We start from the raw sequence: 288358 nt of genomic DNA on the forward strand, positions 1-288358 counted from the left end.
AACTTTTTTTAACCCGAAAAAACTACTGATAGTGTCTTAAAGTACAGAAAGTCCCTCAATGATGCCACTAAATTATCCCAGTTCAGTTAAAAATTGATGCAAAGTTTTGTAAATTTAGGAAAGGTCATTTTCTGATGCTCGACTTCTACCTCCTCCTATTTATTCCTCTCATCAGCATAACTTTGAAAAAAACATCTTCGTATCACAAAAAAATCCCCACAAGACCGAAGTCTTAACAGGTGCGAGCTATGAATTTTTGAAAAATTGAGTTTCTTTCACCCCACGTCACCAGAATAAGGCGATAAATATATCCTCACCATTCTTGGGTTAAGGATTAGACATCCATTTCACGACCTTAGCCACATTATGGGCCCAATACGAGCCACATAACTGTAGTATCAAAATATGTAAGTCACTTGGCCTAAGAATCCAAGCACAATTTCTCAAAGGAGTACACACCAATAAAAATTTCTAGCCCAAAGAAAACAACAAATTAGGTCACTCCCAATGCACATACAATCAATATGAAAATGTAATGATTTTTCTATTAAGAAGCATACAAAAACGAACCAGTATAAAATGGATTGCAAGATAAAAATTCATCGTTAACAGACAGCATTGGACCTCAAATCTTAAGGAAGTAGAACACCATTCTCCGTTTGCAAAATCAGAACAACATGATCGCATACGTGACATGGGAAAAGTCAACCGAATACAATTATCAATACCTCTACCGCACAAGCACTCAACAATCGCCCACCAAATTGAATCTGCTCACCTAGTAGCTCAGCAATACAAATCTGCTACGCTACTAGCGTCCGGAGCATAAACGCTCATCTCCTATCCTCCAAGCATCGAGATGAGCTTTTTGCTCCGGACACTGCCAGCTGAGCAGATTCGTATTGCTCAGCAACTAGGTGAGCAGATTCGATTCGGTGGGCGATTGACGAGTGCTTGTGCGGTGGAGGCATCGTTATGTACCTGCGACTAAATAACTGAAGTAATGATTCGGCCATCATGGTAACTGCTGAAATGTCTCAAAGTCATGAAACAGAGATGGTATGATTCACCAAATCTGGGATTAAACTAGGAATTTGCTTTCGCCCAGAGTGATTAGGAGACAACAATGAGAGTGTAGACTCCTTGCCCACTCAAGGCACATCTCTTCAACATGCAAACAAGCATTGGCCGCCACCCTAGGCAACGTATTTGCTCAAATAGCTATATGTACAATAAACAAAATGCAATTTTTTAAGTTTGAAATCCACAGCCAATATACCATCATAATATAAAGCCACAATAATGAATATGTCATTTTAAAGAAAATTTTACTGTCATTTCTAATTTATTTTTTAGTTTTATGAAAATTTCATAAATTAGGACACGCCAGTGCAATAAATGACTCCGTGCACCATAAAATTTGCAGTTTTGTCAACTTCGTGAACTTGGAAACTCAACCTAGGGAAAACTACTACGTCTACAACATTCATCTTCCACAATAATTTGTAAACATTAATGCAGATTAATAAAATGGCTTCTTCGTACTTTCAGAATGCATCTTTTGTTGTAAAATGACGGAAATGTTAAGAAACTAACTAGTCCTACAGTTAACCCCAAAAGAAAAAAGAAAATTGATAGAAATATTCTTGATTTATTTGCAACTTTCTTGTGCGTGGAGTCATTTATTGCACTACTGTCTTGATTTTTCAACTTTTCATAACATAAAAAATGAAACAGAAATGAGAATAAAATTTCCTTCAAAATGAGGTAATATTCATTATTGCGGCATGCACTGAAGTCCAGATATAAATTTTCAAAGTACAGCTGCACGTCGTTCAGATGCCGACAGTAGTACTCATGTTATGATAGGCAACCTCAGAATGAAATCAATTGTGGAACTGCGTCATACATCCTAATGAACTCACGTCCAGAACCTTGCAAATCATGGTTGAGACATCTCTGGATGAAATGACATCAGTTGAGTTCACTGACCAACACGATGAAGCAGTCAAACGCTAAGAAAAAATGCACAGACGTTGAGACAAGGGCTCAAAAAAGAGTCACAAAGCCTCAAGTGGTCTGCAAGAACCAATTGGCTCCGAGCATTGGGCTGAAAAGATTCGTCAACCCTTCATTAACACACCACACACTCACTCAAAGCAAACTTATTACAGATCACACAAAAGCTAGAGACACTAGAAATGTTCTGCTTTACTTGCATATGAATCGTTATCTGTTTTCTCAAATCCATCATTAAGCACGAGTGAAAATTTGAGCAAAATTAATGCAGAGAATAATTATGGATACAGGCGGTCCTCATCTTTCCTACACTCGACTTTCGTACAATTCGCACTTTCATACGTTCAAAATTGACACCTTTTACTTGACTTTCGTAGGCTAAATTTGGACTTTTGACGTTCGTCTCTAATTTTTATAAATTCCCGCGATGTTTACAGTGCATCCCAACATTCAATTGTTTCAAATGGCAGTATATGCGAACAGTACGAACGTATATAATGAAGGGAATTGTTGGTAGTTGACTCTAATCTAGGTGATTTATTTGGGAGAGAGACTGCCTGTTATAGGCTCCTTTATCAAGAGAAGAAGGAAGCCTTCATTGGAGAGATTTTTCAAAAAAGTTGACTAGACATCATCAAATAGCTTTCAATAAAACTAGTAAGATCTTCTTTCTAATTGTGTTTTTTGGTTTGAGTGCTGTTTAATTCATGTACACCTTCGGCAACATTGTACGAAATATCACCTGATTTCTGTTCGTCTTGTCTTTTTTGAGTAACATGCAAAATACACACTATCACGAATGTCACCTGCCGAATGTCGAATTTTGGCCTAAAAATTAAAAGGTATCTAGAGTGCGGATTCAACAATTACATTTTGTTATGCTTCTTGATAGGTCTTTTTATTTATAGTGGACGTAATAAGTGGAATGACAAATTGAATGCCAAGAGGAAGTTCGCTTGATAGCCAACGGAGTTCTTGTTTTTTAAACTTTTATTTATATTTTCTGCGTATTTTCAAAAGAAATTAGATGATTTGAGGAAATTTATTAACATATTATTTAAATTTAGTGAATTGAAATAAAATCCGAGAAAAAAAAAAGGTTTTAGTACGTATATTTAGTACGGAACGCATTGTGTGCTGAAGTCGGGGACCGCCTGTCTAGCAAAATGACATGATTCTTATAACTACCCTTATGCCAACACATTCCCAGCAGCGGATTTTTAGACAAATTCACCCGTTGAACTCAAGTGTTTTTCTTTTAAGATCCTTCCTATTTGAAATCACAGAGAACAGCAAACTAAACAATTATTAGATTGTATGTTTTTGAATCATTTGTAAGGAAGCAAGCTTTACGAGCAAATTATTATGGCGTTCCACAACCAGATCATGATTTCAACATTTCAAGTACAGCAGAATTTCATTCCAATGGCTAGAGTGGCACAATATTGATATCTAAAACCTACAAAAGATTAGCATATTAATTGATATAGTTCAGAGAACGATTTTCAATGGCAACCCATTTGCTTTTGAAACCGAACTGGTTTTAACTCACTTACTATGAATAATTCTACAGCATAATATGCATATCACAAAAACATGATTGACCGAATATTCAATGAACTACATCAATACACTTTCACTAATAAAGTCAATTGCTGGGAAAAAAAACAACAATTTACTGACACTAGTACTAGGTACTTCATTGGTTAATGGAAACATTTGGAGAAAAAGTGAACACAAAGCATTGATTAATTGACAATAACAATCAGAGAAGGGTTTCGTTAGCTTAGAATTACCTTCAAAATTAAAGTGCAGTGCCCTAATCGTACGTTTCACCACTTCAGATTCATTCTTTATCATTTCAAACCTTTAACTGCAACAATTTAATCATGGGGCAACAAAGATATTACAAATTATCTCACAAAAATACAATGAACAACAACTTATTTAAGCTGGTTGAAAAACTAGAGGAGATTGAGGTTGCTAGGTTACCGGAACTATTAGAGGCAATATCTATAACTCCAACTTTAAAACAATTTTAAAGCTCTTAATTAAGTATACTGTGATTGCATGCAACCACTTTGTTAGTAACTACTATTGCAATACACAAACGTAAACTGTGTTAACACATTTCCCTGGTCAACACAAGGATGCATGATGAAAAGCAAAAAGTACATTTTCGGTGTCAAAATGATGTGAAGCTGTACTTAAGTTATAGCTGAAGTTATAGCTGTGCTTGTGTGCATGCTAAAATAATGAAAAATAAGTCATTTTAAAGAATATTTCATTTTATGCAATTTATTGCACTGCCACGTTAACATTTTTTAATTTTTCATATGATATAAACAATTAAGAATAAAATTCCCTTTAAAATGACACAATTCATTATTATAGCATTCACCGAAGCCCAAACATAAATTTGCTAAAAAAAAAAAAAAGAGGCATTATTTTGACGCCAACAGTAATCTAAGAGTGGCAAGTACGGAAAAATTATGACGTAATTGACGGAACTTCGCAGTGTAAGTTAAAGTGTCTCAAAGTCATGAAACAGAGATGGTATGATTCACCAAATCTGGGATTAAACTAGGAATTTGCTCTCGCCCCGAGTGATTAGGAGATAACAATGAGCGTGTAGACTCCTTGCCCACTCAAGGCACCAGTGAAAACAATTCAAGAATCACAACAGAACGCACAATCGAGGAAAAATCAGTACGCATATAATGTATCACTTTTCTTTACAGTCAGCAAGAAGCACAACAAAGCTGTGATATCCTTCCGATACTTAGACATTGTGTTCACGTTAGAAAAATGAAGGATATTCGAAGCCTTCTCGGGATTTACACAGAGTCCATTCGCTGAAAATCACCAATGTCGCATCGTCATCGAAGTAATTGAATCAAGTTTGACAAAGCAAAAAGTATGTGATGTAACGATTTACAGCCAACAAAAGGGTAACTCCAGATCGGCAAGAGAGATCAAGGTAATTCAGATAATTCGAGTTCTGAAAATTTACCTTTAAAAACTAATTCCACGTTCTCTGGTCAGTCGAACATGAGATGAATGAGTTCTCTTAAAACGTTGGTGATACACGAAATAAACAGGTGGAAACTGAGGATACACTTCACGCAATAATTCGCCTGAATAAAATTGCTTCGCATAACAAGAATACGTAACATGCCGTCCCTAGGTTACAATAGAACCGTAGTTTAAATTAATCCACAGCGGTTGCCAGGTTACATAAACAACGGTTACTAGGCCGTTTCATCACATTGACGCAACTTAAGCAACACCGCGATGACGAAGTAATGCGAATACTTTGGAAGGCACTAAAAATGAGAAGTACATATTCATTTCCTCACATACTCTAACACACCCAGGTTTCGGCACATAACACATTCTTTGAACAAGACCTTGATAATATCACTACACGCCGGCACTTGGGTCGGTTGGATATAATAACGAGGGATGTAAATATAGAAGTACTTTTCATTAAGTACATAAGCATTGAATATTTCGCCGAATCACAGAACTCGGAGAAATAAATTCGCAAAAAACTCTATACTTCACACACAAATCCCCAAAGTCACTTTAATATATAATGAGAGGGAATTTGAACCCAATGCTACACAACTTATTCATCAACTCATTGTGTTTCTTACCTGATATGCCTTTGGCGAATGAGAACTCGAGCATGATGAATTGACTTGGCGAGACCAAGCTTGAACACCTGAGTCTGCAGCCTACGCTCCAAGAAATCTTCAATTTTCAAACCAAGAACGTAATCGAGCTTCATGCGTCCTTCGTCCAATACTCCAACGCGTACAAGACGACGAAGAAGGGCATTACCTGAAATTCAATAATATGACTATAGTAACCGCAATAAAAATGCACATAGATTACCGCAATCGTATAGAAAACAAAAATTAGTGCAATCCCACACTTCAGGCAAAATTATTAGTTCACACGTCAGCTTAATGTCAGACAAGAGGTGTCAAAAAATGGATCATCACGAGCAGGATGCATCTAAACATTCCTCATGCAAATTCACTAAGAAACGAAACTCTTACACACCCTCGAACAACCGCCTTTGGTCCTTCTCTTCCAAAGTAAGAAGCTCTCGAGCAGCCTTACGGATCTTGGCCAGGGTATACTTCACCCTCCATACCTCACGCTTATTCCTCAATCCATACTCTCCTATGATTTTCAACTCCTGGTCCAAACGGGCCTTCTCGAACGGCCTCCTGGGGGTGACATAGGTCTTGCTGTGGACCGACGGGACTCGACTGTTAACCATTTTGCCCTGTGAAGTTAAAGTAGCCCACGTGGTTGTAAGTAACACTTCCCAAAGGGATTAACCACATTTACTCATTAAAATACATAAAATATAATTTATACAGCTCTAATAATGAAAATTGTTCACAGAGAGTACACGCATTTAGTACGAAATGAGAATTCAGACCTCTATCCCAACACGTGCAATGAAGATAATATGGTTTAAGTTCAAATACCTAGTTCTGCTGAATATAATGCAACAAAAACGATACTTCGATCACATTAGGACTTTAAGAAACAACAATGATCATCTCGCAACAATTAAAAGAATTTCTCTCACCTTAGGCTAGAGAGCACAGCGTGCCCTCACGAATTACCAAGTGGAATGGCCGACCGGAAGAAAGTGTTCGGCGAACGTGGAACACGTACAGGAAGTGATGCATTAGTGGCTCCATCTCTAAGTTCAATAAAAAGAATAAAAAACAAGACTAGAAATAAATTTTAAATTGCATGAGTTTTAATTAAATTATTTCGTTCCATAAATACAATTTTATTACTATAAACAGAAAGGCAGGAAGCGTTGAGGAAAAAAATTGACTGTGCACCTCGCACATGGAAACTATGAAAAATTCTAAGGTTCAAACTGACAGAATACACATGATTTACCAGTTTTCATTTTTAAATAATATGCTTAAAAATTTATTTCCAATATTTTAATATTTATTCCATTATTTTCTTAAATTTAGTACAGGATTACGAGCATTTTAATGCAATTTGCAGTCATTGGAATTCCAGTGTGCTCCGATTTATTTTTCTTGGGTGATAAAAGTTGGAATACGAAGTACTATGTACTCATTAAAACCTACTAGCCTAGGAATTTACTTGAAATCTTTTACCAGCCATTACTGCCGCAAAATGTGGATTATCAATTGATATTACTTTCGTTGAAAGTGTACGAAAAAAATCTGGAGAGCGCGGTAGGTTTAAAGCACACACTTTTTTACCATGGCCAATGATCTTCGCAATGAGCAACTCACAATTTCCCTACTCTCTCTTTATCTCAGTGATATACTTTACCAGATATTTTTAAGAGATAAAGTATTGAGGGAAGGTTCATTTACACTGAGGAAGACGCACAGGATAACATCCCATAGTTTTCTAGACCATGGTCGAAAAATATGATGTGGAGGAACGTACCTCGTGAATTTTCTTCAACTATCCTGATATTTCGTTCACTATTCAGTTTTTTCGTAGGCTTGGAATGTATTTTAAATTGGTAACCAATGAAAAATTTTTGTAGGCTATTATTTTGCTCATTATTGAATTCAAAATGGTTTACAGGCAACACTTTTCCTGTTTGCTCGCAATTAGGATGCAAATTAGTTCCAGTCCTTATATTGTAAAAGCGATTTTCCTTTAATTAAAGTGAGATATGATACATGAAAGGAGAATTTTTAATAAAATGTTTGCAATTTTAAGTCCATGTACTATTTTGCTGCAATGCAATCTTTTATAGTTAACCTATTCCTAAGTGGCTCCATCATAATCATGCCAGTAGATGACATGGCATGAGATTTAAAGTCAAAACTGACACTATTAATACACACTTTACTTCTTCATAATTAAAAATATGATATTAACCTCCCAAAATTTTTTTCTAATAAATCGCCTCTCCGGGTAAAAGAATCGTCAGAACTCCACCACTGTTCCGGACCCCTAGGACTAATCGGCATGGAATTTATGAGAACGATTTGTGACGACTGGTTTAACACAAGTATTCCGTTGGAACCCCTCGCAAAAAAAATGAAAAACTTGCCAATACGTCTTCTTTTATGGGTACTTGTCGCCACTATTACGCCGCATTGCACTACCCTTTACAATCATCGCTACATGGTCACTGTGGACGATTGGTGACCGCATGCATAACACATTAAAACCCCCGAATCCCCCTAGGCACCCCTCTCGGTGGAGAAGACCATTTATGAGGACTAAGCGGAGCAGCCGCAGGAGGGCTCCTCATTCCCAAGGCGCCTCACAACGAGGAACGGCGAAGCCACTCTGACGAGTGACTGGCATAGGCGAGGGGGAGCTTCAGTAACCCTCGGGCGGCAAAGCCGCTCCTTAAACGAATAACGGTGAAACAGTTCCGAAATGCCCTTGCCCTCTGGGCGGCTATACCGACCCCGACGAGGAACGGCGAAGCCGTTCCGAGTATTAAGCCGGGTAGCGCCAGGGGGGCACACTCAACCCCTGGGTGGCGAAGCTACCTCTCAACGAGGAACGGCAAAGCCGTTCCGAGGAATGAGTGGGGCGCTTCCCTACCCCCTGGCCCCCTAGCTGAGGTGAGATTACTCGAATTAAATTCTTGGAACAACCACAAATGTAGACGGCGAAGCCGGACCGGGGGTTTTTAAGGGGCTGAGCCCCTTAACGAGCGAGTTGATTGTACTCACTAGGACACACGCTTTGTGAAAATCAGAGGAATTTCCAAAAAATCAGTGAACGATCAGACGTGAAATTACTCATCTAATTAAGCAAGTCAGACTTTCGATTTTAACAAATAACTTTAAGACTTAAAATTTCATTGAATGCTTCTTACCTGAATATGGCACTGTGGTTCCTTCAACTGCTTTTAAGCAGTCAGAACAAATTTGCTAGCATATACTCCAGCAGCTAAGAATCTGAATATCCACTGAGATTTATTGGTCTATGTCATACATTTATGAGTTTAGAATACAATATGATTTGACTAGCTGGAGATGCACCTATCTTTCAAGTATTTGACCCACCAAAATAACCGACATAAAAATACTAATTGTAAGAGTTATAATACAAACTGCAGGAAGTATCCTCTTATCGTTTATTATCAAGACTTAAAATCTTACCTTTATGAGATTTGTATATATCAGGTGTTAACCTTCCACCGGTCTAAAAGAAGAGCTAACGTTGACAACAAGAGCACTTCCTTCTCCATGTCCACGAGTGCACGTGCTGTTGACTCAGTTCACAACGGGTGACCTCTCCTACACAAACTCGTAATAGGGTGGTTTCCTATTATTTTTTTGTTGCCTAAATCGAAAGATTATTACTCCTGTAGTACGCATTTCAAGCTCTTAGATTTTTAAATGACGATATCTATTTTTCGCGATTATATGAAAAGTGAAAATTTTCAAGCGCACGAAAAAGCGACGGCTAAGTATGAATGCTGGGAAAACTCTGTGTGACATCGTTCTGGTTCCCGCTGCCGCAAGTGAGGTAACCTTGGGGCGAGGCTTTGACTGCTGATACGACGCAGGATGCTAGCAGGTAGAAGAGTACACTGCTAGCTGGTAGCACTTGGCTTAAATAAGGATTATTAATACCTTATCAAATGAGGAAAACTTTCCGACCTTAGCCAGTTTTAATAGGTGATTATTAAGACATGTTTCCCTGAGCTCTGTGCCTCATGCATGCATTGGTAACCTCAGACGATGCATAACTCCTATCCTCTCGTGTAGAAACTAGGTCCCTGTGACGTCACGTGGAGTGACATCGCATGGGTGCCAATCTGGCCTTTTTCAAAGGAGGTGAAAATTGACCATTAACATTCGTCTAAACTGGGATTTCTAAAAACAAATAATTTGTATATTATGAATATGTACACTAATGGTGGGTAACAAATCACAATCAATACCTTTCGTAATCTTTCATGAAGGATGATACCCTATATTCTTTTACCATAGCAATAAATATATTCAGGGAAAAAATTATGAATACAAAGAGGAAATTGCTATTGGAAATAAATAGATTGAACACATTATTTTGTGATAATTTTATTAATTAATATAATATATAATTTACATTCATAAAGTCATCAAATTTCATTGGCTAGGAAACAATAAATTACCCATTAAACATTTTCTGCTCCCCATCACTGCACAAAATGCCAACGACTGCCTTCAATAGGAAGTCTTGAAGTGTTTTGATACGAGATAATATGAAAACGCAGCCTAAAATAACAATACGGTATTTATCTAAAGAAACAGGAGGAGAAAAAAAGGAGGCAATACTATTGAAACCTTCACAGTTTGCTAGCATGCACTAGGTTCATGCTAAGAAATATATGACAATGGCAGGGTTCCCACTCTAACTACATCATAAAATTCACGGTATTTTCCAGGTTTTCACGGTCTAAATGTCATAAAATTCACGGTTTGTAAATAAGGCATTTTAGGCAGAAATATTGATCACGTAGCAATCATAGGCCGCAGGTTAACTAAAAATGTAACAAACGCGACAAATGCCTTGAATACAAATGCAGCAATGAAAATGCTCTCTCTCATGACGTCAACTATCGTTAGCAAAATTCATGTCCGACTAATAAAGGGTGTGAGTGGGAAAATGGAGAGAGCAGGGTGGCAGGGAAGTGAAGAAGTGCCTGATTTTTTGCCTGCGTTAATGTCTTTCAATCGCAGGCTTAAGGACAATGTGCTGTCTAAGCACACACGGACCAATTAATAATTGCGCCTCGAATACTCGTCTGCAGATAAATGTGTGGGCAGTATCTGCACGTGACTCAGCCTTGAAACATGATCGCAATATCGATTTTTCTTTTAATCTGTCTATCGTAGTTCTACAATCAAGTTTGAGAGATTTCTAAGGTTTAATGTTGAAATTCACGGCTATTTCTAGGTTTTTTCACGGCAGACTAAATTCACGGCATATTCACGGTTTTAAGGTTTTCACGGTCGAGTGGGAACCCTCCAAGAAACATAGGACAATGAGTTGATTAATAATTCCAAATGCAATTCAAGTTTTATTCCTAGTTTTTTTGATTCTGGAATTACCTCTCCCAAATTATTATGCTCTGACAATGAAAATCTATTTGAAGACAACTTGTGAACTAGCAACTTCATCTCTTTTCGTCTGTCGGAACGTGGCCTGAAGATAGTATCACCCCTTCTTTATATGCTTGAACTCATGTGATTACTGGGTTTCTACTTAGCGAATACAGTCGTCTGAAAATCATGAGGGCTGCTTTAAAAATAACTCACCCTGGACCCAGCCAACAAATTTCACAGTCTACTGTCCCGAGACGTTGAATAAATCGAGAAAAAGATCCATAGTACCATACTACACCAGACATACCGTGTGTGTCCAATGCAAGTAAATTCATGGATATTCGACGGATTTCAAACGATACAGTAAAAACAGTTGAACAGATAGAACAATAGGTAACAAAGATGATTATTAGATTGTGAGGTATACAATCAAGAGAAAAATTAAAGGGTAACGAGAATTTTCAAAGGTTGGATATTCGACATACAATCAAACACCAAATTTCACACTGTTTCATGCATATATTTTAAATGAATACCGTATCTTATCTTTGTAATTTTTGACCGATTGCTGGTTCACCTTAATTTTTGCACCACAACAATTAACTCTTGACTTTACGTCAAAATCGACTGCTTTTCGATATTTTGGCAAGTTAAGTATTATTATCATAATTCCTGGCTCATGAGATGCTCTTTTTTTTACTCAAAAATGTGCCTTAAAAAACAGCCAGCGCCTTTTGGATTGGTGGTATAACCTAGTCCCTCCACCAAGGCAAGCCGTTTCACCAAGAATATGCCAGTCTTCATAGCAATTATCAAAAATAACTCTGTTTTGAGCCTGTATGAAGCAAAAGATTATTTCTTTGGCAGTGATTTCTCAAAAAAAAATTGCAGATTATTTGTACAAAGGCTCGTTTACATAGAAAATTCTCAGTCACCCAGGAACGCAGTTCTCGGAACCCCTTCTGCTTCAAGGCAGCTGAGAAACCTGATTAACTTCCCAGCATTTTATGAACAGTTAGCTCTTGATTATCCGCGCAGAGATTATCCCCGCATGAGTTTCACCCTACTACAATGTTTTCAGCAATCTTTATGAAATAATAAAATTGGAAGCAAAAAAACAAAAGGACTACCGAATTTAAATGCAAGGATACTAAAGGTTTATAATTTCTAATAGAATTCCTTTCATAAAACATAATTATTTTCTGCACTTGCTGAAAAAGAAATTAATTTTCTTGGACGCCTGCCTTAGTATCGCAGAATTCCTTGAGCGGCAGAAAAAAAACTATCGATTAACTTAAAACAAATTCTTCAATTGATAACCAATCTTTATGTAACGAGGTGCTATATATATATATATATATCGCTACCTTGGTTTGACAAGGTTCTAATCGACATTTTTGCAAAATTTGGTGTTTTCACTCAAGATAACTAAGTTTATGTTTCTCTATGTGTTCACCAGTTTTTATTCCTCTGTGTAAAATAATAACAGATTTAGAACAGTGACAAAGTTCCAACTGCAAGGAGAAAAAACTAATATTTGGTGTGACAAGGTTCTAACTGCATTTTACTTATTTTATTACTCATATAAACATGTAAAAAAATTAAATAAATAACACATTTTCTTAAAGTAATAATTACTAGTGTATCTAGTGGATCACTAGTGTATGTGCCAAAAATCAAAAATAAATTCCTATTAATAATAGAAATAGAGCAGTTTAAAACTTTGACAAGGTTTTTCTCAAAACCAGCTGATGGTCAGTTAGAACCTTGTCAAACCGAGGTAGCGATATATTATCTTCAAATGCATTTTTCATATTGCAAATGCACCATTATTGTCGCAGCCTAGCAAACAGTTGAATAAGGCCTAAGGGAACTGGATACCACACATTAGTGCAAAATACTATTATATACTTTTATTTCGGTAAATAAAGAATATTATAAAAAAACAGTTGAGGTCGTCAAATCCGTAATCCAGAAACGTGGAAAACCAGACATTCAGAACGTTAGAAAATTCCTCTTTGTAGTGTTTCGACTTGCCACCTCGTGGCGCCACTCTCCAAGCCTAGTTCTGGGACGAGTAGGAAGTTAGCACTTGCTATGAAAATATGCTAAGAACCTAGGCAGGGACACATAGGGTCACATCAAGCACAAGAACCTGAACGCATTTATAAATTAATAAATTAACAAAATAAAGAAGCATTAGCACACATTTACTGTCCGACTGAGGAAGGTATCGTTAGATATCACAACGTCTGCCAGCGAATGCTATCAATGAAAGCTATTGAGCGTGAAGAAATAGATGTATTAATTGCTCGTTCTCATCCAGTGTTAAGCACGTATAATTTATGCTGTAGAAACTACGGTCGTGATTTGATGACTCTTCAAGCTTTGTTCTGGGACGAGCAGAAAGTTAGCACAGTTTATGAACATATGCTAACAACCTAGGCAGGGAAACGTAAGGATCTCAAATATGAAGCACAAGAGCCTGAATGCATTTTTAAATTAATTAGCTAACAAAATATAGAAGCATTTGCACAGAGGACTAAGGAAGGTAATGATAGATATCGCAACGTCTGCTAGTGAATGCAATCAACAAAAGCTATTGAGCAAGAAGAAAAATATGTAATTATTGCTCATTCTCAACCAGTATTAAGCTCGTATATTTTATGCTTCGGAAGCTACGGTCGTGATTTGACGACTAATTAGGCAAGTATTTTGCCTCCTTCAATGTACATAATGTACTTTTTGCTATGGTATATGCTAATGAATGTTAAAATCCCTTTCATGTGCAATTTCTGAGTTATGGTTTTATTGCATTAAAATTCTCAAAAAAAAACGCTTTGCAACGCTTTTTCAACGTGCTGATGACCAGAAATCCAGAAAGACCAGAAATCTTTTAACGCCAAGCTTTCCGGATTTGAGGTCCTCAACCATAAAAGAGAATGTTTGTATTATCTGTTTTACCATTATTCAAGGCCACACCCTCCATCACGAGCCTGGAAAATTGGTAGTTCAATGCACGAGTTTACTTCGTTTACTTGGTAATAAAGAGATATTTTCAAACAAGTTTACCATCCTCTCCAGTCAGAATGGAGTGCTTTTCAGAAAATTTAGCGTGAAAAATCACGGTGCATCTCATTAGCCAGGAAATAAGATATCATTATCCCAAAACTTCCACAATTCTTCGAGGGCAAGACGTGGCAATTTGGTGCGACGGGGGGAGCATAACACGAAAGAAACAATCAGTTCTCTCCCAAAATCCCAACAACGCACACTCAAACACGCAAAAACAAAGAAGAAAAACATTTGACAGACAATGTATAAACTTCATCCATGAACAACCACATCAAATATAATTCGACAATGTTTCATTCATAACAAAATAAAATTCAGTATAGGGAAATATATATGTATATATTTACTAAGAATCTGAACTAACTTCACACACACACACTCTCTGGCAAAGCTCCGCAAGAGATTGGGCCTTAAACGAGGCATTATATTGCGCATTTGAATGCATGGACTTTTCCATTGCATTGTCTCAAACTCACCTTTTTCCCAAAAATATAATCCTTTAAGATGCATGAAAAAAAGGTTCAAACAAGAAATTATCACACAGGACTACCATCATTGTAGCAGGTATGCACACCCATTTACTGATTAACGCTGTTCCTATTAGCGCTGTTCCATATTAATGCTGAATATATTTTGAGGTCCTCCTCCAGTTAAGTTACTCTAGAGTCCGCAATAATGCTCTTAAAAAATCTAGGATGTGTCATGCCTCAATCGAAATTCTCTCTTAAGAAGTTTCATTTGTTCCTGACCCAATACATAAATTCAATGAAATGTCTTTAAAACGAACGCCAGTGCAACAAAGTATTCAGTATAACGAAATTATTTTCCGTCACTTATAACGAAATTTCTCGTATAACGTACCTATTTCCCGTACAACGAAGTTTCATTTTAACGAACGTATTTCGGCGATTCGTAGAATATCGCTACAAAGGCATTTCACTGTATCAGATTCATTGCAAGAGTAACCAAATTTAACTATTCAAGGGTAAATATTCACCAAAGTGAGCAAAGCAAGAGGAAACTGAAATAAATTCTAGAATATTAAATGCCAACTGATGTTACAGGGCTTTAAAAAAAACAAAATATTATTAAAAAAGACCAAAATATGGGTTTACGAAACATAATACAACCAGTTGTCTAGTACGGCTCAGAAGAGTGGGTATTTTCAAAGCAGCCTGAAAAAAACTGGCGGCTTTCGAAAACAAAATTTTATGACGTACTTATATGGTCCCATTTACAATGAGGGCCGACAGCGACATTTACATGTGAGGCCTCTAGAACGGTCATGTTTATGCCGCAAAGATCAGATTGAAAAAGACATAAGAAGAATGGAAATAGAATCTGGCTGGATGCAAGACTGAGAGAAATAGGGCATTTTTTTGTTAGGCCAAGGTCAAGTTTGAGTGACCTATAAGGCAGGTAGGTCATTGCTCAAGCAGGCCCGCAAGCACCCTGTCCAGCAATACAGTGAGTCCTCGTTCTACGTCACCCCGTTTAACGTCATTTCGCGATAACGTCACCAAAATTTTGAGACCGTCATTCGTTTATCGCACCTTTGCTTCGCGATAACGTCAGGGCTTTTAAATTTCGCGCAAGAAAATAATGCGAAGCGGCCGGCGTTGCAGGTTGTTCGTTTTGTGGGCGGTCTAAACGAAGTGTAAAACGGTGTGTTTATTGTTAATTTCGATTACGGTTTTAGCAAAATTTCTGAAAAATGAATTCTAAGGTAGGTGCGCAAGGCTTTACTTGACATAATGGTTTTCAGGAACCTAAAAAGTGATTTCAAGGAATTTTTCCGTGTAGAACTCGGAGTTTTTGTCGTCACTTTTTTTGCCGTGTTCACAATAACTTTGGTTCCTGAAACTGCGACGATGTTTCAGCGATGATGATGCCCAGGCGACGCTCGCCCGGGCGACCACCATAGCGAAGCCGAAAAGCAAATGCGGGAGGATACAAAAATGGAGACGGATTTACGTCAGTGCTGCTATTGTCGTCGATGAAGACAGGAACTCGTATTTATGCCATAGCTTGGCATTCCCATCGTAAATATGCCCCAGATATGATACGCTAAATTTTTCTCGCGTAGGAATTGTGAGGTCTAGGAGCCGATATTCACTTTTAACATTGTTTCTTATGGGATATTATGTTTCGATTAACGTCATTTCGTTTATCGTCACATTTTTCAGGAACCGTAAGTGACGTTAAACAAGGACTCACTGTATTAAAATCCTGCCATACCCTGAGTCTGTTATGTATGCCACTCTAATTTATCACGACCATAAAGGATTTTATTCTAAATAAATTATTTTATCCTTAATTTTCTTCATAAATGACATAAAAGATATTTATTTGCGATTTTAAGTACGGGAGAGATTGAAAAGACGAGGAATTTTTGCAAGTCATGTTTCTTTTTTGACGATTCCTGAAAGGGACGCTCTTAAAAAAGTACGTAGTTACTAACCTACAGGTTTTTGGTCCCGTGAACTTCGCAATAACGAGAGTTTACTGCACACATTTTTCCAAACACAATGTTGCGCAATACCATGCCTCTGACCCAAACATCTACTTGACGGAGATAGATAATATTTTGGACACAACTACAATAAAAACCCCATTGCACAAACGCTGCGTAGCAAAATTTTTTTTTCGTACCAATATATATAAAATTCTAATAACCAGTATACGACTTAGTCACAAACCAAAACAGTCAATAAATCTGGCATCCATCATACACATATGTATATAGATTCTCACAAAGATATTTTTACCCACTTAAAAAGGCATAAACAATTTTCATTCTCTATCAAATAAATGAAACTTAAGAAACAATAACAGCTTTAGCATCTTAGAATATTTCATCTTATAAAATAACCATTTTAAAATTCTGGATCTCTTCGTAAAGATGTAAACAACATATATAGTCTGTATTTCAGTAAGGGTGTATATATATAAATCTTTGTAAAGTACTCGAAAAAAGAGTCAAGATTTTACTTTTTACTGCTATAAAGTCTTTCGTATAGAGCTTTCTCACATTATAAACAACACTTCCAGTCTTGCTCAACACCCACTCCCACGATGGGTTTTGTTGAGTCAATTTTAAAGGAAAATATTTGCATGTATTTTTAAATATATATATATATGTATATGCATTAATGAAAACAAACCCCAAGTAATTGGTCCACAATTTTAGATAACCATTTCAATAGGAAAATGACGCCGAACGACGTTGATTAAAATGGTCAACGGACGAGACATTTCTGTTCATAACAACGTCGCCGCATTTACGGCAACTCACGGCCCTAAAGCCCGTATGATACTTCCCAATTTATAGGCCAATCCATTTGATATTCGATTGCGGTCCAACTGACACACAATAAATTTCTAGTCCAATATTCTTTTTATATTGGACACAATTTCTTGTCCAATTTGGAATTCAGGACAGGTTCTATTATCTCACGGCCAATCTCCAAACAGAAGTTAGTTTTGTTGACTCCTCTAGTGGGCAAAACAAGCAGCTCTTTGCAAAACATACAGTTTGGCTTCAACACAATGGTTTTTGTTCGGAGATTTCGCTTGAAATTTCACAAATGTGGACGAAAGAGTTTGCTTCCCTATTGATGGGAGCGTACCAATCACGCCAACTCTTATACAACGTAAAATTATCTTAATACAATGGCGTGTTCTCCAGCGGGACATTCGAACACTATTACGGCCGATAAATTGGAAAGTGTCACCTGGGCTTGAAAATCAACGTGCCTCCCTAGTCAATTACATAACAATAACATTCCTTAAAGTTTCACCCCCTGCTAATAACATGGAACACCTGGTCAATGCTGCCAAACGCAGAAGACATGGTCGTAGTGTCAATTTAAACACAAGATGATCAAAAAATTGGATTAATCACAGGTTGATCCGTTTGGTCAACGTGGTTTGGATATACAAATACCATTATAGTGATGACAAATTGGCAAATACACATGCAATGACAATGCATGTAATTAAATGTTTAAGTCATCACTAAACCTAAAGTTAAGGGTAGGCAAATGGATTATTGGCACAAGATAAGTCTTAATAGGCAGTCCCGAAGACTCAACAGTGCACCTACAAAGGAATAAGGCGAATGGTTGATAAACATGGACCAGTATTCTATGCACCAAGGAGGCTAAGATAACAAGACAACTCACGGCTACCAATATGGAAACGGGCGCCAATGCCAAACCCAAAATGCCGAAGGATCTACCTGCATAAGACCAAGTTTAAAGGCCAAATTGTTCACTACGACTGACATGCGTTAGGGCAAAGTAATTCGCCATTGGCTGATAAACCAGTATTCTAGGCAATGTCGAAGGATGAGCCGACTGTAGGCTGACTTTGACCTAGATACATTGAGACATATGTCAAAGCTAAACCCAAAATCTGCAGGAATTTACCAACAAGCTAACAGGTCTGAAGGCTTAAACATTGGCTTAACAACAACCAATGTAGCAGGCATTGACGCGGGTTAGTTTGACAATTAACTGCTGCCAAAATTGTAACGGCATCAATACCACACCAACAAGTGAACAGCTCTGAAGGCTTAACCATTGGCATAACAACAACCAATGTTGAAGGTATTGTAGCAGGTTGATTTGACAAATAACTGCTGCCAATATTGTAACGGCATCAACACAAAACCCCGACATCTAACAACATGTTTAATTCGGTTTAAGGCTAAATTGTTCGACCCGTGTTCAGGCAAGCTAATAGGCCATAAGCTGATGAACATCGACCAGTGGTATTCTACGCAATTTCGAAGGCTAAGATGACTCGTGCTCGGCTATGTTGAGACGGACGTCAGTGCCGCGGCCAACATTGGCAGGGCAGTGCTTCCCCCCACCATGCGTCGGCCAGCGTGGACCGACGCAACGTGCCTCTGCAGTCGACTCTTGCGGTTAAAGCTCTTATCACAGTCTTCACAGGCAAACCTATTACTCCCCGCGGCTCCCTGCCGTTTGGAGGAGTCGCTCGTTGCGTTGTGGTGCCTCGCCGAGTGTCTCGCGAGTTCCAGCTCGTCCGCAAAACAGGCGAGGCATTCTATGCAGCAGTAGGGTCGCTCGATCGAATGTTTGGCGGAGGTGTGTCGAGCGAGATCCCCCTTCGAGACGAACGCGAGGTTGCAGTCGGAGCAGGGGTGGCTGGCCTGGCGTTGCCCCCCCTGCGAAGCAGCGTCTTGACGCACGGGCTGGGGCTCGTGGCGCTTGAGGTGCTGAACCAAGTTGTGCTTGTAGGTGAACGTCTTGTCGCAGTGTGGACAAGGGAGCTCCTGCCCGTCACACTCCTGCTGATGCACCTACAGAAGAAGAAGACGTTCGTAATGAAATCCACTCTTTTCCACTTTCGCTAAAATTCACAAGCAGGGTTCCCACTCTAACTACAGTGAGTCCTCGTTTAACGTCACTTACCGTTCCTGAAAAATGTGACGGTAAACAAAATGACGTTAATCGAAACATAATACAGTGAGTCCTCGTTCTACGTCACCCCGTTTAACGTCATTTCGCGATAACGTCACGAAAATTTTACGACCGTGATTCGTTTATCGCCCCTTCGCTTCGCGATAACGTCACGTATTTTAAATTTCGCGCGAGAAAAAAGGCGAAGTGGCAGGCGTTACAGGTTGTTTGTTTCGTGGGCGGTAATACGGTCAGTCTATTCAAAGTGTAAAACGGTGTGTATATTGTTAATTGCGATTACGGTTTTGGCAAATTTTAGCATCAGAGACATTTCCACGACAATGTCCAAGAGAACAATGTTCACAATAATTTTGGTTCCTGTTACTGCGACGATGTTTCAGCGATGATGATGCCCAAGCGACGCCCGCCCGCCTCAATTCGCAATTAAAACCATCTCTTCGATTTCATAATCCCAGTTTGCCCGCCCTCGCTCATTTCCGCCATTTTGATTTCGCTCTTACCGGTCTGAAAAGAAATTCTCGTAGCGAGGGTAGGGCCTATGGACCGGAGCACCGGATCCCCGGTCTGTAGCGTCTGGTAGCATTCATTGGACCGCACTACAGCGAAGCCGAAAAGCAAATACGGGAAGATTCAAAAATGGAGAAGGATTTACGTCACTGCTGCTATTGTCGTCGATGAAGACAGGAACTCATATTTATGCCAAAGTTTGGCATTCCCATCGTAAAATATGCCCCAGATATGATACGCCAAAATTTTTTCGCATTGGAATTGTGAGGTCTAGTAACCGATATTCAATTTTTACATTGTTTTTATGGGATATTATGCTTCGATTAACGTCATTTCGTTTATCGTCACATTTTTCAGGAACGGTAGGTGACGTTAAACGAGGACTCACTGTATCCCATAAGAAACAATGTATAAAGTGAATATCGGCTCCTAGACCTCACAATTCCTACGTGAAAAAAATGTAAGCGTATCATGTGTGGGGCATTTTTTACGGTGGGAATGCCAAGCTATGGCATAAATACGAGTTCCTGTCTTCATCGACGACAATAGCAGCACTGACGTAAATCCTTCTCCATTTTTGTAGCTTCCCACATTTGCTTTTCGGCTTCGCTATGGTGGTCGCCCGGGCGAGCGTCGCCTGGGCATCATCATTGCTTATACATCGTCGCAGTTACAGGAACCAAAATTATTGTGAACACGGCGAAAAAAAGTGACAAAAGCTCCGAGTTCTACACGGAAAAATGCCTTGAAATCACTTTTTAGGTTCCTGAAAACCATTATGTCAAGTAAAACCTTGCTTACTTAAGAATTCATTTTGCAGAAAATTTGCTTAAACCATAATCGCAATTAACAATAAACACACCGTTTTACACTTCGTTTAGACTGACTGTATTTCCGCCCACAAAACGAATAACCTGCAACGTCCGCCGCTTCGCGTTTTCTTCTCGCGCGAAATTTAAAAGACTTGACGTTATCGCGAAGCGAAGGTGCGATAAACGAATGACGGTCTCAAAATTTTCGTGACGTTTATCGCGAAATGACGTTAAACGGGGTGACGTAGAACGAGGACTCACTGTATCGTCATTTAAAAATATAAAATTGTGAAATAGGTACTCGAGGAGTGATAATCTTTAGATTTAGGCAATAGAAAAATAATAGGAAACCACCCTAATGAAAAAGCACCTTGGTGAAGTAGATGTATACAGTGGAACCTCGTTAAAGCGAGTACGGGCTATAGCGAGACCCCCGCTATAACGAGAGATACCCTATGCACCGTCATTTGACCCTATAATAAGCATGTTAAAAAATTCATTTTTACGAGGCCCTTTTGGTGTTGGCTCTCGCCTTAGCGAGGGTTTCACCACCGGAAAAGCTTACATCAAGACTCCTTAATCTCTGTAATTGCTAGTGATCTGTTAGAAATGAAGTTAATGGAGTGCTCAGTCTCAAGTTTATGTGGTAAACTGTCGTTCGATAAATAAGTTGTTAGTTTTGGTGAAAATATTGTGGCATTAGCATTCGCGAATGCTTGATCTTCTTTTGTACCTCGGGCGGCAGAAAGCAGTCGTCAGCATACCCGCACGGCCATGAGTTGCGTGATTAGAAAGCATTTGATGGCAGACACCATGGCCAAGAAAACACCAAACAATTAGTCGTTGTTTGACTAAGGAAATTTAGTGATGCAAATAAACATCACCTTTCGTCTGGATTTATGCTTACGTTTATCAGATAGAAATTCATCTGTCGCCGCACCACTCCTGTTCCTGTATAACTGTTCGCAACAGGTATACATATTGGCTATTATTTGCACCACCTCCGGTAAAGCGACAATTCGCTATAACGAGTGTTTATTGGAGCACCGTGGGGTGTCGTTTTATCGAGGTTGCACTGTATAAAATTCACTTTACTGTACTTACATCTACAGGGACATTATGATGGACTGGAATGTAAAACTGGAATGTAAATGGCACTAGAACGATGATGTGGCAAGTCAATGACCTATTGATGAAAAGATGTTGCTCAACTATATAAGACGCACCCCTATTTAGAAGGCCCCACACAAAGAAAAAAGGTGTCAATAGTCTGTGCAACAGCGCGGTACTACAATAACTTAAAATGTGGTTTCTTTTGAGTCTCATGTTTCGTAATAGCCAAGCAAACAATCATTGAATGCAGTTACCAAACATATTTTTATTAAGGAAAATTAACAAACGGCAAGCCATTCTGAACATGATGTGTAAATTTAAAATTATGAATAAACAGGGTTCCCGCTCTAACTACATTATAAAATTCACTGTTTTTTCCAGGTTTTCACCGTCTAAATGTCATAAAATTCACGTATTGTAGATAAGGCATTTTGGGCAGAAATATTGATCACGTAGCAATCATCGCCCGCACGTTAACTAAAAATGTAACAAACGCAACAGACACTGTGATTGCATACACAGCAATGAAAGTGAATCTATCTCTCATAACGTCACCTGTAGTTGGCAAAATTCAGGTCCTGCTAAAGGGTGTGAGTGGGAAAATGGAGAGAGCAGGGTGGCAGGAAAGTGAAGAAGAGCCTGATTTTTTGCCAGGGTTAATGTCTTCCAATCGCAGGCTTAAGGTCAATGTGCTGTCATGACACACGGACCAATTAATAGTTGCGCTTTCGAATACACGTGTTCAGGTAAATGCATGGGCAGTATCTGCACGTGACTCAGCCTTGAAACATTATCGAAACATCGATTTTTCTTTTAATCTGTCTATCGTAGTTCTACAATCAAGTTTGAGAGATTTCTAAGGTTTTATGGTGAAATTCACGGCTATTTCTAGGTTTTTTCACGGTAGACGAAATTCACGGTTTTAAGGTTTTCACGGTTGAGTGGGAACCCTGTAAAAAGGGTCTGCTTTCAATGGCAGTCAAACGCAAACAGTACTAGCTTAACACTCTTGAGTGCCGCATCATTCACCGTATAACCTTGGTGTGTTGCAGAATACCTTGTTTTGGTAACCAGTGACCAGCAGCGACTTGCCCAAAAAGACTCTCGGACGTCATCCCACCCAAAGATTTGAAAAGGGAAATAAAATTAAATACCCAATCAATTATAATAATTCATCTAATTAACCAAAGTGTTTTTTTCAATAGCATACATCTAAAATGTAGCAAAATAACGGCTATTTCCAGGTTTTTTCACGGATGAAGAAATTCACGGCTTATTCACGGTTTTAAGGTCATCACGGTCGAGTGGGAACCCTGACGTTCACAGCAGTGAAAGGGTTAAGGGGCGGGGGGACTGTAATCAGATAAATACAGTACGTCCATTTGGGATGACATTCCAAAAAGACTTCACACAAACATCAGTCCATGCGTTACCTTCATGTGAGCGTTGAGGTTGTAGTTGAGTGAGAAGCTCTTGCCGCAGACGAGGCACGAGAAGGGCCTCTCGCCAGTGTGGGTCCTCCGATGTCGGTTCAAGTGACTGCTCTTCGAGAAGCACTTGTCACAATCCTCACACCTAAACAAACAGAAGAGCACGACATTAGCAAAAATTTCACTCTGCCATGATTTCTCGAAAAACAAAAAATCGATGACTAATGCTTCTTGAGCGTTACACCTTTTTGCCCATGCGGGAAAAAACCGCAAAGATTTAAATCGTGACCAGATACTTTTCATACAGCATGATTTTAACTGTACAAAAAGATTACATATTCATCATTACGGGTTCATTCCGAGCACGAACATGAATGGCTGTTGCTGGGATTAATGGTAAAGATGATGTAGCCCAATTTTTATGATTTTTTAAAACAACCAATTGATATACTCAGGGTTATCATCATTTTGAATGAATTAACTCTGAGAAAGAAGAAATGATCTGGCTGAACTTGTCCTATTAAAACATACAGGACAAATCACGGGAGACTGATGACGTTTTTATGTAATAGGGTGGTTTCCTAATATTTTTTATTGCCTATATCGAAAGATTATTACTCCTGGAGTACGTATTTCACGCTTTTAGATTTTTAAATGACAACATCTATTTTTAGCGATTAAATTAAAAGTGATAATTTTCAAGAGCGCAAAAACGCGACGGCTAAGTATGAATGCTGGGAAAACTCAGTGTTACGTCGTTCTCGTCCCCGCTGCCGCAAGTGTGGTGACCTTGGGGCGAGGCTTTGAGGGCTGATACGATGCAGGATGCTAGCAGGTAGCAGAGTACCATGCTAGCTGGAAGCGCTTGGCTTGGCACGGGGTTTCCCCAGCATTCATACTTAGCCGTCGCGTTTTTGCGTGCTTGAAAATTTTCACTTTTCATTTAATCACGAAAAATAGCTATCGTCATTTAAAAATCTAAAAGCGTGAAATGCGTACTCCAGGAGTACTAATCTTTCGATTCAGGCAATAAAAAAGAAATAGGGAACCACCCTATTGGTCAAGACAGGAAGCATCACCAATTACCTAAATGGTTTTTCTCCTGTGTGTATCATCTTGTGCTGGACCAGGTGATAGCGCCGCGCAAAGCTTATACCACAGATGTCACACAGGTATGGCCTCTCCCCGGTGTGGGTTCTTGCGTGGCGCACCAGCTCCCCACGCGATCCGTACACCTTGTTGCAGAACTCGCACACAAATGGCTTCGTCTCCGTCTCCCCCAGGATCTCGTTCACGAGCGATGCCGAGAGGACGTTGCCCGCATGACCTTGGGCTCCGTCGACGAGGCTGCCAATGTCCATCGTGCCGTGACGCTCGTTCTCGCCGCGAAGTCTGCCGTTCCAGTCCTCGAGTGAGATTGTGGGCTCGAGGGTAGAGTTGAGACTGTCAGGGGGCATTAGGTGATCAGGGCCATCCTCAACCTGAAAACATAAGTCACGTGAAGCAACTTTTAACTTTCCAAACAGCTTCATAATGTAACCAGATCGAATATATTGTAACCCTGATTAAAATGCTCTAAAACTACAGTGAAATGTCTTTATTACGAACGCCAGTGTAACGAAATATTCAGTATAGCGTCTATAAATTATTTTCCGTCCGGTATAACGAAATTTCCCGTATAACATACTTCCCGTATAACGAAATTTCAGTTTAACACGTTGCGGACCGGTCACGGAGATCTCGGTGTTTCATCGTGGCTTTCAGGAGTCCGGTCTTCGGATATTTTCGGATCCAAATGCATTTTTAATTGCCTGCCATAAAACGAAATAATTATTCTAGTTTCTTATAGATACATTCGTCAACAAAGGAATGATATTTATATTTTCATACACATTTTAATATTTTAACTAATTAAAAATCCTTTCATAAGCTTTCTTGTTATTTGACAGAATTCAAATTTTCCTCACGCACATTTCCCCCAAATTTTGTCACTTTCTCATCGCATGCTGACTTGTTTTTCACCCACAAATGCCTCAGTTGTGGTGAGGTGGATTTGCACTTCCACACGATGTTTTCGCGCCATAGTGCATGTGCATGGCATATATTGAGCTCATTAATTATTCATAGAGATACGTGAAAATCGCACTTTCATTTTTATTTCATCGCACTTTCAATAGCAGTTGATCGCATCTTGTAGCGTCTATTTATTTATTTTCATAATGATTTAGATGACGATAAAATGAAGTGAAACACAGTTATATGACAAAATACAGAATATTTTAAATAATTATGTTGTAGAACAATAATAAACTAAGGAATAAGACATATAGTGGCGGAGGTGTAGCTTGCCCGCGCCCACTTGTAGTTCGCGGCCACGTAGAGTCAGCCAGCCAACCTAGCAGCTGGCCAGTCGCTCACATGCTTCAATGCGGTTGAGTGTCGGCGGAGCATTTAAATTGCGCTCGCCACAAAATGTACGAATTTTGCCATCGAAAAGGCAAATTTGCGTTAAAATATCATATAAGACCAGTCATCGCATCTATGTCACATTTATTATCGCATTTACATCGGATTAATCGCATTTGCGATTTTCACGCATCTCTAACCATAATTAGTACTCGATGTGGGGGGTACCTTGTACTGTGTGTGGGTTGAAACTAAACCATCGAGTTTTACTTTTTGTTTCAACCCGAATGGTTTGACTCCCATTTCAGCTCCCCGAGTTTAAATCCATTTTGTTTCGTCTCTACATTTCGCTCCCGGGAACGAAACTAGTGAAATTTTACTGGTTTTGACTTTCCTTGAACAATTTCTTTTGCCGTCCCTACTAAAGACCTTCAGCAGAATATGGGACAACTTAGACGGCCAAATTTTGAGGCATGATGGGTTGATAAAGACAATCGCAGAAGGACAGGTGGGAGGGAAAAAAGACAAGGGAAGGCCGCGAATGAGTTACAAATAGGACAATGAGTAATAAAGGATGTGAAAGAGAAGAAATACGTCGCCATGAAAAGGCTAGCGGATAGGAGAGAGGAATGGAGATATGGGTAAAAAACCATTGGTAGGATTGTTTGTTGTAATATTGTAAATTTCCTATGTATGATTACTGGGTTGGTCACTAGGATCTCTATGCTTGTTGTTACCGTGACAACTAATAATAAATACTTAATAACGGACTCTGAACTTGAAAGCGTTTATCAATCGATATGTAAAGATTTTCACGCATCTTAAATTATGCATGATATCAATAAGAATTGAAATACATGAGCAATTTAGAGGACACTCACCTCCTGCTTGGTCTGTTTCTCTGGTTCCGCTTTCAACTGTCGCCTCAGCTCCCCGCGAACACGGCTAATGTCAATCTGCAAGGAGAAATACATAGATGGCTTTTAGCACACGCCAAAACAGCATTTAGGCCTGTATTCTCAGTCAAAAATATACCAAGAGTGTTTCCATAAAATTCAAATACAGTAAAACCTCCATGTAGTGAACCTCTTTACATCATAAACCTCCATACATCACACCAACCCTACGGTCCCGTCTGATTTACATGTAAATTTATAGGCCAACCTCTTTGTAGTGAACCTCTTTATATCGTAAAACCTCCACTCATCACACCAAGGAGATACCCCTGAGACAGTCTAACTACCTCCGCAAATTGTACCGAGACAACTAGAGACCATTAATGCAGCTGCGATTATGTACATGGAATGACATTTTCAGCAATAAATGTTTCACACTTATTTTTCTTATATACCCTATTATGCAGTAATTTTCACGTTAATTATAAGTTGTGGCCATTTTGTTCAATATGAGAGCTTACCTAACAGTAAATGAGAATAAAGATATCCAACTATCCTTAATCATTTTAAGTGACTGTTGAATTGAGATAGATCACATTGTTTCCTCTCGCATCATGGTAAAAATCAAGCAATAGCGCTCGCTTTCTGTAATTATTAAATAATAAATATATGTTCACTTATGCATGCATGTTTGTTTTAACACATAAATATAATAGTTTATAATGCCTTTCATTTCCAAAGGATATGAAAAAATGGTGCCCATCAATAAAACCTCTCTATAGTGAACCTCCATACATCAAATTGCCCAAATTTTGTTCCCCTCCATTACGATGTAACGAGGTTTTACTGTATTTCTGTAAACAGCTAAATGAATATTTTAAAGAACATTTCCGCATTAATCAGTTTTTTGTCCATCCCAATGAAAAATAATAGATTGAGGTTCCAGTGCATAGATTAAAGTTTTCAACCGATTGCGATCGGTTTGCTAGGAGTAATTACAAAGTGTCCTAGCACTCTCCTCAGGACGGACAGTATCAGTACCTAATAGTTTTGCTGCATCACATTTAGATATGTGGTATGCCTGTTATAATGTTCATGATAAGCCATTTTTATCAAATAAAGATAAATTTTCCCATGTAAAATCCAAATGTATCACGAATATGAATAAATGGCATAGTAAGCAAGTCTAATTATTTAAAAAGAGATCGGTAACTTTTGGTGCTAACTATCCTGCAAAGACGTTTTTTCTCCAAATCATTCATCAACATATTAGCTAAAAGATGGAAACTAGGAGGAAAACATGGATAGGCTGTTGGTTTACCACATTACAACTTCTTTGGATATGTTGGAATTCAGGAAGAAGGTTAAGCTATGGTCAGACTCGACTACTTTTTGACTGTATCTCTACAAGCCATGATGGAAGAGTTAGGACAGTATTCTTAGTCAACGCTGTAGGGCCAACCGACCCTGGATACGTCATCAGCCCCTACATAAACCGATCTCGCCCTACATACGCCACATCAAGCCCTACATATGTCCGTTTCTGGAACTAAATGTGCCCTACTTGACGTAGGGTACCCGAACCAGCCCTATACACCGTAAAAAAACATGGCGGCCACATTTCGCCCGCTGATTACTTTGATTAAATAATCTACGTTACAATCGATATAAAGGGCGGATCCATCCATCCAAGCCTGGATTCATCGAGAGCTTTCTTTGCCAGTTCGCGATCTTTTTAGCGGCAATAACATGGTTGTACTTGTATTATTAATGCTCCATGTAAGGCCTGGTTTCCAAAAACCACACATCCGTGGCTGTGTGATCACAAATACAGAAAAGTGGTTTGCACGAATGCTTCAAAACCACTGCTCGACGTCGGAAACTACACTTCCAGGCACCACGCCATCTAGTTGCGTCTCGCACAAGTTGCCTGGGTTGCAACTGCTGCGCGACATGTGTCCGTGATCAAGGAGCACGGTTGCGCACTGCGAAGCTTGGATAACAGGAACATGGTGCTCCCGTAAATGCAGCTACAGCGTGATCGCTTCCGTTTTACGGTGGGGATTTTAACGGATATAATACTCCCGGTGCATCCTTACAGTAATTCCAATGATTTTGCGTCTGTCTTTATTTTTTCTATAAATATCGCAGAAAATATTGAGCGTGAGTGAAAATCATGCGCGGATAATCCACAACACGGATAAACCGCAGCCGGATAATCAGGAGTCTGCTGTATTTACAACCTCCTCGTATGCATCCCTTTTTCCGTCACTCGGCATGTCCCTTTTCCATCGCTGTAATCATCTACGGTACTGTCTTTCTGCCACACAAAAAGCATGGACGCCAACAGCAATTGTAACGCCATGCTTTTAATTAGCAGGGTTCCCACTCTAACTACATTATAAAATTCACTGTTTTTTCCCGGTTTTCACGGTCTGAATGTCGTCAAATTCACGGTGTGTTGATACGCCATTTTGGGTGGAAATATTGCTCACGTAACAATCATCGGCCGCACATTGACTACAAATTTAATGAACGCGACAGATGCCGTGAGTGCAAGCGCAGTAATGAACGTGCTCTGACGTCACCTATCGTTAGGAAAATGCAGGGCCTGGTTGTGAGCAGAAAAATGGAAGTAGTAGGGTGGCAGGGAAGGTAAGAAGTGTCTGATTTTTCACCAGGGTTAATGATCACTTTACCGGTTACCAGTCTTCCAATCACAGGTTAATGTGTCGTCATGGCACACGGACCAATAACTGCTCTGCGAATACACGTGCGTAGATAAATGCGTGGACAGCGTCTGCACCTGACTCGGCCTTGAAACACGATCGAAACATCGATTTTTCTCGTAATTGATAGTTTGATTTGCCTAAATTATGAAAATTACAAGAAATTACACTGAAAGTTTGGATTATTTGTGTTTTCCGATTATTATTCGTGCTCATTGAGAGCTTTCTTTGCCAGTTCGCGATCTTTTTAGCGGCCATAACATGGTTGTACTCGTATTATTAATGTTCCATGTAAGGCCTGGTTTCGAAAACCACACATATGTGGCTGTGGTATCATGGATATGGAAAAGTGGTTTGCACAAATGCTTTAAAACCACTGCTCGACGTCGGAAACTACACTTCCAGGCACCACGCCATGTAGTCGTGTCTAGCACAAGTTGCCTGGGTTGCAACTGCTGCGCTACATGTGTCCGTGATCAAGGAGCACGGTTGCGCACTGCAAAGCCATGCTAGCCTGGATAGTCGGAAGAGTAATGTAATAATCAGGGTTGATTAATTTAAATCACTTTGATTTAAATCACGATTTAAATCACTTGATTTTTATTTTAAAAAATCAGGTGATTTAAATCATAATGTGATTTATATGTTTGATTTTTAAAGAGTCGAGAAAAGGAAGCTGTAAGTGTATAATTTTGATTTTTATTTCTTAATTAATACAATGAATCGACAGTTATCAGCACAATGGTGGCTCTTAAATAGAAATGATACTGTAGGAATGCATGTAACATGAAAATTTAAAAAAATGGCTTTGGTTAGAATACTAGTGTATCCGTTGAAAAAAAATTGTTTTCTGATTTAACTTCTAAGCGTAGGCACCATGAAAAGTTGCAATTACAGAATTTTTCTAAACTTCATATGCTTTAGAACCGCATAATATTGCACATTTGATACTTCCAATGGCAATTTTATATTATGCTGATGTAATTTTTAATTTGATACCATTGGCATTTCCATAGTTCTCTCCCCTGATTGACTAAATGTTGTATTGAGTTTAGAGTATGTTGCCTCTTATTGTTTCTGCAAACGATCATTCTCCAATATGCTGCCCAAATAGTTAGTTTTGCAAATAACTGAATTTTTGATGAATGGAGAACCATAAAAATCTCATTTAAATCAATAAAATCCGATTTAAATCATTAAAATCTGATTTAAATCAAAAAAATCAACAAAAATGATTTTTTTGAAAAAAATCGTGATTTTTATCAACCCTGGTAAAAATACTCAAAAAAATTCCACAACCTTTGCAAACTACAGAGAGAATTAAAGGGATTGATGAGAGAATACAGACCTCTGAGCTAAGGAAGCTGGGAGGTAACTTGTCCACTGGTTGGAGTGCATTCTTTCTCCGAGACCGTCTCACCCGTTTCCGGATTCCCATCATGCCAGAGTTGCTCACCTAGAAATAGAAGACAAACAAATATTTGGATTCGTGCAACAGCTAATCACAAATACAGTAAAACCTCTTTTCATTGTAAGGGAGGGGACCAAAATTTGGGCAATTTGATGTATGGAGGTTCACTATAGAGAGGTTTTAGTGATGGGCACCATTTTTCATATCCTTTGGAAATGAAAGGCACTACTCTCTTTTAAACGATTATATTTATGCATTTAAATAAACATTTATGCATTAGTGAACATATATTTATTATTTAATAACAACAGAAAGCGAGCTCTACTGTATGATATTTGCCATGATTTGAGAGGAAACAATGTGATCGCTCACAAATCAACAGTAACTTTAAATGATTAGGATAGTTGAATACCTTTTTTTTATTTACTGTTAGGTATACTCTCATACGGAACAAAATGGCCATAACTAATGGTTAACATGAAAATTAAAGCATAATAAACGTGTGTAAGAAAAAAAATAAGGGTGAAACATTTATCGCTGAAAATGTCAATCCATAAACATAATCGTGGCTGCATTAATGGTCTCTAGTTGTCTCGGTACAATTTTCGGAGGTAGTAAGGCTGTTTCAGGGGTATCTCCTTGGTATGATAAGTGGAGGTTTTACAAGATAGAGGTTCACTACAAAGAGGTTTGCCTTTAACCCTAATACGGGCAAAGTGAGTCTCTTGGACTCATCGCATCACATTTTTGATAATTTTATTATGTTATTGAAATGTCAGCATGTTGTAATTTTTTTACTTCTTCTAATTGTATATTTCCTATAAATTAGAGTAATTCAAACTTCTTTCGGAATTAAAGTAACTTAGAAATAATTTTTTTCCCTGAATTCCCACAAATCCGGGCAAGGTGAGTCTGTTTGCACGAAATGTAAAAAGTAATGTGCATTTTTACAAATATTTGGTTTGAATTGTCAAAATAATGTAAAATTATCACTATGTACATGTAACGATAAATATTTGGTGTTTTATGTAGTGAAAACAGAAAGAATTAGTCATAAGAGTCCACTGTACTCGCTGTTTGACTATGTATGAAATAATTAAGTACAGTGGAACCTGTTTAGTACGTTTCTGAAGGGACCACAAAAAATGAACGTACTAACCAGGAAAACGTGCTAACGAGGAAAGTAAAAAATAGCAGTCGGGGTAATTGCAATCTGTGGAAAAGTCGTCATAATTACAATTACTATCGGTAGTTCTCGTAGGATCACCTTCCTGAACTCTTTTCACCTTTAAAATAAAGAAAATGGGCGCTACATTGAAAAACAATACCATGTGAATGAAAAATCACAATGTTTCATAGATTTCCCGAAGACAATTACATGAAAACGGCGTCTTTCTCCCGTGATTTATCCTATATGTATTTATAGAAAGAGGACAAGTATAGCTAAGTCATTTCTTTTTTGTCACAGCATACTCGGAGAATATAACAACAACCCTGAGTATGTCAACGGGTTGTTTTTAAACATCATAAAAATTGGACAAAATTATATTAAACTTAAATTACGGCAACAGCCGTACACATTTGCGCTTCTGGAATAAAGCCATATCGATTGTTATAGCGATCGATATATCGAATAATAACACGCAAGATTATTAGATTACGAGGTATTTACAAGAAGATTTAACAGTATACAGTTGAAATTTACTTTTAAAATTTGTTTTATGTCGTCTGCTTTCGTGCCGAGATCAAGTATTTTTAAGCTAAGCTTCGCGTGGAGATCCAGAGCATCGTCTGCTCCCGCAGCAGTAGTCAAATACGCACGTACTCTGTAGCATTGACGTCGTGCAGTACTGCTATAGATAAAGTGGGAATTGGATAAGACTCATTTCTTCATCATGATAACTCGTGCAATAGCAACAATTGCCCTCTCGTGAAATTTGTGCGCAGGTGGCACTGCAGAGGCAACAGAAGGTGAGGAGCTCGGGGTGGGGAAAATTGGGGCTTCTCATTGGCTGCAGTTTTGCGTAGTCAGACATTCCTGATAAATGGCCATATTTTATTATTTATCACGTCATAAGAATTGAGAGATGCATTTGGATAAATCACGGTAGAAGAAAGATATGTGGAATGAATGCAAGAATTTTAATGGCTAGTAATAACAAATTAAATCATGAATTCGGAGCTTTACGACCCTTAAGAAGATACTGGAGAACGAATTGCGGGTTGCGTCACAGCTAGCAGTTGAGCGTACTAACCAGGAAAGCGCAATTTTTTCAAACGTACTAACCAAATACTTTTACCTGTGTTTTGTTCCGATGGTACCGGGACCGAGAGAAATCGTCGTACTAAGGAGGAAAACGTACTAAGGAGGAACATACTAACCAAGTTCCACTGTAATGTAAAACTTTTGTTAGACAAAAAATAATCAATTTTATGTTAAATGATTCTGTAGTGTACAATATCTACAAATTGATGTGAAAATTAATATTTTTCACTGTTTAATAGTTCAAATTAAAAGCATAAGTTAAAAGAGTCCATTGGACTCACCTTGCCCGATTACGTCAGAAAAAAATATTGCCCGTATTAGGGTTAAATTTACATGTAAATCTGACGGGACCGTAGTAGGGGTATGAAGTAGAGAGGTTTATGATGTAAAGAGATTCACTACATAGAGGTTTTACTGTATTTTTATTTATTTTCACCCCCCCAAAAACATCTCATTTAAGGCCTTTTGCAACGGGGAAAATAACATGAAACAACGACCATCACACACAACCATTCCCTGGGTAGGGGCGACCCACCCAGGTAGGACTTTAACCCACACCCTTTGGTTTGTCAGGCGAGGAATTAACCCCGCCGCCACCAAGGCCGGAAAAATATGTAGTGCAAATAGTTTCCTTCGTTTGATAGGGTATTAATAATCCTCATTTAAGACAAGTGCTACCAGCTAGCAGGGTACTCTACGCTACCCCCATGCTCGGCAGCCTGCATCGTAACGGTGCTCATAGCCTCGCATCAAGGTGGCCGCACACGGCAACAGCCGGAACCAGAATGACATCACACAGGATATTCTCAGCATTCATACTTAGCTGTCGAATTTTCTCGTGCTTGAAAATTTTCACTTTTCATTTAATTGCAAAAAATAGATATCGTCATTTAAAAATCTAAAAGTGCGAAATAGGTACTCCAGGAGATTTGATTACCTTTTGATTTAGCCAATAAAAGAGCAATAGGACACCACCCTATTGTCGTGTCATCAGATTATTACGGTGTGTTTACTCCGATGTGCTAACTGCTGTTAGGTTCAACTTACGTTGGAATCGAGTCCCTCACAATCTTTGGTGCTGTTATTGTACGATGCTGACGAACTATCCACAACTGGATACCCACAGGAAGTGCTTGGGTTCTCCTCCATCCCATCTGGCTCATCCATTGTCTTCAGGATTACCTGCAATTAAAGAAAGAAATCAATTATGGTAGAACTTGGTTAGTACATTCCTCTTTAGAACCTTTTCCTTCTTAACATGGTGATTTCTCTTGGTCCCACTACCATCCAATCAGAATACAGGCAAAACTATTTGGTTAATACAGAAGATTCCATTTACTCAGGCAGACCTGGAAAACAATTTTCCGAAAGAGAAAACGGCAAATATGTAACCAACAAGGTTATTTGCTAGACACGAAGAAGAGGCCGCTCGCCGCTCAAGGATAGGGCTGAGAGTTATGTTGACGTCAGCGTCGCCCTCCTCACACACTACTCCTGTGGATGGGGGAGGTTGGACGAGTATATTAATTGACAACCTTTTCCGAATTTTCATTCATTGCCTGATGATGTGCCCTGTAATGGATGCGAACGCTCGCAGGACAAAGTGCAACACGCAGCTGCTCCCGAAAGCCGTTAGCGGTGATAGTAATAGTAAAATCAGTGATCGCCTTCATCTTTAAGGGAAATCAGGGTTTGCCCCTCAAAAAAGTTCTTTCCACTTAATATTTGTCAATATAAAATGTCAACCCCACTGAACACTACAGATATGGCCCTAAAAATTGTCATGGTAAGTGAGCGATGCATTTCAGGCGTTGTAATTTAAATTGTGTTCACTATAGGATGACTTTCCTGGGACTATTTCACAGCCACGCACAACAATTAAGTTGAAATTGTACAGTAGTAGAAAATCCAAGTTACCACTCCGGTGGATGGGGGAGGTTGGACGAGCATATTAATTGACAACCAATTCCGTAATTTCATTCATCGCCTGATGATGCGCCCCGCAACGGTCGCGAAAGCTTGCACGACAAAGCGCAATACGCAGCTGCACCCAGAAGCCATTAGCAATGATTAAGTGTACATAGCTTCATATCAATTGCCTCTCCATGGTGATGTTTTGGATCAGAGTTCCAATCAGGTAATTGTTATCAAAAGTAAAAATTTCAATTAATTTTGTCTGTCTCATTTTTGAGAAATTTTTTTGTAGTAAAAGATGTTACTGTGATTTTCTTAAAGAGGGGGTAAGTAGTGGGATTTGATTTGTTGGAGGCAACTCTTTTTGTGCACATTACTCAGGGATAAAACCATTGGGCCATAATGATAAGGTGAATGTCAGTTTATCTGTGGTACTATGTATTGTTAATACCCAGCCCAATATAGAGAAATTTTATCATCGACGACTAATTCGGGAGGCTATTGAGATTGAGAAATGCCCCCAACAGAGTTCAGACAAGGTAAAAACAGAGTTGACAAGGTAAAACTCAGCCAGACATGGAAAACGATATTCCAAAAAGAGAAAACGGCGAATATGTTACCAACAAGGTTATTCGCTAGATAAGAAGAAGAGTCCGCTCGCCGCTCAAGGACAGGGCTGATAGTCCTGCTGGCGTCAGTGCCACCCTCCTCCCCCACTACTCCTGTGGATGGGGGAGGTTGGACGAGGATATTAATTGACGACCAATTCCGTAATTTCATTCATCGCCTGATGATGCACCCTGTAACGGATGCGAAAGCGTGCACGACAAAGCGCAATACGCAGCTGCACCCAGAAGCCATTAGCAACCATTTCTGTGATACTCCCAACCCCAACATCTGATTCCAAGCCCTGAATTTTTTTTCTTTAATCCAGGGTTCATGTCTGTAGTCAGAACTTCTTGGGGATCAAAAACTGAGATCTTTTCAAATACAGTAGATTCCGTTTAATGGGTCCACCGGTTACTTGGGGCAGCCGCTTAATTGGGGCAGATCTTGAAGAACAGAACCCAATAGATAGGAATATCCCAGAGTATTCTCCGCTTAATTGGGACAGCCTATGCCGCTTTATTGGGCCATGAGTCGGCGAGATAGACTCCATACTCGCGACGAAATTAAAATTTTTTGTTTTCAGAATACTATTTTTTTATATTTTCCTCCTCTGATTTACTCTTATTTTTCACAAGCGTTCCTATTCTTGCCCTATTTTGAAAGCTCTTTTTGTTTTACTATCCGCAAGAGGATAGAACTTTTCTTTAATAGGACTTACAAGGAGACTTTGCCAAACCGATGTCAAGAAAGAAGATGAAACCTTTTTTATTTGAAAGTAGACACTTAGATAGGAATACAGTTGAAGGGTTTTGTCCAAATACGCCCGGATTTGAGAGAAAAAAGCATTTAAAAATTGAAAAATATGGTCACGTTGAATTTAATATTAAAAATTTCATTCATTGTTTAAAAGCGATTTGGCCGAGTGGTAGCGTACCGCACTATTGAAGTGAATGTCCAGAGTTCGAGACTCGGTGAGAGTAAATTTTTTCCAGTCTGCCACCTCCTCCATTTTTTGTAATCCGTTCCATCCTCTTCTAATTTGTTCATTTAGGACGTTTTACATTTTTTTATTTGAATGTTGTTTGAGAATATGCCCTAAACTGACATTTTTGTCGCTAGCTAACCCTTACTTCGAAATATTCTTTCCGTGCCAAGATTCATGAAAGCAGGAGTGGTAAAACTGTGGTGCTGGCTTCGAAGTGAAGGGAACTCATTTCCAAAGCAAAAGATTTTAAACATATTGTCTCCGGAGAGTCTCCCAGGTTCCTGCTGTTGTAGTATTTAGAATATACAACAATTTTCACTCGTCTACCTGTATGATCAATTTGGAGTATTCCAAGTGCTAAACGTCGCTATTGCCCTTCTGACTGTCGTTGCTCTCCTGCAGTCTATTTTTTTACCTTGGTAATCGTCAGGAAATGCCCTTATAACTTAATTTATTTTGCTGAATAACTTTTGCAGCATGTATTTTGTTGCCGAGAACCTATTCAAGCGAATTCGATTTACCGGAGATATTGAGTTAAAAGTTAAAAGGCTAAAATTTTTGTGTATAATAGGATTTTGTAAAGGAAGAAAGAAATTTTGTCCTCAACACCTGAATAGTTGAAGGGCTAGTCGATTAGAACGAAGTTTTTTCAACACATAGTAACCTGGATAGGAGGTTGAAGTACCATCTATATTTTTCGTTGGAATAGTAAGTCTCCATAAAGCCATTTTTGGGCACCCTACCGACCATTATTCCCTACTCCTCTTGCCCTAACCGATCGATGTGCGAGATATGCTTTCCTCCCACAAACTTCCTCTCCTCTCAATGTCAGAGTCCTTATTTCCGCGTATTTAGGTGCCTAGAGATTTTAAAGAAGCTGTACAAGCTGGGGAAATTGTCGTAACATGTGAACTTGTAATTACCTGGAATATACATCGGCCAACTTAAAATTGGGTCATGGCCTGCACCTGTTGAGTTCGATGTCCATATGATAGTACTGTTTTTAGTTTGGCTTGTCGGCTCGTCCCTTCCCTTTTCTTTTTTTATGGCCTCGCCAGACTCCCATTTTCCTACACTTCTTTTGCTTTTTCCCGTAGCACGATATTATTCGGTTTTCTCTTGCTTTCATTAGATCTTATGCTCACGAGAAATCTCTGTCGCGCAAAGGACCATGAATTGGAGGAAATACCTCCATAATATAAAGCACTAATATATAAAATTGAATAATCTGCAATTGCCATTGCCTTCTCCAATTTTTCATTATTTATTTATTACTTCGCCTCTTTACAGAAATTTGGATGATAATTGTAATAAAACAAGAAAAGCAAGTAATTGAAAAGCACCATGCTCTTTCTATAAAACTGCTACCTGAGCATTCGCCATTGTGTTTCTTTATATCTTCAAGGAAACATAATCCCCTTAACTTTTTTAAACAATTTAATTCTCTACTAGCTTCGAGGCATATCATGCATACCTCAGCATATCATTGAACGCTGGTTAGGACAACTGATGATGCACGATTGAATGGATTTTTATTCCATCCTCATGTGAGAATATCTCTCTTTTCCCTTGAAGGAGGAAGGTGCAGTTCTGGTTTCGTGCAATAAACTGCTTTACTTACCTGTAAAAATAAACATCGCACGGTTGGCTTACGGATGTGCACTTCGGTGGTATAGTTTTTGCGCTGTATATCGGTTCTCCTTCCTCGTCGATAAATAGTTCATCATAAATGGCACTATTTTTTTGTCCCCCACAAATCAATAAGCAATAAAAATGTATTGTTTTTAAGACATGGCCGTAGAACATTTTTTTTTAATTTGAAATACAACCCAGTCGTAAGTTTTCCAGATTTAGAATACACAACAGAAACATTTAAAAATTCACTCTCCAGTTTCTTCGCTCACTTGCGGACCAAAATCACCTCCAGGTTCTGATAAGCACAATAAAAACTTTAGGAAGCAGCTTTCCTGCGCTGTATATGAGAGCATTACTTTGATCACGCTCCCAAGAGCAACCTGAACAATATTCTCCCTTTCTTGATCGCGTTCTCTTTATATCCTCTACGGACACCCGGTCTGATCTGTATTAATTACGAAATCCATTACATTTGGAGATTGGGCTTTTTGTTTGCTTCTGAAACGTCATTGCCGATTGCAATATTTCTTCAGCACACGCTTGCTCGCCCGCTGATACGTATTTTGTTAATTTACGTTGCACGATTGGGTTTCTCTTCTTAAAAGATGCAACCCATGAAGCACCAGCAGGGAATTCAAATCCTGGAGATATGTGCTGAAATCACGCATAAATAGCATATTCTTGTAAAGTCCGAGTTATCAGCGGCTCATTGCTGTTCCTGGGTTCGACAAAGTGATCGTATACCCATCTGTCGATCATTTCAAGCTTGTCGAGTTTCGTTCCCCCTGATTTTATATCTTTCTCCCGTATGTAACCTGGGAAACTCTCCGGAGACAATATGTTTAAAATCTTTTGCTTTGGAAATGAGTTCCCTTCACTTCGAAGCCAGCACCACAGTTTTACCACTCCTGCTTTCATGAATCTTGGCACGGAAAGAATATTTCGAAGTAAGGGTTAGCTAGCGACAAAAATGTCAGTTTAGGGCTTATTCTCAAACAACATTCAAATAAAAAAATGTAAAACGTCCTAAATGAACAAATTAGAAGAGGATGGAACGGATTACAAAAATGGAGGAGGTGGCAGACTGGAAAAAATTTACTCTCACCGAGTCTCGAACCCTGGACATTCACTTCAGTAGTGCGGTACGCTACCACTCGGCCAAATCGCTTTTAAACAATGAATGAAATTTTTAATATTAAATTCAACGTGACCATATTTTTCAATTTTTAAATGCTTTTTTCTCTCAAACCCGGGCGTATTTGGACAAAACCCTTCAACTGTATTCCTATCTAAGTGTCTACTTTCAAATAAAAAAGGTTTCATCTTCTTTCTTGACATCGGTTAGGCAAAGTCTCCTTGTTAGTAAAACACATTCATTCACCGTCGCCCGTGGCTGTGAAAAATATTTTTAACTAAATTGTTATAATTCTTAAAAATGAAAATAAATTAACTAAACCCACTGATTTATTAATCAAATTAATAGATTAATAACTTATGTTGCATTATAAACATTCTTTAGTCTTCTTTCCATCATTTCAGCATTTGTTTATGCCCATATACAGAATAGTTCGCCTAATTGGGGCAGCCCCTTAATTGGGGCAAAGTGCACCAGTCCCGACATGTCCCAATTAACCGGAATCTACTGTACTAAAGATGAGTCGGTTCCTAAATTTTTTCTATTCTTGGTACCAGTCTGGTTCTCCCCCATCGATTCTTGGTTCTCGATACTCACTCGGTTCCAAGGATGAACTCTTACTATCTGAATTAATAGCAATTTTGATAAATAACAACAACAAGAAGTGAATGAAAATAATTATGCTAAAGATGTAAATTAGCGGGAAAGCTCTCTAAAAAAACTTAAGATTGTTTCCATAATTTTATTTTTCAATATTTTATTTCTCGTTAGACAAAATTGGTAGACAGTTGAGTGGGGGCCCTGATTAAGCAGTTACGATGTCACAGAAGAATTATAAATTAAACTACTGAATAGTCCCTGCTTTTTTATCAAAAACTTTTGCGTTAGTCCTTGTACATATGTAATTACAACAGCCGTTCAATTAAAAGCATGACATTACAATCACTGTTAGTGTCCATGCTTTTTGCTTGGTAGAAAGACAGTACCGGAGATGATTACAGCAACAGAAAGGGACATGACAATGGAGTTGTCCCTCAGGCGGGATGGAAAAAATGATAATGTGATTCAGGCTTTAGCACAACACTTTTCAGGAAAACATCTCCAATGTTGAGAGAGTGACATCCGTAATTGACCTTTTGTCCGTCGTAAGTTACAAAGCTACAAGCACTACTGTTCCTTACCTCAGGATAGAGCTCTTGACGAATGTGGTTCTCAGGCATGTCCATCCTCACTCCAAAATTGTCCAGCTGGAATAAAAATAATAATAATAATTACTATTGATCACTAAAAAATAATTTTAAATAGCTACAACACCACAACATTAGCTTAACGTGGTCTCCACAGTCATAAGGACTAAATTGATTCAGCATGGAGGTTTTCGGGGTTACTACTGGGTAGATTCATCTCTGCAGATGACAGTGTGAACGAAACCCTAGGGCGGGCTCACGAGGATACACTCCCAGGGCAGGGTCAGGGAGCTTTTCACCTCTGCACCCAGAAGGGGGAGGACAGGAAGGAGAAGGGAAGGAGACGCCGCCGCGATAGGAGCCCGACGATGCCTCCTGGGACGGGAAAGGGAAGGAAGGGATGGGACGAGGAATCCTGCACCGTCTGAAAGGTGGGCGGGTCCTACCACCAGCGAAACCAGGCATCAGCCATTGCTATCCTAACGATTTTCGAGGATTATCCTATGAGGAAGAATAATCCAACGATCAAATCGTTAGACGTACATTGAGTCAGTGGCCTCATATTGTTTTCTTCCCATTTGGTTACACTTTGTGCCTCCCATTTTATTTAATCATTTATTTAATCATTCAAAAACAGCAAAAACAGCCTTTACATTGAATACAAAACTTAAAATCTGCAGATTCAACAAATATAAACTATAAAAAAACTACAAAAAGGATGTTTAAAAAAAAAGATGGCTTTGTGGCTGCCTCTTGAATAATTATTAAGATTATAATCTTATGGGCATTGAAAGATCCAGGGAAGAGTGAGTAGTCTAAATGGTATTGAAAAAGGTAGGGAGTCTGTAGAAAAAGTAATCTCTGAGAGTGAGAGAAAGACGGAATTTAGGTTGGTGTAGTAGGTGATCATTACGAAAAAGGTGCAGGTGGGAATGAGGAGTGAAAGGAAAGGGAGTATTTCTAAGGATCGGAACTTGCCATTTAAGACATTTTGTAATTTATTGACTTGCGTACCTCCCATTTGGTAACTTTGTATGACTTTGAAGGACCACCGCACCCTCTTTCCAAGTTTCCCCACCTTGGCCAGCCTTCCAACCCGACACTGACTCAATGTATATAAGGTCATACTCTCCCTGGATTCAGCGTGGAGGTTTTCGGGGTTACTACCGCGTGGATTCATCTCTGCAGACGACAGTTTCGCCGGCATTGTAGCAGGCTTCGTCAGATCAATGAAGTGGAGATTGCCCGTCTCTAATACACCCCGTCGGAGGCCGGTGTCTTCTCATTGGCTGGTTCAGGAGGCCCTGGTGGCTTCTCATTGGTCCGCACCTCCCTGCTCTCTGTCCTGTCTCTCCGGGTTTACTCTTGAGGACTCTTCTCCATGTGTTAGGGAGCTGGTATCCTTTCTCCCTATTGAGGTTGTCCGGTGTCTTCATTATCTCTTTAGCTTCCCTAATGATCCGAGGGAAGTATCTCTTTTCATTGGCAATGACTTTCGCATTACAGTGAGTCCTCGTTTAACGTCACTTACCGTTCCTGAAAAATGTGACGATAAACGAAATGACGTTAATCGAAACATAATATCCCATAAGAAACAATGTAAAAAGTGAATATTGGCTCCTAGACCTCACAATTCCTACGCGAAAAAATTTTAGCGTATCATATAGGGGGCATTTTTTACGATGGGAATGCCAAGCTATGGCATAAATACGAGTTCCTGTCTTCATCGACGACAATAGCAGCAGTGACATAAATCCTTCTCCATTTTTGTATCTTCCCGCGTTTGTTTTTCGGCTTCGCTATGGTGGCCGCCCAGGCAAGCGTTGCCTGGGCATCATCATAGCTGAAACATCGTCGCAGTTACAGGAACCAAAATTATTGTGAACACGGCGAAAAAAGTGACGACAAAAACTCCAAGTTCTACACGGAAAAATTCCTTGAAATCACTTTTTAGGTTCCTGAAAACCATTATGTCAAGTAAAACCTTGCGCACCTACCTAAGAATTCATTTTGCAGAAAATTTGTTAAAACCGTAATCGCAATTAACAATAAACACACCGTTTTACACTTCGTTTAGACTGACTGTATTACCGCCGACAAAGCGAACAACCTGCAACGCCCGCCGCTTCGCATTTTTTTCTCGCGCGAAATTTAAAAGCCTTGACGTTATCGCGAAGCAAAGGTGCGATAAACGAATGACGGTCTCAAAATTTTCATGACGTTATCGCGAAATGACGTTAAACGGGGTGACGTAAAACGAGGACTCACAGTATCATACTCGAGATTGTGATTCGGCCCACTCCATGTGTGCTCAGCTATGGCCGAGAGGCACAGTTGTTGATTCCTCGTGGCCTCTTGGTGTTCTTGGAGCCGCACCTTGAGGGGGTCTGCAAGTTTGTCCGTTATATGCTCTGCCACAGGTGCAATTGACTTGGTACACCCCACAATGGTTTTCTGCAGGGACTTCATCCTAGGCTTTGCTTAGGAATCTGGAGGTTTTTGCAGGACAGGTGAACCTTGTCGCTATGCCATGCTTCAAGAGCACACGGGCTATGTTTTCACTCGTCCCTCCAACGTACGGTAGGAAGGCGAAAGCCGTAGGTTTTTTCATATCTCCAAGAGCAGCTTCTGTGGTCCTTTTTAGGGCCTCATCAATCTTCTTTTCTTCTTTGAGGATGACGTCATTGTTGTATCCGTTGCCCTGTAGTGCCTTGCATACTTGTTTCTTCTCATTCTCCAGGGAGGAGGCATCCGATAATGTTATGGCACTTCTTAGAAGGGTTCTCATTACTGACATCTTCCATTGGCTTTGATGATTTTGTGAGCTTCCTAACACATGAAGAAGAGTCCTCAAGAGTAAACCTGGAGGGACAGGACAGAGCCAGAAGGTGGGGACCAATGAGAAGCCACCCGGGCCTCCTGAACCAGCCAATGAGAAGACACCGGCCTCCGACGGGGTGTATAATGATTCGTTCACATTACAATTGTCCGAGCGATCGTCCTAGCGATAGTTGGCCTAACTAGCCGTGTGAATGCATGTCCTGACAATAGTTCACATAGTTCCGAACGTTGCCACTTTATGATGGCTAGGCGCTGGGAGACCGGAAGAGGAAGCAACAAGAGAAAGACGAAAAGTTCATGAAGCTATCTTTGCTCTATCTTTTTTCCTGGATTTGTTCTGGGAAGGAAGAATAAGGGCGGAAGAAAACTTATTCGTTAAACATACGTCGAACACAGTAATATCTTGACCCTGCATATCTCAACAGCTTTGCTAACCGTCAATTTCCCGTTTACTTAAGATGTCAGCACAGTAAGAGGGTAGCACAGGTTTTAACAATCGTCATGTGATGCACGATAGTTCCGACAATCGCTGGAACAATCGTAATGTGAATGAGGCATAAGAGACTGGCGATCTTCACTTCATTGACCTGAAGAAGCCTGCTGCAATGCCGGCAAAACTGTTGTCTGCAGAGATGAATCTACGCGGTAGCTACCCCGAAAACCTCCACGCTCAATACTCACCACACTGCGAAAGCCTACACAAGAAGGCCTAAATTGAGTCATCAGATAAGTACAAAAAAATGTACACCGTAACAATTAATAGTGAGTTAAATGTTAATGTAACAATTAATAGTAGAAAAACAAAGAGTCAAGTAATAATGGATGGTAATTGTTGTTGATGGCAGCAAAGAGAGAATGGGGAGCATTGTAATTAAAGCTGTACAGATGTCAGTATATAATCGAAAGTTCGATTAAATCATTGTAAGTTACACCAATATTGACATAACATGATAAGTATTTGAGGTAGATGAACGAAATTTGGTAAATGGGTACATATTGGTATTCCTCATTATGCACAGGGGAAATATGTTTTGTATGTTGCGTCAAATTCGATATATATCGAATCTGCGTTTCCTTAAAATATAACGAATTGCCATACCTCATAGAATTTAGCATCCACGGGCATAGTTGAGAAATTAATTGATAGTCGATGAATAGAATGAATAGAAGTGTATAACCTAATAAAAATATAATAGATTTTCGTATTTTTCAAAACAGATGTTACTTTTTTTTAAGTTCTATTCGATTACTGTAGAAAATATTCAAAATGACATATCTTCATAACTATTTCAGTTAGAGCAATGAAATTTGAAGTGTGTGTGCATATTAGTATTCCTCTTACTTCCCAATAAAAATTAATGAAGAGAATGGACTACCTTTAGATTTATATCGAATATGCGTTTTCATAAAATATGTCGAATTGCTCTAACATTACGTGGTGAAATTTTCGAACTTTTTACCAACTTATGGACCCAGGACTAGGCTACAATTGACACCACCATATCTTCTACCCTTTACACACCCGCTTGAAGAATTCAAGCACCCATCCACTCGTTGTAATTAAAGCTGTGGCATGCAGGAGTACATGTCTCTTCGCTCCTGAGGTTTTTGCCGAAAGAACTGATAAAAAGTAGAACTTTGTGCTTTCACATTAATATTTATTCACGACCATGGTTTCAACGTTGGACGTCATCATCAGGTGAACCCTACAGAGGTCCATCACATCCTTTTAAACCAGGTTAGGAGGGGTAGGGAGGAAGGTAATTAGGTTGAACGGATTGGTCAACAGAGAAGAGGGAGGGGGAAAAAAACTTGGTCATATGGTATGAAAGAAGTTAGGGGGAGGAGGCTCCGTTAGGGAGGGCATGGCAGGTGGAGGGGGGATGGTTCAGGTGAGAGAGAGGCCAAAGAGTCCGTCATGTCATTAGCCCAGGAATTAAGGAGTGGGAGGCTTAAAAGAGGGGAGTGGGAGTCATACAAAAATTCGTTTACAATGTAATTTTACAATTTAATTGGAACGTACGTGCTGCAAAATTTCTATTTGTTCCAAAGCGTCTAATCTAGGTCCTTTAGGTTCATCATGAAGCACTTCAAAAACAAAATCACTTTGATGATTGTTATCTAACAAATGTATAGCAAATTGTGAAGTAGTCTTTTTATTTCTTATTAATGTGAAAGCACAAAGTTCTTTTTTAATTTAATTATGAATCGCTTTCACCAAGTTACGCCTCAAACAATCAATTTGATAAAAAGTGTTTATAAAGTGTATTAACCAAATTTGTGAAGTTTACGAGAAAGTTAAAATGTTACGACAGGATAAATAAATCAGTGACTGTTTATTACCACAGTTTCAAAGTTAAAGTGGGGATAGTTGCGGCATTTTTGTGGTGTAACGTGTCATGATCAGTTGAGTTTAAATGACAGCCAGCAAAATCAAATCAAACACGCAGTTACACTACCTAGTGTAACTGCGTATTTGATCCTAGGATAAAACTATGTACACTATTGCAAGATATTTAAGCGAAAGTTTGGCCTATCCTTGTTTTCCGATTATTCGTGCCATCCCTCCCCACCATCAGCCAAGATAATTGGGAGTGCATTTGCTGTACATGATTGTGGGATACATAAATTTCATAGCTTTTAAATGTTGTTTCTTGCCATTAGAAAGTTTTTACAGCAAAATATTGGGAAAAAGTGGATGCAATTGCACATATCCCCTAGTGCCGCAGGCATTTGCGAAAGTCAACTGAAATGCAACTCAAGTGGCAACCAAAATCAGTAGGGATGGACCGATCCAGGATATTTTTCAGATTCGGATTGGATCCTTGATTTTCGGAACCGGATCTTTCGGATCGGATATTTTCGGATCCAAATGCATTTTCAAATTCCTGACGCTGAGATTCCCGCATTGATTGTTCAATCTCCTGGGAAGAGTCGCACTATGTGCCAGTCATATTTTGCTATTTATATTTTCCCCGGCTGTAATTCTCCTGCATATCCTCTGCGAGAGCTTTCAAACAAAATGGTTCATGAGTAGGACAAGAATCGAATGCGACAGCGCATTCGAAGATAGAATGGTGAATACAATCCATTTCCACCCTAATTCACTGAAGTTGCATTCACTGAAGCTATTAGTTAAAATTTTGGATCCAGATCTGATGTCATCCGTGACTTTGGATCCGATGTATCCGATGAAGGGCAATATCCGCGGATATTTGGATCCGAGGTATCCGATCCGACCATTCCTAAAAATCAGCCTTCTATGGGATGGAATTAGGCCTCATCTGTGCACTCCCCTTGGAGAATACATTCTCAGGGTTCTCACTCTAACTAAATTATAAAATTTACGATTTTTTCCAGGTTTTTACGGTCTAAATGTCTTCAAATTCTCAGTCTGTTCATAAGCCATTTTAGGCAGAAATATTGATCATGTAACAATCACTGGCCGCACGTTAAATAAGAACTAGGGATGGAGAGATCCAGGATTTTTTTCGGATCCGGATTCGGATTGGATCCTTGATATTTTCGGAGCGGGATCTTTCGGATCCAAATGCATTTTCAAATTCCTGCTAATAAACGAAGTAATTATTCAAGCTTACTCTGCGTATGTACAATCGAAGGAATGTTTTTTAGATTTTCATACACATTTTAATGTTATTATGAATTAAAAATCATTTTTATAGGCTTCCAAGTTGTTTTTTTTTAAACATTTTTACATGCTCAGGACCTAAACTGTTACGCTTGGGTTTGGAAATGAAAATAGGAAAACTCTTCGGATAAACCACTCACCAGTGGCGTAGGACAAGAATCGCATGCGACGGCACATTTTAAGAGAGAATCTGAACTCTTTCTACCCTTATGCATTGCATTCACTGAAGCTATTATTTAAAATTTCGGATCCAGATCCGATGTCTTCCGCGACTTTGGATCCGATGTATCCGACGAAGGGCAATATCCGTCGATATTTGGATCCGAGGTATCCGATCCGACTATCCCTAATTATAATATTATTACGCTTATAACTACATGGCTATATCCCATCATTCTTAGAAAATTAAGCTTTCGAAGTAAACCTTCTCTTGTTTTTGCTGTCGAATTGACTCAAGTGTGCTGTTGAAGCTTGCAATAACTCAGTGTGCTCCGACTGTTTCTCCTCAAACGCGTTTAGTTTCTTCCGTGTAGAGAGATAAGGAAGAGAATAGTATTCGTTATCATGGTCGTATGTCTCGTAGACATTTTAAATCGTTGAAAACCAGTTCTTATTCTTTTTGATACTGGGTTCCACAATACGGTAGTGCACAGAGGTGCCACCTGCTGAATAGATAGGAAACTAAAACGGACGTAACGATACCTCCGCTGCAGTAACGCTCAACAATCGCCCACCGAATCGAATCCGCTCATCTAGTTAGACCAACGACACTAATTCTCTGAGCTGGCAAGAGGGTAGTTACTAGGGATGAACGGATCCAGGATTTTTTTTCGAATCCGGATTCGGATCGGATCCTTGATATTTTCGGAGCCGGATCTTTCGGATCAGATATTTTCGGATCCAAATGCATTTTCCTGCAATCCCTGCTATTAGAAACGAGGTTATTATTCAACTGTATTCTGGGTACGTACAATCGAAGGAATGCTTTTTAGATTTTGGTATAAATTTTAATATTTTCATAAATTCAAAATCATTTTTATAGGCTTTCAAGTAGTTTTTTTTAAACATCTTTGCGTGCTCACGACCTAAACTGTTACGCTTGGGTTTGGAAATGAAAATAGGAAAACTCTTTGGATAAACCACTGAAAAATGGTGTAGGACAAGAATCGCATGCGATGGCGCATTCGAAGATGGAATTGGAACTCTTTCCACACTTATTGCATTCATTGAAGCTATTATTCAAAATTTCGCATGTCTTCTGCGACTTTGGATCGTATGTATCCGATGAAGGGCAATATCCGCAGATATTTGGATCCGAGGTATCTGACGCGACCATCCCTAATACGAACTCAACAAACACAACAGACGCCTTGAATGCAAACGCAGCAATGAAAGTGCTATCTCTCATGACCTATTGTTGGTAGAATTTGGGCCAGCTTAAGGCTGTGAGCGGGAAAATGGAGGGAGTGAGGGAAGTGAAGAAATGTCTCATTTTCCGCCTAGGTTAATAAACACTTTGGTCACCGATCTTCCAATCACAGGCTTAAGGTCAATGTATCATCATGGCACAAGGGCCAATTTATTAACAATTAATTATTACGATTGCGCGTTGAATATACGTGAGCAGATAAATGTGCGGACAGTGTCCGCGTGTGACTGACCTTGAAACATGCATGATCGACACGATGATTTTTCTTTTGATACGCTAATCCTAGTTCTACAAACAAGTTTCAGAGATTTTTCAGTTCTATGACAGAATTCATGACTTTTTCCAGGTTTTCTCACGGTAGACGAAATTCATGGCTCATTCGCGGTTTTAAGCAGTGGCATAATTACGGGAGGGGGGGGAGATGAGGGGGATAGACCCCCCCACCCCCAAAGCCTCAGAGAAATAAAAATAATGTTGAAAACTATCGTCTAGTTTTGACGTATAGTAAATTTTAATGTAACCTTTTAATGAAACCCAAATTTTAAGTGACAAAATTACGTAAGATGAACAGAACCAATGGTGCCAGTTGCCCCCTCAGTGGGGATGGCTGCAATCAGAGGGTGGGGATCAACTCAACACTCAAAGATCTGGCGAGAAACACCGAGGTTACGTCAGGCTGAAACCCTTACGGGAGAGCTCTCGCCTAGACCGAGAGAATACTTCTCCTTATGAACAGAAGTCAATTGCGAACGCTAGTAGGCCTGCTTACAGGCCACCATCATGTAATGAGACATATGCACCTGCTGGGGGTAACGGACTCAGATGGGTGTAGATGGCGTGAGATGGGAGAGGAAACAACCACCCATCTAATATGTGAGTGCCCTGAAATCATGAGGACTCGATAAAGACACCTGGGCTCACCTTTCATAGAGCCCAAGGAAGTATGAGATCTTCCCATTGGGGACCTCTTGTCCTTCGCTAAGGACATTGGCCTCTATGGGTGATCAGTCATTGGTGGTTAGCACAATGGACCAACAGGCCTAAGTGCCCTGGGAGCTGATCCCCCAACGCATCATCAATCAATCAATCAACGTAAAATGTAATTTTCAGGCATGTCATTTTTCCAAGATTTTCCCAAAGGGAGGAGGTCACCCTTCCCCATCCCCCCTTATCCCCCAAAGCATATTCCAAGCTATGCCACTGGTTTTAAGGTATTCACGGTTGAGAGAGAACGCTGCACTCAACACAATAAACTTCCAGACGTATATTTTCGTCTTTAGTAGGGAAAAGGTTAACCCTTTCGAGACGGCAGAGTTTTTGTCTCACGGCTGCTGTACTGAGTTCCAAGATTCTCTTCTTTCTCATGGTACGGAGTATTTTTGGAGGACATTCGTTAAGAAGGATGTCGCAGATAATCTCACACTCTCAGCAGCAACCCTTTTTGACCCTTCCCAGCGGGGACTCTGCATTATCTCGGACTCCCAGAGATTTTGTGCTCCCTCCTTTCCGGGTTTACGACCATACCTGTGGCATTGGTTCGCAGTCAACTTATGGATTTCTTATATGTATTTAGCAAATGGATAATTGTTGCTTGCACGTAAATTACAGTCTTTGAATTGAATTCCTCATTTTTTCCTGAGCATCGTCAAATTTTAAACGAAGTTCTAAGGTCAGTATTAATGCATTTAATGCATCAACAATTTCTACGTTGATTTTCATACATAACTCGAGATATAAGTTAATATTTATCGTAGCATTTCATTTAAAAATTGTAAACGCTACACAAAAGACAATTCAATTCTTAATACATATTTCTTGAGAAATGAACAAATATTTATTTCGAAACCTGACTGGATAAACAATTGTATGACCGCAGTCCCTCACCTCTAAGAGGGGTAATAAAAGACGATGGGTCAGGGTACCTGCTCCCGGATTTCGAGGGTAAGGCCTAAGCCTCGCTGTGTTTGGTCCCGAGACAAAGACATCGCACACCCGCGACCGTCCTAAAAGGGGGAGAGCTAGAAAACGTATATATATTCAGCATTCGTTCACTTGTGTAAGAAAATCTCCGACGAAAATATGTGTCTTTCATCTCCTGGGTCAAGAAATGTCTCCACACATATATTTACGTCTTCAGTAAGAAAAAGGTTTAGACCACTCACCTCGTGCTGTCGTTCGTCATCCAGTCCACTGCTCGAGTACTTGGCATCAAAGGTCGTGTGGCAAGGGTCCTCGACGAGATCGCTATGGGAGAACTTTGTCTCAAAGGCCAACTTGGAGTCGATGCACTGTATCTTGAAGAGGCGGAAGTCGTTCAGCTTCACCAGACATCTAGAGCAAGCCATCCACGGAACACCCTTCTCCTGGTTGACCTGGGGCACAACACAAAATTGAGCATAATATACAGGACATTTATTATCATCCTAATCAGTCACAAACACTTTCTTCTGCATGAACTTCTGAAACATATTCAAAAATACAGTGTGTCCTCGTTTAACGTCGTCCCGTTTAACGTTGTTTCACGATAACGTTGTCCAAAAATTGAAACCCTTGATCATTTAACGTCGTTATAGCTTCGCGATAACGTTGTTCAAATTATGCGCGGCGAAAAAAAAATGAATGGCGAATAGGACGCAAGCGCATCTGATGTATAGTAAATATTACTATATTAATGTGATTGGTAATTTTCGCTCGACAGAAAAGGTTGGTGTGGGTAGCGTATGTTAAATATGCGTCTGAGCGAATAATTATCGCCTCATTTACCCATTATCCGTTTATTTTTCTGATGCCAACCGAAAAAAATGTCCACGAAGAAGAGTGGCTATCCTGGCGGTTCTTCAGACGTGAAGAAAAAACGGCGATATTAGAACAAAAACTTGGTATTATTAAGAGAATTGAAGAAGGTGCAACTGCTGGAGAGATCGGTCGAGTTTTAGGATTGCAGGTCGAGTTTTTACAATTAAAATTTCTTCTGTTACTGAAAATATCGATGTTTCGCCATTAAAATACTTTCTTTTTAGTTTTTATATTTCATTTAACAATGCCTTCTTCCCAACCTTTTCGTTATGAAAATTCGTTTCGTTTCGAATGAATCGTTATCATGCTGAAGTGAATAATCGGTAATGAATGTTTCTCGCGATTTCCGCCGGGTTAAAGAATTCTTATCATCACGAAAATTGACTCGTCCTTCATCCTCGTGCTTCCGAGTGTCAGATTCAGATTTTTTTCGTTTTGGCCTGATTCAGGTCTCCCGATTGGTCACAAAGTCTGCTTAAAGTTACGGCGTTACGGCTCCGATAATTGGCCTCCTTGGATTCTCGCCCGGGAAATTCTGGATTCTTCACGAAGAAATGGATTGTTAGGAACATGGCTAGGAACCAATTTAAATTTTTTACATTGTTTCTTATGGGAAACACTACATCGTTTAACGTTGTTTCGCTTAACGTCGACTTTTTCAGGAACGAATCAACAACGTTAAACGAGGACTCACTGTACAAGGGAAGTTCAATAAGGAAGGCAACACAATTTTTTTCATGGCCAATTTTGGTTGAAATAACTTGGCACTCCTTGTGAAACATTTTTAAACAGTCCCACTTCGTTTCGTATAGTTTTTGTACTTAAAAAGATTAAGAAGAAGAATATAGAAAGTAAACAAAACTGTAAGTAGTGATAAGATAATTAATTCTATTGCTGCATTACGATAAGGTTTTCAAAAGGATTTGTAAGGGTTTCACATTGATTTCAACGTAAGCATTGCAGCTCAGTTTTGAAATGTAGTAAAAAACCTTTACATATAGTCACCTTCGTTGAGTTTTCAGGAGGAAATTTATAAAAAATAATTATAATCTCCTTGAAAACCTAGCCAAAGTCTCTCATTGTCTTATTTCGTCAGGGAAACAAACAGTGTGGTAGCCAGTAATTTCGATCTCCTCCACGCCTCATGAACAACAATGGCGTGGTTACCTATTATATTATTTTATTGCCTAAATCGGAAGATTACTACTCCTGGAGTAGGTATTTCACGCTTTTAGATTTTTAAATGACGATATCTATTTTTCGTGGTTAAATGAAAAGTGAAAATTTCCAAGCGCGAGGAAACGCAACAGCTGAGTATGAATGCTGGGAAAAGCCCGTGTGACATCATACTGGTTCCGATAGCTGCTGTGTGAGGCCACCTTGGTGTGAGGCTATGAGCGCCGATACGATGCAGTCTGCTTGCAGGTAGCAGAGTACCCAGCTAGCAGGTAGCGCTTGGCTTAAATAAGGATTATAATTACCCTATCAATCAAAGGAAACTTCTGACCTTCGGTATTTTTCATAGGTGATTATTGAGAGATGTTTCCCTGAGCCCTGTGCCTCATGCATGCATTGGTAATATCTCAGACGATGTAAAACTCCTATCTACTCGTATAGAAACTAGGTCCCTGTGAAGTCACGTGGAGTGGAATCGCATGGGTGCCAATATGGCCTTTTTCAAATGAGGTAAAAATTGACCGTTAACATTCGTCTAAACTGGGATTTCTAAAACCAAATAATTCGTATACATATTATGAATACACTAATGGTGGGTAAGGAATCGCAATCAATGCATTTCGTTTCCTTTGATGAAGGAAACTACCCTATTCCCCAGCGATGGGCTAAGTAACTGAGCATTACAGTTGGATCTTATTTCTCCCAATGCTTTACCAACCAGTCCCCAATGTACTGTTGGCCCAGTGAGGTAGCCAAGAATTTCGTTCGGAGGGGAATCCAAAACCAGGGGGTAAAATTCTTGAAAAACAGGGTACTACAGTCCAACACAATAACGTACATCCCCACGCAAGTTTGAGGACTGCTGAACACGAGACAAAACAGGGTTGGACTGTGTTACGCCATCCATTCTACAGCCCTGACCTGTCAGAACAAGTAGTGGTACCAACAGGTAATACACCCCCATTTCGTGCTGGATGACGGCATTAGAAAGGGATGGGGATTATGTGGAAAAATAGGGTGTGTAATCTCTATAGTCACAGGCTCAACTTTGTGGAAGTTCATTTCAATAAATAAAAATGAAAAAACTTTGTATTAATCCACCAATTTATTTATGAGGTACGACTAGTTTCGATGCAGCGACATCATCCTCAAGTACCCCTTGCTACTTTGTACTTGAGGATGATGCCGCAACATCGAAACTAGTCATACCACGAAAATAAATTGGTGGATTAATACAAAGTTTTTTCGTTTTTATTTATTTTTTTATTTATAGGGTGTGGAGTTGTAACGTCTTTCCTTCATGTGCATGATTCTCATTGTGTGCGATAAATAAATGTTGAAGGAAAAAAAATGGTGTATTACAGTCCAGCAGGAAGAGAGTTGTACGATGACAGTTTGAAAATAGGGGCAGAGAACCCGGCGCCAGCACGGATTGCAGCCAATCACTGCCCCCAAACGCACCTCACACCCTCGACTAGTCATACAACGTTCTCACATGCATATGAAGCACTGAAGCAATGAAGCAAACCTGAAAACCACCAAAACAAGCCCTTTCTGCAAATCGCCAAAACATAGGATTCTTCCTTTGGATCCTTCACGCATCTCATGTTCCCTTCTGGCTGCTTTCTTCACAGAACCCTTTTGTTTACATGTGATGTGGGCGTTTCCCTTTCTTACCTGGCAACCTTTCCTCCTACCCCTACTAGCTGTCAACGGACAGCCCTCTTGGCGGCCGGACTGTAGGCAACCCACAGTGGTCTGAAATCGGAAAAAGCCGGACAAAAGTCCAAAATGGCTTTTTCTGAGATAGAGACTTAAAACTTAGCACAAATACTCATAAATGATGGCTTATTATGGATATGTATGCCATTGTACATACATTTGATCCGTTGCTGAGATACAGCATCTCAAACATGACCAATTTTTCAAAAACGCGCGCGATCTCGTTTTTCTCCGAAAATCTTTGAACTTAAGCAGGTGGTGTTGCAGTTGTATGATTTTTATTGAATAAAAAACACAATATTCCTTTGAATAAATACCACGCAGACGTGAACCAAAATCTTCAAAAATCATGAAAAATGTAGCCAAAGTATTTATTCAAAGAAATAAGCCTGAGCCACCAAAACAAGTCCTCTCTTCGAATCAACAAAACAAGGGATTATTCAATAGATCAAAAAGGAGAGCTCTACGGCATTAAGGCTCACTGGGAAATGAAACTCTCCAATTGCCGTAACAGGGGACCTCGTTGCAGGTATGAACAAAACACTGTGTTGGTATGCTGGAATGGGAAGATTCTCAGCAGTGACCAACCCCAGCCTCTCAACCGGAAACCCTTCACGAACACTCGTTCAACTATGAAGAAACCTTCGTGAGGGATTTGGGGGATCTTGCTAAGGCTGCAACTATTCAAAGGAGGCCCCCTGTCACAGCCATTCGAGTTTTTCATTTCCCAGTTTAAAGGATTTTTCCTTTTGGTCCTTCACGCTCCTCTTCCCTTCCAGCTGCTTTCTTCACGGAAACCTTTTGTTTCCATATAAGGTGTCTGTTTTCCTTTGTTACCTGGCAACCTTGCCCCCACCTCCAACTAAACCCGTCTTAATGTCATCGGACAACTCTCAGCGGCCGGACTGTAAAGTTGGAGGGTTTTAAACTAATTTTAACACTATTCACAAACAAAAAAAACTTCATTTTTCTAATAACTCTTTCAATAATTCATAATTTTTCAGTATTTTGTTTTATTTTATGGAGCAAATTAATTGTGTATTTACATTTGGGGGGGTGTCCGGAGCCCAGTGGCATAGCCAGGAGGAGTTCCGGGCGGTCCGGACCGCCCCCGAAATACAAAAGCACAATTTATTAATAAATTAGTTTAATACCCTCTACTTAGTACCCCGTTTTTCACAAATTTTCCCCCCTGATTTTGGACACCCCCGAACGAAATTCCTGGCTACGCCACTGCTCTCAGCGGCTGGACTGTAAGGTTGGAGGGTATTAATCTAATTTTAACACTGTTCACAAACAAAAAAAAACTTCATTTTTCTAATAACTCTTTCAATAATTCATGATTTTTCAGTATTTTGTTTTATTTTATGGAGCAAATTAATCGTGTATTTACATTTTGGGGGTGTCCAGAACCCCCGCACCTACCCCCTTGCTTTGCCAATGGTAACCAAGATACTGTTATGCGGGAGACAAAGGATGTATCCAGGTCAAATTATTTTGATTTTACTTCACCAGATTTGTAGCTTGATACTGGGAAACAAACGCAAGTATCCGAGGGTATGAGCAAGGGGACTTTGCTGATGCTAGAACGATTTGTTCGTTCAAATAGTACGAGTAGTGAGTATGAGTGCTAAGATGAAAGCTGGTGTCCCGATTGAAAGTTTTGGGATTGAGGCGGATCTCTATTGCTTCCTAGAATGCCACAACTTTAACAATCTGTATTTAATCAAAGAAACACTCTGGAAACTTGTGTCATTAATCATCATTAAGTGTAACTAATAACTTCAGGCTTTACTTTGTGAAACCTCTCCATATTGGAAGTAATGAAATAAAACCATCAACACACTGAAAAATTGGTGCAGGATTCCCTTCCTAGGAAATATCTCTCATTCCGTTACCTCCTACTTCCCGAAAGTAAGATACAGAATTGCCTATTACACCCCATCAACTCTCAAAACATTGTTGACCAACTGCAAAGATCGTTTCCCACCAGAAAGAAGAAGCGGAATTTACTGCCTTAAGTGCGACGATTGTGGTATGAAATACATCGGCAGAACGGAGAGAAGTGTTAACATCAGAGTGAGTGAGCATCGCAACTGCTTCAAAAAGAAGAAAGATCAATCCAACTTCGCCAATCATCTATTACATGGCAAACACTATAGTGATTTTAAGCCGGATATTCTACATTCAGAAAGAAACAGGAGGAGACTCGATGCCCTGTAAACGTTGGAGATAATACAACATTTAAAGAACAACACCCCCCTTGCCAACGAACAAGTGCTCCCCTCCCACTCCCATCTCTTTTCCATCCCCATCAATGATCTCCTACAGTGACAACCTTTAAATTTTCAAGTGCCTATCCACCTGTGTGCCGTTAAACTTTCCAAGAACGAATACTAAGCAGTGCCTTTACCAAAAATTCCCCCAGTGACCCATGTCCTTCGGGGAAATCATTAACCCATACCAGCATCTTCCACAGCCAGACTCAATGACCTTCCATAGACTATAGTGATTTAGAAAACTCAATGTACCCCGCTAATCCTCTCTTTCTTCCCCAACACCGCTACCTTCCTTAGCTCTAGTCTCCTCACCCACTTTAACCCCGCCCTTCCCTAGATGGTCAGATACCTATCCTCACAGGAAAAACCCTCGTCCCAAATCAAGGCTGCCCCTTTCCCCCTTACCCCCCCCTCTCCCTATTCCATTCCGTGTTTAACCCTCACCCCTGCCCCTTCAACCAGTCCTATTCCTTTCTGATAGATGTCCTCACTGTCACTTGTGTACTTTGTGTATAAATGTATGATGTATGCAAGATCAGTCACCTGACGATGTAACCAAGTTACGACACCCAGGTCGTGCCCATAATTAAATAACAGTGAACCTTACAAATTTTTATTTCATTACTTCCATTATTAAGTGTATTTAAAAAGGTATTTTTCACTTGAAGATAAGTTCACAAAATTTCAGTATTACCCCCTCCAGACACTCGTGCGATATGAAAGCGATAGGTACACTTCAACACACTCAATAGCATATCAGGCTTAACATTAGGATACCTGCTTTTATTTCTTGTTTCATTAATACTTAATGGTGGAGGTGGTTGAAACACCATATCCTTAAAATACCCCATAACATAAGAAAAAATCACATGGGTCGAGGTCAGTGCTCTTTGAAGGCCAGCGATGAAGTACATTGTCATAGACTGACGTCAACAGCGCCTCAAGCAAACAAATGAGCAAATAAATAAAATTTTAAAGAGTTTTAGAAATTAAAAGCTTCCTTAACTTGGCGACAGATAGTGTTTAGCTCTCCTTTTCTTCTCAGCAGAGTTAAAGATTTTTAAAGTTGTGATATTCTTATTGAATAACTGTGTATATTAGGTTCGCTAGTGATGAGCGATATATTGCTGAATGTGATTGAATCACCGTTACTGAAAAGTACTGCAGTCACTGTTGGTGACTTTATACTGGAAATCACTGTGATTGGATCAATGGATTCGGTGATGAATGCACAGGCTGCTACCAAGTTAAATGTGTTATATAGCTACCTGTGATTGAAGAGAAGCAGCCGATCACTGCCGGTGACTAAATCACTAAAAATACTCGAAATCACTGCGACTGTGAGTACGGTAAAGACACAAGGGCGTACCCAGGAGCAAAACTAGGGGGGGGAACCATGGTGGTTCAAGTTATAGGTAAGATTTAACCATGGAAAAGGTGAATGAAACCAACATTTTAAGTAAATTCTAACAGCTCTTTATCATTATTTTTTTATATTATTTGCTTGAAAAATGTTATTTTCCCTTAGTTCACTAGTTTAGTATTATGTATTTCTATTTAGTTTACTTTCGTTTAGTATATATTGCTATCCCTGCTGTTCAGGAGAACAGTCTGATGTTATAATGGAAAATTTCACCTTATTTTAAACTGAATCTTAAAAACGTTTGCTTGGAATTTTCAGATGACCATTACCTCATTACTTTACGCTACATATTTCACAATATTTAAAAGTGACATGGAGGCGTAAATAGTCGATGTTGGTCCTACTAACACCAAAACAACTATACGTTCTAAAGGTTCTCAAAGAAATGTAAGCGAGAGATATAGCAATGTTATATGGTAGTTTCCTTCATCAAGGAAAACAAAAGGCGTTGATTGCGATTTGTTACCCACCATTAGTGTATTCATAATAAACATATATTATTTGGCTAAACAAATCCCAGTTAGACGAATGTCAATGGTCAATTTCATCCTCATTTGAAAAAGGCCAGATTGGCGACCATGCGATGCCACTCTACGTGACGTCACAGGGACCTAGTTTCTATACGAGTAGATAAAAGTTTTACATCGTCTGAGATTACCAATGCATGCATGAGGCACAGAGCTCTTTATTATTATTTTTTTAAATTATTTGCTTGAAAAAATATTATTATCCTTGACCCTTTATATATAACCCAATGTTGCTTCTTAAGCTACACCAAAAATGTTTAAACTTTCAGCTCTATTTAGGAGATATCTAAACTAAATATTATTTTGTAGTGTGAATTTTATTGACCAAATATTTAGCTGCCAGGATAGTTATCAATGAGTGTAAAATTTTCAAGTTTTCATTATGAAAAATCTTAAAATTTGATTTCTCCCAGAAACAGCTCTGGGTTAGAAAGGTTTGAAGACATTTGCAATTGTGCTTCTCTGGGGGGGGGGGGGGGGGGGCAGCTGCCCCCTCCTGCTCCTCGCAGGGTACGCCAATGTAAAGATAGCTTCAGCTGCTACCTACTACCAACGGTGTAATAAAGGATGTCTTATTCATCTTTTACGAGATATGATGAATAGGACATACTTTACGAAATATACAGCTAACGGTTTGAATCATGATGGTTTGAATATAAAATATGTCCAAAAAATGTCGACGGGATTTTAAAGATTGCCACTTATCAATTCCTTTAACATGACAAATTTACTTAATTATCGTAATATAAACTACCCAGTCAACACAACAATTGTGGCAACAATGGGCGCTTTCCATTCATGCGACTCACGCGTCGACTAGTGTTGACTCGCGGTAACTCTTTATAACTCTCCAATTCCTGTGCGTTACCGTTTGTTGACTTGTGTCACAACAGTCCGCGACACACATAGAATGGAACACGAAAACCTCGACGCAAGTTGACTTGTGTCGATGAATGGAATGCACCCTATGTGGCCATAGTGGGTTGCCATCAGTTGCCATTATGGCCCCACAGCGGTTTTGACCCCCGGCCATAGTGTGGCCAGCCATAATATGGCTTATGTATGGATAATACACTTTCTTTATATCGATTGAATCAACCACCTTCCATTTTAATAACTCACCAACAAACCTGTATCGATAGCAACAGTAATATACTTATATTTACAAATGTTTGGTTTGCCAATCTGTGGCTTTCCTAAGACGATCCACGGCGTGGCCATAGTTTGGCATGTTTGGCAAGCCAAACTATGGCTTGCCGCATGGCAACCACAGTATGGCCATAATATGGCAAGTTGTGGCTAGCCATAGCCATAGTTGCCATAGGTAAACCACAATTCGGCCACAGTGTGGCCATAATTGTTGTGTCGACTGGGTAAGAATCACAACTATTCCCTCAAAAAAATATATTTTGCCTAATTTTTCCGATTTTCAATAAGTTTATTCCTTCCTTTTGCGGAGAGCTCGTTCTTATGAATTGGTCAAAGTAGCAGGAATAGCAGCACCACAAATAACACAGCTCACTTCTATGAGTGATTCTCCGCGGTGATCACGTTTAAAAATCACCGACTGATGATTAGCAGTCACAGGTAACGAAGCGATTGGAAAATCACAGTTCCGCTCGTCACTAAGTAAACAAGCAACTCCAATACAGAGCCACAAGAGATGTCTTAATGCGTTTACCCGATTCATGCCAACCACGACATCGTCAATTTGATTTACAATTTCAGTAAAATAGCTATTGAGCAATTTCTCATCCATAAAAACAATAAATTTTAATCTTAAATCTGAAAGGCCGAAGAGTTACGGTAGATAATAGCATACGCAGAATTCGGCCATAGAGTAATGGAAAAAAATTATATCGGCACCCACAGTTCTCCGCGTGAAAATAAGTTGGTTTAACACGAAAACCGTAGCCAATGCGAGCATTTCAAGTGTAAGACGTCGGTCAGATAATAATGTTTAAACAAGCTTATCTTATACATAGATAAACCATACAATTATATTTCTCTAGACAGCTCAAAAACCACGGCTAAAAAACTATACCAGGATAAAACTTGTGCCAATGCATTTTTGACAAATTTTGAATGCGTGTCAGTCAATATACATTTTGTGGGATGAGCACCAACAAAGTTTATACATTTTTCGATCACGGAGGGCGGGGCAGGGCTACCAGTAAATATACAACTTGTTGCGCTTCGTGAATAGCATTCTCTCTAAAGTTTGAGGGGCATCGTACGATGGACAACACGATAACTTCATTTGCTTGAAACTTAACCTGCGATAATTACTCCGAATAATTGCTGACACCTGTTACACTTCCAGGTGATAAATTTATTTTTTCAACAGAATCACACTTAAGTGGACAACACATCGCGAGTCACTGCACAAGCAGTCACTGTAGACCGATAGGTAGTTAATTATTCTTTCATTGATAGCAAGAAACAGTATTCATACAAGATGAATTATTTCGGACTTACTTGAAACTGCATCAAGTCCTCTATTGCATCCTTGATGATAAATCCATGCTCTACGTTCTCCTCGAATATATCCACTAACGACTGACTACTTTGTAGACATAATCTACACATATCATACTTGTTCATAAGATCCATCGCGTACAGTGACGAGAACACACGTATCAGCACTTGTGTCCACAACAATTTCCCACAGGTGATTGTTTCATTTGTCCCGTGAACTTGAACCAGCGTAAATGAGTTTGCAACAGATGAAAACGAATGGATACAACAACCGAAGTTTCCATTAAATATGAATCTAATTAACTCTGTAACAAAGCAACAAAAACAAAGAAATCCTTCCTAATGCACACTAATTACTACACTAACCTATTTTCTGAATCATACCCACAATTCACTGCATGAAATAGAAGAACGATAACTGCGATTAGATAACAACCCACCGTATATTTACTTTACTTCGTGAAAGCTTCACCTTAAAATTGTTATGCACATCGCCCGACTAACTAATCTAGACGACAAGTGTAGATAATTAAATATCCATCAAAATGGAACGAAATTTTGAGCACTCATCATGTCGCCTGCTCATCAAGGGTTCCATTAATTGCAACACCAAATGCTTAAGTGATTCATGATAAAAATTACAGGCTAATGGCCCTACAAATTACAGACATGATTCAGAGGCACTAATGAATGATGTCCTGTAAGATAAGAACAAGTTCAAGATAACATTTATTTACAATTTGACGATAAGGATTTACATGTAATCTACATATTCCCACATTTTCGATAGAGTGCGCCACAGGTTGTTTACGAAGTAGCCGTACCGCGCGTTTTCAAAATTCTTTAAACAAGAACACGATCTAAAACTTGATAGATAAACTTTTTCCAACCAGACTACCCTCATTTCATGGTGTTTAAAGGATGATATTCAATAAAGATGCCAAATTTAAGGTAGTTTATACTGTATTTTCAAAACAAATCATAATTTTTTCTGCGTAACATTGAGTCCAATGGGTTACGGTAGGGACATATGGCACTAAACAAAGAGTATAAGGTTATATAAAAATAAGTAAATTCAAAGTGATAGAACCACACTATACCTTATTAAACTTTATAAGTTGTGAAATTCTCACTTTTCATAGTATTTTTTCTTACAAAATTACTATTTTTAATTGAATTTAATTTATTTTTATGAGTTATCATGAGCATAGGCCCTTGATGGATGGCATTGGCTGGACCTTTTTTACAGTTGTGGAAGACCATGGCCAGAGGCCGTCACAACTATGCCAGGGGAGGACTACTGGTGGGTCAGGGGGTGTGGAATATAATAAATGTATTTTGAAATTTTTATCGGAACCCTCTACAGATTGAATTGAATCTTTTACTAGATTGAGCTATACTAATTTAAATTATTATTTTGTTTACACCAGACAGCATTAATTATGTCTTTGAAAGTTAAATTACAAGTCTTTAAAATCAAGTTGACAGCTCAATAGGGTAGTTTCCTTCATCAAAGAAAACGAAAGGCATTGATTGCGATTCGTTACCCACCATTATTGTATTCATATAATATACAAATTATTTGGTTTTAGAAATCCCAGTTTAGGAGAATGGCAATGGTCAATTTTAACCGCATTTGAAAAAGGCCAGATTGGCACCCATGCGATGCCACTCCACGTGACGTCACAGGGACCTAGTTTCTATACGAGTAGATAGGAGTTTTACATCGTCTGAGATTACCAATGCATGCATGAGGCACAGAGCTCAGGGAAACATCTCTTAATAATCACCTACTAAAATTGCCTAAGGTCGGAAATATTCCATCGTTTGATAAGGTATTAATAATCCGTAATTAAGCCAAGTGCTACCTGGTAGCAGGGTACTCAGCTACCTGCTAGCACCCAGCATCAGCAGCCTGCGCCTAGCGGCGCACATGCCCTCACCCCAAGGTCACCTCACTAATAGGCGGAGAATACGCTTTTTCGCCCTTAACCCTTTAAGTGCAGGGGAGTGCTGTCCTGCTCCTCCTATCTCTCGCAAAAAGTCACTCTTAGACCCACATAGCACAAAATATCCTCTAGATATCTAGAAAATATCTAGAACGTCTTCACTAATGTCTAGAAAATATCTTGTAATATCTTCTAGATATCTGAATTTTCGCTTTTCTGATATTTACAAGATATCTTTGAGAAGATATTTTCTAGACATTCATATTCAATCCATTGGAAAAATCAGGATGAGTAAAATATAATATTTTTCAGTGTAACAAGAGTTTATTTTCAACTGACAGCCTACTTGTGGAGCATGCTAGGTGATATAGTTGTGTGCCTTCTGGAGATTCTTCCTGAATATTGGAACCTCTCTGACAATCACTTCTTTCTAATGGGGTCTTCCTCCTCCGATTCCAAATTTGAGGTTACCAAAGCAGCTTAAAATTTCCTTTTAGATTTCTCAAAGGAGTCTGCAACATTATCAATGAATGTTGATTCAGTGTCTTGCAATAAGGGTCTTGAAGAATTTTTAATGCAAGTTTTTGCCAACATATTTAAACACCTTCATAAGCACTATGAATGAGTTCAAAGCTGTGATATGTAAAAGGTTATGGCAACGTTTGTCACGATAGTAAAAATAAAATTAGTCATACATTAATTGTAAGAAGTCGAGACTAGAATTTTGACTTACCTTTCATTCCATTGAATTGGACTTGTTTATTGATGGTCACTTAGCTGAGACAGTTCATAGTAACCTATCAATTTTAATTTCACTATGGACATATACAAAAAGAGTCCCCTCACAAAAAGACATGTGCTAGATATCTAGTAGGTATTTATAATATCCACGAAATTTAAGACATTTTCAAGACAGTAGATATTTAAGATATCCAAGACATTGAAGATATTTTCTAGACATCTAGAAGATATGTAAGATATCCAAGACATTGAAGATATTTTCTAGATATCTATAAGATATTTTACTCTATGTGGGGATGCTGATAGTTCATCTCTAATCATTCAACAGTCAATATTCATTTTATTTTAACATTAACTATTTTCTTTAAATTATAAAAATTAACTCACACTACCAAAAATTCGTCAAATAATACATTAAAAAAGGTGAAACCACATATAATAAAGATTTCCTATAGTATCCCCACCACCCACCTCCACAGAGGACATCCTCATTTTCTTCTCACCCGTTGAGAATGGTGGGTCATTCCACCGAAACGCCTGAAAAACATTTTGTAAGTGTCCCTTTTACTGTGTGCCTATGTTTAGTAGCCTAGTTATTTATTTATTTAACCCAAGTGTTACTGCAAGAAGCGTTTTCTCCAAGACCACAGGGTGTCCCATTTATCTTGACCACCCGAAATAACTTTTTGTCCAGATGCAAATTCAAAAATGTGTCCAGCAAAAGTTCATTAGCCATCAAGGGGACATTAATCAGCATGATTGCCTTCCTTGTAGCTTTTTTATTTACGAAGATATGAATAGTGGTACATCTTTTTTAAATGGCACCCTATATTTTTTATTCGGCAATTCATTTCCTATCCTATAACTCCTCCTCTTTTAAATAAAATTAGCCAAATTAAATTAAATGTAAATTAGACAGAAAGCTCTGTAAAAAAAACGTAAGATCGTCTGCATAATTTTATTTGCCAAGTAAAAAAGTTTAACCCTATTACCGCCAGCCCATTTCATGTGGGATGTGCCAAGACTGCCACCGCTATTTTCTGGAATTTGCAACATTTCAGATTTTTAAATTTTTCACCTATTTAATTTATTATACTACATCTAGATTTTTCCCCAATACTTAAGATATAGTGCGAAAAATCCACAGAGGAAAAACCATTCGCCTTGACCGGGATTCGAACCCGGATCCTTCGATTTCCGGCCGAGTGCTTTAGCCAGTTAAGCTACCGAGGCGTCATTCTCTGTCAAGGCGAATGATTTTTCCTCTGTGGATTTTTCGCACTATTTGTGCATTGCGGGTGACTCCGTAAAAAGTTATCACCGTGGCTAGTCCCGGTATACTTAAATAAGTCCAGAGCGAACACCTCTTCGTGTTCAAAGTTCGGGCTTTGCTCTCCGGCTGTGGCGCCATGCGCACGACCTGGACTGCTAGTCGCATCATATGCTCAGCAGTCCATACCACCTTGCCCGGTATAGTCCACAAATTTCCACAGAGGAGAATGACGCCTCGGTAGCTTAACTGGCTAAAGCACTCGGCCGGAAATCGAAGGATCCGGGTTCGAATCCCGGTCAAGGCGAATGATTTCTTCCTCTGTGGATTTTTCGTACTATTTGTGCATTGCCGGTGACTCCGTAAAAAGTAATCACTGTGGCTAGTCCCGGTATACTTAAATTAAGATATATTTATATCTTATTATCATAGATAGATTATCAGGGTTTACTTAAATAACAGCCATTGAAAAGGCCACAATCACAAATAAAATTCAAATAAGTCCCTAGGCCCCGGGCCGTTTTCACTCAACCAGCAAGGGCCGATATATCGGCCCACTGACAGTAAAAGGGTTAAACTAATTTTAACACTTTTCAAAATCGAAAAACTTCATTTTTTTAAGACATATTTGGTAAATAGGGTAGTTTCCTTCATCAAAGAAAACGAAAGGCATTAATTGCGATTCATTACCCACCATTAGTGTATTCATAATACACAAATTATTTGGTTTTTGAAATACCGGTTTAGACGAATGGCAACGGTCAAATTTTATCCTCATTTGAAAAAGGCCAGATTGGCGCCCATGCGATTCCACTCCGCATGACGTCACAGGGACCTAGTTTCTACACGAGAGGATAGGTGTTATACATCGTCTGAGGTTACCAATGCATGCATAAGGCACAGAGCTCAGGGAAACATGTCTTAATAATCACCTATTAAAACTGGCTAAGTTCGGAAAGTTTTCTTCGTTTGATAAGGTATTAATAAACCTTTTTTAAGCCAAGCGCTACCTTTCAGCAAGGTACTCAGCTATCCGCTAGCATCCTGCGACGTATCAGCGCTAAGCCTCGCCTCAAGGTCACCTCACCGGGCGGGAGGGGGAACCAGAAATACGACGTACGGAGATATTTCCCGGCATTCATACTTAAGCGTCGCGTTTTCGTGCGCTTGAAAATTTTCACTTATCATTTAATCGCGAAAAATAGATGTTGTCGTTTAAAAATCTAAAACCGTGAAATACGTACTCCAGGAGTAATAATCTTTCGATTAAAGCAATAAAAAAATAATAGGAAACCACCCTATTCATGATTTTTCAATATTTTGTTTTCTTTTGTGAAGGAAAATAACTGTGCTGTCATATTTCGGGGGTGGGGGATTTGGGGGGGCCCTTCCTGGCTACGCCCATGGTAGCCGTATACAGACTGCCACCCCTAGGTATAACTGTTGCATGATGTTCTGAGTTTCTTCACTAATATGAGCAAATTTTGTACTTCCACACAATTTTTGGGGATGGGATAAAAGGACAGGAGGAGAATATGCACTGGAAAGACCTAGAGGAGGTGGAAGGAGTGGGGGCTGGGGCATTATATTGTAGGTGCGCAGGAACGAATAGGGTAGTTTCCTTCATCAAAGAAAACGAAAGGCATTGATTGCGATTCGTTACCCATCATTAGTGTATTCATAATATACAAATTATTTGGTTTTAGAAATCACAGTTTAGGAGAATGGCAATGGTCAATTTGAACCGCATTTGAAAAAGGCCAGATTGGCGCCCATGCGATGCCACTCCACGTAACGTCACAGGGACCTAGTTTCTATAGGAGAAGATAGGAGTTATACATCGTCTGAGATTACCAATGCTTCCATGAGACACACTTCTCAGGGAAACATGTCTTAATAATCACCTATTAAAACTGGCTAAGGTTGGAAAGTTTTCTTCGTTTGATAGGGTATTAATAATCTTTAATCAGGCTAAGCGCTACCTGCTAGCAGCCTGCATCGTAGCACGGCACTCATATCCTCGCACCAGGTGGCCTCACACGGTGGCAGCCGGAACCAGAATGATGTCACATGGGCTTTTCCCAGCATTCATACTCAGCCGTCGCATTTTCGTGTGCTTGAATTGTGCGTGCAAATTTTCACTTTTCAATCAATCGGGAAAAATAGATATTGTCATTTAAAAATCTGAAAGCGTGAAATGCGTTCTCCCGGAGTAATAATCTTTAGATTTAGGCAATAAAAAAATAGGTAACCACCATATTGGATAAGCTTACTCACGAATATTACACAAGAGGATAATAAAGTCGGCCTCCAAATGTGCGTTTAAAGATTTAGTGTTTTACTGATTGTTCTCGGGATCGCCACTGTGTCAGGATCTGCAAAACTGCCGACGTTTCGATGTCTGATGTCGTGACGGGACGACAACTGCTACCTACTAGGAGGACTTCTACCTGGATAAGGTTCCGAAGGGAGAGCGAATCAAATGCTTTTCAGGAGTTACTAAACTCAGCTTTTATTGTTCTTGATATTCAGCCCATACACTTGCACGGGGGTGGGGGATTTGAGGCTGGCTCGCACGAAGGTGGAATTCTGGGGGTATAAAACTTACGTGGCGGTTAGTAGGGAGAGGCGATGCTGATGGTCGTCGAGTCGTCGTTCGAGAATTACCGCACCTCCCGCGTCAAGGTACCGAAGAGTCCCCGGAGGAGAATTGCATAAGTCCTCGAACGATGAACTCGTCCTACCCAGGCACTAACACACGCACTCCCTGTCCTGCCTAGAAACTGTCCACATGGGACAGAATTTCAGCCCTATATACAGTGAGTCCTCGTTTAACGTCACTTACCGTTCCTGAAAAATTTGTGACGATAAACGAAATGACGTTAATCGAAACATAACATCCCATAAGAAACAATGTAAAAAGTGAACATCGGCTCCTAGACCTCACAATTCCTACGCAAAAAAATTTTAGCGTATCCTATCTGGGGCATTTTATACGATGGGAATGCCAAACTATGGCATAAATACGAGCTCCTGTCTTCATCGACGACAATAGCAGCAGTGACGTAAATCCTTCTCCATTTTTGTATCTTCCCGCATTTGCTCTTCGGCTTCGCCATGTTGGTTGCCCGGGCATTGCCTGGGCATCATCATTGCTGAAACATCGTCGCAGTTACAGGAACCAAAATTATTGTGAACACGGTGAAAAAAGTGACGACAAAATCTCCGAATTCTACACGGAAAAATGCCTCGAAATCACTTTTAAGGTTCCTGAAAACCATTATGTCAAGTAAAACCTTGCGCACCTACCTAAGAATTCATTTTGCAGAAAATTTGCCAAAACTGTAATCGCAATTATCAATAAACAAGACCATTTTACACTTTGTATAGACTGACTATATTACCGCCCACAAAACGAACAACCTGCAACGCCTGCCGCTTCGCCTTTCTTTCTCGTGCAAAATTTAAAGGACTTAACGTTATCGCGAAGCGTAGGTGCGATAAACGAATGACGGTCTCAAGATTTTTGTGACGTTGATGCGAAATGACGTTAAACGGGGTGACGTAGGACGAGGACTCACTGTATCTAGTTCCTTGGGGTGCGGGTGGCAAGAAGGGGGTAGGCATGGGAAAGGGTAGAGTACCCTAGTGCACGGTCCAAATTCTCGGAAATGCTCCTGGACCCACGCACCCTAGGGTGGGAAAAGTAGCGTCACGCCTCCTTTCCCGTCACGCAGAGTATCTTCCCATCACCGCATCAACGCACCCATCGTATTCGGGGCTGTGAGTGTCGAGTGAGACTTTGACAACTCTCAATCTCAAATAAATAAATACTTCACTCCATAGATTTTCAGAACAAATATACTTCTGATTAAAATAAAATATTACACAGAAGAACCATAAACTTTAAAATATTCTCTCAGGTACAATTTTAATTCACAGACTTTAGCCATACAAGCTACAGAAAAACAAACATACCTTTATTTTTTAAGTTCCAGCAACAGAGATAATAACTGAACATGTACTTTAAAATCCGACCTATTCCATTGCATTGGATTACAACATAAAAATCCATCAGATCCTAAAGAAAACCATTTTAAAATTTACAACAACATCTATAAAATAAAACAAATCAATATTAGCAATTCCTTTTGCTTCTTCAAAGCCAATTACAAATGCTTACACGCCCTTGAGCAGAGATGAGTCTTCAACAGACCTTTGGATAGCTGGTTGAGACCAGAGATCAAATCATAAGCTAAGAAAAAAGTTCTCTCAAGTTATGTTATAAAACTAACACATTCACCATGTTGAGATAATACATGGTTCAGGGTTCCCACTCTAACTAAATTCAAAAAGTTCACTGTTTTTTTCTAGGTTTTCACAGTCTAAATGTCTTCAAATTCACAGTCTGTTGATGAGCCATTTTAGGCAGAATTATTGATGACCTAACAATCACCGCCAACACGTTAACTAAAAATTCATCAACCGCGACAGGCGCCGTGAATTCAAACGTAGCAATGAAAGTGCTATTTCTCATGACGTCACCTATCGATATCAAAATTTAGGCGAAGTTTAAGGTTGTGAGTGGCAAAATGGAGGGAGCAGTGAGGTAGGGAAGTAAAGAAGTGTCTGATTTTTCGCCAGGGTTAATGAACACTTTGTTTGCCGATCTTCCAATCACAGCCTCAAGATCAATGTGTCGTCATGGCACAAGGACCAACAATTGCACTTCGAATATACGAGTGGAGATTAATGTGTCTGTACGTGGCTCGGCCTTGAAATATGATTTAAATATCATTTTTTCTTTTGATCTGTCAATTGTATTTCTTTTTCTATAAGTTTGAGAAATTTTTTAGGTTTTATGACGAAATTCACGGCTATTTCCAGGTTTTAAGGTTTTCACGGTTGAGTGGGAACCCTGATGGTTTCAATAAATAAATTATTCCATTGCATAAAAACTTTGTACTTTAAAAAGAAAGACAGAACAAATACATTCCATTAACACTAGAAGCCATTTTGACCGTTTTTGAATTTCATATGGTCTCTTTCCCTTCACAATGTTTAAAAATTGTCAATATTTTGTGACTATTAGTGAATTTTTGTCCTCTTTCCACACACAAAAAATTCTTAATATCGGCTGCATGTATTGCGAAATACTTGCTGATATTCCTAATAGCACCAAAGCGGTCATTTCGACCAGCGTCATTAACCTTCTGCACATTATTCGTGTCCTTCAAAATCAGACTTTCTGGCATTATGCTTAGCAGTCACGTTGACAGATAGAATTCACAACTGATTTTCTGCATGCTTCTATTCAATTTCTCGTTTCAGTGCAATGCAGTTATAGGTACCACAAGATTATTGCATAGACTAAGGCAGAGTTAACCCGCAGGAGTTTGCGTTCAAGTTAAAAAAAACTAAACTGCATCAAAATTTTATAAATTACTTGAAAACATTGTTAATTTGAGTTAAAATAAAATAAACACACTTCAAAATAGATACGAAATAGGAAAGAAATTATTCACAGACAACACCTCAACGAGAGGAAACAGTAACCGGGTCAAAATGACTGCTGCCGGCACTTTTAAGCATGGGAAAAAGAATGCTCTTCTAGTGCTAAGCATTAAACCCATAAAATCATCTGCATTTATAAAAACTTTGAACAGCACAGTACAATATTAAATGAACTATTTCTTTTTTGGTATCAATAAGTCCCTAGACTGCACACCAAATTAGTATGTAGATACAATGGTATACAATCAAGCTACAAAAATATCCATATAAAAACTTTGAGTATCCAAGCTACTAACCCACAATTCCTCAAATAGGTGTGTAGTCAATAGTTTCACTTAATGACATTAGTTATAGTTGGGGAATTACAGACCCCTAATTCATTAATTCATTCATTCACTGTATCATAAAATATTATTCCGACTTCATACCAAGATAATACATAGTACCGTTTCACCGATTTCTGTTTTCCAGATAATTCAGGGCAGTGAAAAAACCATTGATGATTCGATAACGATTTTTTCTTACATTCTTTCATAGTATTGCTTGCGACCCTATTTGTTAGGTAATAGATATAATGATTTTCAAATACCAGATCGTAACAGGGTATCAGAACAAAATAGTTTGAAACAAATCGGTTCATCGGAAGAAAATATGTATCGAGTACCGGTTATCAGCACGACAAAAGTAACGTTTCATTCAAACTGTAAACTTACAACAGCTGTGCAAAAAGTTGATCCAGTTCCAAGAATTTTACAGAAATTTCGGGCCGCAAAATAATTTTTTTACACCGCTTCGATAACACCACTAGACATATGTACAGGTATTTCAGATTAAGATATCTCAACAAATCAGTCAATGGGAATAAAATTTTTGTGTATTGATTCAGCAAAAGTTAGAGATAGAGTTTTCGACAAGCTAGGCGATTTCACATGATCTAGCCAGCTGATGCATAAATTGTGTTTACTTACTTTTTCTTTATTGTACATACGATATAATCATGACTTCAAGACAGTGAAAGATGAAACTTTATCGTGTCATGTATATTAGCAGTCGGTCTGACACTTATGGTCACAGTCAATACGAATTGTTTGATTGGAAAAGTAGAAGTGAAACTTCGCACTGGCGAAAAGGAAAGTCTTCTCTCTTTGGTAAGTGCCTTTCAACTTAATAATACAGTCAGACCCCAATCTTGGGAAAAAAGGGGACTTATTCATTTTTCATGTTCGCTACCATGATGTAAACAGTTTGAGTGTACAGAGCGGTATCTATTGTTGTGTTATCATACTGTCTTCAAATAGTAGCATTGATTTATAGCATTATTTCCCAAGTTCATGTGTTTTGTGCAGGTCAGTTTTGTTACGGTTAAATATAAGTGAAAGAACCGACCACAGAGTCACAAGATAAGAGTATTTTAGTTTTAACATTGTTGAGGCATTACGAAGCAAACGGGATCCAAGTAAGGGGGAGGGGTCTCCTTAACTTGGGACAACACAAAAAAATAAGTATATTAAGAAAATTGGTGGGTTAATATTCCCCATTTCCAAAGTGGAAGGGCTATTAATAATTTAGCTTTTACATTTGAACTTTGTTTTGTCATTTCCCAGAGTACTTATATTCATGCTAAAAAATAAAATCCATCCCAAGTACGTACAGGCTACTGACAGTACCATTAGTTGGGGCGAGTATGGACAAGCAAGACAAAGTCGGGTCATTGCGCCTGCCAATGCCAACATTATATTTCCTTCAGACTTTTGCTTCGCTATACATGAATTTGAGACAAAGACAGATAAAATTTTATCTTTTCTCTTCAGTAAGTACGTACTTTTGAACTTAATAACACAAAATTCCCTTAAAAGCTGCCATATTTCTCGTGATGAGAGAAAATTTTCATGTAATTACTTTGAGCTATTTACACTATATTCGATTTCATGTGACTAGCTCCGAGGGTGAGAATTTACAACAGCACGTCGAGGATCATGTTGAAATGGGTACTAAGGCCGTAATACGTGAAGTGACGGCCATTTTATACCATTAGAACAAATTAGAAAAGATTCTATTTTTAATAAATAAAACGCGTTAGCATAAAAATCCTATTATTTCATTCACAAAGTAATTAAAGCTAACAAATCACACGCTCACGAACCTGCCACCGTCCGTGAGGTTCATTCAGGCGGTATCTTAATTACTATTTTCTGAATTAAAGGCAGAAAGAATTTTGCTGAACGGAACGGAGACCGAGATTCATTGATATATCGACGGCTCTCAGGAGCCGCTGCGTATCGCGCTTTGTCACGCAAGCTTTGGTGGCCATTGCAGGTCGCATAATCTGGCGACAAAGGAATGGCCGCGAAAGCTCGCGTGACAAAGCGCGATACACAGCCACTCCCGAAAGCCGTCGTCATTGATTTTTCTAAACATTTGGCTATAATAACACATTATGGTCCGCACACGTGTTTTTACGTGTTTCCGCCACCAGCGCTTATGTGCCGATCACGCGTTTTTACGTTTTCATGCAGTGCAGTCTCCTGCTGACCTCTACGGATTTATTTGGAACTATTTCGACCTAGTTCTGGTTTGTGCGTCTTCAGGTAGCTTTACTGTTTGTTTTTGTGAAAGTTTTTCTTATTGACGTCTTTTTTATCGACGTTATAATAGTTTGAACATATATTGAGGCCTATGGCATGTAATATGACCGGCCCCAATGGCTAGTCTAGTTTAAAGGGTGCAGGACCAAGAGGTGTTAAATATTATTTTTTGCTCATAATCATAAACACGTCCATGAGCACATTTCTTTCATGCTTCCAAGAGTGTTCAAACTTGCCAAAATGTACGGTATCAGAAAAATAAGGCTGTTAGCGAACCATTGTTTAGAGATACTTGTCGGAAGGGGAAAAACAGCCAATGTCTTGATTGACTCAGTTTTAGCGCATGCGCATGCTACAACTAACAGTCGCTTTTTTTTGGAGCATTAATCTCTCTGTATACCGTGTGGTCAGCTTCAGTCAGTAGTGCACTGTGCAATGTCTTTATAACGAACGCCAGTGTAACAAAGTATTCAGTATAACAAAATATTCATTATAGCGTTAATTATTTGCCGTCCCGTATAACGAAATTTCCAGTATAACATATTTTCCGTATAACGAAATTTCAGTTTAACGAACGTGTTTCGTCAGTCTGTAAAATTTAGTTACAAAAACATTTTACTGCACAGCCAAAGTTGGTCATATGTCAATAATGTATCACGATAACCACAAGAGGGGCAATAATGGACTCTGCAAAACTGAGACATCCAGAATTACTCCTAAAATACAAACCTATTAATCACTGACAAAAACCAAGGTTGAAGGTGTTCCTTGCGGTCAGAAGATATGACCCAAAACAACTTCGCTTCCTTCAGTTGAACCTAAATTTTGTCCACACACTCACTGAAATCCAACCATTCAGGCATTTTTAGCTCCACGACCAATAAAAGACCTACTTTTTCTTCCCTGTTTTAACAGAAATTCAGAAGCACCATTATTGCCGGTTGTTTTTCTTCGTCCTCTTCTCGAATTATTCTTCTCGTTGGAATCTAGAATAATAATAATAAGACCAAGGATTAAATTAGTGATGGGGAAATGATTGAAAAAAATATAATCAGGATCGATTAGAGCTACACCGTCAAAAGGGTCTAGCAGGTTAAGATGGTGAAAAGTGCCCCCAGATATTTTGTAAGACAAAAAATATACACTTAAAATAAGGAAATCGATTCAAGTGCTGGCGATAACATCATGGTTAATTAGTCAGGAGATACGAAAAAAATTCCAAATTAGATGATATTTATTAACATATTATTAGAATTTAGTGAATTGAAATAAAATTGTGAAAAAAAAAGGTTTTAGTACGTTTAATCCACTCTTTTGGAACGTAACCCCTAATTAGTATGGAAGTCAATGGTTCGACTTTCGTAGAAGTTTTCCGGGATGCATTGTGTGCGAACCGGGGGCCACCTGTATTATTTCTTTATGTTACGCTAATTTGCCGAAATACCGGATAATTAGGGTGAGACAAGCGTTAAATCTAATCTCATTAACATAGGTATTTAATCAATTATGGAAGTGCCGGTATACCGGTATTTTTTCGCCGGTATTACCGGGACAGCACTATTATTGCTTTTTTATACTCATCACAAAAATACCGGTACTTTTTCAAGTACCGCCCATGCTCAGTGGGGTCTCAATGTCAAAAAAATCAAGATGGAAAAAAGTCAAAATGTCATTCAGGGAAACTACTCGCCAGAACCAGAATGACGTCACACAGGCTTCTCCCAGCATTCATACTTTGCCGCCACGTATTTGCGCGCTTGTAAATTTTCACTTTTCATTTAATCGCGAAAAATTGGTAGATATGGCCATTTAAAAATCTAAAAGGTGAAATACATAATCGAGGAGTGATAAACTTTTGATTTAGGCATTAAAAAAATAATAGGAAACCACCATATTACTACAGTAAAACCTCTGTAGTGAACCTCTTTACATCATAAACCTCCATACTTCATACCACCCCTACGGTCCCGTCAGATTTACATGTAAATTTATAGGCAAACCTCTTTGTAGTGAACCTCTTTATCTCGTAAAACCTCTATTTATCATACCAAGGAGATACCCCCGAGACGACCGAACTACCTCTGCAAATCGTGTCGAGACAACTAGAGACAATTAATGTAGCTTTGATTACGTATATGGAATGACATTTTCAGCGATAAATGATTCACTCTTTTTTTTCTTTTACACCTTTAATATGCTGTAGTTTTCACGTTAATCATTAGTTGTGGCCATTTTGTTCCATATGAGAGTATACCTAACAGTAAATAAGAAAAAAGGTATCCAAATCTTTTTAAGTGACTGTTGAATTAAGAGAGATCACATCGCTTTCTCTGGGATCAATCTGGTAAAAATCATGTGTTAGCGCTCGCTTTCTGAAATTATTAAATAATGAATATATGTCCACTAATGCACGCATGTTTGATTAAAAACATAAATATAACGTTTTAAAGGACTGTAGGTTCCTTTCATTTCTGAGGGATATGAAAAATGGTGCACATCACTGAAACCTCTCTATAGTGAACCTCCATACATCGAATTGCCCAAATTTTGGTTCCCTCCATTACGATGTAGAGAGGTTTTAACGTAATAACATTCACGGTTTTTTCCAGGTTTTAACAGTCTAAATATCATCAAATTCACAATCTGCAGATAAGGCCTCACATTCAAAATACAGTAAAACCTCTTTGTAGTGAACCTCTTCACATCATAAACCTCCATACTTCATACTACCCCTATGGTCCTGTCAGATTTACGTGTAAATTTATAGATATACCTCTATGTAATGAACCTTTTTATATCGTAAAACCTCTATTTATGATACCAAGCAGATACCCCCGAGACAACCTAACTACCACTGTATATCACACCAAGACAACTAGAGACCATTAATGCAGCTGTGATTGTGTACATGGAATGACATTTTCAGCTATAAATGTTTCACCCTTATTTTTTTTCTTATATACCTTTAGTATGCTGTAGTTTTCACATTAATCATTAGTTGTGGCCATTTTGTTCCATATGAGAGCATACCTAACAGTAAATAAGAAAAAAGGTATCCAACCATCCTAATCATTTTAAGTGACTGTTGAATTACGAGAGATCACATCGTTTTCTCCCGAATCATGGTAAAAATCATGCCATAGCACTCGCTTACTGTTATTATTACCGTATATGTCTGAATTCGTCCCCCCTTTTTTTCCAAAAATACCTATGGTAAAAGTAAAGGGAGGGGACTATATTCAAACGCACATATTTAACATTTCCCGAAACTGAAACCTCAAAATTAGGGGGGGACTATATTCAGAGGGGGACTGTATTCGGAGAAATACGGTAAATAGTAAATATATGTTCACTAATGCATGCATGTTTGCTTAAACATGTAAATATAATGGTTTACAAGACAGTAGTGCCTTCATTTCCGAAGGATATGAAAAAATGGTGCCTACCACTGAAACCTCTCTATAGTGAACCTCCACAGTGGTGCAGCGAGAGGGGGTTTTGGGGGATAAAACCCCCCCCAGAGCACAGACATTTTTTTAAGTTTAATCTATTTTATTTATTTGGATTAATATTACTTATGGAATAGTGTAAGGATTAATAAATTATCCCTCAGAAGGCCGTAAAACTCACCAACTTTAACCATATACCTTAAATTTTTTCTGGCAGAGGGTCCTCGCACCTCCCGCTTACCCTGACAGGTATGCCATACACCCAGACACCCCAGTATTAGTAGTGCCTGAAATAGCAGGGTTCCCACTCTATCTTAATTATGAAATTCACGGTTTTTCCAGGATTTCATGGTCTAAATACCGTCAAATTCACGGTCTGTTGCTAAGCCATTTTAGGCAGAAATATTGATGACCGAACAATCTCCACCCGCACGTTAACTAAAAATTTATCAACGGCGACATGTGCCGTGAATTCAAACGTAGCAATGAAAGTGCTATTTCTCGTGACGTCACCTATCGATATCAAAATTTAGCTTAAGGTTGTGAGTGGCAAAATGGAGGGAGCAGTGAGGTAGGGAAGTAAAGAAGTGTCTGATTTTTCGCCAGGGTTAATGAACACTTTGTTTGCTGGTCTTCCAATCACAGGCTCAAGATCAACGTGTCGTCATGGCACAAGGCACCAATAATAATTGCACTTCGAATATACGTGTGGAGATAAATGTATCTGCTCGGCCTTGAAACATGATTTAAATATCATTTTTTCTTTTGATCTGTCAACTGTATTTCTTTTTCTATAAGTTTGAGAGATTTTTAAGGTTTTATGATGAAATTCACGGCTATTTCCAGGTTTTTTCACGGTTGAGTGGGAACCCTTCCTAGCCTTAATTCCTAGCTGTGCCCCTGAACCTCCATACATCAAATTGCCCAAATTTTGGTCCCCTCTATTACGATGTAAAGAGGTTACACTGTTTTATCATACTCACCAGGTAAGCTCAAATCCATAGATGCATCCTGCTCTTTTGTTAGACGACTTCGTCTCGTCTTAACCCTGTTCTCTCCATTAGACACAACCTTCACTGTGGGCACATACAAATCATCGCCATCTTTTCTGCGCCGTTCTTTGCGTACCTTGGGTGAGGGGGAAAAACTAAGGCTGCAATAGGGGGCTTTGCGGAGGTCAAACCAACGAGAATAATTGAGGGTCATGCTGATTCGCTGCCATTCACTTCGCCTGCGCAACCCTTCACGTCCCTGCGCGACGCACGGCACGTCCGAGGCCACGCTCTCACTTTTGCTGCGTTTCCGCAACTGCCCCGTCTTCTTCCTCTCTTCCTGAGGCGAGAATGGGACATCGTCCAATATGAGGTGATCCATATCACTATGCTCCACTCCAGGGCAGCTTTCGGCAGAATATTTTCTCTTTCTGCGCCTAGGAGTCCTTTTGGTTTCACTTGATGCCACTTCATCAGCCAGCTCCTGCAAAGAATCGACAAAATACAGTAAAACCTCCATGTAGTGAATCTCTTTACATCATAAACCTCCATACTTCATACCACCCCGTAAGGTCCCGTCAGATTTACATGTAAATTTATAGGCAAACCTCTTTGTAGCGAACCTCTTTATCTCATAACACCTCCACTTATCATACCAAGGAGTCACCCTCGAGATGGCCAAACTACCTCCACAAATCGTACCGAGACAACTAGAGACCATTAATGCAGCCGGGATTACGTTCATGGAATGACATTTTCAGCGATAGATGTTTCAAACTTATTTATTCTCTTATACACCTTTAATATGCTGTAATTTTCACGTTAACCATTAGTTACTACCATTTTGTTCCATATGAGAGCATGCCTAACAGTAAATAAGAAAAAAGATATCCAACTATTCTGATAATTTTAAGTGACTGTTGAATTAAGAGAGATCACATTGTTTCCTCTCGAATCATGGTAAAAATCATGCAATAGCACTCGCTTTCTGTTGTTATAAAATAATAAATACATGTTCACTAATGCATGCATGTTTGTTTAAACACATGCATAAATATAATTGTTTAAAAGACAGTAGTGCCTTTCATTTCCGAAGGATATGAAAAAATGGTGCCTATCACTGAAACATCTCTATAGTGAACCTCCATACATCGAATTGCCCCTCCATTACGATGTAAAGTGGTTTTACTGTAATCAAAACAATCATCGTGGGAATCTCAGCATCAGGAATTTGAAAATGCATTTGGATCCGAAAATATCCAATGCGAAAGATCTTGCAGTGAAGCTTTCTCGGGTTTCGCACCGGGTCAGGTCCTCCATTTCTCCTTCCAACGTTTCCACGGACAACTCGCCCATCGTCATAAGGGATTCAGGAATCCAATACCAATTCCTCAAAGTCTCGGGGTATATATGCATAATTCTGAGGTTGAGGGCGGTTCAGTGTCTCCTAATTGGCTGCCAGTCTCCTCGCATTTTTAAGAGGTGGTCCCATATATGGCTTAAATTATAGCCGCAGTCTCTGTTGATGACCGCCCTCACCCACAGAATTCTTTATACAGTGGAACTTGGTTATAACGGCATCGGCTGTAATGTCAACTCGGGTTTAACGTCACATTTTATACAGACCAGCCAAAATTGAACATTTTATGTTATACGAAAACCCGTTCATATCGTTGACAAATATTGCGATGCTCGGGTATAGCGTCGAAAATTTTGCGATTCTTAGGTTGCAAAAGTGCTTCACTGCTGCACTGCTTCAACATTCAGCGCGCTCAGGGAGGTCACAGGGAGTCCTCGTTTCTATACGAGTAGAAAGTAGTTTTACATCGTCTGAGATTACCAATGCATGCATGAGGCACAGAGCTCAGGGAAACATCTCTCAATAATCGCACATTAAAAATGCCTATGGTCAGAGGTTTTCCTTCGTTTGATAGGGTATTAATAATCCTTATTTAAGCCAAGCGCTACCTGCTAGCAGGGTACTCTGCTACCTGCTAGCATCCTGCGTCGTATCAGTGCTCAGAGCCTTGCCCCAAGGTCACCTCACTTGCGGCAGCGGGAACCAGAACGAGGTCACATGGGAGTATTCCCGGCATTCATACTTAGAAGTCGCGTTTTCGCGCGCTTGAAAATTTTCACTTTTCATTTAATTGCGAAAAATAGATATCGTCATTTAAAAATCTATAAGAGTGAAATACGTACTCCAGGAGTAATAATCTTTCGATTTAGGCAATAAAAAAACAAAAGGAAACCACCCTCTTTGCATCCTGCATAAGTGGTAATATCCCCTCCTGAAGTGAAAACGAGAAGTTGACGAATTTTAGGTGAAAGTGTCCGAGCTTTGTGATTTTGTTTGATAAAATTTTGCGAGAAAATGTCTCAAAAACTTTCAGGAGCTATGTGACGAGTTCAAGAATTGATCAAATCGTTCGCAAAAAGTAAGGCGAGAAAAATTCCATTGTAATATTTAATAAATATTCTTCTATAGTACCATGTATTTTTCATTTTTATTGTAGTTTCATCTTGAAATTTTTAAATATACTTGTATGTTTTACTTTCATATTCAATAAAATATCTGTACATATTATGAAAAAATTTTTTCAATCACATTTTCAAATCTCCCGATTGCAGATATATATATATCAATGTTAAGGGTCAGTGGGTTTTGGGGTGACGGTATGAACGTCGGCAGTTTTGCAGATCCACACAGTGGCGATCTCGAGAACATTTTACGAAGTCTATTCGCCGGTAAAAAACTAAATCTTTAAACGCACATTTGGAGACCGACTTGATTATCCTTTTGTGTAATATTTGTGAGTAAGCTTATCCAATAGGGTGGTTACCTATTTTTTTATTGCCTAAATCTAAAGATTATTACTCCTAGAGTATGTATTTCACGCTTCTAGACTTTTACATGATGAAATCTATTTTTCCCAATTGATTGAAAAGTGTAAATTCGCACGCACAATTCAAGCGCACGAAAATGCGACGGCTAAGTATGAATGCTGGGAAAAGCCCATGTGACATCCTTCTGGTTCCGGCTGCCACCGTGTGAGGCCACCTGGTGCGAGGCTATGAGTGCCGTGCTACGATGCAGGCTGCTAGCAGGTAGCGCTTAGCCTGATTAAAGATTATTAATACCCTATCAAGCAAAGGTTTTTCGAACTAGTGCGCAGATTCTATGAGGAGGGATGCTGGCCGGAAGATTTCGTGAAGACGGTTTTAATTCCGCTTCCGAAAAAGAAGAAATCTGTGGAATGCGGAGATTATAGGACTATCAGCCTAATATCGCATGCGGCGAAAGTGGTACTGAGGATATTGAACAGACGAATGGAGGCGAGGGCAAAAGAATATTTGGGCGAAGATCAGTTTGGTTTCAGAAAAGGGAAGTCAACTCGTGATGCGATAGCAATAATGAGGTCCCTCGTCGAGAGGAACCCAGAATATGAGCAGGACGTATATGCGTGTTTCGTGGATTTTGAAAAAGCGTTTGATAGGGTGAACTGGGTGAAGTTAATGGATATTCTCAAGAGAATGGGTGTAGATTGGAGGGATAGACGACTGATTCGTAATCTGTATATGGCCCTCTATCGCCACTGCTCTTTAACGTGTACGCTGAAGAGGTGGTAAGGGAAGCATGGGACGAGTTGGAAGCTGGAATGAAAGTGGGAGGAATGATGTTCAAATCAGTGAGATAATAATAATAATTAAATTTTCTACTACCCTCCCATATGCTTTATAAACAGTATTAATAAATGAACTGGCAAGGAATAGGGTAGTTTCCTTCATCAAAGGAAACGAAAGGCATTGATAGCGATTCGTTACCCACCATTAGTGTATTCATAATACACAAATTATTTGGTTTTTGAAATACCGGTTTAGACGAATGGCAAGGGTCAAATTTTATCCTCATTTGAAAAAGGCCAGATTGGCGCCCATGCGATTCCACTCCGCATGACGTCACAGGGACCTAGTTTCTACACGAGAGGATAGGAGTTTTACATCGTCTGAGGTTACCAATGCGTGCATGAGGCACAGAGCTCAGGGAAACATGTCTTAATAATCACCTATTAAAACTGGCTAAGGTCGAAAAGTTTTCTTCGTTTAATAAGGTATTAATAAACCTTTTTTAAGCCAAGCGCTACCAGCCAGCAAGGTACTCAGCTATCCGCTAGCATCCTGCGACGTATCAGCGCTAAGCCTCGCCTCAAGGTCACCTCACCGGGCGGGAGGGGGAACCAGAAATACGACGTACGGAGATATTTCCTGGCATTCATACTTAAGCGTCGCGTTTTCGCGCGCTTGAAAATTTTCACTTTTCATTTAATCGCGAAAAATAGATGTTGTCATTTAAAAATCTAAAAGCGTGAAATACGTACTCCAGGAGTAATAATCTTTCGATTTAGGCAATAAAAAAATAATAGGAAACCACCCTATTAAGTATTTTTAGTAAAATATGCTAACATGGTCATATATAGGGTCAAATAGGGTAGTATCCTTCATAAAAAGAAAGGCATTGATTGCGATTCGTTACCCACCAATAGTGTATTCATAATATGCAAATTATTTGGTTTTAGATATAGCGGTTTAGACGAATGGCAATGGTCAATTTTATCCTCATTTGAAAAAGGCCAGATTGGCTCCCATGCGATGCCACTCCACGTGACGTCACAGGGACCTAGTTTATATACGAGTAGATAGGAATTTCATATCGTCTGAGGTTACCAATGCATGCATGAGGCACAGAGCTCAGGGAAACATCTCTTAATAAACACCTATTAAAACTGGCTAAGGTCTGAAAGTTTCCTTCGTTTGACAAGGCATTAATAATCCTTATTTAAGCCAAGCGCTACCTGCTAGCAGCCTGTATCACAGCGGCGCACACATCCTCTCTCAAAGGTCACCTCACTAGGCGGAGGCGAGAACCAGAATGACGTCACACGGGCTTTTCCCAGCACTCATACTTAGCCGTCGCGAAATGTTAATGGATATTCTCAAGAGAATAGGTGTAGACTGGAGGGATAGACGACTGATTTGTAATCTGTATATGGCCCAGACTGCGCAAGTGAGGGTAGCGGACGGAGAATCTGGGTGGGCAAGCATTGGCCGAGGTGTGAGACAAGGCTGTCCTCTATCGCCGCTGCTCTTTAACGTGTACACTGAAGAGATGGTAAGGGAAGCATGGGATGAGTTAGAAGCTGGAATAAAAGTGGGAGGAATGATGTTCAAATCAGTGAGATTCGCGGATGATCAGGCGCTGATTAGCCAGTCAGCGAGGGGGCTTCAGGCTCTAGTGGATGCGTTGTACGAGCGTTGCGAGGAATATGGGATGAGGATTAATCACAAGAAAACTAAGGTAATGCGGTTTTGTAAAGCATCACGAGCGAGGAATGTGAGACTTAAGATAAAGGTGGGAGGTGAAAAACTTGAGCAGGTTGAGCAATTCAACTATTTAGGCAGTACATTAGAGGAAAATGGATACAGTAGTAAGGACATCAGGAAGAGAATTGCATTAGCGAAGGAGGCGTTCATGAACAGGAAGGAGCTTCTGAGAGGATCGTTGTGTAAGAGTTTAAAGAAAAGGTTAGTGAAGAGTTTGATTTGGAGTGTAGCTCTCTACGGTGCGGAAACGTGGACACTGAGGAAAGAAGACTAGAGAAGATTGGAGGCATTCGAGATGTGGGTATGGAGAAGAATGGAGAGGGTGAAATGGACGGAGAGGAAAAGGAACGACGAAGTGCTGGATATGGTTGGCGAGGAGAGGCAGCTTTTAGATGAGATACGGAGGAGACAGAAGGTATGGATGGAGTTAGTGCTTAGTGGTGAGGGGATGTTGAAAATGGTGCTAGAGGGTAGAATGTTAGGGAAACGAGGGAGGGGAAGGAGAAGAATAGGATTTTTAGATAGATTGAAAGAGAGTAGGCCTTACTGTGAGTTAAAGAAGTCAGTGCTGGAAGGAAAGGGAGGCTCCCAGATCACTTCTTGCGTACTCCATGGAAACCTACCTTAATCGGTAGAATACTATAATAATAATGTCAAGCAAAGGAAACTTTCCGACTGACTTTAGTCTGCTATAAAAACTGTGTCGATCAGCGAGTATCCCAAACTCACCAGCTTGATTCCGGGATCACTGCATTCGTCCGAATCGCTCTCCAGCATCAAACGGAAGCTCTCCTCCTCATCGTATTCCTGCTTTTCGGGAAGATTTCCTTCAGGTCCATCTGCCTGCGCACCACCTTTGAGGGCCTGTCAATGCACATGGTATTCAGTATTTATTTAAGTTCAACGAGGCCGTAAAACCACCAAGGCCGTAGCCATAAAATATTTTTGGGGAGGTTCATGGAATAGTAGACAAACATAAAATTACTTTTATACGATAAATAAAATAGCGTACACAGTTAAATATACATATTTATGATAAACCCTTAAAGGAAAATATAAAAATATAATTACAAAATTGAATTTAGCCTTCTAGTTTTTTTTTTTGCAGCGACCAAATGAATTAACTCCTCGGTGTCGATGTCAATTCTGCGGTCCCTCAGGAGGCTCATTAGTCACTCACCTCTCTACTAATTCACAGCACTATTATTTCACACACTGCACCTACAATTACACATACAGCACCTACAAATTCACTTATATAATTATTGACTTGAGTCACATTGGACTACTAGATGTCCCTGCGCCGCTATATAATATTGTCTTGTGAGCACCAAGCTAGCATAAAGTATCTATTTATTTATTTTTTCATCTCGGGGGGGATCAATCCCCCTCGATTCCCCCCCTGGCTACGGCCTTGAAAACCACGCCAAAGGTTTTTGGGATCGCCTCACAAAGGAAGCTATAGAAATAAAGCTGGAGGGAAAGAACTTCAAATTATTTTCTGAATAACCCATCAGCAATACCTAAAAATTATTATCTCACCTGCCTCACATTTAAATTACAGTAAAATCTCTACGTAGTGAACCTCTTTACATCGTAAACCTCCACACTTCATGCCACCCCCACAGTCCCATCAGATTTACATGTAAATTTATAGGCAAACCTCTTTGTAGTGAACCTCTTTATCTCGTAAAACCTCCACTTATCATACCAAGGAGAAACCGCCGAGATGGCCTAACTACCTCTGAAATCACACCGAGACAACTAGGGACCATTAATGCAGCCAAGATTACGTACGTGGAATGACATTTTCAGCGATAAATGATTCACACTTTTTTTTCTTATATACCTTATTATGCAGTAATTTTCACGTTAATCATTAGTTGTGGCCATTTTGTTCCATATGAGAGCATACCTAACAGTAAATAAGAAAAGAGGCATCCAACTATCCTAATCATTTTAAGTGACTGTTGAATTAAGAGAGCTCACATCGTTTTCTCTCGAACCATGGTAAAAATCACATGATAGCACTCGCTTACTGTAATTATTGAATAATAAATACATGTTCACCAATGCATGCATGTTTCTTTAAACACATAAATATAATAGTTAAAAAAGACAGTAGTGCCTTTCATTTCCAAAGGACATGAAAAAATTGTGCCCATCACTGAAACCTCTCTATAGTGAACCTCCATACATCAAATTGCCCAAATTTTGGTCCCCTCCATTACGATGTAAAGAGGTTTTACAGTATTAAAGTTCATCGAGTTCAAAAACCACGCCTAAGGTTTTTGGGATCGCGTCATGAAGGAAGCTACAGAAATAAAGCTGGAGGGAAATAACTTCAAATTACATTCTGAATACTCCAACAGCAATACCTCACATTCAAAATACTTTCTTCTGCTAACCTGCTATATCAGTACAAAAGATTTATTTGGAAAATATATATTCATTCAACCTTCAACTCTTTCGGAATGGTAGAGTTTTCGCCTCAGCATTACTGCAGAGCCCAAAGAGGCTAATTCAGTCCCCTCCACACAGAGCCATTTCGTGGGACATTCGTTGAGAAGGGTCGTTTGAGTGGCGTAGCAGAGCAGTAAACCCGATAAGTGGAACTTAAATCATCACTGGGTCATTCCATGTCAGTTCATCCAGGCATGACACCCATCGACTCGGATTTAGATGAAATCTGGCAATTTTCATCCTTCCATGTAAGAATGAAACAGTGTAAAATATTTCTTGGCTGTCTCTAATATTTTTTTTTAGGGCCATTTAAAGTTTGGGTCAAACTGCAGCTTTTCAATGAATGCGGTCTCCAGCAGGGCTATTCTACTAAATGGGGCCATGCGTATGGCTGGCCGTAAGTTTCTTATGGCCTGACCCGAAATTACGGCCTATACCGATTCCACTCTCGAGGGGCCATATCGTATGGCCCGGCCAAAAGTCATTAACGCCCTTTCTGCAGGCGAGTATGAGAATTATAATTGGTACTATAAGTTGGGTTAACTTTTTTTAACCCTTTCACTGATGTGGACGTACCTAGTACGTCCGCACGGCAGACTGCTGTGGACGTACTTTTTCTTCCTCCCTACCATGCGGTCAGCACTTTTGCCAAAGCACTTCGAAGGGTCGCTAATCCGCGACCCTATCCTCGACCAGCTCACCCATGCAGGACCGTCTCCTCGACCCTACGAGCAGGCAGCCTACCTCCCGAAAAGTGACCTCTCCGACTGCAAGTTGAAAATCAATCACTCAATCCGATCATCAAAGAATGATTGTTTTCATCGCACTCCCGCCAATCATACAATCAAGTACGTCTTTGAACCGTGTTCCTGCGATGAAAAATAACGATTTTGTTAACTTTGCTAAAATGGCCATTTTTCCGGTTGTCCGCAGCCACGTTTCCAGAAAAGTTAACAAAATCGTTATTTTTCATCGCAGAAACACGGTTCAAAGACGTGCTTGATTGCTTGATTGGCGGGAGTGCGATGAAAACAATTATTTTTTGATGATCAGATTGAGTGATTGAATTTGAAATCGCAGTCAGAGTGGCCACTTTTCGGGAGGTAGGCTGGTAGGGTCGAAGAGACGGTCCTTCGTGGGTGAGCTCGTCGAGGATAGGGCCGCAGATTAGCGACCCTTCAGAGTGTGTACCACACCCATCCTGGAAGTACCTGCTCCATGGGCCCACGAAACGCATTTTAACCTTTTCGCCGCATGTGAGGAGTAGGTTTTCGGAGATTGAACAGCAGCGAAAGGGTTAAACACTAGTCATTTTTTGAGAGGGAAGTTTGTTCCAACGTGGATACAAAATTAATTATATGTTCCTTAACTGAAATGGACTCTTAATAAAGGATAAATTTGGATTTTCAATAAACTCTGATCTGGCGGCAGATGCTGGAGATCTTTAAAAAAAGTGAAGAGCGCAAATCACGGACGTGAAGAAGCAGAAGATTACCTTACTGCCAAAAAAATGTGTTGCATTATGTTTCTTAGATATACTCCCTCATGAACCGTAATGCTACGAGAATCTTAAAATATAAAACATTTAATAGCAGATATTTCAAGCTACCTACAGCTTTTCGAAACAAGTAAGAAATCTGCTAGCAAATGTAGCACAGAAAGCAAATAAAAGCCCGTTCCTCCGTTCACTTTAACAGAGCATCCATTAAAAAAGTATTTCTAACTGTTTAACTACAAGCGAACTTTTAGTTCATGCACTATATATATTTACGAATTAAGTAACAACTTCTTTTGACGCGCGGAAAGATTTAATGAAAATATCCATCATCGTATGCGAACGGATTACACGTATCCCGTATACGATCCTTCTTTCCCGATGAAATCGGCGTCTTTATTTTAAATATCAAGCCAATGCCCGTTGAATCCGTATAAGTGCTCCCCCGCAATATTCATATATTTCTTGAAACAATCGCTATATAATCGACGACACTCCGTAAATTTCTTCTATAACTCCGTAGGCGAGCAATGTTATTTCGTATGGCCCGAGTTATGACCGCCTCCTAGGCAGGCCTTAGTATTACGGCCTTTGGGCCATCGCTACCGCCCGACTTATGGCCTTTCGCTCAGAGTAGAATCGCTCGAAGCCATACGCATGTCTCGAGGCCGTAGTTATGGTCGATTTCGACTTATGGCCCAGCCATACGATTAGTGGAATAACCCTGCAGAGGCACTTGTACCTCCAGAGGGAAATAATTTGTCTCAGCCATAGTTTTCATCCGATTCTTATGAAAATTTGCAGTTTTACTATAGAAGTCATGAGGATTCCAAAAACTAATTGAAAAATATCCCAAGGGATATTGGAAATTCTCTAAACTCGTATGTTTCACAAGATTTTAGAAAATTTTGCGTCAAAAACATGGTTCTATTAAACATCAAATTTTGACCTGAGGCAATATCTGAATCAAGCTACATTATTTTTTTAAATATTCCTTAACGTATGACCCACCACCATTAAAAATAAAATTCATGGCTTTATGCTAGCTTAGTTGTTAAAAAAAAATTATATTAAAAAATCCCTTTTCACAACTCTGGCAGTCAGTGTTGGGTCCTCCTTGAAGTATGATGAAATGCTTGTGTTAACTGTTTCCTATATCTAAGGAAATAATATTATAAATACACAAGGAGAAGGGGAAGAGTTAAAAGCCCATTGGAAAAGAAATAGGGTAGTTGTGCAATCTATTTGTAATAATGTCCGATTGTAAATTTGGCCCAATTAATCTTCTTTTATGATGTTTTGAATACAAACGTGTAAAAGTTATTTTGCACGAGTTATTTCATAATTAAGTGTGTTTCTATACCCTAAGGTAACACTAAACAAAAAAAATAGAAGGTGAGAAGTGTTACACTACCTTTTCTTTAACTTTGGGACTTATTGTATACAACAACTTGAATATTACTTCAACATGTTTATTCTGATCAGAATCTTATGTTCAGGTGAAAAAAAATTTTGCAAACCTGAATTTTGAAACTATATTTTTGCCTTTATACATCACTAAAACCACATAATAAAAATATTGGAATAGATAAAACATATTTCAGACAAAACTGAGAATTTAGGCAGACATTTATGGGTTACACAATTCCCGAGTTCTCTGAAGTACTCTTATTCTCAGAATTTCTTAAGAATTCACTAGAAATTCCAGGTGAAAGAAATATATTGTAAAGATTGCCTTTGCGTTAAAATATACACAACTAAATAATAAATTCCCAATTATTCAAAGAATGCCAAAATTGGAGCGTTAAGAATAATAAAATTATGATATTCTCAGGAGTTTAACTTAGTACCAAGATTCATGAAGAGAAAATAAATGTGAATAATGAAAATGAATCACAAGCAATGAATATAGGCTTCTCATTAAAAAAGTAAAATGACCAATTTAGAAAGAAATATTCACAGATATCTCTTTGGTATATTGAATGAACACATACAGAAGACGGAAATTACCTTTACATAAAATACGTGAAATTAATGCCAACCGAATTAATGACAGCAAATTTCACAAACGACAAGTGAGTAATCAATAGAAATATCAAAATATAGAATATAGGGTAATTTTTTAGTTGTCAATTACCAAAATAGCATCCACAAGGTTTTCCCCCGAAGACTTATCATTTCTATTCAACGACTCCAAGAGTTTAAAATTTTTGACGGCTTGCTTCTTATAATCATGAAAATCCTGAAGCTTAGCCATGCAGCCGGTGCAAACCATCCATGGAATCCGTTCATCTTTGCACACCTAAAAAATTTTAATAAAACAATCTCATCAACCAATATTTACGATTATTGAGGAAATTCGTCCGAAATTCATCCTCTGAAACACAATCTCAAATCAAACAAAACGTTCAGTAACAGGGTATCACCACACGATGTAGGACTCACCTTCAAATTTAAAAATTCCTCTATTATATCTCCAATGCCGGAATTCTTGGCGTTTTCAAAAACACTCAAGATACTTCCTTCCAACGTTAAGCAGAGTCTGCAAACGCGACGCCCTCCTGACAATTCCATAATGGCAGCAGTTTCAAGCCAACGCGTATTTTTCACACACCGACCTAATGCCAAACAAACTGAATTTTGCTAAACGCCACGATAACAATCTCATATGTTACCACCAAAATCTTTAAGTATCACGTATTCAACACCTACGTATTGTCTATCAACCAAACAATGAAGAGCCGAGTAGGAGCACAATCAAAACATTATAACTACTCGCAAATATCCACGCAAATATAAATTTTTTTAGTAACCGGTCGACACAACAAAAAAATAACGTTATTCTTTTTTATTCGGCGTAGCCAATGGGATGGGCCAATGGGTGGAAAGCGCCTATCTAAGCATTTTTTGAATTGTCGAAAGGCATTTCACCTTCAAAACAACATTTAACGCAAGATACGTGTTCAAGGCAATTCCTTGAGTTCAACAAGATGGCTATTTACCCGCTAATTAGAGCGTTTGGAGAGAAATAGAAGTGGAGATATTCTCATCTCAGTTGGTAGATAAGTGTAGGGCGGTAACTAGGAGTTTAGTTAGCTTGGTCAGGGGGGCCAAAGATCAGTTTGCCCCCCTCTTCCTCGCCCTACCACTAATAATACATCCGTAAGATATTTTTTGAGACATGGCATGGCCACCTTTAATACTTTATTTGAATACAATTTTAATGAGTATTAAATAAGGCCATGGGCGCACGGCCGTTGAAATTACACATTGCGTGTTTGTAATTTAGCAGTTTTATGAATATTATCGTTAAATAATGTAATAATAAAAATTAGCTTTTAAAATTTTGCCATCCGGGCGTGGCACGTGCCCTCTCAGCCCCGCCCTGTAGTTCTGGGCGTGGACATGTGTCTCATCTTAAGTTATAGTTATTCTACAATGCACACAGCCACTTTTTGACTTGTTACCATGGAAGAAGAGTTTAAGTTGTTACCCTTACTTTCCGAAATTCGCGTGGTGATTATGACGACATTAGGTCATTCCTCTCGTTGAATACGAGGGCTTCGATTTTTTTTTTTTTTTTGAGGAGCAACTTATTTTATGGAGAAGTGAATTTGATTTCTCTACTTAAACATGAAAATTGATCTTTAAAAAAATTAGAAATTAAACCTGTTCGTATGCAACATTGATAGATGTCAAGGGTATTACGATAAATTTTCCAAGACAAAGGAGCACTCTAAAATCTATCACGAGCGTTTCTACGCGTCACTGTTACACCCAGTTTACGCCTGACCGTTACACCCAGTTTTTGTTCATATATTTCCCTTTTGACTTAATACAAATCAATGTAGGAAATTTCTGGACCCCTATGAAAAAATTGTATAAACCTGTTTCAAAATTTTATACAATTTATACAATACCATGGTAATTGTATAAATTGTATAAAATTTTGAAACAGGTTTATACAATTTTTTCATAGGGGGAGGATTCCGCCCAAAATAAGTTAGTGAAAGTATACACTGGCTTTGGTACCGCCCTGTGACCCTAGTAGAACCGGAGATTTTAAACTTCAAAGTCGTCGTTACTGACTGACAAAAATGCAACTCCGTTTTTAGGCATTGTCACATTTCTTATGATTGCTCTGAAATCATGCGAGATAAAGAAAATCCACGGAATACGTAAAAAAAAAAGGTTCTAGGTGTTGCCCAAACGTATGCGAAATCTTGAATTTGCGTAAGTAATGGTAATTCCTCTCTTTGGTCATAAAAATGGAGTGTCACTGACTGACGGGAATAGGGTAGTTTCCTTCACCAAAGAAAATGAAATGCATTGATTGCTATTCGTTACCCAGCATTAGTGTATTCTTAATATACAAATTATTTGGTTTTAGAAATCCCGGTTTAGACGAATGGCTATGATCAATTTTAACCTCATTTGAAAAAGGCCAGATTGGCGCCCATGCGATGCCACTCCACGTGACGTCACAGGGACCTAGTTTCTATACAAGTAGATAGGAATTTTACATCTTCTGAGATTACCAATGCATGCATGAGGCACAGAGCTCAGGGAAAGATGTCTTAATAATCACCTATTAAAACTGGCTAAGGTCGGAAAGTTTTCTTCGTTTAATAGGGTATTAATAATCCATATTTAAGCCAAGTGCTACCCGCTAGTAGGGTACTCTGCTACCTGCTAGCAGCCTGCGTGGTATCAGCGCTCAAAGCCTCACCAGATGTAACTTATAAAAATTCACGAGCTAAGGTTTTGGTGGTACCATGTTCCGGTTAACGTCAACCAGACGTTATAAAACCAGCCCAAAGAATCCCTTGTGTCTGTGTCCTTCCCCAGAAAAAATGTAGGAAATTGATTTAGATGCTCCTCTGGCTCTTAAAAAACTAGATAAAAGTCAATAAAAAAAAGCAATTTTTTAAGAAAAAATACTATAAAAAGTGAAAAATTTCATTTCTTACAAAATTTAATAACACAAATCTTAAGAAAATCTAAAATAAGCTTTTCGAATAACGAAAGCTCAGCCACAAACATGATCAATGGCTATGATCCTGATGATGATAATGGCTATTAACCTCATTTGAAAAAGGCCAGATTGGCGCCCATGCGATGCCACTCCACGGGACGTCACAGGGACCTTTCGTTCTGTACGATAGGAGTTTTACATCGTTATCCACCATTAGTGTATTCATAATATACAAATTATTTCGTTTTAGAAATGCCGGTTTAGACGAATGGCAATGGTCCATTTTTATCCTCATTTGAAAAAGGCCAGATTGGTGCCCATGCGATACCACTCCACGTGACGTCACGAGGACCTAGTTTCTATACGAGTAGATAGGAGTTTTACATCGTCTGAGATTACCAATGCATGCATGAGGCACAGAGCTCAGGGAAACATGTCTTAATAAACACCTATTAAAACTGCCTATGGTCGGAAAGTTTTCCTTCGTTTGATAAGGTATTAATAATCCTTATTTAAGCCAAGTGCTACTTGCCAGCAGGGTACTCAGCTACCCGCTAGCAGCCTGCGTCGTATCGGCGCTAAGCCTCGCCTCAAGGTCACCTCACAGGGTGGCAGCGGGAACCAGAAATAAGTCTCACGGAGAGATTTCCTGGCATTCATACTTACGCGTCGTGTTTTCGCGCGCTTGAAATTTTTCACTTTTCATTTAATCCCGAAAAATAGATATAGTCATTTAAAAATCTAAAAGCGTGAAATACGTACTCCAGGAGTAATAATCTTTCGATTTAGGCAATAAAAAAATAATAGGAAACCGCCCTATTGTGTAGACGTTAACATTCAAGCTTAATATGTGGAGCACAAGCTTGGTTCATCAACAGTACTTAAAGAATAACAATTATTGCAAAGGATTAGTACAAATAGTTTAAACTTTCAGCTGCGCATTCATATCATCCATTTATTTCAACACTTTGTGTGCGAGGAAAACATCCTCAATGTGGGCTCCCCGATCAATTCTTGAATTTTTTTCAAACTTGTGTTAACCTTGAGTTGCCACAGATATATAAACGTCTGAGATTACCAATGCATGCATGAGGCGCAGAGCTCAGGGAAACATCTCTCAATAATCACTTATTAAAACTGGCTAAGGTCGGAAAGTTTTCTTCATTTGATAAGGTATTAATAATCCTTATTTAAGCCAAGTGCTACCAGCCAGCAGGGTACTCTGCAACCTACTAGCAGCCTGCATCATAGCGGCGCTCATAGCCTCACCCCAAGGCAAGGTCAGTAAAACTCTTTTACTGACCTTGCCCAAGGTCACCGCATAAGGCAACAGCCGGAACCAGAATGACGTCACACAGGCTTATCCCAGCATTCATACTTAGCCGTCTCGTTTTCACACTCTTGAACATTTTCACTCTTCATGCAATCGAGAATAATAGATATCGTCATTTAAAAACAAAGAAGTATGAAATATGTACTCCAGGAGTAATCTTCTTTCGGTTTACGCAATAAAAAATATGAAACCACCTATTGTCATCCATGCTAAAAAAACCACTGAGGAATGGGACTACCACGAATATTATAATCTTCATATATTTAAAAAATAAACGAAAATCATGTTAGTTACACTATATTATAACTCGAGAATGGCTCAACCGATTTGAATTATGTTTTGTTCCTTGGATTCGTCTCTGCCCCGAATAACAGAATAACCACTAAAAATGGTGGAAGTTTACGAAAAAATGCGTGTTGATCTTTAAGGGTATATTTTAGGAGTTGGTAACACTGCAACGGCTGTTAAGTCGATCAAAACTACTAATTAAATTATTTGTTTAGTTTTTACCACTTTAATGACTGAGATTCGTAACAATATAGCATTTCAAATGTTAAATACATATATTAAAAATATTGAAATTGTATTTGAAAAATTAAACTGAAGCTAATTATCCTAAGCCCGTCTTGAGTTGACACTTCACTACCAGTAAGGATTTTAAACAAATCTCCAAGCAATTGTTGACTATCAGTAATGTCCGTGTTCCTGTTGACGAATGACTCAGAATTTTTATAAATTCGTTTCATCCAAAGGTGAGCTGATCAACAAATTGTCCCCAAAGATGATTGATCACCATAAAAATCACAACTTGAGCGAGAAATTTTACAAACAAACAAAGAACAAAGGTCTCGAACAAAGATGTGGATGACTCAAACTAGGAAAATCAGAATCATTCAAATCTTGCATTCATTCAAATCTATTTTCTGTGTAACAAACAAAGACGAATTCACCAAATATATATGTGAATTTTGAAGTCCTTGGATGTGCCTGTCTTGCCATGACACAATTTACAGCTAAATGTAGGCTCGGTGTTCATGATGCTACGAAACCTAAACCAACCACAACTATGCAATGGAACGTGTTCAATGATAAAAAAAAAGTGATAATGAATGTGATTCACACGACTATACATACTCATGGGAAATTTCAAAGATTTTCTCATTCCGAGGATTCCATGATCAAAACTCATACACCCTTTTGAGCTTCAATGTACATATTCAATATCCAATTCGTGTTGCATTTGTGGTGACGATTAACAAATCACGAGGTCAACCTTTCAGTGCTTGTGATATTTGTGCTCATGAAAACCCATGATTTGTCAGTCAATCACATGTGGTACGTTCACGAGTTAATAAGCCATCCACTTTATTTCTTTCTTCGCTATATATATTTCACTTCATCTGCTTTATCTAGCACCTTATATCAAACAAAAACTGCTGTATATTAGAAGGCGCTTGACTCAAGAGATTAAACCTGAATATGTAGGGTACACCGTGGTATATTTATGGATGGGGCACGTTTAGACAGTGCACTTTTTCCAACTAAGTTTTTATTGCTGGCACTCCAGAAGTCATTACATATTAATGCTTCTCCCTAAGGGCTATTTGAGAAAAGATTTTGAGCATCAGTCAAGTGTCAGTATAGCATTACGTAAACTTTCCACACAAAGGGGACAAGTTTACGCAGCAGACTTGGACCTAAAAAACATTGCTTTATGGTTAAAAACATAAATAGCCAACCAATGGCGTGACAAGGGGGGGTTTCGGGGGATAAAGCCACCCCCCCCCCCCCCTCGGCTCAGAGAAAGTTTAATTCATTTCACTTAATGGGATTGATATCACTAATAGAATAGTGCAAGGATAAAATAAAATATGCCTCAGAAAGCCATAAAACTCACCGTTTTGAAGCATTTATCTTTAAAATTCTGCAATTTATTAATCTTGTACCTACCGCTTATCCTGGAGGGTATTCCATAACCCCAAACACCCAGGTAGCAGTTGCCACAGATATATAAACGTCTGAGGTTACCAATGCATGCATGAGGCACAGAGCTCAGGGAAACATCTCTCAATAATCACCTATTAAAACTGCCTATGGTCGGAAAGTTTCCTTCGTTTGATAGGGTGTTAATAGCCCTTATTTAAGCCAAGCGCTACCTGCTAAAAGGGTACTCTGCTACCTGCAAGCATCCTGCGTCGTATGGGCACTCATAGCCTCGCCCCAAGGTCACCTCACTTGCGTCAGCGGGAACCAGAACGACGTCACACGGAGTTTTCCCAGCATTCATACTTAGCCGTCACGTTTTTGCACTTGAAAATTTTCACTTTTCATTTAATCGCAAAAATAGATATCGTCATTTAAGAATCTAAAAGCATGAATACGTACTCCAGGAGTAATAATCTTTCAATTCAGGCAATAAAAAATAATATGAAACCACCCTAATGTAGTTCTACGATCGTAAAATGAAGATTTAGAGATTTTTAAGGCTGTAGGACGAAATTCACGGCTTTTTCCAGGTTTTTTCATGGCAGACGAAATTCACGGCTTAGTGGGAACACTGGGCCTCATGTACGCAGTACCCTTGGGGAACACATTCAACACAAGCGTGGAAATAATTAGGCCAACGTTTTATCAAATGAGATTTTACTTCAATCCCCTTTTGTAATCACCAACATCATTTAGGGACACTTGCAGAGGTGGAACAACAACTTATATATAGTATGGGAACCATGAAACAAGAAATTCACAGAGCAGCCTTTCAAAATCATTGAAATCCATCAATTACACTTTACTGATTTCCTCTGTAAAATATACATTTCGATGACACAAAAATAAACACGTACAATGCTAAAAAAAAAGGAATGCGTAAAAGAATTCTTCCCGACATGCACACTGGCATGTCAGGAAAAAACAAGTTCTTCAAACTTCAGAGAGCTAATAACTTTCACAATTCTTTTCTAACACTTTTCATCAGGCATTGTAACAAGAAGGGGAGATTACATACATGTTTAATGCATGTACTTCTCAACCATCAAGTTTAAAGAATTGTTTTCCGCTTATCTTCAGGGTTCGTCAATATGAGTATTCATTGCCAACATTTCGACAATTATTTTGTCACGCAACAGGGTTGGAACTCTATTCAGAAAATCTGTCACTTACAACAATCACTTAGTACTTGACAAATTTTATAACAATAATTCGATCGGACCACTGCAGTTTTGCATATATATGTTTATACAAATATAATAAAACCACTTTTGATAGGAATGCGCAGTTGGTGAAGTTCTACTTCTTCCGTTAGAAGTATTCCATGATCTACATTGTTATGCAACCAACAAATTATTTAATTACACTAATTATTACTCAACTTAATTCAACCAATTCTGTTTTATATACTTATTCAAATAATATGCTTTGTTTTCAATAGGAATTCATCGTTGGACAATACACTATTCAGTCGTTAAAAATATTGTATCATCTTCATAGTTTTGAAAATTATACAGTATATTATTACACTTACTGTCCTGTAATTTGTGAGAAACTAAATGTTTAATTATATCCTGAGATTCTTAGTCAAGTGCCAAGTGGTGAAGATTTCAATCTAATTGTCAAAATGTTGATAAATAACTGGTTTATTGACCGACCCTAAAGATAAAACTAAAATCAATCTAGTCACATATATATCAGCTGGTCTTATCACGTTCCGGCTTGGTGAGGTGACATTTGGTGATTGTATTCACCTTCCCAATTGGCGAACTGAGCAAACTAAATCTAGTGGCCATAGATGTAGTCAATATTTCACTGTGATACAGAGCAAATGAGATTCGCAGGTACAACATAATTCCTCCTCGACACGAGGAAAACTAATCTCACTGTGACACAGCAAAATTTCTCTGTTTTGGATTCTTTTCCAACTCCCATTTATTCACACGAGATGCCTTCTCTCGTAAAGGAAACACAGGCTGAACTTTTCCCACAGGATTCTGGAAAGGAAGATGCACTGGTATTAGACACCGATAGAGAAATTTATTTATTTATTTGCAATTAACCCAAAAAACAGTACATGAGACATTTTACGTTGGATTTTTAAACAAATGGTTGAATAATAAATTGTAACAAGAAACAACAACAACAACAACAAAGACATGATTAAATACACTCAGATATCACGTAGTACAGGCGGTCCCCGACTTTCGTACACAATGCGTTCCCGAAAACTTGTACGAAAGTCGAACCATTGACTTCCATACTACAGTGGAACCTCGTTAAAGCGAGTACGGGCTATAGCGAGACCCTCGCTATTACGAGAGATAGCCGATGCACCGTCAATTGACCCTATAATAAGCATGTTTAAAAAATTCGTTTTTACGAGGCCCTTTTGGTGTTGGCCCTCGCTATAGCGACGGTTTCACCGCCGGAAAAACTTACATCAAGACTCCTTAATCTCTGTAATTGCTAGCGATCTGTTAGAAATGAAGTTAATGGAGTGCTCAGTCTCAAATGTATGTGGTAAACTGTCGTTTAATAAATAAGTAGTTAATTTTGGTGAAAATATTGTGGTATTAGCATTCGCGAATCTTCTTTTGTTCCTCGGGCGGCAGAAAGTTGCCGTCAGCATACCTGCACATCCATGAGTTGCATGACTAGAAAGCATTTGATGGCAGACACCATGGCCAAAAAAACACCAAACACATCGACGCGAGAAAATAAAAATAAAGGAGTAATATGAGAGTGTTGAAAGTAATTTATCTTCCTATTCCCTCTTCACAATTAAAAAAAACAAAAGCGCCCAAGGAATGCAGACTATGTAGAGTTGTAAGGAGCTTTGTTCGCGGTGGTTTTGCCCACTCCAATCTGCGGGAACTTCTGAGAAAGGGGCTACGCCTAAGCCTAAAGCGGAGTATTTCAGGGATAGATTGCGAACCGAAAATTTCAAGATTGCGGAAGGTTGATTATACTAATGCAAAGCACCAAAGCGTTATCTCCCCTCATAATTGCTGGTGATTCCTGTGGTGTAAACCCGAAGTCGTGGAAGAAAGAACTCCGATCATAAGTATCTTAAGAAGTATTCCCCGCGTGATATAACATAGACGAAATGGAACTTTTTTACATCTTACTCCCCGACAAAATCCTTGCAGTACGAGGTATTTCGTGCAATAATGCCTCTAAAGGTATGTAGTGCGCCTTAGCGATGGTGTAGGATGTGCGATGCAATGATACTGAGTGTGAATTGTCTGGATGGACGTATTTATTCTCCGTTGCGGATTCACAAGGGTGAACTATTCGCATCAGTGGTCGGAGTCGTACTGGTGCTCTCTTCCGTCACATGGGTAGCCGAGCATCCCCTGGTGCCCGCTGGAAGAACTCACAGAACAACTGACTGTCATTTGCAGTGCCGTGGTAAACTCGATGTATTATTTCAAATACGTCGCGAGCGTAACACTCAAAAAGGAACTTTTTTTAACAACGGCAATTTCAATCACATCATTTTTCAAGCTTAGCAAACTTTTTACCGTAGATAATGAAGATATTACATTATCTGATTGAAAAAGTCATCCAAGGCAGGAACGTTATACAACCTTCCACTGTTTTCGACTGCAGAAACAATTGCAATACGTTATTTCACTTCAGTGCCGCTTAATGTATAGGAACAATAAACATATACCAATGGAAACATTTGAGGCATTAAATAACTGCGATACAGTTTTATTAGTTAATTTTTGAATTTTCAGTGGAAAATACAATAATAATGGAATGATTACGTAAATGCACCAATTAAGTGCATAGAAAAATGGCTTCGTCGGTTGTGCACTGGCATAATGATTGACAAAACAATGCTTTGCATGATTTTTATTCAGTGCGGCGCTTATAAATTGTTTGAATAGTAAGTCGTTGCTTGAGTAAGGAAATTTAGAGATGCAAAAAACATCACCTTTCGTCTGGATTTATGCTTACGTTTATCGGATAGATGTTTATCTGTCGCCGCACCACTCCTGTTCCCGTGTTACTGTTCGCAACAGGTATATTGGCTATTGTTTGCTCCACCTCCGGTAAAGCGACAATTCGCTATAGCGAGTGTTTATTGGTGCACCGTGGGGTGTCGTTATATCGAGGTTGCACTGTAATAAGGGGTTACATTCCAAAAGAGCGGAATATACGTACTAAAACCTTTTTTTTTCACGGAATTCATTTCAATTGACTTAATTTTAATAATATGTTAATAAAACTCCTCAAATCATCTAATCTCTTTCGAAAATACGCTGAAAATGCAAATAAAAGTTTAAAAAACAAGACCTCTGTTGGCTATCGAGTGAAACTTCCTCTTGGCGTTTAACCCTTTCGAGACCGCGGAGTTTTCGTCTTAGCTTGACTGCTGTACCGAGCCCCAAGAGACTTCTTTCTCGTGGTACCGAGCATTTTTGGAGGGCATTCGTTAAGAGGTGGGTCTCCGCATTATCTCGGACTCCGAGAGTAGTTGTGCTCCCTCCTTTCCGGGTTTACGACCATACCTGCGGCATTGGTTCGCGGTCAACTTATGTATTGCTTATATGTATTTAGCAAATGGATAATTGTTGCTTGCACGTAAATTACAGACATAGAATATAATTCCTCATTTTTATCTGAGCATTGTCAAATTTTAAACGAAGTTCTAAGGCCATTATCAAAGCATTTAACGCAGCAACAATTTCCATGTTGATGTTTATACATAAATCGAGATATAAGTTAATATTTGTCGTAGAATTTCGTTTAAAAATTCTAAACGCTGCTCAAAAGACAAACAATTCAATTCTTAGTTTATATTTCTTGAGAAATGAACAAATATTTATTTCGAAAATTGACTCTATAAACAATTGTATGACCGCTGTCCCTTACCGCTGAGAGGGGTTATAAAAGACGAAGGGTGCGGGTACCTGCTCCCGGATTCGGAGGGCTAATCCTAAACCCCGAAGCGTTGGGTCCCGAGACAAAGGCGACCTAAACCCACGACCGTCCTGAAAGGGGGAGAGCTAGAAAACGTATATATACGGGTTTCGTTTTCTTGACCGGGAAAATCTCACACGTACATATACGCCCGTGGTCTCCCGGGTCAGGAAACGTCCACACGTATATATACGTGTACGGTAGGGAAAAGGTTAAGTTGACATTCCACTTATTACGTCCACTATTAATAAAAAGACATATCGAGAAGCATAACAAAATGTAATTGTTGAATCCGCACTTTGGATACCATTAAATTTTTACGCCAAAATTTGACATTCGGCAGGTGACATTCGTGATCGCGTACATTTCACATGTTATTCAAAAAAGACAAACGGAATTCGGGTGATATTTCGTGCAATATCGTTGCTGAAGGTATACATGAATTAAACAGCACTCAAACGAAAAAACACAATTAGAAAGAAGATCTTACTAGTTTTATTGAAAGCTATTTGATGATGTCTAGTCAACTTCTTTTGAAAAATATCTTCAACGAAGGCTTTCTTCTTCTCTTGATAAAGGAGCCTATAGCAGGCAGTCTCTCTCCCAAATAAATCACCTAGATTAGAGTCAATTACCAACAATTCCCTTCATTATATACGTTCGTATTGTTCGCATATACTGCCGATACTGCCATTTGAAACAATTGAATGTTGGGATGCGCAATAAACACTGCGGGAATTTTAAAAAAAATACAGACGAAAGTCCGAAAGTCCGAATTTAGCGTACGAAAGTCAAGTATAAGGTGTCAATTTTGAACATACGAAAGTGCGAATTGTACGAAAGTTGAGTGTGCAAAAGTCGAGGACCGCCTGTACTTCACTTCTATGAACGCCTCATCCGCTCATTTGTTATTTTGGGAAGGGTGGAGAAAGAAAAGAGGGATTCACAGAGGAAGTTTCCTGATGGGGGTCGTAAATGATGATATTGATGATGTTATATCAACAGAAGGAGCTTTGATGGAATTGTAGGCGAGAGGTAGATGGGAAAGAGGCGAGTTACGTGTTTTACGGGAAGGGACACGGAGGGAGAACACAGAAAGAATGTCGTTAGACCTGAAGTGGCCATTCATGATTTCAATTTTTTCCAAAAATTGTCAAACTTAGATGGCAGAATGGCAAATACAGGCGGTCCTTGACTTTCGTACAATTTGCACTTTCGTATGTTCAAAATTGACACCTTTTACTTGACTTTCGTATGCTAAAATCGGACTTTCAGATGTTGGCCTTTAATTTTTTTTAAATTCCCGCGATGTTTATTGCGCATCCCATCATTCAATTGTTTCAAATGGCAGTATACGCGAACAATACGAACGTATATAATGAAGGGAATTGTTAGTAGTTGACTCTAATTTAGGTGATTTATTTGGGAGAGAAACTGCCTGCTACAGGCTCCTTTATCAAGAGAAGAAGAAAGCCTTCATTGAAGATATTTTTCAAAAGAAGTTGACTAGACATCATCAAATGGCTTTCAATAAAACTAGTAAGATCTTCATTCTAATTGTGTTTTTTCGTTTGAGTGCTGTTTAATTCATGTAAACCTTCAGCAACGATATTGCACGAAATATCACCCAAATTCCATTTGTCTTTTGTCTTTTTTGAATAACATGCGAAATATACGCGATCACGAATGTCACCTGCCAAATGTCGAATTTTGATGTAAAAATTAAAAGGTATCCAGAGTGCGGGTTCAACTACTACATTTTGTTATGCTTCTTGATATGTCCTTTTATTTACAGTGGACGTATTAAGTGGAATGTCAAATTAAACGCCAATAGGAAGTTTCACTCGATAGCCGACAGAGTTCTTGTTTTTTCAACTTTTATTTGCATTTTCTGCGTATTTTCGAAAGAAATTAGATGATTTGAGGAGTTTTATTAACATATTATTAAAATTAAGTCAATTGAAATGAATTTCGTGAAAAAAAAGGTTTTAGTACGTATATTCCGCTCTTTTGGAACGTAACCCCTAATTAGTATGGAAGTCAATGGTTCCACTTTCGTACAAGTTTTCGGGAACGCATTGTGTACGAAAGTCGGGGACCGCCTGTACACACTTTTAACCAACCTCTGTTAATTTATTACGTGACTAGAGCCGTTCCATTGGCTTACATCTCATAAATACCGTTCCCAGGGTTCCCACTAAAGCCAAATTATAAAATTCACGAGTTTTATCCAGGTTTTCACGGTCCAAATCGCTACCTTGGTTTGACAAGGTTCTAACTGACATTTTTGCAAAATTTGGTGTTTTCACTCAAGATAACTAAGTTTATGTTTCTCTATGTGTTCACCGGTTTTTATTCCCCTATGTAAAATAATAACAGATTTAGAACAGTGACAAAGTTCCAACTGCAAGGAGAAAAAAATAATATTTGGTGTGACAAGGTTCTAACTGCATTTTACTTATTTTATTACTCATATAAACATGTAAAAAAATAAACAAAATAACATATTTTCTTAAAGCATTAATTTCTAGTGTATCTAGTGGATCACTGGTGTATGTGCCAAAAATCAAAAATAAATTCCTATTAATAATAGAAATAGAGCAGTTTAAAACTTTGACAAGGTCATCCTCAAAACCAGCTGATGGTCAGTTAGAACCTTGTCAAACCAAGGTAGGGAAATGTCTTCAAATTCATGGTCTGTTGACAAGGCATTTCAGGAAGAAATACAGTAAACTCTTGATTTTACGAAGCAGGATTTTACGAAGTTTTTGATTATACGAAGTGATATTGCGGTCCCGGTGAAAAGCCTATGCTAAATACATGGCGCTATTCGATTATACGAAGTTTCGATAATACGAAATTTTTTGAATTTACGAACCTCGGCTCGGTCCCTAGGAGCAAATGGCATTCGTTTATACGAACTACGGCGAAAAATTTGTCAACAAAACTAGTTACGCCGGCGTAGGTAGCTAAAAAATCAGCGCTTCTAACTGTGGTCCATCAAAAGTGCAAAATCGTAAATGATAATGCAACTTTGGAGAGAAATGGGTCACCAAAAACCTCACTGTGGGAATTTAGGGGGAGTAGGAGTTCAGTTAAAATATCGCGGCTGACATTATGCCCCTATTTACGTGCCTGTTTGTAAACATAGCATCGACAATAATTTGTAGTTTAACATGTCAGGAAGGTCGCGCGGAGTATTTCGTACACCCCTAATTAACCCTTTGCACTGCTGTGAACGTACTTCGAAGACTACTTGACTACTTTTCGCCGAAGCACTTCGAAGGGTCCCTAATCCGGGACCCTTTCCTCGACGAGCTCACCCTCGCTGGCCCCTGAAACTGGGCTATTTTTTAATGCATTACCTGACGCAACCCTGGGTTTCAAAGGGCAAAGGTGCCATGGGGGGAAAAAGAGTAAAGTGCGTGTTACTGTGGGGCTGTGCGTCAACCAAACTGGCACGGACAAAATAAGCCCGTTGTCATTGGGAAATTTGAAAGGCCACGGTGCTTAAAAAAGGTAAAATTGGAAGCCCTCCCCGTTTTTTACCATGCAAATAAAAACAGCTGGATGACCCGAGAAATTTTCCAGCAAACGGTTATACGTCTACAGAGAAAAATTGCTGGAGAGAACAGCAAAATTGTTTTAATAATGGATAATGCCACCGTTCATAAATACGTGGAAGATCTAAAATTGGCTAATGTTCGAGTCCTCTTTTTACCCCCGAACTCGACTAGCAAGTCCCAGCCCTTGGACCAAGGCATTATCCAGGATTTAAAAGTCCTATACCGGAAGAAGCTTGAGCGGTATTACTTGCGATGGATCGGTATGTATACATTCATCTATTTTGCTCATGTGCGCTTGGATATCGATTTAGATATTTTTATTCATGATTATCATTCTTTCAAATCTATTTGCTACTTTTATAAATGGGAACAGAAATTAATAACATCCCGAAATGGACGTTGATACATGCAATCCGCGCCATAATATCTTTTCGTGTATATATTGGCCTTTGTGAATGAACAACTTAAATATCTTAAGTACTGGGCTCTATTTACCGCCAATTTATGTTTCAGGCTTCTCGTAATGAAGATGCACTTCCAAGTCTATATGAACCATGAACTTTCTTCTCACGCGCTTCCCCGTTCTCCCATGCTGGGGTTCTGTCTTTCCAAAGCCGTCCCTTCCCTCCTGCCGCCTTTGGCTGATCTTGCTGACACCCACCTTACGCATCCCAAACCCCTCCTTCCCCAGCATTTCCCATTCACTCCCTCCCTAAGGAGACTGTGCTTGTGTGCGTCGCAAAAAAATACGGCCACCAAAAGTAGACTGAGGCAGAACTGAAGGCCATTTCCCCACCCTTCTTTGTCCTGCCCCCTTCACCAGTCCTTGTGCTGACCACACTTCTTCCCTCAGGCAATCCCCATCCCACTCTTATTCACCCCACCCACTGGGAACGTTCCCCGATTGTGGAGAAGGGCATGGTTCATCTTTACCTGCAACGGGGGTAAGTTATTAACCGGAGAGAGGCGGAAGAAGTATCTTCCACTATCGGGAATTTTGGTGCCGCGCTTATAATTGTCTCTCTTCTTCTCAGCTGGCTTTTCAATTGAAATTAATTTCTTTGCTCTTTCCACACTATATTTATTTACGATTATGGCGCGACTATTTTTTAGTGCTAAAACTAAGAAAATCTTTTCTCTATGTCAATGATCCTTTGCCTAACTTTCAATACGGCGGAGAAAGGAACACGAAAACTAAATGAGGAGACGGTACAGGTTTTTGCGTGTCATTTTTTGGGAATTCACGCTAGCGAACCAATACTTAACCACGTTGAGAAATGATAAAACGTCTCTTGTAGGAAAACAATCAATGTGGATGATAACGTTTCTATCTATATTTCTCCGATACTGTAAGATGTTTCTCCTGTCGTTTTCCGGTTGGAACCTTGCTCCTGTCGGCATAAAAGGAGAGAAACATACTATATGAACAGGTCACCTCACACCCGGTATGAAGAATACAGTCCTGATGAAGAATTAAGTCTTTTATGGCAACGTCTGCGAAGATGATGGAACACAGTAGTCGGACGGAGAACTCAAACAGAATTTACTTCAAACATTCGCCAGAAGATAATCACACCCTACGTTATTTATGATCGTAATTGAATCTCAGTGAAAATAGAGCACATTCTGCTGAAAATACGAAGTAACTCGAAATATTAACTTACGAAGGTTATTTTGGAAACGGGCTTAGACCCTTGTTTTTCTTTTTTTCTCGTCACTGAGCGATAGAGGGCGACATAAATGGCGGTTAGGCCGGCTGCCGCTAAAATTCCGTGGGTGTCAGAAACAAATATCTATCTTTTGCATACTTAATAGTAGCTATTGGCTCCTAACCACAAATTTATTACTGTTAATTCTTATAATAAACATTGCAATTCATTATTGGATTACGTTTTCTAAACTGGTCGGGAATTTCTTTAGCGATCGTTGATGTTGAAGTATGAACAAGAAATGGGAATTTTATGGTGGTAAAATTATTTAATGATTTTTCACATCATAAAAATCGATAGCAAAAAGCCTTTTCTATGAGTTATACCGAGAATAACCACCGAAAACATTTAAATAAGACCACTAAAGACAAAAAACGGCGGAAGAAACAAAAGCGAACATTTTTTTCGTGACTTATGAAAAAGGTTTGAATTTACGAAACTCGATTTTACGAAGTGCCAATTTTCCGGTCCCACTGACTTCGTAAAATCAAGAGTTTACTGTATTGATCACATAACAATCACCGGCCACACGTTAGATGAAAATTTAACAAAACACATGCCGTGAATGCAAATGCACCAATGAAAGTATCTTACATGACGTCAAAAATATCTCTCGTGATGTTACCATGATAAGTCTAATTTTCAGGTCCGACTAATAAAGGGTGTGAGTGGGAAAATGGAGAGAGCAGGGTGGCAGGGAAGTGAAGAAGTGCCTGATTTTTCACCATGGTTAATGAACATATTTAACTCCGTACTCACATTTCATTTAATCGCGAAAAATAGACATCGTCATTTAAAAATCTAAAAGCGTGAAATACGTACCCCAGGAGTAATAATCTTTCGATTTAGGCAATAAAAAAATAATAGGAAACCACCCTATTACGACAACGGCTGAAGGGGATAAAAGCAAGGTGAAGGAGGAGCAGAGAGAGGGACTCGGGTGGGTGGTCGCTATGCGAAGTGAGATGTAACAAGTAATGAAGAACGAATAAACATTACTTTTCCGACATCTCTGGACTTTCCTTTCCCCAATCCCTGCCAAATTTGTCCGATCGCATCCGAGAGGACTAACACTGCACATGACTCACCTTGAAACACGATCGACACATCAAATTCCCACTCAACTCCGTACTCCGTGAACGCTCCCCACCCGCTCCAAGAATGACATACACACACTAGTCAGCATTCACATTCCCTGTTTGCAAAGGGAGCTCACTACTCAGCCTCAAAACTTTACAATAAACTACTTAAATAGCATTCTAGCTTTTAACTCTCCCGATGCGTTCAAAAGGAGGGTCAAAGAGTTACTAATTAATGAATGCTGTTATGATATGAAAGACTTTTTAAATGAATATACTTTTGTTAAATAATTACGGTGTATCTTTGTGTATTGCTTTTAAAATTGAAATTCAAACTTAATAATTAAGGAATTATGTGGTATATCGTTGTATACGTACCTGAAACATTGTAACTTATATCTTTGTCCCATCTGTATGCTTTTGACGAAACCATGCATGTATATGCCAACGATGAAATAAATATATTATTATTATTATTTATTACAAGTCTTCCAATCACAGGCTTAAGATCAATGGGTCGTTATGGTGCAGGGGGACCAATAATAGGGTAGTTTCCTTCATCAAAGAAAACGAAAAGCATTGAATAAAACTCATTACCCACCATTAGTGTATTCATAATATACAAATTATTTGGTTTTAGAAATCCCAGTTTAGATGAATGCTAAATGGTCAATTTTAACTGCATTTGAAAACAGCCAGATTGGCACCCATGCAATGCCACTCCACGTGACGCCACAGGGACCTAGATGCTTTACGAGTAGATAGGAGTTTTACATCATCTGAGATTACCAATGCATGCATGAGGCACAGAGCTCAGGGAAACATGTCTTAACAATCACCTACTTATTAAAATTGACTAAAGTCGGAATGTTTTCTTCGTTTCATAAGGTATTAATAATCCTTATTTAAGCCAAGATCTACCTCCCAGCAGCCTGCATCGTAGCAGTGCTCAAAGCCTCGCACCAAGGCGGCCTCACACGGCATCAGCCGAAACCAGAATGATGGCACATGGGCTTTTCCCAGCATTTATACTTAGCTGTCACATTTTTGCGCACTTGAAAGTTTTCACTTTTCATACGATCGCAAAAAATAGATATCGTCATTTAAAAATCTAAAGAGCGTGAAATATGTACTCCAGGAGCAATAATCTTTCGATTTACGCAATAAAGAAATAGAAAACCACCCCATTGTGCTTCAAATATACATATAAATGCGTGGACAGTGTTCGCATGTGACTGACCTTGAAATACCCTATAAGCGCGTGTAAGAGGCACACCTTTTTTCCCAGAAATTGCAGCCGAAAATGGGGGTGCGCCTCTTACACAAACTTCTTACCTTCCCCCCCTCCCCTTCACCGGTCGCAAGTTCAAGGGGAACTGAGTGGCCTTGGTTTTCAGTGTGAGTCAGTCATCTGAAATCCTGGGTCAAAAACAAGTGGTAGGCAGGGAGTTTCTCCCTTAGTGACGTATTTTTAAAATGCTCCTGTTTACTTTTCTTGTAAGCAACGCGCCGTCTCGTTGGTACCCCAGAGGTGAACGTGGAAAAGATAGCGAGGGGTTTTTCGCTCCTAAGGGCGCGCTAAATTTACTGCCCCAAGTGGGCATCCCGCGGCATTTATACTGCATATAGTAATCGCTTATCAAACGTAGAGAAACTCGTAGTTTTGAAGGACATACCTGGTTAATAGTCAACATCTGTCTTGCCAAGCAATTTCCATTACGCTGAGGACCTGATTTTTCGAAAATCATCTTCAGACGCTAATATGAGGATTTTTGCAACTGAAAATTATATTGGTGTCAAAACCTGCGGTTCGCAGCATTGAAAGAGGAAATTTCGATAACTATCGATACTCCAGGCATATGTCCGCAGCACCGCACGATAGGATTAAAAAATGCCGCAAAATTTTTTTTCTTTATAGCTTCGATGCTCAAAATAGGGGTGCGCCTCTTACACGTGTGAGCGCCTCTTACACACGCTTATACGGTATTTATCGACTTTTCTTTTTTTCTTTTGATACGTCTACCGTAGTTCTACAGTCAAGTTTGAGAGATTTTTTATGTTTTATGATGAAATTCACAGCTTATTCATGGTTTAAAGGTTTACACGGTTGAGTGGTTACCCTGGTATTGTTTCGTAAATCTGGTATTCTAGGTTTGCAGACACCCTGTTATACATATTCAATATTGAAAGTTAACCTGTGGCCTTCACGTACGAGATGCAGGTAATGTTTTTGAGACAAAATTTAGGAAAAAAATTGTGTCTTAATAGCCGTCAGTTACGGTACTTTAAAGAAGATCCATTATAAGATATGAAGTGATACTACATACCACTTTTCCACATAAAACTTCATTTCACCTGGAGTTTAGGTTTGTAGTGAGACTTTAGTGCCGAAGATGTCATTAAAATAGGCATTCCAGTGTGGAGTCTCTCCTTGATTTTATGTAACTCCCTTTGTTACAGGACTGGCTATGGGGAAAGCACCAGTCAGTGAGTTTTCAGGGAGTGGAATACAAGCTATATTCTACAAGGCATTTAAACAGGAAGCTTAGTTTAACTAGTGCTGTAGTCTGTTCACTTTATGTCTACCGGTGAGCTTTTGTGAGAGTCCAAACACTCTTGGATGGCTTTGTTAACGGGATAATGGTAGTACCAAGAGAAAGTGGAGCGAACACAACGTTGCCAAATGTACATAGCCGCCCTACTTTGTCACTGAAAACGTGTGAGTCATGGCTGGGCACAGGTATTTTGGCCCCAAAGCCGAGAGAATATATACCTATGTAAGAGACAGAAACAGCAGACTCACTTCCGTTCCCACCCTTTACACGCCCCCAACCCATCACCTACACTCTCTTTCATATTCCTTCCCAAGTTTCTGTCTTTGCGAAGGGTCGGATCGCTTTACCCCCGCGTATCCAGTAGCTGTTCCATCCTCCCGTGGGAAAGTGCAGAGCTTGGCGAAAGAAAGACGATGGCTGAGGAGGGAGAAGGAGGAGGAGGGGAGGTCAGCGAAGGCGGGCTGTGGAGAGGCGTTCGTCGGTAGTCGGACGCGTGGCGGCGGAGTATGTAACCGAGGACAATAATAAAATCATCTCTCCGTAGTCTATGAGTTTCCTTTCAAAAATCCCTGCCAATTGATCGGCGACACCCCTTAGAGCATCGGGGGTCTTACACCTACTCATTTGGAAGGCATTGGGGATAATCCTATAATAGAAGCCCACGGCGTTGCCAGCTACCATGCTGAATGAGGCACTGTTGGTGGAAGGCAGACTTAGTCACATGTAAGGAGAATGCGTGAAGTTTGGCAACATTGCTCCATGAGCAGATTCACGATGTTCACTCGGCGGAGGTCTGAGAGTGACTGACTGAGGCTACGCCTACTGTTAGCTGATTCACTAAGGGAAAGTCACATGTCGAGAAACTTTCCCTCCCCTCATCTCCACTTGCTTTAACCACACCAGCTCACCCGCAGAGATAAAATGAACAGAGTATAATAATCTCTGGAATATCACTCGTTTCACCCAGTGCTCGTTACATACCACTGTGAAAGATGACTTCGTAATAATGTTCTTTTTATAGCCGACGGGACCGGAACTGAGTTTCGTTATTTTGAAATAATGAAAATTTCGTACGAACGTTTCTTCTAGGAATATTTAATTCATAGAGCTATTCAAGGCATCGAGAAGTGAGGTTATCCTGAAGAATGCAACACTGCAACACGATTTTGTTAACTTTGCTACCTGGTGGTCCTTAGCCACGTTTTTAGCGAAGTTAACAAAATCGTTATTTTTCATCGCAGAAACTTGGTCCAATGACGTACTTGATTGGCCGGAGTGCGATGCAAACAATCATTTTTTGATGATCGGATTGATTTTCAAATTGCATTCAGAGTGGTCACTTTTGGGGAGGGGGGCCCCCTGCTGGTAGGGTCGATGAGACGGTCCTGCGTGGGTGAGCTCGTCGAGGATAGGGTCCCGGATTAGCCACCCTTCGGAAGGTGTACCACGCCCATTATTGCAGTACCTGCTCCATGGGCCCACGAAACGCATTTTAACCTTTTCGCCTCATGTGAGGAGAAGGTTTTCGGAGATTGAACAGCAGCGAAAGGGTTAAACTTTGTGGTCATTTACCCAAGTATTTTTATTTATGCTAAAAAATAAAATCCATCCCAAGTACATACAGGCTACTGACAGTACCATTAGTTGGGGCGAGTATGGACAAGCAAGACAAAGTCGGGTCATTGCGCCTGCCAATGCCAACATTATATTTCCTTCAGACTTTTGCTTCGCTATACATGAATTTGAGACAAAGACAGATAAAATTTTTTCTTTTCTCTTCAGTAAGTACGTACTTTTGAACTTGATAATACAAAATTCCCTGAAAAGCTGCCATATTTCTCGTGATGAGAGAAATTTTTCATGTACAGTGTGTCCTCGTTTAACGTCGTCCCGTTTAACGTTGTTTCACGATAACGTTGTCCAAAAATTGAAACCCTTTATCATTTAACGTCGTTATTGCTTCGCGATAACGTTGTTCAAATTATGCGCGGCGAAAAAAAAATGAATGGCGAATAGAACGCAAGCGCATCTGATGTATAGTAAATATTACTATATTAATGCGATTGGTAATTTTCGTTCGACAGAAAAGGTTGGCGTGGGTAGCGTATGTTAAATATGCATCTGAGCGAATAATTATCGCCTCATTTACCCATTATCCGTATATTTTTGTGATGCCAACAGAAAAAAATGTCCACGAAGAAGAGGCTATCCTGGTGGTTCTTCAGACGTGAAGAAAAAACGGCGATATTAGAACAAAAACTTGGTATTATTAAAAGAATTGATGAAGGTGCAACTGCTGGAGAGATCGGTCGAGTTTTAGGTTTGCAGGTCGAGTTTTTACAATTAAAATTTCTTCTGTTACTGAAAATATCGATGTTTCGCCATTAAAATACTTTCTTTTTAGTTTTTATATTTCATTTAAAAATGCCTTCTTCCCAACCTTTTCGTTATGAAAATTCGTTTCGAATGAATCGTTATCATGCTGAAGTGAATAATCGGTAATGAATGTTTCACGAGATTTCCGCCGGGTTAAAGAATTCATATCATCACGAAAATTGACTCGCCCTTCGTCCTCGTGCTTCCGAGTGTCAGATTCAGATTTTTTCATTTTGGCCTGATTCATGTGTCTCCCGATTGGTCACGAAGTCTGCTTAAAGTTACGGCTCCGGTAATTGGCCTCCTTGGATTCTCGCCCGGGAAATTCTGGATTCTTCACGAAGAAATGGATTGTTAGGATCATGGCTAGGAACCTATTTAATTTTTTTACATTGTTTCTTATGGGAAACACTGCATCGTTTAACGTTGTTTCGCTTAACGTCGACTTTTTCAGGAACGAATCAACAACGTTAAACGAGGACTCACTGTAATTACTTTGAGTACTCTCTAAGCGGTCACTTTTTGGGAGGGAGGCCCCTCACTCCAGGGTCGATGAGATGGTCCTGCATGGGTGAGCTCATCGAGGATAAGGTCCCGGATTAGCGACCCTTTGGAGGGTGTGACTACGCCCATTAATGAAGTACCTTCTCCAAGGGTCCAAAGAAACTCATTTAACACTTTTTCGCCGCATGTGAGGAGAAGGTTTTCGGAGATTGAACAGCAGCGAAAGGGTTAACCCAATACCACACCCGGAGGGAATCCCGAGAAATTTTTCATCAATCTATACGTCGGGAAAACCTAAAATTTGACATAATAAGGTTGTTCCTAATACGGAAAGTCTACTGTAACTCATGTAACTCACCATTTCAGGAATCCTGCTTGAGGTAAATTCCCAATGTCCGCTTCACCAACTCCCTCACGAGTTCTCGTGCAGGAACACCAGCTGCCTGACCTCGGCCTCCGGCAGGCACAGCTTCCTTGCGTTCATTTCTTGCGTAACGCAGTCCCCCATCACCACACTCCCGACTACCTGCGTCGCCGGAATGGACGCATACTTCCTCGCTACCGGCAGTATGAGGTCATACTTTTCCCTGTTCTCCGACCACCATGACAGAGGCTCACAATCCCTCGACAACACAGGCTCGTCCAAGTACTGCTTCACCTTTAAAAGGTAATTGAGGGAAAAATGAGGGTAAGTGTGCAACTTATTACCTGATTCATGTCTGAAAGCAAAAAATAATAACGTAATCATGAAAAATGTTCAGCCTTGGTTGTTTAGAATGCAAAGTGTGGAGGATTTTTTTCTATGATATAATACCATGTAATGCATGTACGTACTTACTTCAATTCGAATGTTGTGCTTAAAATGTCTATATGTCAGCATGACCCTATGTAAATGATGGTAGCCATAAAACAGGTTGTCCTTAATGGCTACATAAAGTTACTCTGTTTTATGCAATTAACTCTATTCTGTACTTTTTATTTTTTGGAGTAATAAACAATTTATTATTATTAAAGGTCCTCGGCAAGCCTAGGTCCCTTTTTCTCTAAATGCAGAATACCTCCTACATTTAGAACCCCCGCCTCTTTGGCCAAATTCAGTCCCAGGGAATTCCATCCCTTGAACCTCCCTTCAGACATTAGCATTTTTGAGATTAAAAAAAAAATAATTTTTAGCAAGGGTTAAGTAGCGAAGTTGGCCACATTTTTCAATTTCAATTTATTTATTAGTTTGGGCCATTAGGCCCATGAGATACAGTAAAACCTTTTTATATAGTAATGGAGGGGACCAAAATTTGGGCAATTTGATGTATGGAGGTTCACTATAGAGAGGTTTCAGTGATAAACACCATTTTTTCATATCTTTCGCAAATGAAAGATACGACTTTTTTTAAACCATTATATTTATGTGTTTAAACAAACATGCATGCATAAGTGAACATATATTAATTATTTAATATCAACAGAAAGCGAGTGCTATCGCATGATTTTTACCATGATTCGAGAGGAAACGATGTGATCTCTCTTAATTCAACAGTCATTTAATATGATTAGGATAGTTGGATATCTTTTTTCTTATTTACTGTTAGGTATGCTCTCATATGGAACGAAATGGCCACAACTAATGACGTGAAAATTACAGCATATTAAAGGTTTATAAGAAAAAAAAAACAAGGGTGAAACATTTATTTACCTAAAACATATAATATTTTATTATTTATGCAGTTATTCTGTTGTTTAAGAGTGCTTCCCGGACTCAATGAGACTTTCTTCACAGTTTCGCGATCTCTTTTAGCGGAGCGTGGAAGCTCACTGCGAGGAAAACAAGAACACGGTGCTCCCGGGAATGCAGTAGGCACGCGATCGCTTCCATTTTCAAGAAGGGGATTCTTACGGAAATAATAAGCCCGATTTATACTAGCATTGATGCAGCGATTCCGATGATTTTGCGTCCAACTTCGTTTTTTTTATAAAGATCACAGATAAAATTGAGCGAGAGTGAAAATCATGCACGGATAATCCGCAATCCAGATAAACCGCAGCCGGATAATCGAGAGTCTGCTGTATTCACAGTCTAAAGGGCGTCAAATTCACGATGTGTTCATAAGTCATTTTAGGTAGAAATACCGATGACATAACAATCACAGACTGCACATTAACAAAAAATTTAACGAACGTGATAGATGCCGTGAATACAAACGCAGCAATGAAAGTGCTATCTCTCTCTCTCTCTAACTTATCGTTAGTAAAATTCAGGGCCGGCTAAAAGGGTGTGAGTGGGAAAATGGAGGGATCAGGGTGGCAGGGAAGTGAAGAAATAGTGACTAATTTCTCGACTAGTTTCCTTCATCAAATAAAACGAAAGGCATTGATTGCTATTCGTTGCCCAACATTAGTGTATTCATAATATGCAAATTATTTGGTTTTAGAAATACCGGTTTAGACAAATGGCAATGGTCCATTTTATCCTAATTTGAAATAGCACAGATTGGCGCCCATGCGATTCCACTCCGCATGACGTCACAGGGACCTAGTTTCTATACGAGTAGATAGGAGTTATGCATCGTCTGAGATTACCAATGCATGCATGAGGCACAGAGCTCAGGGAAACATGTCTTAACAATCACCTATTAATACTGGCTAAGGTCGGAAAGTTTTCTTCATTTAAAAAGGTATCAATAATCCTTATTTAAGCCAAGCGATACCTGCTAACAGGGTACTCTGCTACCTGCTAGCAGCCTGCGTCGCATCAGCGCTCAACTCGCCTCAAGGTCACCTCACAGGGCGGGAGGGGGAACCAGAAATACGTCACACGGAGAGATTTCCCAGCATTCATACTTACACGTCGCGTTTTCGCGCGCTTGAAAATTTTCACTTTTCATTTAATCGCGAAAAATAGATATCGTCATTTAAAAATCTAAAAGCGTGAAATACGTACTTCAGGAGTAATAATCTTTCGATTTAGGCAATAAAAAAATAATAGGAAACCACCCTATTACAGGCTTAGGGTCAATGTGTTGTCATAGCATACGGACCAATAATTGCACTTCGAATACACGTGTGCGGACAAATGGGTGGACAGCGCATGAGGCATGAGGTAAGGTTCGGAAAAAAAGGAATAAACAGATGCAATATGGTCGGCAGAATAAGTTGAATTTTTACGTGGGGAAAAAATAAGACAATTCAATTGAAAAAAAAGCAGCTAGGAGTAAAACTACATCAAACACTTTAACTTTTATGCAACTAAAACACTTTGTTTGAACAATATTTAAAGAGAGGCAAAGAGGGTATCCGCAGGCAGACAGAACCCACATAATAAGCCTGCTGACGGTGATGCCCTTCCTGGCGCCTCTAGTACGGATCATTGCCAAACAGATGGCGCCCCTTGGACTGCGACGCCCATGGCCACGTGCCTATTGTGCCTGCGGTAAATCCGGCACATAAGACACGTAATCGTATAAACCATCGACTCGATATTGATAATCGTACAACAAATTCCTTGAAATATAAGGTGTAGGATTTTTTGGTTGATTTTTTTGCTATCTTGGAATTTTCATATGTCGAAACAATTCCAAGGAATAAACGATTTCGATTTTACATTGCCGTGATGGGCGAATTTTCAAACTCGGATTTCGGCCTTGAGACATGTGCCATATGAAAATTTGGAACCTCCTGGAAAAAACGTTTAGGGTGCTTCACACCCTATCATTTTACCCTACTTTCCCTGTAACCCACTTGGTTAATTCATAATAAAATTCCAAAAAATATCCTGCATGCGAAAAATCATTGTCGCCATTTTTTTGTAGAGCATAAAATCTTGAATATCTTAGCAACCATTCAAGCTATATGAATGAAATTTTCAGGGTAATACTTTTATCAAAAACGTCAACTTTTGAAATGATGGCCATTCCACTCGATCGATTCATGTGCGAGTTATATCGATACTAATCTCCTTAGTTACGCTTTAATCACTAATTACTTTTTTGTTGATCAAGTTTTGAATTTGAAAGTCATACTTAATACAACTTTTAATGTGTTTTATTCGATAAAAGTTAAATCAAGCGGATCGATTGATTAGAGTCGAAGTTATGATCGATACAAGGTTGTATTCGATGCATCCCTTTTTCAGACCTGTTTACATAGTTACGGAAATAAAAATTTTAACAATGTGTTATGAAAGGAAACAATTATGCATACACAAACCTTATTTAGATGAGTAATGTTTCGTAATGAAGATATATCGATATGAATTTATATCTTTTTGTTCAAGTCCGTATAAGAAATACGCGCATCGCCCTGTCTACGTCACTAATGTATTAGAAGGTGTCTTTTGCCGCATTGGAAAAACGGGAATGAGCATAACTTGGTAGGTATTTGCGATAGACCAATAAAATTTGATACACATACAGACACATAACCGGGTTCCCACTCTTAACCTAATTAAAAAATTCATGGTTTTTCCACGTTTTCACGATTTTAAATGTCGTCAAATTCACGGTTTGTTGAAAAGCCATTTTTGGCAGAAATATTGATCACGCATCAATCACAGGTTAACTAAAAGTAAAAAAAATAAAAAACACGACACCCCGTGAATGTAAACGCAGAACTAAAAGTGTTACCTCTAATGACGTCACTTATAGTTGGCAAAATGCAGGGCCTGGTTATGAGCAGGAAAATGGAGAGGGAGCAGGGTGGCAGGGTAGTGAAGAAGTGCCTGAAATTTTTGTCAGGGTTAATGAACACTTTACTGGTTACCAGTCTTACAATCACAGGCTTAAGGTCATTGTGTTGACATGACACACGGACTAGAAATTGCGCTTCGAATATACATGTGTAGATATATGCATGGACAGTGACTGCGCGTGACTTACCTTGAAACATGATCGAGATATCAATTTTTCCTTTTATCTGTCGCAGGTCTGCAATCGAGTTTTGAGAGATTTTTAAGGTTTTACGACAAAATTCACGCCTTTTTCCAGGTTTTTTCACGGTGGACAAAACAGACTCAGAAGTAGGGAAATCAGGAAGAGAATTGCATTAGCGAAGGAGGCGTTCATGAACAGGACGGAGCTTCTGAGAGGATCGTTATGTAAGAGTTTACAGAAAAGGTTAGTGAAGAGTTTGTTTTGGAGTGTAGCTCTCAATGGTGCGGAAACGTGGACACTGAGGAAAGAAGATGAGAGAAGATTGGAGGCATTCGAGATGTGGAGAGGGTGAAATGGACGGAGAGGAAAAGGAATGACAAAGTGCTGGATATGGTTGGCGAGGAGAGTAACTTTTAGATGAGATACGGAGGAGACAGAAGGTATGGATGGAGCGAGTACTTAGCGGGGAGGCGATGTTAAAAACAGAGTTATAGAGGGTAGAATGTTAGGAGGAACGAGGAAGTGCTGGATATGGTTGGCGAGGAGAGGTAGCTTTTAGATGAGATATGGAGGAGACAGAAGGTATGGATGGAGCAAGTACTTAGCAGGGAGGGGATGTTGAAAACAGTGTTTTAGAGGGTAGAATGTTAGGTAAAGGAGGGATAGGAAGGAAGAGAATAGGATTTTTAGAAAGAATGAAAGGGAGTTGGCCTTATTGTGAATTGGAGAGGGGAGTGGTTGATGGGGAGGGAGGATCCCAGAATTCTTCTCAAGTACTCCATGGAAACCTACCTTAATCGGTAGAATACTATAATAATAATAATATTCACGGTTTTAAGGTTTTTACAGTTGAGTAAGAGTACCGTTATGACATTGATTTCCACACAGAAAACTTTGACCAACGTAATGCGATATCCGCAATGCATGCTCACCTGATATAGAGCCACCTTTTTTCCCGATCCTGTCGGTTGATCTTTGCTGACTTCCTCGAATGCACTCCACAGGAGGGAAGAGGTCGATGCTCTCTTGTTCTCCTGGCTGCTGCTGCCGCTGCCTTCACCCTCCTTCCCGCTCGACTCCTTGGGCTTCGCAGCGGGGGCTGCAGATGGCGTCTCTGTTATCTCGTCCACAAGCATCTTCGTCACAAGATCCACTTCCTGCTCCGTCAAAATCACAGCCTGTCGAACAGAAAATTATCAGAATAGGATCCCAAAACTTTCAAGATTCCCTCACTGGAGTTGCTTAGTGCTTGAATATCTGAATGAAACTCTACCGAACAGTTTACCAAACATGTGAACCCTTCCCCCATCAAAAAGATTTAGGTTTAAAAATAGTTAGGTAGGGAATCCTTAAGAGTTTTCCATTTGAACGAGTCAAGAGACTTGCCTACCCAGCAGGATGTCCAACCACAGAAGTTATTAGACACGACGTAACAAGCCGTGATGATAACACGACGCAAAGGATGCATCGGACACAACCAGAAGTAGCAGTACGTATTTTGGGATCATGAGATTCATCCATGTAATAACTTTGGTCGAAATTCATACAACCGTATGGAAATGTATAGCAGACAAACAAAGAGACATCCTCTTTTCAATATGAGTGGGTGAGAAGCTGGGTGGGGTACAAGCGAGGAGGTAGCTTCCAAAGGAGAAAACCCAAGGAGGTCGTAAATATTGTACCAGAGGGGGCACCACTGTTTTCACTTTGGCTTCCAAAACATTATTCAAAATTTACTAACTCTTGGTTAACTATGTGGTATTCCATTATTTCCTGGATATAGACAGTTACTTATACCACTTATTTTATAAGAGCGCGACCCGGGTTTCAATGAGTAATCATCATCATCAGGCGCTAATTTTAATTTGTTTATCTTGTTGTTAATCTTGTTGTTACCTAGTTACTTGATGAATTTTAAAACGGACGCCAGAATAGGTGAAAAGGATGGGTAGAGATATTCATTTATAAGGGTACTATCTTGATTTTCAATAATTTTTAAAATTTCTAACTGTTCCCTAGAATCCAGTTCTCGGCGGTCATTGCAAAAATTTGAAATATTCATTTTAAAGTCGCTTCTGTGGCAGTTACATATTAAGTGCTTAGCAAAATTACTCTTTTCATCTTTATTATGTTTGTAAGCACTTAAATGTTCTTTTTTCCTAATTTCAAAACTTCTTCCTGTCTGTCCCACGTATACACCATTGCAATCGCTGCATTTCAAAGAATATACTCCACATCTATCCAATCGGTCTATATGGTCCTTGCATTTAACGATCAGTCTCCTTAAGGTGGAATAAGGTTTAACCCCTCAACGCCGTCATGCGTACCCAGTACGCTTCCTGACCTACTGTATATAATTTTTATCTCCGCCAGATATTGTATTTTAGATTAAAACAAATTGCTCTATCTTTTGAAGAAATGCTTTCCCTCTCCAATAAAATATTCATATCTTTATCTTTATCTTTATTCATCCACGGCGAGGATTGGCCCTCGCGGATGCTGTATACAACACATTTATGAAAACATTCAATACAACGAAACATACAAAACATGTACATTGGATTAAAACATTAAAAACACATACATTACAAAGATTACATTTAAATTTACATTTAAAATAAAAGAGAAGAAAAGTCCAGCTCAAAATACTCATGAATTGAGTACAGTGGATAATTGCACAGCCACTTTTCCAGCACATTTTTCAGTCTAGTGATGCTCACTGATCTGGCTTTGCTGGGTAATTTATTAAATAATTTTACTCCCAAATTGTCAGACTGGTTGTTGGTCTTAAACAGCCTACAGTAATTAGTATTTAGGCTATTTTTAGCCCTAGTGTCATGAGAGTGGATGGTGGATCGAATGGGGTAGGTATCTAAGTTATCTTTAATGTGCATAATGCTGCGAAACACAAAGAGGCTGTAGATGGTGAGGATATGAAAGTTTTTAAAAATTGGCCTGCAGTGGTCACGGGGCCCAGCACCACTCAGAATCCTCACTGCTTTTTTTTGCAGTTTTAGAATTTCTTTGGTTTCTTTTGCTTGTCCCCAGAGTCGAACACCATAGGCAAGAATACTATGAAAAAAAGCAAAATAGGCTAATCTCATGTGCTTTACATTGATACAGGTTTTAAGTTTCCTCAATAAGTACAAAACCCTAGAGAGTTTTTTGCTGACTAGGAAAACATGTGAATTCCATGTCAATTTAGCGTCAATATTGAAGCCTAGAAGCCTGACAGGATCATTGTTTAGCTCAGTACTTTTAAGACAGCATGTAAGATGTTGTGTCTTACCATTGTTCAGAAAGAGATTATTGGCTGTAAACCAGAGTTGAGATTCTTCTATTGCCTTTTTTGTAAGAAGTCTGACTTGGCTAGGAGTATTGCATTTCTGCACCAGAGTGGTGTCATCTGCATATATCATGCAGTCCATAGAAAGATTGTAAGGTAGGTCATTGATTAGAATAAGGAACAAGAGAGGACCAAGGACGGACCCCTGAGGAACTCCATGTTTCACTGGAAGAAAATCAGATTGGTTACAATTTACTTGTACCATCTGCTTTCGATCAGTGAGGTAAGAGGTCATGAATTTCAGCTCACTGTTATGAAAGCCGTAGTATTGGAGTTTTTGCAGGAGGGTAGCATGATTGACGCAGTCAAAGGCAGAGGTTAAATCACAAAGTGTGAGTGAGACACATTGCTTGTCTTCAAATGCCCTTGATAAATTTTTTACCACTGACTCAACTGCCAATTCAGTGGATTTTCCCGGGCGAAATCCAAACTGGGAAGGGGTGAAGAGATTGTGTTTCTCAAAGTGTACTAGAATTTGTGTATAGGCAATAGTTTCTATTATTTTAGCGATCACTGATATAATGGTGATGGGCCTATAGCTGTTGGGAAGAGTAGTGTCTCCTTTTTTGAAGACAGGTATGACCTTAGAATATTTTAAGGAGTCTGGGAAGTATCCAGTGGAAAAACAGGCATTAATAATAATAGATAGAGGATGAGCTATAATATGTATTATGGACTTAATCAGATCATTGGAAAGCCCATTGATGTCACGACTGGTGGAGTTTTTAAATTTTTTTACTACATTGAAAATATCCCTCGTACTAATCCATTGCCACTGAAATTTAGGAGGGGATATCAGGTGTTTATTGAGTAGTGCTAAGGCATCACACCTGTTATTTGTGATTTTTGATAATGTGGTGTCCACGGAATTGACAAAGTGATTGTTGAAGGTATCGGGATCAATTGTAATAGGAGATCTGTTTATAGAAGTGCCTTTTTCCCTATTGATCACATTCCAGGCAGCTTTGAATTTATTAGAGGCACTATTAATGAAATCCATGTTCGCATTTTGTTTCGCTTTTATTGCTGCGAAATGATACTCCTTATTCAATCTTTTATACACTTGTTTCAAATCCTCAGTGGGTAGTCGCTTGTACTCATGATAGGCATGTAGTACACTTTCCCTGCGTATTTGGACCTCGGGATTGTTTGAGTGGCCACGTGATTTAAAGAATTTTCGGACTGGGACAGCTTTTCTGGGAAAGGATTCATTAAAAAGGGAGATTAAGGTTTCAAAGAACAAAGAGAAATTTGAATGACTGTCGTTGAGTGAGAGTAAGCTAGTCCAATCCACACCACCAAGCAGGCCTTTAAAGACTTCAAGGCCGTGAATGGTGATTGGACTTATGTACCTAGTGCTGGATTCCCTAGGTGGACTATTGTTAATTGCAATCAACTGAAAGAGTATGGCCATATGGTCTGCAACAAGAGGATCGATGACAGTAAGGTTATATGCATGAACATTAAGAGTGGTTATCACATTATCAATACATGAATTGTTCCTCGTGGGTTCACTGTTTACACAATAGAGGTTGAAAGATCTCAGGAGATTAGACAGTTGCCTGCTACTCTTAGAGGAATATCTCATATCAATGTTTAAATCAGCACCAATTACAATGTTAGCATTAAACTGCATTAAATGACATAGTACCTTTTCAAGCTGTTCAAGAAACTTTTCAGGGTCGCCATTAGGTGACCGATATAGGGAGAGAACAATGAGATTGTATACACACAGAATAACAGCTGTGATTTCGAAGTGCAGTTCAATGCAGTACCTAGTAGTATCGATTACTTTAAATTGAAGGTTCTTTGATAAAAATATGCACACACCACCATGTATATGATGAGAGCGACAGAAAATTGAGGCAAGATTGAAACCGTCCACCTGATAAAGGCTACTTTCATCAACATGAAGCCAATGCTCACTGATACACAGAATATCACAATTTACTGAGTTGAGAAATAGTTCTAATTTAGTTATTTTATTTCGGAGACATTGTACATTCAGGACAGCAAGATTAATGAGTTCCTTACCAGCTGTTGGTTCAAGAGGAGCACTTCTAGTGATCACAAAGTTGGGATTCCCTAGTCACAAAACACACTTAATTATTTCTGAGCACAGATGATTTTTCCCTATACTGTTCAAATGAAGACCATGACGAGTGTAGAATGAACGGTCAAGGCTATTTGTATCAATCATTGTTACATGATCGAAGTTGGTACTAAGTTTTAGCAGATCCTCATTTACCTTTTTAGTCTCAACATTGATACATGAGGTAGCAGGAAGGTCATGGCGATGAGGAATGTTGGCAATTATTACGTTGGTATTTGAAAGCTTTGACATCAGATTACTCATGGTGTGAACAACAACTTTACCCTTATTGAGGTACACATCGTTCGTGCCGGCCATGATGATTATGTGGTCATTTTTGGTGAGGTTATGTGAGATCTTTTCACAGGAGTTCGTGATCTCTTTGATCCCGGCGTTCGGCATCACTACACCACAAGTATTGTACACTTTACTAACCTCGGTTGCTGCAATTTTAGCCGAAATACCACGGCCATGGCTGTCCGAATACAGCAGAATAGATTTCAGCTTCCGTTTTACGCGATGAAGACACTTGTTTACATTTTTGGGGGGTACAGGAACAAGATGGTCTTCACAATGTTGCACATCACTGTTTTCAGGGAGTTGATTTAACAATTCAAATTTGTTACGCAGCGGCAACAAGGGTGGAGAAGGAGCTGTTTTCCTCGTTGAGTTCACACGCCAGTTGCCCTGTTGAATCCACTCGTCGTCCATCTCCACGGGACTTTTGGCTGCGACGACGGGCCTGCTCGCATGTTGATTCTTATTCAAGATATGTAGCTGAATCTCTAATTTTTGTTTTTTTCCCGTAGAACACTCATATCATGCAGGAGTTGCGAGATCAGGGCTTCCTTAGAGGCGAGGTTACGTAGAAGGGAGACATTTTCGTCTTGAACGGTGTGCAATGAGCAAGCTAAACACGACCACGTATTTTCAAAACTTGAGACGTTAATATTCGGAACATTGGCACAATTATTGTGGAACGATGACTTGCAGGACTTGCAATTAACGCCGTTAACTACTTTTTTGTGGCAGATAGCGCATTTTATACTATTAACCAATATTTTACCGGTGCCGAGTACATTTGCGTACGTTCCACTAGGCGCCATCTTGAATCCATAACGACTTTATGCCTTCAGGATTTTTTAAAATGATTCGATGAAATTCCGTTTTAAACCAGCACATTGACGACTTCGGAGGAAAAACTCAACGCCTATATTTATTCAAATCGCTCGAAAAATTATTATATAGTAGCGCACTACATTATTTACAAAGTGCAAGTTTACAAAAATTTTTAACGATACTGATCGTATATTATGAAAAATATAAATTATTGAATGATAGTATGCCAATAAGGTGAAGTCATCTTAATCTCATCCGCCGCGCTTGAGGGGTTAAAAGCCAAGCGGAATTTGTCCTTGGGTAAATGATGAGCCATTTTCAGAGAAAGTGCATCGAGGTACGTCACTGTGCACCACTGCTTCTTTTTATCCTCGTCCGCCGGAAACATTTGGTCGATAAATTATATCCAAAACATTGACAATCCCATAAGGGTCAATTATTATTATTATATTTGCCCAGCCATCTTGTGCATTAAATAATGTCCCAGATATAAGGCACGTACATATAGATACCAACATAACAAACAGTATATTACCCCATACACATATTTACATTACGGTGTTAAAGAGCATCATCCAGATATTCCTCAACTGTATGATACATTTTTCTTAGTAAGAATTTTTTCAACTTATTTTTAACCTCTTCCCTATGCAGGGCGTGATTTCACGGCCTGAATTTTCAGATGCTAAAGATGGAAGGCCGGCTTTTCACGGCTTGAATTTTTCGAAGCAAAAGGCCAAAGGCCGTGTTTTCACGGTTTCGCGGTCAAGCATGCCAAGTGGGTCCCAACCGCCATTAGGGTCCCTCGGCGCGAGAGGTCCGACCCTTTCCTATTGTCCGTGTGGGGATTACCTCGGCCCATTCCGACTCTCAGTGTCCCACTCAAGGAAGGTGGTCATGGTCACTTATTTGTTTGTAAGGTGGAATAACTAAAAACGTAAATGGTGCATTTTTTGAAAATCAATGCGAGGAATTAGATTCTGTATGTTCTGCTGATTGGTTCCAAATTTTAAACGGAATTCTAGCGTTCATATTAACGGAGTTGATCATCACCTAGAACAATTTTTGGAGACGCTAAGGTTAGATGTTTAATTGTTATTTTTATAACTTACTATCAAGTTTTTAGGAGCGATATTGTAATGATTTACATCTAAAAATATACCTTAATCTGTTAGCTACATTCTGAGTGTACATTTGCGGTGAAATTCGATAGAATATCCGATTTAACTTCTATGAAAAAAAGCCCTCGTAATGCAATAAAATTTGATTCTCTCAGTTCTTTGTCGTGAGCCAAAATTACAGCGGCTATTTTTAACAATCTCTTACCAACCTTTGAATACAAAGGTATTATAAACGAATTTCGCTATAAATACTGATTAATGCATATCCTAAAAATTCGTAAATTTAAAGTACCAACAGGGAATGTTTTACGTAGACACATGTTGTGAGAAGCATTCCATACCATTGCAGGAATAAGAACTGCTCTACCCAGGTAATTACTCTCATATTGTAAGTACTCTCATTGGTGTAAGTATTCTCCTACTGAAATATGTACGTGGAGGATGATAACCTCACTCTTCTCGGAAAAGCTCATTTGGCTATGATATAGTGCCGTTTTGCTGAAAACCCTAAAAATAACCGTAGAACTTGGTTTAAAAGTTCTACAGGTATTGCAAAATGAAAGGAATACATTGATGAACTGGCATTTAATGCAACAGTAACAATTAAAAAAACTAAAATTACACTGGCAACAATAAACTGACCGCAAAAGTACGCCGGGATGGGCTGCCTTCGGGGAAAAGGGTCCAGGATTATATTTGCTCAGTTGCCGCGGAAAGGGTCCGGGACCCCGCTAGGAAAGGTCATTAAGGGGAGGAAGCGACTACCTGGTCAGTCCCAAGCCGAAAAAATCTCCGTACGGGGCGAAAAAGAAAATCTCAAACCCTTCGTAGAGCCAAAAGCAACTTCCCGCGAAGGAGCTCGGCGCGAAAAGGTTAAACAAAATATCATCATTAACATTTTTAACATCAGCAGGCAATTTATTAAAAAGTTTTATGCCCATTTCTCTGGGACCCATTTTAGCAACATTTGTAGAATAATTTTTTAGGTTGTTCTTAACATACATAATAGTTAACAACATATGTACACACGGAATCTTGAGGATAAGGATGTCATTAAATATTTGTCTGCTGGGAGATTTGTAACCTTTGTGTGCAATGATTCTCATGGCACGTTTCTGTAAACGAAAAATTTTGATAGAATGATGAGTTGATCCCCAAAAAATTACACTGTAAGTGACATGAGAATAGAAGTCACTATAATATAGTTTTAGCAAAGTTTTTCTACCCACAGTGGAACTGAGCTGCCTTAGTAAGTAACATGTAGAACTGAGTTTGCTGCTGATGTATGTGCAATTACAAGCAACTAACAAAAGTTCAGCGATTAGCAGCTAGATTTGTTTTGGGAAATTTGAGAAAGAAGGCAAGCGTCACGGAAATGTTAAAAATGCTGGGATGGAATTCTTTAGAGTCAAGGAGGAAGAAAGCACACTTGAAGTGTGTATTTACAGTGGTGATCCTGCGTGGAGGGAGCTAACGAAGCGGTTAAAAGGACCAAGTTATCTAGGGAGGAGGGATCATAATTATAAGATTAAGGCCCCAAGGCAGCTGACAGACAAAAATTTTCCTTCCTACATCGGGGGGATAGAGGATTGGAATGGCTTACCAGAGGAAATTTTTTTTGAGCCATTTCCAACTCACGCCTCTATATTTATCAAAAATTGAATTTTGAGGGCTTTGTAATCGTAGATTTTTTAAATTTGGTGTTTCTTGTCTTCTTTTCTTTGGTCTTAGCGTATTATTGTGTAAAAATGGATTTTGACGGCAATGTAAATGTAGACATTTATTGTTTTTTGCTGATTTGGTGCTATGCATACGGGGACATGTATTGTGTAAAAAAATGGTTTTTTGAGGGTTTTTAAAACATTTTGTGGTACTAAGTATTTTGTTTTATGTATATCATTGTGTAATAACTTTATGTTACCACCCGACTTCATGGTCGACTTGTAACCAATTATTTAATAATAATAATAATAATAATAATAAATATGCTCATTCCAGGACATTTCGTAATCCAGAGATATTCCTAAGAATTTACAGTTATCCACCTGATCAATAGGTTTCCTATTCAGACATACACTGATGTCCTCAGATGGTGGGCCACTAGTTTTAAAGAGCATTAATTTGCTTTTGTTAGGGTTAATAATTAAAAAGTTATCCTGTGACCATTTAATGATCTCATTGGACACTAACTGAGCTTGGTCAATCAATGATTGTTCAGTATTGGTTGACACTATTACTGCCGTGTCGTCAGCATATAAAACTGGTGTATTATTGTGATTACAAGATAAGGATGATGACAAGTCATTTACATATGATAAAAATAACAGTGGATAAAGATTCGATTCTTGAGGACCACCCACTGTTATAGAAGTAGTGGAATTATATTCGGCACCATCAGATTTTATAGTTACTACCTGAGATCTATTGTGTAAATATGATTTAATCCACTGATGCGGAATTCCACTAATGCCCAATCTGTAGAGTTTAAGCAATAGATGTTCATGATTTACCAGCTCGAATGCCTTGGTAAAATCATAGAATAAAGCTATAGTTTCATTTCTCTTATCAATGGATACCAGTATTTTATCAATTGCATGAGTAATAGCAGTAACGGTGGATTTTCCTCTTGTAAACCCATGTTGATTGCTAGATTTTTCCAGAAATGATACAAATCTAAATAAGACTATTTTTTCAAAAATTTTGAAAATGAGTTTTGCAGTGCAATTGGCCTATAGCTATTCAAATCATCTACATTACCTTTTTTCTTAGAAGAATGCACAATCTTAGACACTTTGCTTCCTATTTGGTGAAATTTTTGGTCATAACTCGATAATACATTAAAAGGAACTATGGAATGCGCAATGTAAATCTTTTTTTCTTACTTCATTGGTGGGCTTTGCGAAGCTATGACTCAAACATCTTATCCCAGGGAAACATGTTTATCAATCACCACGGTTACGTTCTACAACCAGCTGGGCTGAAAATAAAATTATACGAGAATAAACTAGTCATTTACCTGCACTTATACTGGTATTTAATTTTATTGTAGCCAGCGGAAATATAGCAGTTAGAGTAACGAAGTATATTTTCAAGGATATCTCCACCAGTAAAGTGGCTAACCAGACACAGAGTCTATACTTTAATAGAAGTATTGCGAATGATGGGAAAAATCCGATGACAATCACCGGCGAAATACTAGTAATTATGGTGGCATTTTTCACTTACAAGGGGAGACCACGAAACTTGCTCCGCCTTTTTCAATGCCGTATTTTTAATGGCCTTCGGAATGGTGAACACATCCCTGAACTAGTAGTGGTTCCGTTGAATGGGCCTTAGTTTGGCTGTAATTAATTAATGTTCATGCTGTACTTTTCACAAATCTACCGATTTGATCGATAGATTTTTCTTCCTCGTAGGAAAATCTACTAAAATTGGTAGTATATTAATTGCGTAAGCTTGGTTTCGCTGATGGTAGGACCTGCCCGCCTTGTGACGGTGCAGGATTCCTCGTCCCCTCCCTTCCTTCCCCCGTCCTTCCCCAGGAGGCGTCGTCGGGCTCCTATCGCGGCGGCGCCTCCTTCCTTGTTCCTTCCAGTCCTCCCCCTTCTATGGTGCAGAGGTGATAAGCTAACGCTTCAGACCTCGGCCCAGGAGAGTAACCCCGCGAGCCCGCCCAAGGGTTTCGTATCCATTGTACTTTTCACATATCTACTCGATGTCTACCGATTCGATCGATGGATTTTTCTTCCTCATAGGAAAATCCACTAGGATCGCTAGAACATTAATTGCTTATGCTTGGTTTCGCTAATAGTAGGGCCCCCTTCGCTTCTATAGCGTGTTTTTTTCTATGGGGTGTTTTTCCCTCGTCCCCTCCCTTCCGCACCTATCCCTTCCCAGAGGCGTCGGCGGGCTCCCATTGCAGCGGCGCCTCTTTTCCTTTTTCCTTCCTCTCCAGCCCCTCCCCAGGTGATCGGGCGTATAAGCCATGGGCTTGGTTCCCGGCCCCGGTGCGTTGTATCCTTCGAAGGGTTCACCTAGAACCCTCATACTCTTTGTACTTTTCACAAGCCGTGTATAGTTTCATGATATCGCATTTCTTAGCAGGCGGGTCAGGTGGGGTAGTGGTTAGTGTTTACAGCTACCACGCAGAGGACAAGGGTTCGGGGCTTCGTGATGGCTGTATATTTTGTTGTCTTCATTGCGATTACACGGCGTCAACTTTTTCATTAATTTTATTTGCCACAAGCATAGACATTAGACTATTTTTTTATCATCATAATGGCGTTTAGGTATTTAAGTAGTGTCATTTCAAACACGGAGAAGTGAAGGCTCCCCTTGTTAATGTAGTTCATTTCATTCAGAACAAAACTTAAGCCACCTCAATATATCAGATGGAGACTTAAGTCCAAAAAATTGTCAAACCAAGATGGTGGACCTTCGACCACACTAAAAACTCGGAAAAAGCGCCTCCAGATATTTACATCATCCTTGGGTGATTTCCTTTTTTTTATACAGAGTTATGTACGTTTAGAAATTACGTAAAGAAAACAAACGAGTCGGATTAGATACTTAGAAGTGCATTTGACTTTCTACTCGATGTCAGCACAGCCTAGAGACTCACTCATATCCCTTGGCAACCAAGTTTTTGTGCATTTCTTCGAACAAATTAACTTTAACAAACTCTCATAGAAGATAGATTAACCCTTAACCGGTGATGTGCGGTCTGAGGGACCGCTGCGTTTTTAAAATTATGAATATTTTCAAAATTAATATCACAAAAATATCTATAATCCTCGTGAGCATCATAATTTTGTACAACAAGGGCATATCACTCTTAAAATTCAACGTTCTTATTATTTATTTCTGAAAATTTGCAACTGAATTTGAGTAGCGGTATATGAGAAGTCACGTCGCTAAATTGGAAATCCAATAAACGTAATGCTGGTGGAAATCATTCAAAAAGTTGTTAAAACAATTCCTAATGATTTTTAACGTATCACAGCGATTTAACACAAGGAAAATATCACCTGACACACTGTATTTTAATCTTTTCTTAATATACATTCACTTCAAGATGGCTTTCTCTCTAACAATCACTTGTTTATATCTTATCACCATAGCGTCCAATCAGCAAAAAGAAATCAAAATAAAAACAAACATGCTTACAGACAAATAAAACACAACAAATTAACTCAAAAACAGAAAACCAACCAAGAACATACAAAAGTGATTTCAGTCATAAATACACATACATCATTTTTCAAGAATAATAATACTAATTAACAACTTATAAGGAAGCATTTCTAGTTGCATAACGTGGATAATTAAGTACCTAATTAAAAAAGTACCATAGTAAAAATAATAACTCAAGTATTTTTATATCAGTTTTTTGATCTTGTTTCAAAAAACCATTTTTACTGAAGAAGTTGGTTCGTATTGGGAATGCATAATATTGAATATAAGTTTTATAATAGTTGAGAAGTCAAATAAACAGTAAACTAAGCAATAAAAATGACTTTGCAACGTTTTACGAATTTTTGTTTTATTGCGGTCTCCCAGACCTTACGTCACTGGTAGTGTATCAAATATTTCACATCAATGGCTAAGGGTAAACTCACCTTGTACCTTGGGTCCAACACCATCGCCACAAGACTGGTGCGGTTTGTCTTGTACGAGGGAAACCTTGACCTCACCCCCTTCAGGAGGTTCCTGGCAAACAAGGCAGGAGGCAAGATCGGAGGGGGCGGCGTGGACGCCTTTGAGCGCCTCGAGGGAGTCGCCTTGGGGTCGGGAGACGCGGCTCCTGCTTCCTGCAGCACCTTGCCAAACATGTGCTCCATGCCGTACACGATCGGGATGGTCATCGAGAGGGGAGGGTACTCGGAGGAGCAGAAGTCCCTCAGCGCCTCCACCAGCGGCGACAGCACCTCCACGACAGCCTCGGCCAGCCGCCACTCGTCGTCCGTCAACTCCAGGTCTGCCTTCAACGGCATCTCCATCGCTCCCAGTTCAGTCTTGATCGCCCCCTTCAACCTCACCAACCTAGAAACGTTACATTTTGATAAAATAGGTAAGAGTGAAATGATTCTCAACACAATTGGGTAGTTTCCTGGAAACAAAAGGCATTGATTGCCATTACAGTAAGACTTCGATTTTACGCACTTTGATTTTACATTAAGTCTCGTTTTTACGCAGCGACGGTCAAGTCCGGCCGGAAAGCATACGGAATTGCAATGGTGAAACTTTGATTTAACATCTTTTCTTGATTTTACGCAGTTTTTCAATTTTGTGCAGCATAACCCAAGCCCCAAAGAGGCTGCTAATCTTGATTTTACGCAGTTGTCTTTCGGCTTGTTTTGAAAATCCCGATTGGAGCAATATGAATTTAGATTATTTATTCGTCTAAATGAGTTGCAAAATGAATACAAGAACAGTTGAAATAACGTCGCGCTGTTGAGCATGAAACTAAAAACACCGCGAATCTAATTATTGCTTCCCCCTGCGCCCTTTCAATAATATTTCAGGCTCCTTCACGAACGCGACTATCCCCCTTAGTTCAAATTCGCCGTAGAAGGATATCAAAACCTAAAACATACGGCAATCGCCGTGTATGCGTAATTACTTTTGATTAAGACAGATGATTGCCGGAGTGATAAACATTATCACCTTTTGTTTATCATTCGACTTATTGATCGACGCTGTTTATCACATATTTATTGTAATTACAGTAGATGGTCGTTAATCCAGAATTATGAACTACGGAATATCTATCCCTATCGGAAGGTTTTCTACAATTTTGCCAACGCTATGTTTTCCGTCGCCCCAGCGAAATAAAGAGGCGAAATGAGCCGTTAAAAATCCTCCCGTGCCAAAATTTTGGCTTCCAAGGTGATCCAAAAAAGATAGTCGTACTTCTAGTATGGATGTAAGTCGATGGTGATTCAACACGATGGTATGGCAGCATGCATTGTCACAGACCCTTCAACCTCACCAACCTAGTTACATTTTGATAAAATAGGTAAGTTTTATAATAATAACACCTTGGGTAGACTGTAAAATAATGCTAAAGATGTTATTGAACCAAAATTAAAATCTGGCATTTATAAATTAAAATGTAATGATAGTAATTCATGCTACATCGGCCAAACGGGACGAGACTTCAACACCAGGGTAAAGGAGCACAGGGCATGTTGGAAAAACAAGGACGATACGTCAGCTTTCGCCCGGCACCTCCTGGAAATGGGGCACGGAAGTAAGTTCGACCCCGAAATACTCCATTTTACTAGTAAAGGAAGAATGATGGACGCCTTGGAAATTCGAGAAATAGTCGTAAATGGAAACCTTGTTAACGACATAACCTTTCCCAACGCATCCCCCTTATTACTCATCACCCTCCCAAATCCCCCACCCCAACACCCACCTGACAAACTGTGTCCCCCCCCCTATTCTTATAAATTTGAGACTGAGCACTCCATTAACTTCATTTCTAACAGATCGCTAGCAATTACAGAGGTTAAGGAGTCTTGATGAAAGTCTTCCGGCGGTGAAACCCTCGCTATGGCGAGAGCCAACACCGAAAGGGTCTCGTAAAAACGAATTTTTTAACATGCTTATTATAGGGTCAATTGACGGTGCATCGGCTATCTCTCGTAATAGCGGGGGTGTCGCTATAGCCCGTACTCGCTTTAACGAGGTTCCACTGTATATACCTGCCTCCACCATATATTGTATGTATTTGAAAATGGTGTAATAGCCGAAACGGGTAATAAAATAGAAACTCTGTGAATTTTGTGGACGTAACAAAGTGTTTTTCATTTATAATATGGAGCCCTTCCACTACGTAAAAACTTCAAGTTTCGATTTAAAATAGGTAAGAGTGAAACAATTCTCAACAAAATAGTAGAATATCTGACATGAAATTTACTAGATTCTTCCGAGGGAGTTTCTCCGTGTATCCCGTGTAAAGGGGGACCCGTCATGAGCCTCAGCCAAGGGCCCCCAATCGCCCCAGAGAGCCCCCGTGTCTAAACGACATTGCGAAATCACTCCAACATTCACAGAATAAAACGCATAACACTACCGTAACCGCTCTAGAGTTACAAGGAAAACCCACAATTTAAATACAACAGATCGAAAAATGCAATAACACGACAAACACAGTAAAAAACTAAAAATAGCCACATGAAACTATAACGCCGCACTTGAAATAGGGTAGTTTCCTTCATTATAGAAAACGAAAGGCATTGATTGCGATTCGTTACCCACCATTAGTGTATTCATAATATGCAAATTATTTGGTTTTAGAAAACTCAGTTTAGATGAATGGCCGAAGTCAATTTTAACCTCATTTTAAAAATGCCAGGTTGGCTCCCATGTGATGCCACTCCACGTGACGTCACAGGGACCTAGTTTATATACGAGTAGATAGGAGTTTTACATCGTCTGAGGTTACCAATGCATGCATGAGGCACAGAGCTCAGGGAAACATGTCTTAACAATCACCTACTTATTAAAATTGACTAAAGTCGGAATGTTTTCTTCGTTTCATAAGGTATTAATAATCCTTATTTAAGCCAAGCGCTACCTGCTAGCAGGGTACTCTTCTTCCTGCTAGCAGCCTGCATCGTATCAGCGCTCAAAGCCTCGCCCCAAGGTCACCTCACACGGCGACAGCGGGAACTAGAATGACGTCACACGGGGTCTTCCCAGCATTCATACTTAGCCGTCGCGTTTTCGCGCGCTTGAAATTTTCACTTTTCATTTAATAGCGAAAAATAGATATTGTCATTTAAAAATGGAAAAGCGTGAAATACGTACTCCAAGAATAATAATCTTTCAATTTAGGCAATAAAAAAATAACAGGAAACCACCCTATTGACGTGCTTCGCACTGAATGTGTTGAAAGGTTTCAGGGATCTCACCACCCTTTCTTAGATTTAAATTATGTTATGCAGCAACTCGGGTACAAGGTTACACTATGGTTAGACTTCACTTCTGTTTGACTGTACCTCTCAAACATCTTGTACTCCGACACCCAGTGCCCGTGGCTGGTGGCTCCCTCGCTCAACTCCCACCCCTCAGGGTCTGCGTCATCCTCTTTCTCCTCTGTTGGCTTGGCTTCAGACTCAGCACCCTTGTCCTTATCTCCTGATGGCTCTGTCGACTTGGCCTCGGGATCTGTGTAACCAATTAACAAATATTATTATTATTTAATTTCCTATACAATAAGAGTTACAGTAAAACCTCTATGTGGTGAAACTCTTTACACCATAAACCTCCGTACATCATACCACCCCAACGGTCCCGTCTGATTTACAGGTAAATTTATAGGCAAACCTCTTTGTAGTGAACCTCTTTACATCATAAACCTCCATACTTCATACCAAGGAGATACACCCGAGACGGCCTAACTACCTCTGCAAATTGTACCGAGACAACAAGAGACCATTAATGTAGCCGTGATTACGTACAGGGAATGACATTTTCAGCAATAAATGTTTCACTCTTTTTTTTCCTATACATATACCTTATTATGCTGTAATTTTCACGTTAATCATTAGTTGTGGCCATTTTGTTCTATATATGAGAGCATACCAAACAGTGAATAAGAAAAAAGGTATCTAACTATCCTAATCATTTTAAGTGACTGTTGAATTGAGAGAGATCAAATCATTTTCTCTTGAATCATGGTAAAAAATCATTCGATAGTGCTCACTTTCTGTAATTATTTAATATTAAATATATTTTCACTGATGCATGCATGTTTATTTAAACACATAAATAAAATGATTTAAAAGACAGTAGTGCCTTTCTTTTCCAAAGGATATTAAAAAATGGTGCCTATCACTAAAACCTCTCTATAGTGAACCTCCATACTTCAAATTGCCCAAATTTTGGTCCCCTCCATTACGATGTAAAAAGGTTTTACTGTATTATTATTACATATTGCTGAAAGTAGGCATTTGCCTGGTGGCAGCATTAGATTTACATACATGAATAACATATGAACCGATCTATACCATTTTTCTGAACTGACGGCGGCTGACCTTGAGCGTGCTCGCAACCCTCCCACTCTTCTAGCCAATCACAGAAGAGCGACAGGAGAAAGTGTGGAAGAGCCCGCAGTCTCTCTCCGAATTCCGTTGAGTGCACATCGCTCTCCAGCTGGCAGTGTTGCCAAGCTGAATCTTTGGAGATCGCTTTGGTGCTCGTTCTGCCGCCCCCGAAAGTACCGTTAATCCCAAGGCTGGCAACGCCGGTCGGCCGGATGGAGGGGAGCGTAGGGGAAAAGGGAAGGGGATGGAGGGGAACAGAGAGGTGGAAGGGGCAGCGCTTCTGATTGGCTACTTGCTATTTTCCACCCAGCCGCCTTCAGTTCAGAAAAATGGTATAATGACTAAGTAAGAAACAGAAGAGACACCTACAGTAAAAATACACTACACCCCTGATTATCCGGGCTAATGATTGGGGGACAGACGGCACGAATAATCGGAAAACATGGATAACCCAAACTTTCACTTAAATGTCTTGCAATGTTCGTAATTTATGTAAAACAAACCATATATTATTATTTATGCAGTTATTCTGTTATTTAAGAGTGCTTCCCGGACTCATTGAGAGCTTTCTTCGCCAGTTCGCGGTCTTATTAGCGGCTATAACATGGTTGCACTCGTATTATTAATGCTCCATGTAAGGCATGGTTTAAAAAATCCGTGGTTGTGTGATCACGGATACAGAAAAGTGGTTTGCACGAATGCTTCAAAACTACTACTTGATGTTGGAAACTACACAGTCAAGCACCACACCATGTAGTCGCGTCTCGCACAAGTTGCCCGGGTTGCAACTGCTGCGGGATGTGTATCCGTGATCACGTAGCACGGTCGTGCACTGCGAGGCTTGGAAAACAGAAACACGGTACTCCCATGAATGCAGCCAGTGTGCAATCGCTTCCGTTTTACGAACGGGATACTAACGGAAATTAGCCTGCTGTATCACAGCATTAACCCCCTTCCAATTCGATTAATTTTCCAAATATCGTGCTCCTATTCTCCATTTATTTTTTCTGTGGTTCTCATTTAAATGATAGGTAATGAAATGATGTTTGGTAATCAATGTAGCACCTTGAATAAAATGTGATCATTAAACATGGAGAACACAGCTATCGCTACTCGAATAAAATCATTTCAATCCTTCCAATGCATCATGTTTCATGAAATATGAATTATTCATGAATACTATGAACGTTTTAACATTGTTAAGCTTTCAAAATAACTATACTGTTCCTCTAAATGATTAATTAATGATAATTATATAGTTCCTCTAAATAGTGCTAAAATTATGGAAATCCAATGATGAGATACCCTCTCCTTTGCGCGGTTTGGCGTCGAAAGTTCATGACGAGATAGACTCGCCATTAGAGCGCAAAGGGGTTAAAGAAGTATTTGCGATGATTTTCCATCAGATTTTATTTTTTTGTAAAGATTGCAGAAAAAATTCAGCGAGAGAGAAAATCAAGGGCGGATAATAGGGAGTCTGCTGTTCATTAATTCAACGAGGGACTTTTCTTTTCATCCTCAGATGGGCAATGAACAGTCTGAACGTCGGGCCATCGCGTCAACCGACATGTCTAACAATTGGCTTCAAGGGGTCCAAGGTCGGTTTTGCAGTTCAAATATCCGTGTTGTTGCTATTGTGACCTCCAAAGGTCATAATGGGGGTCAAAGGTCATAGAGTTAAACGCAGGGCCCTCATGACAACCAATGGTAGGTTTTAAATGGTTTCCAAGTCAGTTTTGCAGTTCATAGATCCATATTGTTGATTTTTGGACTCTTGAATTCGGCTTGTGGGGTTTCAGTGTTAAAAAAAATCGAGATAGCTAGAAGTCTGAATTTCATTGACCACGATTTCAATTCACAAGTATACGGACAAGAGGAAACTGAAAATAACACTTTCATTCATGAAAATTCAACCATCGACCAAGTAAGGTCACAGTCAAGGTCATAAGGGTAGCATACCAACAAAGGTGTCAATCCATGGGTCACCACATACATCAGCGTCTGCAATAGGGTGGTTCCTTATTATTTTTTTATTGCCTAAATCGAAAGGTTATTACTCCTGGAGTTCACATTTCACGCTCTTAGATTTTCGAATGACTATATCTACTTTTCGCGAATAAATGAAAAGTGAAAATTTTCAAGCACGCGAAAACGCAACGGCTAAGTATGAATGCTGGGAAAACTCCATGTGACGTCGTTCTGGTTCCTGCTTCTGCCGTATGAGGTGACCTTGGGGCGAGTATATTGTGCGTTGCTGCGATGCTGGCTGCTAGCAGGTAGCAGAGTACCCTGCTAGCAGGTAGCAGAGTACCCTGCTAGCAGGTAGCAGAGTACCCTGCTAGCAGGTAGCAGAGTACCCTGCTAGCAGGTAGCAGAGTACCCTGCTAGCAGGTAGCGCTTGGCCTAAATAAGGATTATTTATACCTTATCAAACGAAGGAAACTTTCTGACCTTAGGTAGTTTTAATGGGTGATTATTAAGAGATGTTTCCCTGAGCTCTGTGCCTCATGCATGCATTGGTAATCTCAGACAATGTAAAACTCCTATCTACTCGTATATAGAAACTAGGTCCCTGTGACGTCACGTGGAGTGGCATCGCATGGGCGCCAATCTGGCCTTTTTCAAATGAGGATAAAATTGATTACACCCATGTCTCGTATAGCGCAATTTTGATATAGCGCAAATTCGCGGGGAAACATTGCAACGCAGTGTAGCCTATTCCAAAAACTTAAACGCTCTCATGATAAAACGTGAACTTGCGCTAAGTACAGACGAAATTTCTATCATTTTACGCATATTAATATTATTGCTTGCCTCAATTCTTCTTTTTTGTTTATATATTAATCGAAATCCATTGCTGTGCAATGGCCAAAAGTATTACTCGTCATTGGGTCCAGATAGCCGGCCTACCGAAGTAATTTATCCCGTCTCCTTAACAGAATGATGATAAATAATTTAGATCATTAATTATGCGAGGGGCTAGTGGAAATGATTTTTTTCAGCAATACGGTTTGAGACATATTTTTCCGTCACAGGTTATCGGGCGGTTGACTTCCAGGGTCTACGCTAAAGCCTTCAAGGTCATCGGTATTCACGGGGGAGAAATGGAGCGGTGGCGGAGTTGCGCATGAATAGCATCAACACATAAAAGGGTCCGCTATAGTGTCTCAAACACAATGGCTTCGTTCCCTCCCCGCAGTCGTAGGCCTTTTGCGTCTCAGGAATACAGTTCAAAGGTAGAGGGTGATTTAGATAGAGCCATACAGAGTAAAAACCAAGAGAATATGGCAAAAAATAGGAATGCGTGTAGAAAAATCAAGAATTTATCAAGAAAAACTATAAACCTAGAAGAGGAATTGAAAGAGGTCAATTGCTTTGAAAATGGAGAACGTCAAAGCGATATTGCGCGGAAGTTTAAACGCACCATGCCTTATTCTGAATAAAGACGCAGTTAAAACATCAGTGACCTCAGCCGCACCAACTTCAACCAAGCGGTTTACACATACGGAAAGTTCATAGTGAATCAGTACAAAAAGACAAGAGTGGAAATCGCTCCGGTTGGTTCCAGAATTTAAACGGCAAGCAGGTATTTTCAGTGCGGCGATATCTCGTGAATCTGCAAGTGTTGATAGCGCAGTCACCGCAACATTTTCTGATGAACTCCAAGCTGTAATTGAAAGTGGCTCCTTTCCCCCTTAACCAGTTTTTAGTGTTGACGAGACGATATTGTTTTGGAAAAGAATGCAATCTCGCTCATTCATTTTCAGGGAAGGAAAACCTGGGTCAGGTTTCAAGGCATTTAAAGACTGTTTCACGTAGCTGCTAATGACTCGGAGGACTTCAAATTAAAATGATTTATCATTCATAAACTCCGCTAGCTATGAAATGGCATTCAAAGTAACATTTTCCTGTCATTTCGATGAGCGACAAAAGGGCCTGGGTGACGCAATAGTTGTTTTTAGACTAGTTTGAAAAATCGTCAACTGCCGGCAACGCATTACGATCCCCTGAGATAGCAGATGTTAGCCCACCCGCACGACAGGAGGGCATTTCAAAAGCACGTAAGAATTTTTTTTAACGTGAATAAAAGTCTTCGAATGCGTGCATACTATCTTTAAAGATGTTTTAAACTATAAAAATTTATTTAAATAATGTTTTATAAGACTTTTTATGGGAATTAGATGTTTTAGAGGAAATTCAATACCCAAGACCTATGCTACCAGGAACGCATCCCTATCTTCCCAATGTTAAAATGCTCTCGTATAACGCAAATTCGTATAGCGCAAAGACCCCAAGGAACGCATCCCTTGCGCTATACGAGACATGGGTGTACTAACATTCGACAAAACTGGGAATTATAAAACTAAATAATTTGTATATTATGAATACACTAATGGTGGGAAACGAATCGCAATCAATGCCTTTCGTTTTCTTTGATGAAGGAAACTACCCTAATGTAGTTCTACGATTGTAAAATGAAGATTGAGAGATTTTTAAGGTTTTATGACGAAATTCACGGCTTTTTTTTTTTTCACGGTAGGCAAAATTCACAGCCTATTCACGGGTTTAAGGTATTCAATTATTGTAATTTAATTCAGGTATTATGCCAATTTCCATGAATATTGCACGAGGCGAAGTTACTAAAAATTAAGAAGACAAAAATGACACATGACCCGTCGGAAAGTCTGTAGATCATTGGTTGGAGAACAACTTACCACTGTCTGGCCCTTTATCCTCATCTTCCCTTGCCTTGGCTGCCAACTGCTTCTTCAGATGCTGCTTCAGTTCCTTCCTGGCCCCCTCCACTGTGTTGTAGCGATGGCTCACGTCCCTCGCCTTCTGCGCCAAATCCGCAAACCCCGGCATTTCATCCATGGCACCCCGAACGACCAAGTGCATGCCGTGGCTGAAGCACTGAATCACGGTCCAAGGAATCTTGGCAGACGAAGCGGCCGCCTGCAGCTCCCTTGAACTGTCCGTCACCACATACATCTGCGTCTGCAATAGGGTGGTCCCTTATTATTTTTTTATTGCCTAAATCGAAAGATTATTACTCCTGGAGTACGTATTTTACACTTTTAGATTTTTAAATGACAATATCTATTTTCATGATTAATTGCAAAATGAACATTTTCAAGCGTGCGAAAATGCAACGTCTAAGTATGAATGCTGGGAAAACCCCGTGTGACGTCGTTCTGGTTCCCGCTGTCGCCATGTGAGGTGACCTTGGGACGAGGATGTGTGCGCCGCTGTGATACGGGCTGCTAGCAGGTAGCGCTTGGCTTAAATAAGGATTATTAATACCCTATCAAACGGAGAAAACTTTCCGACCTTAGCCAGTTTTAATAGGTGATTATTAAGAGATGTTTCCCTGAGCTCTGTGCCCCTTGCATGCATTGGTAATGTCAGATGATGTAAAACTCCTATCTACTCGTATAGAAAATAGGTCCCTGTGACGTCACGTGGAGTGGAATCGCATGGGCGCCAATCTGGCCTTTTTCAAATGAGGTTAAAATTGAACATTAACATTCGTCTAAACTGGTATTTCTAAAACAAAATGATTTGTATATTATGAATAAACTAATGGTGGGTAACGAATCACAATTAATACCTTTCATTTTCTTTGATGAAGGAAACTACTCTATTGGACAGGTAGGCAGGAAGAATTTTAAGAGACTGTAATAAATAAAATGCGGAGAAAGTAAGGACTAGGCCTTTGAGATGTGGTACTACAAAAGAATGATGAGGATAAAACGGATCGACAGAGTCAGCAATGAGGAAGTACTGTATAAATATATAAACAGTAGATTCCGGTTAATAGGGACGTATCGGGACTTGTGCACTTTGCCCCAATTAAGCGGCTGCCCCAATTAGGCAAACTCTCTTGTATGTGGGCATAAAAAACTTTGAAATGGTAGAAAGAAGACTGAAGAATGTTTATAATGCAACATAAGCTTATTAAACTATTAATTTAATTAATTAATTAATCAGTGAGTCCAGTTAATTTATTTTCATTTTTAAGAATTATAACAATTTAGCTGAAAATATTTTTCACAGCCTCGGGCGACGCTGAATGAAAGTGTCTTTTGATAAGTCCTATTAAAGAAAAGTCCCATCCTCTTGCGGATAGTATAACAACAAGAGCTTTCAAAACAGGGCAAGAATAGGAACATTTGTGAAAAATAAGAGTAAATCAAAGGAGGAAAATATAAAAAAATAGTATTCTCAAAACAAAAAATTTAAATGTCGTCGCGAGTATAGAGTCTATGTCGCCGACTCATGGCCCAATAAAGCGGCATGCTGTCCCAATTAAGCGGAGAATACTCTGGGATATTCCTCTATTGGGTTCTGTTCTTCAAGATCTGCCCCAATTAAACCGCTGTCCCAAGTAACAGGTGGACCCATTAAACGGAATCTACTGTATATAAATTTTGCTTTTTGGAAACCGAGGCCAGGTTATGCAAAAGCAGTGTTAAGCAAGGGATATCTGTACCATATTGTTATCATCACAGCCAGCGATTTAGTTTTACCTTTGAGGTGTCGAATCCCCACTCTTCGAGGGCAGACACGATGGTGCGGTGGATGTCTTGGCCAGACTGTTTGCCTGGGAGGTGGCGAACGCCCAGGAACTGATGAGAGACCCCCGAGGACTCTGCAAAGTGGTGGCACGTGATGGAGAGGTGGGCCGAGCTCTCTCCTCTCGACGTCCAACGATCCACAGACAGCGAGCACCACTTGCACTCCTTGATCAGCATCTCGTACTCCTTCCTCCGCTAAAACAAGCACCACAGAGACAAAATGAATACCAGAATAACGAATAACTTACTTCTTCACGCAAAAATATTTTGGTCCAAATTGGTCGTTTAGGCTTTTTGTTATGTAGTAATGCGTGATATAAATAGGCACTTATTCTGGTCGGAACAGCAATAGTGCACATTGAATTGAAATCAGTGTGTTCTTTAACTACTTTATTTGAATTAAGTTATTAAAACTCCCCTCGAAAAGTTATATCGTTGCTTCAAAGTCACTTTCTCTTCCACTCCATGGTGAAAATCTAATGCTTTTCCGAGTGCAGAGGTAGCGTCAACAGAGAGCTTCACACGCTTCGTGCAGCTTCATTGACAATCAGTTCACTCTCCGAGATTCCTGTACCCCAAATACGCTTCCCCAACTCCTACGCGTGAGTGCACGGAGGGTATCTCTCAGCACTGTTGACGCATTCCAGGTTGGTCGTTTTGCATTGTTGCTATGAAGTAATATAAATACAGTGAGTCCTCGTTCTACGTCACCCCGTTTAACGTCATTTCGCGATAACGTCACGAAAATTTTGAGACCGTCATTCGTTTATCTTTTTATCTTCGTTTATCTTTTTATCTTCGTTTATCTAAAATTTGCTTCGCAATAACGTCAGGTCTGGTCAGGTCTTTTAAATTTCGCGCGAGAAAAAATGCAAAGCGGCGGGCTTTTCAGGTTGTTCGTTTTGTGGGCGGTAATACAGTGAGTCTAAACGAAGTGTAAAACGGTGTGTTTATTGTCAATTTCGATTACGTTTATAGCAAATTTTCTGCTAAATGAATTCTTAGGTAGGTGCGCAAATGTTAAGTGCGTAAATGTCAAGTAAAGTCAATGGTTTTCTGGAACCTGAAAAGTGATTTCTTGGAATTTTTCCGTGTAGAACTCAGAGTATTTGTCGTCACTTTTTTGCCGTGTTCTCAAAAATCTTCATTCCTGTAACTGCGACAATGTTTCAGCGATGATGATGCCCAGGCGACGCTCGACCAGGTGACCACCATAGCGAAGCCGATAAGCAAATGCAGGAAGATACAAAAATAGAGAAGGATGTACGTCGCTGCTGGTATTGCCGTCGATGAAGACAGGGACTCGTATTTATGCCATTGTTTGGCATTACCATCATAAAAAATGGCCCAAATATGATACGCTAAAATTTTTTCGCGTAGGAATTGTGAGGTCTAGGAGCCGATATTCACTTTTTCATTGTTTCTTATGGGATATTGTGCTTCGATTAACGTCATTTCGTCTATCGTCACATTTTTCAGGAACGGTAAGTGACGTTAAACGAGGACTCACTGTAAACAGTTATTCGGGACGGAATACAGAATAGTGATACAGCAAAACCTCGTAGTAGAGAACCTCTTTACATCATAAACCTCCATACTTCATACCGCCCCGACGGTCCCGTCAGATTAACATGTAAATTTATAGGCAAACCTCTTATGTAGTGAACCTCTTTATCTCAGAAAACCTCCACTCATCACACCAAGGAGATACCCCTGAGACAGTCTAACTACCTCCGCAAATTGTACCGAGACAACTAGAGACCATTAATGCAGCCACGATTGAGTACATGGAAGGACATTTATTATTTTGGGCCCTGTTCCCACGAAAATAATACAGCAAAACTGTTACAGCAAAAGTAAAAATAAAAAAAATAGCGATCTTGCAAGTAAAGAAATTTCGCGTGTGAAGAGTTGAGTTCCCAGTCCCTTGGACTAACCTATGATCGTCAATGTTAATCTATCGTAATGATTGGGTACTGATGTGAGGAGGAGAGAATATATATTGTGTATTCATGATATAATTTTCTATTGGAGCTACGTTTTTTCTGTCACACTTGAATATTTTCCTTTGAATGAATTGTGATACTGTTTACAGCAGGGTTATTCCACTAATCGTATGGCCGGGCCATAAGTCGAAATCGACCATAACTACGGCCTCGAGACACGTATGGCTTCGAGCGATTCTACTCTGAGCGAAAGGCCATAAGTCGGGCGGCAGCTATGGCCTTAAGGCCGTAATACTATGGCCTGCCTAGGAGGCGGTCATAACTCGGGCCATAATAAATAACATTGCTCGTCTACGGAGTTATAGAAGAAATTTACGGAGTGTCGTCGATTATATAGCGATTGTTTCAAGAAATAATATATGAATATTGCGGGGGAGCACATATACGGATTCAACGGGCATTGGCTAGATATATAAAATAAAGACGCCGACTTCATCTGGAAAGAAGGAGTATATGGGATACGTGTAATCCGTTCGCATACGATGATGACATTTTCATTACCTCATTATTTCCGCGCGTCAAAAGAAGTTGTTACTTAATTCGTAAGTAGATATAGTGGATGAACTAAAAGTTCACTTGTAGTTACAAAGTTAGAAATACTTTATTAATGGATGCTCTGTTAAAGTGAACGGAGGAACGGAATTTTATTTGCTTTCTGTGCTACATTTGCTAGCAGATTTCTTACTTGTTTCGAAAAGCTGTAGGTAACTTTAAATATCCGCTATTAAATGTTTTATATTTTAAGATTCTAGCATTACGGTTACAGTTCGTAGCATTACGGTTCATGAGGGAGGATATCTAAGAAACATAGGGCAACAAATTTTTTGGCAGTAAAGCAATCTTCAGCACGTCGGTGCGTAAAGGACAAACGTCGTCCACAAATCAAGGAAAGAATGATAGTCTCATATTGATGTTTTAATTTTATACAGCTACCTAAACATAAGCCTCTGATAATAAAATTAATGAAACTTAAAGTTTCAATTTCATCTTTAGATTTCGTGCATTGGCTGGATTTCTACGACTTTTGAGGGCAAATTCTAGCAGCCATGAGACAATAGTTACACCATTGGAAGGAGAGAAAGGGGGTTAGAACTACAATAGGATGTCATGTTCTAACTCTATCCATTACATGTACAATTCACGAATATTATAATACTGTAGGGTACAAATTGTGTACAAATTTCTTCTGCTTCTTCTCGTCCGTGATTTGCGTTCTTCACTTTTTTTAAAACCTCCAGCGTCTGCCGCCGGATCAGAGTTAAAAGAAAATCCAAATTTATCCTTTAATAAGAGTCCATTTCAGTTAAGGAACATAGAATTAATTTTGTATCCACGTTGGAACAAACTTCCTTCTCAAAAAATGATTAGTGTTCAAAAAAAGTGAACCCAACTTATAGTACCAATTATAATTCTCATACTCGCCTATGGAAAGGGCGTTAAGTCTTTTGGCCGGGCCATACGATATGGTCCCTCGAGAGTGGAATCGGTATAGGCCGTAATTTCAGGACGGGCCATAAGAAACTTACGGCCGGCCATGCGTACGGCCCCGTTAAGTAGAATAGCCTTGCAGGAGTATTTAAAATGTCTGGAAATGTTGTGTGACTATTCACATTCGGCATGCAATTGTATGTACGTATATGCTTGTATAGGTTTATATTTAGTTTTTTTCTCTATTTTTTTTGCATATACTGGTTCTTTCGTCAATAGAATTTCCACACAAAGTAGGCTACGATACGGGTGCCGGTAGCTAGAGAGGACTTTTCGTCCTCAAGACGTTAATTGAACTCTTTTTTCCATCGAGCAGTTGATTTTTGTAATAACAGAGCCACTAAGCAGTAAACTGGTAAAGGACCATATGTGAAATGTTATGACTTCACACATACAAAGCCAATAAAATAGAAATACGTACAGTAAAACCTCTATGTAGTGAACCTCTTTACATCGTAAACCTCCATACTTCGTACCGCCCCTATGGTCCCATCAGATTTACATGTGAATTTATAGGCAAACCTCTTTGTAGTGAACCTCTTTATCTTGTTAAACCTCCACTTATCATACCAAGGAGACACCCCCGAGACAGCCAAACTACCTCCACAAATCATACCGAGACAACTAGAGACCATTAATGCAGCAGCGATTACGTACAGGGAATGACATGTTCAGTGATAAATATTTAACACTCTTTTCCTTATACACCTTTAAATGTTGTAATTTTCACGTTAACAATTAGTTATGGCCATTTTGCTCCAGACAAGAGCATCGCTAGCAGTAAATAAGAAAAAAGGTATCCTAATCATCAACTATCCTAATCACTTTAAGTGAATGCTGAATTAAGAGAGATCACACCGTTTTCTCTCCAGTCATGGTAAAAATCACACTATAGTGCTCGCTTTTTTATCATTAAATAATAAATACATGTACACTAATGCATGTGTGTTTGTTTAAAGACATACATATAATGGTTTAAAATACAGTAGTGCCTTTCATTTCCGAAGGATATGAAAAAATGGTGCCTATCACTGAAACCTCTCTATAGTGAACCTCCATACATCAAATTGCCCAAATTTTGGTCCCCTCCGTTACAATGTAAAGAGGTTTCACTGTACGTTCCTCCTTAGCATGGCAATTTCTCTTGGACCTGGTACCTTCCAAACACAACACAGGTAAACAATTTTTTGGTTAGTATGCTTTAAAGAGTGGCACTTTCCTTGGTTAGTACGCTCAATTATTAGCCATGAAGCAACCCTCAAGTCATTTCCTGGTATCTCCTGGGTGTGTAAACCTCCAAATTCATAATTTATTTTATTATTATCCGCCATTGGCCTCCTTACATTCATCCCATATCTCTCTTTCTACGATGGTGAATCATCCAAATCTATTTCTCAAAGCAAGGAGTATGCACGTCATTACTTGATAAGTGCTGCAGGAGCAGACAATGCTTTGGATCACCACGCAAAAATACTTGATCTACGTACAAGAAATAGAAAGCAGACAACTTTAGACAAATGTTTTAAGAGAATTTAAACCGAAGAATATAAAAATCTGCTAATAATAATTTTTAAATGTCATATTAATCGTTATATCAATACCTATAATTCAATGAATATATACATCGATATATGTTCATTCAGATAAAGTGCACAGCTATTGCCGGGATTTATGTTAAGGGAAATGATACCCAATTTTTATGATTTTTTTAGAACAACCAATTGACATCGGTCAGGGTTTTCGTCATTCTCTACAAGTAATCTGTGGGAAAGAAGAAATGACGTAACTTACCTTGTCCTCTTAATATATATACGACAAATCACGGGAGAATGACAACGTTTTTATGTAATATTCTCTGGGAAATCTCTGAAAACCTTGTGATTTTAATTCTCATGGCAGTTTTTTGGCAGTTTGGTGCTAATTTTTTTGATTTTTAAAGTGAAAAGAGTTCGGGAAGGTGACTCTGCAATATCTTCGGAAAGTAATGGTAATTATGATGACTTTTCCACCGATTGCAATTGCCCCAATCGCTACTATCTACTAGCCTAGTTAGCATGTTTTCCTGGATAGAACGTTCATTTTTTGTGGTCCCTTCAAAAACGTACTGAAGAAGTTCCACTGTACATCAATGCCTTCAAAAGGAAGGCATTCGAAGGAAAAAAGGAGGAATAATGGAAATATAGCATAGAAGAATAGGAATATTCAAGCAATAATATGGATAATAAATAGTGCTGTGCGAGTCTTGCCTCAACAGTCAAGACGAAACTTTCATTTCCCCGCATTGTCGGGCGAGACTCTCAGCACTTGGAGAGTCTCATCTGGGTAGTGAGTCTTGATGGGAGTCGAGAAGTCTCGCCCCTACGAGATTTCTCGACACTGGTCAAGACTCTCGGGCAAGGCGATAATTTCTGATGAATATCAGTTGATGATCGAGTTCACTAAAGCATCCCTATTGACTTTTATGGATTTATTCACATTACAGGCGGTCCCCGACTTTCGCACACACTGCATTCCCGAAAACTTGTACGAAAGTCGTACCATTGACTTCCATACTAATTAGGGGTTACGTTCCAAAAGAGCGGAATATACGTACTAAAACCTTTATTTTCACGGATTTTATTTCAATTCACTTAATTTTAATAATACGTAAATAAAATTCCTCAAATCATCTAATTTCTTTCGGAAATATGCAGAAAATTAAATAAAATTTAAAAAACCAAGAACTCCGATGGCTATTGAGTGAAACTTCCTCTTGGCGTTTAAGTTGACATTCCACTTATTACTTCCACTATTAATAAAAAGACATATCAAGAAGCATAACAAAATGTAATTGTTGAATCCGCACTCTGGATACCATTTAATTTTTACGCCAAAATTTGATATTCGGCAGGTGACTTTCGTGATCGTGTACATTTCACATGTTATTCAAAAAAGACAAAAGACAAACGGAATTTGGGTGATATTTTTTATTTTTATTTTATTTTAATAAAGAGATACACATACAGCAATACTGCCAATTTAAAGTGCACTTATAACAACACATATTAAATAATTAAATAATAATGATTTGATTACAAATTTAAATAGAATAAAAAGAAAAACAAACATTTATCCGTCTATCTAGTCATTTATGTGATAAATATGTTAATGCCCGATGAGTAAAATTTTTAAGTGTCAGACCAAACGGATCAATATCACTGGGCAGAGTATTTATTAAAAGGGAAAGCCTATGGAAAGGATATTTGGATGATATATGGATATTTCGTGAAATATTGTGGATGAAGGTGTACATGAACTAAACAGCACTAAAACGAAAAAACACAATTAGAAAGAAGATCTTACTAGTTTTATTGACAGCTAATTGATAATGTCTAGTCTGAAATCTAGAATGAAAAATCTCTCCAATGAAGGCTTTCTTCTTCTCTTGATAAAGGAGCCTATAGCAGGCAGTCCCTATCCCAAATAAAACACCTAGATTAGAGTCAACTACCAACAATTCCCTTCATTGTTACCTTCATATTGTTCGCATATACTGCCATTTGAAACAATTGAATGTAGGGATGCGCAGTAAACATCGCGGGAATTAAAAAAAAATTACAGACCAACGTCCAAAAGTCCGAATTTAGCGTACGGAAGTCAAGTAAAAGGTATCAATTTTGAAGGTACGAAAGTGCGAATTGTACGAAAGTCAAGGGTACGAAAGTCAAGGGTACGAAAGTCAAGTGTACGAAAGTCGAGGACCGCCTGCATAAAAATATTTTATTTAATGATTCACCCTCAGTATACAATTTTTAAAAGAGTGTGCATGATGCTAATGGAGTTCCCAACGAGATATTTGGAAAAAAAAATTATTTCCTTTTCCTGACCTCAATATTTAATATAAAATTTGAATCTTGGAGTGTAGGTGTTTAAATTGAAATACAAATTTTGCAATAAATTTTTGAAATATCAATTTATTTACAAACCATTACCAGGGCTTAAAATGAAATTGGGCATATAATTTTGATATTTAAACATTTTAAAGGATTAAATCAATTTTTCTCATTATAGTAATATAATAAAAAAGAAACATTCACTTGCAAATTAACAAAAAAGAAGAGATTATAGTCTACATCTATAGAATTTGATATACCTCTTTTCAATGTTAATTTATGGTAACTAATGTTCATGGTTACCTGTCATTTTTGGTTAATTAAATACTAAAATATGCTTAATTTGTCAATGTCGATCAATATATTACAACTATTTTTGGTTTTGGAAAAATATATAAAGAGTCTTAAAATAATTTTTTGTTAAATTATTTTAAGACGTGTAAGTTTTATTTTTTGCGAGGAGCCGGGAGTCTCAACGGGTGTCAAGAAATCTGGTAGGGGCGAGACTTCTCAAGACCCTCGACCCAGGCGGGACTCTTGCCGTGCCAAGTCTCATCCTGACCATGCCGAGAAATGAAATTCTCGTCTCAACCATCGAGCCTCACGGGAGGTCGAGAGTCCTATGTCGAACAGCCCTAATAATAATACTCATTATGGAATAGAGGAACTCGTTTTTTGGGCACAGTATCAATGATCTTCTATATTATTTCTACTGTGTAGGTACCTATTTCTCAACTTAAACGCAACCAAACTCTACCATTGAGGTACCAAAATGCACAGAATTTATCAGAGAACATGCGGCGGCATATCTTACTTCGTAAATACTGCTATTGTTTCCTAAAATTGGTTTTTAACCTTTTCCCTACTATACACGTACATATACGTGTGGACGTTTCCTGACCCGGTAGACGACGGGCGTATATTTACGTGTGAGATTTTCCTAGCCAGGAGAACGAAAGCTGTATATATAAGTTTTCTAGCTCTCCCCCTTTTAGGACGGTCGCAGGTTTACGACGTCTTTGTCTCGGGTCCCTACCCTGAGGGGTTTAGGATTTACCCTTAGAATCCGGGAGCAGGTACCTGGACCCCTCGTCCTTTATAACCCCTCTTAGCAGTAAGGGACAGCGGTCATACAATGGTTTATCCAGTCAGGTTTCGAAACAAATATTTGTTCATTTCTCAAGAAAAATAAACTAAGAATTGAATTATTTGTCTTTTGAGCAGTGTTTACAATTTTTAAACGAAATTCTACGATAAATATTAACTTATGTATAAACATTAACAAGGAAATTGTTGCTGCATTAAATGCGTTAATATTGGCCTTAGAACTTCGTTTAAAATTTGACAATGCTCAGATAAAAATGAGGAATTGAATTCAAAGTCTGTAATTTACGTGCAAGCAACAATTATCCATTTGCTAAATACATATAAGCAATACATAAGTTGACCGCAAACCAATGCCGCAGGTATGGTCGTAAATCCGGAAAGGAGGGAGCACAACTACTCTTGGAGTCCGAGATAATGCAAAGTCCCTGTGTGGAGGGGTCGAAAAAGGTTCAGCGAGACCCTTCTTAACGAATGCCCTTCAAAAATGCTCCGTACCACGAGAAAGAAGAGTATTTTGGGGCTCAGTACAGCAGTTATGTTAAGACGAAAACTCCACCGTCTCGAAAGAGTTAAATAATTTAAAAAATAACAAAAACCCGTGTATGTTCCTGATGTTAACGGCGCACAAACTGATACATTTGTTCATTTGCAACAATATCTCGCATTCTTTAAATAACTGTAATTAACTGGAATTGGTTTTTAAATAATTAAAAAAAAACTGTAAATATTCCTGACTTTAACGGCGCACAAACAGATACATTTGTTCATTTGCAACAATATCTCGCATTCTTTAAATAACTGTAATTAACTGGAATTGGTTTTTAAATAATTAAAAAAAAACTGTAAATATTCCTGACTTTAACGGCGCACAAACAGATACATTTGTTCATTTGCAACAATATCTTGCATTCTTTAAATAACTTTTATCAAAATGCGGCTGATTCCACATTCAAGTCTCCTGTTGATACGTAAGCATGAGTCATCATGTGCGTTTAACAGAGGATAGTGTAATTACTTCCAATATTGTGTTTAAAGAGGTCCTCTGACCTCAATTTGTGCATCAACATTCCAAATGAATTTGTACATAAGACCCTGCTTTCTTTTTCTACTTTTTAAAATTAGAAACGCGCCTATCCCTCTGTGGACCTGCATTGAAAAGAGTGAGGGAAGCCTGCTGGGAGCGGGCAAAGCACGCTCGTTCTCCTTTAACCCTTAACCAGTGACGTGCAATTCTTGTTGCACTACCATTCCGGGAAACCGCAATAAAACAAAAATTCACAAAACGTTACAAAGTCATTTTTATTTCTTAGTTTAATGTTTCTTTGACTGCTTGACTATTCTAAAACTTATATATTTAATACTATGCATTCCCAATATGAACCAAATTTTCATTAAAAATTTCTATTTGAAACAGGATCAAAAAACTGATATCAAAAGCAATGAGTTATTATTATCGTACTTTTTTAAATTAAGTACTTAATTATCCACGTCAAGCAAATAAAAATGCTTTCTTACAAATTAATAATTATTATAATTATTCTTGATAAATCACTGAGAATTGTTTTCAACAACATTTTGAACCATTTCCACCAGCATTACGTCTATCAGTTTTTTTTTCCAATTTATTGCCATGAGGTGTCACAGACCGCTAATCAAATTCAGTTGCAAATTTTCAGCGATGAATATTAAGAATGTTGAATTTTAAGAATGCTTTGTACTTATTATACAAAATTATGACGCTCACGGGGGTTATAGATATTTTGAAATCTTAATTTTTAAAATATTCATAATTTTAAAAACGCAGCGGTCTCACAGACCTCACGCCATCGGTTAAGGGTTGATACCTCCGCTGCAACAAACACTACAGAAACAAGATGAATACACAGGTAGTCCAGTCAATGAAAGCAAAAAAACTCATTTACAAAATCCCGGTTTTCAAGGTCTACTGTATGAGCATAACATCATAAATATTGAATATAGTACAAGAAATAAAAGCGAAAGATAAGGTTACAGAGTTTTCTTATTACTTGTATTGCCTTCCCCCATCATTAGCCCGTACGATCAGGAGTTACCAGTACATAATTACCTTTTCTATCATCTTCTCATACATTTCTGGGATGACCTGGCCAGAGAAGAAGGAAGCTGACGGAAGACTGTACTTTGGTTCAAGTTCCGCCATAAGGTTCCGGAAACCAAGGTTTTGCACGATGCTTGACGGCTGGTAATCCATCACCAACATCTCCGCTACCTGTAAGCCAAACGGACAATCAAGGTAAGTATCAAGTAAGATTTTTTCCGTGTTTTCACGGTCTATTGATGAGCCATTTTAGGAAGAAATATTGACCACGTGACAATCACCAGCCGCATGTTAAATGAAAATTTAACAAACGTGATAGACACCGCGAGAGCAGATGCAGCAATGAAAGTGCTATCCCTTGTGATGTCACGTATCGTTAGCAAAATTCAGGGCCAGCTAAAAGGGTTGTGAGCGGGAAAATGGAAGGAGTAGGGCGGTGGCGAAGAAGTGTCTGATTTTTCGCCAGGGTTAATGAAAACTTTACCAGTTACCGGTCTTCCAATCACAGGCTCAAGATCAACGTGTCGTCATGGCACACAGACCAATATTAGAAAGAATTACAGTGCAACCTCGATATAACGACACCCCACGGTGCACTAATAAACACTTGCTATAGCAAATTCTCACTTTACCGGAGGTGGAGCAAATAATAGCCAATATACCTGTTGCGAACAGATATACAGGAACAGGAGTGGTGTGGCGACAGATAAACATCTATCCGATAAACGTAAGCATAAATCCAGACGAAAGGCGATGTTTTTTTGCATCACTAAATTTCCTTACTCAAATAACGACTAACTATTCAAACAATTTATAAGCGCCGCACTGAATAAAAATCATGTAAAGCATTGTTTCGTCAATCATTATATTTATCGAACGACAGTTTACCACATAAATTTGAGACTGAGCACTCCATTAACTTCATTTCTAACAGATCGCTAGCAATTACAGAGGTTAAGGAGTCTTGATGAAAGTCTTCCGGCGGTGAAACCCTCGCTATGGCGAGAGCCAACACCGAAAGGGTCTCGTAAAAACGAATTTTTTAACACGCTTATTATAGGGTCAATTGACGGTGCATCGGCTATCTCTCGTAATATCGGGGGTGTCGCTATAGCTCGTACTCGCTTTAACGAGGTTCCACTGTAAACTAGTTCTACTGTACAGGCATCCCCAAGTTACGTAAGAGATGCAATTGACTCTGAGTAAGTCGAAATTTACGTAAGTCAAACTTTTACTTCAGACATTTCGATCGGCACGGTGGAATTCTCAGCGGAGAAATGCGCGGTAAATTCTCGGTGAAGTTTCATTCAATTCACTGCGATATTCATGAACTCTACCGCGTATTCTTACGTTATTAGATACAAAATCAATAAACATTAGTATAGTCTGAGAGTTGTATCTCGAGCATTGCCAATCAAAATGCGTAATATTATTCCCAGAGTTGACCGATCGCGTGGATTCGGGAAAGAACGGTATCTCAACGCTGCATTACTAAACTGAATACTTAAATTGATTCGTTATGTTATACTGCGATCTAAGGTCCCAAAGAATGCATCGTCTACCTACCTATAATCATTATATCTTCTGCCTTTTATATATTACGTTGATCGATGAATCTGGTGGTTTCACTGTCACAGTTAATACACGTAGGAGGAGTGTCTAGGATTACGAGCAAATAACACACAAAAAAATACCGGTAAATTACTATATTCTTAGATACATTCACACGCACATACACTCAATCTTTCACGCACGCAAACATACTTTCATTCTCTCATATCTCAATAAAATAACATGAAAATATCATCATTTGAATATTTACTTGGCTGGAAACATCGAAGAGTATTTCCAAAGCACGAAGCTAATTATCAGTGAATTTTTATTCAGCCAACTCAGTCATTAACGTGCAACAAAGTTAGCGGGGAAAAGCTTTCAATTACGCAATATTCATTTACATTTGCACACAATATGAGAGAACGAGAAAATGCAGCTTAATAAAATCTTGGCAAAATACAACACGGTAACCGCCAGACACATGTAAACAATTACGCAATTAATATCGTGCATCAATTTTTACTTAACTTATTCGCAGCGTTCATTGCCAACACTCAAAATTTCAATGCCGTTACGTGTGTACTTAACAATTCTTTTCCGCAATAAAGATTTCTGCTCGAACTTCATTTTCTTTTAATTCCACAGATGGAAATGTCCAAACTTAAGGATACAATTTTTAAATAGTTGAAAGTCAGAGTTCGGGTGTGCATGCTGTATAACAAGTTGTATCGTACAGGAATGAGCGCAACCACTTCCATCGCTAGAACTGCAAATTTTCACGTTGATTGCTGACTTGGGATTTATAAGCGATTTTTACACAGAAATTGATGAAAATTCCTTCGAGGAATGACAAAAATGGGTCAATTTGTTATTTTTAGCACGTGAAAAACTCGATAACTATTCGATATTTTTTCTACCCTAGGTTGTACGAGCGAATATCTACTTCTTCGCGCTCGCATTCGAAAATTGACGTAATCATTTGAAATACGGTTATCACTTATGTAAGTACGGATTTACGTAAGTCGAGACATACGTAACTCGGGGGATGCCTGTATATTATAAGTATTTCATTGAGTTGACAAAGAAATCATGAGCAACGACATGCATTCGCAGAGGCTGAGGAGACGTACCTTTTGCGTGATGGCTTTGGAGCGATCCTTGTTCATTGGAGGGCGCTCTTTGTGGATGGCAAACGACTCTTGACAAATGCTCAACTCCTTGTGAAGCACGGGCGGGGGAGGGGACGATCTGAGCGACTGAACCGACGACACCTGGATGGGATATGGCTCCGAGTCCATCTGCTCAGACCCCAGGTCCCCTGCCATCATCTCGTCTGGAAACAATAGAATAATTTCATTCATCAAAGAAAACGAAAGGCTTAGCGATTCGATACCCACCATTAGTGTATGCATAATATACAAATGGTTTTAGAAATCCCAATTTCGTTGCATGTTAATGGTCAATTTTAACCTCATTTGAAAAAGTCCAGATTGGTGCCCATGCGATGCCACTGCACGTGACGTCACAGGGACCTAGTTTCTATACGAGTAGATAGGAGTTTTACTTCGTCTGGGATTACCAATGCATGCATGAGGCACAGAGCTCAGGGGAACATGTCTTAATAATCACATTTTAAAACTGGCTAAGGTTGGAAAGTTCCTTCGTTTGATAAGGTATTAATAACCCTTATTTAAGCCAAGCGCTACCTGCTAGCAGCCTGCATCGTAGCAAAGCACATATCCTCGCCTCAAGGTAACCTCACACGGCGACAGTGCTTGAAAATTTTCACTTTCCATTTAATCGCAAAAAAATAGATATAGTCATTTAAAAATCTGGAGGCTTGAACTACATTCTCCAGGAGTATATAATTTTTTGATTTAGGCAATAAGAAAATAATAGGAAACCACCCCATTGGGGCAGCCACAGTGGTGACTTACCGCTCGACTGAAGGTTCACTTCCCCCTGGTCCTCCTCGCCCCCTTCCTCGCTGGCTGCCTTTTGCTGTCCCAATTGGTGGCGCAGGGCGTGTCTGTGGAGGCCTGAGGTGCTGCCCTTTGCCGTTCGGAGGGGCACCCGGCAGTAGTTGCAGATTGCGATGTTTGGGTGCAGGGGGTGTCGCTTGAAGTGCCTCCACACGCTGCTGCTGTTCGTCTTCCTCTTCTCCAACGGAAGGCGCCTCCTCTCATTCAGCGCCTCCTGAATCTCCTTCAAACTGACTGCAATCATAACATAATACAGTAAAACCACTTTACATCGTAATGGAGGGGACCAAAATTTGGGCAATTTGATGTATGGAGGTTCACTACAGAGATGTTTCAGTGATAGGCACCATTTTTTCATATCCTTCCGAAATGAAAGGCACTGCTGTCTTTTTTAACTACAGCAGACTCCCGATTATCCGGCTGCGGTTTATCCGGGTTGCGGATTATCCGTGCATGATTTTTACTCTCGCTCAAATTTTTTCGCGATCTTTATAGAAAAATAAAATCGGACGCAAAATAATCATAATTACTGCATTAATGCTAGGATAAACCGGGCTTATTATTTCCGTTAGGATCCACTTCGTAAAATGGAAGCGATCGCGCGCTAGCTGCATTCACGGGTGCAACGTGTTCCTGTTTTCTAAGCCTCGCAGTGCGCGACCGCGCTCCGCTAAAAAGATCGCGAACTGGCGAAAAAAGGTCTCACTGAGTCCAGGAAGGACTCTAAAATAACAGAATAACTGCATAAATAATAATATATTGTTTGTTTTAGGTAAATTATGAACATTGCAAGACATTTAAGTGAAAGTTTGGGTTATCCATGTTTCCCGATTATTCGTGCCGTCTGTCCCCATCATCAGCCCGGATAATCAGGGGTGTAGTGTATTTTTACTGCAGGTGTCTCTTCTGTTTCTTACTTAGTTATTATACCATTTTTCTGAACTGAAGGCGGCTGGGTGGAAAATAGCAAGTAGCCAATCAGAAGCGCTGCCCCTTCCACCTCTCCGTTCCCCTCCATCCCCTTCCCTTTTCCCCTACGCTCCCCTCCATCCGGTTGACCGGCGTTGCCAGCCTTGGGAGTAACGGTACTTTCGGGGGCGGCAGAACGAGCGCCAAAGCGATCTCCAAAGATTCGGCTTGGCAACACTGCCAGCTGGAGAGCGATGTGCACTGCTCGGAGTTCGGAGAGAGACTGCGGGCTCTTCCACACTTTCTCCTGTCGCTCTTCTGTGATTGGCTAGAAGAGTGGGTGGGTTGCGAGCACGCTCAAGGTCAGCCGCCTTCAGTTCAGAAAAATGGTATAGATCGGTTCATATGTTATTCATGTATGCAAATCTAATGCTGCCACCAGGCAAATGCCTACTTTCAGCAATATGTAATAATAATACAGTAAAACCTCTTTACATCGTAATGGAGGGGACCAAAATTTGGGCAATTTGATGTATGGAGGTTCAGTATAGAGAGGTTTTAGTGATAGGCACCATTTTTTAATATCCTTTGGAAAAGAAAGGCACTACTGTCTTTTAAATCATTTTATTTATGTGTTTAAACAAACATGCATGCATTGGTTAACATGTATGTATTATTTAATGGTAACAGAAATCGAGCGCTATCACAAATTTTTACCATGATTCAGGAGAAAACTATGTGATCTCTCTTAATTCAACAGTCACTTAAAATGACTAAGACAGTTGATATCTTTTTTCTTATTTACTGTCAGGTATGCTCTCATATGGAACAAAATGGCCACAACCAATGATTAACATGAAAATTACAACATAGTAAAGGTGTAAAATAAAACAAAGAGGGTGAAAAATTTATCGCTGAAAATGTCATTCCATGTACGTAATCGCGGCTGCATTAATTGTCTCTAGTTGTCTCAGTATGATTTGCGGAGGTAGTTAGGCCGTCACGGGGATATCTCCTTGGTATGATAAGTGGAGGTTTTACGATATAAAGAGGTTCACTACAAAGAGGTTTGCTTGTAAATTTACATGTAAATCTGACGTGACCATATGGGTGGTATGAAGTACGGAGGTTTATGATGTTAAGAGGTTCACCACATAGAGGTTTTACTGTAATAATTTTTTTTATTTAATAAGATAGGAACATTTACAATAATAATAACGATAATAATTATGTACAGTGAGTCCTCGTTCAACCTCGTCCCGTTTAACGTTGTTTCGCGATAACCATTCTGATTCGGTTCCATTTAAATGCAACATGGATGTAGAAAGACATGTGTGGGAAAAAAATTAAGGAGGTCAATGGCGGATAATAATAAAATACAGTACACTCCCTATTATCCCAATGGCTAATGATGGGGAGAGACGGCACGAATAATCGGAAAACACGGATAATCCAAACTTTCACTTAAATGTCTTTTAATGTTCATAATTTACTTAAAACAAACAATATATTATTATTTATGCAGTTATTGTGTTGCTTTAGAGTGCTTCCAGGACTCCTTGAGAGCTTTCTTCGCCAGTTCGCGATCTTTTTTTAGCGACGATAGCGTGGATGTACTCGTATTATTAATGCTTTGTGCATGGCCTGGTTTCGAAAACCACGCATCCGTGGCTGTGTGATAACGGATACAGGAAAAAGGTTTGCACGAATGCTTCAAAACCACTGCTTCACGTCGCAAACTACACTGTCAGGCACCACACCACGTAGTCACGTCTCGCACTAGTTGCACGGGCTGTAACTGCTGCAGGACGTGTATCCATGATCAAGGAGCGCGGTCGCGCACTGCGAGGCTTGGAAAACAGAAACACGGTGCTCCCGTGAATGCAACTAGAGCGCGATCGCTTCCGTTTCACGAAGGGGATTCTAACGGAAGTGATAAGCCCCGTATGTCCTAGCATTGATGCAGTAATTCTGGTGATTTTGCGTAGGATTTTTAAAAAACAAAGATCGCGGAAAAAATTGAGCGAGAGTGAAAATCATGCACGGATAATCCGCAACCCGGATAAACCGCAGCCGGATAATCGGGAGTCTACTGTAACTTATTAATTCCAAGGTTTAAACATCTTCAGAAGAAACTAGGGAACGACTTGTGGGTTACGTCATGGCAAGTAATTGTGTGTACTACCCAGGAAAGCGCACTATTTAAAAAGTTCTATCCAAATAGTTTTGCTTGTATTTTGTGTTGGTATATGTATATATGAGAATGCAAATCTGGCCTGAAAATCAACCCAGTACAACACTTTGCTTGGATGGTACAGGGACTGAGAAAAACCGCCGTGGTAAGTAGGCAAACAAGCTGAAGAGGAACTAACCAAGTTCCACTGTACAGGCGGTCCCCGACTTTCGTACACAATGCGTTCCCGAAAACTTGTATGAAAGTCGAACCATTGACTTCCATACTAATTAGGGGTTACGTTCCAAAAGAGCGGAATATACGTACTAAAATCTTTTTTTTCACGGAATTCATTTCAATTGACTTAATTTTAATAATATGTTAATAAAACTCCTCGAATCATCTAATTTCTTTCGAAAATACGCAGAAAATGCAAATAAAAGTTTAAAAAATAACAAGAACTCCGTTGGCTATCGAGTGAAACTTCCTCTTGGCGTTTAAGTTGACATTCCACTTATTACATCCACTATAAATAAGAAGACATATCAAGAAGCATAACAAAATGTAGTTGTTGAACCCGCACTCTGAATACCTTTTAATTTTTACATCAAAATTCGACATTTGGCAGGTGACATTCGTGATCGCGTATATTTCGCATGTTATTCAAAAAAGACATACAGAATTCGGGTGATATTTCGTGCAATATCGTTGCTGAAGGTTTACATGAATTAAACAGCATCTCATATTCTAAGACCGTGAACAGCATTCAAACGAAAAAAGACAATTAGAAAGAAGATCTTACTAGTTTTATTGAAAGCTATTCGATGATGTCTAGTCAACTTCTTTTGAAAAATATCTTCAATGAAGGCTTTCTTCTTCTCTTGATGAAGGAGCCTATAGCAGGCAGTCTCTCTCCCAAATTAATCACCTAGATTAGAGTCAATTACCAACAATTCCCTTCATTATATACGTTCGTATTGTTCGCATATACTGCCATTTGAAACAAATGAATGTTGGGATGCGCAATAAACATCGGGGGAATTTTAAAAAAATTACAGACCAACGTCCGAAAGTCAAGTAAAAGGTGTCAATTTTGAACATACGAAAGTGCGAATTGTACGAAAGTCGAGTGTACGAAAGTCGAGGACCACCTGTAATTGGTTATGAATAGATAAAAATTAGTTACGCTTGATCAATATTGATTCAAGGTCCAGGAACGAAAGTAATTTTGTTTTAAAAAGTCGTAAAATAAGGGGAAAGGAACATCTGGAATGAAATATATTGAGCAGGTATAGAAGGATATGAAAAAGAAGAAATACGTAGGTGTTATAAGATTAGCTGATCGGAGAACTGAGTGGAGAGCTGCGTCAAACCAATCTTAAGATTGCCGGTCAGTGATAATAATAATTGATTAAAATATGTTCTTGTACTCAATTCTATCAACGATGGGACAGAACTCTGAGATAATTTGCCCTCTATATTAAGAGATGGATTCAGAAAGCCTTGATAAGTGGGCGAAATAACGTAATAGGCCATATCATCAGTCATGACGGACTGATGAAGACAATCGTCGAAGGTTAAATTGGATGTCAGAAATAGAAAGGAGGACCTGAAACAAAATATATGGAAAAGATAAGGCTGCGAAAGAGAATAAATACGTAGGTGTGAAAAGATTAGCTGATGGAAGAATTGAGTGGAACGCTGCGTCAAACCAATCTTAGGATTGTTGACCAGTGATGAGAGATGATGAAGCTATTTCGTCATAAATGAATCTGAATAACATATGAAGGATTTCAGAGTTCCCACTCTAACAAAATTATAAAATTCACGGTTTTTTCCAGGTTTTCGCGGATTAAATGTCATCAAAGTCACGGATGAGCAGATTTGATTCAGTGAGGGATTGTTAAGCGTTTGTGCAGTGGAGGCCTAGGGTTTATAATACTATTACAGGCGGTCCCCGACTTTCGTACACAATGCGTTCCCGAAAACTTGTACGAAAGTCGAATTGTACGAAAGTCGAACCATTGACTTCCATACTAATTAGGGGTTACGTTCCAAAAGAGCGGAATTTACGTACTAAAACCTTTTTTTTTCACGGAATTCATTTCAATTGACTTAATTTTAATAATATATTAATAAAACTCCTCAAATCATATAATTTATTTCGAAAATACGCAGAAAATGCAAATATAAGTTTAAAAAACAAGAACTCCGTTGGCTATCGAGTGAAACTTCCTCTTGGCGTTTAAGTTGACATTCCACTTATTACGTCCACTATAAATAAAAGGACATAACAAGAAGCATAACAAAATGTAGTTGTTGAACTCGCACTCTGGATACCATTTAATTTTCACACCAAAATTCGACATTTGGCAGGTGACATTCGTGATCGCGTACATTTCGCATGTTATTCATTATAGAAAAAAGACAAACGGAATTTGGGTGATATTTCGTACAATATCGTTGCTGAAGGTTTACATGAATTAAACAGCACTCAAACGAAAAAACATAATTAGAAAGAAGGTCTTACTAGTTTTATTGAAAGCTATTTGCGATGATGTCTAGTCAACTTCTTTTGAAAAATATCTTCAATGAAGGCTTTCTTCTTCTCTTGATAAAGGAGCCTATTGCAGGCAGTCTCTCTCCCAAATTAATCACCTAGATTAGAGTCAATTACCAACAATTCCCTTCATTATATACGTTCGTATTGTTCGCATATACTACCAATACTGCCATTTGAAACAATTGAATGTTGGGATGCGCAATAAACATTGGGGGAATTTTAAAAAAATTACAGACCAACGTCCGAAAGTCAAGTAAAAGGTGTCAATTTTGAACATACGAAATTGCTAATTGTACGAAAGTCGAGGACCGCCTGTAATTGGTTATGAATTGATAAAAATTAGTTATGCTTGATCAATATTGATTCAAGGTCCAGGAACGGAAGTAATTTTGTTTTAAAAAGTCGTAAAAAAAGGGGAAAGGAATATCTGGAATGAAATATATTGAGCAGGTAAAGAAGGATATGAAAAAGAAGAAATACGTAGGTTTTATAAGATAAGCTGATTGGAGAACTGAGTGGAGAGCTGCGTCAAACCAATCTTAAGATTGCTGGTCAGTGATAATAATAATTGATTAAAATATGTTCTTGTACTCAATTCTATCAACGATGGGACAGAACTGTGAGATAATTTGCCCTCTATATTAAGAGATGGATTCAGAAAGCCTTGATAAGTGGGCGAAATAACGTAATAGGCCATATCATCAGTCATGACGGACTGATGAAGACAATCGTCGAAGGTTAAATTGGATGTCAGAAATAGAAAGGAGGACCTGAAACAAAATATATGGAAAAGATAAGGCTGCGAAAGAGAATAAATACGTAGGTGTGAAAAGATTAGCTGATGGAAGAATTGAGTGGAACGCTGCGTCAAACCAATCTTAGGATTGTTGACCAGTGATGAGAGATGATGAAGCTATTTCGTCATAAATGAATCTGAATAACATATGAAGGATTTCAGAGTTCCCACTCTAACAAAATTATAAAATTCACGGTTTTTTCCAGGTTTTCGCGTTTTAAATGTCATCAAATTCACGGATGAGCAGATTTGATTCAGTGAGGGACTGTTAAGCGTTTGTGCAGTGGAGGCCTAGGGTTTATATTACTATTATACTGTATAGCAAGGGTGCAGCTAGGAATTAAGGCTAGGGGGGGTTTCAGGCGCAAAACACTGGGGTGTCTGATGGTGTGGAATACCCGACACCCCCGACAGGGTAAGCAGGAGGTGCGGGAGCCCTCCCCTAGAAAATTTTTTGGATAAATGGTTGAAAATGGCAAGTTTTAGGGTTTTCTGTGGCATATTTTATTAATATTTACACTATTCTATTAGTAATATTAATCCAATTAAGTGAAATGGATTAAACTTAAAAATTTCTCTGAACTCTGGGGGGGGGGGTTTATCCCCCCAAAACCCCCCCTCACTGCGCCACTGGTGTAGTGTATTTGTGAATGGAGGTATCACCCTGTTCAGCAGGTTTGTTATTGTTTACTTCCCACCGTCGGGCGTGTTTATGTTTACCAATGCCGTTCCCACGATTGTCAAACGCTGCACTGGAATCGCTCCATACGGGCATGTGTTCTGATTGGCTGATATGGAGGAAAATGAGAAAGAGGGCAGAGGGCGCAGAAATGCCGTGATTACTCGCCCCGATTTGAATAAAAAAATAATAATAATAATAATATAAAGAGAGGCCTGAATTTGAAGAAAAATCGGAAAAATGACGAGGCTACACTTTTTTTTGTCTACCCATCACGGGTCTGCGAGAGACTCACCTTGAAATATGATCGAAATATCAATTTTTCTTTTCATCTGTCAATAGTGGTTCTACGATCGTAAAATCATGATCGAGAGATTTTAAAACTTTCAGCATGAAATTCACGGCTTTTTCTGTTGTTTTTTTTTAACAGAATGCAAAATTCACGGTTTTCAAGGTTGAGAGGGGATAATGAATGCATCATCATAGCACACACAACTATAATTGCGCTTCGAACATAGATTGTGTGAATTGTAAAGATAAATGGATGGACAGTGTCTGCACATGATGCCTTGAATGAAAACGCAGCAATGAAAGTGCTATGTCTTATGACGTCATCTATTGTTAGCAAAATTCAGGTCTGGCTAAAAGGGTATGAGTGGGAAAGTGGAGAGAGCAGGGTGGCGGGTAGAAGTGAAGAAGAGCCTGATTTTTTGCCAGCGTTAACGTCTTCCAATCGCAGGCTAAGGTCAATGTGCTGTCATGGCACCCACGGACCAATTAATAATTGCGCTTCGAATACACGTTCGAGATCTCGAATAGTTATGCCAAAGATACCGTCTCGAATACCTCGAATACTTTGAATTTTGCGTCATACACTGTCGCTCGCACGTCGTTGGTAGTTGACTCGGAAAAATGAGAACTCTAGTCGTCTAGTGCATGCAGCGCCGTTTTAGGCAAGCTGACGAAATACATCAAATTCGCGGGTTCCAGCGGTGAAAAGAGTTCGACGTGGGGAACCGAAATTGATCGGGTGAAAAAAAATCCGAAAATCCCAGGTGTCCCCCATCAGGAGAGCCCCAATGCCGTGGGATAGCAACATTGGTGCATTTCCCACGATCCGCTATCCCCCTCCATTCAGCATTCACCCCACCCAATCTGACGATTTCCTCTTCTCCGAAATCAAACAAAAGGTCCCAGCTCGCGCAGGGATCGTATTACGAAGACCTTAGCTTCGAAAAAATATCAAGTTACCGGAAAATAATAGAATCGCGTTTTACCCTTCACTCTTTCTCCCCCACTGACCATTTTCCCGCATCTACTCAGGGCCGTGGGATAGTGACATTGGCGCATTTCCCACGATCTGCAATCCCCCTCCATTCAGCGTTCGCCCCACCCCCTCCGACGATTTCCTCTCCTCCAACATCAAACAAAAGGTCCCAGCTCGCGCAGAGATAGTATTACGAAGACCTTAGCTTCGAAAAAAATATCAAATTACACGAGAACAATAAAAACGTGTCTCACGCCCTCCCCCCTCAACTCACCCACTGACCTTTTTCTGGCGACCTGCTTCGAAGTTCCCCATTTCTGGAGGTCAACTGCTGCATGAGTCATCTACTAGCCCAAAAGTTGTCTAACAATGACTTTCGGCAATTGATATTACACTTTTATTGGATTGAAATATTAGTAATGTACGCGTAATTTAAAAAAGAATAAACGACCAAACACGACATATTTCTGAGTTTATTTAAGCATTTTACGCTGGAAAATAAATGCCGGAAAGACAAAGAAATACGACGGAGGCTTAGCATTTTGGCGTAATGCTCAAATAGGGGGTTTCCTATTATTTTTTTATTGCCTAAATCGAAAGATTATTACTCCTGGAGTACGTATTTAACGCTTTTAGATTTTTAAATGACGATATCTATTTTTCGCGATTAAATGAAAAGTGAAAATTTTCAAGCGCGCGAAAACTCGACGGGTAAGTATGAATGCCGGGAAAAACTCCACGTGACGTTGTTCTGCTTCCCGTTGCCGCGAGTGAGGTGATCTTGGGGCGAGGTTCTGAGCGCTGGTACGACGCAGGATGCTAGCAGGTAGCTGAGAACCATGCTAGCATGTAGCGCTTGGCTTAAATAAGGATTATTAATACCCTATCAGATGAAGCAAACTTTCTGACCATAGGTAGTGTTAATAGCTGGTTATTAAAAGATGTTTCCCTTAGCTCTGTGCCTCATGCATGCATTGGTAACCTCAGACGATGTTAAACTCCTATCTACTCGTATAGAAACTAGGCCCCTGTGACGTCACGTGGAGTGGCATCGCATGGGCGCCAATCTGGCCTTTTTCAAATGAGGATAAAATTGACCATTGCCATTCGTATAAACCGGTATTTCTAAAACCAAATAATTTGTATATTATTAATACACTAATGGTGGGTACCGAATCGCAATCAATGCCTTTCGTTTCCTTTAATGAAGGAAACTACCCTATTGTTTACATAGAATTAAAATATTCCATCAATCTGCTAAATTCCTGTTTGAATCCTTTAAAGGAAATCACAATTACTCGCCAAAATCTTGGGTTTCCTGCTGCATAGGCGACCTAGTCAAACATTCCTGCATTCATCGTTTAGTATTCGAGGTACTCGAAATTCGAGATATTCGAATATTCGAGCAATGATTTCATATTCGAATTCGATATTCGAATTCGAGAAATCTGCTATTCGACCCATCCCTAGCTATTTCCCATTTTTTTTTCACGGTAGACTAAATTCAGGGCTTATGCACGGTTTTAAGGTTTTCACGGTTGAGTGGGAAGCCTGGATATTTTCATCTACTCACCACCGAGAATTTGAGCATCAGTGTTTTCCTGTTGACGAGCGGCTTCCTCTGAGTAACTGACCAACTGCATGCTGTTTTCATCGCTGCCAACCTTCGAAGTGGACTCCACGCATGGACCTAGCAGGAAAAAAAACATGAAACTTCATGACGATGACTTTCCAGAGTGTCAAAAATATAATTAGTTGTTTCAGGCATAACTTTATGAAATATACTTGACATGATGAAAAATGAATAAAACTTTGTTATTCCACGTAAATATTTACTGCACGACCTTGGCAAAAAAAATGTTGAAATTTCAACAGTTGATTGGGACCACTGAAGAATAACTGTTAAAACTAACAATAGCTGTTAACTCTAACAGTAACAGATACATCCAATAGTTATTGCTGAGTTCATCAATAACTGTTGGATATATCTGTTACTGTTAGAGCTAACAGTTATTGTTAGTTTTTAACAGTTATTGTTAGTTTTAACAGTAATTGTTAGTTTTAACAGTAATTGTTAATTTTAACAGTAATTGTTAGTTTTAACAGTAATTCTTAGTTTTAACATTAATTGTTAATTTTAACAGTAATTGTTAGTTTTGACAGTTATTGTTAGTTTTAACAGTAATTGTTAGTTTTTTTTTTCAAATAAGTCATTGCATAGCATATTACAAAATTTTTTAAAATGTTACAAAATATAAAATATTATCTGAAAAATATGATATCTATATATATAAAAGAAAGTCGAAAATCGTGTTAGTTAGAACACTTATAACTCGAGAACGGCTGCACCGATTTCCATGAGATTTGGTTCTTTGGATTCGTCTCAGCCGGGGTTAACATATAGGCCATTAAAAAAAGGATAATTTCACACAAAAAATTCATCCCTTTCCTATTGACATGCTTTTAGGAGTTATAGTAACACAACAATTGATAAGTCTGTCAAAACTACAAATTAATTAATTTTTTTTGTTTTTACCACTTTAATAACTGAATTTAGTAACAATATAACATTTTAATTACTAAATATATTCAAAATATTAATTAAATTGAAATTACATTTTTTAAATTTAATTCGAGCTGATTGTAAGCCCAGCCGTGGCCCAGCTCGAGTTGACACTTCACTACCGTGTTTGTAAACAAATCTCCAAGCAATTGTTGACAAACGGTAATGTCCGTGTTCCGAATCAAAGATGGTTGATTTAGCGAGCAAGAATGAAGATGTGGATGACTAAAACGAGGTAAATTCAAATAGTTCGTACTCTGCATGGATTCGAATCTTTTAAATGTGTAACAAACGAAGACGAAATCACCAACTATCTATCTGAATATTTTAAGTCCTTGGACGTACCTGGCTTACCAAGGCACGATTTACAGAAAAATGTAGTTTCTGTGCTCATGATCCTTCGAAGCCTAAACCAACCATAACTATCCAACGGAACGTGTGTGATCATTAAAAAATTGGTGATGAATGTGATTCACGCAACTTTACTCAAAGGAAAATTCAAAGGTTAGGAAGTCCTCATTCCGTAGATTCCATGATCTCAACTCATATGCCCTTTTGAGCTTAAACGTATCCAATTTCAAATTCGTTATGCATTCGTGATAACGATTAAAAAATCGCATGGTCATTCTTTCAGTTTTTGTGTTGTTTGTGCTCATGTGCTAATGAAAACCCATGATTTTCTCATGGTCAATTTAGCGTGCTATGTTCACGAGTCGATAAACCATCCTCTGTATTTCTTCCTTCGCTTCAAGTGCGTAGCTAGGATAGGGGGTTTTGGGCGCAGCTAATACCACGGGTCTGTAGGGTATAGAAAACTCGCTAAGGTAAGCGGGAAGTGTGGGGGCACTTCCCCCAGACATTTTTTAAGATAAATGGTTCAAAATAGTGGGTTTTGTGGCTGTGTGAATAGTTAAATATGTTTTGTTTGTTAGTCATCCGTCCCCCTAATATTAATAACAAATTCTTTCATAAAAAAATTCTCTAAGCTCTTGGGGGGGGGGGGTTATCCCCCAAAGCCTCCCCTCGCTGCGTCACTGCTTTGCTTCGCTATATTTATTTAGCTTCATCCGCTTCATCTTGCGCCTGATTCAAAACAAAAACTGTTGTTTATCAGAAGGTGGTTGACGCAAGACATTAAACCCGAATGTGTAGGGCTCACCGTGGTGCGTTTACGCATGCAGTACGTTTACGCAGTGTATTTTTTCCAAATAGAGATACTAAAACTGGCGCGCCTTAAGTCATTTAATGCGAATGCTGCTTCATAGGGGCTTTTCTTGCACGATTTTGAGCATCAGTCAAGCGTCGGTCTGGGGTCGTGTCAACCTGCCCCCTGAATGGGCCAAGTGTATGCAACAGACTTGGACCTAAAAACATTTTTTTTACAGCTAATAACGCAAATAGCCAACAACTGAATGCGTATAATTTTTATTTCATGAACTGCTTTATTAAAGCACAATGCCCAAAATTTCTTAAGCTAAAACGTAAGAAAATTTGTTGAAAAAAATCCGCGTAAACGTGCTCCGATTCACCCTATGTATATTCAATAAAGAAAATGTCTTTCTGACAAGCAATTTTGGTACTCATTTACGTAGTTTTATTGAATTTGTATCCTTATTTTATTATAATAAATTAAACATGATTAAAAACGATACAGCCGCTCTTGATTTATAAATGGTGTAAGTAAACTGTAAGTTCATTGATTGTTAGGCGGTACGAAGTTCGCCGGGTCAGCTAGTTGTCATTATATAATTCAATTCAGTTAAGTATATCTTCCAATAAAACATTTAAGTTCTCTAAATATTTACATTTGAATGAATACTACATTATTTTTGCATTTTAATGGTCCTGCTAAGCATTAAGCTTATCAGCAGGTTCCATTATTATCTTTACTCTTACAAAACATTTATTAAGTTTTTACACACAGACAATATACATATACCCCATCATACATATGAGCACTTAAGTATTCCTAAATTCCCTAGCCACATAGTAGTATTACATTATGACACTCAAAAACATATCTAAGAAAATTATAAGACATCAGTTTTACGATCTCTCCTGTAGGTGCTTTTTTAGTTTACTTTTTAATTCCCTAATATATTTTATTCTCTTCAAGTTATCTGGTAACTCGTTTATTGCCATTGGGATTTTAGTATTCATTACACCTTTACCATAGTTGTTATTATATTTCGGTACATAGTAATGAGTAAGATTTCTCATTTGCATGGAGTGGTTGTAATCTTTATGAATCTTTAATGTATTGTTGAAATAATTATTAATTACTAACACATAAATGTACAGGTCAGTAACCTTTAGTACACCGAGTTCTTCATACAAAGATTTATTATGATCAGGAGAACCCTTGAGGGAAATACCTGCATTTTTATGGTTTGTTGTTGATTCAATCCCTGCGTGAATTAATTTGAGAATTTTTTTTTGAGTTTTTAACAGAGTGTCCTGATAGTATTGAGCAGTACTTCCCCAAATGGTAATTCCGTAGCGTAATATTGATTCAACCAGCGCGTGATATATCATAACCTTTGTTTTTGTTGAGACTAGGGTATTAATTTGATACATCTGATAATTAATTTTCCTTAGTTTACTGTTCATTTTAACTATGTGTCTATCAAACTTCAAATACTGATCAATGGTTATACCTAAGTATTTGTAATGTGAAACTTGTTCCAGAGGAGTGCAGTTACATGTGCTAGAAGGCCCTTTTTATGTAAACATTTATAGTCATGCAAATAGAGTTTAATGGGAGTTTTCTTAAATCCTTTATTAATAATTTGCATTACTTTTGTTTTATTAGGGTTTATTGTTAGGTCATGATAGTGAGACCATACAGCTATGCTTTTCAGATCTTCTTGCATGTACTTTACTGCCTGATAGTAATCTTTATGGTTTGTTATTAGAACCACATCATCTGCATAAAGTAAAATTTTACCGTAATAAATGGCTTTAATTGTTTTAGTTTAATAAGTTTAGTTTAATAGTTGTAACAGTAATTGTTAGTTTTGACAGTTATTGTTAATTTTAACAGTAATTCTTAGTTTTAACAGTAATTCTTAATTTTAACAGTAATTGTTAATTTTAACAGTAATTGTTAGTTTTAACAGTAATTGTTAGTTTTAACAGTAATTGCTAGTTTTGACAGTTATTGTTAGTTTTAACAGTAATTGTTAGTTTTAACAGTAATTGCTAGTTTTGACAGTTATTGTTAGTTTTAAAAGCAATTGTTAGTTTTAACACTTACTGTTAGTTTTATCAGTGGTCCCAATTTATTGTTGAATTCAATAGTTACTGTAGGATTAAACAGTGGTCCCAATTAATAGGGTGGTTTCCTTCATCAAAGAAAACGAAAGGCATTGATTGCGATTTGTTACCCACCATTAGTGTATTCATAATATACAAATTATTTTGTTTTAGAAATCCCAGTTTAGACGAATGTTAATGGTCATTTTTTATCCTCATTTGAAAAAGGCCAGATTGGAGCCCATGCGATGCCACTCCACGTTACGTCACAGAGACCTAGTTTCTATACGAGTAGTAAGCAGTTTTACATCGTCTGAGATTACCAATGCATGCATGAGGCACAGAGCTCAGGGAAACATGTCTTCATAATCACCTATTAAAACTGCATAAGGTCGGAAAGCTTCCTTCGTTTGATGAGGCATTATTAATCCTTATTTAAGCCAAGCGCTACCAGCTAGCAGGGTACTCTGCTACCTGCTAGCATCCTGCGTCGTATCAGCGCTCAAAGCCTTGCCCCAATGTCACCTCACTTGCGGCAGAGGGAACCAGAAATACATCACACGGACTTTTCCCAGCATTCCTACTTAGCCGTCGCATTTTCGCGAGCTGAAAATTTTCATTTTTCGTTTAATCGCAAAAAATAGATATTTTCATTCAAAAATCTAAGAGTGTGAAATGCGACCTCCAGGAGTAATAATTTTTCGATTTAGGTGATAAAAAAATAATAGGAAACCACCCTATTCCTTCGTCAATTTATCCCTCCATTCCTTTGATGCATCTTCGACGAACCTCCCGAAAAAATTGGCTATCTCATTATCTCCGCAAACTGAATAAAATACAAAGGAAGGCTGCGTGGTTTGTCAAAAACTGTTACGGGCGTACAGACAGCGTTTCCCAGATGTTGAGCGAATTAGGCTGGGAGCCCCTGGAAATTCGGAGGCTGCGCGCTAGGCTTATATTACTTGAACAATTGAGGATGGATATCTTTAAGAGCGACACGGAGAACATAATATTAGAGCCATACTATATTTCCAGGTCCGACAGAAGCGATAAATTAAGACAGATATTTTGCTGAATAGATAGATATTGGAATTCCTTTTTCCCCCAAACTATAAGGGACCTAAATAAATGCTACATAGTCCCATCTTCGTTAGAGCACTTCAATTTTTATGTGCATACGGCTGGTGTCCTAACACCCCCTGCCACGCAGCTTTGCGGGGTAGTACGTAGATGCAGAATAGATACAGAAGGTAGGAATTTAATTGATATAAATTCACTTGTTGTAGATGACCTTTACAGACCACAGGAAAGGAATGATCAACCTCCTCTCAGTCAAGACCTGCAATCTAGCTTCCAAGGGTATTGGGCAGAGATATTTTGTATCGGTATGTCCACAAATGAAACAACACTTGTGCGTAGATAAAACACAAGGAAAACTCTAATTGAGCTACATGCCTTTTTGGCGGCAAGCGGGGTAGTATGTTGATGTAGATGCTATGATCCTTATCAAATATCTTTGTGACTGGCCAATCGTGCAAGCTCGGACGGTTTCGAGCAACATTAATGTGTTGTTGTTTCACCTGAAATACTTATTAATCAGGGTATGCACCAACTCAGAAAACATGCATTATCTGGATTTATCCATGAATTTTTATTCCCTGATTTTACGCATGAATTATTCACGACTGTTTTTCCTCCAACCTGGAATTTCACAATCTCATATTTCACATTAATTTTACAAAATTTTTACCAGTTAAACTCCCATTTTCTGGCTAAAAAGGCATTCGTCATAATTTTAAGTGCAGTAGCCGAGTAGAATTTTTACAGCCGATTTGTCGATTGATTTACACACACAAGAATTGATCATTCCGTCCCCGTAGCAACTCACTCTGGTCACCAGACTCGGCCTTGATGTTCTCCTCACCATTATCCATGTACACGTCCAAATTTGGATTAACTTCTTGGATCGCCACCTCATCCGGTACTCGCATCTGAGTCCACGAGACTGAAAGAGAGAAGATGGCATTCAATTTTACAATGCCAATAAATAATAATAATGTTTAACGTACTAAAAGACTTGGAATAGAAAACAAATTCATAGTTCAAGGCAAAGCCTATGGAACCTGCATCCAATACATAAAGAAAAAGAACAAGCTCACATGAGATATATGAAAGTCACCTTGCTATAACATCAGGATCATTGAAACGCAAACATTATATAAAATCAAATACAATGACAGAATTTACCAAGAGAATATCAAGCCAATTCAATAGAATAAACAAAAAAACGTACAAAAAACCCTTAATGAAATTAACGTAGATTCTTTGAAAGGAAGAAAAAAAATCAATAAATGATTGAACGGTAGAGGATTTATAGTTTTAGCTTTCGATATGCAGTCAGGAATATAATTCCACACCCTTATACATGAGTTAATGGTGGACAATATACAGTTGTTCTACATTGAAGAACTTTGAATTGTTTTCTCACTCTCATCATCATCACTGGTCAACAATCCTAGGATTGGTTTGACGCAGCTCTCCACTCAGTTCTCCTATCAGCTAATCTTTTCACACCTACGTATTTCTTCTCTTTCACATTTCTCTTTACTCGTTCCATATATTTTGTTCGGTTTCTTCCTCACCACACAGGTGCGGCATTCGGAGCGAAAGGGTTAACCTTCTTAGTGCAGAATTCTCAATTTGGTGGTTCTAGCGAAAATTGCCAACCTAATTCTCACTCTAATAGATCTATTTAATGCATTGCTTAGGTTTGCAACTACCTTTTCATTGAGGTAATCCGGGGCTTTAATAGATAAAATTTTACACATGAAAACAGATAGTTGGTATATCCTTCTGTGCTTTAATTTTAACCAGTTTCACCTAACATAGTACTGGGTCACATTGTAGGTACATCACACTTAAGTGAGAGCAAGAAATGAAAATTTTCAAGCATGCGAAAATGCGACGGCTAAGTATGAATGCTGGGAAAAGTCCGTGCGATGTATTTCTGGTTCCCTCTGCCGCAAGTGAGGTGACATTGGGGCAAGGCTTTGAGCGCTGATACGACGCAGGATGCTAGCAGGTAGCAGAGTACCCTGCTAGCTGGTAGCGCTTGGCTTAAATAAGGATTAATAATACCTCATCAAACGAAGGAAACTTTCCGACCTTAGCCAGTTTTAATAAGTGATTATTAGGACATGTTTCCCTGGGCTCTGTGCCTCATGCATGCATTGGTATAGAATAGTCGATATAAAACTCCTATCTACTCGTATAGAAACTAGGTCCCTGTGACGTCACGTGGAGTGGCATCGCATGGGCGCCAATCTGGCCTTTTTCAAATGCGGTTGAAATTGACCCTTGCCATTCATCTTAACAGGTATTTCTAAAACTAAATAATTTGTATATTATGAATACACTAATGGTGGGTAACTAATGGCAATCAATGCCTTTTGTTTCCCTTGTTGAAGGAAACTACCCTATTGTGTTGAGAATCATTTCACTCTTACCTATTTTATCAAAATGTAACGTTTCTAGGTTGGTGAGGTTGAAGGAACTGGGAGCAATGGAGATGCCGTTGAAGACAGACGACAAGTGGCAGCTGGCAGAGGCTGTCTGTCTGTCGCAGATTATAATTATACCTTAATTTGACACACCAAAAATTCGAATTATCCACGACGTTTTAGCTAAGAGAAATGTTCGAATTAAAGAATATTTCGAGTGAAATAAGTTCGAATTATCCAGGTTCCACTGTAGCACATGTAATGTACGCTTACGCCAAAATTGTATTTACATAAAAATGGCCTAACAAAGTCTAAAAACAGCCTTTTTCATAAGGAAGGAGCTGTCTCCACGAGGGTGCACCACTCTCTTCTTCAGTCCGGGTCATCCAGCGCAAGAAAAATAATTATGGCAATTCACGGGAAACAGATTCACATCTCTGCACACTATATTACACGTTCATTTTCTCTTCCACACATTTTGAACACAACGATTTCTCTACTGTTTATTTACATTCGAGTTCTGAGAGAGCTTATAAGTCTTGATATCCCAGAGTCGATTCAAGCGATGTGTAGACTGCCAATTAATATGGAGATTTCATCCGGTCGGTAATTTTAAGCAATGACACATTATGGGTACTATAATCTGTTCACTTTAAGTTTGCGGGTGAGCTCTCGAGAGAGCCCGGACACTCTCGTAGGCTTATATTTCTCTTAATATCTATTCTACGTTAATGATATCTATTGTTGTACATTGTATAATTACACATTTCATTAGTAATATGATGAAGGGGCTCAAGTCTATGAAATAAATTTATTACTATAATCAGGAATTTCTCCATTGATCACTGTGCCATTGTACTTGAAATACGATATAAAACCTACAAAAAACAGTATCACCCATCTACACCTGCATTTCTGTTGTTACACTGCCATGCGGCTTTCACGAACAATACACTACTCAACGAAAATGGTTCCAATGCATGCAATAATTACATTTGACACATTTAAGACTAGAGGAAAAATGCCGGGTTTGTTTTTAAACCCTTATGTCGCCCCTCAAAACGAATCATTAGGCTCACCTGATTTACTGCGTTGACTCCGCTTCGTTAAGCCATAACGGTTTTTAAACCGCATCAACCATCCTTCAGAGAATTTTATACTATTTTCATCCAATTTCAATAAAGTTCTCAACTCCTTGGCTTTATTAATTATGTCCGGTCCCTCGATCACATTGCTTGACGAACTGTTCTTATGATACCATTCTAATAACTGCCTCTCCAACTCTTCCCACTTAGGCTTGCGTATGTTCTTACGACTGGCCAAATCTACTGCACCATTAGTCGAATCGTAAAACTTAACAAGATCTTTATGCCTGGATTTAATTTCACTCACGGTGGAAGAGCTGATATTGTATTCTTTCATTATCAAAGATGTCTTGACACCATGAGCTAAACGACTACATATCTCCACTTTCTGAGCCAAAGTCAGCCAAGACCGCCTCTTTTTCCTTCTTTCCACAAAATCTGGACTATCCATGATATTTTCTGCCATGATTAATACATTACTATCATTAATTCTCCTTGTTTTCGGCGTTCACACTCAGCTACAATCCGAAACACAATTCGCAATGCAAATCACTATTACCAACCTCACGCATTTAGAACCCCCAAACAAAAACGTGCTCCACGATGCCAACATTAACAATACATACTCGTAGTGCACTACTTATGGCGCAAGAACTTACGTACGCAATTCAAAATAAATTGAGAATAATACATAACAAAACCTAATTAATGAATGCTAGCAATAAGCAATCACGTATACTGCGGACCTCAGAAATATTTTTAAATTTGACACTCAAAAAAACGTAGAGGATTCAAAAATCAGATAACAACTACCACGAAAGCGAAATGCTCTTAATATTGTAGGCCAAATACATACTAAATCCTCCTATGTTCTATAATTATCATGTCAATCAAATTTAAAATGTTCAAAAGACATTTCTGCATTTACTTTTATACTTGCATACTTGTTATATAACAAATATCATCCACTTTTGCATATACGTAGATTCCGGTTAATTGGGACACATCGGGACAGTCGCACTTTGCCCCAATTAGGCGAACTATCCCGTTTATGGGCATAAACAGACGTTGAAATGGTAGAAAGATGACTAAATAATGATTATAGAGCAAACAATGTTTATAAAACTATCGATATATGTAATAAATCAGATAAAATAGTTAAATAATTAAAACTATTAAGAATTCTGTAAATCTTAGCTGAAAATATTTGTCCCAGCCTCAGACGACGCTGGATGAATGCCTTTTACTAAATTATTAAAGAAAAACTCACGGGTAATTAGTTAAAAATATGTGATTCCTAAATTTTCATTTACTTATAAACATACGAGTACATACTGTTCAAATGGTATCTCCTCGTCCGAGGAATTTGTCTAATAAATTCGTACAAAATCGAATAAATTCGAACAAAGTCGGCACAGACATCCAATGACAACATTGGGCTACCTTCGTCGCCGTTTTGCATAAAGAAGAGCTGTAACCCCTCAATGAACCTCCTTGCATTCTGATTGTGAGATGTTGCTCGGCTTCGCTCAGGTGTGATTTCCACTCCATCACTATCCTCACCTTTAGCTTGCATGTAATTTTGCAGTCGATATTATCGAACTCTTCATTACTTGTCATTTGGTACAGTTTCGAGTTGAATTCACTTTCAGATAATGCTAGAATGTTGAAAACAGCTTTGGAATATTTGAAACCGCAATGAAAAATTTTTTTTGTTAGAGCGTAGGTTTCCGCGGCGATGGTTTGATCTCTGCATTTCTCCAGGGTCCAGGGTTTTCTTCTTCTGCCTCGCTTATATACTGTAGGCTGGATGGGAGCTGCACTGTGATTGGCTGTCTGACTGGGTGCTTCTCTCTGGTTGGCTCTCTCTTTGATCACTCTTTTCCAGGCGCCAAGGAAGCTATACGTCACCATCCCTTTCATTGCTGGAACGTCAGAGAGGATCGCCAGAATATTAAAAAAGCACGACGTGGTCACCAGATATAACTGTGTGACCAAGATAAGAGACTTCCTCCCCGGGCCCAAGGATATCATTCCTCAAGAACTGCATGAGGGGGTATACAAGGTGCCCTGCTCCTGTGGAAAATCCTACATAGGGGAAACTTGCCGCTCCATGCATGTGAGGATTAAAGAACATCAGAGGGCGACCAAGAACAAGCAGTTTCAACTCCCTGCCATCGCCGAACATGCATGGTCGGAACCCGGCCATGACATTAAATTTGAGGAGAAGAAACTTTTAGTTAAGGAGTGCCGATACTTCCCTAGACAAATCAGGGAAGCAATAGAAATTCAAAAAACACCTTTGAATTTCAATAGAGAAGATGGATACTTCCTTCACAGCGCCTGGAAAAGAGTGATCAAAGAGAGAGCCAACCAGAGAGAAGCACCCAGTCAGACAGCCAATCACAGTGCAGCTCCCATCCAGCCTACAGTATATAAGCGAGGCAGAAACCAACAGCCGACACCTTCGACCTGAAGACGCTGGCAGGATAGCCAGCGAAACTGTTGTCAACCAACAATCTGACGCGGAAGAAAACCCTGGAGAAATGCAGAGATCAAAAAATTTTTTTGAATGTTTGACAGGTGACATCTTGCCAGCTTTCAGCCCGAAACATTATAGCCTACCGAATGTTCACCTTTGAACTTACCTCGTAGGCGGTGGATGACGATGTCAGATTATCTTCTCTAGATTCTAGAATACAATCTATTAATTTCCCACGGAAAAGTGTTTTCAAATTATCAATGATCCATTATCCATTGGTTGCACCAAGGATGTTGTTTTTAGGGGCAGAATTCCAACTGAATTTTTTTTTATCACTTGAGCTATTAGGATGCGTCACACAGTTATCAAGTACAAGTGGAAACTTTCTTTGTTTTCGTGCTAATTCTTTATTCTAGCTGGTGAACCATTGCATAAAGAAGCTCGCAGTCATCCATGCATTGCTATTTGCATGGTACTCCACTGGTTAACTGCTAATTATTAACCCTTTAAAGTATCGAGGCTAAGCACTTATCCCAGTAACCAGAAGAGTTTTTTTTTATCAGTTCCCGAAACATTTGAACAACATGAAACATGTGATCCTTCGCTTTTCTGAAGCCTTTTTGTCCTAAATCACTGCAAAAAAGAGAGCCATTTGGTGTTGCTCGGTAATTCAGCCCCATTTCATCGGTGTTATAAGTGTCATCAGCACAAAAATTCTCGTGTAACCTGGGCATTTAGTTCAATTTCCACTCCTCTGCACTCACAACTTCTAATGGCAATAGCTCAGTTGTATAGGGGAAAGGGGTGAGAGGGGATAGACCACATGTGTCAGTTAAATTTTGTGCAAGATGTTGGAAACAGATAGCTCTTGGTAAGCAACATTGTTCATCTCGACCAGTCTCCTCTGCTCAATAACAGCCTGTAATCTCTAGAAATTGGCCTGTACCCGCTCGTATACCCTCATCACGGATGTCGCCACTTCTTTCTCACTATCCCAGGCTCATTTTATCATCCGAATGGTTGGGAAACAGAATCCGAATCCTCTGACGGATATTATAACTTCAAGAGCGTTAATAATAAGGCAAGAATAGGTACCCTTAGTGAGAAATAAGACTAAATTAAAGGAAGAGAATTTAAAAAACCGTATTCTGATACGAAAAAAATTAACTTCGTCCCGAATATATAGTCAAAGTCGCCAACTCATGGCCCAATAAAGCGGCATGCTGCCCCGTTTAAGCAGAGAAAACTCTAGGATATTCTGCCATTGGGTTCTGTTCTTCAAGATTTGCCCCAATTAAGCGGCTGCCCCAAGTAACCAGTGGACCCATTAACCGGAATCTACTGTATTTGTTTACCACAAACTTCCGGCATGAAAAACTACCGTTGGCATTTTGTTTCTCCATAATCTAACTCTTGATGATGCTTTTTCTTCTCATCTTAAAGAAAAATACTTTCCATATCCCTTTCTGAACAACCAGACTAATCCTGCGTTTTTACCCACCCTATTTACTTGATGAACTACAAATACTTCTCACTCATGAGGACCTACTGGTGAGGAATTTTAATAACCTTTTTATCTGAGACAAGCAAGACACACCTTTGTGCCCTTAAACGTTAATTGCTAATTATACTATAATGACTATAAAGGTAAAATAAACTACTGGCTATATTCTCATTAGCTGTATTTCTAAGCAAAGTACCTCATGAAACAAGTAGCTTCATTCACTGTTGTACGCATGGATGTTAAGTAATACCTGGCAAGGATAAAATTTGCAGTACAAAAATCATTTGACTTCGCTACGATATCCTGTAACCAGGCTAAGCCAAACGACTTTTCCATAGCGAATTTTATCCACGGGATGTACATAATCTTGTGTTTGAAGATTGCTTTACCCTAAAAGTGCTGATAATGCTATCAATTCTTTTCATTGAACCATGTAATTTATGTAAAAGGGATTTATATCCCAGCAAATAGAATCTAACAGTAGATACTGTTAAATAAACAAGGTCTTAACTCAACTGTTGAGAAATTTATATTAATTAAGCATTTCCCTAAACACTGTCCTGTCATTCTTTACATTAAGGCATGCAGTTGTCACTGGAATAGGTTCTAATGCAGCATAGAAATAATGAGACTTCTAGTCTAGAGGGATAATTAATAATAAAATAATGAAGAACATTTTATCCTTTATTTGCATAGATACCACAATAGGGTATAGTTTCCTTCATCAAAGAAAACGAAAGGCATTGATTGCGATTCGTTATCCACCATTAGTGTATTCATAATATCCAAATAATTTGGTTTTAGAAATCCCGGTTTAGACGAATGCCAATGGTCAATTTTAACCGCATTTGAAAAAGGCCAGATTGGCGCCCATGCGATGCCACTCCACGTGACGTCACTGGGACATAGTTTCTATACGAGTAGATAGGAGTTTAACATCGTCTGAGGTTACCAATGCATGCATGAGGCACAGAGCTAAGGGAAACATCTTTTAATAACCAGCTATTAAAACTACCTATGGTCAGAAAGTTTGCTTCATCTGATAGGGTATTAATAATCCTTATTTAAGCCAAGCGCTACATGCTAGCAGCCTGCATTGCAGCGGTGTACACATCCTCGCCCCAAGGTCACCTCACACGGCAAAGGTGGGAAACAGAATGAAGTCACACGGGGTTTTCCCAGCATTCATACTTAGCCGTCGCGTTTTCACGCGCTTGAAAATTTTCACTTTTCATTTAATCGCGAAAAATAGATATCGTCGTTTAAAAATCTAGAAGTGTGAAATGCGTACTCCAGGAGTAATAATCTTTCGATTTAGGCAATGCAAAAATAATAGGAAACCACCCTATTATCCCTCTACGGTCTATTCTACAACCCTTAAAAATTTCCTCCCCGAAGAGGTGCATAAAATTGGTACATAATAGCGAATCACAAAAAGAACTTCAATAGGAGGACAACTAAGAAAAAGTAAAGGCAATCAATGCCTTGAAACCTCCCACTGATAAAAAGTCATTGCAAAGAATTCTAGGTATGTTCAATTATGTGTCCAAATTTATACTAAATTTTTCAGTGAGGGGTGCTCCGCTGAGGGAATTGTTAAGAAATGATATTCATTTTGTTTGGAGTGAGCACCAGGATAAAGCATTTGGTGATTTGAAGGCTGCATTAACGAGGGCACCAGTATTGGGTTTTTATGATCCTAACTTAGACCTAACATTGAGTGTTGACGCAAGTTCAATAGGGATTGGGCAACATTGCTTCAGGAGGGTCGGCCTATAGCTTATGCTTCTCGTGCTTTGACTGACACTCAAAGTAGATATTCCCACATTGAGAAGGAATTATTAGCCATATGCTTTGGTGCAGAAAAAATCAATCAGTATATTTTAGGAAAGGATTATGTCAGGGTAGAAACTGATCATAAACCATTAATTGGATTATTCAACAAGCCACTTCACAGAATTCCATCAAGGCTACAAAGAATGAGGCTAGAGCTGCAGCCATACCGTCTCAATTTAGTGCATACTCCAGGCAAATACTTGTTCATTGCTGATACTTTGTCAAGGGATTTTTGTGCTGAAAGTTGTGATGTTAATACACAATGATGATGATGATGTGGAAATGCAGGTAGCACTGCTGTTGGAAAACCTGCCTGTGACAAGGGAGAGTTGGGAGCTGATTTCAAAACATGCTTCCAATGATACCGTTTATTGCAAACTCAAGTATTACATTTCTGATGGATGGCCTCAGTACTTTAAAGATGTTGATTCTGATTGTAGGGCCTATTTTGAATTTAAGGATGAACTGATATAGGTAAAAGGAATGGTTTTAAGGGTTGACAGAATTGTAATTCCTTGTTCTTTGAAATATGAGATGCTGAAAAAATTACATACGGGTCACCTTGGTATTAACAGAATGATGAGTCGTGCTGAAACGTCCATGTTCTGGTTAAGATGTGGGCAAGACATTAGGAAATTTGTCAAGTCTTGTCCAACATACCTTAAATTTCAGGATAACAAAACAAAAAATGTTTTGAAGTATAAAAAACTACACCAATTGCCTTCGTCAGGAGTAGGATGTGATATATTTGAACTCTATCAAAAATATTATTTGGTAGTGGTTGATGCTCTGTCTAACTTTGTTGAAGTAACTACCTTGGATAATTTAAGGACTGTTACGGTGGTGGAGAAAATGAAATCGATCTTTGCTAGGCATGGAATTCGAATGGTTGTGTATACATACTGATGGAGCATTATGTTTTGACTCTGAAATGTTCAAAAAATTTGCTAAAGAGTGGGAATTTCTCCATGTTCTCTCCAGCCCCCACTATCCAAAGTCAAACCGTTTAGCTGAGAGTGGAGTGAAGTCAATTAAAATGCTATTTAAGAAGGCATAGGATTCAAATGATAACCCCTACTTAGCACTTTTAAATTTCAGAAACACTCCTAGAGGCAAAGTTCACTCCCCTGCATCAAATCTAACGAACAGAAATTTGCGCACGAATATACTGTGTAGTTTCCAAGCTTGGATTCCAAAGATTACATATGATAAAGATCGTCCCATTCTCCAGGAGAATAAGAATAAATCAAAGGAGTATTATGACCGCTCTGCAAAATCCCATGCCAAGTACAGGGTGGGTCAAAAGGTCATGTTTCAAAAGAAACCAAACTCCATTTGGGTACCGGGAACTATTTTGGAAAAGGGTCAAACTCCCAGATCGTATGTGGTTGAGGGTGAGGAAGGAAGGGGAGTGAACAAAGGAAATGAGGTGAATGTGTCAGCAAGGGGAGAGCCAGTCACTCCTCAGAAGAGTAGTATTCCTGTAGCTAGTACTAGGTCTGGCAGACAAGTCAAAAGGCCAAGTAAGTTTAAAGACTTTGTCTGCTGATCATTGTGTGTGGTAATATAATAGTTTTTTGAAGTGAAACCTTCTTTAGCGGCGTTAAGCACTTTTGCGGGATGGGGAAAAAGCATAGAATTCGCGTGAGCGTCACCGACCCGACACTGTGATCGCTACAGCGAGATATAAATTTCCGTCTTAAAATTCGTCTCTTAGTATCACATCCTCGGTAGTATAGTGGTCAGTATCCCAGCTTGTCACGCGGGAGACCGGGGTTCGATTCCCCGCCGGAGAGGATTTTTTTCTATATCTCATACAATTTAAAAAAATTTTACAATGGATATTTCTACTACGCAGGCTGACTAGGTATAGTAAATAAACTTTGTTATTATATTGTTAATATATAGACTGTTAAAGTATTTTTGTTTTAAAAATATTAAAATTGAAACTAAAAATCTATAGTGTATATTGCATAAGGTCATTAAATATAAAGAGCTCGTGCATGAACGTGCAGAAGAGTATACACGCTGTAAAAATACAGGTCAGTACAATTTTAGGCAATTTCTTTTATGTGCATAGTGAACAATCAAAGGTTTAAAGCATATTAAATAAAAGAAATAAAAGCATATTATATTTTAATATATAAATGATGTTACTTTCTATTCATACACATCGTATTTTTAATATATATTTAATAATAAACAGTTTGCTGAAAAAATAATTTCCATTTTTGTTGAAAAATGAGTATTACTGGAAAAATTAGTTCTTTAATAATATTAAATCTATATAAAAAATAAATGGATAAAGTTATTTCAGTTTTTACTTTTGTCGGCCAGTCCCACGACTGCCCCGTTTTTTTTTTAAGGGGAAGATGTTGTATAGTCTGTTATGTTATTTTATATTATTATGTTCTTTTGTTTTGTAATGTACTAAGTACCCAAGAGAGGGAGTCTTGCATATCTGTTCACGTGATCTCTGAGCTTGAGAGTGATGTATCACCATGTATCACAAAGTATGTGATGTATCTGTGGAACAATTATATAAGTAATAAAACAATGTGTAAATTGGGTATGTGAAAAAAAGAACGTTATAAAAGAAAAGTTACAAAATGAAATGTTGAGTCAAATGAGATAATAAATTTTGAAAGTCATACAGTAAAATGAGTAGCTAACCTCTTCGCTACTTAAGACGAAAATATTTTTTTAAAGAGATTTTCCTTTACAGGCAAATGAATGCCAAAAATATACGTTTCCTTGCTCTCCTGCTTTCATGACGCTCGCGGGTTCGCTATGTCTTAGTTACGGGACCCAACACAGCGGGGCTTAGGCTTTACCCTCGAAATCTGGAAGCAGGTACCCGCACCCTTCATCTAATATTACCTCTCTTAGCGGTACGGGACTACATCCATAAAATTGTTCACTCAGTCAGTTTGCGAATTAAATATTTGCTCCTTTCTCAAAAAATATGAACTACGAATTCAATTCTTTGTTTTTTGACCAGAGTTTACAATTTTAAACAAGATTCTACCATATAAATTAACATACATCTCGATTTCAGTATTACATCAACATGGAAATGGTTGATGCATTAAATCCATTGATATTGACGGAAGAGCTTTTTGTTCAAATTTTGACAATTCTTGGATTAACATGAGGAATTCAATTTGAAGTCTGCAATTTATGTTCAAGCAACAATTATCCATGTAGCTAATTCATATAAACAAAGTATGAGTTGAACGCGAACCAATGCCGCTGGTAGGGTTATAAACCCGGAAAGGAGGGAGCCCATTAGGGTATAGTTTCCTTCATCAAAGAAAACGAAATGCATGGATTGCGATTCCTTACCCACCATTAGTGTATTCATAATATGTATACAAATTATTTGGTTTCAGAAATCCCAATTTAGACGAATTTCAATGGTCAATTCTACCTCATTTGAAAAAGGCCAGATTGGCGCCCATGCGATGCCACTCCACGTGACGTCACAGGGACCTAGTTTCTACACGAGAGGATAGGAGTTATACATCGTCTGAGATTACCAATGCATGCATGAGGCACAGAGCTCAGGGAAACATCTCTTAATAATCACCTATTAAAACTACCAATGGTCAGAAAGTTTGCTTCATCTGATACGGTATTAATAATCCTTATTTAAGCCAAGCGCTACATGCTAGCAGCCTGCATTGCAGCGGCGTACACATCCTCCACCTAAGGTCACCTCACGCGGCTACAGCTGGAACCAGAAATATATCACACGGACTTTTCCCAGCATTATTACTTAGCCGTTGCATTTTTGTGTGCTTGAAAATTTTCTCTTTTCATTTGATCGCGAAAAATAGATATTGTCATTCAAAAATCTAAGATTGTGAAATGCCTACTCCAGGAGTAATAATCTTTCGATTAAGGCAATAAAAAAATAATAGGAAACCAACCTATTACCCCCGGAGTCTGAGATAATGCGGAGTCCCCGCAAGGAGGGCCGAAAAAAGGTTGGTGTTGTTGAGAGTGAGTGATTATGCGTGACACCCTTCTTAACGAATGTCCTGCAAAAATGCTCCATACAGAGGGGACGGAAGAATATCTCGGGGCTCTGTACAGCAGTCATGCTATGGCGAAAACTCCACCATTTCGAATTGGGTCACATGAATCCAGTGGCGGATACAGATGGGGGGCGCAGGGGGCGCGCGCCCCCCCCTTGCGGGTCCGCTCGTATTGCCGAACATTGCAAATCCACTATTGTGACTTTTTTATATCATAAGATGGCATTGTCTTTTACATGTTTATAATCACTTTAAATAAAATTTTCTTATACTTTGGCTGTGACTTGACTGTGATCTTTTATTACGATAAAAGTAAAGACAACTCAAGATATGTTGCGCCCCCCCCTTGAGTTTTTTCTGTATCCGCCACTGCATGAATCAACGACAAATTGAATATTACAGTGAGAAATGAGGACATGCACTGAATGATATGAGAAGAAAGGCAACTATGGAGAACTATACAACACAAAAGGACCTTTCAAACTACTATCACTATAATGTATTTTCATTTCCTTCCACTTTCATTGGGGGTACATCGTCACTTTCTTCTCCTTCAAGGTATTTTAAGTTAATCAGGAATGTCATCAAATAAAATAAAGTGGTAACAAATTTAATAAATGCAAACTGAAATACATTTACTTATGAGAAAAAGAAATACAGGTTACCAAAAGATTATAAATAAACAATTTGGACAACATACTTCAAAAAGGTGACATATACGGTTAGAATGAAGCAATAACTGACCAGTACATATACAATACCTCTATATAAAAATAGTAGGCATATATAACACCCATTAAATGTGTGTATACTCTCTGTTAAGGCCTGTTTACACGATACATTAACACGTACGAGTTAATGTACGTTTGCGTGAATGATTTTTGTGGACCGGAACATGTACGAATGCATGAACCAAATTAGAACAGGTTCTATTTTCTGTGCATGCATTTGCACAAGTTGGGTGGTTACACGGTGCATTTTGGCGTTCATTCTCGCGTTCATACATTTTGACATTAACCCGTACGTGTTAATGTACCGTGTAAACAGGCCTTTACACTGACGGTAAAATATCACATTTGCAAGCGTATCATTCACCGTGTACGGCAATCTTGCAAATCTATTTTAATACATTCTATGTCGAAGAGCTTCTTCTTAAGTTTGCAACAAACATTTATGAAAAAGAATTTGGCTGTACTCGCGCCATAAGAGGTCCTACACTATAATCGCCATTCGCTTGATTTGTTATGAGTTGTGCGCCCGTTAGGCGAGTATGTAATTGTTTGAAGTCATTGTTTTCGTGGTCGTTTGCCGTGAACGTGCGAGTTGTGAATGTGTCGTCGTGTAGGAAGGGTCTCGAGTCGAAGCAGCCTGTGGAAGCCATCGTATTAATAGTAGACTGTATTTTGCATAAGCGCCGGGAGTCCCATAGGCTTTTTTCAGCATGCATTAATAGTGCTTTGAGAGCTAAACCATTTACCAAGAGCCTTACAACCTTAGAGGGATCTTGCCATTTACATACATGTTTCGATGTAAATATATTTCGATAGTCGTTTTTTTCATTTGTGACTGCGAAAATTTAAATAATTGGTTTGTTGTGCCGAAAGCTGTTGTGTATTCGTACTTTTCTGCTGTATAGCACCCACTACATTAGTTAGAGCAGAGCTTAGGAAAAACAGAACAAGCCTGAGTTTACGGATCACATTCACAGGAAGAAACTTCCATTGTTCGATAACTCTTAGATAATGACACCATTCGCCAAAAGACGACTTACCTTTACGACCGCGGTTACTCCGCATTGGTAACCCAAAACGCGTTTGGAAGCCATCCAACCATCCTCGGGAAAACTTAATACATTCGTCACCCAGACCCATTGTGATTTTTAACTCATTGGCCTTTTCAACTATGTCAGGTCCCGTAATCACCCTTTCCGGCGAATTATTCTTTTCGTACCACTCAAACAACTTATTCTCCCAACTCATCCCACTTTTTCGGCTTCCTTATATTTTTACGATCATTAAAATCTACTGCTCCCTTTGCAGCTTTATAGTACATAATCAGATCTTTATGTCTGGCTCTAATGTCACTCACGGTCGATGCACTAATACGAAACTCTTCCATTATTTGGATTCCCTTAACTCCACGGGCCAAACGATTACAAATGTCAATTTTCTGTGCTAATGACAGATCACGCCTTCGACTCTTTTTCAGTATATTTACCGGCACGTTCATTATGATTCCGGCTTCTTTGTGTCGCCGACAATCGATCAAAAGCACCACTATAAACAAAATTTATAAGGGAAACGTATTCATTTGAGATACACTGAAATCACATATGGAAATACCAACAATGAAAATTTTGCCGATCCAACGAAGAAAAACAAACATACTCGAAGCAAGCAATGCTACCAACCACTAAAAAAAATTCCGTGATACTCTCCATCTAGTGGCGAGACACCTAACTACATACATTTTCGCACGAAATTTGAATACACATAGATGGCTCTATTGCCTGACAGTTATCTTCTACAGCTATCGTTTGCCATAAACATCCAAGGAATTGCATTTTAACTTTAATAAAAACTGCATTAAAGTGTCAATAAACGGTGTGAATCTCTCTTGTTCAAAATTTAATAGCATGAGACTTGAGTTGAAACTGTTATTATCCTCAATTTGCACAGAAGGCAATCACCTGAAAATATCTGCAGTGCTTCAGTGCGTTAGAAACAGTTTCATCTGCATTTAAACACACCCGTTGAGCACTTTCGATTGTAAATTGAGATGGTGAGCACTATATCCTCTAAATATGTATAATGCAAGACAAGGGCGTATCCAGGATCATAACTGGGGGGAGGGAGGTGGGGTGGAGAGACCATGGTCTAGGCGGGGGCAAGCCATGGGATTCATGAGACTATTTCCTTGAAAAAATATTTTATTTTATTTACACATCTTATACTAATATAAACATATTTTTTTGAGGGTTTAAAGAAAATTTGTTGAATACTTTCGTTTCAATTCAGTAGCTATTTTGCTTAAAGACCTTTGTGATTTTTGCTTCTAGGGGGGGCAGCTGCTTCCCCCCCTGCCCCTTTCTGGGTATGCCCACGTTGCAAGAGAAATAATTTTAGAACAGAACTATCGTTTTGAAAAGTTTTGACTATGTGGTCACCAAACTTACAATTAATCACTTACCTAACATTCTAAAGACAACCACATTGGACAGAAGCACTGCGATGACAAAATATAATAAATACGGCACTTATATTGACTAGTAATAGGTGCTGGGCACAGTGGCGCAGCGATGGGGAGGTTTACGAGGATAAACCCCTCTCCCCCCAGACCTCAGAGAGGGTTTAAGTTTAATCCATTTCACTTTATTAGATTGATATTACTAATATAGAATGGCGTAAGGATTAATAAAATATCCCTCAGAAAGCCGTAAAACTCACTATTTTGAACCATTTATTTCAAAATTCCGCAATTTATTAATCTCGCACCTACCGCTTATCCTGGTCGGTATTCCATACCCCCACACACCCCGGTATTCGTTGCACCTAAACCCCCCATAGCCTTAATTCCTAGCTGCGCCCCTGCCTCAGCATATTTATAGATATAGGCTTCACGAACATATAAAACCGGAGTTCCCCAATTAACAGCCTAAAAGGCCTGGTTACATCGTACATTAACATGTACGAGTTAACGTCCGTTTGCGTGAATCATTTTTGTGGACCAGAATGGAACATTTAAGAATGCATGAACCAAATTAGAACAGGTTCTATTTTCTGTGCATGCATTCGCACAAGTTGGGTGGTTAACACAATCCGTGCTGACCGTTTTTTGGAGAAAATGCCGCGTGGCTGAATTTTAGGCAAAAATTTATTTTTTTAATTATTATTTTAAGGACATTATCTTATGATTTGTGATGCCTGGTACATGTTTTTACACTTTTTTTCCAAAAGTAACCCTTCATTTCTTAAAAATTTGAAATTAAAATTTTCAAAGTATCCTGCCAAACTTGTGATACCTTTTGGCAACACACCTACATGTTTCCGATGTTTCTTTGCTCATTGTCAGTACTGTAGCAAAAACCCGTTCCGACTATCACTTTCTGGAAAAAGTTTATGAAAATAGTAATGTAGCTAATATCAATTTTTTAAACTGGAAATGATACATTTAAATGCTATTTTAAATGTTTTATTGCACTAAAGAAAATATTACGAGTATTACCAATATTTCCAGCAAAATTGCTGCTCCCTATGATGAAAAATGCGACTGAACGATATGATATCCTCTGGAAAAGATTTTATAATGATATACATTAGTTTATAAATGAAAAGAAAAATTTCTATGAACTAAGAATTATTGCAATGAAACATACTGTTTTACAAATCAGAAATTGACTAGCATAATAAGAATAATTTTTCATTCACTAATTGCTATGCATAAAATAATATCATTTTTTAAAAGAAATATTTAAATAGAAAATATAAAAGGTATTCATTAAAAAAATAATTTTTCCTGCTGGGTAAATAATTTTCTGCATAACAAATTCTTGTGATGCTTCTGGAAACAGTCAAGACACAATCGTGGTTCAGCCAGGCAGGTGGGGCTAAAATATGATGTGTCCTGGTGGACATTCTTCTTGAAGCACTGCCTACATCTCTTCCGTTTTCGTCTTTTCTGTCTTTCGTGTTTTTTATATAATCGGGGAAATTTCCTGATAAGCCCTTTGTTTTGGATGAGGCGTGCTAGGATGACTATCTCCTCAAAGGGATCTAAGATATAGGTATCACATATTGTCATAAGAGATTCTATAATTGGAATTTGAAAGTCGATGAGAGGAAATTTCCAAAAATTTTCTTTGAATAAAAAATATCGGTTCAGCAACAGTAATTTCAGTAGGTGGATTCCAAATTTTTAGTACCATTTGATGGATTTCCTTTCAATGCGAAAGTAAGACATCATTCGATCCCAATGATCGATGCCACAATAGGGAAATTGCATACTTTATATAAACAGTATGCTGATATACTACAGTAATCACTTAGTACCGCAATATACTTTTTTCCGCTTAAAATTCAGTTTATGCACTAGAAAATGACTCCCAAAAGTCTCCCGAGTTTCGCGGGCTAAAAAATACCGCCCCCACTAATCTTAGGCCGTGACGTCATAATTCAGTAGGAGTCCAAGATCCAAGCCCAGTACCTGCAGGTTTGGAAGAGCCACGTTGCGTTTAAAGGAGAACATGGGTGAAAAAAGGAAAAATTACAAGTGGTGCATTGTTCCTCTGTGCAATAACACCCCAGAAAAAAATTTCGTCTGCATTCCCACAGAGAAAATTAGAGGAAAAGCCTCAATGCATGTCGTCTGTCGGGATGAGCGTTATGGACAAACAAGAGTATAATAAACGGAATGATAAACCCGTGTGCTATGTGAGCGAAGATAACTATAATATAAATAATATTTCCATATTTCATCGACTGAATAACTTGAAACTGAGAAACTGAACTAACTGAAAAAACGAGATACAATTGTTTCTCGATGGATACGATGGACTCGAATTATTTATGGCACTTGTTCAATTTCATTTACGGAAGGACATAGAAAATTCCATGATGTTTAAAATGAAGGGAGGAAATATGAAAATATAGAGCAACGTTGATCCTCATGCATTCAAGTGCCAGCCAAGAAGACAGCGTTTTCTTCTACTCTCGGCGTCAAAATGATGTGCCGCTGTACTTTGCAAATTTATATCCTGGCTTCACTGCATGCTATAATAATAAAATATACGTCATTTTATAGGAAATTTTATCCTAAATTCTGATTTGTTTTATTAAAAAAATTCAAAAATGTAGACACGGCCAGTGCAATAAATGACTCAGCGCACCGAAAAATTAGCCGTTTTGTCAACTTCATGAACTTTGTAACTCAGCCTAGGGAAAACTGCTATGTCTACAGCATTCATCTTCCACAATAATATACACTCATCGGTGCGGATTAATAAAATGGCTTTAGGGTATTTTTAGAACTTATATTTTGTTATAAATTAATAAAAATATTTAAACATTATCTTGTCCCATAGTTAAGTGAGAATGTATAGGAGACGCATTATAAGGGAAGTTGAAGATGGAATCCAAAAAATGAATCGCAGCATTCTTTGATTTTATTATACGGCGCGCCGTTGCTTGCTTTTCAGAAATAGTAGAGTCACAAGAGGACTGTTCCGCGGCCCTTGATTTGGAAACTGTGAAGATAAGAAGAAGACATGTGTGGATCAGCAATTTCCATTCAGTTGGTTGTCAGGATAAACCAAGGATCCATTTAAAGGTTATCAGGCCATCGTATAAAGATAGGACTGATGTGCACCACAGGGGAAATGGGGTGTTTGAGGGAAAGTCAAACCCAAAGTTGCCCAAAGAATGTGCAGTTCTATGTTGGTCTTTCCCCAGTTAAAACCAAATAGAAATTGGATTGGGATGATATTTTCACCACGGGTTCCAGTGATAGTGAGAGAGCAGGTGATCACGGTCATTGTCGAAGGTCATCCCTCTAGGATTTCCGATACGGAATTTTTAAGTGACAACCGATCGCAATGACGATGAGCTCGCCTTTATAGTAGGTTTCAGATATATCGTGAGAAAAGCTCCCAAAATGTATTAAAGACTCTGTTTGGAAAATATTCACATTTTAATGCCACTTTAGGAAGGCTTTCATTACAAAAGTAATTTCTTTACACCAGAAGACGTTGTGTTTATTATATTGATCGAAGTGCCATTGACCGATTCTTTCTGCAGAATAGGAAGTGGCTTCAGGGTTTTTGCACAAGTCACAAGATGGTAGATTGTGTTGGAAGTTCGTCTATATTATCGCTACTAAATTGAAACAATTAATAGTCTGGCTTCCTCAGATTCCAGTCTTAAAGAGCTTCCTGTCGCCTTCCAGGTAAGGTATTTTTAAGTTGAAAGTATCATCGACAGCTTTGAGGTGGAAAATAAGTTCACCATAAGACTCTCTTCCGGACTGCCAAAAGAATACACATTTCACAGGAGTATACGCTTTCGTCAATATTACACGCAAGTCTTTGCAAGTCAACATTTCAGATGCACATCAGCTACCTTTTCATTTCTCGGCATCGACTTTCGGCGCCGACGAAGTCTACAGTTTCACTAAAATACCCTGGTATCATGATGGAATCAGTAACAGGAAGCTTGCTAGGATCAGCCTAAGAATAACCATATTCCTTCATTTTTACGCAATCTATCGCTTTCAATGGAGGAGAAATAGATCATATAATAGCCTGAAGTCACAATGAACAACTCCGATACGCCTGCGCTTGAATAAATGAATCATAACCACGCCGTCGCTTGTATTCAAGTATGCAACCTCTACTATGGCCGTGCCTCCTTGTACTGAACTAAGACGTCACTTTTCTACCAGCCAATCATCGGGTGTTTTCGATTCTCACTTGCATTTGAAAATTCTCATGAACTTCGATGCATTAAATATCGCAAACCACGTCATAAAATAATAAAAAACTTTCACCGTGGTATGCAAACATTGATTTTTATATAACTTTGGGGCTCTTGATTATATCTGAAATATATGCAAGTTCCCTATTGTAATTGCTGTATTCAACCACTGCCTTGGTGTGCACCCTCGTCTTTTCGTGGATTCAATCAATTTTTTGCACTGAATTCAGCGCTGATCATCCGCACTTCCCTCTTATCCTTCCACCTTAGGATACAGATTTCATCCTCAGAAAAGGCCTCCACCACCTCACCTTTCTTTAACTCGTAGCAGAGCACCACAAGAGGAATAACTTTCTTGCCTCTCCTCAGTGTCCCCGTCAAGTTAGGTTTCCCATTTGGATGGAATCTAGAACTGGCTACACTGTTATAAAAGTTATCCATATAAAAGGATTGGCCGCAGTCAAAATGATCCTCCGTCATTTGTTTACCATCTTATTCGAATGCCCTTTTCCAGACACTTCTGAGTTGGAGGACCTGCAGCGCCAAACCCTTTGCTTCCATCAACATATACAACTTTATTGCGTACCTGTACTTCTTTCCCCTCAAATATTCACTATATCCCAGCCTAACTCTCCATGGAACCATAGACTCTTCCAAACTCAGGTCACGTGAGGGGGTCACTACTTTGTCCATTGTTTCCTTGAATGCATCTATAATGGGGCTAATTTCGAATAATCAGTCGGTCAGAGGAGTGTTAGAGTCAGAGAACATAGATAGGTTCTCGTTGATTTGAAGAATTAACATGAATTGATCATGCGACTTCTCTCTCCTGAAGAAATGCATGTCATATAAAGGATGAGCTTTTCAATAATTAGAGATATGGGAAATTTTGATAATCCTTAATAAAATTTCGGATCCAGATCCGATGTCTGCCGCGACTTTGGATACGATTAACCCGTCAGCGCCCAAAGTTTTTTTAAATTCACACATATTTCACTTTTAAAAAATGTGATACATATGAGTTTAACACAATGAAGCCAATTCAAACTGACTGAATAATAGAGGAAACCTTCTGCTCAGTATGTGCACCGAAACGTATGCTAAAATTCCCATATTAAATGCATTGCAGGAGTATTGGCTCAGTACTGCACTGGGTGCCACATGGCACCCGTGTGCATTGACGGGTTAAGGGCAACGTCTGCGGATATTTGGATCTGAATCGTTATCCGAATCGACCATCCCTATTAATAAGAAAACTACTTAAGAAAATTGATTTGGCATACATACACACGAGTACCCATGGGGGGAGCAGGAGGTTACCCCCTGGAGACCAATCAGTAAGTACTGTGCGAAAGATCCACAGAGAAAAAATCATTCGCCTTGACCGGGATTCGAACCCGGATCCCCCGGTTTCCGGTCGAGTGCTTTAGCCAGCTAAGCTACCGAGGCGTCATCCTTCCCTGTGGATATTTTCGGACACTACCGGACAAGATGTTGCTGGACTGCTGAGCATATGAACGCACCGTTGACACGTCACCGGGTGACTCCCGTAAAAAGTTATCACCGCGGCTAGTCCCGGTATACTTTAAACTAGTCTAGAGCGAACACCTCTTTGTGTTCTATGTCTGGGCCTGCTCTCCGGCTGTGGTGCTGTGCGCACGATTTGGACTGCTTGTGGCATCATATGCCCCGCAGTCAAGCAACACCTTGTCCGGTAGTGACCGCAAATATCAACAGGGAAAAATGACGCCTCGGTAGCTTAACTGGCTAAAGCACTCGTTTGGAAATCGGGGGATCCGGGTTCGAATCCTGGTCAAGGTGAATGATTTTTTCTCTGTGGATCTTTCGCACGATTGTGCATTGCGGGTGACTCCCGTAAAAAGTAATCACCGCGGCTAGTCCCGGTATACTTAAATTCGTACAGTAAAACCTCTTTGTATCATAATGGAGGGGTCCAAAATCTGGGCAATTTGATGAATGGAGGTTCACTATAGAGAGGTTTTAGTGATACAGTTAACTCTTGATTTTACGAAGTCAGTGGGACCGGAAAATTGGCACTTCGTAAAATCGAGTTTCGTAATTTCAAACCTTTTTCATAAGTCACGAAAAAAATGTTCGCTTTTGTTTCTTCCGCCGTTTTTTGTCTTTAGTGGTCTTATTTAAATGTTTTCGGTGGTTATTCTCGGTATTATTCATAGAAAAGGCTTTTTGTTATCCATTTATGCTGTGAAAGATCGTTAAATAATTATACCACCATAAAATTCCCATTTCTCGTTCATACTTCAACATCAACGATCGCTTAAGAAATTCCCGACCAGTTTAGAAAACGTAATCAAATAATGAATTGCAAAGTTTATTATAAGAATTTAATGTTATAAATTTGTGGTTAGGAGCGAATAACAACTATTAAGTTCGCGTAAGATATATATTTGTTTCCAGCACCCACGGAATTTTAGCGGCAGCCGGCCTGACCGCCATTTATGTCGCCCTCTATCGCTCGCGTGACGAGAAAAAAAACTACTAAGTAAGTACTGATTTAACCGTAGAGAGGGCGCCCTGGTGTACAAAGTACGCCAATCTTTGAAAGCCAAGGCTTTCAACTAGGGATGGTCGGATCGAATACAAATATCCGCGGATATAGCCCTTCATCGGATACATCGGATCCAAAGTCGCGGAAGACATCGGATCTGGATCCGCAATTTTAAATAATAGCTTCAGTGAATGCAACATAATGCAATGCCCCATAAGGGTGGAAAGAGTTCCGATTCTATCTTCAAATGCGCCGTCGCATGCTATTCTTGTCCTACTCATGAACCGTTTCGTTTGAAAGCTCTCGCAGAGGTTACGTAGGAGAATTTCAGCCGTGGAAAATAAAAAAGGCAAAATACAACTGGCACATAGTGTGACTCTTCCCAAGAGATTGAACAATCATTGGGGGAATCTCAGCGTCAGGAATTTCAATATGCATTTGGATCCGAAAATATCCGATCCGAAAGATCCGGCTCTGAAAATCAAGGATACGATCTGAATACGGATCCGAAAAAAAATCCTGGATACGTCCATCCCTAGTTTCAACATTGTACGTACATTCTGGTCTAGAATGGCCTCGTGTATTGTTACAATGTACTTTGGTTGTCTATATTGCGAGTTTTTAAAGCAGAAAGTATTGTAGCTAATTTATTCTTAGATCGGCAAGAGGATATTGAACATTTACAATGGGTTTTCATAAACTTTTGTCTTTTGTGAGTAATTTAGTATACACTATGTTGATGTTAAGCCCTTCTTCCTAATAAATAATCTTATTTAAATCGGGTCATTCTTTTTGGGACACACTGTAATATTTAAAAATAAAATTAGATGCAATGCTATGGAATACCTTGATTGTCAAACGATGAGAAGCACACGGTTCGTTCATTCATGCTGTCCGCATCATCACGCTCCTCATTGTCATCCTTGTAGCTGCTGTCGTCGTCAGACATCTCAAAATCAGTCATCTCTCGGCCAACTGCAAGGGAGAACGAGAAAAGCAACATTTTTGAAATGGCATCTATTCAAAGTACAATAAACTCCAAATTATCTTATCCAAATTATCTTATTAATTATTATTATTATTAAAATATCTCTTCTTGTCCTGTTGTCATCAATAGGGTAGTTTCCTTCATCAAAGAAAACGAAATGCAATGATTGCGATTCGTTACCCACCATTAGTGTTTTCATAACATACAAATTATTTAGTTTTAGAAATCCCAGTTTAGACGAATGGCAATGGTCAATTTTAACCGCATTAGAAAAAAGGCCAGATTGGCACCCATGCGATTCCACTCCACGTGACATCACAGGGACCTAGTTTCTATACGAGTAGATAGGAGTTTTACATCGTCTGAGATTACCAATGCATGCATGAGGCATGGAGCTCAGGGAAACATGTCTTAATAATCACCCACTAAAATTACCGAAGTTCGGAAAGTTTCCTTCGTTTGATAGTGGAATAATAATCCTTATTTAAGCCAAGCACTACTTGCTAGCAGGGTACTCTGCTACCTGCTAGCAGCCTGCGTCGTATCAGTGCTCAAGCCTTGCCCCACAGTCACCTCACACGCCAACAGCTGGAACCAGAAATATGCCACACAAACTTATCCTAGCATTCCTACTAGGCCGTTGCATTTTTGCACGCTTGAAAATTTTCACTTTTCATTTACTCGCAAAAAATAGATATCGTCATTTAAAAATCTAAAATTGTGAAATGCGTGCTCCAGGAGTAATAACCTTTCAATTTAGGCAATATAAGAATAAGAGGAAACCACTCCATTACACTGGATCAGGTTGGTGTGATGGCAGACAATTTTCGGAGAGTGCCCGATCCCTGCTTGAATTTTGGGTGGAGAACATTTCAAGTGCAACACTTTGTCCGTCGGATGGGACGTTAAGCCGTAATCCCCTTGGTAGCTTTCGTTAAGAGCAGGCAAATGCCAATGCCAGGGTTCTCCCCACCCATCCTTCAATTCTCTTCGCTCAACGCAAAAAATATAATTCTCTTGATTGCTTCCTTCAAATGAAATGACATGTCTTACCACCAATTTTACAATATCAAACGTTTACATTCATAAGCTGTTGCTTTGAAACACCTCCAAGTTGCAACATACAGTGGAACCTCGTTAAAGCGAGTACGGGCTATAGCGACACCCCCGCTATTACGAGAGATAGCCGATGCACCGTCAATTGACCCTATAATAAGCGTGTTAAAAAATTCGTTTTTACGAGACCCTTTCGGTGTTGGTTCTCACCATAGCGAGGGTTTTACCGCCGGAAGACTTTCATGAAGACTCTTTAACCTCTGTAATTGCTAGCGATCTGTTAGAAATGAAGTTAATGGAGTGCTCAGTCTCAAATTTATGTGGTAAACTGTCGTTCGATAAATATAATGATGACGAAACAATGCTTTGCATGATTTTTATTCAGTGCGGCGCTTATAAATTGTTTGAATAGTTAGTCGTTATTTGGGTAAGGAAATTAAGTGATGCAAAAAAACATCGCCTTTCGTCTGGATTTATGCTAACGTTTATCGGATAGATGTTTATCTGTCGCCGCACCACTCCTGTTCCTGTATATCTGTTCGCAACAGGTACATTGGCTATTATTTGCTCCACCTCCGGTAAAGCGACAATTCGCTATAGCGAGTGTTTATTATTGCACTGTGGGGTGTCGTTATATCGAGGTTTCACTGTATAGCTTTAACTTAACTAAGTTAATTTTTTTTGCAAAATTGAACGTATTCAATTCATATTCTGTTGCTTAGAAACAATTTCAGGTTTCCGCAATAGCCTGAACTCAACATTGCTATGATTTTGTGTGAGTTTTATCAAATTTAACGTATTTTATTCACATGCTGTTGCTAATAAACAATCTTAAGTTAAAACAATGGCGCGAACTCGACATTATTAAAAGTTTTCTTGAGTTTTACAATGAGGGGATTGGGTTGGTGTGGTGGCTATAGTGCTGGCTTCCCACCCGGCAGGCCCTGGTTCAAATCCTGGCCGAGAATTTTCATAGACTGCCCTGCGATCCCTGCTTGAATGCATATTGACTTCTTAAATAAATTGTCTTAAATCCTCTTAAATAAATTGTGAGAAAAAGTACCACACCTTTTTATTGTTTAAGGTGTATTGAGGTCAAAAAGTAGGAATACTATTTTCATAATGCATCAAAAATGGTTTTCTGACATTTTCGCATCCCGGCGGTGGCAGAGAATTTTCAGAGACTGCCCGATCCCTGCTTGAATGTAGTGTGGAGGACATTTCAAGCGCAACACTCCGTCCGTCGGATGGGACGTTAAGCTGTGGTCCCCTTGGTGCCTTTCGTTAAGAGCAGGCTAATGCCGACGCCCGATTTCTCTCCACCCTTCCCTCATGGTGCAAATGACCTCAGCTGTCGGTCGCCCCCTCCAAATACCATACCATAATAATAATGAGAGATGTGCGAGAACTCAAAAATTCGAGTCGAGACTAGTAGTTTCGGTAACAGAACTGTTAAGGCCAGTAAGTTCAGAAATCTGCTGACAGAAGGCACTATCATGAAACTCATGTAATAATATATTGTTTCTAAAGTTGATAAGGCATTAAAATGCCTCGGCCTGGGAGCTTCAGCTTGCTGTATATGTAGCAGTCAACCAATAAAGTAGTGCAATATATTAGTGTAATATAGACATGAGCGTCGAATACCTTTTCGTCAGCCGTGGCAGCTGACTGTCTTCCGACCGCCCAAACGGCGTATTCGGAGTTATCGGAGTGGAATGATGCATTGCTCATAGTTTCTTAAGCGATACTTTAAATAGTTTCTAAAGCGATACTTTAACGCCCTATCCTACTTTCTTTACTCAAAAGCTGAGAGAGTACGTAAAAATTGTTAAGATTTCTATGAAAAACATGTGATCATTAGGTTTTAGCGGAAAATGCCAGAGTCTTTGACAGTGTTGCCATATTTTAGCTTTTCTAATACAGTAGATTCCGTTTAATGGGTCCACCGGTTACTTGGGGCAGCCGCTTAATCGGGGCAGATCTTGAAGAACAGAACCCAATAGAGGATTTTCCCAGAGTATTCTCCGTTTAATTGGGACAGCCTATGCCGCTTTATTGGGCCATGAGTCGACAACATAGACTCTATACTGGCAACGAAATTAAAATTTTTTGTTTTCAGAATACTATTTTTTTATATTTTCCTCCTTTAATTTTCTCTTATTTTTCACAACTGTTCCTATTGTTGCCCTGTTTTGAAATCTCTTGTTGTTTTACTATTCGCAAGAGGATGGCACTTTTCTTTAATAGGACTTAGTAAAAGACATTCATTCAGCGTCGCCTGAGGCTGTGAAAAATATTTTTAGCTAAATTGTTATAATTCTTTAAAATGATAATAATTTAACTACACTCGCTTATTTATTAATCAAATTAATAGTTTGATAAACTTGTGTTGCATTATAAACATTCTTTAGTCTTCTTTCTACCATTTCAAAGATTTTTATGCCCATATACAGGATAGTTCGCCTAATTGTGGCAGCCGCTTAGTTGGGGCAAAGTGCACAAGTCCCTATATGTCCCAATTAACCGGAACATACTGTACTATGAACGTCCAATGCTGATTTTTGTTTATTCCTTTGTTGTTTAGTTACCTTCTTGAACTAACAAACAAGAGTTGTTAAGGTAAAAATAATAGGAAACCACCCTATTAATGGACACCACCTAATATGCCACCAGAAAATCCGGAGTCTGCTGTAATAAATGCACCACCTTTGCAGCACAAGCTAACTCACCCTCATCCTCCAGCTCACTGCAGTCCGAGAAGGTGACAAACTGGTCCATCATTTTCGGCTTCTTGATCCTCCTCTTTGTCAGACGCGACAGCCCTTCCTCAGCATCAACCTCTCTGTACAAGGGAGAGAAAAAAAACCAATCCAGTATACAGTGGAACCGCGTTAAAGCGAGTATGGGCTATAGCAATACCCCCGCTATTACGAGAGATAGCCGATGCACCGTCGATTGATCCTATAATAAGCATGTTAAAAAATTCGTTTTCCCGAGGCCCTTTTGGTGTTGGCTCTCGCCATAGCGAGGGTTTCACCACCTGAAAAACTTACACCAAGATTCCTTAATCTCTGTAATTGCTAGCGATCTGTTAGAAATGAAGTTAATGGAGTGCTCAAATTTATGTGGGAAATTGCAGAAACAAATGCAATACGTTATTTCACTTCACTGCCGCTTAACCTACAGGAACAATAAACATACACCAATGGAAACACTTGAGGCATTAAATAACCACGATACAGTTTTATCAGTTAATTTTTGAATTTTCAATGGAAAATACCAAAATTATAGAATGATTATGTTAATGCGCTAATTAAGTGCATAGAAAAATGGCTTCGTCGGTTGTGCATTGGCATAATGATTGACAGAACAATGCTTTGCATGATTTTTATTCCGTGTGGCACTTATAAATTGTTTGAACTTATAAATTTAGTGATGCAAAAAAACATTGCCTTTCGTCTGGATTTATGCTTACGTTTATCGGATAGAAATTTATCTGTCGCCGCACCACTCCTGTTCCTGTATAACTGTTCGCAACAGGTATTTTGGCTATTATTTGCTCCCCCACCGGTAAAGCGACAATTCGCTAAAGTGCGTGTTTATTGGTGCACCGTGTGGTCTCGTTTTATCGAGGTTGCACTGTAGCAGTTTACAACAGAGATGACGCATCCGATGCGGTTTGTCCGCCCCCCCCCCAACCTCCTGGAGTCCGACACCATGAGGTATCCAGGGGTAGGTGACCTGACCAAGCGACTGGAAGAGTTGGAACCCAGCGGAGGGCCTTCCCACCATCCCCTTTGAGGAAGACATTAAGGACAACTAGTGTATTCGTCATACTCCTCTCTAACTCCATCTTCGGCTTTCCCAAGCTCCGTGACTGTACACCCTCCCTCCTTCCCCTTCCCCCGCCTTCCCGTCTAACCACCCCCATCCTGCCTTTCCTATTCAAGCGTAGCGCACTTGATATTTTTGTACCTGACGATGCTGAAAAGCAAAACCGGTAGTATTAATAAATGTAAAATTGTGGAAATTGCTCCTGCTTTTTTATTTTTCATTATGTCATTTACAAAAGATGTTGGTATTCCCCCCCTTCCCCATCGGGGAGTGTTGCCTGCTCAGGATTTTCCATGGTTCGGCCTTTTCGGTCCCCTTTCTCACTCATTCCATTTTAAAAACTAAACAAATCATCTACACTGGAACTTGGTTATTACGTCATCAAAGGGACCAGAAGATTTTTAAACGTTATATGCGAGTGACGTTATAAAAAAAGCAGCCTTAAATCTGAATGAAAGGACAAAGTAAAAATGCAAATGTTCTGCTATATACAACACTGTTTACTGTGATGTGACTGATGATCTACCGTAACTAACGAAACAAACAATACAGTGTGCCTGTGTCAGTGACCTTGTAGAATGTAGGGGTGGGAAGAGATAAGACCCAGGTATGCGGGACAGCCCCCGCTCCCTCCAGACACCAATTAAACAAAAGAGTTGCATCCCGTCACCAGCTCAACGTCCAGCTTGTCACCTGTTTTTGTTTTTGATGTTTCTACACATGGTTTCTATGAACTTTGGGACGTAATACAATCACACTACCACTTTTGCAACCTAATAATAGCACAATTTTTGACGCTATACCCGAGCGTCGCAATATTTGTTGACGATATAAACGGGTTTTAGTTCTACATAAAATGTTCAATTTGGGCTTGTCTGTGACGTTAAACCCGAGTTGACGTTACAGCCGATGTCGTTATAACTAAGTAAGTTCCTCTGTGTATCATCCGGCGTTCCTCAAGGAGCTATCCTTTCACCTACCCTTTTTAACCCTTAGGCTGCGGGAACGTTTATAAAGGGTCAGCATGGTGAGTGCAGGGAAAAAGTTTTCCAACGTTTGACCAGATCTTCTTACCACTGGAAGCCTTAAGATTTTGTTGCCATCCTTTCCGAAGTTGTTTGAACTCGGCCAAACCTAATGGCAGAGAGCACAAAGGCGTCTTTCGAGGACTGGGCACCCTCACCACGGGGAGCACTTTACTTTTGGCTTTGTCCGACGTGTTCTTACACTTCTGTAACAGAATGAACTGCGGTAGAACGTAATATAGTATAAATTAACTAAATTTAAAACGCATGAAGAGCAGAGTAAGCTGTTTTTTCTTCTTTATCTGTTTACTCATTTGGAACTTTTTTCTCAATTCTGATTAATTTTTTGTTTTATGAAAATTTACGGTTCATAAGTTATAGAAAATAAATTAGGAATAGTTTTAAATATCAATTTCATTTTTTCTCTCGGGGTAAACTGTGGGACGAGGTAATGGTTAACCGTTTTCGTTATTTTACGTCAAAATATGCGTTCTAAAAATACGCCAAAGCCATTTTGCTATTTTTCTGTGTATTTCGGCAGTGATCCGTACTGTAGGCACTCAGAAGGGCACCGCCAACAGGAGGCTTATTATGTGGGTTCCCAGGTAGGTCTTTTTCTCCTTCTTCCTCTTTCCTTTTTTTATTCCGGCATTATTTATGACCGTTAGGCGCACTCGGATTTGTCCTCTCAATGATGCCTCCGCGGCTACCATGATGACAAGAGGATTCGGTCCGGAGGAAGGTGAAATGTTAATAAAAAGATGATATTCACAATTAAATATTTTATAGCCTAATAAAAATCTTACTTTACTGTCGTAAAAAATCTGCGATCCTCTTTAAACAAAAGAGTTGCATCCCGTCACCAGCTCAACGTCCAGCTTGTGGCCTGTTTTTGCTTTCGATGTTTCTACACATGGTTTCTATGCACTTTGGGACATAATACAATCACGCTACCACTTCTGCAACCTAAGAATCGCAAAAGTTTTGACGCTATACCCGAGCGTCGCAATATTTGTCGACGATATAAACAGGTTTTCGTACAACATAAAATGTTCAATTTTGGCTGGTCTGTATAAAATGTGACGTTAAACCCGAGTTGACATTACAGCCGATGCCGTTACAACCAAGTTCCACTGAGTTTGGACCAGCCTGATAGCTCTCAGCCATGCGGGAGCAATCTCCAGTTAATCTTGGCTTGGTTCTTTGTTTAGTTTCAGTTTGTATGAATAGAAAAGAATACTTTATTTGCCAAAGTATCAGAAAACAATGAGTTGGTACATCGATTCAGATATATGGCACGTCAATATGAAACGGCTGAACCATCACCAGTAATATGGTAATGTCTGCAGTGGGTTACAAATAACACAAATTTAAAATATACATGAAATAATAGTAAAATCAAATACAATGGGAATGATCTTTAATAAAAAAGACTAAACATTTACAAACAAAGTTCTCATCACATAGAAATTTGTTAAATGAGTAGTATAATTTAGAGGGGAGAAATACCTTCAATTTATCCTTGAAAACCTTGTCTGTAGTTAAATGCTTCATTTGTGAGGGAAGTTTGTTGTAGAGCTGAAGCCCCATATGTTTAGGCCCAATAGCAGATTTCCAAATGTGCGTACAAACGGTTGGTACAGATCATTGTTTTTTCTGGTGATGAGTACTGGTGAACATCTGAGTTGAGGCAATAATTATTTATGTTGTTTTTGGCATGAAGTATGTTTCGTTGGACTTCTGAGGCTGTACTGATTTTTATAATTTTTGACTTTTATAATAAATTAATTTAAAAATTCAATGAGACCTTCAAAATTAAGCATTACAATATCTTGAATGATTTTAATATTTTAAATATGTTTTAACTATTGGAAATTTTTAAATATTGTTAAAAAATTCAGTTATTCAATTGGTTAAAATTAAACAAATCATGTAGTTTGGACCAGCTTGATAGCTTTCAGTCATGTGGGAGCTGTCTCCAGTTCCCTTGGCTTTGTTCTTTGTTTAGTTTCAGTTTGTGTGTTTCGTTGGACATTTGAGGCTGTACTGATTTTTATAAATTTGACTTTTATAATAAATTAATTTAAAAATTCAATGAGACCTTCAAAATTAAGCATTACGATATCTTGAATGATTTAAATATTTTAAATATGTTTTAACTATTGGAATGTTGTAAATATTGTTAAAAAGTTCAGTCATTCAATTACTGGTGAAGAAAACTCTCAATAAGTCCGGGAAGCACTCTTTAATACCAGAATACCTGCTTAAACAATAATATATTGTTTGTTTTACGTAAATTATGAACATTGCAAGACACTTAAGTGAAAGTTTGGGTTATCCGTGTTTTCCGATCATTCGTGCCGTTTCTCTCCCCATCATTAGCCATTAGGATAATTGGGAGTGAAACTGTACTTACACTTTGATTTTCCCCTCCAAAATGTCTTCTTCCTCTTCCTTCTGTGGGCTTGCTTCCCTCCGCCCACGGCCGAACCGTCCGCTGTTGGGACTGGGGTCGAGCTGCAATCCTTTCCGACGCAGGAACTTCCTCGCCCATCCATCCTTGGCCGAGAAGCGATAGCTCTTGCCCGGGTTCTCCCCCGCCCACTGCAACGCGTGGTCCTGCAGGTCCTTCATGTAGACGGCCTCGCCACTCCCCTGCCGTTTCGACATCCACGCGGCCAAATGGTCCTCCAATTCTGGCCAATGGCCCATCTGACCCACTGGCAGGGAGAGAAAGATAAGAGGACTCATTAGTCTATGATAGGACCATTTTCATGTCTGAATAGGGTGGTTTCCTTCATCAAAGAAAACGAAAGGCATTGATTGCAATTCGTTACCCACCATTATGTGTATTCATAATATACAAATTATTTGATTTTAGAAGTCCCAGTTAAGACGAACGTTCATGGTCAATTTTAACCTCATTTGAGAAAGACCAGATTGGCACCCATGTGATGCCACTCCACGTGACATCACAGGGACCTAGTATCTTTACGAGTAGATAGGAGTTTCACATCTTCTGAGATTACCAATGCATGCATGAATCACAGAGCTCAGGGAAACATCTCTTAATAATCACCTATTAAAATTGCCTATGGTCGGAAAGTTGTCTTCGTTTGATAAGGTATTAATAATCCTTATTTAAGTTAAGCACTTACAAGGGATTATAATACAGCGATAGTTACTTAATATAACTGTCAATACTTGCAATCTGCAGACATTTCTTGGCTAGAGACGTCATGGCAAAATTATCAGTGCCTGAACACTCTTTCCTTATCTTTTTTTAAGAAATGAAATATTGTGTTTTTTAACTACAAGTTATTATTTACATTTTATTACAATTTTTTTCTATTGTTAACAAATTTATACATGCATTAGAAATTTTGCTGCAACAAATTTGATAAAAATGTTGATTATGTTATGGTTGTAATATTATTGTGATTTAGGGTGCATCGATGGCTAGGTCATTGCGCACTGCTACTACATCCTTTAATTCTGATATTTTAATGGAAATATAACAAAAAAATGAAGCCACTGCACATTTTGACTTCGTAAAATGGGTGAGTTAACTTTAATTTCATTAAAAATACTCATTAAAGGATTTTAAACTAATTCAAACACAATAATAGCCAAAGAAAATAATTACTTCCCTCGCCTGATCAGAGAAGCTATTGAGATAGCGAAAACGCCCGTAAATTTCAACAGAGATCAAGGCTACAGCCTGCATATTGCATGGAAGAGGATTCTCCGACCACCAACAATGAGAGATGGACAACCGACCAATGAGAGAGCAGCTGTGGGATGAGGACCTGCCGCCGCCTATATAAAGCAGAAAATTTTATGCCTATAAAAGGCGGAAAACTTTCCGAGTTTCCTCACCTTCGACCTGAAGATGCCGACTGCAATATCAGCGAAACTATTGCCATTAAAACACAACGGACGCGGTGAAAACCTGAATAGAATGCAGAGATCATCTAATCAACGCCGCAAAAATCTTCGAACCTACATTAACTTAAACACATTTCAGAATTGAAAAAAAAAACTTCATTTTTCAAAGAAATATTTCTTAAATTCATCATTTTTCAATATTTTGTTTTCTTTTGAAAAGTAAATAAATTGTATTTTTATAATATATTTGGGGTGGGTCAGAACTAGGGCTGTGCGAGACTCTCGACCACCCAAGAGTCTCGACGGTCGAGTCGAGAATTCCATTTCTCGGCATTGTCGCGAGGAGTCTCTCGTCCCGAGAAATGAAATTCTCGTCTTGACCGCCAAGACAAGACTCTCGCACTAGGACCCCCACAAACATTCCCTCTTATGATACGATTACCAAAGGTGTTTCGTGCAGTGGAAAAAACGTTTCGATCAATGCATCTGTGTAAAACGTTTTTGACACAAAAAAAAACTGAATTTTGAATTTAAAAAAAAATTCTTTCCACCTATTTTCCGGCACCCCTTCGCACAGTGTTTCCTTGAAAAATATTAAAAAATGAAGTCGGGGAGGGCTTACGACTTTGAAAGTGCCTAGGGCCTATGATGACCTTAAAACAGCCCAGTGTGTCTTTTCTTGTGGAGTGTGTTGATCTCACATACCAAATCTTCGCTTTTTCTGTCGTCCCACGTTCCCCTTCTTCGCAGTCGCTTTTGTTGGAGGCTTTTCACCACAGTCCATGAGATCTGCAGAGCCCGCAAGACTGCGACAACTGATGATCTTGGCGAAATCTGCCAGCTGAACCTTAAGCTCCCTCCCGCCGACACCATTCGCCGTCTGACCTGACATTCTGCTGGCGCTTTATCACAGAGTCAGGAGCCAAAATTCTGAAGAGAAAGTTAACAGGTAATTTTAATATACGTACATACATCAATGCAGGTAAATCTCACACAAAACTGTGCATAGCTCCCAAAAAGTAATAATAATAATTATAATGTTATTACTCCACACACAAATTACATGACAATTGTAAAATTGAGTAATTTTAGGTAGCCGCGAAGGATAACCCGTTTGAGGCTACCATCCAAAATAATAATACATTATGCTTTACATATAGTGTAGCTCATTTTGTGTTACCTTGATAATCTATGCTAACCAAACTTGCAAAAGTGCGTACATGAAAAAAAACAACTAAAGTAGTATTTATAATTCATTTACATCAATATTTGTTCAACACTTTCTGTAGTGAGAAGTATCATGTTAAGAAAATTTCTTATTATGTGAAAGGTTTATTTCAGGCAGTATACTTTAACTATAATGTATTATGTGATATCATATTATGATATGATGTTATGTTACGTAACATCCATTTATACTTCTATGTATTATCTGGTAACTTGAACTCTACTACTGCCAGCTGATCTCTTTCTTTTTATTTAAATTTTGGAAAAATTGATAGTTCAACATGCATTACCATAAATGGATTTGGTGGGGGGGGGGAGGGGATAGGGGCTTACAAAGGCTGCTTATAAAAACAGACAATATTTTTTTTACAGTTATGATTACATTTGTTTTGCTTTTTCCATCATACTAAACATACTTATCTGAAGATAATATTTTGCAGTACTTTTCATATGTTGTTTTTAATCTCAAATATAAGAAGACCATTAGCTCGTCAGGCCCCAGAGGATTGTATTATTATAACTAGGTGTGTTATACACTGCCTTTTCTGGAATCTATTTTCTATCCGTGGGCATCAATTTAGATACGCAACAGATATTGAAAATCTAAGAAATTATTATCTTTGGTAAAGCCAATTACTTCATGAATATCTTGAAGTGTGTTCTTCTTTGCTTTATGTTTATGAAATGGTGCCTCGAGTATTAGCAAGTTTCTTGGCTGAGGTAAGTTTGAAGAGGCTGAAGTTTCCTTGAACAAAGAGAACAATCTTAAGACCCACTCATGTTATAGCAAAAACCATTCCTAGTGAAAATCTCTATAGGATTTTGTTTCCCTATAATAATTTGACAACGAGAAACATTTGTTCCATTCCAGGTAACTTTTATGTTTGCACAGGAAAATTTAATTTAGGAAATTATTATGTTCCTAAAGGAAATTTTCCTATGTTCCTAAATAAAATTTTCCTATACGAATTGGATTAAATTGAATAGGGTAGTTTCCTTCATCAAAGAAAACGAAAGGCATTGATTGCAATTCATTACCCACCATTAGTGTATTCATTATATACATATTATTTGGTTTTAGAAATCCCAGTTTAGACAATGGTCAATTTTGATCTCTTTGTTCAAAGAGGTTTCTGCAATAGGATAGTTTCCTTCATCAAAGAAAAACGAAAGGCATTGATTGCAATTCGTTACCCACCATTAGTGTATTCATTATATACAAATTATTTGGTTTTAGAAATACTGGTTTATACAATGGTCAATATTTACCTCATTTGAAAAAGGCCAGATGCCCATGCGATGCCACTCCACGTAACCCCACAGGGACCTAGTTTCTATACGAGTAGATATGAGTTTTACATCGTCTGAGATTACCAATGCATGCATGAGGCACAGAGCTCAGGGAAACATGTCTTAATAATCACCTATTGAAACTGCCTAAGGTCAGAAAGTTTCCTTCGTTTGATAAGGTATTAATAATCCTTATTTAAGCCAATTGCTACCAGCCAGCATGGTACTCTGCCACCTGCTAGCATCCTGAGTCGTATCAGTGCTCAAAGCCTCGCCCCTAGGTCACCTAACTTGCTGCAGTGGGAACCAGAATGACGTCACACGGAGTTTTCCCAGAGTTCATACTTATGCGTCGCGTTTTCGTGCGCTTGAAAATGTTCACTTTTCATTTAACCGCGAAAAATAGATATCGTCATTTAAAAATCTAAAAGCGTGAAATATGTACTCCAGGTGTAATAATCTTTCGATTTAGGCAATAAATAAATAATAGGAAACCACCCTATTGGAGCATAAAATTGTCAATTAAAAACAAAGGTTTCCCATTGTCAAATTACTACAGCAAAACACAATCCTACAGAGATTTTCACTAGTGCTGCAAAGAAATTCATATTAAGTGAGAGATACATGAACAGATAAGCCAAGTCATTAAAATATTTACAAAAAAAACCAGATTAAACTCATTATTGGATAATCATAAAAGTAGCTGATATGTTAAGAGATGAGTAAAAGAGCTGATGATGTATGATAATGATAATGATGTGTGAAGTGAATTGATGATAATGAGCTGAAAGATGTCACTGAGTACAGGCGAGGTGACTACATTCATTTACAAGTGTCATGCAATCTGTGACACTAATTTTTTGAACAAGATGGTCTTCCCCCTATGATATCACTACAATGTAAGCATCCATTTAACCAACTTCTCACTGTTAATTACCACACCATTTGAAATAAAATAATGGTCATATTGTTTACACTGAAATGTTTCCTATTTACTGTGATACTACACTGGGCTGTGCTGATTACTGTGACACTAACGTGCTGCACACTGTGACATAACATGATGTCTCGTTATGTGTCCAATAAATGTGTGTTTACAGTGTACATAACATATTAAATAAAACAAGTTTATAGCACAAGGTTACATGTAATATGTTACACGGATTTGTAGCTTTTTCGTACAACATGTTATATGTAACTTGCTTAAATATAACAAGTTACTAAGTGTAAACGCACCTTAAGGTGACCAACGGACATCAACATAGTACAAATAAATTATGAAACTATAGTCGTCAAACTAACACCTAAGTTAAATCATGTTAAGAGGTTACCGTATTCACAGCGTTTATGGTGTTTTCACGGTGTGTTCGGCGTGTATACATACGTCTTACACATCAACTGTTCATTAATCACGCTAATAAACACTCTGTAAATCTCGAATAAGGATTACTGTGAAAATCTTTTGCACGCTAACTTGGCAAACGTTCGTCACCGTACAGCGCGAGCTGTTATCACCACCTTCGACATGATAAAGTGTGTTCAACAACGTTCCGGCAAGTTTGAACAGATTGTAACTCATAACTGTTTCCAGAGAAATCCTTTTGCACTACTTCACAAGTAAGCAAAACCGTTGCACGTCCCATGGTTATCGCATTCACTTACTTGTCATATGATTTGACAATTTCATGATTCGACAAAAACATCGTGCACGACCTTCTAAATGTATTTCACAGTCACCCAAATACAAAAATCGGCCTAAAAATAAATTCTGATCGCAAAATGAACGATAGCGCGATTACTTCGAGATAAAAATAACACTAAAGATCGGTTTTCCATTGAACTAAATGATTTGAAACGTTTTGTATAAATGCAAACTGTATAGGTAAATGTAAAGTCCATCCAAACACTTTCACGATAGCAATACATGTGCAGCACGATACTTGGGACGGGACGGGTTGCATGCTCTCACATCGTTTACACGGCATTCACCGTTACATTTACGTCTCACCTGTAATCACTGACCTCATTCACCTTAATATTCTTGCGTGTGTGAAGACAATTACTTTCACCTAAGCCACTAGCCACAACAATTCCTCGGTATGTCCACTATTTTCACACTACAAATTAAATACAACACACAGCTTCCGTGTACACAAGCATCCCTGTCGCATTGATGCGCAAATCATGCAACTCGCACATCGGTGCGCGCTGCTGACGTCATTTCGGACGCTTTTTTTCTGTTGGAGATCGTAAAATTTGCTGTTCTGCTCTTTTTCTCACTTTTGTCGGCGAAATATTTAGCTGTTCATGAGTAACTTCCTCGAATTAGGATCACATCAGCATATATTTTCTCTGCATAAATTTATTTTGTCGGGAAGTATAAAAATACGACCTGTTGTACCACGAATCCGATGCCTTTGTCGTTCGCATTGTTTCGAACACCGTAATTTACGTCTAGTGTGCGACGTGGCGATGTAAGTGTCCAGGATCAATTTTAATTTAATGAATCATTCTGAGTCTCTGACTCACTAATGCCATTAAATACGTCACTCGGTCAAGGACCGAAGTAAGCGAACGGGTTTACATGTTTTGCCACGCCCGATTTACACGATTTATCCTAATGTACGATCTCTTCTATGATTAGTTGCACGAGGATTTCTAAGATCGGGTGTTGCGGGAGATGACTAAACTAAAAATACAATAATCACGTAAGATTGAAATACCATGAATTTGAATCTGCTTTAATTCCATTGGGCAAACATCGACGAACCAAACAAAAAAACTCTCTTGTTTTACCGTTGAAAATTATCTTGGTGGCCTTGCCTTTCATGATGATTCGACAGTTGGTCTCGTGTTCCGATTTATGGACATTGCTTGTGTAGAGCATTTTTTATTGTTCATTATAACAAGAATCGACGGCTTTTTAAGCGTCCCCAAAGATACCGTTATGTATTATTCTATCGCATGCTGTCCTGATTTTGAAAACCAAGACCTCAGACACACATACATTTAAAATTACTCGAAGTGAGAGAATACAGTTCATGACGGACAGGACGACAACTGTCGTTGACGCTGTTTCAAGGCCGTAGCGAGCCAGGGGTGGGGGGCGTTGAGCTCAGTAAACACGTTATACTAAAACAACACTGCAGGGTGATTTTGCGAGGTTGTCCATTCTTTGTTTTTAAATCCATAGTGTCTAATTCAGAACCTCTTAGAGATTTGTTTGAAATAGTGAGGAAAAAATACTTGCAATACGGATAACCGAAATATCGATATATACAGGGCTATTCTGTGACAGATAGCGGCTCCGCTATCACGACGAAGATGCTATTTCTGGCGCAATATTACGCCCCCCCGATTCACTATCTCAAAATAGCGGCCCCTAAGCGGAATTAGGGGTCGCTTTATAGCATCGACAATAACGCCAGCATTTGGCTCGCGTTATTCCGATGGCGGCCCCTACCAGGGGCGGAGTTTTGTACACGTCCAATCATATTTCTCGATTCTTTGCAATAAACAAATGAGACACTCCGAAAACGCAGCAGGATACTCGGCAGCCCGGGAAGAAGTTAAAAATACTTGAGATGTGGCTTGTGTTTGGAGATTTTGCTCTTTTTCTATGGGATATTTTCTAGCCTAAGTAAATAAGCGTCTATATTCAAGGGTTAAACAGTCGTCGAGGGAAGAATATCGCAAATTTTTGAGCTTAATATATCGGAATTTACAAGTATAATTGTCTTGAAGAGGACTTCGTCCGCTACGCACTATTCGTTCACCTACGCCTGTAATGATTACACTCTTATGATTAGTGGTGACGAAATTATTTTTACTAGTACGTTCATCTTCAGCCACGGCTTGTTTACATCGTTTGCCTCATTGCTCACCGTAATTCTACGATGTCCACAGTTAATCCACCGTTATCCAAAAGGGTGATTATTTAATTATAAAACATTTTTGTCACTTGAAATCACATTTTAGGCCATTTTAAATACATTCGTTGAGGAAAACAGCTGTTTTCTAGATTACGCGGATGTCATGGAAGGAATCATCGCGAGTGTTGTGATTGTGAACTCGTGTGATATACTTTACGGTTTCTAATACCGATTTCTCGAGCAATGATTATGGAAGTGTTATCATGTTTGCATTTTGATACCATTTCCATGTTACTTCAAACAACTTGAAATGTATGCAGTTTTATGATGAATAATTCATTAAATGTTTCCTTGTTTCGAGCGATCATTCTGTTTATTTGCCCCTTTCTTCCGTTGGAAATCACGGTAAGTACTTATTAGTATATATTAGTATGCATTGTCAATTGCAGCGGTGCTGTCTGTGCTGTGTGATAGAATGCTCGCAAGGGCATTTATGAAGGTAGGAGAGATATTTCCATGTGAAATCCCATTCTCTGCTGATGAGCTTGATCATAAGTACTGTAAGAAATTTTCGTCGTCTGCAATGCGCGGAACTGTTTTCGACCGTCATTTGTATCTTGCTCTCGGAGCTCGGAGATCTTGGATTTGTAAGTAATATCATACCCAGTCAACACAACAATTATGGCCACAATGTGGCCACACTGTGGCCGTACTGTGGCAAGGCATTATGGCCATAGTGGGTTGCCATTATGGCGCCATAATGGTTTTGACCCCCGGCCACACTGTGGCCAAAGTGTGGCTAGCCATAATGTGGCTTAAGTGTGGATAGCCACGCTATGGCCACATTTTGGCTAGCCACAATGCTCCACTACTAATATATTAATATTTATACATATAATAATTCCTTTTTACTAGTATTATTATGCCTCCTTCAATCCTAGCTATGCCCATCAATGCAAAAATAATGATTTTTTGGAAAATTAGATGCGAACCAAAAATTTTAATTTACCATCAATTTAAATAATAAATATGTTAAAATGCCCTCTGGTTGGCACCCCATACCCCAAGTAGCACTTTGCGATATAGAGTATCAGAAAGGTAAATGCAAATAAAAGTTCCTACTTAGTAAATGATGTTTGTAAGTACTTTATTATTGCAGTAAATTCACCATAAATAACATAATATAACCATTAATGATCGCCTAGGTTAGCCACTAAAAAAACATAACAACATTGCAGATAAGCTAGTATTACAATATTGCCTTGGATTTGAGACAGTAACATGTTACACATCCACCTCAAGTTATTTTAGCTAGGCTTATGGACCAATCTGTAACAGGAAAAACCACATATTTAGTCATTACAACATTTACGGTAGTCTATCTAATCTTCCCCACATTTGAACATCACAGTACTCACGGAAAGACGCCGAAATAGATTAAATCAATAAATAATGTGGAAGCCTTTTCTCTTGAAATAAATACATATTATTCTTTCTTTAACACACTTTCTTTATATCAATGAAATCAACCAACTCTCATTTTGATAACTCATCAACAAGTCTGCATCTATAGCAACCGTAAACAAACTTTATCATCTGTGGCAGCTGTGGCTTTCCAAAGTGTGGCCATAGTTGCATATGTGTTTGGCAAGCCACACTATGGCTTGCCACATGGCAACCACAGTCTGGCCATAGTATGGCAAGCTGTGGCTAGCCATAGCCATAGTTGCCACAGGTAAACCACAGTTCGGCCACACTGTGGCCATAATTGTTGTGTTGACTGGGTAAAACCTAAAATTGGCTTTCGCTGACCGCTAGATATCGATGCAATAATTTAAAAAAAGATATTTTAATCATTATTGTGTCTAATAATAAGATATTTATAAATAACTTAATGAGTAACTCTATTTTAATTATTTGCTCTACACTAATTTTCATACCGACTACAGATTTCACGGGGGCGATATATTACGCCCCCAAAATCGGCGTAATATAACGCGATGCAATTTGCTGAATCAAAATCGATGCCATTTGAAAGAGGGAAATAGCGGCGGCGCAATAAAGCGCCCCCAAGATACAGAATAGCCCTGATACTCACCCTGTGGGACATCCGAGAAATTTCTAGGTAACAAATTCGTCGGGAAAACAATATATATACCGAGTGAACAATAGTATGTATGGATATTTAAGGCCGGTTTCATGAGGGGGTTACAGGGGTCATGACCACCCAAATGCTGTCGACAGTGGCCTAGCTAGGAATAGGGAAATTGCATGCTTTTTATAAACAGTATGCCGATATACTACAGTAAACACTTAGTACCGCAATGTACTTTTTTCCGCTTAAAATTCAGTTTATACACTAGAAAATGACTCCCAAAAGTCTCCCGAGTTTCGCGGGCTAAAAAATACCGCCCCCACTAATCTTAGGCCGTGACGTCATAGTTCAGTAGGAGTCCAAGATCCAAGCCCAGTAACTGCAGGTGTGGAAGAGCCACGTTGCGTTTAAAGGAGAACATGGGTGAAAAAAGGAAAAATTACAAGTGGTGCATTGTTCCTCTGTGCAATAACATCCCAGAAAAAAATTTCGTCTGCATTCCCACGGAGGAAATTAGAAGAAAAGCCTCGATGCATGCCGTCTGTCGGGATGAGCGTTGCGGACAAATAAGAGTATAACAAACGGAATGATAAACCCGTGTGCTATGTGAGCGAAGATAACTTTGATATAAATAATATTTCCATATTTCATCGACTGAATAACTTGAAACTGAGATTTTTCGATAATTCGGCCGCCGTAGAATAAAAACTCAACTTCACAACAAAAATCGATGTAGGTGTTTCTCCAATGGGTATGATGGACTCGAATTATTTATGGCACTTGTTCAATTTCAGTTACGGAAGGACATAGAAAATTCCATGATGTTTGAAATCAAGGAAGGAAATATGAAAATATAGAGCAACGTTGATCCTCATGCATTCGAGTGCCAGCCATGAAGACAGCGTTTTCTTCTACTGTCGGCGTCAAAATGATGTGCCGCTGTACTTTGCAAATTTATATCCTGGCTTCACTGCATGCTATAAAAATGAACTATACGTCATTTTAAAGGAAATTTTATCCGAAATTCTGATTTATTTTATTACAAAAAAATCAAAAATGTAGACACGGCCAGTGCAATAAATTACTCCGAGCACCGAAAAATTAGCCGTTTTGTCAACTTCATGAACTTAGCAACTCAACCTAGGGAAAACTACTACGTCTACAGCATTCATCTTCCACATTTATTTACACTCATCAGTGCGGATTATTAAAATGGCTTTTGGGCAGGGGCGGATCCAGGATTTCTTTCTGGGAGGGGCACAAGCAAGGCCGTATCCAGGATTTTGTTCGGGGGGGGGGGGGGCGGGGGGGGGGGGGGCCCCACAAGGATACCTCGTCATACAAAACGAACGAAATGATAAGGGGACAGTATTAAAAATCTAGCATATTTTAAAGGGTCTGGGGGGGGGGGGGGCACGTGCCCCCGTGCCCCCCCTCTGGATCCGCCTATGCTTTTGGGTATTTTTAGAACTTATATTTTGTTATAAATTAATGAAAATATTTAAACATTATCTTGTCCCATAGTTTACCCCGAAAGATAAAGGAAGCTGTAGATGGAAAAAGAATGGAATCCAGAGGTGGTCACAAAAAATGAATCGCAGCATTCTTTGATTTTATTCTACGCCGTTGCTTGCTTTTCAGAAAAAGTTGAGTCACAAGAGGAATGTTCCGCGGCCCTTGATTTGGAAACTGTGGAGATAGAGGAAGACGTGTGGATCAGCAATTTCCAGTTAGTTGGTTGTCATGATAAGCCAAGGATCCATTTGAAGGTTGTCAGGCCATCGTATAAAGATAGGACTGATGTGCACCACAGGGGAAATGGGGTGCTTGAGGGAAATTCAAACCCAAAGTTGCCCAAAGAATGTGCAGTTCTATGTTGCTCTTTCCCCAGTTAAAACCAAATAGAAATTGGATTGGGATGATATTTTCACCACGGGTTCCAGTGATAGTGAGAGAGCAGGTGATCACGGTCATCGTCGAAGGTCATCCCTCTAGGATTTCCGATACGGAATTTTTAAGTGACAACCGATCGCAATGACGATGAGCTCGCCTTTATAGTAGGTTTCAGATATATCGTGAGAAAAGCTCCCAAAATGTATTAAAGACTCTGTTTGGAAAATATTCACATTTTAATGCTACTTTAGGAAGGCTTTCATTACAAAAGTAACTTCTTAACACCTGAAGACATTGTGTTCATTATATTGATCGAAGTATGATTGACCAATTCTTTCTGCAGAATAGGAAGTGGCTTCAAGGTTTTTGAGTCATCGTCAGATGGTAGATCGTGTTGGAAGTTCGCCTATATTATCGCTACTAAACTGAAACATTGATAGTCTGGCTTCCTCAGAGCTTCCTGTCGCCCTCCAGGCAAGGTATTTTTAAGTTGAAAGTATCATCGACAGCTTCGAGGTGGAAATAAGTTCACCATAAGACTCTCTACCGGACTGCCAAAAGAATCCGCATTTCACATGATTATACGCTTTCGCCAATATTATACGCAAGTCTCACTTTGTTATGAACTATAAAACATTTCAGATGCACATCAGCTACCTTTCCATTTCTCGGCATCGCCTTTCGGCGCCGACGAAGTCTACAGTTTCACTAAAATACCCTGTTATCATGATGGAATCAGTAACAGGAAGATTGCTAGGATCAGCCTGAGAATAACCATATCCCTTCATCTATACGCAATGTATCGCTTTCAATTGAGTCATTATATTTCAGGGGGCGGGGTTCCGGATCTCCCGGATACGCCACCGGTTGTCGAATTTATTTTTATTATTGTAATAGCTTTTTAGGCTATTTATTTCGTCTTCATGGTTGACCATCTTAAGTATCTTAAATTGCCGTTGCTAAGGATAAAAATGAAATTTTAGGCTCCATGAAATGCGTAAAAAAAGATCATCACATTTTTTTCGGAAGAATGCCCCTCTCTCCTGGGGGGTATAACGATACTCCCCAGACCCAGGACATGACATCCCCCCTAATTTTATGCTGAATCCGCCCCTGTGTAAATCACCATTCACGGATGCCGACTTACAAAAAATATTGGGGGGGCCAAACCGGGGATCTTGCCCCGGGAAATTTTAAAAGTAGTGAATTTTAAGTTTTTTAAGCATTTTAAAAGAGTCATATGATAAACATTAGAAGCCTGATAACTCGAATCTCGATATCTGGATACTCCTGGGAAAATCGACAAGCCCGACACATTTTTTCCTCACACCCATTACGAATTTTTGAGGGGGCTCGGGCCCCCTCAGGCCCCATGGAGTCGCCGCCACTGTCACCACCTATCATTATTACAACTATCAAGGGCGTAAAGATAATCATAACTGTGGGGGATTTGTGAGATTATTTCCTTGAAAAAATAGTTTTATTTTAATTACATATCCTCTACATTATTTCTACTGTATAGATACCTTTTTCTCAACTTATACGCAACCAACCTCTACAAATGAGGTACCAAAATGCACAGAATTTAATAAGAGAACATGCGACGGCATACCTTACTTCCTAAACATTGTTATTGTTTCCTAAAATTGGTTTTTAAAAATAAAAATAAAATAATCGATTAAAAAAAATCGATTCCGGCAAGATTGTCCTCATCCCAAGAATGCAGTTAACGCCGTCGGATCCCACCATGCCTTTTAATTTGACTCGCAGACAATTTCCCATTAAGGCTTCCTATGCGATGACTATTAACAAGGCTCAGGTTCAGACTTTGCAAAGAGCTGGCTTATTCCTGCCTGACCCTGTATTCTCTCATGGCCAACTTTATGTAGCATTCTCTAGGGTAAGATCTTTTAAAAATATTTTTGTAGATATTAAGGAAAACGCTAAACAAGTATTAACGGAGGATAGTGTAATTACTTCCAATTAAGTTGTGTTTAAAGAGGTCCTCTGACCTCAATTTGTACATGAACATTCCAATTTAATTTGTACATAAGACCCTGCCTTTTTTTCTACATTTTAAAATTAGAAACGCGCCTATCCCTCTGTGGACCTGCATTGAAAAGAGCGGGGGAAGCCCGCTGGGAGCGGGCGCATCACGCTCGTCTTATATGATGTAATAGTTATACACCCACGAAAAATGATATAATAGTTAATATAAAAGAAAATTTGTTGAACACTTTCGTTTCATTTCAGTACTGATTTTGCTTAAAGACGTTTGCGATTTTTGCCCCCATGCCCCTCGCTGTGTACGCCAATGACAACTATTAGGACGCCGCTACAACGTTGTGTCAACTGGCACAATATTGTCCACAACGTTGTGTTCAGTCAAAATTGTTCACAACGCGTTGTGAACAATATTGGGTGTGCTTTCCATTCATGCGACTCACGAGTCGACTAGAGTCGACTCGCGGTAACCGTTTGTAAATCTCCAATTCCTGCGCGTTATCGTTTGTTGACTTGTGTCACTACAGTCGGCGACACACAGTGGCGGATACAGATGGGGGGCGGAGAGGGTGCGCCCCCCCCCCTTGCGGGTCCGCCCCCCCCCTTGCGGGTCCGCCCGTATTACCGAACATTACAAAACCACAATTGTTACTTTTTTATATCATAAGATGGAATTGTCTTTCACATGTTTATAATCACTTCAAATACATTTTAATATACTTTGCCTGTGACTTGATCATCTTTTATTACGATTAAAGTAAAGACAATTTAAGATATGTTGCGCCCCCCCCTTGAGTTTTTTCTGTATCCGCCCCTGGCGACACACATAGAAAGGAACACGAAAACCGCGACGCAAAGTCGACTTGTGTTGACGTGTGTTGATGAATGGAAAGCATCCGCTTTCAACGTCAATCGTCAACAAACGATTACGCGCAGGGAGAGGGACGCGCGCAGGTTATAAACAGTTACCGTGAGTCGACACAAGTCGACGCGTGAGTCGCATGAATGGAAAGCACCCATTGGGGTAGGAGTTGAGTTTGGGTACTCATCTGCGGGATGTGTATTCAGGGTCATCGGAAAACGGGAGGAGGGACTCTCACATTAAGGAAAGGTGAGGTCATCGTTGATACCACCACATTGACAAGATGGACGGCAAAAAATAATTTTTTCTCGAGCCCTGGTACCATTCCTGCTGATTATTATGTAAAATGACCTCCTGAATCCGAATATGGCATCCGTTTTCCTCCATCACCAACCATTTTCGGGGGGAAGCCCCCCTCTGATTTTCATCACTTATGCAATAATTTGTAGGAATTGAAAAGGATTGTATTAACTTTTATATTTCTCACTAGGTTTTTAAGAGGTGAAAAGTTCTAAAACATGATAATTAATGGTAAGGATATAGATTTGGGGGGATTAGCATCCATTAATGATTGAAAAAACGCATTAAAAATTATCATCAACCTTTCCTTTTTTCGCAATTTTTTCACTTATTTTCTTCATTTTTGAGCTCCCATTTCATCTGCCTCTACCCAAAATATCCCAGAATGATGGAAAAATATATCAACGGCTCATATTAGCAATAATAAAAATATTTTAGAACACCGCGCATACAAAAAATAATGAAAATTTGTGCCAACAGTTCAGAAGGTACGCTACCACGCTGGCGCCCTCAATACCACACGCGCATCAACAAAGAGAAAAATAACAAATGTGAAGAACGATGAATAACAAAAGTTATTTGATATTTGATTTCCCTTTATACACTGAGGTAGAAGTTTCTCATACAAAACCAGCAGTAGGTCTAATATACATACCAACATGCCCGCATTCAACTTCTCTGAAAATCTCCTCTCCTTTGGTGATATCTTCAAGGAACCGTTCCCAATGTTAATTTGAAACTGCTCCAAAATATTCTATGAAAAGGCTCTGATGTGAATGAAGGAAATGCATTTTTAGTGATATGTTACACCCCAGGGCCTATAATACGCTGACAGCAATTCCTCGACATGGGCGACATGAACATTGTCACCCAAAAACTTCTAACACACGTTTCAGAACCCAAGGCAAGCTCAATTTTCTTTATGATTCAGGTGTTTCATAAACGTCGCATCTTGGAAAAGTTTCCTATTCTGGGGGCCCACGAATTTCTTCCTTGGTTTTAGCCTCACTAAAACGAAGACTGTAAGTTAAAAATTGAAATTCAGCTCCTGTCTTGTCGATTGCTTTCACAAAATATTTCATCTGTCCTAATTTGATGTGCAATGGTGGCGTCGTCCGTCGGAACCAGGGAAGCATCAGCGACATTTTTATAACCATGTGTGAAGCTTTCTCGCAGAGGCCAGTTCCGTAAGATGTACTGTTTTTCTTAGGCGCGGCTGCTGTATTCAGCAGCAGAAGCAGCAATAGTAGTTTGACCAAGTATTTCGTCAAATTACTGTAACAAGTGGTACAGCAAACATTTGGAGCTTAATCCTAGCCCTGAACGCCAATTTGGCAGGCAGAATAAAATCGTAAAATCGTAGTAAAGTGAATCTTCCGAGCCTTTGCTATATTTTTAATTGTTGTTGCTATGTTATGCAATAAAATGTTTTTATTATTACTCATGTTTCTAGTTGTTATATATTCTTATCATTCGGGGGAGGAGGATGTGAAATGGAAGCTGGAAATCTTTGAACATACGTGATCATTTGCGAAAAAAATGCAAAATTGATCATTTTTAATGCGTTTTTACACAATTTACGGAGACTAATTCCCCCAATTCTACCTCTTTAGCATAAATATTAAATTTTTTAGGATTTTTCTCCCCTCTAAAACCCCTAAAAAAATTTAAATGCTAAAGTAATCCTTTTAATTCCTCCAAATGACCGAAAAGTGATAAAAATTGGAGGGGGGGAGCTCCCATGAAAATGGTGGGTGATGGGAAAAAACGGAGTTCATATTCGGATATTGGAGGTCATTTTACATATGAATCAGCAGGAATGGTGTCAGGGCCGATTTTCATGCCGCCCAGTGATTCACCAAACAACTTCGAATATACATACCTATTTCAAAATTTCCCACAAAATCCAGTTTTTTACCTTTGTCAAAGACATGTAAAATTTTAAAGTTAAAATCGGATGAATTGTCACAGGTGTACAAATGCTTTGCAAACATAGATTTGTCGTCACAATTAAAAAAGAGACTTTTTATGCCCATATATTCTGACGTAAAATTTTCTCCATCCGTGCCCAACATAACAACAATTATAATCATTTGTTTTACATTTCAGAAAGAACACAACACTCTTTCCTTTACCATTAATAGGGTCTTTAGAATTAAAAATAGTTTACTGGAGGTGATAGGGTTATAAAAACATAACTTAAAATTATCCTTAGGAAAGAATGTTCCAATTTTATGTGATAGATGACCTAAAAATGGTAATTTTGTCCATTGTTCCTTTGACCGTGGTATAGGGGAGAGATATTGTCAGTTGACAACTTTGACAGTTGACAGTTGTATTGACAACAGAATCCTCGTATTGAGTTTACGCTCCAACAGTGCGGGACGCTATGAGTTTAATCGTTTTTTTGATGGAGCCAAAATTGTGTCAAAGTCCATTTCAGGGCATACAATTTCGTTAAGTTTTCCGGGGGAGGACTTTCGAATTTAAAGGGCCCCATCGTGAGCCCCAGTCGAGGGGCCCCAATAGGGTAGTTTCCTTCATCAAAGAAAACGAAAGGAATTGATTGGGATTCGAACCCACCATTAATGATTTCATAATGTACAAATTATTTGGTTTTAGAAATACCAGTTAATACGAACGCTAATGGTCAATTTTAACCTCAATGGGGAACTTGCACAATTTTTTTTAAAGTACTGGAATAAAAAGGTCCGTACCTCAAATGTACTTGTCGAAAATTTCGCGTATGAATAATGCTTTTTAGCTGAGTTATGAGTCTTTAAAAATTGATCTTCATCGGCTGATTGAAAACACGACGTCATCGGAGCGTGACGTCACGGAACGGCATCCACTGATGACAGACTGAGGAAGTGGACAGAAAATCGATCCACGAGGGCTCAAATGCAAATTTGGCGATAATAATTGCAATTTTTACTTTAAATATCTTGCATTCAAGCCTCTAACACTCTACTCTATTACCGAAGTGAATGGTGTACCATGCAATGACGTCAGAAGGCGTTTCAGGTCACGTGACTTCAAGCGATATTCGAGCATTTTTAATTAGCATTTATTGACGTTTGTGGAGTACTAGGAGAGTTTTGGCTTATATATTTGGACTCGTGAGAAAATTTTCTATTCAATGAGACTAACTAGGATGATGAACAAATTCCATCCATGTTCCCCATTGTAAAAGGCCAGATTGGCGCCCATGCGATGCGATTTAAGATAAGATTTAATCATAGATAACGTTAATGAAACCAACATTTTAAGGAAATTAACAGCTCTTTATTAGTTTTTAAAATTATTTGCTTTTATTAATTATTAATTTCTTTAAAGACATTTGCGATTTTTGCTTCTAGGGGGGGGGGGGGACAGCTTCCCCCTCCTGCCCTTCGCAGGGCACACCCTATGCATAAGGTATAAACTTGGATTTTCATTAATACCATTAAGGTATTCTACCGATTAAGGTAGGTTTCCATGGAGTACCTACTCGGGAAGAATTCTGGGAGCCTATCTTTCCATCTAGCACTTCCCTCTTCAATTCACAATAAGACCCTTTCATTCTATCTAAAAATCCTATTATTTTCCTTCCCCTCCCTCGTTTCCCTAACATTCTACCCTATAAAACTGTTTTCAACATCCCCTCCCCGCTAAGCACTAATTCCATCCATATCTTCTGTCTCCTCCTTATCTCATCTGAAAGCTTCCTCTCCTCACCCACCATGTCCAGCACTTCGTCGTTCCTTTTCCTCTCCGTCCATTTTACCCTCTCCATTCTTCTCCATACCCACATCTCGAATGCCTCCAATCTTCTCTCGTCTTCTTTCCTCAGTGTCCACGTTTCCGCACCGTAGAGAGCTACACTCCAGATAAAACTCTTCACTAACCTTTTCTTTAAACTCTTACACAACGATCCTCTCAGAAGCTCCTTCCTGTTCATGAACGCCTCCTTCGCTAATGCTATTCTCTTCCTGATGTCCTTACTACTGTATCCGTTTTCCTCTAACGTACTGCCTAAATAGTTGAATTGCTCAACCTGCTCAAGTTTATCGCCACCCACTTTTACCTTAATTTTCACATTCCTCGCTCGTAATGCTTTACAAAACCGCTTAACCTTGGTCTTCTTGTGATTAATCCTCATCCCATATTCTCTCCAACGCTCGTGTAACGCATCCACTAGAGCCTGAAGCCCCCTCTTTGACTGGCTAATCAACGCCTCATCATCCGCGAATCTCACTGATTTGAACATCATTCCTCCCACTTTTATCCAAGCCTCTAACTCATCCCACGCTTCCCTTACCATCTCTTCAGCGTACACGTTAAAGAGCAGCGGCGAAAGAGGACAGCCTTGCCTCACACCTCGGCCAATGCTTGCCCACCCAGATTCTCCGTCCGCTACCCTCACTTGTGCAGTCTGTGCCATATACAGATTACGAATCAGTCACTTATCCCTCCAATCTTAACCTATTCTCATGAGTATATCCATTAACTTTACCCAAATCACCATATCAAATGCTTTTTCAAAATCCACGAAACACGCATATACGTCCTGGTCATATTCTACGTTCCTCTCGACGAGGGACCTCATTATTGCTATAGCATCACGAGTTGATTTCCCCTTTCTGAAACCAAATTGATCTTCGCCCAAATACTCGTTTGCCCTCGCCTCCATTCGTCTGTTCAATATCCTCAGCACCACTTTCGCCGCGTGCGATATTAAGCTGATGGTCCTATAATCTCCGCATTCCACATCTATCTTCACTGTCGGTGGCGGAATTAAAACCGTCTTCACGAAATCCTCCGGCCAACACCCCTCCTCATAGATCCTGCGCACTAGCTCGAAAAATCTTTTCTCACTATCCCTTTATCTATCTAACGATTTGATCGTTGGATTATTCTTCTTCATAGAATAATCCTCTAAGGTCGTTAGAATATTAATTGCGTACGCATGGTTTCGCTGATGGTAGGACCTGCCCGCCTTGTGACGGTGCAGGATTCCTCGTCCTCTCCCTTCCTTCCCCGTCCTTTCCTTGGAGGCGTCGCACAGTGGGCTAGAATAGAAAAAAGCTGGCCAAAAGTCGCTAGAGTCAAAGTTATTATAAATTAACGAAACATTTTACAAATTGTGTATTGTAAATGTGCAATTTAACTTATCTAGGATTATGTAGGCCAAAATGTTATTTAGAAGGGCGATAACAATTAAAATAGGCGAATGTGATGCGGGAAGCAAACTCTACAGGGGCACGCCTATCTTCTGCTCAGGAAATATCAAGGGAAAAATAGAATTTTTTCTACTGCTAACAACGTTAAAGCTATCAAATAGTTTTGCATAAGGTAAATTTTGAGTCAAAAAGTCAACTTTTCTGGTATGTTTTACCCGATTTTTTCTAATCTTCTAATGTTCTAATCCTTGTGTCGGGCTTCCAATGCCTCTTCGGAAAGCTGCCCAATAGGAAGAATGTCATATTTCACGATTCCCGCTCCATGTATAAAAACTTTGTGAATAGTTCCCTCTCTATTTGCCAAGACGACACTATGTAAATCTTGACTAGTCACTGTCGTTGTATCCATAACTGAGCAACTACTCTGTGGACGTCCTTCGGTAATTCGACAAGGAATACTGAAAGGAAACTGACTCGGCTAGAAATGAGCGAGCCAATCGCGTAGACGGCTTATTTTGGGAAAATTAAATTTCTAGATTGGAAAAATTTGCACGTGTTCAAAGTAAAAGAACAAATCTGGGGACACAAGTGGGCAGCCGCCGAGTGAAAAGGGCTAGGAAAGTTAGGTTTATTACCGTCCGCACGCGGCCTCCGCGCGAAGACCCAAGGGTAAAACCGTCAGATAAGGGTACATACCATAAAGTCACCGCAAATAATAAGTAGTTGAGTGCATTGCAACATAAATGTAAACCAGTGGCAGAGACCATAATAATTTATAATTTTAATATTGAAGAAGTACTAGCTAATAATTTCACTGTCAAAAACTTGAATCAAAAAGACATTAAAAAATATCAGGTAATCAGTTCCATCGAAAACCGAACTATCATCATTCTTACATGGGTAGCAAAAAAAATTGCGGACTACAACTAGGAATCATTTTAAAAATTTTGCTTAACTTCGAACTGCTTCTCGCTACAATGGAAAGTAAAATCTTTTTCGATGGATGCGATGAACACTTATTGAAGTCACAACGAAACGGAGGCAGGTGCAAGGAGGCTTTGGTTCCCAGGAACAAGTAGGTAACTATATCCTCTTTTAAAGCGCTTCTGACGTTGAACAGATCAATCCAGTGTTATAGTGGATGTTCTCTCGACACTCTCTCTAGGACAACTGATGGATGTGGTACGCAAAAACAACCGAAAAACCCTAGCTAAGAATTCCATTTGTCGGAACAAGTGGCGGTAAGGGTCGGCAAAAAGAGACAAAAAAGTGTAAAAAGCATAACATGGGATAGCTACCGATGAATTAGGGGAAGTAGAAAAGAGTCATTACTAGTAAGGTTGTAAAACCAGCATTGTCGGGCCAGTAAGTACGGAGGGACGCAAATCCGCAACCATTCGGCGTGGGCGCCTGTCGCTGCACGTGCATGACCTTCCTAAACCCCTCGACCGCAGCCTGCCCATGATGCTTTAGGGAAATCCGAAATTCTGAGAAAATCCTTTCAAATATATTTTAGCCATAACTCTGCCGAGGAACCTTCCTATGACCTAATCGTAGAATTGCCAGTCACCAATATAGCAAGAAATTGTTATTTGCGACAAGATTTTCGTTGAATTTAGCCATTTACAGTATAATGTGCAAAAACAATATGACAATTATTCATAAAATATGTACTCAAGTGACAAATGTCATTGGACTTTTAGTATTCCGTAGTCCTTATGCACGGATATCATATCCTTTCTTCGCTTAGTCCCGCCGCCGTTTCGTGGCCGCCACAGTGGACCGTGCGGCCGGGGTGGATTCACAGAAATATGGTCGTTAAAATTAGGATCGCAAGTTATCGCAAAAACTGCATTCTGGACATTATTCTATATGCTTTTGTCTATCTCACAGTGCAAATAACTCCGTGTATTCTGATGTATAAACAAACGATAATTGCCGTTAAAAATGAAATTCAATGAAAAATCAACACAGTTTTTGAAAAATTATAAAATATGAATTAACAAGTAAAATCAAACAAACACTGTCCATATTCATTTTATGAAGACCAATTTTATGGATAAAAATACATTGAAACCAATATTCGTAACAACGACACTGTAATGAAGCTACAAATTTAGCTATTTTCAACGGAAAAAATTTGGTCGCTAAAATCACTCCGACATGCTCTACTTTAGACAGCTGTAAAAATTATATTAACGTGTTCCATGCTCTGTATGGTATCCTATCTTATAGAGTACATGCTTAATAATGAATATCAACTGTTTTTGGTTGATTTGCGCTAACTTCATTTTTCGACTTTTGGCCAGCTTTTTTGGATTTTGGCCCACTGTGCGTCGTCGGGCTCCTATCGCGGCGGCGCCTCCTTTTCCCTGTTCCTTTCTGTCCTTCCCCTTCTGGCGGCGAGGAGAAAAGCTGACCGCTTATAGTCCTCGTCTCAGGAGTGTATCCAGCGAACCCGACCCAAGGGTTTCGTTTTCATTATCCCTTTATCTACCGATTCGATCGATGGATTTTCTTCCTCATAGGGAAATCCACTAGGATTGGTAGAAAATTAATTGCATATGCTTGGTATCGCTATTCAGTGGGCCCCTTTCGCTTCTATAGCGTTGAGGTGTTTTTCCCCGTCCCTCCCTTCCGCTCCTATCCCCTCCCAGAGGCGTCGGCGGGCTCCCATCGCGGCGGCGCCTCTATCCTTTCTCCTTCCTCTCCAGCCCCTCCCCGGGTGATCGGGCGTATAAGCCACGGGCTTGGTTCCCGGCCCCGGTGCGTTGTATCCTTAAGAGGGTTCACCTAGAACCCTCATGATCATATCCCTCCCTAGATTCTTCAGCAGTTCACACGGGATATTATCCACGCCCACTGGTTTCATATCACGAAGGCATCGATTTCCGCATTTAAGACCCCTGACCCAAGATCATCCTCCTCCACTGCACTTTCCTCTTCTTAAGTCAATCTTTCTGGCTTGTTCCTTTCGTCAACAAGGTCCTCCACGTATTCCTTCCATCTTCTCTGCACGTCTTCTCTTTCGGTTAGCATCATTCCATCTTTAACCTTAATTTCAAACATGGCTTGACCTCTTTTGCCGCCCGATAGCGACTTAACCTTGGCGTACAACGCGCCTACCTCTCCTTCCTTCTAAATCTTTTCCATTTCCTCACACTGTACTTTCCACCAAGCATCCCTTGCCCTCTTAGTTTCACGTCGTAATCGATTATTTAGTTCCCTATACATTATTTTGCCCTGTTCTCTGTCCACGTTCTTCCACTTCCTCCTCTCCTCCATTTCCCTTATCATGTTATCCGTTATCCACGGCTTCTTTATCCTTCTGCTGTCAACGTAGCCAATTGACTTCTCGGCCGCATTGACGATTCCCGTTTTAATATTATCCCATCTTTCCTCAGCAGTCTTAGTACTTTCAATCTCCCGTATACTGAAGTCCAATAGTTCCTGATATTCTCTCCTTATACTCCCCTTCAGGGATTTTACGTTCCATTTCTTCGCCTTCCTAACTTTCATAAGTCTTTTGAATCTTACGTTGCATTTCATAAGTACAAGGTTGTGGTCTGAATCCGCATCTGCTTCAGGGAAACTGCCGAGTTTTTCACACTATTCCTAAACGTTTGTCTTACCATAATATTTGATATCTTCCCACATCCCCTGGACTTTTCCATGTGTACCTTCACCCTTTGTGATGATTAAATCGAGTGTTTGTAATGAATAGCTTGTTTCTCCTTCTTGAATAACTGCTTTCTCACCCCTGTCGTTCCGAATTCCTAATCCAAAATCTCCTATTTCGTTTCCATCCCTCCCTTCCCCGACTGAGGCATTCCAGTCCCCCATCACTACCAGATTTTTCTTACCCTGAGTTTTCTAATTATTTCCTCGAGCTGTTCACACACCTCATCTACTTCTTCTTCCCTATGATTGCTAGTGGGCATGTAAACTCGGACCAACACAAGGTTGGCGGGCCGCGCCTCAATTTCTACCACCAGAATCCTATCGCTTACCTGGTCTATACCTACCACACGCTTACCCATCTTCCCGTTTAATACTAAAGCTATACCCCCATCGCTGGCTTTCCTCCCCACCACTTTAGATAACCCTATACCCATCACTATAATAGTCCCCACCATCCCTCCACCTCACTTCGCATAATCCTAAGATATCTATCCTCCCTTTATCCATTTCCCTTTTGATATTTTCTAACTTTCCCGCCCTCATCATAGTCCTCACATTCCGTGTCCCCACATTCATAGCCGACTTCTTCTTCTCCATCTTCTTGGTCTTCCATTCTTCTTTCTTCATTGCTGCTGCCACTGATGTTGATGATGATAAGTATCTGCAAGGATTTCGCATGTTGGCGACCCCGAGGACCTTGCCGACCTCGTTGCCGTGCCCGACACCCGCCATTTGCGGACGGGTCCCGGGGGATGAGATTTCGAGGCTCATTTGGTTGTACTCCATGTTTTCAGGGAAGAGATAGTTGGTAGGGTTTCCCACTTCCATTCCAACAGTGTTTTTTACGTAACACCATCACGTGGACTACCTTTCGTCTTGCTCCTAGCCTTCGACATCTCTGGCATGGGTGGCCATACCGGGAATAATTTAGAATTAATCCCGCCAGTGCAGCTCTAGGGGTCATAGGAACGCGCAAGCCTTTCCACCGCGACAAGGTTGTAGCCCAAGGGAAAGGGCGCTTTTACTACGAAGAGATAAAATTAAATGTGACTTGACATGGAAAATCCTTGTTATAAACGCGATTTTACTGCGAAGAAAAAAAAATTAGAAATGTGACTTGAAATGGAAAATCCTTGTTATAAACGCGATTTTACTGCGAAGAAAAAAATTAGAAATGTGACTTGAAATGGAAAACCCTTGTAATAATTGCTATTTTACTGCTGAGAGATATTTAATTACAAAATGTGACTTGAGATGGAAAATCCTTGTTATACACGCGTTTTTACTGCGAAGAAAAAAAATATGAAATGTGAGTTGAAATGGAAAATCCTTGTTATAAAAGCGATTTTACTGCGAAGAAAAAAAATTAGAAATGTGACTTGAAAACGAAAATCCTTGTTATAAACGCGATTTTACTACGAAGAGATTAAAAATTATAAATGTGACTTGAAATGGAAAATCTTTGTTATAAACCCGATTTTACTACGAAGAAAAAAAATGATAAATGTGAGTTGAAATGGAAAATCCTTGTTATAAACGCGATTTTACTGCGAAGAAAAAAAATATGAAATGTGATTTGAAAATGAAAATCCTTGTTATAAACGCGATTTTACTACGAAGAGATTAAAAATTATAAATGTGACTTGAAATAGAAAATCCGTGTTATAAACGCGATTTTACAGCGAAGAAAAAACATTTAGAAAAGGGACTTGAAAACGAAAATCCTCGTCATAAACGCGATTTTACTACGAAGAGATAAAAAATTATTAATGTGACCTGAAATGGAAAATCCTTGTTATAAACGCGATTTTTCTACGAAGAGATAAAAAATTATAAATATGACTTGAAATGGAAAATCCTTGTTATAAAAGCGATTTTACTGTGAAGAAAAAAAATTAGAAATGTGACTTGAAAATGAAAATCCTTGTTATAAACGCGATTTTACTGCGAAGAAAAAAATTAGAAATGTGACTTGAAATGGAAAACCCTTGTTATAAACGCGATTTTACTGCGAAGAAAAAAATTAGAAATGTGACTTGAAATGGAAAATCCTTGTTATTAATGCGATTTTACTGCGAAGAAATAAAATATGAAATGTGAGTTGAAATGGAAAATCTTTGTTATAAACGCGATTTTACTGCGAAGAAAATAAATATGAAATGTGAGTTGAAAACGAAAATCCTCGTTATAAACGCGATTTTTCTACGAAGAGATAAAAAATTATAAATATGACTTGAAATGGAAAATCCTTGTTTTAACGCGATTTTACTGCGAAGAAAAAAAAATTAGAAATGTGACTTGAAATCGAAAATCCTTGTTATAAACGCGATTTAACTGCGAAGAAAAAAAAATTAGAAATGTGACTTGAAATGGAAAATCCTTGTTATAAACGCGATTTAAATACGAAGAGATAAAATTACAAATGTGACTTGAAATGGAAAATCTTTGTTATAAACGCGATTTAACTGCGAAGAAAATAAATATGAAATGTGAGTTGAAAACGAAAATCCTCGTTATAAACGCGATTTTTCTACGAAGAGATAAAAAATTATAAATATGACTTGAAATGGAAAATCCTTGTTTTAACGCGATTTTACTGCGAAGAAAAAAAAATTAGAAATGTGACTTGAAATCGAAAATCCTTGTTATAAACGCGATTTTACTGCGAAGAAAAAAAAATTAGAAATGTGACTTGAAATGGAAAATCCGTGTTATAAACGCAATTTTACTGCGGTTAGACCTTTAATTAAAAATTGACTTGAAATGGAAAAATCCTTGTTATAATTGCGATTTTACTGCTGAGAGATATTTAATTACAAAATGTGAGTTGAATTGGATAATCCTTGTTATGATAGCGATTTTACTGCGAAGAAAAAAATATTAGAAATGTGACTTGAAAACGAAAATCCTTATTATAAATGCGATTTTACTACGAAGAGATTAAAAATTATAAATGTGACTTGAAATGAAAAATCCTTGTTAGAAACCCGATTTTACTGCGAAGGAAAAAAATTATAAATGTGAGTTGAAATGGAAAATCCTGTTTATAAACGCGATTTTACTGCGAAGAAAAAAATATGAAATGTGATTTGAAATGGAAAATTCTTGTTATAAACTTGATTTTATTGCGAAGAAAAAAAAATTAGAAATGTGACTTGAAGACGAAAATCCTTGTTATAAACGCGATTTTACTACTAAGAGATTAAAAAATTATAAATGTGACATGAAATGGAAAATCCTTGATATGACCGCGATTTTACTGCAAGGAAAAATAATTAGAAATGTGACTTGAAATGGAAAAACCTTTTTATAAACGCAATTTTACTGCGAAGAAAAAAAAATAGAAATGTGACTTGAAAACGAAAATCCTTGTTATAATTGCGATTTTACTTCTAAAAGATATTTAATAAATGAATGTAACTTGAAAAGGAAAATCCTTGTTATAAATTCGATTTTCCTACGAAGAGATTAAAAATTATAAATGTGACATGAAATGGAAAATCCTTGCTATAATTGCTATTTTCCTGCGAAGAAAAAAAAATTAGAAATGTGACTTGAAATGGAAAATCCTTGTTATAAACCCGATTTTACTACGAAGAGAAAAAAAATTAAAAATTTGACTTGAAATGGAAAATCCTTGTTAGAAATGCGATTTTACTACGAAGAAAAAAAAATTAGAAATGTGACTTAAAATGGAAAATCCTTGTTATAAACATGATTTTACTGCGAAGAAAAAAAAAATAGATCTTTGACTTGAAATGGAAAATCGTTGTTATAAACGCGATTTTATTACGAAGATATTAGAAATTATAAATGTGACTTGAAATGGAAAATTCGTGTTATAAACGCGATTTAACTGCGAAAAAAAGAAAAATTATAAATGTGACTTGAATACGAAAATCCTTGTTATAAACGCGATTTTACTGCGAAGAAAAAAAAATTAGAAATGTGACTTGAAATGGAAAATCCTTGTTATAAACGCGTTTTTACTACGAAGAACAAAAAATTTGAAATGTGACTTGAAATGGAAAATCCTTGTTATAAACGTGATTTTACTGCGAAGAGATAAAAAATTATAAATGTGACTTGAAATTGAAAATCCTTACTGCGAAAAAAGAAAATTAGAAATGTGACTTGAAAACGGAAATCCTTGTTATAAACGCGATTTTATTACGAAGAGGTAAAATATTATAAATGTGACTTGAAAACGAAAATCCCTGTTATAAACGCGATTTTACTACGAAGTGATTAAAAATTATTAGTGTGACTTGAAATGGAAAATCCTTGTTATAAACGCGATTTTACTGCGAAGAAAAAATATATGAAATGTGAGTTTAAATGGAAAATCCTTGTTATAAACGCGATTTTACTGCTGAGAGATATTTAATTAAAAAATGTGACTTGAAATGGAAAATCCATGTTATAAACGCGATTATACTGGGAAGAAAAAAAAATTAGAAATGTGACTTGAAAACGAAAATCCTTGTTATAAACGCGATTTTCCTGCGAGGTGATAAAAAATTAAAAATGTGACTTGACATGGAAAATCCGTGTTATAAACGCGATTTTACTGCGAAGAAAAAAAATAAGAAATGTAGGTTGAAATGGAAAATCCTTGTTATAAACGCGATTCTACGTCGAAGAATAAAAAATTAGAAATATGACTTGAAATGGAAAATCCTTGTTATAAACGCGATTTTACTACCAAGATATAAAAAATTATAAATGTGACTTGAAATGGAAAATGCTTGTTATAAACGCGATTTTACTGCGAAGAAAAAAAATTAGAAATGTGAGTTGAAAAGGAAAATCCTTGTTATAAACGCGATTTTACTGCTGAGAGATATTTAATTAAAAAATGTGACTTGAAATGGAAAATCCATGTTATAAACGCGATTATACTGGGAAGAAAAAAAAATTAGAAATGTGACTTGAAAACGAAAATCCTTGTTATAAACGAGATTTTACTACGAAGAGATAAAAAATTATAAATGTGACTTGAAATGGAAAATCCGTGTTATAAACGCGATTTTACTGCGAAGAAAAAAAATAAGAAATGTAGGTTGAAATGGAAAATCCTTGTTATAAACGCGATTCTACGTCGAAGAATAAAAAATTAGAAATATGACTTGAAATGGAAAATCCTTGTTATAAACGCGATTTTACTACCAAGATATAAAAAATTATAAATGTGACTTGAAATGGAAAATGCTTGTTATAAACGCGATTTTACTGCGAAGAAAAAAAATTAGAAATGTGAGTTGAAAAGGAAAATCCTTGTTATAATTGCGATTTTATTGCTGAGAGATATTTCATTAAAAAATTAGACTTGAACTGGAAAATCCTTGTAATAAACGCGATTTTACTGCGAAGAGATAAAAAATTAGATATGTGACATGAAATGGAAAATCCTTGTTATAAACGCGATTTTACTGCGAAGAAAAGAAATATGAAATGTGAGTTGAAATGGAAAATCCTTGTTATAATTGCGATTTTACTGCTGAGAGATATATATTTAAAAAATATGACATGAAATGGAAAATCGTTGTTATAAACGCGATTTTACTGTGAAGAAAAAAAATATGAAATGAGAGTTGGAATTGAAAATCCTTGTTATAAATGTGATTTTACTACGAAGATTTTAAAAATAAGAAATGTGAATTGAAATCGAAAATCCTTGTTATAAACGTGATTTTACTACGAGGAGATTAAAAATTAAAAATGTGACTTGAAATGGAATATCCTTGTTATAAACGCGAATTTACTGCGAAGAAAAAAATTAGAAATGTGACTTGAAAGGAAAAATCCTTGTTATAAACGCGATTTTACTGCGAAGAGATAAAAAATTACAAATGTGACTTGAGATGAAAAATCCTTGTTATAAACGCGGTTTTACTGCGAAGAGATAAAAAATCAGAAATGTGAGTTAAAAAGGAAAATCCTTGTTATAATTGCGATTTTATTGCTGAGAGATATTTCATTAAAAAATTAGACTTGAAATGGAAAATCCTTGTTATAAACGCGAGTAGACTGCGAATGAAAAAAATTTAGAAATTGACTTGAAATGGAAAATCCTTGTTATAAACGCGATTTTACTACGAAGAGATGAAAAATTATAAATGTGACTTGAAATGGAAAAAACTTGTTATAAACGCGATTTTACTACGAAGAAAAGAAAAGTTAGAAATGTGACTTGAATACGAAAATCCTTGTTATAAACGCGATTTTACTACGAAGAAAAAAAAATTAGAAATGTGACTTGAAATGGAAAATCCTCTTTATAAACGCGATTTAACTACGAAGAGATAAAAATTTATAAATGTGACTTGAAATGGAAAATCCTTGTTATAAACGCGATTTTACTGTGAAGAAAAAAAAATTCAAACTTATATACTTCACGACCCCTTATTATATATACATATATTTTTTTTTAATATCACGAGATGTGGGTCAAATGTAAATATTATTAATTTTTTCAAATTTTGCCTACGTTTCGGACATTATATTTGTCCATCCTCAGGGCTTTAAGTCTGATGTTGTTTTTAAATAAATAAAAACAAATAATTGTAAAAAAATAAAAACAACATCAGACTTCAAGCCCTGAGGATGGAAAAATGTTATGTCCGAAACGCAAGCAAAGTTTGAAAAAATTAATAATACTTACAATTGACCCACATCTCGTGACATTTAAAAAAAATATATATATGAAAAAAAAATTAGAAATATGACTAGAAATGGAAAATCCTTGTAATACACGCGATTTTACTACGAAGAAAAAAAAATATGAAATGTGAGTTGAAATGGAAAATCCTTTTTATAAACGCGATTTTACTGCGAAGAAAAAAAAATTAGAAATAAGAGTTGAAATGGAAAATCCTTGTTATAAACGTGATTTTACTGCGAAGAGGTAAAAAATTAGAAATGTGACTTGAAAACGAAAATCCTTGTTATAAACACGATTTTACTGCGAAGAAAAAAAATATGAAATGAGTGTTGGAATTGAAAATCCTTGTTATAAACGTGATTTTACTACGAAGAGATTAAAAATTAAAAATGTGACTTGAAATGGAATATCCTTGTTACAAACGCGAATTTACTGTGAAGAAAAAAATTAGAAATGTGACTTGAAAGGAAAAATCCTTGTTATAAACGCGAATTTACTGCGAAGAGATAAAAAATTATAAATGTGCCTTGAAATGAAAAATCCTTGTTATAAACGCGGTTTCACATCGAAGAGATAAAAAATTAGAAATGTGACTTGAAATGGAAAATCCGTGTTATAAACGCGATTTTACTGCGAAGAAAAAAAAATTAGAACTGTGACTTGGAAACGAAAATCCTTTTTATAAACTCGATTTTACTACGAAGAGCTTAAAAATTATAAATCTGACTTGAAATGGAAAATCGTTATTATAAACGCGATTTTACTACGAAGAGATAAAAAATTATAAATGTGACTTGAATTGGAAAAAACTTGTTATAAACGCGATTTTACTGTGAAGAAAAAAAAATTAGAAATAGGACTTGAAATGGAAAATCCTTGTTATACACGTAATATTACTACGAACAGAATAAAAATTAAAAATGTGACTTAAAATGAAAAATCCTTGTTATAAACGCGATTTTACTGCGAAGAAAAAAAATATGAAATGTGAGTTGAAATGGAAAATCCTTGTTATAAATGCAATTTTACTGCTGAGAGATATCTATTTAAAAAATATGACATGAAATGAAAAATCGTTGTTATAAACGCGATTTTACTGTGAAGAAAAAAAATATGAAATGAGAGTTGGAATTAAAAATCCTTGTTATAAATGTGATTTTACTACGAAGATTTAAAAAATAAGAAATGTGAATTGAAATCGAAAATCCTTGTTATAAACGTGATTTTACTACGAGGAGATTAAAAATTAAAAATGTGACTTGAAATGTAATATCCTTGTTATAAACGCGAATTTACTGCGAAGAAAAAAAAAATAGAAATGTGACTTGAAAGGAAAAATCCTTGTTATAAACGCGATTTTACTGCGAAGAGATAAAAAATTACAAATGTGACTTGAGATGAAAAATCCTTGTTATAAACGCGGTTTTACTGCGAAGAGATAAAAAATTAAAAATGTGAGTTGAAAAGGAAAATCCTTGTTATAATTGCGATTTTATTGCTGAGAGATATTTCATTAAAAAATTAGACTTGAACTGGAAAATCCTTGTTATAAACGCGAGTAGACTGCGAAGGAAAAAAATTTAGAAATTGACTTGAAATGGAAAATCTTTGTTATAAACGCGATTTTACTACGAAGAGATAAAAAATTATAAATGTGACTTGAAATGGAAAAAACTTGTTATAAACGCGATTTTACTACGAAGAGATTAATAATTATAAATCTGACTTGAAATGGAAAATCCTTGTTATAACCGCGATCTTATTACGAAGATATTAAAATTATAAATGTGACTTGAAATGGAAAACCCTTGTTATAAACGCGATTTTACTGCGAAGAGAAAAGAAATTATAAATGTGACTTGAAATGGAAAATCCGTGTTATAAACGCGATTTTACTGCAAAGAAAAGAAAAATTAGAAATGTGACTTGAATACGAAAATCCTTGTTATAAACGCGATTTTACTACGAAGAAAAAAAATTAGAAATGTGACTTGAAGTGGAAAATCCTTGTTATAAACGCGATTTTACTGTGAAGAAAAAAAATTCAAACTTATATACTTCACGACCCCTTATTATATATACATATATTTTTTTTTAATATCACGAGATGTGGGTCAAATGTAAATATTATTAAGTTTTTCAAATTTTGCCTACGTTTCGGACATTATATTTGTCCATCCTCAGGGCTTTAAGTCTGATGTTGTTTTTAAATAAATAAAAACAAATAATTGTAAAAAAATAAAAACAACATCAGACTTCAAGCCCGGAGGATGGAAAAATGTTATGTCCGAAACGCAAGCAAAGTTTGAAAAAATTAATAATACTTACAATTGACCCACATCTCGTGACATTTAAAAAAAATATATATATGAAAAAAAAATTAGAAATGTGACTAGAAATGGAAAATACTAGTTATAAACGCGATTTTACTGCGAAGAGATAAGAACATATAAATGTGACTTGAAATGGAAAATCCGTGTTATAAACGCGATTTTACTGCGAAGAAAAGAAAAATTAGAAATGTGACTTGAATACGAAAATCCTTGTTATAAACGCGATTTAACTGCGAAGAAAAAAAAATTAGAAATGTGACTTGAAATGGAAAATCTTTCTTATAAACGTGATTTTACTGCGAAGAGAAAAAAATTACAAATGTGACTTGAAATGGAAAATCCTTGTTATAAAAGCGATTTTACTGCAAAAAAAAAGTATAAAATGTGAGTTGAAATGGAAAACCCTTGTTATAAACGTGATTTTACTGCGAAGAGATAAAAAATTAAAAAATTGACTTGAAATGGAAAATCCGTGTTATAAACGCGAATTAACTGCTGAGAGATATATAATTAAAAAATGTGACTTGAAATGGAAAATCCTTGTCATAAACGCGATTAGACTGCGAAGAAAAAAAATTTTTGAAATGTGACTTGAAATGGAAAATCCTTGTTATAACCGCGATTTTACTACGAAGAGATAAAAAATTATAATTGTGACTTGAAATGGAAAATCCTTGTTATAAACGCGATTTTACTGCAATGAAAAAAAAATTAGAAAATTGACTTGAAATTGAAAATCCGTGTAATAAACGCCATTTTACTGCGAAGGAAAAAAAATTAGAAATATGACTTGAAATGGAAAATCGTTGTTATAAACGCGATTTTACTACAAGGAAAAAAAAATTAGAAATGTGACTTGAAATGGAAAATCCTTGTTATAAACGTGATTTTACTGCGAAGAGATTAAAAATTAGAAATGTGAATTGAAATGGAAAATCCTTGTTATAAACGCGATTTTACTACGAAGAGATTAAAAATTATAAATGTGACTTGAAGTGGGAAATCCTTGTTATGAACGCTATTTTCCTGCGAAGGAAAAAAAATTAGAAATGTGACTTGAAAACGAAAATCCTCTTTATAAACGCGATTTTACTGCAAAGAGATAAAAAATTATAAATGTGACCTAAATGGAAAAAATGTGTTATAAACGTGATATTACTGCGAAGAAAAAAAATATGAAATGAGAGTTGGAAATGGAAAATCCTTGTTATAAATGTGATTTTATTACGAACAGTTTAAAAATTAGAAATGTGAATAGAAATGGAAAATCCTTGTTATAAACGTGATTTTACTACGAAGAGATAAAAAATTAGAAATGTGAATTGAAATGGAAAATCCTTGTTATTAACGCGAGTAGACTGCGAAGGAAAAAAATTTAGAAATGTGACTTGAAATAGAAAATCCTTGTTATTAACGCGATTTTACTGCGAAGAGATAAAAAATTATAAATGTGACTTGAAATGGAAAATCCTTGTTATAAAGTCGATGTTACTGTGAAGAAAAAAAATTGAAACTTTTATACTTCACGACCCCTTATTATATATATATATATATATATAATAAGGGGTATAATACTATATATATACCTATATATATATATACTATATATATATAGGTATATATATAGTATATATATATATATATAAATAAATGCCATGATAGGCCACAAAAACACCCGACGAAGACCCTAAGAGGTCGAAAATTTGAAAGAAACTAACGTGTGAGTCCTCTTTTATTTGTGTCTGTGTTTTTGTGGCCTATCATGGCATTTATTTATATTCATATCACCTGTGGTGTCTTTCATAAGTAACATATATATATATATATATATATATATATATATATATATTGTAACGGCAGCGCTAATTATCATTTAAGAGTAGCACTTGTCACAATTCCTACCCATTCCTTTTTGTTACTATTTGAGTGTATTCGGTATAAATGTAATTGTTTCATGTGTACGTGTGAATAGCATTTTTTTTTAAATACCGCGCGAACAAGGTGAATCGCGACCCGACAGAGCGCGCTAGTGGAACCACTGCCCTCCCCTCCCTTCCCCTCTCACGAGACAGTCAGTGATGGGACACTCAACATCGGGGAGAGACAGCCAGTCATTGAACCACTCAACATCGGGGAGAGACAGCCAGTCATTGAACCACTCAACATCGGGGATAGACAGCCAGTCTTTGAACCACTCAACATCGGAGAGAGACGGTGGAGAGGAGTCGGTCGAAGAGTCATTGAACCACTCAACATCGGAGATAGACGGTGGAGAGGACGGTCGAGATTGATCGAGCCACCAACGTTGGAGAGAGGCGGTGGAGCATTGGAGCCACAGGCTACTGGAGATAGAGAGAAAGCACCTTGGCAACTCCCCAGTCGTCTGCTTGGAAAATGCAACGAGGAACCATCACGAGCGCATGAGAAGTCTACTCGGCCACGTCACCACCTCGTGTTCCCGAATAAGGTGCAGTAACCAACCGTGTCCCCACACTGTCCCCGGTCGAAGCAGCGTCGAGAACGTTTCTCCCTCCTACCCCCTCTTTTCCCATTGCAAGAAAGCGCTGGAACGATTAGTGAATCTTCAATCTCAAAAGTGCAGCAGAGGACTTTTTAAACCTTGCGAAAAGATTTAAATGCAGTTCATTTCAAGTTTACTTTTATGTTATCAAATTGATTTTTGGTTTCTTTGTATTTTGTATTTGATCCTTGACAATCCGGCCCTACTAACATGTTTTCAAGTGCTACTCCCCATATTTTTGTATGTTAAATTTAATTATTACGATCTTTGTCAATAAATGCATTTCTTGTGTTCGCAACCCAGGAATACGTGTGGTCTTTCACCCTCAACCTCCCCTTCCAATTATCCCGTACGTTTCGCATCCTCAAAATTACTCGTTTTTTACGTCGCCCCCGCTCTGAGGTGTTTCTTGCTCTATTTTATAACGGACGCAAACCCGTTCGTCACATGTTTTGGCGCTCCAACGTGTGGGGCTCGATCACGCATTTCTGCATGATCACGAATTCACCCGATTTTTCGTTTGACGAGATATTTAGTGGCACCGCAACCACGCCGTTGCCTGATCACGCATTTGACGCCGTCATTCTTGTTTGGTGGAGCGTGGCCTCTCCATACCTATTTGAGTGGAATGGGAACTTTTCTCCGCGCCACGTGTTAAATCGTCAACTTAACATTATATTCATTGTTTTGAGTCAGAGGCCATTTCTGTGCTCTTTTCCGCAGTTTCTATTTGTGGTCATTACCATTTATTTGCTAATTTCATGTGTGAGACGGACGAGTAAGAAAAAAAGGAACGACGAGGATAATTAATTTTGTTTAAGATGAGTGATTCGGAGACAGCATTCACTAAATACCGTGACGCGACGACCAAAATGCGGTCGGATGACGACTCCGAAAGCGATGAGCAGACCCCGTTTAAATCCTTGGCCAGCCATTTTGAGACGTTATCGGTTCAAGGGGAGACGAGCTCCGTGGTGAATACAACTGAAGTGGAGGACGAGACGCCTATCGTCGCCTCATCCCCGATGAATTCCCCCCCATCCGTCACTTCCCCTGATAAACTCGACAGTTTGCTCGCACTAGTCCAAAAAATGTCTGATAATTTAAGTGCTGTGGAAGGGAAAATGTCAGACAATTTGAATCGTGTTCAATCTCAGATAGAAGGGAAGATGATTGCGTTCCAACACGAGATTACAAATAATTTCTCTAGCTTCGCGGCGTCCCATCAGAAGAGTATTAATTGTATTAATACCAAATTGGAAGCCTTTAGGTCTGACGTTGCAAATGTACGTGCCGAGATACGACACGAAACAAAAAGAGTTCAGGATAATTTTGAAAGCCAACTCGAAACAATGTCCCGGGCAAAAACCACAGAAATAAATTCATGCCGCAAGGAAATTTCCGATGTTCACGAAGAGGTAACGGTGAACTTAGGACGCGAAATCGCGGATTTGAAAGGGATTATACCACGTGTTGAATGTGAAGTAGCCAAGTTGAATGGGCGCATCAACGAGTTAGGTACCGAGCGACCCGTCCCCTTCCGGGAAACCGTGACTCCTGTCCCAATAGCTAAACCTGTTTTTAGAGAAAGGCAATCGGAACACCCCTTGGCTTTTATTAGAGATTTGGAGGACTATTTCAATTTCACTAATGCTCTGCCCGAACATCAGTCCCGTCTTGCTATTTATTTGCTGGAAGGTAAGGCAAAAATGTGGAGTGATTCGCTAGACCCAATTCCTCCCACTTACGCCGAGTTTAAGGCAAAGTTCTTGGAGAATTACTGGGATTACGACACCAGGTATTCTTATAAAATGAAGGTGACGACTGGGAAATATCACCGCCCCAACCATGGGACCATGAAAGAATACCTCACGAGAAAGATCGCGTTAGCTAGATTAAGCGGATTCGACCTGAACGATCCCGATCTTTTAACCGCTATCATTAAGCAGTTCCCGATAAACATCCAAGATTTAATACGTTCGGCGGGTCCCGTATCAATTGAACGTTTAAGACAGCCGTTAGGTTGGTATGACCATTCCGCAGAGAGTTTGCCCGCGTGGTCTGATCGTCATGAGCAAAAATCCAGCGTAAACTACATGTGCGAGGAACGTCCCTCCCAACGCAGAAACTTTACCCGAAGCGATACCAACGAGTCATTTAACATCGCGCCTCCAGAACGAGGAATTCAGAACCACGTGTTTTTTAACCCTCCCCCCTCTCATTCCCCTCCCTCCTCTCATTCCCCTCCCTCGCAAGCGAGCGAGTCTCCTCACTCACGACCACATGGTCGAACAAACAGGCCCATCCCTCCATTTACCACCCCTCATTCTTCACCTCCACCTTTGCTCCCCTTTCCACCCCGTCACCCAACACGACCCAGTGATGCCTGCCGGCCTTCGTCGACTTTAAACGAAGTAGGTTCGGAACCAAGCATTCCCGGGAACCGAACCGAGAGACGAGAGGTAGTGAACCCCAATGGGTCCTACCTTACCAAGTAGTAGGGAATGATCCGCATGATTTGTTGCACGAAGAAGTATTCGCACGACCCGAACTATTAACCCCCCAAGTGAAGGTAAATTATAAAGGCACAATCCTAGACGTGCTAATTGACACAGGAAGTGCAATCTCACTCGTATCATATGACATGTACGAAACCTTATTATCCCGTGATCCCACTCTCCCAGTATTTCCTATTAGAAGATCCCAAATTCTTTGTGCGAACAACAAAAAATCTAAGCCCATTACGAAACAGATATTGTTAACATGCCGTGTCCATGAAATGGAATTGTCGGTTACTTGTCTTGTAGTCCCAGACCTAATTGTTCCTGTCATTTTTGGTATGGACGTTATATCCAGGTACCGTATAATTCTTGATTTCTCGAAAGGGATATTTAATTTTGTATGTCATGAAGCCCCCCCCAGATCCCCCGGAAACGAAGGGATAGCAATCGCGTATAGTTGCCCGACCGAACTCCAAGGTGAGCCACAACCCCCCCTTCCCCAAGTGTTGGATGACGCGCAGCGACATCAGCTCAACGTGTTATTCGTAAAATACGAGCGCGTATTTAGCCCCTCCCCCTCAGTCGCTCACAAGGTTGTTCATAGGATCCGCTTGAGTGATGAGAGACCTTTCTTTCAAAGGTCATATCCAATCCCCATTGCCCACCAAAATGAAGTAGATCGCCAAATTGATATAATGTTAAAGGAAGGCATCATACGAAAATCCCCAAGTCCCTATGCAAGTCCCTTATTGGTTGTAAAAAAAAAAGACGGCCGTTTGCGCTTGTGCATTGACGCACGAAAGTTGAACAGCGTAACCATCCCTGAGCATGATGAACCCCCCCGTATCCCCGAGATCATGTATAAATTACATGGCACGCAATGGTTTTCAACCACAGATTTCGTATCTGCGTATATGGAAGATTCCGCCACCCAAGAAGTGTTATTGAAATTTGCTTCCCAGCGTCTGAGGCGTGCCGCTAGGACGCGCATCCGTAACCAGAGAGGGAAAACACGCACCTTTTCGTTAGGACAAAAGGTACTCCTGCGAACGCCTCGTGAATCAAGCACGGAGCTTAAACTGTTCCGGAAGTTCTTCCACTTATATACCGGCCCGTTTCAAATTTCGAGAATGTCTGGTCCAAATGCGTGTCACTTAACGAACTCTGAAGGGAGAGATATCGGAGTATTCAATTTTCATAACCTGAGGCCTTATTTTGAGGCATGACGCAGAGGATTATCTCAGAGCGGATACCCACCTGTAATCCCGCACTGATCCCAACCTGACCTCCTAAACCTGCGATCTTGGGTTCTTTCACAATCTTTGCCTTAAATTTCTTTTTGGAATCAGCTAGCCGTCCGACAGACAAAATTTCAAAATTTCTGTACGAAAATTTTGAAATTTCGTCGTGGGGGCAATGTAACGGCAGCGCTAATTATCATTTAAGAGTAGCACTTGTCACAATTCCTACCCATTCCTTTTTGTTACTATTTGAGTGTATTCGGTATAAATGTAATTGTTTCATGTGTACGTGTGAATAGCATTTTTTTTTAAATACCGCGCGAACAAGGTGAATCGCGACCCGACAGAGCGCGCTAGTGGAACCACTGCCCTCCCCTCCCTTCCCCTCTCACGAGACAGTCAGTGATGGGACACTCAACATCGGGGAGAGACAGCCAGTCATTGAACCACTCAACATCGGGGAGAGACAGCCAGTCATTGAACCACTCAACATCGGGGATAGACAGCCAGTCTTTGAACCACTCAACATCGGAGAGAGACGGTGGAGAGGAGTCGGTCGAAGAGTCATTGAACCACTCAACATCGGAGATAGACGGTGGAGAGGACGGTCGAGATTGATCGAGCCACCAACGTTGGAGAGAGGCGGTGGAGCATTGGAGCCACAGGCTACTGGAGATAGAGAGAAAGCACCTTGGCAACTCCCCAGTCGTCTGCTTGGAAAATGCAACGAGGAACCATCACGAGCGCATGAGAAGTCTACTCGGCCACGTCACCACCTCGTGTTCCCGAATAAGGTGCAGTAACCAACCGTGTCCCCACACTGTCCCCGGTCGAAGCAGCGTCGAGAACGTTTCTCCCTCCTACCCCCTCTTTTCCCATTGCAAGAAAGCGCTGGAACGATTAGTGAATCTTCAATCTCAAAAGTGCAGCAGAGGACTTTTTAAACCTTGCGAAAAGATTTAAATGCAGTTCATTTCAAGTTTACTTTTATGTTATCAAATTGATTTTTGGTTTCTTTGTATTTTGTATTTGATCCTTGACAATCCGGCCCTACTAACATGTTTTCAAGTGCTACTCCCCATATTTTTGTATGTTAAATTTAATTATTACGATCTTTGTCAATAAATGCATTTCTTGTGTTCGCAACCCAGGAATACGTGTGGTCTTTCACCCTCAACCTCCCCTTCCAATTATCCCGTACGTTTCGCATCCTCAAAATTACTCGTTTTTTACGTCGCCCCCGCTCTGAGGTGTTTCTTGCTCTATTTTATAACGGACGCAAACCCGTTCGTCACATGTTTTGGCGCTCCAACGTGTGGGGCTCGATCACGCATTTCTGCATGATCACGAATTCACCCGATTTTTCGTTTGACGAGATATTTAGTGGCACCGCAACCACGCCGTTGCCTGATCACGCATTTGACGCCGTCATTCTTGTTTGGTGGAGCGTGGCCTCTCCATACCTATTTGAGTGGAATGGGAACTTTTCTCCGCGCCACGTGTTAAATCGTCAACTTAACATTATATTCATTGTTTTGAGTCAGAGGCCATTTCTGTGCTCTTTTCCGCAGTTTCTATTTGTGGTCATTACCATTTATTTGCTAATTTCATGTGTGAGACGGACGAGTAAGAAAAAAAGGAACGACGAGGATAATTAATTTTGTTTAAGATGAGTGATTCGGAGACAGCATTCACTAAATACCGTGACGCGACGACCAAAATGCGGTCGGATGACGACTCCGAAAGCGATGAGCAGACCCCGTTTAAATCCTTGGCCAGCCATTTTGAGACGTTATCGGTTCAAGGGGAGACGAGCTCCGTGGTGAATACAACTGAAGTGGAGGACGAGACGCCTATCGTCGCCTCATCCCCGATGAATTCCCCCCCATCCGTCACTTCCCCTGATAAACTCGACAGTTTGCTCGCACTAGTCCAAAAAATGTCTGATAATTTAAGTGCTGTGGAAGGGAAAATGTCAGACAATTTGAATCGTGTTCAATCTCAGATAGAAGGGAAGATGATTGCGTTCCAACACGAGATTACAAATAATTTCTCTAGCTTCGCGGCGTCCCATCAGAAGAGTATTAATTGTATTAATACCAAATTGGAAGCCTTTAGGTCTGACGTTGCAAATGTACGTGCCGAGATACGACACGAAACAAAAAGAGTTCAGGATAATTTTGAAAGCCAACTCGAAACAATGTCCCGGGCAAAAACCACAGAAATAAATTCATGCCGCAAGGAAATTTCCGATGTTCACGAAGAGGTAACGGTGAACTTAGGACGCGAAATCGCGGATTTGAAAGGGATTATACCACGTGTTGAATGTGAAGTAGCCAAGTTGAATGGGCGCATCAACGAGTTAGGTACCGAGCGACCCGTCCCCTTCCGGGAAACCGTGACTCCTGTCCCAATAGCTAAACCTGTTTTTAGAGAAAGGCAATCGGAACACCCCTTGGCTTTTATTAGAGATTTGGAGGACTATTTCAATTTCACTAATGCTCTGCCCGAACATCAGTCCCGTCTTGCTATTTATTTGCTGGAAGGTAAGGCAAAAATGTGGAGTGATTCGCTAGACCCAATTCCTCCCACTTACGCCGAGTTTAAGGCAAAGTTCTTGGAGAATTACTGGGATTACGACACCAGGTATTCTTATAAAATGAAGGTGACGACTGGGAAATATCACCGCCCCAACCATGGGACCATGAAAGAATACCTCACGAGAAAGATCGCGTTAGCTAGATTAAGCGGATTCGACCTGAACGATCCCGATCTTTTAACCGCTATCATTAAGCAGTTCCCGATAAACATCCAAGATTTAATACGTTCGGCGGGTCCCGTATCAATTGAACGTTTAAGACAGCCGTTAGGTTGGTATGACCATTCCGCAGAGAGTTTGCCCGCGTGGTCTGATCGTCATGAGCAAAAATCCAGCGTAAACTACATGTGCGAGGAACGTCCCTCCCAACGCAGAAACTTTACCCGAAGCGATACCAACGAGTCATTTAACATCGCGCCTCCAGAACGAGGAATTCAGAACCACGTGTTTTTTAACCCTCCCCCCTCTCATTCCCCTCCCTCCTCTCATTCCCCTCCCTCGCAAGCGAGCGAGTCTCCTCACTCACGACCACATGGTCGAACAAACAGGCCCATCCCTCCATTTACCACCCCTCATTCTTCACCTCCACCTTTGCTCCCCTTTCCACCCCGTCACCCAACACGACCCAGTGATGCCTGCCGGCCTTCGTCGACTTTAAACGAAGTAGGTTCGGAACCAAGCATTCCCGGGAACCGAACCGAGAGACGAGAGGTAGTGAACCCCAATGGGTCCTACCTTACCAAGTAGTAGGGAATGATCCGCATGATTTGTTGCACGAAGAAGTATTCGCACGACCCGAACTATTAACCCCCCAAGTGAAGGTAAATTATAAAGGCACAATCCTAGACGTGCTAATTGACACAGGAAGTGCAATCTCACTCGTATCATATGACATGTACGAAACCTTATTATCCCGTGATCCCACTCTCCCAGTATTTCCTATTAGAAGATCCCAAATTCTTTGTGCGAACAACAAAAAATCTAAGCCCATTACGAAACAGATATTGTTAACATGCCGTGTCCATGAAATGGAATTGTCGGTTACTTGTCTTGTAGTCCCAGACCTAATTGTTCCTGTCATTTTTGGTATGGACGTTATATCCAGGTACCGTATAATTCTTGATTTCTCGAAAGGGATATTTAATTTTGTATGTCATGAAGCCCCCCCCAGATCCCCCGGAAACGAAGGGATAGCAATCGCGTATAGTTGCCCGACCGAACTCCAAGGTGAGCCACAACCCCCCCTTCCCCAAGTGTTGGATGACGCGCAGCGACATCAGCTCAACGTGTTATTCGTAAAATACGAGCGCGTATTTAGCCCCTCCCCCTCAGTCGCTCACAAGGTTGTTCATAGGATCCGCTTGAGTGATGAGAGACCTTTCTTTCAAAGGTCATATCCAATCCCCATTGCCCACCAAAATGAAGTAGATCGCCAAATTGATATAATGTTAAAGGAAGGCATCATACGAAAATCCCCAAGTCCCTATGCAAGTCCCTTATTGGTTGTAAAAAAAAAAGACGGCCGTTTGCGCTTGTGCATTGACGCACGAAAGTTGAACAGCGTAACCATCCCTGAGCATGATGAACCCCCCCGTATCCCCGAGATCATGTATAAATTACATGGCACGCAATGGTTTTCAACCACAGATTTCGTATCTGCGTATATGGAAGATTCCGCCACCCAAGAAGTGTTATTGAAATTTGCTTCCCAGCGTCTGAGGCGTGCCGCTAGGACGCGCATCCGTAACCAGAGAGGGAAAACACGCACCTTTTCGTTAGGACAAAAGGTACTCCTGCGAACGCCTCGTGAATCAAGCACGGAGCTTAAACTGTTCCGGAAGTTCTTCCACTTATATACCGGCCCGTTTCAAATTTCGAGAATGTCTGGTCCAAATGCGTGTCACTTAACGAACTCTGAAGGGAGAGATATCGGAGTATTCAATTTTCATAACCTGAGGCCTTATTTTGAGGCATGACGCAGAGGATTATCTCAGAGCGGATACCCACCTGTAATCCCGCACTGATCCCAACCTGACCTCCTAAACCTGCGATCTTGGGTTCTTTCACAATCTTTGCCTTAAATTTCTTTTTGGAATCAGCTAGCCGTCCGACAGACAAAATTTCAAAATTTCTGTACGAAAATTTTGAAATTTCGTCGTGGGGGCAATGTAACGGCAGCGCTAATTATCATTTAAGAGTAGCACTTGTCACAATTCCTACCCATTCCTTTTTGTTACTATTTGAGTGTATTCGGTATAAATGTAATTGTTTCATGTGTACGTGTGAATAGCATTTTTTTTTAAATACCGCGCGAACAAGGTGAATCGCGACCCGACAGAGCGCGCTAGTGGAACCACTGCCCTCCCCTCCCTTCCCCTCTCACGAGACAGTCAGTGATGGGACACTCAACATCGGGGAGAGACAGCCAGTCATTGAACCACTCAACATCGGGGAGAGACAGCCAGTCATTGAACCACTCAACATCGGGGATAGACAGCCAGTCTTTGAACCACTCAACATCGGAGAGAGACGGTGGAGAGGAGTCGGTCGAAGAGTCATTGAACCACTCAACATCGGAGATAGACGGTGGAGAGGACGGTCGAGATTGATCGAGCCACCAACGTTGGAGAGAGGCGGTGGAGCATTGGAGCCACAGGCTACTGGAGATAGAGAGAAAGCACCTTGGCAACTCCCCAGTCGTCTGCTTGGAAAATGCAACGAGGAACCATCACGAGCGCATGAGAAGTCTACTCGGCCACGTCACCACCTCGTGTTCCCGAATAAGGTGCAGTAACCAACCGTGTCCCCACACTGTCCCCGGTCGAAGCAGCGTCGAGAACGTTTCTCCCTCCTACCCCCTCTTTTCCCATTGCAAGAAAGCGCTGGAACGATTAGTGAATCTTCAATCTCAAAAGTGCAGCAGAGGACTTTTTAAACCTTGCGAAAAGATTTAAATGCAGTTCATTTCAAGTTTACTTTTATGTTATCAAATTGATTTTTGGTTTCTTTGTATTTTGTATTTGATCCTTGACAATCCGGCCCTACTAACATGTTTTCAAGTGCTACTCCCCATATTTTTGTATGTTAAATTTAATTATTACGATCTTTGTCAATAAATGCATTTCTTGTGTTCGCAACCCAGGAATACGTGTGGTCTTTCACCCTCAACCTCCCCTTCCAATTATCCCGTACGTTTCGCATCCTCAAAATTACTCGTTTTTTACGTCGCCCCCGCTCTGAGGTGTTTCTTGCTCTATTTTATAACGGACGCAAACCCGTTCGTCACAATATATATCTTATATATAAAAATGAATCGCAAAATGTGTTGGTAAGCGCATAACTCAACAACGCCTGGACCAATTTGGCCAATTCTTTTTTTAAAATGTTCGTTGAAGTCCAAGGATGGTTCTTACGGCGAGAAAAAATCGAATAATTGCCGGGAAAACCCTAAAAACAGCCCTTTTCTTTTTCACATACAAACGTTTTCTAACTAAAACGTAGAATCAATTTGAGCTTTATTGCTATTATATAAAGTTCATATTAAATTACAAGCACTCACTGTTATCTAAGAAATGTAGGTGTGTTCCTAACGTCAAAAAGTAAATTTGCACTTTCTTACCGCTATACAAAGTTCAAATTCAATCATATCTATCAAAACAGTGTGCGTGTGTGCGTTGGAGCACAGAATACGTCGTTGGAGGATTTAATGTCGCGTTCCGAAACTAAAAAAAAGTGATCGCGGACCCGACCAAATTGAATAGTCAGAAAATATAATAATAACAACTTGGTTGGATTCGCGATATTATTTCTTTTTTTTACTTTCGGCAGGCGACAAAAAAAAATAAAACATTGGTATGGCTTTAAAGGATTTGACTTCAAGTCATATCAGATTAAAAAAAAAACAAATTAAAAAAACAACTGTCAATGTCGATTTTCCGCCTTTGCCGGTGTTGTTTTTCTAGGATTTTCTGTTATACTCTACTGAGTGTGCTTTTGTTTTGTTTGCAGTGTTTTGTTATCTACCTATGAAAAAAAGTTATTGCATGTGACACAATATTTTAATAATGCCTCCTATAAGACGAGGCAATTCAAGTAGAAGAACACGAAATGCTACAAACCAAGCTAATTACCGATCTAATCGTACTGCACAAGAACGTGACGACCGAAATGAACATGAAAGAATTAGGATATCACAAACACGTGAAGCGCGAGCACGACTTTCAAGTAATAATCGCGCAAATTTGAATCGAGCTGCTTTCAGTTACGATGTGTCAATTGACTACAGTAACTACCAATGTGTTGTTATTGGTTCTATGAACTCGGTTTGCTCACATTGTAAAGCATTAAAATACAAAAACGAAGCCAATGCCGCGCCCAATCGTCCAATGCATGAATCTTTTAACCAAGAGTTGCACCGAGAAAAACTGTATGATCTCAACACTTTGAAAGAATTAATTCAAACTAATCTTCCACTGTTGAATGAACAACAGAGGTATGTATTTGATACTCTTATGAAAGTAACAAATGATGAAACTGGGGGGATTTACTTCTTAGATGCACCTGGTGGTACAGGAAAAACTTTTTTGATTTCATTAATATTAGCAACAGTTCGCTCACAAAATAAAATTGCACTTGCACTCGCTTCGTCGGGAATCGCAGCAACTTTGCTTGAAGGTGGTCGAACAGCCCATTCAGCACTAAAATTGCCATTAAATATGCAAAGCAATGAAACTCCAACCTGCAACATTTCGAAGAACTCTGCAATGGCAAAGGTTTTGCAGCAATGTCAATTGATCATTTGGGATGAATGCACGATGGCACATAAAAATTTTTTGGAGGCTTTAGACAGAACCTTAAAAGATCTACGGAGCAATCAGAACCGATTTGGTGGTGCAATGATTTTATTAGCAGGAGATTTTCGTCAAACATTGCCAGTGATTCCACGATCAACGCCAGCTGATGAACTCAACGCATGTCTAAAGTCATCCAATTTGTGGAAATATGTCAAAGTACTTCATTTAAGCAAGAATATGCGTGTCGAGTTGCAAAATGACCAATCTGGAAACATATTCTCTAAACAACTCATTGACATTGGTAATGGCAATTTTCCTATTGACATGTTGACTGGATGCATTAACTTTCCTCAAAGTTTTTGTCATTTAACTCAATCAAAAGAAGAACTCATTCAGAAGGTATTTCCAGATGTTGCTCAAAATTACAGAAACCATGATTGGTTAAGCGAACGAGCTATATTGGCAGCCAAAAACATTGATGTAAATGAATGAAATTTCAAAATTCAAGAACAAATTACAGGCGAATCGAGGATATATAAATCAGTTGATTCGGCAACTAACCAAGACGATGTAGTTAACTATCCACCGGAATTTTTAAACTCGCTGGATTTGCCAGGATTGCCACCTCACAATCTTCAATTAAAGGTTGGATCGGTAATTATAATGTTGCGAAATATCAACCAACCGCGCCTTTGCAACGGCACACGGTTAGCGATAAAAAAACTACTAAACAACGTGATAGAAGCAACTATATTGAAAGGAAAGTATAAAGGAGAAGATGATCTCATACCGCGCATCCCAATGATTCCGACCGATGTGCCATTTGAGTTTAAACGACTACAGTTTCCAGTGCGGCTTGCTTTTGCTATGACCATAAACAAGTCCCAGGGGCAATCATTAAGTGTTTGTGGTATTAATTTGGAAAATCCATGTTTCTCACATGGTCAATTGTATGTTGCCTGTTCCCGTATTGGAAAACCATCAGATTTGTTTGTCTATGCGCCAGGTAATCAAACAAAAAACATCGTTTATCACAAAGCACTACAATGAAAATAGAACTGATTTTTTTTTGTTAATAATTATGATTTACATGATTAAAATTACTTACTTTTAAATACTTATAGTGTTTTATTTAATTATTTTTAATTCACACCGAATTATTACCAGGGTGACGGTTCTGTTCAGGATAATTTTTTGCAAAGAATATAAAAAAGGTAGGAACAAAACACTGCCACATTACAAATTTTTTTGACAGGACGAAGTCTGTCGGGTCAGCTAGTTTTTTAATAAAAATATCTCTCGGCAGTAAACTCGGTTTTATAACAAGGATTTTACATTCCAACTCTCATTTCATATTGTTTTCTTCTCAGTTAAATCGTGTTTATAACAACGATTTTCCATTTCAAGTCACATTTATAATTTTTTATTTCTTCGTAGTAAAATCGCGTTTATAACAAGGATTTTCGTTTTCAAGTCATATTTTTAAATTTTTTTCTTCGCAGTAAAATCGCGTTTATAACAAGGATTTTTCATTTCAAGTCACATTTTTTAATTAAATATCTCTCGGCAGTAAACTCGGTGTTATAACAAGGATATTCCATTTCAAATCACATTTCTAATTTTTTTTTCTTCGTAGTTATATCGCGTTTATAACAAGGATTTTCCATTTCAAGTCACATTAATATTTTTTAATCTCTTAGTAGTAAAATCGCGTTTATAACAAGGATTTTCCATTTCAAGTCACATTTCTAATTCTTTTTTCTTCGCAGTAAAATCGCGTTTATAACAAGGATTTTCCATTTCAAGTCACATTTTTAATTTTTAATCTCTTCGTAGTAAAATCGAGTTTATAACAAGGATTTTCCATTTCAAGTCACATTTCTAATTTTTTTTTCTTCGCAGTAAAATCGCGTTTATAAAAAGGATTTTCCATTTCAACTCACATTTCTATTTTTTTTTCTTCGCAGTAAAATCGCGTTTATAACACGATTTTCCATTTCAAGTCACATTTATAATTTTTTATCTCTTCGCAGTAAAATCGCGTTTGTAAAAAGGATTCTCCATTTCAAGTCACATTTCTAATTTTTTTTTCTTCGCAGTAAAATCGCGATTATAACAAGGATTTTCGTTTTCAAGTCACATTTCTAATTTTTTATTCTTCGACGTAAAATCGCGTATATAACAAGGACTTTCCATTTCAAGTCACATTCATAATTTTTTATCTCTTCGTAGTAAAATCGCGTTTATAACAAGGATTTTCTATTTCAATTCACATTTCTAATTTTTAATCTCTTCGCAGTAAAATCGCGTTTATAACAAGGATTTTCCATTTCAACTCACATTTCATATTTTTTTCTTCGCAGTAAAATCGCGTTTATAACACGGATTTTCCATTTCAAGTCACATTTATAATTTTTTATCTCTTAGCAGTAAAATTGCGTTTATAACAAGGATTTTCGTTTTCAAGTCACATTTCTAATTTTTTATCTCTTCGCAGTAAAATCACGTTTATAACAAGGATATTCCATTTCAAGTCACATTTCTAATTTTTTTTTCTTCGCAGTAAAATCGCGTTTATCAAAAGGATTTTCCATTTCAACTCACATTTCATTTTTTTTTCTTCGCAGTAAAATCGCGTTTTTAACACGGATATTCCATTTCAAGTCACATTTCTAATTTTTTATCTCCTCGCAGTAAAACCGCGTTTATAACAAGGATTTTCCATTTCAACTCACATTTCATATTTTTTTCTTCGCAGTAAAATCGCGTTTATAACAGGGATTTTCCATTTCAAGTCAAATTTTTAATTTTTAGTCTCTTCGTAGTAAAATCGCGTGTATAACTAGGATTTTCCATTTCAAGTCACATTTCTAATTTTTTTTTCATATATATATTTTTTTTAAATATCAGGAGATGTGGGTCAAATGTAAATATTATTTATTTATTCAAACTTTGCCTACGTTTCGGACATTATATTTGTCCATCCTCAGGGCTTGAAGTCTGATGTTGTTTTTATTTATTTTCAATTATTTGTTTTTATTTATTTAAAAACAACATCAGACTTAAAGCCCTGAGGATGGACAAATATAATTTCCGAAACTTAGGCAAAGTTTGAAAAAAAAAATAATATTTACATTTTACCCACATCTCGTGATATTAAAAAAATATATATATACTAGCTGACCCGACAGACTTCGTCCTGTCAAAAAAATTTGTAATGTGGCAGTGTTTTGTTCCTACCTTTTTTATATTCTTTGCAAAAAATTATCCTGAACAGAACCGTCACCCTGGTAATAATTCGGTGTGAATTAAAAATAATTAAATAAAACACTATAAGTATTTAAAAGTAAGTAATTTTAATCATGTAAATCATAATTATTAACAAAAAAAAATCAGTTCTATTTTCATTGTAGTGCTTTGTGATAAACGATGTTTTTTGTTTGATTACCTGGCGCATAGACAAACAAATCTGATGGTTTTCCAATACGGGAACAGGCAACATACAATTGACCATGTGAGAAACATGGATTTTCCAAATTAATACCACAAACACTTAATGATTGCCCCTGGGACTTGTTTATGGTCATAGCAAAAGCAAGCCGCACTGGAAACTGTAGTCGTTTAAACTCAAATGGCACATCGGTCGGAATCATTGGGATGCGCGGTATGAGATCATCTTCTCCTTTATACTTTCCTTTCAATATAGTTGCTTCTATCACGTTGTTTAGTAGTTTTTTTATCGCTAACCGTGTGCCGTTGCAAAGGCGCGGTTGGTTGATATTTCGCAACATTATAATTACCGATCCAACCTTTAATTGAAGATTGTGAGGTGGCAATCCTGGCAAATCCAGCGAGTTTAAAAATTCCGGTGGATAGTTAACTACATCGTCTTGGTTAGTTGCCGAATCAACTGATTTATATATCCTCGATTCGCCTGTAATTTGTTCTTGAATTTTGAAATTTCATTCATTTACATCAATGTTTTTGGCTGCCAATATAGCTCGTTCGCTTAACCAATCATGGTTTCTGTAATTTTGAGCAACATCTGGAAATACCTTCTGAATGAGTTCTTCTTTTGATTGAGTTAAATGACAAAAACTTTGAGGAAAGTTAATGCATCCAGTCAACATGTCAATAGGAAAATTGCCATTACCAATGTCAATGAGTTGTTTAGAGAATATGTTTCCAGATTGGTCATTTTGCAACTCGACACGCATATTCTTGCTTAAATGAAGTACTTTGACATATTTCCACAAATTGGATGACTTTAGACATGCGTTGAGTTCATCAGCTGGCGTTGATCGTGGAATCACTGGCAATGTTTGACGAAAATCTCCTGCTAATAAAATCATTGCACCACCAAATCGGTTCTGATTGCTCCGTAGATCTTTTAAGGTTCTGTCTAAAGCCTCCAAAAAATTTTTATGTGCCATCGTGCATTCATCCCAAATGATCAATTGACATTGCTGCAAAACCTTTGCCATTGCAGAGTTCTTCGAAATGTTGCAGGTTGGAGTTTCATTGCTTTGCATATTTAATGGCAATTTTAGTGCTGAATGGGCTGTTCGACCACCTTCAAGCAAAGTTGCTGCGATTCCCGACGAAGCGAGTGCAAGTGCAATTTTATTTTGTGAGCGAACTGTTGCTAATATTAATGAAATCAAAAAAGTTTTTCCTGTACCACCAGGTGCATCTAAGAAGTAAATCCCCCCAGTTTCATCATTTGTTACTTTCATAAGAGTATCAAATACATACCTCTGTTGTTCATTCAACAGTGGAAGATTAGTTTGAATTAATTCTTTCAAAGTGTTGAGATCATACAGTTTTTCTCGGTGCAACTCTTGGTTAAAAGATTCATGCATTGGACGATTGGGCGCGGCATTGGCTTCGTTTTTGTATTTTAATGCTTTACAATGTGAGCAAACCGAGTTCATAGAACCAATAACAACACATTGGTAGTTACTGTAGTCAATTGACACATCGTAACTGAAAGCAGCTCGATTCAAATTTGCGCGATTATTACTTGAAAGTCGTGCTCGCGCTTCACGTGTTTGTGATATCCTAATTCTTTCATGTTCATTTCGGTCGTCACGTTCTTGTGCAGTACGATTAGATCGGTAATTAGCTTGGTTTGTAGCATTTCGTGTTCTTCTACTTGAATTGCCTCGTCTTATAGGAGGCATTATTAAAATATTGTGTCACATGCAATAACTTTTTTTCATAGGTAGATAACAAAACACTGCAAACAAAACAAAAGCACACTCAGTAGAGTATAACAGAAAATCCTAGAAAAACAACACCGGCAAAGGCGGAAAATCGACATTGACAGTTGTTTTTTTAATTTGTTTTTTTTTTAATCTGATATGACTTGAAGTCAAATCCTTTAAAGCCATACCAATGTTTTATTTTTTTTTGTCGCCTGCCGAAAGTAAAAAAAAGAAATAATATCGCGAATCCAACCAAGTTGTTATTATTATATTTTCTGACTATTCAATTTGGTCGGGTCCGCGATCACTTTTTTTTAGTTTCGGAACGCGACATTAAATCCTCCAACGACGTATTCTGTGCTCCAACGCACACACGCACACTGTTTTGATAGATATGATTGAATTTGAACTTTGTATAGCGGTAAGAAAGTGCAAATTTACTTTTTGACGTTAGGAACACACCTACATTTCTTAGATAACAGTGAGTGCTTGTAATTTAATATGAACTTTATATAATAGCAATAAAGCTCAAATTGATTCTACGTTTTAGTTAGAAAACGTTTGTATGTGAAAAAGAAAAGGGCTGTTTTTAGGGTTTTCCCGGCAATTATTCGATTTTTTCTCGCCGTAAGAACCATCCTTGGACTTCAACGAACATTTAAAAAAAAGAATTGGCCAAATTGGTCCAGGCGTTGTTGAGTTATGCGCTTACCAACACATTTTGCGATTCATTTTTATATATAAGATGTGACTTGAAATGAAAAATCCGTGTTATAAACGCGATTTTACTGCGAAGAGATAAATAATTATAAATGTGACTTGAAATTGAAAATCCGTGTTATAAACGCCATTTTACTGCGAAAAAAAAATTAGAAATGTAATTTGAAATGGAAAATTCCATTTATAAACGCGATTTTACTACGAAGAAAAAAAAATTAGAAATGTGACTTGAAATGGAAAATCCTATCTATATACAGCCCTTGAGGTAACTGACTCACTGATGGATACAAATTCCCGACCACTTCCAGAAGTGCTGGAGAGCTGAAATTTGGCACGCGTGCGGGGAATCCAAAATGATGCGGAGGAAAAATCCGAAAACCGGAAGTTTCCGCCACGTGTCGTCGCCAGGACGACAAAATGGCCGAAATCGGGCTTTTTCCGGGGACCGTTTTTCGGTTTTTATTTTACTGCGCGCGAACCGTTCGTGCCACATGGATGTTTAATGCATTTCTTGAAAGCTGATAAACGTGGGCACGTAAATATGTAATTTTGTTAGTTTCAATTTAAGAAAATTGCAGCCAAAATGGCGCCCAAAAATTGGTTTTTCGAAAATAATTTCATCCCTTCTGCTCCCCTCGACTTAATTTCAAGTGTATGATAACAAAAATGATTATTATATATGCTCACTTGATTCTCCATTTAACTTAGGCAGCAATTTTTTTTGTCACCATTGGCTGCCGAGGAAAAAATTAAAATATGCCGAAAATCGCCAAAAGGTACAATTTCCAAAAGATTAACACGACATTTCGTCCAGTTTTACACGACCGATATCGTTTAGACTTAGTATATGCATAAACATATTCATTTTGTATTAGAAATATTAAACATTTTTACAATATTGCCATCGATAAACCAGCAAAAAATTAAAAATGGCGGACACTTCCCATTTTTTCCCGGGAGTCCGTTTACTATTTATCGTTATACAGGCGATACATTTCTGTCACACGAACCGTTGATGCATATTATGAAAGCCAATAAATGTTGCCTCTTACCTATGTATGTTTTTAAGTTAATTTCCAAGTTAAACGCTTTCAAAATGGCGTCAAAAATTGATTTCTCGGAAAATATTTCATACTTTCCACTGCCGTCGGCCTTATTTTGTGAGTTGGGCAACGAAAATGATTATTATATATGTTCATTACATCCTCTACGAAATATAGGTAACAATTTTCTTTCGTCGTTCTTGGTTACTCGGAAAAAAATTAAAATATTCCGAAAATCACCAAAAATTACGATTTCCAAAAGATGAACACAGGATTTGTCAACTTTTACCTCTCCGATTTCTTTGAAATTTAATAGTTAGATACACCTATGCATTATCTTTTAGAAAGCATAAATATTTAATAAATTATTTAATTAATATAACCGCGAAAAGATAGAAATGGCGGGCACTACTAATTTTTTCCGGGGAGAGATTTACTTTTTATTGTATTACTCTCGAAATATGGATGTCATAGGGGCAACTTCTCTTAGATATGATAGTAAATGAATGTGACCATATAATGTTGTCATCTTTAAACCCCCTGAAAACCCCTAAAAAATTAAAATTTGCATATATGTAGCCTTTTCGGGTACTTTTCGTCAGAATTCCGCCGCATTTCCAAGCCTTACCACTCATCGCTACGGAATTGATGTAGACGATTGATGACCCCTGGCTGTACAAACCTATAAACCCCCGGTAAACCCACATACACCCCCCAAAAAATAAACTTTTTCATATAAGTCTACTTTTTGTGTACTTTCCGTGACTATTCCACCGCTGGTTCTTACCCCAACGACTAATACCTACAGAATTTATGTGAACGGATGGTGACCGCCAGGAGTACACTCATATAAACCCCCGGTATCCCCCTAAAATCCCCCAAATGTAAAATGTGCCATTAAATCTCCTATTTGGGAACTTCTCGCAAAGATTACGTCGCACTAACCGTCCCCTCTGAGCTCTAGATCCAGAATGTTTGGTGAAGGCGGGTCACCGTAAACCATACGGGAAAAAATACCAGAAAACCCCCGATCACCTCCTGGAACCTCGCCGAAAAAAATAAAATTTTTAAAGTCGCCATTCCGAATAGTTTTCCTCCCATTTTAGCCGGTGCCACTACTACTTATTAAAACCCCCGATAACCCCGTGAATCCTCCCAAAATGTTTTTTTTTAAATCCCCTCTCCAAGTAAAAGAATCGTCAGAATTCCGCCTCTATTTTAGACCCCTAGGACTTATGGGCACAGAATTTATGAGAACGATTTGTGACCATTGGTTTAACACCAGTATAAAACCCCCGGTATTCCGTTGGAACCCCCCGCAAAAAAATGAAAAAGTTGCCATTAAGTCTTCATTTATGGGTACTTGTCACCACTATTACGCCGCATTGCCCTACCCTTTACAATCATCTTTACCTTCATAATCACTGTGGAGGATTGGTGACCGCATGCATAACACATTAAAACCCCGAATCCCCCGGGGCACCCCTCTCGGTGGAGAAGACCATTTATGAGGACTAAGCGGAGCAGCCGCGGGGGGCTCTTCATTCCCAAGGCGGCGAAACCATTCCGAGGAGTAACTGGCGTAGGCGAGGGGGAGCTTCAGTAACCCCCGGGCGGCGAAGCCGCCCCGATGTTTAAAGCGGCGCAGCCGCTGTGGGCTCCCTCCGCCCTTTGGCGGCGAAGCCGCCCCTTAATCGAATACCGGTGAAACAGTTCCGAAATGCCCTTGCCCTCTGGGCGGCTATGCAGACGCCAGACGATGAACGGCGAAGTACTTTTTGGGTAATTTTCGTGACTATTCCACTGCTGGTTCTTACCCCAACGACTCATCCCCACGGAGTTTATGTGAACGAATGGTGAGCGCCAGGAGTACACACATATAAACCCCCGGTATCCCCCTGAAATCCCATCCCTGAAATGCCATTAAGTCTACTATTTGAGAACTTAAAACGAGCATTACGCCGCACCGAGAATTACGCGTCCCCTCTGAGATCTTGATCCGGAATATTTGGTGAGGGCGAGCCACCGTAAACCATACGGGAAAAATACCAGAAAACATATGAAACCTACTTGAACATCGCCGAAAATAAAATTATAGTCGCCTTTCCGAGTAGTTTTCCTCACAATTTAACCGATGCCCCTACCACTTATTAAAACCTCGGTAACCCCGTGAAACCTCCCAAAAACATTTCTAATAAATCGCCTCTCCAGGTAAAAGAATCGTCAGACCACTGTTACGGACCCCTAGGACTTGTCGTCACAGAATTTATGAGAACGATTTGTGACCACTGGTTTGACACAAGTAAAAAACCCCGGTATTCCGGTGGGAACCTCCCGCAAAAGAATGAAAAACATGCCATTAAGTCCTCTTTTATGGGTTCTTGTAGCTACTATTATTCCGCATTGCACTACCCTTTACAATCATCGCTACGTAATCACTGTGGACGATTGGTGATCGCATGCATAACACATTAAAACCCCCGAATCCCCCTGGGCACCCCTCTGGGTGGATAAGACCATTTATGAGGAATAAGCGGAGCAGCCGCGGGGGGGCTCCTCAACCACAAGGCGGCGAAGCCGCCCCACAACGAGGAACGGCGAAGCCGTTCCGAGGAGTAACTGGCGTAGGCAAGGTGGAGCTTTAATAACCCCCGGGCGGCGATGCCGCCCCGACGTTCAAGCGGCGCAGCCGCTGTGGGCTCCCCCCACCTCTTGGCAGCGAAGCCGCCCCTTAAACGAATAACGGTGAAACAGTTCCGAAATGCCCTCGCCCTCTGGACGGCTATGCCGACCCCAGACGAGGAACGGCGAAGCCGTTCCGAGGAAGGAGTGCGGCACTTTCCTACCCCCTGGCCGGCGAAGCCGGCCCCTAGCTTAGGTGAGATTATTTGAAATAAAATTCTTCGAACGACCACAAATGTAGACGGCGAAGCCGGAACCGGGGTTTTAAGGGGCGGAGCCCCTTAACGAGCGCGCGCAGCGCAGCGAGTCCTATCTATATACAGCCCTTGTGGTGACTGACTCACTCATGGATACAAATTCCCGACCACTTCTAGAAATGCTGGAGAGCTGAAATTTGGCACGCGTGCGGGGAACCGGAAATGATCCGGAGGAAAAATCCGAAAACCGGAAGTTTCCGCCACGTGTCGACGCTAGGACGACAAAATGGCCGAAATCGGGCTTTTTCCGGGGACCGTCTTTCGGTTTTTATTTTACTGTGCGTGAATTGTGCGTACCACACGGGTCATTAATATATTTTTTGAAAGCTGATAAACGTGGGCACGTAATGAAGTAAACGTGTTAGTTTCTTTTTGAGAAAATTGCAGCCAAAATGGCGTCCAAAAATTGATTTTTCGAAAAAAATTTCATACCTTCCCCTCCCCTCGACTTAATTTAAGGTGTTGGATAACGAAAACGATTATTATATATGCTCATAACATCGTCTACGAAATGTAGGTAACAATTTTCTTTCATCGTGCTTGGTTACATAGAGAAAAATTAAAGTATTCCGAAAATCACCGAAAATTACGATTTCCAAAAGATTAACAGAAGATTTTGTCAATTTAAACCAGATCGATTTATTTCAAACTTTGTAGTTATATACAGCTATGCCTTATCTTTCAGAAAACATAAACATTTAATGAATGATTTAATGGATTTTACCGCAAAAAATAAAAATGGCGGACACTACTCACTTTTTTCGGGGACTGGTTTGCTTTTTATTGTATTACTCCTGAAATGTGGATATCATAGGGCACACTTCTGTTAGATATGACAGTAAATGAATGTGACCATATAGTATCGTCATCTTTAAACCCCCCGAAACCCCCTAAAAAATTAAAATTTGCATATAAGTAGCCTTTTCGGGTATTTTTCGTTACAATTCCGCCGCTTTCCCAAGCCTTATCACTCATCGCTACGGAATTGATGTGGACGATTGATGACCCCTGGCAGTAAAAACCTATAAACCCCCGCTAAACCCACATATACCCCCCAAAAAATAAAAGTTTGCATATAAGTCTACTTTTTGGGTACTTTTCGTGACTATTTCACCGCCCCCAATGACTCATCGCCACGAAATTTATGTGAACGGATGGTAACCGCCAGGTGTACAAGCATATAAACCCCCGGTATCCCCCTGAAACCCCCCTAAGTGTAAAATGTGTATTTAAGTCTCCTATTTGGGAACTTCTCGCAAACAATACGCCGCACTACTCGTCCCGGAATATTTGGTGAGGGCGGGCCACCGTAAAGTATACGGGAAAAAATACTAGAAAACCCCGGATCACCTCCTGGAACCTCGCCGAAAAAAAATTTAAAAAATTTAAGTCGCATCTCCGAGTACTTTTCGTCACAATTTAGCCCCTACTGCTTATTAAAACCCCCGATAACCCCGTGAAATCTCCCCAAAAAATTCCTAATAAATCGCCTCTCCGGGTAAAAGAATCGTCAGAATTCCGCCACACATTAGAACCCCCAAATCGCCCTGGGTACCCCTTTCGGTGGAGAAGACCATTTATGAAGTATAAGCGGAGCAGCCGCGGGGGGGCTTCTCAAGCCAATGGTGGCGTAGCCGCCCCACATCGAGGAACGGCGAGGACGTTCTGAGGAGTAACTGGCGCAGGCGAGGGGGACCTTCAGTAACCCTCGGGCGGCGAAGTCGCCCCGATGTTCAAGCGGCGCAGCCGCTGTGGGCTCCTCCCACCCCTGGGTGGCGAAGCCGCCCTTTAAACGGTATAACGGTGAAACAGTTCGGAAATGCCCTCGCCCTCTGGGCGGCTATGCCGACCCCAAACGAGGAACGGCGAAGCCGTTCCGAGTAATTAAGCGGGGTAGCTCCGGAGGGGCACACTAAACCCCTGGGCGGCGAAGCCGCCTCTCAACGAGGAACGGCGAAGCCGTTCCGAGGACTGATTGGCGCGCTTCTCTACCCCCCGGCCGGCGAAGCCGGCCACTAGCCGAGGTGAGATTATTCGAACTAAAATTTTTCGAACCACCACAAATGTAGACGGCGAAGCCGGAACCGGGGTTTTTAAGGGGCGTAGCCCCTTCACGAGCGCGCGGAGCGTGCGAGTCCTATCTATATACAGCCCTTGAGGTAACTGACTCACTGATGGATACAAATTCCCGACCACTTCCAGACGTGCTGGAGAGCTGTAATTTGGCACGCGTGCGGGGAACCCGAAATGATCCGGAGGAAAAATCCGAAAACCGGAAGTTTCCCCCACGTGTCGTCGCTAGGACGACAAAATGGCCGAAATCGGGCTTTTTCCGGGTACCGTCTTTTGGTTTTTATTTTACTGCGCGCTAATTATGCGTGACACACGGGTCGTTAATGCTTTTTTTGAAAGCTGATGAACGTATGCACGTAATAAAGTAAATTAATTAGTTTCCGTTTGAGAAAATTGCAGCCAAAATGGCGTCCAAAAATTGATTTTTCGAATAAAATTTCATAACTTCCGCTCCATTCGAGTTAATTTAAGGTGTAGGGTAACGAAAATGATTATTATATATTCTTATAACATTGTCTACGAAATGTTGGCAACAATTTTCTTTCGTCGTCCTTGGTTACTCAGAAAAAAAATAAAATATTTCGAAAATCACCGAAAATTACGATTTCCAAAAGATTAACACAAGATTTTGTCAACTTTAACCTTACCGATTTCTTTCAAACTTTGTAGTTACATACAACTTTGCATTGTCTTTCAGAAAACATGAATTTTTAATAAATAATTCAACGCATTTAACCGCGAAAAAATAAAAATGGCGGGCGCTACTCACTTTTTTCGGGGACTGGTTTGCTTTTTATTGTATTACTCTCGAAATATGGATGTCAGAGGGCTCACTTCTGTTAGATATGAAAGTAAATGAATGTGACCATATAGTATCGTCATCTTTAAACCCCCCGAAACCGCCTAAAAAATTAAAATTTGCACATAAGTAGCCTTTTCGGGTACTTTACGTCACGATTCCGCCGCTTTCCCAAGAATTACCACTCATCGCTACGGAATTAATGTGGACGATTGATGACCCCTGGCAGTACAAAGCTATAACTCCCCGGTAAACCCACATACACCCCCCAAAAAATAAAAAATTTCATAAAAGTCTCCTATTTGGGAACTTCTAGTAAACAATACGCCGCACTACCCGTACACTCTGAGCTCTAGATCCGGAATATCTGATGAGGGCGGGCCACCGCAAACCATACGGGAAAATATACCAGAAACTTCCGGAGGAAAAATCCGAAAACTAGAAGTTTCCGCCACGTGTCGTGGCTAGGACGACAAAATGGCCGAAATCGCGCCTTTTCCGGGGACGGTATTTCCGTTTTTATTTTACTGCGCGTGAACGGTGTGTGCCACGCGGATAGTTTATGTACGTTTTGAAAGCTGATGAATGTAGTCACGTAATTATGCAATGGATTTAGATAATTTTAAAGTAAATTGCTGCACAAATGGCGTCCGAAAATGCTTTTTCGAAACAAATTTCATAACTCCCTCTCCCATCGTCGTAATTGCAGGTGTAGGATACTGAAAATGATTATTATATATGCTCATAAAATCGTCTACGATATATAGGTAAGAATTTTCTTTCGGCGTCCATGGTTTTCCAGAAAAATAAAAACGTTCCCAAAATCACCGAAAATTACGATTTTCAAAAGATTGACACAAGATTTCTTCAATGTATTCCCGACCGATGTCTTTCAAACTCCACAATTACATACATCTATGCATATGGTTTCCGAAAATATAAGAACTTAATATGTGTTGCAGTCGATATAACTGCGGAAAAATAAAAATGGCGGACAATACTATTTTTTTCCGGGAAGAGGTTTACTTTTTATTGTACTACTATCGAAATATGGATGTCATACGGGAAACTTCTCTTATACATGATAGTAAATGCATGTGACCATATGATAAGGTCATATTTAAGCCCCCTGAAAACCCTAAAAAATTAAAATTTGAATGTAAGTAGCCTTTTTGGGTACTTTTCATCACAATTCCACCGCTTTTCTAGCCTTACCACTCATCGCTACGGAATTGATGTGGACAATTAATGACCCCTGGTAGTAAAAACCTATAAACCCCCGGTAAACCCACCTACAACCCCCAAAAAATAAAATTTTGTATATAAGTCTACTTTTTCGGTATTTTTCGTGACTTTACACCGCTGGTTCTTACCCCAGCGACTCATCCCTACGGAATTCAAGTGAACGGATGGTGACCGCCAGGAGTACACACATATAAACCCCCGGTATCCCCCTGAAATCCCCCCAAATGTAAAATGTGCCATTAAGTCTCCTATTTGGGAACTTCTCGCAAACATTACGCCGCACTACCCGTCCCCTCTGAGCTTTAGATCCGGAATATTTGATGAGGGCGGGCCACCGTAAATAAAACGGGAAAATATATCAGAAAACCACCGATCACCTCCTAGGAAGCTCGCCGAAAAAAAATTAAAAAAATGTTAAATGCGCTTTTCCGAGTAGTTTTCGTCACAATTTACTCTACTACTGTCTGGTGCCTCTACTGCTTATTAAAACCCCCGATAACCCCGTGAAACCTCCCAGAAAATTTTTCTAATAAATCGCCTATCCGGGTAAAACAATCGTCAGAATACTGCCACTGTTCCAGACCCCTAGGACTTATCCGCACGGAATTTATGAGAACGATTTGTGACCACTGGTTTTCACACGTATAAAACCCCCGGTATTCCGTTGGAACCCCCGCAAAAAAATGAAAACTTGCCATTAAGTCTTCTTTTATGGGTACTTGTCGCCACTATTACGCCGCATTGCACTACCCTTTAAAATCATCACCACATGATCACTGTGGACGATTGATGACCGCATGTATAACACATGAAAACCCCCGAATCCCCCTGGGCATCCTCTCGGTGGAGAGGACCATTTATGAGGACTACGTGCAGCAGCCGCGGGGGGTTCTTCATCCGCAAGGCGGCGAAGCCGCCCCACAACGAGGAACGGTGAAGTCGTTCCGAGGAGTAACTGGCGTAGGCGAGGGGGAGCTTCAGTAACCCTTGGGCGGCGAAGCCGCCCTGACGTTAAAGCGGCGCAGCCGCTGTGGGCTCCCTCCGCCTCTGGGCGGCGAAGCCGCCCCTTAAACGAATGACGGTGAAACAGTTCCAAAATGCCCTTGCCCTCTGGGCGGCTTTGCCGACCCCTGACAAGGAACGGCGAAGCCGTTCCGAGTTTAAAGCGGGGTAGCCCCGGGGGGGCACACTCAACCCCTGGGCAGCGAAGCCGCCTCTCAACGAGGAACGGCGTAGCCGTTCCGAGGCATGAGTGGAGCGCTTCCCTACCCCCTGGCCGGCGAAGCCGGCCACTAGCTGAGGTGAGATTATGCGAACTAAAATTCTTCGAAGAATCACAAACCTAGACGGCGAAGCCGGACCCGGGGTTTTTAAGGGGCGGAGCCCCTTAACGAGCGCGCGCAGCGCAGCGAGTCCTATCTATATACAGCCCTTGAGGTAACTGACTCACTGATGGATACAAATTCCCGACCACTTCCAGAAGTGCTGGAGAGCTGAAATTTGGCACGCGTGCGGGGAATCCAAAATGATGCGGAGGAAAAATCCGAAAACCGGAAGTTTCCGCCACGTGTCGTCGCCAGGACGACAAAATGGCCGAAATCGGGCTTTTTCCGGGGACCGTTTTTCGGTTTTTATTTTACTGCGCGCGAACCGTTCGTGCCACATGGATGTTTAATGCATTTCTTGAAAGCTGATAAACGTGGGCACGTAAATATGTAATTTTGTTAGTTTCAATTTAAGAAAATTGCAGCCAAAATGGCGCCCAAAAATTGGTTTTTCGAAAATAATTTCATCCCTTCTGCTCCCCTCGACTTAATTTCAAGTGTATGATAACAAAAATGATTATTATATATGCTCACTTGATTCTCCATTTAACTTAGGCAGCAATTTTTTTTGTCACCATTGGCTGCCGAGGAAAAAATTAAAATATGCCGAAAATCGCCAAAAGGTACAATTTCCAAAAGATTAACACGACATTTCGTCCAGTTTTACACGACCGATATCGTTTAGACTTAGTATATGCATAAACATATTCATTTTGTATTAGAAATATTAAACATTTTTACAATATTGCCATCGATAAACCAGCAAAAAATTAAAAATGGCGGACACTTCCCATTTTTTCCCGGGAGTCCGTTTACTATTTATCGTTATACAGGCGATACATTTCTGTCACACGAACCGTTGATGCATATTATGAAAGCCAATAAATGTTGCCTCTTACCTATGTATGTTTTTAAGTTAATTTCCAAGTTAAACGCTTTCAAAATGGCGTCAAAAATTGATTTCTCGGAAAATATTTCATACTTTCCACTGCCGTCGGCCTTATTTTGTGAGTTGGGCAACGAAAATGATTATTATATATGTTCATTACATCCTCTACGAAATATAGGTAACAATTTTCTTTCGTCGTTCTTGGTTACTCGGAAAAAAATTAAAATATTCCGAAAATCACCAAAAATTACGATTTCCAAAAGATGAACACAGGATTTGTCAACTTTTACCTCTCCGATTTCTTTGAAATTTAATAGTTAGATACACCTATGCATTATCTTTTAGAAAGCATAAATATTTAATAAATTATTTAATTAATATAACCGCGAAAAGATAGAAATGGCGGGCACTACTAATTTTTTCCGGGGAGAGATTTACTTTTTATTGTATTACTCTCGAAATATGGATGTCATAGGGGCAACTTCTCTTAGATATGATAGTAAATGAATGTGACCATATAATGTTGTCATCTTTAAACCCCCTGAAAACCCCTAAAAAATTAAAATTTGCATATATGTAGCCTTTTCGGGTACTTTTCGTCAGAATTCCGCCGCATTTCCAAGCCTTACCACTCATCGCTACGGAATTGATGTAGACGATTGATGACCCCTGGCTGTACAAACCTATAAACCCCCGGTAAACCCACATACACCCCCCAAAAAATAAACTTTTTCATATAAGTCTACTTTTTGTGTACTTTCCGTGACTATTCCACCGCTGGTTCTTACCCCAACGACTAATACCTACAGAATTTATGTGAACGGATGGTGACCGCCAGGAGTACACTCATATAAACCCCCGGTATCCCCCTAAAATCCCCCAAATGTAAAATGTGCCATTAAATCTCCTATTTGGGAACTTCTCGCAAAGATTACGTCGCACTAACCGTCCCCTCTGAGCTCTAGATCCAGAATGTTTGGTGAAGGCGGGTCACCGTAAACCATACGGGAAAAAATACCAGAAAACCCCCGATCACCTCCTGGAACCTCGCCGAAAAAAATAAAATTTTTAAAGTCGCCATTCCGAATAGTTTTCCTCCCATTTTAGCCGGTGCCACTACTACTTATTAAAACCCCCGATAACCCCGTGAATCCTCCCAAAATGTTTTTTTTTAAATCCCCTCTCCAAGTAAAAGAATCGTCAGAATTCCGCCTCTATTTTAGACCCCTAGGACTTATGGGCACAGAATTTATGAGAACGATTTGTGACCATTGGTTTAACACCAGTATAAAACCCCCGGTATTCCGTTGGAACCCCCCGCAAAAAAATGAAAAAGTTGCCATTAAGTCTTCATTTATGGGTACTTGTCACCACTATTACGCCGCATTGCCCTACCCTTTACAATCATCATTACCTTCATAATCACTGTGGAGGATTGGTGACCGCATGCATAACACATTAAAACCCCGAATCCCCCGGGGCACCCCTCTCGGTGGAGAAGACCATTTATGAGGACTAAGCGGAGCAGCCGCGGGGGGCTCTTCATTCCCAAGGCGGCGAAACCATTCCGAGGAGTAACTGGCGTAGGCGAGGGGGAGCTTCAGTAACCCCCGGGCGGCGAAGCCGCCCCGATGTTTAAAGCGGCGCAGCCGCTGTGGGCTCCCTCCGCCCTTTGGCGGCGAAGCCGCCCCTTAATCGAATACCGGTGAAACAGTTCCGAAATGCCCTTGCCCTCTGGGCGGCTATGCAGACGCCAGACGATGAACGGCGAAGTACTTTTTGGGTAATTTTCGTGACTATTCCACTGCTGGTTCTTACCCCAACGACTCATCCCCACGGAGTTTATGTGAACGAATGGTGAGCGCCAGGAGTACACACATATAAACCCCCGGTATCCCCCTGAAATCCCATCCCTGAAATGCCATTAAGTCTACTATTTGAGAACTTAAAACGAGCATTACGCCGCACCGAGAATTACGCGTCCCCTCTGAGATCTTGATCCGGAATATTTGGTGAGGGCGAGCCACCGTAAACCATACGGGAAAAATACCAGAAAACATATGAAACCTACTTGAACATCGCCGAAAATAAAATTATAGTCGCCTTTCCGAGTAGTTTTCCTCACAATTTAACCGATGCCCCTACCACTTATTAAAACCTCGGTAACCCCGTGAAACCTCCCAAAAACATTTCTAATAAATCGCCTCTCCAGGTAAAAGAATCGTCAGACCACTGTTACGGACCCCTAGGACTTGTCGTCACAGAATTTATGAGAACGATTTGTGACCACTGGTTTGACACAAGTAAAAAACCCCGGTATTCCGGTGGGAACCTCCCGCAAAAGAATGAAAAACATGCCATTAAGTCCTCTTTTATGGGTTCTTGTAGCTACTATTATTCCGCATTGCACTACCCTTTACAATCATCGCTACGTAATCACTGTGGACGATTGGTGATCGCATGCATAACACATTAAAACCCCCGAATCCCCCTGGGCACCCCTCTGGGTGGATAAGACCATTTATGAGGAATAAGCGGAGCAGCCGCGGGGGGGCTCCTCAACCACAAGGCGGCGAAGCCGCCCCACAACGAGGAACGGCGAAGCCGTTCCGAGGAGTAACTGGCGTAGGCAAGGTGGAGCTTTAATAACCCCCGGGCGGCGATGCCGCCCCGACGTTCAAGCGGCGCAGCCGCTGTGGGCTCCCCCCACCTCTTGGCAGCGAAGCCGCCCCTTAAACGAATAACGGTGAAACAGTTCCGAAATGCCCTCGCCCTCTGGACGGCTATGCCGACCCCAGACGAGGAACGGCGAAGCCGTTCCGAGGAAGGAGTGCGGCACTTTCCTACCCCCTGGCCGGCGAAGCCGGCCCCTAGCTTAGGTGAGATTATTTGAAATAAAATTCTTCGAACGACCACAAATGTAGACGGCGAAGCCGGAACCGGGGTTTTAAGGGGCGGAGCCCCTTAACGAGCGCGCGCAGCGCAGCGAGTCCTATCTATATACAGCCCTTGAGGTAACTGACTCACTGATGGATACAAATTCCCGACCACTTCCAGAAGTGCTGGAGAGCTGAAATTTGGCACGCGTGCGGGGAATCCAAAATGATGCGGAGGAAAAATCCGAAAACCGGAAGTTTCCGCCACGTGTCGTCGCCAGGACGACAAAATGGCCGAAATCGGGCTTTTTCCGGGGACCGTTTTTCGGTTTTTATTTTACTGCGCGCGAACCGTTCGTGCCACATGGATGTTTAATGCATTTCTTGAAAGCTGATAAACGTGGGCACGTAAATATGTAATTTTGTTAGTTTCAATTTAAGAAAATTGCAGCCAAAATGGCGCCCAAAAATTGGTTTTTCGAAAATAATTTCATCCCTTCTGCTCCCCTCGACTTAATTTCAAGTGTATGATAACAAAAATGATTATTATATATGCTCACTTGATTCTCCATTTAACTTAGGCAGCAATTTTTTTTGTCACCATTGGCTGCCGAGGAAAAAATTAAAATATGCCGAAAATCGCCAAAAGGTACAATTTCCAAAAGATTAACACGACATTTCGTCCAGTTTTACACGACCGATATCGTTTAGACTTAGTATATGCATAAACATATTCATTTTGTATTAGAAATATTAAACATTTTTACAATATTGCCATCGATAAACCAGCAAAAAATTAAAAATGGCGGACACTTCCCATTTTTTCCCGGGAGTCCGTTTACTATTTATCGTTATACAGGCGATACATTTCTGTCACACGAACCGTTGATGCATATTATGAAAGCCAATAAATGTTGCCTCTTACCTATGTATGTTTTTAAGTTAATTTCCAAGTTAAACGCTTTCAAAATGGCGTCAAAAATTGATTTCTCGGAAAATATTTCATACTTTCCACTGCCGTCGGCCTTATTTTGTGAGTTGGGCAACGAAAATGATTATTATATATGTTCATTACATCCTCTACGAAATATAGGTAACAATTTTCTTTCGTCGTTCTTGGTTACTCGGAAAAAAATTAAAATATTCCGAAAATCACCAAAAATTACGATTTCCAAAAGATGAACACAGGATTTGTCAACTTTTACCTCTCCGATTTCTTTGAAATTTAATAGTTAGATACACCTATGCATTATCTTTTAGAAAGCATAAATATTTAATAAATTATTTAATTAATATAACAGCGAAAAGATAGAAATGGCGGGCACTACTAATTTTTTCCGGGGAGAGATTTACTTTTTATTGTATTACTCTCGAAATATGGATGTCATAGGGGCAACTTCTCTTAGATATGATAGTAAATGAATGTGACCATATAATGTTGTCATCTTTAAACCCCCTGAAAACCCCTAAAAAATTAAAATTTGCATATATGTAGCCTTTTCGGGTACTTTTCGTCAGAATTCCGCCGCATTTCCAAGCCTTACCACTCATCGCTACGGAATTGATGTAGACGATTGATGACCCCTGGCTGTACAAACCTATAAACCCCCGGTAAACCCACATACACCCCCCAAAAAATAAACTTTTTCATATAAGTCTACTTTTTGTGTACTTTCCGTGACTATTCCACCGCTGGTTCTTACCCCAACGACTAATACCTACAGAATTTATGTGAACGGATGGTGACCGCCAGGAGTACACTCATATAAACCCCCGGTATCCCCCTAAAATCCCCCAAATGTAAAATGTGCCATTAAATCTCCTATTTGGGAACTTCTCGCAAAGATTACGTCGCACTAACCGTCCCCTCTGAGCTCTAGATCCAGAATGTTTGGTGAAGGCGGGTCACCGTAAACCATACGGGAAAAAATACCAGAAAACCCCCGATCACCTCCTGGAACCTCGCCGAAAAAAATAAAATTTTTAAAGTCGCCATTCCGAATAGTTTTCCTCCCATTTTAGCCGGTGCCACTACTACTTATTAAAACCCCCGATAACCCCGTGAATCCTCCCAAAATGTTTTTTTTTAAATCCCCTCTCCAAGTAAAAGAATCGTCAGAATTCCGCCTCTATTTTAGACCCCTAGGACTTATGGGCACAGAATTTATGAGAACGATTTGTGACCATTGGTTTAACACCAGTATAAAACCCCCGGTATTCCGTTGGAACCCCCCGCAAAAAAATGAAAAAGTTGCCATTAAGTCTTCATTTATGGGTACTTGTCACCACTATTACGCCGCATTGCCCTACCCTTTACAATCATCTTTACCTTCATAATCACTGTGGAGGATTGGTGACCGCATGCATAACACATTAAAACCCCGAATCCCCCGGGGCACCCCTCTCGGTGGAGAAGACCATTTATGAGGACTAAGCGGAGCAGCCGCGGGGGGCTCTTCATTCCCAAGGCGGCGAAACCATTCCGAGGAGTAACTGGCGTAGGCGAGGGGGAGCTTCAGTAACCCCCGGGCGGCGAAGCCGCCCCGATGTTTAAAGCGGCGCAGCCGCTGTGGGCTCCCTCCGCCCTTTGGCGGCGAAGCCGCCCCTTAATCGAATACCGGTGAAACAGTTCCGAAATGCCCTTGCCCTCTGGGCGGCTATGCAGACGCCAGACGATGAACGGCGAAGTACTTTTTGGGTAATTTTCGTGACTATTCCACTGCTGGTTCTTACCCCAACGACTCATCCCCACGGAGTTTATGTGAACGAATGGTGAGCGCCAGGAGTACACACATATAAACCCCCGGTATCCCCCTGAAATCCCATCCCTGAAATGCCATTAAGTCTACTATTTGAGAACTTAAAACGAGCATTACGCCGCACCGAGAATTACGCGTCCCCTCTGAGATCTTGATCCGGAATATTTGGTGAGGGCGAGCCACCGTAAACCATACGGGAAAAATACCAGAAAACATATGAAACCTACTTGAACATCGCCGAAAATAAAATTATAGTCGCCTTTCCGAGTAGTTTTCCTCACAATTTAACCGATGCCCCTACCACTTATTAAAACCTCGGTAACCCCGTGAAACCTCCCAAAAACATTTCTAATAAATCGCCTCTCCAGGTAAAAGAATCGTCAGACCACTGTTACGGACCCCTAGGACTTGTCGTCACAGAATTTATGAGAACGATTTGTGACCACTGGTTTGACACAAGTAAAAAACCCCGGTATTCCGGTGGGAACCTCCCGCAAAAGAATGAAAAACATGCCATTAAGTCCTCTTTTATGGGTTCTTGTAGCTACTATTATTCCGCATTGCACTACCCTTTACAATCATCGCTACGTAATCACTGTGGACGATTGGTGATCGCATGCATAACACATTAAAACCCCCGAATCCCCCTGGGCACCCCTCTGGGTGGATAAGACCATTTATGAGGAATAAGCGGAGCAGCCGCGGGGGGGCTCCTCAACCACAAGGCGGCGAAGCCGCCCCACAACGAGGAACGGCGAAGCCGTTCCGAGGAGTAACTGGCGTAGGCAAGGTGGAGCTTTAATAACCCCCGGGCGGCGATGCCGCCCCGACGTTCAAGCGGCGCAGCCGCTGTGGGCTCCCCCCACCTCTTGGCAGCGAAGCCGCCCCTTAAACGAATAACGGTGAAACAGTTCCGAAATGCCCTCGCCCTCTGGACGGCTATGCCGACCCCAGACGAGGAACGGCGAAGCCGTTCCGAGGAAGGAGTGCGGCACTTTCCTACCCCCTGGCCGGCGAAGCCGGCCCCTAGCTTAGGTGAGATTATTTGAAATAAAATTCTTCGAACGACCACAAATGTAGACGGCGAAGCCGGAACCGGGGTTTTAAGGGGCGGAGCCCCTTAACGAGCGCGCGCAGCGCAGCGAGTCCTATCTATATACAGCCCTTGAGGTAACTGACTCACTGATGGATACAAATTCCCGACCACTTCCAGAAGTGCTGGAGAGCTGAAATTTGGCACGCGTGCGGGGAATCCAAAATGATGCGGAGGAAAAATCCGAAAACCGGAAGTTTCCGCCACGTGTCGTCGCCAGGACGACAAAATGGCCGAAATCGGGCTTTTTCCGGGGACCGTTTTTCGGTTTTTATTTTACTGCGCGCGAACCGTTCGTGCCACATGGATGTTTAATGCATTTCTTGAAAGCTGATAAACGTGGGCACGTAAATATGTAATTTTGTTAGTTTCAATTTAAGAAAATTGCAGCCAAAATGGCGCCCAAAAATTGGTTTTTCGAAAATAATTTCATCCCTTCTGCTCCCCTCGACTTAATTTCAAGTGTATGATAACAAAAATGATTATTATATATGCTCACTTGATTCTCCATTTAACTTAGGCAGCAATTTTTTTTGTCACCATTGGCTGCCGAGGAAAAAATTAAAATATGCCGAAAATCGCCAAAAGGTACAATTTCCAAAAGATTAACACGACATTTCGTCCAGTTTTACACGACCGATATCGTTTAGACTTAGTATATGCATAAACATATTCATTTTGTATTAGAAATATTAAACATTTTTACAATATTGCCATCGATAAACCAGCAAAAAATTAAAAATGGCGGACACTTCCCATTTTTTCCCGGGAGTCCGTTTACTATTTATCGTTATACAGGCGATACATTTCTGTCACACGAACCGTTGATGCATATTATGAAAGCCAATAAATGTTGCCTCTTACCTATGTATGTTTTTAAGTTAATTTCCAAGTTAAACGCTTTCAAAATGGCGTCAAAAATTGATTTCTCGGAAAATATTTCATACTTTCCACTGCCGTCGGCCTTATTTTGTGAGTTGGGCAACGAAAATGATTATTATATATGTTCATTACATCCTCTACGAAATATAGGTAACAATTTTCTTTCGTCGTTCTTGGTTACTCGGAAAAAAATTAAAATATTCCGAAAATCACCAAAAATTACGATTTCCAAAAGATGAACACAGGATTTGTCAACTTTTACCTCTCCGATTTCTTTGAAATTTAATAGTTAGATACACCTATGCATTATCTTTTAGAAAGCATAAATATTTAATAAATTATTTAATTAATATAACCGCGAAAAGATAGAAATGGCGGGCACTACTAATTTTTTCCGGGGAGAGATTTACTTTTTATTGTATTACTCTCGAAATATGGATGTCATAGGGGCAACTTCTCTTAGATATGATAGTAAATGAATGTGACCATATAATGTTGTCATCTTTAAACCCCCTGAAAACCCCTAAAAAATTAAAATTTGCATATATGTAGCCTTTTCGGGTACTTTTCGTCAGAATTCCGCCGCATTTCCAAGCCTTACCACTCATCGCTACGGAATTGATGTAGACGATTGATGACCCCTGGCTGTACAAACCTATAAACCCCCGGTAAACCCACATACACCCCCCAAAAAATAAACTTTTTCATATAAGTCTACTTTTTGTGTACTTTCCGTGACTATTCCACCGCTGGTTCTTACCCCAACGACTAATACCTACAGAATTTATGTGAACGGATGGTGACCGCCAGGAGTACACTCATATAAACCCCCGGTATCCCCCTAAAATCCCCCAAATGTAAAATGTGCCATTAAATCTCCTATTTGGGAACTTCTCGCAAAGATTACGTCGCACTAACCGTCCCCTCTGAGCTCTAGATCCAGAATGTTTGGTGAAGGCGGGTCACCGTAAACCATACGGGAAAAAATACCAGAAAACCCCCGATCACCTCCTGGAACCTCGCCGAAAAAAATAAAATTTTTAAAGTCGCCATTCCGAATAGTTTTCCTCCCATTTTAGCCGGTGCCACTACTACTTATTAAAACCCCCGATAACCCCGTGAATCCTCCCAAAATGTTTTTTTTTAAATCCCCTCTCCAAGTAAAAGAATCGTCAGAATTCCGCCTCTATTTTAGACCCCTAGGACTTATGGGCACAGAATTTATGAGAACGATTTGTGACCATTGGTTTAACACCAGTATAAAACCCCCGGTATTCCGTTGGAACCCCCCGCAAAAAAATGAAAAAGTTGCCATTAAGTCTTCATTTATGGGTACTTGTCACCACTATTACGCCGCATTGCCCTACCCTTTACAATCATCTTTACCTTCATAATCACTGTGGAGGATTGGTGACCGCATGCATAACACATTAAAACCCCGAATCCCCCGGGGCACCCCTCTCGGTGGAGAAGACCATTTATGAGGACTAAGCGGAGCAGCCGCGGGGGGCTCTTCATTCCCAAGGCGGCGAAACCATTCCGAGGAGTAACTGGCGTAGGCGAGGGGGAGCTTCAGTAACCCCCGGGCGGCGAAGCCGCCCCGATGTTTAAAGCGGCGCAGCCGCTGTGGGCTCCCTCCGCCCTTTGGCGGCGAAGCCGCCCCTTAATCGAATACCGGTGAAACAGTTCCGAAATGCCCTTGCCCTCTGGGCGGCTATGCAGACGCCAGACGATGAACGGCGAAGTACTTTTTGGGTAATTTTCGTGACTATTCCACTGCTGGTTCTTACCCCAACGACTCATCCCCACGGAGTTTATGTGAACGAATGGTGAGCGCCAGGAGTACACACATATAAACCCCCGGTATCCCCCTGAAATCCCATCCCTGAAATGCCATTAAGTCTACTATTTGAGAACTTAAAACGAGCATTACGCCGCACCGAGAATTACGCGTCCCCTCTGAGATCTTGATCCGGAATATTTGGTGAGGGCGAGCCACCGTAAACCATACGGGAAAAATACCAGAAAACATATGAAACCTACTTGAACATCGCCGAAAATAAAATTATAGTCGCCTTTCCGAGTAGTTTTCCTCACAATTTAACCGATGCCCCTACCACTTATTAAAACCTCGGTAACCCCGTGAAACCTCCCAAAAACATTTCTAATAAATCGCCTCTCCAGGTAAAAGAATCGTCAGACCACTGTTACGGACCCCTAGGACTTGTCGTCACAGAATTTATGAGAACGATTTGTGACCACTGGTTTGACACAAGTAAAAAACCCCGGTATTCCGGTGGGAACCTCCCGCAAAAGAATGAAAAACATGCCATTAAGTCCTCTTTTATGGGTTCTTGTAGCTACTATTATTCCGCATTGCACTACCCTTTACAATCATCGCTACGTAATCACTGTGGACGATTGGTGATCGCATGCATAACACATTAAAACCCCCGAATCCCCCTGGGCACCCCTCTGGGTGGATAAGACCATTTATGAGGAATAAGCGGAGCAGCCGCGGGGGGGCTCCTCAACCACAAGGCGGCGAAGCCGCCCCACAACGAGGAACGGCGAAGCCGTTCCGAGGAGTAACTGGCGTAGGCAAGGTGGAGCTTTAATAACCCCCGGGCGGCGATGCCGCCCCGACGTTCAAGCGGCGCAGCCGCTGTGGGCTCCCCCCACCTCTTGGCAGCGAAGCCGCCCCTTAAACGAATAACGGTGAAACAGTTCCGAAATGCCCTCGCCCTCTGGACGGCTATGCCGACCCCAGACGAGGAACGGCGAAGCCGTTCCGAGGAAGGAGTGCGGCACTTTCCTACCCCCTGGCCGGCGAAGCCGGCCCCTAGCTTAGGTGAGATTATTTGAAATAAAATTCTTCGAACGACCACAAATGTAGACGGCGAAGCCGGAACCGGGGTTTTAAGGGGCGGAGCCCCTTAACGAGCGCGCGCAGCGCAGCGAGTATAGTGTATACAATGGTATAGGTTGCGTCACCGCTATACTTTTACATACTGAATACTGGCATCTGTCTACTTCTAGTTCTATACTGTAAATATGTACTTTTTCTATACAGTGCGTATTATTTTGTGGACTGTTAATAGAGATTAATATATACGCTTTGTTAATATGTTGTTAATATATAGACTGTTAATTTCTTTTTGTTTTAAAAATATTAAAATTGAAAATAAAAATCTACAGTGTATATTGTATAAGTTCATTAAATATAAATGATCGTTCGTGCATGAACGTGCAGAAGAGTGTACACGCTATAAAAATACAGGTCAGTACAATTTAAGGCAGTTTCTTTTATGTGCATAGTGAACAACTCGCTGCGCTGCGCGCGCTCGTTAAGGGGCTCCGCCCCTTAAAACCCCGGTTCCGGCTTCGCCGTCTACATTTGTGGTCGTTCGAAGCCTAGACCCCTAGCTTAGGTGAGATTATTTGAAATAAAATTCTTCGAACGACCACAAATGTAGACGGCGAAGCCGGAACCGGGGTTTTAAGGGGCGGAGCCCCTTAACGAGCGCGCGCAGCGCAGCGAGTCCCATCTATATACAGCCCTTGTGGTGACTGACTCATGGATACAAATTCCCGACCACTTCTAGAAGTGCTGGAGAGCTGAAATTTGGCAGGCGTGCGGGGATCCCGAAATGATCCGGAGGAAAAATCCGAAAACCGGAAGTTTCCGCCACGTGTCGTCGCTAGGTCGACAAAATGGCCGAAATCGCGCATTTCCCGGGAACAGTTTTTCGGTTTTTATTTTACTGCGGGCTAACCGTTTATGTCACACGGATTGTTAATGCATTGTTTGAAAGCTAATAAGTGTGGGCACGTAATAACGTAATTTTCTAGTTTTCTTTTTAAGAAAATTGCTGCCAAAATGGCGTCCAAAAATTGATTTTTCGAAAAACATTTCATACATTCCCCTCCCCTCGACTTAATTTAAGGTGTTGAATAACGAAAATGATTACTATATATGCTCATAATATTGTCTACGAAACATAGGTAACAATTTTCTTTCGTCGTCCTTGGTTACTCAGAAAAAAATTAAAATATTCCGAAAATCACCGAAAATTACGATTTCCAAAAGATTAACACAAGATTTTGCCAATTTTAACCTGACCGATTTCTTTCAAACTTTGTAGTTACATGCTGCTATGCATTGTCTTTTAGAAAACATGAACTTTTAATAAATGGTTCAATGGATTTCACCGCGAAAAAATAAAAATGGCGGACACTACTCACTTTTTTCGGGGACTGGTTTGGTTTGTATTGTATTACTCTCGAAATATGGATGTCATAGGGCACACTTCTGCTAGATATGACAGTAAATGAATGTGACCATATAATTTCGTCATCTTTAAACCCCCCGAAACCCCCTAAAAAATAAAAATTTGCACATAAGTAGCTTTTTCGGGTACTTCACGTCACAATTCCGCCGCTTTTCCAAGCCTTAACACTCATCGCTACGGAATTGATGTGGACAATTGATGACCCCTGGTAGTGCAAACCTATAAACCCCCGGTAAACCCACATACACCCCCCAAAAAAATAAAAAATTTCATAAAAGTCTACTTTTTGGGTACTTTTCGTGACTAAACAGCCGCCCCCAACGACTCATCCCCACGGAATTTATGTGAACGGTTGGTAACCGCCAGGAGTACACGCATATAAACCCCCGGTATCCCCCTGAAATCCCCCCTAAGTGTAAAATGTACCATTATGTCTCCTATTTGGTAACTTCTCGCAAACAATACGCCGCACTACCCGTACCCTCTGAGATTTAGATCCGGAATATTTGATGAGGGCGGGCCACCGTAAACCATACGGGAAAATATACCAGGAAACCTCCGAAGGAAAAATCCGAAAACCGGAAGTTTCCGCCACGTGTCGTGGCTAGGACGACAAAATGGCCGAAATCGCGCCTTTCCCGGGGACGGTATTTCGGTTTTTATTTTACTGCGCGCGAACGGTGTGTGCCACGCGGATAGTTTATGTACGATTTGAAAGCTGATTAATGTAGTCACGTAAATATGTAATGGTCTTAGATAATTTTAATATAAATTGCCGCACAAATGGCGTCCGAAAATGTTTTTTTCTAAACAAATTTCATAACTCCCTCTCCCCTCGTCGTAATAGCTGTTGTAGGATACTGAAAATGAATATTATATATGCTTATAACATCGTCTACGATATGTAGGTAACAATTTTCTTTCGTCGTCCATGGTTTTCCAGAAAAAAATAAAAACGTTCCCAAAATCACCGAAAATTGCGATTTTCAAAAGATTGACACAAGATTTCTTCAATGTTTTCCCGACCGATGTCTTTTAAACTCCACAATTACATACATCTATGCATATGGTTTCCGAAAATGTAAGAATTTAATAAATGTTGCAGTCGATATAACAGCGACAAAATAAAAATGGCGGACACTACTATTTTTTTCCGGGGAGAAGTTTACTTTTTATTGTACTACTATCGAAATATGGATGTCATAGGGCACACTTCTCTTAGATATGATAGTAAATGCATGTGGCCATATGATAAGGTCATCCTTAAACCCCCTGAAACCCCCTAAAAATTAAAATTTGCATGTAAGTAGCCTTTTCGGGTACTTTTCATCACAATTCCGCCGCTTTTCCAAGCCTTACCACTCATCGCTACGGAATTGATGTGGACAATTGATGACCCTTGGTAGTCATAAAACCTACAAACCCCCGGTAAACCCACATACACCCCCCAAAAAATAAAGTTTTGCCAATAAGTCTACTTTTTCGGTACTTTTCGTGACTATTCCACCGCTGGTTCTTACCCCAACGACTCATCCCTACGGAATTTAAGTGAACGGATGGTGACCGCCAACAGTACACACATATAAACCCCCGGTATCCCCCTGAAATCCCCCCCAAATGTTAAATGTGCCATTGTGTCTCCTGTTTGGGAACTTCTCGCAAACATTATGCCGCACTACCCGTCCCCTCTGAGCTCTAGATCCGGAATATTTGTGAAGGGCGGGCCACCGTAAACCATACGGGAAAGTATACCAGAAAACCCCCGATCAACTCCTGAAACCTCGCCGAAAAAAAAATAAAAAAAGTTTAAAGTCGCTTTTCCGAGTAGTTTTCGTCACAATTTAGCCGGTGCCTCTACTACTTATTAAAACCCCCGATATCCCCGTGAAACCTCCCAGAAAAGTTTTGTAATAAATCGCCTCACTGGGTAAAAGAATCGTCAGAATTCCGCCACTGTTCGGGAGCCCTAGGACTTATCGGCACGCAATTTATGAGAACGATTTGTGAACACTGGTTTTCACACGTATAAAACCCCCGGTATTCCGTTGGAACCCCCCGCAAAAAATGAAAACTTGCCATTAAGTCTTCTTTTATGGGTACTTGTCGCCACTATTACGCCGCATTGCACTACCCTTTAAAATCATCGCCACATGATAATTGTGGACGATTGATGACCGCATGTATAACACATGAAAACCCCCTAATCCCCCTGGGCACCCCTCTCGGTGGAGAGGAACATTTATGAGGACTAAGCGGAGCAGCCGCGGGGGGCTCATCATCCCCAAGGCGGCGAAACCGCCCCACAACGAGGAACGGTGAAGCCGTTCCGAGGAGTAACTGGCGTAGGCGAGGGGGAGCTTCAGTAACCCTTGGGCGGCGAAGCCGCCCCTTAAACGAAAAACGGTGAAATAGTTCCAAAATGCCCTTGCCCTCTGGGCGGCTATGCCGACCCCTGACGAGGAACGGCGAAGCCATTCCGAGTATTAAGCGGGGTAGCCCTGGGGGGGCACACTCAACCCCTGGGCGGCGAAGCCGCCTCTCAACGAGGAACGGCTACGCCGTTCCGAGGAATGAGTGGGGCGCTTCCCTACCCCCTTGCCGGCGAAGCCGGCCCCTAGCTGAGGTGAGATTATTCGAAATAAAATTTTTGGAAGAACCACAAATGTAGACGGCGAAGCCGGACCCGGGGTTTTTAAGGGGCGGAGCCCCTTAACGAGCGCGCGAAGCGCAGCGAGTCCTACCTATATACAGCCCTTGTGGTGACTGACTCATGGATACAAATTCCCGACCACTTCTAGAAGTGCTGGAGAGCTGAAATTTGGCAGGCGTGCGGGGATTCCGAAATGATCCGGAGGAAAAATCCGAAAACCGGAAGTTTCCGCCACGTGTCGTCGCTAGGACGACAAAATGGCCGAAATCGCGCTTTTTCCGGTGACCGTCTTTCGGTTTTTATTTTACTGCGCGCGAACCGTGCGTGCCACACGAGTCGTTAATGCATTTTTTGAAAGCTGATGAACGTAGGCACGTAATTAGGTAAATTTATTAGTTTCCATTTGAGAAAGTTACAGCTACAATGGCGTCCAAAAATTGATTTTTCGAAAATAATTTCAAACTTTCCCCTCCCCTCGACTTAATTTAAGGTGTTGGATAACGAAAATGATTATTATATATGCTCATCACTTCGTCTACGAAATGTAGGTAACAATTTTCTTTCATCGTGCTTGGTTACTCAGAAAAAAATTAAAGTATTCCAAAAATCACCGAAAATTACGATTTCCAAAAGATTAACACAAGGTTTTGTCAATTTTTACCCGACTAATTTCTTTCAAACTTTGTAGTTACATACAACTACGCATTGTCTTTCAGAAAACATAAACATCTAGTAAATGATTTAATGGATTTAAACGCGAAAAAATAAAAATGGCGGGCACTACTCACTTTTTCGGGGACTGGTTTCCTTTTTTTTGTATTACTCCTGAAATATGGAGTTCATAGGGCACACTACTGTTAGATATGACAGCAAATGAATGTGACCACATGGTATCGTCATATTTAAACCCCCCGAAACCCTCTAAAAATTAAAATTTGCATATAAGTAGCCTCTTCGTGTATTTTTCGTCACGATTCCGCCACTATCCCAAGCCTTGCCACTCATCACTACGGTATTGATGTCGACGACTGATGACCCCTGGTAGGACAAACCTATAAACCCCCGGTAAACCCACACACACCCCCCTAAAAATAAAATTTTGCATATTACTCTACTTATTGGGAACTTTTCGTGAGTATACCACCGCCCCCAACGATTCATCCCCACGGAAATTATTTGAACGGATGGTGACCACCTGGAATACACACATAAACCCCCGGAATCCCCCTGAAATACCCCCCAAATGTAAAATGTGCCATTAAGTCTCCCATTTGGGAACTTCTCTCAAACATTACGCCGCACTTCCCGTCCCCTCTGAGCTCTAGGACCGGAATATTTGGTGAGGGCGAGCCACCGTAAACCATACGGGAAAAATACCAGAAAACCCCCGATCACCTCCTGGAACATCACCAAAAAAATCCTCAACCCCAAGGCGGCGAAGCCGCCCCAGAACGAGGAACGGCGAAGCCGTTCCGAGAAGTAACTGGCGTAGGCGAGGAGGAGCTTCAGTAACCCTCGGGCGGCGAAGCCGCCCCGATGTTCAAGCGGCGCAGAAGCTGTGGTCTCCCCCCATCTCTGGGCGGCGAAGCCGCCCCTCAAACGAAAAACGGTGAAACAGCTTCGAAATGCCTTCGCCCTCTGGGCGGCTATGGCGACCTTAGACGAGGAACGGCGAAGCCGTTCCGAGTATTAAGCGGGGAAGCCCCGGGAGGACACACTGAACCCCTGGGCGGCGAAGCCACCCTTCAGCGAGGAACGGCGAAGCCGTTCCGAGGAATGAGTGGGGCGCCTCCCTACCACCTGGCCGGCGAAGCCGGCCCCTAGCTGAGGTGAGATTATTCGAACTTAAAAAGTCTTCGAGCGAACACAAATGTAGACGGCGAAGCCGGAACTGGGGTTTTTAAGGGGCGGAGCCCCTTAACGAGCGCGCGGAGCGTGCGAGTCCTATCTATATACAGCCCTTGAGGTAACTGACTCACTGATGGATACAAATTCCCGACCACTTCCAGACGTGCTGGAGAGCTGTAATTTGGCACGCGTGCGGGGAACCCGAAATGATCCGGAGGAAAAATCCGAAAACCGGAAGTTTCCCCCACGTGTCGTCGCTAGGACGACAAAATGGCCGAAATCGGGCTTTTTCCGGGTACCGTCTTTTGGTTTTTATTTTACTGCGCGCTAATTATGCGTGACACACGGGTCGTTAATGCTTTTTTTGAAAGCTGATGAACGTATGCACGTAATAAAGTAAATTAATTAGTTTCCGTTTGAGAAAATTGCAGCCAAAATGGCGTCCAAAAATTGATTTTTCGAATAAAATTTCATAACTTCCGCTCCATTCGACTTAATTTAAGGTGTAGGGTAACGAAAATGATTATTATATATTCTTATAACATTGTCTACGAAATGTAGGCAACAATTTTCTTTCGTCGTCCTTGGTTACTCAGAAAAAAAATAAAATATTTCGAAAATCACCGAAAATTACGATTTCCAAAAGATTAACACAAGATTATGTCAACTTTAACCTTACCGATTTCTTTCAAACTTTGTAGTTACATACAACTTTGCATTTTCTTTCAGAAAACATGAATTTTTAATAAATAATTCAACGCATTTAACCGCGAAAAAATAAAAATGGCGGGCGCTACTCACTTTTTTCGGGGACTGGTTTGCTTTTTATTGTATTACTCTCGAAATATGGATGTCATAGGGCTCACTTCTGTTAGATATGAAAGTAAATGAATGTGACCATATAGTATCGTCATCTTTAAACCCCCCGAAACCGCCTAAAAAATTAAAATTTGCACATAAGTAGCCTTTTCGGGTACTTTACGTCACGATTCCGCCGCTTTCCCAAGAATTACCACTCATCGCTACGGAATTAATGTGGACGATTGATGACCCCTGGCAGTACAAAGCTATAACTCCCCGGTAAACCCACATACACCCCCCAAAAAATAAAAAATTTCATAAAAGTCTCCTATTTGGGAACTTCTAGTAAACAATACGCCGCACTACCCGTACACTCTGAGCTCTAGATCCGGAATATCTGATGAGGGCGGGCCACCGCAAACCATACGGGAAAATATACCAGAAACTTCCGGAGGAAAAATCCGAAAACTAGAAGTTTCCGCCACGTGTCGTGGCTAGGACGACAAAATGGCCGAAATCGCGCCTTTTCCGGGGACGGTATTTCCGTTTTTATTTTACTGCGCGTGAACGGTGTGTGCCACGCGGATAGTTTATGTACGTTTTGAAAGCTGATGAATGTAGTCACGTAATTATGCAATGGATTTAGATAATTTTAAAGTAAATTGCTGCACAAATGGCGTCCGAAAATGCTTTTTCGAAACAAATTTCATAACTCCCTCTCCCATCGTCGTAATTGCAGGTGTAGGATACTGAAAATGATTATTATATATGCTCATAAAATCGTCTACGATATATAGGTAAGAATTTTCTTTCGGCGTCCATGGTTTTCCAGAAAAATAAAAACGTTCCCAAAATCACCGAAAATTACGATTTTCAAAAGATTGACACAAGATTTCTTCAATGTTTTCCCGACCGATGTCTTTCAAACTCCACAATTACATACATCTATGCATATGGTTTCCGAAAATATAAGAACTTAATATGTGTTGCAGTCGATATAACTGCGGAAAAATAAAAATGGCGGACAATACTAATTTTTTCCGGGAAGAGGTTTACTTTTTATTGTACTACTATCGAAATATGGATGTCATACGGGAAACTTCTCTTATACATGATAGTAAATGCATGTGACCATATGATAAGGCCATATTTAAGCCCCCTGAAAACCCTAAAAAATTAAAATTTGAATGTAAGTAGCCTTTTTGGGTACTTTTCATCACAATTCCACCGCTTTTCTAGCCTTACCACTCATCGCTACGGAATTGATGTGGACAATTAATGACCCCTGGTAGTAAAAACCTATAAACCCCCGGTAAACCCACCTACAACCCCCAAAAAATAAAATTTTGTATATAAGTCTACTTTTTCGGTATTTTTCGTGACTTTACACCGCTGGTTCTTACCCCAGCGACTCATCCCTACGGAATTCAAGTGAACGGATGGTGACCGCCAGGAGTACACACATATAAACCCCCGGTATCCCCCTGAAATCCCCCCAAATGTAAAATGTGCCATTAAGTCTCCTATTTGGGAACTTCTCGCAAACATTACGCCGCACTACCCGTCCCCTCTGAGCTTTAGATCCGGAATATTTGATGAGGGCGGGCCACCGTAAATAAAACGGGAAAATATATCAGAAAACCACCGATCACCTCCTAGGAAGCTCGCCGAAAAAAAATTAAAAAAATGTTAAATGCGCTTTTCCGAGTAGTTTTCGTCACAATTTACTCTACTACTGTCTGGTGCCTCTACTGCTTATTAAAACCCCCGATAACCCCGTGAAACCTCCCAGAAAATTTTTCTAATAAATCGCCTATCCGGGTAAAACAATCGTCAGAATACTGCCACTGTTCCAGACCCCTAGGACTTATCCGCACGGAATTTATGAGAACGATTTGTGACCACTGGTTTTCACACGTATAAAACCCCCGGTATTCCGTTGGAACCCCCGCAAAAAAATGAAAACTTGCCATTAAGTCTTCTTTTATGGGTACTTGTCGCCACTATTACGCCGCATTGCACTACCCTTTAAAATCATCGCCACATGATCACTGTGGACGATTGATGACCGCATGTATAACACATGAAAACCCCCGAATCCCCCTGGGCATCCTCTCGGTGGAGAGGACCATTTATGAGGACTACGTGCAGCAGCCGCGGGGGGTTCTTCATCCGCAAGGCGGCGAAGCCGCCCCACAACGAGGAACGGTGAAGTCGTTCCGAGGAGTAACTGGCGTAGGCGAGGGGGAGCTTCAGTAACCCTTGGGCGGCGAAGCCGCCCTGACGTTAAAGCGGCGCATCCGCTGTGGGCTCCCTCCGCCTCTGGGCGGCGAAGCCGCCCCTTAAACGAATGACGGTGAAACAGTTCCAAAATGCCCTTGCCCTCTGGGCGGCTTTGCCGACCCCTGACAAGGAACGGCGAAGCCGTTCCGAGTATAAAGCGGGGTAGCCCCGGGGGGGCACACTCAACCCCTGGGCAGCGAAGCCGCGTCTCAACGAGGAACGGCGTAGCCGTTCCGAGGCATGAGTGGAGCGCTTCCCTACCCCCTGGCCGGCGAAGCCGGCCACTAGCTGAGGTGAGATTATGCGAACTAAAATTCTTCGAAGAATCACAAATCTAGACGGCGAAGCCGGACCCGGGGTTTTTAAGGGGCGGAGCCCCTTAACGAGCGCGCGCAGCGCAGCGAGTCCTATCTATATACAGCCCTTGAGGTAACTGACTCACTGATGGATACAAATTCCCGACCACTTCCAGACGTGCTGGAGAGCTGTAATTTGGCACGCGTGCGGGGAACCCGAAATGATCCGGAGGAAAAATCCGAAAACCGGAAGTTTCCCCCACGTGTCGTCGCTAGGACGACAAAATGGCCGAAATCGGGCTTTTTCCGGGTACCGTCTTTTGGTTTTTATTTTACTGCGCGCTAATTATGCGTGACACACGGGTCGTTAATGCTTTTTTTGAAAGCTGATGAACGTATGCACGTAATAAAGTAAATTAATTAGTTTCCGTTTGAGAAAATTGCAGCCAAAATGGCGTCCAAAAATTGATTTTTCGAATAAAATTTCATAACTTCCGCTCCATTCGAGTTAATTTAAGGTGTAGGGTAACGAAAATGATTATTATATATTCTTATAACATTGTCTACGAAATGTTGGCAACAATTTTCTTTCGTCGTCCTTGGTTACTCAGAAAAAAAATAAAATATTTCGAAAATCACCGAAAATTACGATTTCCAAAAGATTAACACAAGATTTTGTCAACTTTAACCTTACCGATTTCTTTCAAACTTTGTAGTTACATACAACTTTGCATTGTCTTTCAGAAAACATGAATTTTTAATAAATAATTCAACGCATTTAACCGCGAAAAAATAAAAATGGCGGGCGCTACTCACTTTTTTCGGGGACTGGTTTGCTTTTTATTGTATTACTCTCGAAATATGGATGTCAGAGGGCTCACTTCTGTTAGATATGAAAGTAAATGAATGTGACCATATAGTATCGTCATCTTTAAACCCCCCGAAACCGCCTAAAAAATTAAAATTTGCACATAAGTAGCCTTTTCGGGTACTTTACGTCACGATTCCGCCGCTTTCCCAAGAATTACCACTCATCGCTACGGAATTAATGTGGACGATTGATGACCCCTGGCAGTACAAAGCTATAACTCCCCGGTAAACCCACATACACCCCCCAAAAAATAAAAAATTTCATAAAAGTCTCCTATTTGGGAACTTCTAGTAAACAATACGCCGCACTACCCGTACACTCTGAGCTCTAGATCCGGAATATCTGATGAGGGCGGGCCACCGCAAACCATACGGGAAAATATACCAGAAACTTCCGGAGGAAAAATCCGAAAACTAGAAGTTTCCGCCACGTGTCGTGGCTAGGACGACAAAATGGCCGAAATCGCGCCTTTTCCGGGGACGGTATTTCCGTTTTTATTTTACTGCGCGTGAACGGTGTGTGCCACGCGGATAGTTTATGTACGTTTTGAAAGCTGATGAATGTAGTCACGTAATTATGCAATGGATTTAGATAATTTTAAAGTAAATTGCTGCACAAATGGCGTCCGAAAATGCTTTTTCGAAACAAATTTCATAACTCCCTCTCCCATCGTCGTAATTGCAGGTGTAGGATACTGAAAATGATTATTATATATGCTCATAAAATCGTCTACGATATATAGGTAAGAATTTTCTTTCGGCGTCCATGGTTTTCCAGAAAAATAAAAACGTTCCCAAAATCACCGAAAATTACGATTTTCAAAAGATTGACACAAGATTTCTTCAATGTATTCCCGACCGATGTCTTTCAAACTCCACAATTACATACATCTATGCATATGGTTTCCGAAAATATAAGAACTTAATATGTGTTGCAGTCGATATAACTGCGGAAAAATAAAAATGGCGGACAATACTATTTTTTTCCGGGAAGAGGTTTACTTTTTATTGTACTACTATCGAAATATGGATGTCATACGGGAAACTTCTCTTATACATGATAGTAAATGCATGTGACCATATGATAAGGTCATATTTAAGCCCCCTGAAAACCCTAAAAAATTAAAATTTGAATGTAAGTAGCCTTTTTGGGTACTTTTCATCACAATTCCACCGCTTTTCTAGCCTTACCACTCATCGCTACGGAATTGATGTGGACAATTAATGACCCCTGGTAGTAAAAACCTATAAACCCCCGGTAAACCCACCTACAACCCCCAAAAAATAAAATTTTGTATATAAGTCTACTTTTTCGGTATTTTTCGTGACTTTACACCGCTGGTTCTTACCCCAGCGACTCATCCCTACGGAATTCAAGTGAACGGATGGTGACCGCCAGGAGTACACACATATAAACCCCCGGTATCCCCCTGAAATCCCCCCAAATGTAAAATGTGCCATTAAGTCTCCTATTTGGGAACTTCTCGCAAACATTACGCCGCACTACCCGTCCCCTCTGAGCTTTAGATCCGGAATATTTGATGAGGGCGGGCCACCGTAAATAAAACGGGAAAATATATCAGAAAACCACCGATCACCTCCTAGGAAGCTCGCCGAAAAAAAATTAAAAAAATGTTAAATGCGCTTTTCCGAGTAGTTTTCGTCACAATTTACTCTACTACTGTCTGGTGCCTCTACTGCTTATTAAAACCCCCGATAACCCCGTGAAACCTCCCAGAAAATTTTTCTAATAAATCGCCTATCCGGGTAAAACAATCGTCAGAATACTGCCACTGTTCCAGACCCCTAGGACTTATCCGCACGGAATTTATGAGAACGATTTGTGACCACTGGTTTTCACACGTATAAAACCCCCGGTATTC

The 288358-nt window shown here is 39.4% G+C and overlaps 4 protein-coding genes across 9 annotated transcripts in view; all 4 read right to left on the reverse strand.

The window, feature by feature from the left end:
* Window positions 1-6740, reverse strand: part of LOC124172638 (40S ribosomal protein S9) — a 7394-nt gene extending 654 nt beyond the window's left edge. The window contains exons 1-3 of the mRNA XM_046552084.1: window positions 6632-6740; window positions 6091-6319; window positions 5679-5865 (exon numbers count right to left, since the gene is read on the reverse strand). Of these exons, the coding sequence (XP_046408040.1) occupies window positions 5679-5865; window positions 6091-6313 (410 nt within the window). The 5' untranslated portion in view covers window positions 6314-6319; window positions 6632-6740. The remainder of the gene's footprint in view (window positions 1-5678; window positions 5866-6090; window positions 6320-6631) is intronic.
* Window positions 6741-16629: 9889 nt separating this feature from the next.
* Window positions 16630-61665, reverse strand: LOC124172699 (zinc finger protein 436-like). The gene is made up of 9 exons (XM_046552160.1): window positions 60992-61665; window positions 50753-50962; window positions 40666-40731; window positions 34254-34388; window positions 30878-30985; window positions 26786-26860; window positions 24585-24979; window positions 23502-23643; window positions 16630-19515 (listed from the first exon to the last, which is right to left on the reverse strand). The coding sequence occupies exons 1-9, from the start codon at window positions 61124-61126 to the stop codon at window positions 19003-19005; spliced, it is 1779 nt and encodes a 592-aa protein (XP_046408116.1). The 5' UTR covers window positions 61127-61665; the 3' UTR covers window positions 16630-19002.
* Window positions 61666-73228: 11563 nt separating this feature from the next.
* LOC124172628 lies at window positions 73229-89644 on the reverse strand. The gene is made up of 5 exons (XM_046552073.1): window positions 89277-89644; window positions 88969-89133; window positions 83603-83737; window positions 77483-77975; window positions 73229-74036 (listed from the first exon to the last, which is right to left on the reverse strand). The coding sequence occupies exons 1-5, from the start codon at window positions 89403-89405 to the stop codon at window positions 73906-73908; spliced, it is 1053 nt and encodes a 350-aa protein (XP_046408029.1). The 5' UTR covers window positions 89406-89644; the 3' UTR covers window positions 73229-73905.
* A 6121-nt stretch (window positions 89645-95765) lies between these two features.
* LOC124172626 (zinc finger BED domain-containing protein 4-like) lies at window positions 95766-209241 on the reverse strand. Of its 6 annotated transcripts, none has more exons than XM_046552068.1 (17): window positions 209087-209241; window positions 205253-205477; window positions 203076-203379; window positions 198530-198642; window positions 194603-194731; window positions 171202-171318; window positions 165069-165185; window positions 155064-155342; window positions 154257-154459; window positions 151582-151743; window positions 140975-141217; window positions 139160-139442; window positions 133398-133566; window positions 130008-130431; window positions 117644-117889; window positions 112208-112507; window positions 95766-97122 (listed from the first exon to the last, which is right to left on the reverse strand). In XM_046552068.1, exons 2-16 carry the CDS (start codon window positions 205437-205439, stop codon window positions 112262-112264), a joined length of 3222 nt encoding a protein of 1073 aa, XP_046408024.1. In that variant the 5' UTR covers window positions 205440-205477; window positions 209087-209241; the 3' UTR covers window positions 95766-97122; window positions 112208-112261. The 6 variants fall into 6 exon arrangements, with proteins under 6 accessions (XP_046408024.1, XP_046408026.1, XP_046408023.1 ...); XM_046552070.1 differs by having other exon boundaries at window positions 171238-171318; window positions 209073-209241; XM_046552067.1 differs by having other exon boundaries at window positions 209073-209241.
* Window positions 209242-288358: the final 79117 nt, after the last annotated feature.

Source organism: Ischnura elegans (genome assembly GCF_921293095.1).
Source record: "Ischnura elegans chromosome 13 unlocalized genomic scaffold, ioIscEleg1.1 SUPER_13_unloc_2, whole genome shotgun sequence".
Taxonomy (NCBI): Eukaryota; Metazoa; Arthropoda; class Insecta; order Odonata; family Coenagrionidae; genus Ischnura; species Ischnura elegans.

Excerpts from the sequence above, each read along its gene's own strand:
- LOC124172699 (XM_046552160.1), bottom strand. The coding sequence starts at position 61,126 with ATGGATCTTATGAACAAGTATGATATGTGTAGATTATGTCTACAAAGT. Across the intron at positions 30,986-34,253 it reads GTGAGGGACTCGATTCCAAC|GTGAGCAACTCTGGCATGAT; the intron begins GTAAGTTGAACC and ends TTCTATTTCTAG. Across the intron at positions 19,516-23,501 it reads ACCTCAACGCTCACATGAAG|GTGCATCAGCAGGAGTGTGA; the intron begins GTAACGCATGGA and ends CTTCTTCTGTAG.
- LOC124172628 (XM_046552073.1), bottom strand. The coding sequence starts at position 89,405 with ATGGAATTGTCAGGAGGGCGTCGCGTTTGCAGACTCTGCTTAACGTTG. Across the intron at positions 89,134-89,276 it reads AGGAATTTTTAAATTTGAAG|GTGTGCAAAGATGAACGGAT; the intron begins GTGAGTCCTACA and ends AAAATTTTTTAG. Across the intron at positions 77,976-83,602 it reads GTGATCCCGGAATCAAGCTG|GAGCTGGCTGATGAAGTGGC; the intron begins GTGAGTTTGGGA and ends GATTCTTTGCAG.
- LOC124172626 (XM_046552068.1), bottom strand. The coding sequence starts at position 205,439 with ATGTCAGGTCAGACGGCGAATGGTGTCGGCGGGAGGGAGCTTAAGGTT. Across the intron at positions 171,319-194,602 it reads CTCATCGTTTGACAATCAAG|TCTCGTGGACTCAGATGCGA; the intron begins GTATTCCATAGC and ends TCTCTCTTTCAG. Across the intron at positions 154,460-155,063 it reads AGTGAACCTTCAGTCGAGCG|ACGAGATGATGGCAGGGGAC; the intron begins GTAAGTCACCAC and ends TATTGTTTCCAG.